Raw genomic sequence first — 285,070 nt, forward strand, 5'->3', positions numbered from 1 at the left:
CATAATGAGACATGACCTTAAAGCCCGTGCAGTCAGATGGCACATCTCATGTGCCTAGAATGTGGCTGGAAGGCCCACACAGCACAGCGCACACCAATGACAGGACAGTCACTGCCAAGAGCACAGCTCGGCGTGCAGGACTGCACAGGGCCTCATGCTCCCAAGTAGTAACCACACACCAAGGCACCCGAACCACTCTGCCTGTGTAGGGGCTGCGTAGTGCATCAGATCATGGGCTCAGAATGCTTGGGGCTCAACTCCCTGAGTTCAATCCCTGGTTCCACCACTTACTCCTAGGGGACCTTGGGCAACCTCCCTGACCTGCCTTGCCTCAGTTCCTCATCTGTACAATAGGGATAAAGATAATACCCGCTTCGGGTGGTATTTGTGAAAATGAATTCATATAGGGACACACCTAGACTCCTGCTGTCCCACTGAATCAGCCAACAGAGATGTGTTTCTTTAAAAAAAAAAAAGCACATTTTATTCTAAATAACTCTGTGTATATGCAAAAACATAAATATCAGTATAATAAACACTCATGTATCAAACTAGTCCAATGAATGCCTCACCTAGATTCAATAACGACCAATACGGTCATTCTTGCTCTATCTACCCTCCACCCACCTCACCCCCATCCCAATTATTTTGAAGCGAATCATATTTAATCTTAAATTATTTCAGCGTGTATCTCTCAAAAGGGGGACTTTCTGAAAAATTAATAACCATAAGGGCATTATCATGCTCCCCCCAAAATATGAAAATAACTCTATAATGCTAAAAGTCAATCTTTATGTCTCTGTCTCTCTGTCTCTGTCTTTCTCTTTCTCTGTGGCAGATGGTATGAAAACAGGTCCACGCATTACAATCGGTTGATATGTCCGTTAAGTCTCTTCTAATTTACAGGTTCCCCTTCAATTTTCCTTTCTACTGTTTTCCCCTTGTAACTTTTTAGTCTTGAGATTAGATCATTTGCTGTATAATGTTTCTGACAGTCTGGATTTTGCTGATTGCATATCATTTAACATGTTCCTCTGTCCCTCTGTATTTCCTGTAAATTGATAGTTAGATCTGCAGGCTTGATTGATTCAGGTTCAATAATTTCACAAAATTACCTCACGGGCCGCGGTATGTATTTCTATGAGGAGGTTCGCAGTGTCTGGCTGGTTCTTTTGTTGTGATGTTAGGAGTCTCAACGATCATCGTCTAGATTTGTTAACTCAATGTCAGCTTGGCAAATAAAATGTAGGATTCCCAGGTACATTTCAATTTCAGATAAACGGCAAACTAGTGTTTAGTGGAAGTATATCCCAAATATACCTGTACTAAGCAATTATTTGTTGTTCATCTGAAATGTGTAGTTAACTGGGAGCCCTATCTGTTTATTTGCTAAACCTGGAAACCCCAATTAGGCGCTGAAAACTCAATGTGTCCTTGTTTGTTGTCTGTAATACTTTTATAAAGAGACACTTCCCCTCATCATAGACCTGAAATGCAAACTACATATGAGAAGCAGGATAAATGCTTGATTTGTTTCCCTTTTATTTATTAATTCAAAAATAATGAGGTGGTTCCTCCAATCCCCAACAGAGGTATCCTTATAAACTCACGGATGTGAATATATTTGTTGTGAATTTCAGTCTTTTGGAGTTATTATCCATTCGGTGCTTGAACTCTCCCATCTCCAGTCAGAGAGAATCTAATTTAGTAGGATCCTGAGTCCTCCTGGCATGACACTAGTAGGGCTTAATATTTAGCTTGCTTTCCGGTACAACAAGATATTTCAAGCTCATCTTGTATATTTCCCGCGCTGGATCTGGACTAGGCCTTTCTTTGAGAAATCTTGTTCCCTTTTAAGAGAAAATGGTATTTAGAAAATATAATCTGGGAGCCAGGGCTGTTCCAGGCTACTGAACTGTTCATTATTTTTAGGTCTTTTCCATACGGAGAGCCAGTAAACATGCATTTTTCAAAGGATAATATAGATTGTGATCTCATAATAACATTTCCGATACAAATGCAGAGCCACAGGTGTTTCTTCGCCTCAATCATCTCACATCTGTATGTCCTTTCTCCCTTAATAAAAATCCCTGTTCTCAATAACATTCATGTAATTGTGTTTATACCAACACATACACACAAAACAATGTGTGTATACAACGTACAGGTTTACGGACCCTGCAAATTCAAAACAACAATATGGTTGCTAAAAACAGCTCAAGGGTTTCTTTCATTTTGTAGTTCTCTTCGTTCTTAGGGCATATCCCACTAGGGATACAAAAAATATATGTGTGTGTGTGTGTGTGTGTGTGTGTGTGTGTGTGTGTTAAGTTACTTGAAATGCTTCCTTGGTGTGGTTATGCTCCAACTGGATATACATTTAAATTCTTTTTTTTTTTCCTTTCATTTTACTTTCTAAATTTTCAGGGGTTGCTTTTCTCATATTCTGTGTTTTAAAATTATGCAGAAATATTTACACAATTCCGAAGACAAGTCTATAAAACATGGTTTATTCGAAGAATCCTCGTGCCTGCCTTGGCCTCCTCTCTTCTGTTCTGTCCTTCCCTCTAAAGGTTAACATGGTATTTTTACGATCTGTCTTTTATCGGTTTATCCTTCTATAATTACTTTCATCTAAACAAATACAAAGATACATTTGTATCCTCATTTTTCTAGATTCCACTCCAGTATTATTCCCCAGAGGCCGTACCACCAGAATACTCGTCAGATTGATTACAGCCAGAAATATATCCTGCCTGACAATACACCGGTGTGGTCACATTAATTGTTTACAGCTAGCCTCCTCTCTGATTCTTCATTTCTCTATTCTGATTCTGAGCTTTACCTGATTACAGTTTATAGCACTTATGTCTGCCTCCCTTGGTAGCAAAAGTTGCTAGGATTTCCTAGAAAGCCAAGGCCAGAGCAGGCCTTATGCATTTTTTTTTTTTTAATATTCCATGCAGCCACAGCCTTAAAGAAAATTTGTTGGACTGGATGCATACATCAGTGCTTATTAGCCCTGGATAAGCACCCAAATTACCCATTCCGCTTTTTTAGTTTTTTTTAAAAGTATAGATTGTCAAGTTGTGCCCAAGACCCACTGGATCAGAAACTCCAATGGGGCGCCTGGGTGGCTCCGTTGGTTGAGTGTCTGACTTCTGTTCAGGTTATGATGTCATGGTTCGTGAGTTCGAGCCCCACTGTCAGCACAGAGCTTGCTTCGGATCCTCTGTCCCTCTCTCTGCCGCTCCCCTGCTTGCATTATCTCTCTCTCTCAAAAATAAATATTTTTGAAAAATTTTTAATGTTTTTTGAGAGAAAGATACAGAGCATGAGGGGGAGAGGGGCAGAGAGAGAGGGAGACACAGAATCGGAAGCGGGCTCCAGGCTCCGAGCCGTCAGCCCAGAGCCCGACGCGGGGCTCGAACTCACAAACTGTGAGATCATGACCTGAGCTGAAGTCGGATGCTCAACCGACTGAGCCACGCAGGCGCCCCTCAAAAATATTTTTAAAAATTAAAAAAAAAAAGAGAGTCTCCAAAAGTGGTCACCAAGAATCTGGAATCTGGATTAGACAACACACCATGATTCTGTTATCCAGCCTGTTGGGGAGCCATTGACCAGATGCCCCTCTACATAAATATCCCAGTAGAGCACATACGAGTGCTTACAAGGGATGTTTCTTTACAGCTCTTTTCCTCCGCCGTTTGAGATGGTGCAATTCTGCGTTGGTAAGGCCGAAAAGAAAACTTGGCAAGTCATTTCATTTACCTTGATTTTATTCAGAGAAAACCTGAAGGAGACTGGAGGGTGGGTTCACGCCTTCAAAAGAGAATTGGTTGCATCTAAAGGTTAATTACTTTTGAAGGTCACTCCGTTTGTCAACACTTAGGATGAGACTGGCTTTGTGATCTTCTGGCCCAGAGCTCTTGTCACTATTAGCAAAACAGCTGCTTCCCGCCCCCCCCCCCCCACCACCAATCCTAGGATTACCCGAGGGCAGAGATGCCACAAATCTTCTCATCCCTCCACTGGGGACTTCCATCCCCAGGCGGGACTTGAGAGCCAGAGGGGATCTGAGGGATCTAGTCCAATCCTTAAGGTAAGAAAACCGTGGCCTGGGTCAGAAAGGCAGTTAAAGGCAGCGCTAAGCCTGGAATCCTGGTTTCCTGCCTTCCTGGAAGGTCAGGCTTTTTCGTTCCCAGGCGGCATCTCCGCTCTCATCTGCTCTCGGGCCATCACCGCTAACAGTCCAAGCTTGGGTGCCCGGTGGTATGAACGAAGCTGTGTCAGAGTCGCTGACATCTCGTTCGGCCACATGGCCTAGTATCACATTTCTGCAACTACGAAGAAGGCAAGAATCAGACCCTGGCCCTCTTGTCTAAGCTCCAGTGACTGAAAGCCATTGCCAGGCCCGTGTCTAGAGAGTGACAACCAACGTGGGCCGAGAGGACAGGTAGGCTGAGAAAATCCTGTCCTCTTTCAATAAGTTTAAATGAGCTCTCCTATTTGATTTTCCTTGATCATCTAGCGGTGGGTGCGTGGGATGGCCAGGGGCGGGGGGCCACTTTCTCCAGGTCTGCTTTGTCACTTCTATCCCCAGGGCTCTCTAGGCCAGAGATAGCCTAATTGGTGTCCTGTGTGGAAGAAGCTGGCAGTTGAGCTCTATAGAAGCAAGGCTTAAGGTTTTCTTCCATTGTGCCAGCCTACGTAACCCTCACTATTCCCTGTCCCCAGCCCGCAGTTTGAACCAAAGGCAAAAACTGGAGGGGGTCCGCTTGGTACATCTGGCTGTTTGGGAAAGTTCCAGGGAGGCAGTCATCATGGTAATCGAATACATCCGTTAAACCCAACAGATTCTTTTCAATCACGGGCAATATGTGCACACACACACGCGCGCGCGTGCCACATGCACGTGCAAACACGCACGCACACACATGCACACAGCACGGATACAATCACCCATCTCCATGTACTATCCAGGGCTCGCTCTGGCCCCTCTGGATTCTACAGTGTGAGGCAAGGCAAAAAATGTATTCAGTCCACAAGAATGAGGTTATGGGGGATGAAGGAAACCAGAGGGGGTGGACAAGCATGCTGGTGAACTTGAATGTGTGCCAGAGAAGGGGGCAGAAGGGCTTTGAAGGCAAGAGTCCTATAGGGATGCTAATCGGGAGTATTTTTTTGTGATTATTCTGGGTCTCTTTCTCTCACTGGGACGCACACAAAACTGTGACGTGGGATGGGAGCCTCCCGGCTGTTCACATATTGCCTTTGGAAAAGAGGTCAGTGGTAGAGAAAAGCTTTCTGCCCAAGCCTTTCAGAGAAATCATCGCTTGCACTGGATTAAGGTTCAAAGGGAAAATTTAGGCTAGAATTTAAGAATCTTTCAGGCTACAAGTACTATAAAACTATAACAGGTGCCAAGAGTATTAGTAATATATTCTAGGCCTCTTAAAATTTATAAGATGGTAAATGCCTTATCATTAGATGGACTCAAAGAGATAAAGAATGACCACCTGCGTGGCCAAGACTTTGTTTGGAAATAAGATCTTTGCAGCTGTAATCAAGTTCAAATGAGGTCATACTGGACTAGGGCGGCCCCAAATCCAATGAGTGGCATCCTTCTAAGGAGGCCATGTGAACACACACATGCACACACACGCACTTGCACGGAGAAAAGATGGTTATGTGAAGACAGAGACAGAAATTGGCGTGATGCAGCTACAGACTAAGGGGGCACAACCAGGAGCTGGCAGAAGCAAAGGAGTCTTCTTCCCGGGAGACTTCAGACAGAGCAGGGCTCTGCCGACCCCAGATTTCCAACTTTTAGACTCCAGCGCTGTGAGAGAAGAAATTGTTGTTTTCAGTCACCCAGCTCCTGGTTGTTTGTTCTGAAAATCTTAGGAAATTAACACAGGGTAAGACCAAATGGCCTGGAGGGTCTCTTTCCACTGCAATAGCTATGGTCCGAAATTTGTGAGGGTTTCTTTGTTGGGAGGTGATAAGGCAGCATCACTCTGGACTGATTGCCATGTGGTCTGATCATAAGAGAGAAGGAAGCATGGCTGCAGATGACAGGTGGGGAAGCGTGAAAGCCACCGTGGTCCCGTACAGAAAGCGCCAACTGGACTTGCCTCTCCCCAGGAAAGGGTACGGTTTTGTCATGCTATGAAATTCTCTTGCACAGCCGCTCCCTTCCTCCTCCTCCTCGTCCATGAAAGTGGGAAACAACGGCGTACTTTGTGCTTGCTCTAGGGGAAGGGAACCAGACTCCGGTCCCCAGGGCTGTCAACTGGGATTCCTGACTCAGGAGCGCCATTCATTCCCAAACAATTAAGATAATCCAATCAACATCGCAGACGACACACACTAATGCCATTAGAGGCAAAATCTCTCTGGGTGATGCAGGGAGGGGGAGATAGGGTCATAAAGCACAGTGGGCTCAGCCTCAAGGTCACTGTGTTCTCCTAGACAGAGTTACCCAAGACAGGTCGTTCTAAGGCAATGCCAGCGCCCTTAAGAGGCAGACACCAGTGGGAGACCTTGGCCAAAAGTAAGGATGGAATATGTTCAAAGGAAATAGAACCATCCAGAGACTTGAAAGACAACCCAGGCAACGCCATGAACAGTGCATGGGGCTAGACTCAGGAGACCTGGTTTTCATCCCGGCTTCTCCATTGCTCAGCTGCATCCCCTTGGGCAAGGCACTTAATCTCCTAAACCTCAGTGTTTCATTTGAAAGCAGGGACAATTACCCAACCTCCTCTCTTTTTATGTTCTTCTGAAGACCAAAACGTATCAGGATGCAATGCTGCCCACTTTGCAGAGGAGGAAAAAGAGGCCACCTGGCTTCCCCAAGGCCACGCCACCAGTGAGTGACAGACAGGGGCTGTCAGAGTAACTGCCCTGTAAATAGCACTTTTGCTTGTGCCAGACACCGTGGTTTACAAGACTCTTGTTTCACGCTCATGACGACACCATGATGTTCACAATCTTTTCCTGCTTTACCGCTGGGGGAGACTGAAGTTAGCAAGAAGTTAAGTAATTTGGCTGAGACCACAGAGGAATCAGTACCAGAACAGCCAGGAATCAAACTCACTCTGAAATCAATACTCTTAGCAACTGCAATTGAACTCGGCAATCTTTTTGGTATATAGCTACCTGCTTCTAACGTACATGAAAACTTTGCCCAGGGTAACTGGCGATACATATTATTATATTAATTATTGATATTAACTGTTAAATATTATTGCGGTAAGACAAGTGAGCCTTAGTTTGAGTTTGAAACTCATCAAAAGCACAGAGGTGATTCTCAAGTCCTGGGATGAGGTGGATATAGAAATTGCAAAGTAATTTAGCATGGTCTTCTATCAAGTTTTTTCCTGAGCGCATCAGTCAAGAAGGAAGAGAGGATGGTACTTTGTTTAAATAAGGCTAGAGGTAAGGGCACCTGGGCTCAGTCAGTTAAGTGACTTCAGCTCAGGTCACGATCTCGTGGTCCGTGAGTTCGAGCCCAACATCAGACTCTGTGCTGACAGCTCAGAGCTCAGAGCCTGGAGCCTGCTTCAGATTCTGTGTCTTCCTTTCTCTCTGCCCCTTCCTCACTCATGCTCTCTCTCTCTCTCTCTCTCTCTCTCTCTCTCTCTCTCAAAAATAAATAAGCATTACAACAAATAAGGCTAGAGGTGTTGGTGGCCATCCCTGATGGTAGAACAGGTAACAGTGAAACTAAAGTCATCTCCAATGCCTCAAAGGAGGAGACCTTGGGCCTCCTGACACTTCTTGTGTCATCATGCTCTGTGAAAGTCCCAGGTCAGTGGGGCAGTGCTGGATGGCTCTTGGGGTAAGCCTTATAGAGGAACATCCATGAAGATGTTTGTCAATCCATGTACACAGGAAACCCCAGCATCGGAACCAAGATCTTCCAACGTTTGGCTTTGGGCAGACTGAAGAAAATTTGGGGTGAAGTGGTTACAGATGGTAAAGAACTTTCACCTCCAGGGTAAGACACAAGAGAAACATATAGCTCGTTCCTTGCCCGGAAGGAATTTGCAATCCGATGAGAAAAACCAAATGCTGAAGTTAAGCACACAGATTCATACCAGGAGAGATCAGAGAGGATTGCAACAGAAATGCAGTACAGCAGAACAGGAAAGGACCCAGGACCCGGAATTAAAACATGTGAGTTCTAGTATCTCCTCTGCCACTCCCCAGACATGTGATTGACGCATTACTTAACCTCTCTGAGATAAGGTTAACTTTAACATCTCTAAAGTGGGTTAAAAAAAAAAAAAAAAAGGCAGATCCATTAGGGAAGGAATTCAGCAAACATTGATTAAGTGGCTTTTCTATACCAAGCTTTCAGAACATAGGAACAAGATTGCAAATTCTTATGCTTTGTATGAGCATAAAGTGCCCTTAGCAAAGGTTGGCAAAGAGATTGTAAAGGAAATGGGTCTTGAGAAGGTCCTGGAGATTGCTGAGGCATTGGATGGCTGGGGGAACATGAAGGGGAATGACACATTCCAGACTGCAGCGACAACAACACAGGCAGAAGTTCAGGGCATAAAATGAGCTTAGCGATTTCAAGGAACTGACGGAGAACCCGAATGCCTGCAGCAGGTGGGTAGGAGAAGTTGGAAATAGGTTGTGCACAGAGGGTAGGGCAAGACTCCGAAAAACCTTGAAAGATGGCCTCCATATCCTCTGATATTATGGTTATGGGTGTTATTTTTATTCAAGGGAAGAGAAAAGGAAAGAAATGCATGCTGTTCACCCAAACATCAGGACATTCTGTTCCTCTGTGATTGTGCTTCGTGAAAATGCTCTCCAGCAAAAAAGAAAAAGAATGATTAAGGGAAAAAATATAACTAGAGCCACATTCATTTCAACTCCACTGAAAGCACAGCAGGAGGAAGTCGCTGTGTTTGCCAAACTCCAGAAAGAGACACAATTGATGGGGGGTGGGGGTGGGGGGACGGGCGAGAGGGGAGGGGGGAGGGGATGGGCGATGAGGAGGGGGTCCAGCTTTGTTTTATGTTTTATCCTCCCAAGATGTTGTAAATAATGGCAAGGTATAGTGCACGGAAGGGGAAATTACTCTGACAGGGCCCTTTTAGGGAGGAAAATGGAACTAAATGTACATTCTGTTATTCCTGATCTTTCATTCAACCCCCCATTTACGTGGGGGCTCCCCGGAGCTGATGTTTCCCCTTTGCTGTCACACGTAGTCACTGACTGGAGCCCATCATTTCAAAATAACGGCCTGCAAGTCTTCCCCTGTCGTGATTAATACAGGGTAATAATCATTAGCCACACTGAAAACTGCAGCGAGGTACCTCCGCCAGGCTGCCCAGCTTTATGGAAGCCAGGAAAGTTCCCCGTCACTCCACCAGGGGGGGGTGATGTTCCCCGCGAAACCTAAGAACGCTTTCTGCTCTCGGCTTCTCCAGGAGGCCAGGACCTGGGGCTCCCTCACCCCAGGCGACAGCCTGGGCTGGGACTCGCCCTGAAGCCAGGACTTTGCAGAACCATGCAAAATAGGAATCCCGTGGGTAAGACAGGAGGCTGGAGCTCCAGGGGGGTGGGGGAAGAAGAGAGAAGGTGAATGTATGATACCTGATCTTCCCCTACTCTCCACCTTTGAAACATCAGGAAATATTGTCAGCTGAATGGATCGAAGGGGCTGGAGCCACCCGTGACTCAGGAAGATTCATAACACCAGAGCCTCGAACAGAAGAGTTTATCAAAGGCAGGCGGAGAGAGATCATCGCACTCGAGACAATTCAAAGGCAAAACCCTATTTCTCAGCTCTGTCCCTGTATTGCACTCCCTCGTCAATGTTTTGGGCACTGGGCTTTCCTAGCCATTACAAGGGGGCTTTCTGTGTGTCCCCATCCTTCCTCTCTTCTCCAGGGAGAGAGGTGGAGTGACAGTACAGCTGTGCTAGGAGAGGGGAGAGCATGAGGTCTAATTCTTGCTTCTTCCGGAGGGGGGCACCGGGGCCAGAGAGGGAGGGGACTCACGCAAGGTGGGGGGACTGGCAGAGGCAGGATCGGAACCCAGATCTCCTGACTCCCGAGGGAGGGGGCTCCAACCTCTGGCTTTTGCTGGAAATGACAGTCTTTTCATTTAGATCTCGTAAATAGAAGCCATTTCAGAAAGCCTAAACAAATACAAACCAAAAACCGTGCTGTGATCCTAGAGGGAAGGAGGAGGAAAGTCAGAAGAGAAAGATAGACACAGAGCATTGCTCTTGCCTTCTTTCCTTCCCATGTCACACTCTACCTGGGACATCCGGCGAGAGGCTGTTTCACAAAAGGGGTAATAACAAGCGTGGGTCTTTCCTGCTAGGAATTCAAAACTCGGAAGACAGGAAGCAATGTTAAAGGGTCTTCTTCCAGTGCCTGTTCCCTGTTTGGTGAAGTCGGTGAGGATGCTGGCCAAGAGCTTGCGCCACTGCTGGGTTTTTCTTTTCAGACCTCGATGGTTCACACCCTGTCCTAAATCTACGGCCTTGAAGCAGGCACTGGGATCTGCGCCTGGCTGGCAGGATATTGGAGTCACTTAAGCAGTGGGTTTCTTTATTTTTGCATCAGGGCAACGCATCTGACCCTCCGACAGCCTCCTCTCCGGGTGAGGTCCCACCTACCCACCCCTGCAGCGCGCTGGAGCAGCCCCCCGCATGTCTGGCTTGAGTCCTCCCAGACTGCCCCCGCCAGATGCTGCTCTGCCCTACCTGACAGCAACCCAGGGACAGGCCCCCAGGGCCAGCGTTGGCACACCCGGGCTCCCGACCCGTGGCGGGGCTGGCCGCTTTATTAGGGACCCCACATACCAGTCTGGAAAGAGAAGCCAGAGGCTGGGGGCAGACGGAGGGAGAGTAAAATGTCCTGTCCCTGAAGAGCCTGCCGTTAGAGGCGAGAAGAAATTCTTCTGCTATCATTCTTGTCTTTCTTTCTCCCCTAATTAGGAAGAGATGTAAGTTCAATTCTGTTGGGGTTTGTAGGGCACAGGTGCAATCAAGAGAAGGCAGACACCGGTGTTTTTCTCACCCTGCTGCCTGTGGGTTCCCACGAAGACGGTCTGGCAGGCCCTCTCTAAGGGGTGGGGGCGACACCCGTGGCACCCGATTATCCCATTACTTCGAAAGGCAGGCGTGGCCACCTACGTGGTGTTGTGCAGGGCAGAGGTGACAGAAGCTAGCGGGGATTTGCACGTGCCGGCAACTTGGTTCCCCTGGGCCGGCTCTCATTGTGAAACACACACACCCTGGAACATGGGGGAAGAATTGAGCTCATTAGTATGATTGTTTATACTAATCACGAGAACAGCCACAACATGCTCTCCTGTGCAAGAGACAATGACACTCCTGACCCTCAGTCGGGCTGAAGCTTTCTGTGACTCAGCGTGAAACTGCAGGAGCCCCCCCCCCCCTGCTGCAGGGACTCCCAGCCCCTGGTGGGCAGGGCGTTGGGCGCCAAGAAGCCCGGCGGCTCCCACTGCCCGGCCTCGGAGGTACGGACTCTCACGTCTTTGTCACCTTCGCCTCCTCGCCAGACAACAAAACTGGAGAAGATGGGTGTCCGGCCAACCGAGGTTCAGACTCTGATCACACCATGTGCTACCCGGGTGGCCTTGGGACCCGCGGCTTGACTGGCAGGTCGCCCGGTTCTGCATCCGTACAATGGGCCGATAGTACTCACCTGGAAAGATCTGTGAGGATGAGGCCGCACGTGGGTGTCCTGCCAAGCACCGTGGTGGGAACAGGGCGGGCACCCGCCCAAGCCGGCCCTTCCCATTCTACTTGGGTGACCGTAAGCAACAAGGGAGGGTATCATTTAATCTAAATAAAGAAACCTGGGCGAAATGATCACTTGCTATCGGTTCTGAGAGTTTCGGATCTCAAAGGGACCAACCGCGCTGGCTTCATCCAGCCTCACTCCCACGGCCCCGGGCGTGCCCGCCGCCATCAGACTGAATCCCTCAGAGAGCCTGGCCAGCTTAGTTCCAGTCGAAGCTCTGAGAGCGACTGGCACCTGAACCATCCTGGGCCCCCGAAGCCAGGGAGGGCAGTGCGGGGCTTCCTGGCTAGCAAGCAGGGAAGGACCCCCCAAAACGTAACTTTGTAATACATCTCGGGCCACCAGGGTCCATGCCATTCTAATTCCTACACAGTAGAGGAGTGTTCACGGGGGCACCCTGGCCGCTCCCGCTCTTCTCTGCCCGCCTGGAAGGTGTGGGTGTGTGTGCACTGGCCGGCAGTGAGTGCCAACTCCAGTGTGGGTGTGTCTTGGGACTCCATGGGGGAAGGTAAGTGGGAGAGTCTCTTCTGATCTGTAGCATTTCCCAGCAGAGACGTGGGAGGGAAAGAGCCCCAAAGTGATCGGGAGACGATGCAGCCACCCCGTAAGCAAAAGGGTCCTTCTAAGGAGCCCAGTTCTTTTCCCTGGAAAACCAAACAAGAGACTGAACTACAGTTAACAGCAGTGGAGAAGTAAGTTTGGCTCTGGAAGAAGCTTCTAGATTTTAAGACAACGTCCCCATATGCTTGCATGACTCTCTCGGATTCACAGCCAGTATCTTATTTGATTCTTGGGAAGCAGAGGAGACAAGGCACGGGATATTGTTTCCACTTTCCAGATGAGGAAAGGGAGGCCCCGAGAGGCTTCGCCAGGGATTTTGTGACCCAATCGACAGTATCTCGTCTTTTTGGAGTCTCTTAGAAAGAATAGAGGAGGAAGGCCCTTTGTCAGACTCTCAGTGCCTGGCGCAGAGCAGCAGCCAAAGTCATGAGCAGAGGACCTCACCCAGCCCTCACCCTCCGCGCTCGATGCCCAGCAGCGGTCCACACTCCTGCCCTGACCCCTTACCTTGCCCATTCGCAGGATTCTTGCAGATTGTTCCAGGGAATCATTAGGTAGGTGTAGGCTGCGATTGGTTGGGCCTCACAGAGAATATTCTCCTCTCAGGGCAGCATACTCGATGCGTGGGGGCGGGGAGGGGGCTTAGGGAAAGAGGGCGAGGTGTACAGGACATAAGCTCAGCTTGTGCGAGGTTTAGCGAGAAAAAGAGTGAAATCCTGCCTTGTTTGATCTGGAGCCTTAACAGGCTCGCTACTGTTTAAAGTACACAGGAAAGCAGGATTTGTGAAGAGATGAGAGGGGAGGCGAGAGGGGGGTGACATCTTTATGAATGGTACTGAGGATCCCGGAGCAGGTGCCCTGCTGCTGCGTCCTGGGCCCATGTCCCCACCGCCCAGCCCGGGGCTCAGCACTCTGGCACCCCGGCGGCCTCTCCTCCATTCACGGACTTGGCCCACACACTCTGGTTTGGCCCGTCAGACCAATCCCTTTGTTCCCAACAATGTGGGGGGCAGAGGAGGCTGCTGCTTCTGCGCTGTGGCTGCCCCACAGCGTCTGCCGAGCGAAGGTGAAGCACAGCGTGGGAGACAGAGCAGCCCCCCCCACAAGGGAAGCGTGTCCCTGCCTTGAAATGGGAAGTCTCAGGGTCAGGGCAGGTGAAAGACGATGCTGGAGTAGAGACAGCTCGAGTCGGTGGCGGCATCGGGGACCTCAACTTTGGGAGCTACGTGCAACCCTGGCTACAGACCACGCACCGCCCAAGTGTCACCCGTTGGCAAGCATGAGCCCCTGACCTCTGACCACCGGCCCTCCGGTCACGCAGCGTCCCAGGCCCAGCCCCCATCACACTCAAGGCACCCTAAATATATGCGCACACACACTGGCGGGCAGCGTTCCCATGCAAAACGCTGATGGCTTGCCACCCCCCTCCCACCTCTGAAAGGGAGCCGACTTCATGCTGAAAGCCTGCCAAAGTGTGGCTGGCTTCCAGCACCAAAAATACCTCCCGTGATTCGAGGGGCTACCGCGCTGGCATCTATTTGTGGGGCTGGAGCTGGTGCTGCGGCAGAGACAGGACTCCCTCTGGGGATCGGCTGGTGGCCCATTTGGGTTCATTCTCCCCAAAGTCGGCGGCCCGCCTTCAAGGGCCTGAGGAGGCCTGCTCAGCCAGACTTGCCCTCTGCAGGAGAAAGACTGACTCACTTCTCCCAGAGAAAACTCAGCTCCATTTCTAGAATGCTGTTGCCCGGTCCTTTACCACTTATCTGATCCTCCTCCCCAAGTCACCCGTCTAGGGACAAGAGAAGAAGAGCCCTAGGGCCTGGAATGATAATGCAGCAGCCACAGATGACTTTGTAGGGGTGAGTTTCCAGGAGCACTGTGGCCATGGCAGGGGTGGGTGGGTCAGGGTGGAGGAGAACCCTGTTGAGCTTATAAGGATTTTCTAAAGATGACGATTTGGCATAAGACCAACAGGTGCCCATCCATCCATCCATCGATTCATCCATTCATTTGGTAAGTATTTATTAAGCACCCACTACTTGCCCGGAACTGTGCTAGGCTGTGACTATCTGTCCTTGTGGAAGTAAGGATGGACCACAAGGCATTGGCAAAGGCTCTGCGAGTCCCCAGGGGCTATGGGTTTGACATCGGCTGGACAGGATGAGGAAGAAGACATTAAGGGCCAGATAGATATCAGGAAACTTGAGTTCCTGAAAGACACAGATCTGAGGGTATGGAACCTATTAGCACGATTATTAGCACGATTTCTTTAAAAAAAAAAATACATGTGGAAGAGATCATCGTGTACAGTATACAATTCCGTTAAAGGAAGAAATCTCATAAACTTACTGTTGACAAATAGTATTTGTAGAATGTATGAATGAATACCCAGTGATCAAAGGGATGTGCTCACTGGGGCACCTTTAAAGACCAAAGGCTCGTGTATATTGTCATTGCCGCATGGGGTGTTATATTTAAATGCAAACTTGAACTCGAGTTGTTCTTTTTTTAATTCCCAAGATATATTGTCATAATTACGTGCTTCACTAATAAGACCCATATTTGTTCTAGCCTATTGGGACTAAAAATATGAACAAATCTTTCCATTTTAATGATACGATGAATTCTTCGGGCACTTTTACATGGATCTATTTTAAGTCCACCAAATATCTGCAGATTGAAGGTAGAAATTCCCATCTTACAGGTGGACATACTGAGGCCCAGAAGTGTTAAGTATGCTTCATCCAGGGCACCGCCCAGTGGACCGGGTTAGCGTTCTTCTGTTATGCTGACCACAAGTACTCCCATCACCTCACAGGACTCAGATCTTAGACCAAGTCCAGTGACAATGAGGAACCTTGGTGACGTTGTATCACGCTGCCCCCGCTGTGTTCTCCTACCTGTCTTCTCTCTCTCTTCCTTCTGTCTTCCTCTGCCTTCATTCGGGAAGCATAGGGGAGACTAAGGATGAAGGATAGAGTGAGTGGAGGGGTCTGTTTCATTTTATTCTTTCTTACTCTTCATTCTAGGATTTATTTCTGGACTGTGGATGGGGGAGATGGTATTAAACAATTATTTAAATTGTATATTAATCTTCCCAAGATGTGATTAAATTGAAGCATGGGGAAGAGATGTGACCCCCCCCCCTTCCAGGGTCACACAGCATTTGATTTAAAACCAGAAGGTCCTAATTTTCAGCCTCAAGCTTTATCAGCTGGATATTTTCAACCCTACCTCTGGCTCTCTTGGGTGTAGTGGCCAGACTGATGTTCCATGTATGCAACAAATGGGAGAAATGTTGCTCCAAAATCTTCCACCCTCTTCTTCAAATCATATTCTTTACTAAACTGTGGTTTACATACAGTCTGCTCAGAGATAAGAGGGTAGACCAGACTGTCTGGATGGGGAGACAAGATCTACTTATAAAGAGAAATAAATAATAATACAGGGTAACTTATGATAATTGCCTGGAGGGGTGCCAACAGTAAATGCTAAAGAAGTTCAAAGAAAAAAGCAGGTATGGATCAGGGAAAACAGCTTAGACAGATTCTGGGTGGCTCCCCAGGACACAACCAGGAGACACTGGTGAAAGTCACAGGGACACAAATTTCAGCTAATTACAACGGTGAAAGAACTTTTGAAGCATTAGCTGATTTCTGTAGATGAAGGAACGTCTAAATATTCCTGCACACACACCCTATACTGTGTTGAATGGACGATTTGCACGACCACCTGTGAGTCTAAATTTCTAACCACCACCAACCCCTTTTTCTAAGCTCCTGCTCTGAGAATTTCAAGCGATTTCCCTCCAGGGTTCCCGGGAGTGATTTTTTTTTTTTTTTTTTTTTTTCCTATTTATACCACTGAGGACTGTGGCCACGAGAGGGCAGTAGATGGAGCTTATCAGAATACTTGAACATGTTGAGTAAACTCGAGTGTGCTCTAATGACGAGCAGGGACTACGCAGATCCTGCGAACTCACTGGGGTCCAGCTTGCAGGCCTCTTTTGGAAAGCAGAGTCCAGGCCCTGCAGACTTACTGAGACTATATGGCACGGAATCAATAGTCGTAAAAGCACCGAGGCATTGCCATCCGGAATCCAGAAACCTCTCACCTTAGGTTATTAAAATAAGTTATCTTACCTCCACCTCTCTGATTCCCCTACCAGGCAAGCTCCCAGAGCCTGAATCTGGAAAGCGCCTCTCTGGTCGGTCCCCCACCCCCACCCCACCCACCCACGCATGCCAGATGCCCAGGATCCCTAACAGAGCTGGAAGCTCCAGCTTCAGAGCAAGGCTCATCTTTGCATTATGAAAATAATAATTAATAACAACAACTTCAAACCTCATTTGACAGCTCGTTGGCTTTTTGAAATTCACCAGCAGAGGAAATTTGCTCCCACCAATTCCGAGACCTTCTTCTCAACCTCATTAGCCAAGGCCCTTTCCTCCCCACTCACCCCTCACTTATATTAAAGATGAAGAAGCGGGGTGTGTGTGTGCAGGAATGGGGGGGGGGGGGTGACAGGTGATGCTGGGGGGGGGGGGAAGCACATCCTCACTGCCCTCACCTACTCTGCTTGAGTCCTGAGCTCCTCGCACCCGGGGCTAAACCACCTGAGCTCTCAAGGCCTCCACCCGAATCCCCAGGCCCTGGCAGATTTTCCTTGCCCCCTTGGCCACTTAAGGTGGCCGGCGGGTCCGGGCTGAGCTGGGCGCAGGGCGGGCAGCCTGGCGGCCTCCCCGCGCCAAACCTGATTCTCCTTTGTTGACAGCTGGAGGAGGAGGAGGCAGTCCCGGCGGGCGGGGGCAGGGGCGGCGGTGGGGGTGGGGTGGGGCGGGGGGCTGGCGGGCGCGGCGGTGCCAGCGGCGGGCGCGGCCCCGGCCCGGCGGGCGCGGCCGGCAGGGAGAGGGTTAACGCGCGCGGCCTCTATGATAATGAGCTGCATGGTAATATAGGGAGGCCGGCGCTGAGGGCTCAGCCGCCGCCGCCGCCGCCGCCGCCGCCGCCGCCGCCACCGCCGCCGCCACCGCGGGAGCCGGAGCTGCCGGGCGCAGCGGCGTCCGCGCCAGACTGGAGCGGGAGGGTGGCCGAGCGCAGTTGCTGGGAATTTGTCAGCCGGGAGGGCGAGCGGTCGGGAGAGAGACCCCGCGAGCTGGGGAGCGGTGGGGAGCGCGAGCGCCGGAGCGAGCCGAGCCAGCCCCGAAATAGCTCTAGAAAGCCAGGTTCCCGGAGGAAATGGGACTGTGACCGAACCGGGGAGCAAGAAGGGAAGGAAGCGCCGGGCTTGCTGATGTCAGAGGAGCCCGTAAAGTCGCGCTGGAAAAATCTGAAGGCAGCCGGGGCTCTGCTGCTTCCCCAGGAGAGACACCGCCAGCCACCCCCACACGCCCCCTCGGCGCCTCCGGGTTCCCCCCGCGAGCCGGCGACAGCGCGCCGCGGGGCTGCTGCGGGGCGACGGGGGACTGAGGGGCGCGCGGACCGGAGACCGAGGGGCCACTTCAGGAATACAGATAAGTGGCTGGCGGCTGGACGTGGATTTTAATGAATTTGGACTCCATGTGGATTTGGTCGTCCCCGTGATTGGGAGCTGCGGGCAGCGAAAGGGGCAGCGCGCCACCCTCGGCAGCCGGCGGCCGAGGCGGACGGGCCGAGAGCGGAAGGACAGACCGACGTCGCCGAGCTGGGTAAGCGGCGCCTGGGGCCGGGCGCTCCGAGTCGCCGACGCCCTCCGCCCCTCTCCCCCGAGCGCGCGCCGCTGCCGCGGCCGTCTGCCTGGTCGGGGTCCCGGGCCCGAGCCCCGGGGCTCGGCTGCGGCGCGCGAGTCCCCGCGCGGGCTCGGCCACTTTCGCGGGCCGGAACGCGGCGTGCGCGCGGGTGCGGGCGGACTCGGAGCCGCCGCCTCCAGTCCCTGGCTTCCCCGCCGGCCACCGGCTCCTGGCGGCGAGGGCGCTCCGCGGCGCGGCTCAGGCACGCACCTGCTGGCACTCTGCGGCTTTCGGGAGCACGGAGGCGGCGGGGCTGTCCCGAGAGCTGGCGCCCAAAGCGGGCCTCGGTGGCAGGAGCAAAGGGAGCCCGAGGCCACTGTGGCCAACGCTCCATTTGGGGGCGTTCACTCTGGTGCCAGAGTCCCTGGCGGCCGCTGGCTGTTCCTTCCGATCGGGGGGACTCGGGAATGGAAGGGGAATGCATCGTGTGCGCGGGGTCCCCGAGGTTCAGGGAGCGATTTCAAGGCACTGAGTGGGGAGAAGTGCTCCATGACCCTCTCCGTGCTCCCTCGTGGTCAAGCACCCATCGGCACCATCCTCTGGTTTGAGCAGCCCGAGAGGATTGGGGGCTGAGGTAGGAGCTTGTCCAGGGTGGGAAAAGCTCCTTACAAACCATTTGAAAAGATTTCCCTCCAAGTGTTCCTTCTTGCCCCACCCCACAAGTGATGTAGGGATCTTAGAACATTCTAGCTCTCTTTCTCCATCCCACAGGTAGTCTCTATAAATGGTACTCGTGGTCTGGATGGGCAAGAAGAGAGTCGCCAGAAACTGCCATTCCAGGACCGTGGCAAATGTCCACCTGTTTGGCATGACCCTTGCTTTAGCAGGAGCTGCCTGCTCAAACTCAGCTCTGAGTGATAGATCATGGGGCATGGGGTGGGTAAAAGACTTGGAAGCAGTTAAGTCAGTTAAGAGGCTAGGAATGAGAGCCCCATGAAATGGGCAGTGGAATCTGATCAGGTCTCCTGTAGGAATGTAAGATCCTAGGGTAACAGTGGCATGCCAGAAGCGCCTATGGAAGGGATATAGCAGGGACAAGACCAGTTTGAAGTCGGGGGGCTGCCAGCTGGAGCTCGCGGCAGTGGCTTGGGGGCCTGGCAGATCAGAGGAACCCACAAAAATTGTGAGATCCATTCATTCCCTTCCTGCTATTCCTAAGCACGGTGGACAGGGTCTATGACCCGCTGAGTAAGATAGGTATCTGGGCTGGGCTGGGCTTTTAGGACTAGGAGTCAGGTTTAGCCCTCCCCTCCCCACACAGGAGCAGGCTCCTGTCTTGCTGGGCTTCTTTCCCAGACCTTGAAACTTCATTCTTCCCTCTGGGCAGGCCTTGGATTCTGGGGCCTTCAACAGAGCAACAGAGCCCCGGAAGAGATAGCTGTGGCTGGAGGAATTCAGCCATTCCTAATTGAAATGCACAACTTTTGTGCAATCACCCCAGAAAGCTCCTGGAGTTGCTCGCAGCAGCCCTCTCTCCTCTGACCTCCCGGCAAGAGAGGAGAATTCATTAACTTCCCCTTCACCTCGCACAGCACCCTTTGAACTAATTACCTGTGATCTCTCCTCCTTGGCCTGGGGGGTCTGGAGGGGGGGGTGGGGAGTGGAATGAGGAGAGGGGGTAGGGGACCAAGGAAACTGAGAGCAATCTGTCAAGATGCCTTAGCAAGGTTGTTTTTCTTGTCCCTTCTTCCACCTGCGTTACCTGAAAGAGCCTTTCCCCTCTGTCCGCCCAGCGACCCTCTTCAGGGACCCGCTGATAAAGGGAGGGCACTGCAGGCTGCCCTCTCTGCTCCCTCACTGTCCTCAGCAAATTGCATTAGGACAGGGCAGATTGGCTTGCAAGGCAGTTAAATGGAAATGACATGTGGAGCAATGTGCATTGGGGGTGAGGATTAGCAGGATCCGAAGGGGTAAAGTACCGGAAGGTCTCCTCTGCTGGAGAGTCCCCCCGAAACCCTTCTCTTTAACAGGACAGGAGGATTGGGGTATCCCACAGTCCGGAGCAGGGCAGAGGGGCTGGTTGGCCTTTGAACCCAAGCCCCCATGAAGAGCAAAGGGTGTTGTCCCATATCCGTCCCCTAAAAGAAACCATGTCAGTGCAAGGCTGGCGACTCCCCTTTCAGAGTTGGGCTGAGCACCTATCCCCGTCCCCAAAGAGCTGGGAACCATCCACCCCCCAACACACTTGACCGTCAAAAGCCATAGGTGTGCTGAATGGAAAAGTTCACTGTCTGTCAGGCTGGAGTCTGTGCTTAAAACGAGGTTAAAAAGAAAACCCTCAAAGGGTTTTCTCCAGTAGGCCCCTTTCCCATTTGCAAATACTTGCGATGAGTCCGTTCATCTTTATTTCATGGGCATGTTACAAGGAAACCCACGAGCAGGAGGGGAAACCGGTGACACAGTTACATAGACGAGGTGCCGGCTGGCGGCAGGCTAAACTCCCCAGCTCAGTCAGGTACTATGGAATATTTACACCATTTGGGGGTGCATAGTCTCTAGCCTGCCTCCTTTGCTACAGCTGCCTCCCCAAAATATGAGCTTTGTTGTGGGGGCAGACGATTCCTGTCCCCAGCAACCACAGCCTCCCCCCCCCCCCCCCCCCCACTCCCCAGCTGTCTCTCTGCATTGCCACACAGCTGTCTCCACGCACACAGACTGGGGCCCGATAGATATACTTCTGTCTATCATGGTAAGTGGAGAGGTAGGGAGCTCCCAGCCAAGCCAACCCCCCCACCCCCCCCACCCCATTCTGATCATAAAGAGACGAGAGCATTGTGTTGCAGCCTGTTAACTACAAATAATTCAGGACTGTCCCCAGGAAACTGCTGGAAACAGGCTCTGAGGTGCCGTCGTTTTGCAGCTTATCTGCACACCCACCCCCATCACTACCACCCTCACCCAGGGGCAGTCTATTATCAATTCATTAGACGTGAATATTCTGTTTCTCCCCCTTCACATATGCTCCGTTCCAACAATGATGAATGGAACCGATTCCCTTATGGGAAACAGTTTTTTCACTTAGTTACAAAGATTTCATGCCCGATTAGAGTAAATGAAGGCTGGGTGTGCGTCCACTTCTTTTTTGGTCATTTCTAAAGGTGAGCCCTGTGGAGAAAAAGAAAGGCAGTTCTTCCCGGGGTCAAACGGCCGGTTCCAAGGCACCCTGGGAGGGGTGGATGGTAAGAACGAGACACCCCTTTTCTCCTCGGCTTAGCCCTCGGGCTCTCTGGGGCCCCATTCCCTGGCACTGGGGCATATGGAACTTCTTTATCTAGCTCCGCACTGTTCCATCTGGAATTCGAGGGCAGAAATAGAGGCGAGAAAGTTCTTTGTTGGGGGGCAGGGTCCCTACCGGGTAAGAGTGTCAAGGAAGAGGGGGAAGGGAGGGTGAGAGCCGAATGAAAAGGCTCAGGCCTGAGCAGTGCAGAAGTTCCCTGCTCCTATGGTTGGTTAACCATTAACCCCCTGCCCTGCCCCGGCCAGATCTCCAGCTTGGGGGAAAGGATAGGTCTCAGAAGCCCAGGAGCCCGGCAGGTGTTCTGTGACCCCCTCTGGCTCAGCAGAACATTTGTTCTGTCTCCTCTTCCTGCTCCAGCCGGAGGCACAGTCCTGGCCTCCGCCCACCCTCTCCCCTCCTCTTCCCTGGCAAGGGCACCCTCTGCCCACCCCCTGCCAGCTGTCCCTTCACCAGGCATCCCCCTGTTGTTCGTGTGGCAGCACGCGTGTGTGACCGGGAAGCAGGGGGGATGGTGGGGCGAACTGATGGAGGGGAGCCAACCGGTTCCGCTCAAGACCCCAAAGCCAGAGCTCTCGGGTGATACAAGGTTTCAAGCATATGTATCAACCCGGGCCGCCCAAGTTCGCTTGGGGCATGGGGTCGGGGGGGGGGGGGGGGGTAGTTTCTGTCCAAGTTCTCCAGGAACACTGGACTGTCCTAGTGCCTCTGGGATCTGGCTGGCGGGTCCCTATGTGGGCTCTTGGAGTAGGCCATTTGATCCCAGGCCACGTCAGAGCTTTTCCAGTTCATCAGACCTGGCGTCTTGAACTTCAGGAAAACAAACAAACAAACAAAACAAACAGCAGATGAACCAAGCACGCAGACCAGGAGTCAGGTGCACAGGGACAGACCCAAGTCCTGGTGTAGAAACAGTCACAGATACACAGAGAAGCAGGGTGACAGCACAGGAAGGTAAGGACAGAGAGACTGACAGTGTGAATGGAGCACCAAGAGCTGAGAGCAAACACACAAAACAAGTGGGAAAGACCCCTCCAGTCAAGGCAGAAGAGATTTCTTCTGTCTTCCCAGGCAAGGGGAGGCTCGGTCTGGGCAGCCATGGGAAGCTGAAGTAGCAGGTTATATCCACTAGAGGGGGCTCTTGAAAACCAGGCTTGGCCCTAAATAGTGGTTTTTGTGCCTTTCTTTTCTTTCTTTTTCTTTTCTTTCTTTTTTTTTTTTTTTTTTGAGAAGAAAAAAATTAGATATATTAGAGACTCCCAGCTGTCACTACCCAGAGACTACAGCTGGTAGGGTCCTATTGCCAGTGGGACCTCTGGGCCACCATCATTACGTGGAGGCGGCCCATCACTGTGTGCAGCAAGGGAGAGATCTGGCCCACAAGGTGTGTCGGTGGAGGGGGGGGGGGCGGGCAGGGGAAGGGGATGCCCTCTCAAGTTAGCAGGCAGTCCTGTCTGCTGGCTTGCCGACAAGAGGCTCTTGCCTTTCTTTATCAGCAGAATTCTTGGCCCAAGCCTTCACCTGCCTTTCCCACCCCCCTCCCAAAGTCCCCCCCCATCCTTCTTCCAGCTCCCTAAGTGTGGATTTTCGAGATCCTTACAGATGCTCCTTGAGGAGACTTTTTTTAAAAAGACTTTTCAGGAACTGAACGCATGTCAATGTCGTATCGCTGATTTAAACTTGGTCTTCATGTTCTCGGTGGGAACCTTTCTCTGAACCATAATCCCCCCCCCCTTTCATTTCAGCAGAGGACAGTATGGAGAGGGAGCAGAGTCCAGAGGCTTTGAGATAATAACTGTCTAACAGGAGTATGGAAAGATATTGAAGTTGGAGGATGGGCAGAGGGCCAGGAAGTAGCATCTCTTCAGATCTGATACCTCTGATATTTCATCTGGGCTTCCCATTGGCTTCTGTTTATCTGGGGTCAAAGCAGAGGGAGGGAAGGGAGGAGAGAGAAAAGAAAAAAGAAAAACCAGATAAATGTATCAGGTTATGAAAGTTTAATCCTGCTTTTCCTTGGCTAAAATTACCTTCAGTATGAGAGATAAAAGGCAATGGAGTTGCCCTCAGAAAGTTCAACTTGTCTTTGAGAAGGGAGGGGTTGGAGGGATCCTGGGGCTCAGCATTACTAGCCCTTGAATGAACCTCTTTCCTCTGTGCCCCCCACAACAACATTCTCTCTGAAGCTGAGCAAGAGTGAGAGAGAGAGAGAGAGAGAGAGAGAGAGGGAGAGGGAGAGAGGAAGGAGGCTTCGGACAGAGGTACCTCCAGCACTCTTCTGCGTGGTCAGGGAGCTCACCTCCCAGGTTATCTCTTCCTATGTTTAAGCACCCTCCCTTCCCTCTGGCTTGTTTGGGGATGGGGGATGGGAGGGGGTGAGAGAGAACCCCGGGAGAACCCCTCCAACTTTAGCCTTGGTTTTTGAATTGTTATGCCACCAGTCTCGCCCTTGCACTGAACCAAATAGGAGGACACCGAAAGCAGGAATTGGAATCCATTTACGCTTAAACAAATAGAAATCTGTCACTTGTGCAGTGGTAGGAATGTAGTACCATCAAGTATGAAAAAGTAATAGATCCTCCCTTCTAGAAACAGTATCCTGCGGGGAGGGGGAATGAACATAAGCCAAGTACCCTCCAAGGAAACTTCAGTATAAGTCAGGATGGAGTTAAGAGCGCGGCAGGGGCGGGGGTGGAGGGCGCATCAGGGGAAGTGAAGGCACAGACGCCCGTGGTGGAAGCTTTGGCTCCAGTCCGTGGAAGGTGCAGATTTCCAGGAGAGACTCACGTCCCTGAGAACTGTGGTTTCCTGTCAAGCATGACTGTCTGACATTCTGTCATTCCTCAGCTGCTCAGAACTACCCCTCATTCTCCTCCACGGATTTTAAAACTGACAAGGCCGTAGTTTTCTGTTAGTCAACATCCGAGAGCATGATCTCGGAGGCCCCACACTCCCAAGGGGTTTTCACCTTGCATTCTATGCAAATTGCAGCCCTTTCCTGCCTCTAGAGCTGGCAGCATGATGCCGCTGTGGTTCATCAGGAAATGTTATTACTCATCGGTATTCACATGTAAGTGTCCAGAATCCTGCTGTTCCCTCGCCCACTCTTGCCTGAATGAACTCATTAAGCGGATCAGACCCCAGCGGAAAAAACTCGGATTTTATCCCTCCACCTCGGCTGGGCAAGAGAGCCATCTCTGGCCTGTTGGCTACCTGGAGGAAGAGCCCGTCTCTTTTAAGGTTTCTGTCCAGAAAGAAATCAGGGAGGATAAATGAAAGGTGGTTAAAAGGAGATTTCGGCTCTAAGTAAAAACTTTATCCAGTCCTGTGTTGGAAGGTTGTGGTCTCCTTGCACCTTAAAATTGTTCGCGTAAGATCTGGGGTGAGCAGACCCTGAACTGGGATGGAGGGAACAAGGGGGCGTACTTGGGTTCTAAGAGGCCTTTGATCTAGGTATGCATATGTAAACATATATATGTATTTGTATGTGTATATGATGTGTGTGTGTATGAAGAGAGGAGTTTATGACAGCTCCCCCCAGCCCCCCCAAATGTAAAGAACCCCTAGACCCTAGTGCCTGTGGTATTTTTCTGTCATCAGTTTCTACTTTCAGCTCTGGTTGAGGAAGGGGGTTTTCAGAACTAACCCCAGTACCTGCCCCATGTCCCAAAGTCGTAGACCGCTCAGTCTCAGAGGGAACGAGTAATCCAGGGACAAGACGGGCTGAGAATGTCAGCGGAACCCGAGTGTCACTGCTCTGGAACTCTGGACACGCCGTTGAACTTCTCTGAGCCGGAGGCAAAGCAGATGTTCCTCCCGTTAAGGGAGAGAGGGAAGGTTCAGGAGGAGAGGAAAAGGAGGTCAAAACAAAACAAAACAAAACACCCCACAAAAAACAAAAAAGCCTGCCTGCCCTGTAAAGGCAGGGGGACCAGAGAGCAGACAGAAGTGACAAGAGGGGATGTTGCTGCTTTGAAGTGGTTTCCTGCTTCATAAAAGCGAAAGCCCTCGGCTGGGCTGGGTAAATATTACGTTGGCCTCTGACCTCCTACCTCCCTTGACTGCTCCCCAGGCTTCCCATTTTTTTTTTCTCCCAAGCAACAGAGATACCTGAGGGAGAAGAGCCTGCTTCCTCAACTTCAGGGTCCCCAGCAGGAGCCTTGGTCAAAGCCTGACGGGAAGACCAGGCTCCCTCCCTGTCCCCAGACCCGAGAACCCTCTCCTGGGTCAGCGAGCCTTACCTGGTCTCCGCTCCGTGTTGGCGGGTAGCAGCCTGTTCCAAGAGAGAGGCGGTCAGGATTTCACAGTCACCTGACAAGACTGACCCCCACCCTCACCCCAGCCACCTAGACTTTCCCGACAAGTCCTTTGACATCCTGTGGAATTAAACCCCACACCACCGGGGTTTCTGTTGGGCAAACACTCCTCTGAGTTTTCTCTAGAAGTAAACAAAATTCAAGCCCGCCACCCCACTAAGAGTGACCCCCCAGGGTGCGGAGCCCTTCACTTCTCCGGGCCGGAGAACCCCTCTGGGAGACACTGAGGAAAATGTTGCGAACTGCACGTGACATGGGGAAGCCACACCTGGCACCCTTGCAGAGGAGGTTTGGACCCTACCGAGAGGGGTGTCGGAACAGATGGCCAGGAAGGATCTGGTGTCGGAAGAAGGTCCTGATGCACAGGAACAAAGGGCCTTCCTTCACACTTGTCACTTTTCCCTCCTCCTATAAGATTTCTCACCTGCCCACTGGGGCCCACCCACCATTTGCTCTCTGATTACAGGAGGGAGGCAAGGAGAGACACAGGAAACTCTCGGAGAATTGGCTCCTGCCCCTTACCCTGCACCTCAGTTTCTCCATTTGTATGGCGGAAATAAGCGCTTTTCATGACTATCCAAGCACCCCCATTTGCCTTTGTTTCTGGAGCCAGGCATAGGAAGATGGTGAGGGGATTTGGAAAAATGACAGTTGTTGCAAATGTGCGAAACTATTCTAAAATTTAGAGCAGGAATAAAGCCAAGCTGGGGACATTTTTCTTCCCTCCCTCTCTCTCTCTCTCTGAATTTGTTTGGAACTTTCTGAGCAAATAAGATTTTATTTAAAGAAAATGTATATGCTAAAGGTTCTTCTATATAAAAGTAGTTAAAAGACTCAATGGAGACTGGAAACTGACAGGCAAGCCACGTGTATGGCTCATGGTTAACATTTAACCAGTGGGGCTGGAATTTGAATTCTGAATTTGCTACTGCTGGGGTTTTGGTGCCTGCAGCTTTAAGAGTAGAACTGATAGTATCATAGAACTGGTAAGTTGGCATTTTTCTGGGCGTCAGCCTCCCATGGCAGGACAAGGGGAGATCTCATGGGCCCCTGGCCACCTGCCTGCAATGAGGTTTACGTCTCTCCTGCATGCAAGGGACAGTCCGTCCCGTCGTGGGACAGACTCAGTATGAAGGACCCTGGCGGGAGCGGGGACCCAGAGCCCAAGCTGGACCATGAGCCTCAGGGATTAGATCCTTGGCTGGTGCTGATCACTGGACAAAGCAGCAGGGTGTCTGCTGAGATACATCGGCTGTCTTTTCCTAGCCCAAGAAGTTCCCCTACATCCAGCCGAGGCACAAGGAGCCGTGGCCCTCGTTGGAAGCGCAGAGCACGGGAGGACGGCTCTAAGAGGACAGGGTCCTGTGCGTTGACAGCCCTGTCCAGGAGCCTGCTGTGGAAAGTGAGTCCGACAAAGCCCCTAGATTTTCTTCTCTAAATCACTTTGGAGAACACAGCTTGAATGACAATAGAAATGGGTGTTCTGTGTAGAATGCCTGAGAAACGCTTCTGAGCCTTTGATAGCTTTCACCCAGGCTCACGTCATAGGTGGGATGCCCGAGTCCACACTGGGTGAGTAGATTGCCCTGAGGCACACAGCGAGTGGCCTTCCACTGGCCTGCACGTTCGTGGGGGCTCCTCTGTCCCAGCCCACCCCAGCACTCTTGAACTGCCTGCTTAGCCACGTCCTCTTCCCGTCTCTCAGTCCCCAGCTGTGCCCTGCGACCTCCCCACTCTGTCTTGGGTGGGAGCAGGCGGGTGCCTCACGGTGCAGCTCTAGTCCCTGAGGACCCACGTCTGCCCTCCTCTGCTGGTCCTCGGGCCCCAGGACACCCGGACCACCTCTCCGCGGTGCTGCGCCATGTGGTGTATGTAGAAAGGCCCCCCTCTCTTCGGTGGCTCCGACCGGCTTTCTTCCATCCACCGCAAGCCTTGCTATTTGCACAGTCAATGGCTCTGGCAAGGCCGAGCCGCCCCTCCCTCCCCGAGAGGCACTGTGGGCACTGTTTGTGTCTCAGTCTCTATAGACTCAGCATTGACAACTTGAAGAGGGTGAGACAATGACCAAAGCAGCTGCCCGCAGACTGTGCTGGCTGGGACGCGGCCGGGGAGCGTCAGGCCGGCCAGAGTTTGTGTACCCTGCACCTGTGAGCTTTCTCAGGCAGCCACGGCCAACGCACAGGGGGAACTGGGATCCAGAGGCCCTGGTCCAGGCCACCTGATTGGCTCCCACCGCATGCCCACAGCTTTGTTGGCCAAGCTTTTCCCCAGCTGTGTGGTCCCTCAGGGCCTGGAGGAAAAAGCAGGGTCCTGGCCCCGGGAAGCAGCCATTTAGAACCTCCGGACAGGGAGAGGCAGAATGCCCGTCCAGGTTAGAGAAAGACGGGAAGCTTCGCCAGAAGCCTGCCCAGGTAGAAGAAAGGTACATTACTTGCAGAGACTGAAGTTATTGCAATATGATTTAATTTGATTGGAACATGCATTTATTGAATATCTACCACGTGCCAAGAGTAATGGGAGGAATGTCGCCGTCCGGGCTCTTGACAGGCTTGCAATATGGCAAGAGAGGCAGAGGGATGCAAATAAATGACGCTCAGACAGGTTGAGTGTAAGTATTGCAGGAGGGCGGCGGAGAGGGAGATTAACCAGAGCCATCTGACCCGGAAGGGGCCGCCGAGGGAGGGGATGAGCCCTACTTCATTTAGGGAATTTAAACAGAGGTTGGAAGGTGACAGCCAGGTCTCCAGAAGGGATTCCTCTGTGGAGCAGAAAGGTATAATGGGTGACGGCTGAGATCCCCACCCACTGGAGTCCCTGTTTGCTGCTCAGTAAATACGATGGAGGAAGAGGCTCCATTGGAAGTGAAGTTGACTGTTGGCCCTGGCCCCGGGCTCGTGAGAACGACCCGGAGCTGCTGGCCTTCCTTCCATAGTAAATCAGTCTGGTTCTCACTCCTTCGCCCCCACGACTCCCCTCAGAGCAGGGTGCCGGGAAGGCTAGGCTGGGCTAAGCCCTGGTCTCCCCTGGAGCCAGAATTCTCCGTAATCACGTTCAAATGAGTACTCCGTCTCCAAGCAGGGGCAGACCGGTGGGAAGCGAGTCTTGGTCAGCTCTCTGCCTGCACAGCTCCGACTTCTAATCGTTGTCATAAGCGGGACGGAAACAGCTGCTCACTCCAGTCTATTATCAGCTTGGTTGGAGACAGAGAAATTTAAATGACAGTACGATGCTTAGCGAAGAAACGAAAGTCTGTGTTAAAAATAAAGAAAACAAGACAGCTTGTTTCATCGAAATGGAAGGGTTATTAAACAGCCCTGAATTAATCAGTGATCTGCCAGGGCTGGGAATTGCAGAGCAGCAGAGGGCCAGGGGAGAGACCTAGGAGAGGGTGGGTGGGTAGGAGAGCAGTCCCACAGGGGGCAGGAGATGCCTTTGTCCTTGGGCTGGCTGCGGGGATGCGGGAAACGTGCTGGTCTTCAGAGGGGGAGGCGGCAGCTAATTCTCTGCCCCACAGATACGAGCAGATAGGGGGCCCCCAGCTACTCCCCTTACAAAGCCCTGCTTCTGGAATCTTGCCATCAGCCACCACCTGCACCAGCCCTGGGGGTTCTCTACCCTGTGCCTTCCCACCAGCCAGGACCGAGGGGGAGCCAAATGGCTTTGTGTGGATGGCCAGATGCCCCCCACCAAGCCTTTTCCTCTTTCATGGGGGTGGGTCCCCAAGAACTCAAGCGTGAGTTGGGCTCCTGATGCCCCACCCCCCATTCCGCAGCACATCCCTGAGGATGACCAGAGTCTTGCCCACCTGGAGGCAGAGAGCGATCCCTGGAGTAGGTGATCTCTCCTTGGAGATCTCAGCTGGTGGCTCCTGCCTCCAACCCCAGGCAGCAGGGTGACATGTTTGACCCCGGGAGCCCGAAGTCCCCCCCTCAACACATCTAGTACCTTTGCCAAAATATTCCACCCCAGATATACCTGTCTTCTCACCTGTGAGGGGGTCCTGCTGTGGCCGCTGTCCCTCACAGGCTGCGGGAGGGGTAGGTTAATGACATAGCATATGGGAAATGCTCGATGAACCCTCAAATCACTGCACACATGGCTGTTTGCATTATGGGGGAGGGGGGAACCGGGTCCTGAGAACTAAACAGCAGACGAAAGGATTTCCAGAGGGCACAAGATGGGTCTGGTAGAGAAACAGACTTGCTCACCCCTTGGCAGGGGCACGCGACGAGAGGCGGTGGCCAAGCGCACCCGCAAGCACACCCGTGTGCACGTGTGCACCCATCCGGGTGTGCAACATGTTGGATCTTGAATCAATCACTCCAAGAGCATTTTCTCTGCTCTTTGACCTCAACATTCTTTCTCCTCACCCCTCCCTCCCCCCTGCTTCCCTCCTGGCTGTTTACCCTTTTCCAGGCTCCTCTCTCACACCCCATTCATCATCCGGGCCAGATTCTCACTCAGGGAGTTCTTTTCATCTCCTGCCCCAGGTCCCCCAGCGCTGCACCAGCCTGCATTCCCCCTGCTTTCCCTCCAGCACATTCTTCTCCCCGCGTCAGCCTCTCTGATAATCGTGCACTTCACTTTCCCTCAAAGTTAGAGCGGGGGTCCTCGATGTCCCGAGCTGATAGGACTGCAAAGGTCTCAGGAAGTCTCTCTTTTCCCGTGTCTACTCATCAAGGGGCTTAATGCCACTCCAGGTGTTAAGGGTCCTGCAGACCGCGTGCTTGTGCATCTCAGCTCAGACAAGCCCCGTAAGCAGACAGATCTCTTTCGGGAATGCCAACCACCTCCCAGCCCTACATGGCTCCCTTTTATCCGGCTCCAGAGCACTTCCCCTGCTCGGTTGTGCATGAGTGTGAATGTGCCTGTTACTTAAGAGAGGCTGCCTGGCAGCTCAGGATCTTTTCTGCAGGAGCTCAGCGTCTCAGACAAAGAGAGGAAAATAATAGAAACAGAAGGTGGGAAGGTACAGGGTGGGGACCCAGCCTGCTTAAGAAGCTTCCCCTTAAAAAGGAGTTACAACTTTGTATTCGAAGGCGGGCTGTCAGTTCAGAAAAGCACTGGAGAGGAGGAGATGCGGGGGAGGATCGGGGAGGGGAGTTTCACCCTACATGCTGGCCAGAGCCGGTCTGGAAAGAGCCCGGAGAACGCGGAGCTCCAGCTCAGGGACTGTCTTCAGCATCGTCTCCTCCTCCTCCTCCTATGGGCCAGCTTTCCTCTCTCCTCCTTCCCTCCCTCTTTCCTGCCAAGGGCACCTGGATGAATCACCAAGAGCAGCAGAAGTGGCCCTTAAATCACCCTCAAGGTGGGAGGAAGTGGAGGTTGAGGTTGAAAGCCTGGGGCTCAGGGCACTGGGGAGAAGGGCTACAGGGACCCGCGACACCCACTTCCTCCCGAGAGGCCAGGACCCTCAGGAGCTTCCGCGGCATAAGAATCACCTGGCTGAAACGGAGCCTCCAGCCTTCATCCCCAGCACACACAGGGCAGCCCTTGCTGCCGAGCAGGTGGCGTCCTTGCACAGTGTTTCTCCAAAAACAGAAACCAGAGTAATTGATGTTTATTCAAAGCTTGTGGGGTTAGCAGAACGCTTTCACATTCATAATCTCGTTGAGCCTCACCAACAACCCTGTGAGGTGTCCTTCAGCAGATGGAGGCTCCAAAAGGTTAAATAACACGTTCAAGGTCACCGAACTAGGAAGTCCAGGTCTCCTCTCTGCACCTGCTGCCTGGCTACATGCACTGCAGTGAGCTTGACCCCCTGACGGAAGAACCCTGTTCTGAAGCCTCCCTAGGGGAATCGCAGCCCACCCCACTCTGCTCTTGATCCCGCTCGCTGTCAGTCGGCCGCTTACTATTATAGACATGTCGTGTGATCTGTGAACTCGTGCAGGTTGTGGCTTTGGAGCCCTCTTGCCAAGACTTTTCCTGCATGAAAAGTTGTGCATCCTGTGCTGTGCATTCTTCACCGGCAGAGCTGGCGCCCCCCCCCCGCCCCCCCACACACCCCAGCTGATCCTTCTTCATCCTTCTCCCCACCTCATTCACCTCCCAGTGACACTTGCTCTTTCCCCAGCGGGTTCAAGATGAACGCCAGCCAGGGTCCTTCCCGAACAGTTTGCTCCCTTCCTCACTACCTCCACCCGTTATGACAAATGGTTGAGCCCCGTGTGTTAGTCCACACCATGTCTAAGCGCAGACTAGTCACTGAGAAAAGCAAAGGGGCATCCCCGTCTCCCCTCTCCCCTGCGCTCCGTGATTCAGACTGAGCACAGAATGGAGGGAAAGGCATCCTGCTACCCCTGCACGAGATGCTGAAGAGCACGAGGGATTATGCCTGCACTCCAAGAGCCTCTGATTCGATGGATAGGACACAGTCGCGTAGCGAGAGAGCCACCCTGGCAATGCAGTGTGTGCTAAAAACAACAGTTGCTGAATGACTTTGGAGGAGAGATAGGCGATTGGGGCAGGGAGGTCCTAGAGGTTTCCTGAAGCTTTCAAGGATGGACGGGGTTTGGATAGGCAAAGAAGAAAGTGGAGACAGGTAGAGGCAGCTGCAGAGGTGAAATTCTGCAAGGTGTCCTGGGGACTCCACACGTGAACCAGTTTGTTGGGAGTGGAGTGCCTTTGGGAGAGGTGGAAAGGGAAGCTGGACAAAGAAGAGCCAGCTTGAGGAGAACTTGAACTTGGGTGCTTGGCCGTCCAGCCTCCAGCCCCTCTGGGCAACCGAAGGGGTTTCCATGGGTGGATGTCACACTCTGGCCACGTGCCTGGCAAAGTGAGACAAGGAATTTGAGGCACGAGGCACACTGGGCAGGGTGTCTGTGGCTGAATTAGCTGCCAGTGGCTTCCAGGGTCCGTCTCTGCAAATAGTCTCCGGGACAGTCTTACATGTGCCTTTTTCGGGGAGACGCCCCCAGGCTTGCTGGTCAGGAGGCCCACTCTCGAACTTTGGGGAAGCCTGAGTTTTGGGAAAGGACAGTATTAAAAAATGCATCTCGCTCTGGCACGAATGGCTCCTTTTCCTGCCGCGAGGGTGAAGCAGCAATGATGGGGAGAGCTCCCTGTTTCTAGAGCACTTCCGTGGCCGGCCTTGGGAGCCACCAGGGAGGACAGAGGCAGGGGCTTCTGCAGGAGAAGCAGAAAGTGCCAGGGACTCGGGCAGGGTGGGGGTGGGCCATTACAGTTTTCCTTCAAGAGGAGAACGACTGGGCAATTTATGGAGAAAGTAAGTGGGATTGAGGGCCAATCCATTGCCTGAGAGCTGAGATGAATGCCTGGGGTTTTGTTTGGATTTTTTCTTCCCTCTCCTTTTCTCTCCCTTTCCCTCCCACTGCTGTGAATCGGAGCTGTGTCATTATTCTTTGAAAACATTACGGTTAATGGCAGCATAATATGCCATTATATGGAGTAACTGTAATTTATTTAACAATTTAGTCAGGCACTTTCTACCCTGTGTCCTGCTCTCCTGCCCCATTTCAACCTCAGAGTTTGTGGCTCTCCTGCCTACAGTAAGGATGGGGCGAGAAGGTAGGAGACACATCTCCAGGCTTCTTGGAAAGGTCATTTGAAATGCCCCTGAAAAGAGAGTTCGCCAGCTAGCAAACCTCTTGCCACAAAACAGCCCCAGAATCCACCTTGTAACCGATAACTCGACCCGGGCCGCCCTACCCCAGCCTGCTCCATTACCGAAATAAAATGGGAGCATCAGGTTTTGACCTTTAAAATAAAGTACTTGCCCGATCTTACTGATCATTCTACTGATTTTTTTTTTTTTTTCCCAGACCAGCGATAAGAGGGTTTGGGCAAAAAAGTAACATCTAAATAGGTAGGCAGGGTGTAAGGGTGAGGACAACATGGGCATCAGAAAGTCCTGCTTCCTAGCAAAATGACACTGGCCTAGTTAGTCATCCTTCCTGAGATTCAGGTTTTTCATCTGTGAAATGGGTAGGATAATACCCATCTTGAAAGATAATCACAGAATTCTCCACCGCATATGGAAAGGATCTAGCACAGGGTGCCACGTAGCAAGTGGGTGATAAACGCTAATAATAACGTTAGCCCCCTTTTATTATTATTGTTATAGAAAACAAATGGCACTTGCTGTTTTATGAAACTCATGGCCCTCAGGTTATGAAGTCTCCTAGTATGAATCTGACTCGACTTAGCAAAGCCGTAGCCCCCCTTTTATGCCTAGTCTGCCTTTGGAAGGAGCCTGAGAAGTCCTTTTTCTATCCTTTAAGCCCATAACGTTGACCAGAACAGTAACCCCACTTCTACGATGGTTGAAGCAGGGTCCGGCTTAGAGTCAGGGGGAAAGCGGGGTGACCTTTCTAGGCCCCACGCAGTGCAGAGGGCAGTCTTGCTCCGGGGCCTGATGCTCAGAGTCCTGCTAATTCTCAGAAATTCTTTCTGCCCCAGGGGTGAGGTGGCCATGGCAAGGCGTGTTCCTCCCTGGCCATCCCCCAGAGGGGGTTGAAGAGGGCAGAGCCCACGGAAGGGGGAGGGGAGGGGGAAGGGGTGGCGGGGAAGACAGCTGCTTGAAATTGATTGCTCCTGTAGTTTAGTTTAGACCATGGGCTCTCTCAGCGCTGCCCGGGTGGCGACCTTTAGATAATAAAGGGAATTCTGGGAGCTTTCTGACAGGCCCATGACATATGGGGCAGGTCTGCGGGGTCAGGCGGTGTATCTCCCTGCTCCCGGCCCCAGGGTAATGAATCTTGTTTTGACTTTGCAAAGCCAGCCAGGCAGTGCCCCAGAAAGGAGCCAGGCCCCCTCCCCTCCGCCACCCCTCAAGTGAGTGTGCGTCTTTGGAACCCTTCATAATTCAGGGAGACAACTCCAAGCTTTTACAGCCTGTGAGGGGACAGGACAAACACTGCATGTTTTGCTAAGGCCCTGGGAGAGCTGGTGTGGTTTCCAGGGCCCCATCAGAGCCCACTGGGAGAGCTGGGAAAAAAAAAAAAGCGACAGAAAACCCTTGCCTGGTATGAAAAGGCAGTGGTTCCCCGGGGGCGGGGCCGGAGGAAGAGCCGGGGTGGGGTGGAGGGAGTCCCAGCTTCTCCCATAGGGCTCTGGGGGCCTGCAGGTGACATACCAACTGTCCCCGGCGGGAGCAAGCAGACGGGATAGGAAACACGCTGCAGGAAGAGCCGGACTGGTGAGACATGGCAAATGCCGATTCTGCCCCCGCTGGTGGTACAGCAGTGAAAGGCAGCGCCGCGGAGTTCTCCGGGTGAAAGGGTGTGCACCCTTGCTGCCCTCAGTTCCCACACAGATGTGAAGGACCCGATGTCTCTGATGCCTCGGCCCTGCGATGGCTTCTGCAAACGCGCGCACGCACGCCCATTTTCTTTACAAGAACGACCCCCCCTGAGCCAAGATTGTAGAGTATCTTTTCCACCCCCTGCTGTGTTCGCTGGCTAGGGCTGCTGTGACCAAGTGCCCCGGACTGGGTGGCCGCAGCAGCAGAAATGTGTTGGCTCACAGTTCCGGAGGCTACAAGGCAAGATGTCTGCAAGGCTGGCTCCTTCCAAGGGCCATGAGGGAAGGGTCTGTTCCAGGACGTTCTCCCTGCCCCATCGCTGGCCGTCTTCTCTCCGTGTCTCTCCACTCGATCCTTCCTCTGTGCCTGTCGGCCTCTGTGTCCAAGTCTCCCCTTTCTGTAAGGACACCAGGCATTTGGATTAGGGCCCAACCTAATGACCTCATTTTCATTTAATTACGTCTATAAAGTCACCGTCTCCAAATACAGTCACATAACTGGAGGTCAGGACTTGGATAGACAAATTTGGGGGGTTCGTGATTGAATCCCCGACGCCTGCCTGCCCGCCTTTCTTGCCAGCACCCCCAGGGTCTGCACTCTGCCCCATCACTCTCCCTCTGCCCGCTGTGACATCTGAGACGTAGGGTCCATGGCCGTCACGTCGTCATGTGGGATCCAGAGCGGAGAACCACCCACAGCTCTGGTCACCAAGCCTCACTGCCTCACTGCCCGGAATATGGGTTCCTCTCGCACCGCTGATGGGGAGTGGTAGAGCCTCCTCGGATTTCCTTCTCTTACTCCTTGGTTCTCGGACGTTGGCCCTGGCTTCCCCACCTGTGACAGGAGTCCCCCACACTGACTGGTAGGGCATCTCCCCTCTCACAGTGCGAGAAGGTGGCTGGATAGAAACCGTCACCAAAAGTCGTCTTCACGCCCAGGGGAGGGCCACAGTATCATCGATTTCACCTTCTCAGGGAAGGATGCCAGGAGGGCATGTAGGCAGAGGCCCGTTTTCTCCCTCACTTTGTTCCTCTCGCTCTGGGGCGAGATGTAGCCACTTTGCCGCACATAACGGCACAGAGTCTGGGGAAAAAATGACATTCGATTAATGAAGCAAATGCAGCTGGTATAGCAGTGACATCTAAATTGTTCCTTTGGTCCCTTTATTTTCTGTAGGAAATTCTCCCTCTCCCCCACAACCCCCCCCCCCACCTTTTCCCTTTAAATCGCGTGCATAAAATACGCTAATAACAATCTTCGGTGTCTGTGCATGAGTGACAGCTGAAATAAGAAAAAGACTAATCGTACCTCCTGCAGCCCTGTCACATGGAGATTAAATGAGCCTCCCTCCCGCCCCTCCATGTTCCCCGCCCCCTCCCCCACTCTCTCCTCTCTCTCTGGGTCTCTCCTCAATGAGAATCATGGGCATTTGAATAATAATATTATAGACGCCATCAGGGTGACAGTGGGGAAAAAATCAGCCCAAACCCATGATTATTCCTTCAATCTAATAATTATTTAAATACCAGATAGCTCCTTTTACTCTAATTGAGGCCTTTCAGCTGTCGGCATTACCCGGGGCCTTTGCGCTCGCCCTCTCGCTCACCTTGGGCTACCCAACGTGCCTGGACTACCTCCGAGGTCCGTGTTAGACAGAGAGACGCTCAGGATGTTTGCATGTATGACTGCGGATGACATTATGACGGGTCCCTCAAGATCGTTCCGCCACAGGGAACGAGCCAGGGCCCCAGAATCTCACATGTAGACCTTTTATCTTCATAGACCTGAATTCATAGAAGTCTTAAACCCAAAGGAGCCTTCTGAGGTCACTGGGACCAGTCCCCTGCCTCTGGGTAAACGTATTCCTGGACAGCGGTGGGGAAAATTCACTGTTAGAAAAGTCCAGGCTCCTTGGCAGGAAGCCCAGGAGTCCACTCCAGATGGGATGTCCCCCTGAATATCTAACTTCAGTCTCTCCTGCTGCAGTTCTCTTTGGGAAGAAGGGGCTTCCTGGGCTGAGACTACATCTGACCCGTCTGTGAGGTCGCCTACCCCCCAGAGGGATGTGGCATGGGGCACCACAGCCCCCAAGTCACAATGTGGGTGCCCTTCCTGCATGTGACGACTGCTGAGGCTTAGAATAGGTCAGAAGAGGTCATTCTCCCGACACAGAAAGGAGCCATGGGCGGTGGCTTTCTCACCCCCCACGGCCCTCAATCCCTGGCCTCCTTGAGCCTGCCCCGTGGACCCGCTCCTCACCCAGGCCAGGCTCAGGCCGGCCCCTCACGGGACTGCCACCAGTAGAGTCACCTTCTCTCCCCCAAACTGGGCGGTCTCCAGGCAGAACACAACTGACCCCCAGGACCCCTTCACCTGCAGCAGAGGAAGCACTAGACTTTCTGTCACCAGGTCCAGCCTGTCCCTGACTCATCTGGGGTCACAGTGGACAATTTGTCTTCTTTCCGTGGGCTTTTGTTTCTTTGTTAAAAAAGACGAAGAAGGAGAAGAAAGAAAAGTAGTGGATTGAAGCAATCTTACAATCCCCTTTAGCACAGGCCCCGCTCCCAGCGTGTCGGGCCCTCCTCCTCAGAAGGGAGAGGACGGACTTCGCTCTGCCGCGGGCGAGGAATGAGCTGGAAGGGCAGCCCGGGAACAGCGGCTGACTCCTTCTCTGACTGCACGGCCTTCATTGCCACGTGTACCTTCTCTCTGTCCCCACCCTGGCTGTGTGAGCCACCTGCTCGGTGCAGTTGTAATTACGGGCACCTTTTGCCATTATTGTTAGGAACGATGTCACGGGCAGGATGATGCCGGTGATGCCGATGTGGTGGTCCCAAAGTGGTGGCCGTGCCAGTAAAATGGAGATAGCGGCGGTGGTGTTGCTGCAGAGGGGTCCCAGGGGTGAGATCTTCTACCAGGAAGGTTGACGCAGTTCGGCAAAAAAAAAAAAAAGGTATCCCGACTGTAAGCCCTCTTCCCACTGGCTCCTTCAGCAATAAGGGAGGCGGAGTGAGCCCACAGAGGCGTGAGCACCCAGGTGTCCCAAAAAAGGCAACGGGGCAGGGAGGCAGGGAGGAGGGAGTCTGCCCTGAGCTGAGCAGCGAGTGTCTGATTGTCATCTCCTCCCTGCTTTGCCCTTGGCACCGACAGCAACGGGTCTGGGAGGTATTAGATGCCTCGACTGCCTGTCACCAACACCTGCCTCCTGAATCCTGATCGGGGCGGGGGGGGGCGTCATCAAGCCCTCCAAATAAAATATTTAGTGGCACTTGCTTCCCAAAGAGGCGAGTGTGCCTCTCCTTGGCGTCAGGAGTGCTCTGAGTAAGGTGTCTCCGCGGGCTTGGCTGATAGAGCGCGCATCCTGGTTGGGACTAGGGCTGGGGAGAAGACAGAATAAGCAAGTGTCGCCTCTTGAGAATGCATGTGGCAAGGTGACTTCACAAACAGTCACCGAGAGAGAGAGAGAAACAAACAGAGAGGGAGAGAGAGAGAGAGAGGTGACAGGAAGAAGGAGGCATCATGGAGAGAAAACTCCCGAGGTTGACATCAGACATTGGGATTGGGAAGAAATGCTAGGGTCCCCAAGTCATGGGCACATGCTCACTGGTTTCTACCAAACCGAGGATGGAAACTTCATTCTAAGACCGATCATGGAATGATGGCGTTCAAGAAGAGCTGGAAATATTGACAAATAAATTATTAATAGCATGGGCTGATGTATCTCGAACATTTCCAACGGGCTGGACGTCATTCCCAGCGCTTTATCTGTGTTAACTGACTTCATCGTAATAATCCGATGAGGTAGATGCCGCTACTAATCCCATGTTATGTAGATAGTGACATAGCATCACAGAATGGCTGAGGACCTTGACCAGGTTTACACAGCTGTCAGCTCCGTTTGAATCCAAGCATCTTGAGTTCAGAGCTCACGCATTTCACCATTAGAGCACACTGCCCGTCACCAGAGGCACAACTGTTCTGCTTTCTGCTGAACTCAGACAGGAGACTCGATCCTTGCCCGCGGGGCCCCGCTTTGGGATGGCTACCTGGTAATAACCAGCCTTGGCATAGAGAGACGGAAGCTCTCAACTTGGCTGTTAAGTCTGTTGTCCTTGTGAAAGCCACACTCCCAACGTGGACTGTGAGCGTCCCCTGGCCAGCCCTGCACGGCAGATCGTGCCTCCTCTTAACCCCAGCTCACCAGGGCCCACGGCTGCCAGATCACAGGTCCTAGGAGCCGTCTGTCCCAGAGCAGATGCTGACTGAGGGACGAGAGGGAAAAGCCCACTGTGGTGGTCTGGTGAGAACTCCTGGCCTAAGCAGCCTTACCAGGGAGCCTGGAAGGACCTCAGTCTCAATTACACATTCTAGGAGCAAAGGGAAAGCAGCTCAAGGTATCACTTCACCTGAAAGAAGAGATCTTACAAACTGGTTAATTCAAGCTCCCTTTATTTTAAGATGAAGAAACAGGCTCAGGGAGTTGCCAAACAAGATTAATGCCACAGTACTGCTGGGTGACACAGGCAGGATTTGAATCCCTGGCTCTTCCTCCTGCCCCATGACTTCATACCTTCTAGGCATCGGGCCAGTTTTCCCATTCATAGTTCATAGCTCCCAGGATTCTGCACCTCCACCAGCCTCCCTGCAGGCTGCAGAGAGCTATGTTGGGACTTGTGCAATAGTATGATAGAGAAGATCACCGTGGATCCATTCCCTTCCCGCGATTCAGGCTTCACCGGGTCAGAGAGAGCCAGGGTTCAGGGGTCTACCCGCAATGTTTATTCTCATGGAAAGGAAGAATATGAACGAATAACGGAGCTCAAGAGCTCTGGCAGGATTCCTGAAACACAGTCTCCTCGAGAGGCTTCCGTGATAATGATCACGGCTGACACCGGTTGAGCATTCACTGTGCGCCGGGCGCCGTGCTCACAGGTCCCCGTGCCATCTCATTCACTCTCATGACAACCTTAGAGGTAGATTCTATCATCGCCCCCAGTCTGCCAGAAAGAGACGGGAGACTTGACTTGCCCCGGGGCCCAGATGTGTCCCCCAAGTGTGCCTAACAACAAAAGCCACTCCCTATTCACACTGCCTCACGTGGATAGTGGGCAGGGGGCTGAGGTGGTTGATCTTAACCTCACACCGTGTCCTTTGAAGTTATCTCTGCTCCCAGAACCTTCTTCCTCCAGCCGCGGGCTGACCGTGTATGTGCGGGCGTGTTGTGGAGTAAGGCAAGAGCTCGGTGCCCGGGTGTCTCAGAGCACACTTTCCAAAAGACCAAACCCCATGTGCAGGGTGGTGACACGTAACCACCCTCCTCACAGCTCCTGGTGGGAAACTGCACTCCGCCTGAAACCAAAGGAGCTTTTCTACCCAGAGACGGGACATGCTCGGCATGGTCTCTCGTAGTTCCCCGGGGGCCGGCTGGGGAACGTGAGCATTCTGTTATTTCCTCTCCACAGCTCCTCTTGAGGAATTCACGTCCTGCTACCGGCCCCAGGACGTAGCTAAAAATAACCTCTGGTTTTCAAACCGAAAGCTCTGTCTGTCAGGAGGGCTTTGCCGGTGCGCGCGTGGGGCCGGAAGGGCTGTGTCAAAGTCGCTGAGGTCAGCCTGGGCCTCATGCCGCTGTTGCCTTCCTCTTTCCAAGGAAGCCTGGGGCCTCATGAGTCACCCCAGAGCACCCCAGTGGAGCCTGGTTGGAAGAGGGCCGTCAGGTGGGGCCTCCCTCCGGCACCATGGTGGCTGTCGGGCCTTGAGGAGGGGCCTTTCTAAAGATACAGAGCGAACGCTGTGCGGATTTCCAAGGTGGCGCCTGTTCTGATTCTAACCCGCTCCGGCCAGATTAAGGGGGCCGAAGGGGACGTGACGCTCCTAAGCCACCTTGGAGCAAAGTCTGCATCCTCCGTACGGGTGTTTCCATTCCTGCCGCCCCCTGAGCCCAGCGTTCCGTCTGGACTTGCCTGCGAAGGTTGCTGGACAGTCTGTCCAGCTGGAGAACAGATTTGTCTGCCAGACAGCTCGCTGCCTCCTCCTGCTGCTGCCACCTGCTGCTTCAGCCACTGTCCCTGTCCCTAGAAGTCAGAGACGGTGCTTAGAGATGGGACAGGCTCGACTCTCTCATCCTCTGCCCGGGAGTCTAGAAGCTGTCCGCAGGAGCCCCGCCGTGCCCTTCTGGGCAGCTTCCGTAGAATACAAAAAAAGCTTTAGAGCTTGGGGGTCAGAGGAGAAGGAGCGAAGGAGTCAGGACGGGAGGGCGACTGGGCTTCAGACAGGACAGGCTGAGGCCTGGCGTTGACTTCGCGAATCCTTAAACAGTCGCGGGGCCCCAGTAGTGGCTGAATGAGGCTGATCCTCAACTCGCCTCCCTTTGCGCCCACATTTTCCAAACCCAGAACGCTTGCCCAGGCAGGTAACGCGGGACTCAGGTAGCCAGTCCCCCTCCGCAAGGAGGCCTGCCTCCTCCCGTGCTGCCCCTGCAGAGAAGCAGAAGTTGAAGTAATTTCTACCCGACCCGGCCACCTGCTCACCGGAGAGGCAGAACGACCCCCCCCCATCCCCGCCACCCCCCCCACCATCCCAAAGCAGGGTGGAGGGGATCCACCCTGCTCCCTGGGGCTCCTCAGGCTCCCGAATGGTCCATGTGGAAACCCCAGTCCTGACAGTGTCTGTGTGGTTCATTTTTCTAACAAGTTCTAACAGCTAACCATCAGGGCTTCTTCTTTCTGGAGAGGACGAGGCTGAGGGGCAGTGGGAAGCAGTTTTTCAGGATGAGCACCTCTTCTATTTCCCTGTAGAGCACAGAGCATGAGAAGGTAATGAAATGCAGCGTGTGAGGGGCTGGAAGTCTGAAATAAGAAGGAATTTTATTTGCGGTATCAGACTCTGGGAGTAGTTGACCTGGAGAGCCTGGAAGAGGGCCTTCTAAACAAGCTTTTAAAAAACAGGCGAGATTTCCACTCGACAGGGAGAGGACAGCCGTGACATCTGGGTAGGGAAGACCGGCCTTAGTGCCGATGCTGGGATCGACCGGCTGGGTGAACTTAAGCAGTCTTTTAACCTCTCTGAGATAAAAAACGATGTCTTAAGAAGACAGAAATAGAGATGCTTTGTAAAGTAAAAAAAAAAAAAAAAAAAAAAAAAAAAAAATGTATTTTACAGCGTAAAGGCTGGAGACCAAAATAGATAACAGGATTCCCTGAACATCCCAAAGAGGGGGGAAAGTATATTAAAAATAGAAAAACCAAAATACAGAAGGAAGAGACTCAGAGCTAGTTGGGATTGGGACCCTGGGTCAGGCCATCCTATTCCCTCTTCCCAGGATTTATTTTCAGTCTGACCACCCTGCCTTGTGTTTTCCAGAATCATGTGAGGGCCGGCCAGGAAGGTGGAGTAGATGAGAACCCGGAGGATCTGTGTCCTCGTCCCCGCCCCACTCAGAATGGAACAGAGGAGGCCCTGGCCACGGGCTGCAGAGGTTGACCGCTGGTCTGTGGTCCTGCTCTCTGTGGTCTGGGTGCTGCTGGCCCCCGGGGCGGCCGGCATGCCTCAGTTCAGCACCTTCCACTCGGAGAACCGGGACTGGACCTTCAACCACCTGACCGTCCACCGAGGCACGGGCGCGGTGTACGTGGGGGCCATCAACCGGGTGTACAAGCTGACGGGCAACCTGACCATCCAGGTGGCTCACAAGACGGGGCCGGAAGAGGACAACAAGTCCTGTTACCCGCCCCTCATCGTGCAGCCCTGCAGCGAGGTGCTGACCCTCACCAACAACGTCAACAAGCTGCTGATCATCGACTACTCGGAGAACCGCCTGCTGGCCTGCGGGAGCCTCTACCAGGGCGTGTGCAAGCTGCTGCGGCTGGACGACCTCTTCATCCTGGTGGAGCCCTCGCACAAGAAGGAGCACTACCTGTCCAGCGTCAACAAGACGGGCACGATGTACGGCGTGATCGTGCGCTCCGACGGCGAGGACGGCAAGCTGTTCATCGGCACGGCCGTGGACGGCAAGCAGGATTACTTCCCGACCCTGTCCAGCAGGAAGCTGCCCCGCGACCCCGAGTCCTCCGCCATGCTTGACTACGAGCTGCACAGCGACTTCGTCTCCTCCCTCATCAAGATCCCCTCCGACACCCTGGCCCTGGTCTCCCACTTCGACATCTTCTACATCTACGGCTTCGCCAGCGGGGGCTTCGTCTACTTCCTCACGGTGCAGCCCGAGACCCCCGAGGGCGTGGCCATCAACTCGGCGGGGGACCTGTTCTACACGTCCCGCATCGTGCGCCTCTGCAAGGACGACCCCAAGTTCCACTCCTACGTGTCCCTGCCCTTTGGCTGCACGCGGGCCGGGGTGGAGTACCGCCTCCTGCAGGCCGCTTACCTCGCCAAGCCCGGGGACTCCCTGGCCCAGGCCTTCAACATCAGCGGCCAGGATGACGTGCTCTTTGCCATCTTCTCCAAAGGCCAGAAGCAGTATCACCACCCGCCCGACGACTCTGCCCTCTGTGCCTTCCCCATCCGGGCCATCAACCGGCAGATCAAGGAGCGCTTGCAGTCCTGCTACCAGGGCGAGGGCAACCTGGAGCTCAACTGGCTGCTGGGGAAGGATGTCCAGTGCACCAAGGCGGTAAGGAGGCGCTCGCCTCACTCTCGTCCCCATCCGTGGTCCCGGCAGCCTCTTTCCTGCCGGCGCGCCATTGCACACCCTGTTGTACCCAGCAGGAGTCTGAAATGAGAGAGGTTTTCAAGTTCCTGTTATCTGGTTGTGATCAGTAACACGGAGTCTGACCTATCCAGGCACTTGGGGCATGTTTGTTGATCCATTGAGTCATTATGATTGATATGTATATGTGTGTGTGTATGTGTGTGTATATATATGTGTGTGTATATATATATGTATGTATGTATATGTATATGTCCATATATATGTGTGTGTATATATATGTGTGTGTATATCTATATATGTATGTGTGTATATGTATATATACATATATATGTGTGTGTATATCTATATATGTATGTGTGTATATGTATATGTACATATATATGTGTGTGTATATATATGTGTGTGTATATATGTGTGTGTATATCTATATATGTATGTGTATATGTATATGTACATATATGTGTGTGTGTATATATGTGTGTATATCTATATATGTATGTGTGTATATGTATATGTACATATATATGTGTGTATATAAATGTGTGTATATCTATGTATGTGTGTATATGTATATATACATATGTGTGTGTATGTGTGTGTACATGTATGTATATATATACATGCACATATGTACGTGTGTATGTGTGTATATGTATAGTGCCTGCATCATACCTGGCACACTGTTGTAGGCACTGCAGGCTTCAGCAGTGAGCCAGACAGCAAAGTTCCCTGCCTTCATGGATCTTTCATGAGCTCAGTGAGATAAATAAATACATAAGGTGTGTCGTCTGTCAGAGGTCAGTAATTACTGTGGAGAAAAATAAAGTAGGGAAGAGGGAGAGGCAATACCCAAAAAGGTTGATTCATTGGAAAAGTGGCATTTGAGCAAAGACTGAGGAAGGTAAGGAAGTGAGTCATGTTGATATCTAGGGAAAACATTCCAGAGAAGGAGCAGCAAGAACAAAGAATTCAAGGCATGCTGGGAGTGTGTGAGGAGCAGTAGAGAGCATTCGGGAGAAAGAGTGGTAGGGGATGAGGCCGGTCAGTGGTGACGGGGACCAGATCGTCCACATGCAGGGCTCTGTGGGCCACGGGGAAGAAAAGTGAGGGAGCCGAGGAGGCAAATGGATATGTAAGTTAGAGGAGCAGGAAAGGAGTCAAGCTTGACTGGTAGATTGAAGACTGGGGAAGAAGAATCAGGAGTCTGGACAGAGGGAAAAGAAGAGAGTAAGGGAGGCTCAGGATCCAGACCCGAGGACAGCATATGTAAAAACATCTGTGGCAAACACTGTCCTGACAGAGGGTCAAGATGCCGTCTAAGCGGTCACCACCATGATCCATCCATCCATCCATCATCCATCTGCCTACCCATTCCTCCCTCCATCCATTCAGCACCCACCCATCCACCCATCTATCCATCCATCCATTCATCCCTCTCTCCATCCTTCCATTCATCCTCTCTACCCATCCATCACCCATCCATCCATCCATCCATCCAACCATTTAATAAGAGGGTACTGAAGATGTTCCGAGTGCCTAGCACTGTCCTGGGCACTGGGGATGCAAACATAAAACAATGTGATAACTACTCGTACAATATCTCATGATCTAGTGGGAGAGAGAAAGGGAGCGATAAAGAGAGGGAGATAGTGGCTACGAGTTTGGACTTCAGAGACAAAGATCACAGTTCAGATTCTATCTGTGCCACTTCCTCGCTTCAGAAGTAATTTAACATCTCTACATTATCATCTGCGAAATGGGGCTCATACCGTCTGCCTCATGGGCTGATCCGATGAGATAATACATCACAAAGATTAGGGCCAGGTTAGGTTTACCATTATTAGTTAACTATTGTGATGTGTGACAAGTGCTAAGATAGATTTCTGTGCAAAGTGCTGGAGACTCTGGATCTGCAGCCTGGGGAAAAAATCTGAGACCAAGGGGCCCATATGGCCTTCTGAGTATCCTAAATCGAGGGAGCCTACTGTTAGGACCAAAAGTCACTTCTTAAAGCAAGAAGACAGGTCATGCCTAGTCTATGCTTCTAGTCACAGCGTCATTTGCTTGGTATGATAGGATAGTGGTTAGGACAATAGACTTTGAAGTCCAGCGGATTTGTACTTAAAAATCAGTTCTGCCACTCAAAACTGTATCACTTTGGGCAAGCTATGTACCTGGTCTGAGCTGTAATTTTTTCATCTTTAATATAGAGCTAATAATACCCTCATGTATGATTATTATGGAGATCAAATAGAAAATGTTCGTAAAATCCTTAGTGCAATCCTTGACACTTAATAAGCATTCAGTAAATGGAAGTTATAATTATTAATATTAACCATAATAACAAAGAAACAGTTATTTGCTGTTATTTCACTTTTATTAAATGGGGACGGTGAATTGGATAATCTCCAGAGTTCTTTACGGCCCTGAAATTCTGTAACCTAGGGTCCCCAGCCAGTGAGAAAAAGCGGAAAGGGAATGCAAGGGTTAACCCCCTTTGCAGAGTCCTGCCTGGTTCCCATTGCCCAGAGGGGGCCTTGTCAGGAGGAAACCGCTGATTCCTGCCTGCTTCTGAGCCAGAGGGAAGAGGAAGCCACCACCCTTCTCTGGCTCCAGTGGCTTGCAGAGAGACAAGCCCGGGCTAGTGACCAAAGAGCAGCAAAGGCACTGGGAGAGAGGTGACAGTAGGCGGGACCAGGGTCTCAAAGAACAGCCCCTCATCAGCCCCCCTGCCCCACCCCTGAAAATCACACTCATCTGGTGCAAACTTTACAGCATGGTGGGCAGGGAAGCTCTAAGAAGAGCCACTTAAAATCCTTATCATCTAAGGAGTCCCAGACCTGGGCATCCAGAAGTCTTTGGTGGCCTTGGAGAGGGTTAAGAATTGGTGAGAGAAGCTGTGGTCCCAGGGCTTAATTTTAACATAGTCTCCGGACTAGCATGGAGCTCTCAGATGAAGGACTTGAGCTTTGCCCCTACAAAAGGGATAAGGAAGAGGGCTGTCACTCATTGAGTGGAAGCTACGTACTGAAGACTGAGCTGGGCAATTTAAGTGTCATCTCATTTGATCTCATTTGATCCTCACTATAACCCTATGAAGCAAAGAGGATCACCCCCCTTTGGCAGATGGAAAAACAAAGGCTCACAAAGATGAAGTCAATTGCTTAAATCGACACAGCTATAAATGACCAAGCAGGGGTTTGAGTTCAGTTCAGCCCATATGACTTCTGAGTCCAAGCTCTTTCTGTTTAGCCGTGCTGCTGCTAAGGAAAGCCGTAGTTCAAGCTGTCACCATTTGGGCAAAGGTAAAGGGGCTTCCGATGTCTGGAAACACCTGACAATTTAGAGAAGAGAGAAAGAAATACCAGCCAACTCCAGGGTCTCAGGGAAAAAAAAAACCCAAAAAACAAAAACAAAAACTCAAAAAACCATTTCCCTTACAGTTCTGGAGATTCTAGAATCAGGAACGATAAAGAGAAATCCACAATCACTGGCAAGGTTTTTTTGCTTCTGTCGTCATTACTCAGAAACTGGCTTGGGCTATGCCTGTGCCCAGACTCTGCAGCCTTACCAGCCCTTTTGTGGAAAGGAAGCTAAAGCCTTGAATCAAGAACTTTCAGGACTAAAGAAAGCTTGACCATCACCTGGTCTAATACTTTCACTTTATAGATGAGAAAACTGAGGCTCAGAGAGGGCCCATGACATACCAAAGTCACATGGCTAATTAGTGGTAGAAACAGGACCACAATGTAGATTTCTTGTGTCTTACCAGGGTACCTGCTGCCTATGGTGTAGGGTTGAGAAAGGAAAGTGGAAAACCTAAAAAGTGGTAACTGATTCCTGCAACCTGACTTTCTAGGGAACTAGACATTTCCATCATTCGGTCTAGTGATGTGCTCATAAATATTAAATGGCTGGTTCTCTGCAGGCAGTCCGGGTGGGTTGGGGACACTTAATTAGAAGCATTAGCCAATTTTCCTGGTGCAAATACTCCCACCACAGCTGATTTTAAGGCACCAGCGTGATACCACTGTAGTTAGACACGCACACAGTCATCCCTCGTGAGCTGTCCAGCAGGCCACTGCTTTGCTCCCTTCTCGAGGAACTTATCCCTTCTGCTGTGTGGGTCTCCCCATTATTTAGAGTTGTTCAAGGTCATCCTTAACCAGAATATCAGTCCCTTTCCTAAAGAATGCACACACACACACACACACACACACACACACACACACACACACACATATAAGGGCAGCTCCTCCTACCAGTATCAGCCCTCTGCAGAACACCAAGGAATCACAAGGTGTGAGTCTCTATTCCCGTTGGATCCGAGAAGGGAATGGAAGGGAAGTCCCTATTTTAGCCATCACATGCCCCAGCTCATAAACCAATTATTCCAAGGAAATAGACTGTCAGTGAGTGATGCACCAGCCTGCTGTTCCCTGGGAAGGGTGAGAGGAGGAAGCCGGAGACAGTTTGCAGGTTTCTCCCTCATGCTTTCTATGTTTCCCACAGTAGTCATTTCCTTCCCCGCTCCGGAATACCTGTTCAGACCCAGAAGGAACAGCTGCTGCAAGACTCTGGGCTCTTTCTGGCCCAAAGTCTGCAGCCTCTGCCCGTGGGATTCTTGGTTGTGCGTCAACCGGGGTGCCTCGGAGGCCCCTCCTGGCCCAGCCCCAGGCTAGGCGCTGTGCAGGCAGGACAAACCCTTTGGCAGCCCCCCTCCTCCAGGAGCATGGTCTTTTTTGTTAACTGAATGCGATCTTAGAAATAATCCACTTAATATCCCGTGTTCCCAGCCCCCGGAGAGGATATGACTGTTCCAAGTTTACACAGCCACTTAGCAGCAGGGCAGAGCCTAGAATTCAGGTCTTCCCCCTTTGGGTTAAGCTATTCTTTCATTTGCTCAGGGTGATCGTCTTTCATAGATGCTCTAGTGTCCACCGAAATACACTCTTTTTTTAAAAACAAATATTTATTCATTTATTTATTTTTAATTTTTTTAACGTTTTATTTTCGTTTTTTTGAGAGACAGAGAGAGACAGAGCACGATTGGGGAAGGGGCAGAGAAAGAGGGAGACACATAATCCAAAGCAGGCTCCAGTCTCCGAACTGTCAGCACAGAGCCTGACGTAGGGCTCGAACCCACGGACCGTGAGATCATGACCTGAGCCGAAGTTGGACGCTCAACCGACTGAGCCACCCAGACACCCCTAATGTTTATTTATTTTGAGAGAGAGAGAGAGAGAGTATGTGTGTGCACACAAATAGGGAAGGAGCAGAGAGAAAGGAAAGAAAGAATCCCAAGCAGGCTCTGCACTGCAGAGCCTAATGTGGGGCTCGAACTCATGAACTGAGAGATCATGACCTGAGCCAAAATCAAGAGTTGGATGCTTACCCAACCGACCGGTGCGGGCACTCCTGAAAGACACTCTTTATACAGGCACACCACCAGTCCCTTCAAAAACCTGGTAATGGGAAGAATATCGCCTGTAGAATTATCTTTTATTTATATCTACATGAACATTATTGAAAACCTATCATGTACAACAGTAGAAATTGTATAATTTAACAAAATCTCTGCTGCACAGGTTATTTCGTTTGCTCCTCAGAAAAAATGGTCAAGGAGTATCACAAATGAGGAAACTGAGGTCTATGTGACTTAAGTAACTTTGCCAAAGTATAAGGGCCTGTCCCATGTTTGATGACCCTTTTCGTTCTATCCCCAGTATAGCATGGGGTGAATAACTGAATGGCTTAAAATTCCTTATGCCTAAAGGGAGACCTTGCAGGTCAAGACACAAACAAGAGCCCCTCTCCAGTTGGTAGAAATCCTAGGATGCTGCCTCCAGACTGAATCTCCTCTGTCTAAAGAGCAGGATCCCTATACAATGGTATGGTCTGCAGGGACATTAAAATGATCAGAAAATGAGTGCCCGAAATCAGCTTTCCCAGTTGCCCCTGGATCTCTCAGCAGAAGGGTAGATGGGTGGCTACAATATAGTGTGATAAAGGCTCTGGATCCTTCTCTCTGGTTTCGCAGGAGCCAACGTGGGATTTGTGAGTCAGTTGGTGAGATGCTTTTGTTTGAGGCATATGTTAGGTTCCTGAACCCCACGTCTGTACCTCTCTGAGGCCTTGTGCCCTAGGGCTGGTGGTTGGGTGCGGGCTCGTATAGGGACTCTGCCGTACTTCTGCTGTCACTCACCCCAATTCTCTCCCTTCCCTCCAGCCCGTCCCCATTGATGACAACTTCTGTGGACTGGACATCAACCAGCCTCTCGGAGGCTCGACTCCAGTGGAGGGACTGACCCTGTATACCACCAGCCGGGACCGCATGACCTCAGTGGCCTCCTACGTTTACAATGGCTACAGCGTGGTTTTTGTGGGGACCAAGAGTGGCAAGCTGAAAAAGGTAAGAGTCTGTGAACCCAGACACCCCAATGCCGCTCAGCTCCTTAGCGGAGCGCCCCTTCTGGAAGCTTGCTGTTGGTGGACATTTAACACAGGCAACTCTTCCCTTTCTTGGGCAGGGGGGTTAGCATGGGGGTGGGTAGGTAGGGGTTAATTTTGTGGCTTCTCTTGTAGCTGCTTCTTCCAGTCATTAGTGAGTGAGTGTCTAGGGAACGTGAGCATATTTCAGTACTGCCCAAACTTCACGGGATTAGGAAGGTACACCACCCGAAGGGAGGGAAATAGAATCATCCTTTATCTCCAAATCAAGTAGAACCAATGCTTTGACCATCTCTATTATGAATCGCCCCCCTCACACATCCCTTCCCACGGTTTATAGAGTTGATCGTACTGGTCAGAAGTCTTTGTTGCGTCCTGGTTGAAGCAGGTCATGGGTCCCACATCCAAGGACCCAGGCGAAGGATCGTGCTGCTTTGATGAGGGCCTGGGGTGGCTGGGTGACTTACCGCTCTCCTGCCTTTCCTCTTCCCACGATCACAGACTCTTCCCCGCCCTTCCACTCCCCGCTCCGGGCTTGAGCTGCCAGGAGGAAGTCGACATCTTATCTCATGCCTGCCCTGGGCCCCTCTGCCAGCTGGAGGGCACTGGCTGGCTGGGGCCGGCAGCACGGAAGGCTGAAACCAGCAGCTTGTGCCTGCTTGTCTAGTGCTTAGGGTGCAGAGACGAAGCACCGTCTGGTTCATTATGTGGGATTACAGCAGCCACATTCTTTCCGGTCCCAGCTAATCCCCTTTTCCCAAGCTTACCCTTCTGCCACCTTTCCCCGCTCCCGCCACCTGTGGGTGCAAGACCTCACCGCATCGCACGCTTTGATGTTGACGTCACCCCTGCGGCCCTTTCCCCCTAATCCATTTAGGGCCTAGGGAGAGAGATGTCTCTGGGGAATGTGGAAGGAGGGTGGCAGGGAGGGAACCTGAGGAAGAATTTCCGCCTTCTGCTTGTGCTGTGCTCAGAGGAGGTGAGAAAAACAGGTCTAGGTTTGTGTGGAGGTGCTGAACTTTCCAGACCTCTTCCGGTTCGCCTGATACTGAGGCCCGTTAACCCTTCTCTCGCTCTGTGGAGAGGCTGTCACTTGTTTCTGTCCTGTGCCCCTACTCTGCCTGGGACTGTGGACCTTGGCTTGCCCTCTAGGCACAGGGAAGAGAGTATGGGTGTGGTTCCCCCACTTGCCATCCCAGAATGGGGGGAGCGGGGAGTTGCCTGAGGAGACTCTACCGAGATTTAAAAGTGGCATATTCCACTGGGCAGCGTTGAGTGTGGACCTCTAAGGCTGGCGACTTCCCTGCAGGGTCATCTACCTGTTCAGCCGGGTGGAGAGTACCTTGCTTGGGAGCGTGGGGCCAAGGAGTCTCTCTGTCAAGTCTCTCTGTCAAGCCATGCACCCTCAGGTCTAAAGATCCACCCAGAAGAGCTCCTCTTACAAAGTCATCTGCCCACAGAGACCTCCTTTTTCTAAATCGCACAAAGGTTTCCTGGGGGCCAGCCGCACCCACACGCAGGCTGGCGTTCCGTTTCCTCCCCTGTTCTTCCGGTGCCTTCCCTCCCTGTTCTGGATCGTTTGTGTGACTGTTGGTCTCCTTTATTCTCTTGAAAGTTCTGTGCAAGCCAGGGGTCATGCTCTATTCGTGTTTATTTACCTCCTTCTGCCCGGTTCTTGCACCAAGTGTTTACGCAGGGGAGAGGCCCTGAAAGTGCTTTTGAAAAATAGAACCATTCTAAGACATCTGGGATATCATCCGGCCCAGTACGCGCATAGCTCGGCAGAAACACTGAGGCCCAGAGAAAACCAGTGAGTTGCCCAAGCATAGAGACCAGGACAAGTTGCTTCTTGCCCTGACACTCCATTTGGCACCCCCTTTTACTTAAAGAAGCAGCCACAGAGCACGGGGAGGGAGGATGAGAACAACCTTCAGGCCCAGGCTTGTTGAGGAGGGTCAGCCAGGGACCAGTGCTTCCATTCTCGACGGTCCCAGGTCAGAGTTAAGGAATGGACATTTGCCGAACAGGCGGACGAGGGCCGAATGAAGCAAGAACGATCCAGCCAGACGCAAAGCAATCCTTGTGCCGACCTTCCCCTATCTCTGTACGTCTTGTGCAGCACACACAGGGGGCTGCTTGGGGCAGCTTTCCAAGCCACACACCCAAGTTAGCCAAGTTCTCTTGGCCTTGTTGGAATCTCGGCAGACGAGTCGCCACGGAGGCAAGTCAGCGGGTTCAAGGGCAAGGCTAGGGGCGTGGCTGCCCACGGCTTGTCCCAACCTGCAAGTTGGCTGCTCCTCTCAGCCTTCACTTGGCCTTTCTTTGGCTGTTTCTATGAGCTCATAACACCCCTCCTTCTCCTGTGCAGCCCGCCCTTCCTTTCCACCCACACTCCTTTGAGGCACCTGATACTTACACCCTGGCTCCCACTGGCCTCCCATTTACCCACCCACTTGCCCTCACTCTCTCCAGAGCAACAGCCCATGAGGAATTTGTGGAATGTCCCCAGGAAACTCTACCATGGCCCAAACCCCATAGCTCTTTCAACACAGGAAGGAAAATAAAGAAAAAAAGAAACGAGCTAAGAGCGTGGAGAGGGGAGGGAAGCAGGGTGCGTCAGAACCGCTCACTTCTTCCCCGCCTGACCAGGCATCTGTCAGACCGTCAGACTGCCCTCATCCAGTGCAGCCATAGGAACAGGATGTCCCTGTGTGGGGACGTGTGGAGGAAGTGGAGACTCACTAGAAGTGGCATGGCCATGAGGTGCTCTTATGTGCTGTCACATGCTTGCTCATGTACTGTCCTCCGCTAGACTCGGAGCATCCCAGACTAGGCCCCTGCCTTCTGAGTCACAAACACGTGGACAGAACAGGCAGAATAAAGAGGAGACCTCAAAACCAAGGTGTGCAATACCGGCCTAGGCTAAGGGTCAGTGCATCACAGGTGATAAGACAGGCCGTGACTCACCCCAGGGATGGAACAATGGCAGAGAAACCAACCACGGAAGTGTGACCCACCTTGAAGCCTATATTGAAGAGGAGGAATAGCAGAATTTGCTTAAAGACCGAATAGGACAGAAAACGAGTGAATTGACTAATGGGTGAGAGAGAAGGGCATGCTAGACCTGGGGTGCCGCCCCGAGAAGGTGCAAAACGGTGCATGGAAGGTCTAGAGGGCACAGAGAGGTTTGGGAGAGTGGTGAGGGGAAAGTCAAGGCAGAGCGCTGTGAGCGTCTGGCCCTGAGAAGACCAAGTGAAAAGGATCTTGGGAGTTTTGCTGACTCCAAGGTCAAGGGAGCCAACCGTGAGATGCAGCTTTCCTGATGTTAATTAGTCTTCACCGCGCTAACGGGAGAAGAATTTCCAGGTCACGAGACATGCTGGACTTAGGCTATGTGAAGAATATTCTTAAGAGGATAATAACTCAAGGAAAGAAGAGTGAAAGAGGAAGCAAAACAGCTTTCTTCAGATAATATAATTTACTGAGCACTTATGTGTCAGGTGTTATTCTGAGAGTTTTATATCTATTAACTCACTTAATGTTGACATGACTCTATGAGGTAGGTGCTGTTATCACCTCCATTTTACAGATGAAGAAATAGAGTCCAAGCAAGGTAAAGGCATTCATCTGAGGCCCTAGAGCTAGTAAATGGCAGAGCCGGGATTCGAACCTTCATCTGGTTTCCCAGTTTGCGTGCTTAGCCATTAAGCTGTGGGAAGTGAATTAGACTGACTTGGTGTGGCTCCAGAGGGCAGAATAGAACCAACGGGCAGGAGTTATAATAAAGCACATTTGCACTTATTATAAAGAGGAAGTTTCTGGTAGCCAAAACTCTCCCAGCATGGAAAGAATTGACTCAAGAGGGAATGAGCTCCTAGTCAGTGGAGATATATTTTTTTTAATGTTTTATTTATTTTCAAGAGAGAGAGAGAGAGACAGAGCACAAGCGGGGGAGGGGCAGAAAGAGAGGGAGACACAGAATCCGAAGCAGGCTCCAGGCTCCGAGCTGCCAGCACAGAGCCCGACGCGGGGTTCGAACCCACGCACCGTGAGATGGTGACCCGAGCCGAAGTCGGTTGCTTAACCAACCAACCAACCAACCAACCAGGCGCCCCAGGCAGTGGAAATATTTAAGCAGAGACTGGACAGTCACCGACCAGGGATGCTGTAGAGGGGCTCCTGCACCCACCACGTGATCTTTATGCCACGACTGTTCCACGGACTCCCTCAGTAGAAGGGCAGGCTGTGGCAGAGAGGAAGCACAAAGAGAGGGAAGCCAAGGCACCCTGGGTGTGGGCTTTGAAGTCACAGGTTGGGTTCAGCTTGCTCCCAGAATGTAGCAGAAAGCCCTCAGCATCCAGGAAGAGGTGCTGGGCACAGACAGGGCAGGACAGGCCTGGGGCGAGATGTAGGGGAGGGGAAAGCAGGATATTCTGCAGGGCGGGGGGCGGGGAGGGGGGGGGGACACAGCAGACTGTGATGACACCTCCATCCCCAGGCTAAGGGCAGGCTGAGAGTCTAGACTGAGAAGGGAGGCAGGGAGCTAATGTCGAAGCAGATGGAAGAGGCATAGCGGCCAAAGAAGTGCAAACTCATTGATTAGGACTTCCCAGCTGGAAGGGAGGAGTCCAGGAGGCGGTTCGAGCCTAAGTCCTGGGGCATAGGAGGGCAGGAGGTAGGCTGAGGAGACCAAAGCTACCAGGACATGGGAGGGAGGACTCTCTCCAGGTTCAGAGCAGAGTCCTGGTTCCTTGTCTCCCTGCCTCAGTCCCAGCTTTATGTCCCTGCGGGCCTCCCTTAGCCCCTCAGCCCCGGGGCCTTACACAGCAGTGGGCCTCATTGGCTGTCTGTTCTCTGTCCCCACTGGAAAGCTCCCCTGCTGCTCAGGGGCTGGTGAAATGTCCTTTACCCTGCCCCTTCAAGCACTGTGGATAGCACCCTCCTCAGACCCCTCACAGCATGTAATTTTGCTCTGACGGCATCCGACATGGGAGCATCCATTAATGTGTCCACTTATCTTGAGATTCACAGACCCTGAAGGACAGGGACCCTCTTTTTCACGTTTACGTCACCCTTTCCCGTGGTCAGATCCAACATCTCTCACACATTAGGTGCTCATTAAATTTAGCTCCCGTGTATTGGGAACCGCCTGCATGCCGGACCCCCATTTGCACCGATTGGGATAGAACCAGATGCCAAGAGTGACTGCTGTTGATGTGGCCGGTTTGCAAGGGAAGGAAGCTATGCTCTGGTGGATATGTCAGGGGGTGGGGTGGCGGCGGGATGAGGAGTCAAGAAAACGGGAGAGCTGCTGGTGGGTAACAGGGAAAAGAGTCTGAAAAGGACATGTGGACGAGGGTGGGCGGTACTCTCAGAGACGGTGACCGGGGTGGAAGAAGGGGACCGTGTTTATACTGTTGCCTGGAGATGCCCAGAATAGCATGGCCAGCCATCTGCCTCCTTTGGATCAGATGTGGGTTTGCTGACAGCAGGGAGCAGGTGCAAAGGCCCAGGTAACCACTGCCCTGCCCCCATCCTGCCAGCCGTCTGTTTATAGGATTCTTGGACGGCTTTAGAAATCCACAGAGACTTAGCCCTCTTCAAGTTCTGGGGAGAGCCCTGGCCTCTTCTGGCACCACCTCCTTTCCCATTAGCTAACCAGCATGGCCGCGGAAATGCCTGAGAAATTCTTGAGGACAATTCTGTCTTTCCCTAAGGGACATACCAACCAACCCAAGGTCTCCAGTCCGCAGCCCACAGGAAGCCCCGGCGTCCCGATCCTGTTCTTCTTTTTCCAATTTCACAAACGGTTTGCTCCGCAAAGCGAGGAAAACTGAACTCCTTTGCAGGAGCGGCTTAGGCGCTGGAGAGAATCCATCGAGAGCACCAAAGTAATAACGCTCCTAAGCTCCAGGGTGACTGCTCAGTTTTTTGGTGACACTGATTAGTTACAAGATACTCTTCTGCTTTTCGTCTGAAAATACTTCAATTGCGTGTGGCCATGGACCCGTACATCTCTGCCCCATTTTGCAGATGTGGAAAACTGAGCCACGGAGATATTAAGTATCCCACCCAAGGTTCTACGGCCCCTCCGTTGGCAATCTTGACATTGGCACTTACACATCCTCCCCAAACACGCAGAAGTTCCGAACCTGTTACTTGGCTTCGTCATGGGGTGGAGTCGTCTTGGTGGACGGAGGGCCGAATTGGATGAAAAGCTGAGAAACATGCCTTTCTGTCTGTGCCAGCCCCACCAAACAATAGCCACTCGTTCCTCTGAGTGGAAATGATTCACTCCTTTCTCAGTGTGAACGAACCCCGGATCAAGTAAACAACCAGGGCTGCGGGTCCAGTTCTGGGAGACCGAGGCTCTCCTGGCCCTCGTGACGGCTAAGCCGACGCCCTACCCCTCCTCGGGCATCTCAGCAGTGCTGGGGGCTGGGGTAGTGTGGAGCAGACACCCTCGCCCACATCCCCAGAGCCTGCGTGGAAGAGCCGGGGTAGTGGCTCTGAGCTCACCACCCCATCCCTGGTAATGAGTTTGGCTCCCTGCCCAGGCTCCCACCGCCAAGCGCGCTGTTTGTTTTGTTGTTTTATAGGCCTCTTGGGTCCCAAGAACCGGTCTTCTGAAAGCTGGGAACGGCAGCACTTGGTCGGCACCCGGAAGGAGGCATATTTTTACAGAATCCCCCCACACCCCCACCCCGGGCCGCCGCATCCCTCCGCTTGACCATGACAGGTGGAGAGAGAGGGGGCGTGGGTTTCTATCCAGAGCCCCAGCTGACCCCGGGGAAGGAAGTCCAGATCTCCCCGAGCCATTCTGAAAGGGGAGAAGCTATAGATTCATTTATGTTGTGCTCCGTTTGTGCAGCCCCAACGTATGCTTGAGTCCTGGCCCGTCCCTGGAGCAGGCATCAGGCTGTGTGTTCAGCAGGCTGCTTGGCAATCCAAGAGTGGGCCCCTGGAGCTCAAGGCTTTATCTCAGGACAGGTGAAACACAGGAAACTGTGTTTCAGGGCCGAGGTGGGGGAAGGGGAAATGATTCAAGCTCACAGAATCCAGGTGACCCACATAGTTTCCACAGAAAATTTAAGGGGCCAATGTGCTAAGGGGCAGAGCTCTCATCTTTTGGAAAATACAAAGCGCATCCTTTGAGGCCACTGAGCCTTGCCTGCCCTTCGATACAAGACATGGGACGTGTATCTCAGGGTTGGAAGGGACCTCCAGGGACCATCTGGTCTGTTCTGCCTGCAGGTTAGAAACCGATTTGCATAGGAAGAGCGTATGAGCTTGTGGGCTATAGTCCTGACCTTAGCTTCAGTGTCCTCATGTAAAGTGTGAGCAGTGACAGTACTTGCCTTGTGAGAGTCTGATGGGGACGAAGTGAAATGATTCATTCCTGAACTATAAATGAGCGAGTACCTACTATGTGCCATTTTCTGGGTCTGCAGTTGTGGACAAAAGTGTCAGAAATGTCTGTCCTGTTGAAGTCTATATCTTACTGTCGGAAGACAGACCAAAAATAAATAAATTAATTAATTAAAAAGTAAGCACAATATATAGTATGTTAGGAAGAGAAAAAGTGCTAGTAGAACAAAATAGAGCATAACAAATTAATCAGTGTATAGCACCGTGCCAGGTTTGAGCATATTTGCTCTTTTTTCATTGTTTATTTTTGAGAGAGAGAGAGAGAGAGAAAGAGGCAGAGAGAGCACAAGCAGGGGAGGGGCAGAGAGAGCACAAGCAGGGGAGGGGCAGAGAGAGAGAGAGAGAGAGAGAGAGGGAGACACAGAATTCTAAGCAGGCTCCTGGCTCTGGCTGTCAGCACAGAGCTGGACAGGGTGTTTGAACCCATGAACTACGAGATCATGACCCGAGCCGAAGTTGGACACTTGACCGACTGAGCCACCCAGGCTCTCCGAGAATATTTGTTCTTAAATATCACTACTGGTGTTACTTAACTTGCGAGCCTCAATTTATTTCTTCTGTGGATTGGGGGTAGTAAGAAACACATTGCATAGTCGTCCGAAGGACTGAGCGAAGTCGTGTATGAAAAAGCGTTTAAACTATGGTCCTTGGCATAACCGTGCTTTGCGTTATTGTTACGAACATCTTCCCCCAAATCCCACTTCTTGTCTGACTCCCTTGGGGGGGGGGGGAGTGGCGCTGTCACATCAGCCTCCTTTTTTAGTGACATGTTTGCAAGGTCAGATAGAGGAAGAGAATCCTGCCGCCTTCCTCCCAGCCCTGAGTCATGGGAAAAAATATTTAGAAGACTAGACCAGCTGAGCCAAACTAATCTAATCCTGTTGGACATTGGCACCCAGCTGCATTAGTCACCAGTGAGAGCTTTTGGAGAGAGTTTCACCAAACAATATGAGCTGACCCCGCCCCAGGGCGGGGCCGGGGGAAGCGGCTGGTTGCTCTTGCCCCTTTGCAGAGTTAACCAGAACAGAGCCATTCTCTGTCCTTTGCATGCTCCCAAGCAGACCACAATATCCTAGTGCTGTACGCCCTGCCTCAGATTAACTATGGAGTTGGGGGGGGGGGGGGGGGGGCGCCTAGTTTCCTCAACTGGTCCACTGATGCCGTCTTGCAAGATGTCTGCATATCAGAGATGACAGACGTAAAGTACCGATTACGGAGCCCGATGCATAGTAGGTGCTTAATCGAATTAGTATACTATCGATGCATAGTAGGTGCTTAATAGCAGCCATTGCTGCTGCTATTGCTATGAATGTGACTCACACGGGTGTTCCTGCTACTACTTCTGTGCTATTACCATGCTTTTCTTCCAGGGCCCAGGGCCCCTTGGATTCTATTAGCTCATTAATCCCGTAACATTTTCTGATGAACAGGAAGGGTCGGGATATTTCTCTGCGCTGTCGCAGATGATGATATTGAAATTCAGAGAGGTTAAGGGCTCGCTCGGGGTCATGGGGTCAATCAAGGGAAGATGGGGGAACCGGAATCGGGGCTACAAATACTTCACATGGAGGTGGGCCCAGCATATACCTAGGTCACTTCCACAGTCCAAGATGAGGAAGTTGAACTCTTGCAGCCGCTTAAACTTTGGTTGCCTTCTTACCCTGGGTCCTTCAATCGTGTGCTGAGAAAAGCAGGAAATACATGGAGACGCAAGGGGGTGAAGGTCGATCTCAGTTTCTGTCCTTTGAGGCCCTTCCTAGGATTCCATGCCCCTCCTAGCATGGCCTCTAGAAAGGTCTGTAGGCTGCAAGGTAGGACAGAACCTCAGGAGTGCGTGTCTCTGTGCTTGTCCTGATCAGCCTCCACTCCTGTACCATGTTGTGGTTTTCTAAATTGAAGGTTACTGCCACCAGCTAGGTGTCCCCATTTCACCTGGAAGGACAGGCTTTAGTAACAAATTGGGGATTCTCACCTTTACAGTTCAGGGGTGGGTGAGAACAGCGGCCCCTGGGAGGGGGGGGGGAGGAGTTGGGCCCCAGCAGGGGGCAGGGCCCCCAGGGAGAAGGTGGACTCCCTCATGCAAGGTAAGAATCTTGCCCTGATTTTATAGCTGGAAAGGACCTCAGAGACTGGTCCAGCCTCCAGACTTCGGGTGGGTGAGATAGCTATTGTTATGTTTTATAGATGAGACAGCTGACGCCCAGAAAAGTGACGTGATCCGCTCAAAATCACTCAGGTTCTTAGCATCAGAGGCAAGACTCAAATCCAGGGACTTCAGTTCCAATTTGTGGTCTTTTCTCTTTCTATCATGTGGAAGAATATTCCCTCTGCACGAAACCTCAGATTAACCTCCGCCTTTCCCTGCCATGCAAGCATTCCCTGAGCAGAACCTATGGGGTCATTCTCTTGGGGACAAGAGTCTAGCTGCGCTCTCTGTCCCAGGCCTGACTTGGGAGAGGGGAGGGGCGGTGACCAGCATCCCCGAGCCCTCATTCCACTGCCTTGGGGACCTTAGCTGAGCCTGGCCAGCAAGGAGGTGTACTTAACCACAAAATGCTTGCCTTGGGGCTGAGGTGTTCTGACATATCAGAGCAACACTGAATTGGGAGTCTCAAATCTTACATGCTGGTCCTCTCTAGACACGCCACGTTTTTGGTGGGATTTTTATTGGGGGGTGGGGGGGGCAGGTTCTGTTATCACTTTAGCACTTACTGGGTGCTAAGCACTGAGCTAAGTGTTGTTTGTTTTTTGGTTTGTTTTTTTTTCAGTTAAGCCTCTTAGTACCCTAGTAAGAGAAGGTTGAATATTCTGTCTGTTTTCCGTATGAACACACTGAGGCCCAACAGAGTTACATTGCTACTTAGTCACATTGCTACTTAGCGGACAGCTGGAATGTGAGTCCAGATCTGGCTCCAGACCCGTGCCTCGTTAACCCCTAGCTTTAGCACCCTGTCGGTCTTCTCTTCGAGCCCGTTGGTCCATCTGTAACCTACCACCTGCCCTTCAGAGCGATGCGAGAAGATGCACGAGAGAAGAGCGGAAGGGCCAATGCTTTTACACTCCTTCGAGCAAAAGTGCCCTGGAAGCCCGGGACACGGCAGCTGTCACCTCGGCACACGCTGCCTTGTATCACCCCCTCAGGCCTCCTCCTCCCCCTCCCCACCCATCTCAGCCTGGGCCACAATGGATGGGGTGGCAGGCTTTTGTGCCACACGCAGTCCCCAGCTGACTCCCCTTTCTCCAGGCATCATTGTTTGCCGGGAGCCTTCTGAAGGGAAGACAAAGGAGTGTGGCTGACAAGGCCAAGAGCTGCCGTGTAAAGCGTGGGGCCTCAGCCCATCACCCGTGCGTCCCTGGGAGCCCCGGGGCTCTTCTTCAAAGATGCTGTCTGGGATCTTTTGTGTGCCAGTCATACCCATTCAGAGCTGGCAGGGCAAAGGTTCCTGGGGGGGTGGTAGGAGAACACCGAAAAATGGAGTCATTTTGATCTGGCAAAATTGGAAGAGACATTAATGCAATAGTTAACAGCTAGGGGGATGGGCCCGAATGCTTGTTCTCTGTTTATGGGGCTTATGCAATTCCATCAATATTGATGCCTGATGCCTTTGATTCTGACACTAATCATTGCTATGAATTAAATTTGCAGCCATATAATTAGGATTGCTATTAATAGGGCCCTGAGCTAAGCACTACGATGCCGCATGTCTTTTTCTTGATAGAAAATGGCATCCTTGGAACTCTGCTAATGGGGCGCACCTGGGATTTGCCAAGAATGATGTGAAAATTATACATTCTATATTTGTATTGGGCCTTTACTGAAATACCAGCAAGCAAAGGTGAGGCTGGAGGAAAGGTTGTCTCCTGCCCAATGCTGTGGGCAGCAATTAGGTGGGTCTCCAGTTCTATAAAGTCTTTAGGAATGGATATTCCAGAGCCAGTGGTGGTTGCTCATGGTCAAGTCCTCGGATAGTTCACTCAGGAAGGTCTTCCCAAAGTCTAACTGAGAATCCCCAATTTGTTACAAGGCAGCTTAGGCTAAGAGACTGGATACTGTGGTGCTTCTTTTTCAGAGTGTAACATGGCTATGAGTCAACTGAGGGAAGAGGAATGTTTCTTTATGCTCTAAGCTTGGTTGAAAGGGGCCGAGCCCCTATGGATAGGCCCCGTTGGGCCTCATTTCTAGGCAGCTGATTGGGCAAGATCCCCACTCACAACTGATTCCGAGGCCCCTTACCCAGAGAGTTCTCTGGACCACAGAGCCCTGGTTAACCTCACAGGTAAAAGAACCCACCACATGGTAGGAAACAAAGACCTCTTTCTCATGATGAGATGCTTTTCTAGGTGAATTTGTAGCACGTTTGTCTACTGGGGCGTCCTGTCTGTGATTCTCAGCAGTCCCCCAGTTCAGCGGTACCCCATTCACCCTCAGTCCGAGTGATTCATCATGCACACAAGGCTTCACTAACCCTTTGCTAACAATAGCACATGTGGTGACCCCCACCCCCCCCTTATCACTTGGAATAATAATATGCACCAGTTGACATAAGGGATGCATTAGTCCCTGCTCTTTTGACCTTCAGACTGAAAATAATTTTTCCTCCAAATCATCATTTATTGATTTGTGTCCTTTCATATTTTTAAGTCATCATGAGAAGACATTGGTTTGAGTTCAAGTCTTAACCCTACTATTTATAAAGCATATGACCCTCACTACGTTCCTGAACCTCTTGGAAACTGGGAGTTGAAGGTGATGATCATACTGTCTGCTTCATAAAGATGATAATAAGGTTCAAAAAGTATCTGAATTGCTTATCACAGGTCTTTTGCACCTAAGAACATTCCCCACTTCCCTCTTCTCTGTCTCCTGTCACAGAGACCCAGGTACGGAGGACGATGGCTTCGGAAGAATGCCACTTTATCTTCCTCCCCTGCTCAGGGACAGCACATGGGAAATCAATTCCTCCAAAACAGATGGTGTGCTGGAACATGAGTTCCACATGTCCTCGGTCCTCTCACCGCACACTGAAAGGCTCAACAGGGAATTCTTGACCCTCTGTAGGTACCGTGGCTTCTGCTGGTTGCTCTTACTCCCCAGTAGTCCAGGCTCTCGGCTGGACTGAACCCATCCTTGAGGTCAGGGCCGACGGCTCCCACACTACTCACAGAGTACTTGGAGGCTGTGGGGAAAGGGGTGAGACCATCTGAACGTCACCTAGAACAGAGGCTCTTTGTACACAGGATTTGTATTCCTTTCTGCCTTCTGCAGCACACATCCACTGTATGTCTGACCACTCCGTGCAGGTGCATGCTTACAGGCAAACGTGTGGATAGCCAGCCATTGGCCAACGGCCAACCTTAACCAGAGATGCAGGTACTTTTTCATATGAACCCCTAGAAAACAGTGTGTGTGGTTGAACCCTCGAGTACCTGAACTTTTCATTAAGTAACCAACAAGTGTTCTACTCTTCATACCCGAAGTTGAGAGGGGATGGAGATTCTTCCTGGGCTATTGTTGGAGTTGCAGTTGCTTTTTTTTCCACTAGGTAGAGAACATTAATCACAGAATTTCAGTCCCTTAATATTGGAAATTAGCCTGAGGTTGCACCAGTACATGGTTACTCATATATGCCTTCAAGCATGCATTCAGCATAATTATACTCACCGCGTTCGGTTGTCTTGTCACTTGCAAGGTCTTGGCTCATGCAAACAAGACCCAAAATTGGCTCACCCGAGGAGGCAATATCATGCACCCACAGATCCTCCTGCACCTCCAGTCTTTCCAGGAGGTACTCTGGAAGCCATAAAACAGAGTAGCTTCAGTCTCGGACAGACTGATGGTATTCCCAGAGGAATGGCCACAGTCAGAGAAACAGAGGAAAAAATATGCCCAACCTCCCCCTACCATCAAATCAAAGAAATAAAAAATCTGTCTCCTTGGTGCCTCCCCAATATTTATGTCTGAGCTCAGCAGACACCCCTGGGCTGCAGCCAGTCTGTGTATTAGCATTAGTCCATTACGCTTTTTATGATGCATGTTACCCACCCTCCACCCCCCCGTGCAACATTTTATGACTGTCCTTTTCATTTCTGGAAAGAGCTTCACAGAATGGCAGATGCCTGCATTTCCCCACTCTTTGGGGAGCTATTTGTAGGCAGCCTGTCCCAGGCCATAAACAACGGGAGATAAACCACAGCCAGTGGCAGTAAATGCATCCAAGGCCAAGGAGGTGCAAAAGTAGGCGGGGGGCTGGGGTGAGCTTGGTGCTGTGTGTACAAGGCCAGTGGCCAGGGGTTCTGGGGTAGATGCCACCCACAGAAGGAGAGCCGAGGGGCTGGTGTGGAAATGGGATGTCTCCCAGATTTCCACGAAAGTTAGAGGGCCATCCTACCGATCTCGCTCATGCCTGTCCCCCCCACTGAGGCCACTGGTCCCCTAACTGTGATCAGAACCAGTGAACTTTCCAGTGAGAAGAGGATCCTTCCCTTTGGCGTCATTCTCTCCTGCCTGTTCCTGTTGCTACATAGATTACTTTGTGCCACTCCTCTCCCATAGATGCTTCTGGATCTTGGAGCAACTCCCTGCAAGTTTCTCTTGCCTTCTCCCACCCTCTCTCCCCATGACACTCATCCCAACCTCTTCCTCCTCTAATACTCTTTCCCTTTTTCATGCCCAAGACCAACTCTTAACCAATCAATCACCACTACTTCTAGCTCATTAAAACTTCAGCCAGGACTCTGGTGGCCATGGCAGTGATATTTATCTATTTCAGCTTTGAGCTGCACCCACCAGCAAGTCACTTGTGACGCTGCAGGAGACAGCACCTGGAGCCAGCTTTGCTCCATAAAAGGCACCCCTGGGAGAAGAAAACCAAATTCTGAATGAATAATTGGTCTAGTAGAGATTGCGGATTCTTCCTACACACACAAACAGCAACTGAAAGCAAAGAATAAAGCAAAGATAAGAGGGGGGTAGGATGTGGAGAAGAAAAGCTGGCAAGGCCCTGAATTATTAGCGCCTTGAATGGTTTTCTTTCTCATCAACCCCGTCTTAGGGGCAGGACGTAGACAGAGGGTGGAGGTGATGTTCTTGTTCTCCTCCTTATTTGGTTTTGGACTCCGCATCAAGTGGAAACATGTAGATGAAAGTGATGTGCGTTTAAAATGTATGTACACATCAGACTGCTGGAGATAGTAGCTATTATACTGCGTGTATGTTTTTTTGCAGTAAGCTGCTAAATTATTTATTGGGCACTGGGCTTTAATCTCGTAAACCTGCCTGCGGGCCCCAGGCACCGGCAGCCTGAGCACTGCATAAAACACATACGTCGGGCGGGCTGCACAGAGCACTCTGGTGACTCTGGGTAGTGATTGTTCATTTTCACTTGTTTCCTCCCCGCCCCCCTCCCTCCCCGATCAGCTCATTAACAGCAGGCAGACCCAATCAAGAGCCTTCTCGTTTCCCCGTCACTGAGAATTTGGAAGTTGATTTGCACCTCCAACCTGAGCACGACCTTAGCAAGAGGCTATTCCCAGAGGCTGTCCTTAGCTGAAGGATAGGAGCCATAGACGAGGGAGCAGATGGATCCAGAGCCGCTGGATGTTGCTAGGATTGTCCAGAGCTAAGCGCCCTTAAGCTCTGAGCTCCCCCCCGCAACTTCAAAAACTCATCGATGGGTGACTGGGCGAATCATTGCATATCTCGGGCCTGAATTTGTCCCTTTTCAGTAAAAGTGGTCTCCGTGATCGTCTCCGGTTCCCAGTCCAGAAGGTACCTCTCTTGGTATGAATCTCCTATCGTCTCTGCATGCACGATAATAACAACACCCTTAAACGTGTTTAGTGGTTTCAGGAATATAAAGAGCTTTCGTATATATTTTACCCGTGCTGACTGAGCTCATCCAGTAATCCTAACAAGCCGCTGGTTGTTGATTTTAGGGATGAAGAAACTGGCCCAGAGGGGTCAAGTGATTTACCCAGCATCACCCAGCAGTGACACTCACATTGGAACCTAGATGCCCATCCTTGGTCTGTTCTAATCATTGCCTAGATATGGAAGCTCACTAGCATGAGGCTAGTGTGGAAACTGAGGCACAGATCATTTTTGACAGCCAGTTCCCCTCGGGCTGTGTGGGGGCAGTGTTAACACCCTTGTCATGGAAGGTTGTGCTTGAACCCGGGGCCTCTGCTCTTTCTGAGCAAACGAAGCAATATTCCAGGACTGTCTCGGTTTCACTATTCACTGTGCTGTGACCCTCCCCCCCCATCTTAGATCTCCCCTTTGCAAGACACAGAGGGAGGGAGACCCGATAGGAAGATACGGCAGAAGTTGAATGCACAGCATTTTATTTTTTTTTTTTAATTTTTTTTTCAACGTTTATTTATTTTTGGGACAGAGAGAGACAGAGCATGAACGGGGGAGGGGCAGAGAGAGAGGGAGACACAGAATCGGAAACAGGCTCCAGGCTCTGAGCCATCAGCCCAGAGCCCGACGCGGGGCTCGAACTCACGGACCGCGAGATCGTGACCTGGCTGAAGTCGGACGCTTAACCGACCGCGCCACCCAGGCACCCCGAATGCACAGCATTTTAAACCTGTGTTCCAGGACTCAGGGGGCCATGATATACCAACAAAAAAAAAAAAAAAAAAAGAAAGAAAAAAATGTTATGTAAACATTTACATATCTATAATTTTTATGTGGACACCCCATTGCTTGCATCAGATTCTCAAAGCTAAAAATACGAAACTAAAATGTTAAGACTCCTTATCTAATGGCTTTTAAACAGTGTGCCTCTGAGCCCTAGAGTGACCCAATCCCCCATTTCCACCCTTTTTTAATCAAAGCATCTTCTGTTTTTACATATGTCAGGGTTATGAGCCTGATTTTTTTGTTGTTGCTGAAGAAAAACAGGTTCAAATGACAGACGATGAAATGCTGGGCTAAGTAGTAGTTAAGAAGAGTCCAGACCCGAGAGCCAAAATATCCTGGAGTCCACTCCTGACTGTGCCCATTCGTGTATGGTGACGTAGTAAGAGTCACTTCACTTCTCTGTGCCTGACTCCCCATCTGCACACTGGAAATGATAATAGTTTCTGCCTCCCAGGCTTGTTGTGAGGGACATGGAAATGAGTGAAGACATGTAAAGCACACAGATCAGTGTCCACAGTAGGATCAGTGCTCAGTAGGTCTATCCTATTATTGTTATATGTGTTGTCATCGCCCTTTTTCCTTTCCCTGTCCCTCAGCAGTTTTAGGACAGAGGCTGCATCTATCATCTCTGTGCCTATAGTACCAATTAATGTAACGGACATTCGGTAAATGTTTAAAAAGGAAGAAAGGAAAAGGAAGGAATGGGGAGGGGGAAGGAAGGAAGAAATCCTAAGACCCGGGTCATCTCTCTGTTCCAGTATGAAGGCATCTTCTCGAAGTGAGTCAAAGGGGCTTATGGGTGTGAGCCATGCCACCAAGTAAGGTAGGACCTAGGGGCTCCTACCGACGTCTGTGGCTGGCCGCGGCAAAGGATGAGGTTCTCTGGGAAGTGCGTGTGATTCCAGCCGTCACAGCTCCTACACAGAAATTCAAGCCATTGTTGCTACAGGAGAACCCCTTTGGGACTGGCCTTTCCCAGAGGGGAAAATTCCTTCAGCCTCACCTAGCTCAAAAGCCTCCCTCCTGTCGGTGCTCCACCGGCCGATCCTGGCAGGTTCCAGGTCTGCACCAAAAGACAGCTGGCGACAGAGACACCCGTAAGGGGGGCAGTGGGTGCCCATCAGACCTCTCTGTGATCCCATCAACCTTCAACGGGACAGAACTAAGGAGACTGTGTTCCTGCCAAGGCTTTGAAGATGCAGTGTGTTCATTCATACGTTCACTCCCCCATTCAAAACAGTGACCATTACTTGTCAGTGCCTACCGTATGCTTTCAAATACCTTACGTGGTGGTAATATTCCCTGAAGCCAGTATTTCTCCACTGGGGTGATTCTGTGGGCATTTGGCAAGGTCTGGAGACATTTTTGAGTCTTAGGTCTGGGGCAGGAGATGCTACGGGCATCTAGTGGAGAGAGGGCGGGGATGCCGCTGAACATCTCACACGCGCGCAAAACAGCCCGCACAACAAAGCATCATCCTGCCCCCGAATGTCAGGCGTACTGAGGTTGAGAAACTCCGATCGGGGCCACAAATACCTCTCGTGCCGACCACTGTGCTAAGCACTTCTCCCCGTTTACTCCTCTTCACTGTCCTGCATCACAGGTGCCGTGACTATGGATCTTGCCAGGTGAGAAAACTAAATCGCAGGGAGGTTAACTTATTTCCCCATTCGTTCATGTAATACTTACTGGACAACTCAGCAGGCCAAACCCAGGGGGGCCGGCCCCAAAGTCGCCCCAAAGTCTGTGCTCATTCCAAACCATGCGATAGCTGTCTGCACAAGGTCAGGAAGGAGAAACCATGAAATGAGTGAGTGAGGGAGAAGCCTACGTTTGGGGAGGAGAGTATGGTTGATAAATGCCATTGCTTCTGAAAAAAAGATATTAGTTTCCCCTTCCCGCCTCCTTCTTTCCCTCTCCCCCACACGCACTCGCATACGCACACATCAACAATGGAACAACATCCTGGAGGTCCCCGTTTGCCTTCAGGTTTATTTTGGTGTGGGCGGTGATTTTAGCTGGAGATTGCACCCTCCTGCCCCTCCCCACAAAGTGTTTCTCGTCTCACAAACACAGCCAACCCTTTGGCTGGGAAGAGGGTGGAAATATTTCTCCTACTCCTGAAACGTCTTGATAAAGATCTGCTCGCTGCCAGCGTCCGGCTTCTCCTCGAGCTGATTTAGTGCGTCCCGTAGCGGGTGTGGGATTTGTTGGTAGCCCCTGACCCGTGAGCTGTTTGGACACGGGCAGCGTGTGTGATGGCAAGAGTTCGGACTCTCGAGTCAGGCCATCTTGTTTCCGATTGCATCTACCTGCTAGGTAGACGCTTTTGGAGGAATTCGCCTTCTTGAGCTTTGGTTTCTTCCCCTGCAAAACGAGATTGCTGATCCCTACGTCGAAGGGCGCTTTGAAAATTAAATGAGGTCAGGTATGGTCATCATTTAGTGTGGTCCTGGGCAAAGAGCGGGTACTGGGAAACGCTAGGCAATGGGCACATCAGCCCCGGCTTGGCTCTTTCCAGGGGCTCCGAGAGATGAGAAGGGATAGTCCGTGGACCCTCCTGGTGGGCTTCCCTGTCTGCGCGGGTTTCCTCAGGAGTCCTGTGTGTAGGTCATCCCAGGCACCTGAATCAACCGCAAGACCGACGTCTTGCCCTCTCTCTGTGGTGAGTCAGCTGACACAGACCACAGTCACCACCTGCCCCCCGCCCCGCCCCGACGTGCTCATGTGAATACGAGTCAGACGTGTTTCCCATCGAATCAGCAGAAACCCAAAGAATGGCATGGAAGCGTGAAGCTGTGGTGGCAGTTGAGCCTTTCAGAAGACGTATCATTTGAGACACGAGATCTTTGAAGGCTCCGAGGCTGGGAGGGATCCTCAAAATGTCCTCCTTGTTGCCCTCCCCTCACCACTGTCCTTTTGCTCTGCTCCTAGTGCTTCTCACGACAGAGGAGTTTTTAGAATGGATACTCATTCATTGAAAGCCTACTATGCAACAGACCCTTCACCCCCACCCCCCCCAACATAGATAGCCCACCCTCCCATCCTGGGCACACTGCACGCAACCCATCTGGGGCAGGAGGCCATGTGCATTGCTCTAAGGAGCCTCGGAGGAGGGGCTTCCTTATTTCTCTGCTGTCTTGCCCGTGTGACCTCCTGAGCCTCAAGGTCAGGGAGATCCAACTTAATGCCCCACCGTGTGCAGTCTACTTTCGTCCTTCTCGTCTCAGTCAGCTCTGACGGCAATTCTAGAGGCGGGCATTCTGATCTCCATTTTGAAGATGGGGCAGACGACATTCCCAATAGATTATCTCGTTGGTAAATCTTGAAGCCTAGACGTAAACCCTAGTTTTGTGACACAAAGTTCTCACCACCATCGCCCCACCCCCCCCATGATGTCTTGGGTCCCTTGTTGTGCCTTTCCTTGCATCCTAACCTAAAGTGGCCATTCAAACAATATATTTGGAAGACTGTGGGTTATGGGCCATGGGAGACGTAAAGGCCCATAGGACAAGGGCCCTTTCCTCAGGTACCTACTACAATCTATTGGAAGGCATGGGACGTGTTTGCCCCCCTTCCCGCTTCCCCTAAAGACAGGACATTGCACATTCTTCTCTCAAAGATTCTGGCTATGCAGCAGCAGCCATGAAGCAATGTGGCGCTGGGGAAAAGGAGTCCAGAAATGAAGCGGCCTGGGCTCTAGCCCTGGCTGTACAGCCATTGACCTTGGAGAAGTCACCCTGGTCCCTTACCTATAAAAGAGACATTGATAATTCTGGTTTCTGCCTCACAGGGTTAAGGGGCAGATTTAGTGAGACATAGTAGGGGTGAAAGCGCCTGGAAAACTGTAGCCCGCTGTCCAGATATAAGGGGTCGGTGCTCTCCCCCCTTCCCTCCCCATGTGATTAGTTGCCCCAGACCCTCAAGACACATTTCTGTTGCTGATCACCGCCGTACCCTGACCATATGTCCTGGAAGCAGGGCAATTATAGCAACATGCTTGAACTGCTGTCCCAAAGCCTACCCCCTTCTCCCCATCGATTCCATAGGTTACCCATGGGACGGCAGGTTGAAATGCCACCCCCCATTCAAAACAAATACAAAAACGTAGAATGAGCAAGTCCCTAGAGAGAGAACCTGACAGCCGCAGGTTATATACCAAAAGTATGTGACCTGGCGATGCCCTGCGGGGGGGCGGGGGAGGGGGTGGGGGGACACAAGGAACTTTTACAAAATGTTGGTCATTGTCCCAACAGGAAGGGTAGCAACAGTCCGGGGAGGGGAGGGTACCCCGAAGACCTCTTCCCACGGTTCCAGCTGTGGTGGTCTCTTCCAGGGAAGGTGTTTGATTGGCGAGGCTTTCAGGTTTGCCTGCATGAAGTCAGCTAGAGGGAACTCAGCCGTAAGTACAGAGCAGAAAAGGATGTCCGACCTCGGGTGTTTCTGAAGAATGCGATCGTTGTTAAGGCTCTGTGGCTGCTGCCCGACTGCCTTCCAAATCCAGCCTCTTACACACCACGGAGCAGAGATCAGCTAGGTAACGGAAAACATCTTCCTGTGGCTGGCCTCCGACACGCCCCTGCCAGTCTGGGAGCTATTACCTTTTCCAGATGTGGAATAATTGCAGGGCTAATCACGCCTGGGGTCTGCTGGGATCCGTCTCCGAGGGACTCCGGGCCCTTTTATTTAATCCTCATGACGGTCACTAACAATAAAGAAGAAAGTGGCAGATGCTGAGTAGAGGAGCTAAGCTAGCTGCCCAAAGACACAGCGAGCTGCCATGACTTCCAGCCGAAAATTCTTAGGTCCGCAAAACACCAGAAAAATATGTCTCTTGTCCCTCCCCCTTATTTCCTACAGGAAGAATTTTGCACGAAATCACGTTGCAATTCTCAGAGCAGCTACCTCTCTGCAGATGTGGGGCCACCTACTCCCACCCCATTTTCTCCATCACCGCCCCCTGCCTCCAAAGCCTACCTTCCCGAAAGACGTTCTTGACATTGTCATTAAACAGCTGCCAGCAACACCTGCCGGCATTCTCCCTTGCAAAGATAACAACCCAACTTAAAAAAAAAAAAATACCAAACAAGAAAGGCTACAGGAGGTATAACTGTGGGTTCAAAGGGTTGTTTTTTTTTTTTTTCGGTTTTTGCCAAATTGCCTTTATCCTGAATTTCTCCCGCGATTCTCCTTTGCACTTTCCGCATTCTACTTACGAATCCCCTCTTCCAAACCCTACTTTGAAAATCAAGAAAAGAAAACCCATTTCAGGACTAAATACTGTGTCAACATGTGGCTGGCATCTTCCTACCTCAAAGAGAAGCCGCAGGCAGGGGCTGGCTCCACCCACCGAAGGTATAATAGTGGAGGGGGGAAAGAAATGGAAGAGCCAGTCTTTCTCTCCTCCCTTCCTGGGCCTCCTTCCAACAAATGCTGATGCAGGCTGATTTAGAGAAGGTTCTCAGAACCTGTGCCTAATGATAACCGCCTTAGAAAGTCATTACTTGAGTGGCTTTGCCAGCTCTGTTCTCATACCCTGGAGTTTCTCCTGTTCATTCAAGAAGCCATCACAGGGAGACCCATCACGTCTCTGCTCACTGCCCCAGGGCTTGCTAAGCCTTGATAGAGGCCTTCAGTGGGCCCCGCCATCCTGCCCACGGGGGACTAGCCCACTTGGAAACCGCCAGCACCCCATCCTTACCCACAGCATCCCTCAGTGCCATGGGATCCTGCCGCCCGCCTAATTCGCTCCTTCTGCCAGCTGGAGCTCAGATACTAAGCCTATTATTATTTTTTTTTAAGATGATAGGTCAAAAGCAATGGATTTTTTTTTTTTTTTTTTTTTTTTTTTTTTTTTTTTTTGCTTTTAGACAGAGGGCCAATGAGGAATAAAGTGGCAGCTTCAGGAAACTGAGCTGTATTTTGTGGTTGCCAGGGGCTTGGAGCCTGGTGAGGGCTGGAGGGGTTCGGTTTCTGGAAGCAGAGTTCAAAGGAGCTTTGCAAAGGTCAACCCGAAGCTGTATTTGTGGGAACCATCAAACCGATGACTCGGCTGGTTTTGTATTGTGTCATGGAAAAGGCTTCTAGGGAATTCTTGCCAAGTCTTTAGAAGAAAAGATATATATAGCTAAAGATGTGTATATTTATAGAGGGATGTATGGATATATTTATGCCAGTCATGCCCATTAGCTCTGCACGGAGGAGGAAGGGGCCTCTGGAAGGGAGAGTACGGCACCAGGATCTCCCTGCAGCTTTTCCAAGCCCTTGGGAGAAGGAAACGGGAACATATCATGGAAGTTCAGGGATCTTTGGCTTTTGTCCCCAGGAGCCCCCTCCAGGACAGAGAGAAGCTTCCCAGTAGGAGCCAAGCCTGTGAGCCCCGAGTTTTCCTTTGAACGATTCAGGCAGGTCCCTGCGGTCCAGAGGACATCTTGGAAGGAAATCTTTCTAGGGGTCTGTGATCCCTGAGTAACCTAATCTTCAGAGCGGAGTGTGGGAGGCAAGGAGTCCATATGGGAAATTGCAGGGATGCCGAGGGGGAGGGGGTGAGGCCTGAAGGTTTGATGCCCGAAAGAAGGGAAGGAATGGCTCCGAAGTCATTTGCTTTCCACCTGTGGGAGCAAAGCTTAATTAGACTGTTGGCCTTGGAGGGGCCCAGACCCTGATTTTAGAGGCATTGGGAGACTTGCCTGCTTAGCTGGAACCATCTGCTGTCCCCCCCACCTCCCCCCGGAGCTTGGAGGAACAGCTGAGGCTTACTGAGAATGGGCCAAAGATCCTTTCCAGAATCTCCCTGGAGCTATGTGGTGTGTGTGTGTGTGTGTGTGTGTGTGTGTGTGTGAGAGAGAGAGAGAGAGACACGTGTGTGCCCACGCATGCATATGCGGCTCAGGGACCTGTGTGTGGTGTGTACGTGTGTGTGCATGCAGGTGCTCTCCCTGACTTCTCTGCCCGCCAGGGGACCTCTCGAAGTAGGGAGAGCAGCTGGACCCATGAGTGAGCTGGTGGCAGGTCTAGCTGGGCGTGCCCGGGATCTGGCTCTGCATCTCTCATTCCATCTCTAGCATGTCAACAGCTTTCAAAATTGACTGAAGCGTAACCACTTGCCTCATCCCCGGTCTGTGCCCCTCCGTCCCCGTCCCTACCCACACCCACCCCAGTGGAGGCCCGGGGTGCGATGAGTAAGTCAGGCAGGCTAATGATGCTACACCCACCTTATCGCGGAGTGCCCTGGGTGTACCGTGCTTGTGTCTGCAGCAGGAGGTGGGGATGGGAGGCAGGATATGATTGCAAAACCCATTTGGCTGTAGCTCCCCAGGCAAATTGACAGGCAGCCTACTAGCAAAGAGACTCGAGGTCTAAAGAAAGCATACAGGTTGGCAAACGAACAGAAGAGTTGTGACATGCTTACACCTCCGCCCACCCCACCTGGCCCGGCTGCCCCCACCGGCGGCCTGGGACCAGGGGGCGGCGCATGATGCAGCTGCGGACATCTGCCCTCCCTCCGTCTCTGCCATTTCATTTCTCATCTGTCAGCAGCAGCTCATGGCCGCTGATGGTCAGCAGAGTCAAAGAGGCCCTGCAGACCTCTTATTCCGGCTCCCTCTGCTCCCTGTCCCCCGCCGCGGAAGGTTAAGGGGGACAGAGGAAGAAGGAGACAGGAAGGCAGAAGGAGGGTGAAAGGAAGTGTTAGTGACATTCAAGAAAGTGACTTCATAGGGCTTCACTGCCCTGCCTCCGGATTCGGGATGAACCTTGTCTGCTTTATAAGCCATCAGTGGCTTCTCCCCTGTCTGAGTCATCAGACCCTGGTGCCCACCCCCCTTCTCCCCCTGCACACAGGAACACATGTGCCTCTCTCGTCCAATGGCAGGTCCATCTGTGACCTTTATTCTTCTGACCTCACCCCTGGAGGGGAAGGGAGCCCCAGAAAAGCTTTCACTCCCTGTGCTAGACTGAGGAAATTCTTCCCTCCTCCCCGACCTCAGCCTTCCCGTTTCCTCCAGGTACAGAGGAGGAAGCTAGGAAAGGCTCTCTTTCTGGGCCGGGATGTTGGCAGCCCCGGCTGGATTCCACATGTGGCGAAAGCCTGATAGGAGGGAAGTGTCGCTTCTGATCCCAGCCCCTCGGCCTCCGTGGGCTCCCCTGGCCAGGGAGGTGACCGCCCTGTGAAGTTCTATGAATTCACAAGGTGGCCCAGCCTCAGGTCCCCCCCACCCCGAGAGACAGCTGAGCTGCCCCTCCCGGGGTGGGCAAGAACCCCGCCCCACTGGATGCAAGCCCCCCACGCAGCTGTGCTTAGCCTGAGCCAGGGCTTCGAGCCCCTTTCTTGTCTCACAACTGCAGGCGACAGCAGAAAAGTGCTCGTTTCTGCTACCAACCAGCAGAGGACGGTGGGTTTCCCTCCCCCTCTGCAAAATGAGAAGGCCGCACTACAAGACCCTTCTAGAGCTAACCTTCCCCGAATGGAATTTCCCAAACTGCCCACTCCTGTGGGCTGAGCAAAGCACTTTTAGTAGCCATGGAAATGCAGTAGAACCCTCTCGTGGTTTTCTGCTGGTCCCGATCACTCAAGGAAGAGACCTGAGAGAGCATCTCCTCTCCCTGAAGGGGTCAGGCCGTTAACGGCATTTGGAGCTGAGCTAAGTGCTGAGCTGGACTGAACAGGCCCTGGAAAGAAGGAGGACAGAGACCAGGTAAACGGGCTTCTGTATGCGTAGCAGTGAGAGCACAAGGCGCTCAAGTGAGATCACGGAAGGAACTTCCTACATCAGCTGGCTTCTCAGGGGCATCTAGCTTTTCCTTTCCCAGCAAAGTTTCCGAAGAAGAAAATGGGAGGTGTACGTTTGCATCTTGAGTTATTTTTCAGGGCGTGATTAAAAAACACATGTTCTCCTCGTATCTACACCAGCGCTGCCCGGCCCCAGCACCAGCCCTGGTCCCTACCTTCCCAGCCCTGCGGGGGCCTGGTCTGCAGATGGTGGCAAAAGATGGGCTCTAGGAGGGGGGAGGTCTCGCCAGAGAGCGGGGGGGACTCCCCCCCCCCCAGCCCCTCACTGACTTCTGACCTCTGCACCTCTCTTGCTAGTGATTCCTAAATTACTGAGCTGTCTAACCCTCTCTGGGGACGAGAGGAGCAAGCAGGGCTGCCGAGAGGTGGAGCAGAGAAAGTATGAGGTGGAGGTCAGGGGTCGTTTCACAGTATGTTTTGGCAAAGGAGGCCTGTGGAGCAGCCAGTGGGATCAGGCTTTCATCCTTCCAGAACTTCCCCGACAAGGAAAGCAAAAGCCGTCACTTGAGCGGTCATTTGGAGCATGTGCTCTGGGCAACAGGGACTCCCTGCCTCAGGGTCCAGCGACCTGGGTGGGTGCGGTGACAGCCACAGCCTTACCTGGTGCCCCTCCCGCTACGCCTCTTCTCAGCTGGGGAGGTGACCAAAGTGCCTGGGAAGGCCACAGCCTCTCGTTGAAGGGGCTGCTCTGCCCTCGGAACAGAAGGGCTCCCCAGCGCCCCAGGCAGGAGGGAGCTTCTGTGATGCCGCCTCATTGCCCTCCGGGGTGCCATCTTGTTCCAGAGCACCACACATGCGCATTTCTGCCTCCTGCACAGGTCTAAAAGGAAAGAGGAGGTCGTAGGCTCGGGTCTGGAGGATAGAGTCTCCCTGCGGAGTGAGTGCTGAGCTTGGGGCTGGGGGTGGAAGGCTGGGAGTTTGGCGTTCGAGAGGAGTGAGCCCCCTGTCGTCCCTTCTCAAACCTGGGCAGGAGGGAGACACCAAGAGCGTCACCCGACCAGGGCCGCAGCAGCTGCATTCTTTCCCCTGCTTCCTCCGCTCTCCTGTCCACATCCCAGCTGAGGTGTCTTCTGCCCCAGCCGCCCGTGGCCACTTTGGGGTGAGGGGCAGTGGCCGCAAATAGGGGCGGGAGCAACCCCAGACAATGAGCGGGTCTTCCCTGGAGCAAGTCTCCAAAGATTTGGGCCACGGTGCTGCGCGGCGTGTTTCCGTGTTCTGTCCGCCACTTGCTAACCGTGTAACTTCGGGCAGGGCACTTAGCCACCGGGACTCTCCATGGCCTCCTCTGCAAAATGGGGATTCACTGGAAGGTAGAGGCCTGTGCAGGGCCCGACACGTAGGAAATGCACGATCCGTGTTAGCTCTTTTTTTGTTCTGTGCTGTCTCCCAGCTCTCTTCCGTGTTGGTGGCTCTCTGACATGTGCACGGTGACGGTCCACTCCCAGGCCGCTATGGCCAAGGCACAGACTGAGCAATGAGCCCTTTCCTCTCACCCTGCTCCCAGCCGTCCAGGCACAGAGGTGCCCGCTCAGGCCCCCCGACCCCAGCCCCTGGTGCGGAGGCGTTTCCTCTGTTGACAGCCTGAAGACAGGTCATTTTTCTTCTCTTCCCATATAATGGCCTTTACTCCCCTCCCCTCCACCCCCTTTTCAAACCTTAATGACTTTAACATACACCCGGTTCTTTAAAAAAAAAAAAAAAAAACAAGCCCCCAGTGAGCTGCCCCAAACCTCTTGTAGTGCAGGAGAAACAACCCAAGCACATGTTCACAAGTCACTGCTTGCGATGACAGGGGGCCTTGTGCTAATTTCCTCCTGTGTTTGAAGCCCAGCGTGGGGGTGGGGCGGCAGGCAGCAAGAGGGAAGAGACGGAGGGCTTGGGTATTTGGTTGTTCCCTTTGATCCTCCTAGAAACGCTGTAGCATTTGGGGAAATATTTCATCCTGGGAAATCTTGAAGAATAAGAAAGATGGGTTGCGCGGGTGGCGGGGGCTGATGTGGAAGGAGAATGCTACCAGATGACCTTTTCTCTCCTTGAGATTCTGAATCTCCACTCTGTCTTGTTTCTCTGAGCAAGGGAGGGAGGAGATGATCTCGAAGGGGAGACTCCAGCTCAAAAGCACTCACGGATTTGCTGAAGCCTCCTACCCCAACACACGTGGTTTCTGCATCTGGTTTCTCTGTGTGGCTTCCCCGAGAGGCATGGAGGCCAGCCGGGCCCCAGCGCCCTCACCTTCTCAGTGTGGGCGGCATCCAGGGTGAGCCTCGTGGTAGATAGCCTACCTCTGGCTATCTCCTGGCCTCCTGGGCTGGCACCTGGTCTGCAAACTGAATAGCCCCGGGATGATCTTTCAGGCGTAGAAGGCGGGCACTGCCTACCCCTTGGCTGCCTGCCCAGCCCTGCACCTGCCCCGACTCAGGGCTGACCCCCATTCCAGGAGGGGCAAGTTGACTGACCACAGGGAGGGGCCGGCGGAAGGGAGGGAGGGCCCCGGGCTAGGAGCCCCTGGCTGCACCCCCACCCATGGAGACAGAGCTGGCTGGGATCCAGGTTTTCCTCTAAAGCAGCAGCAAATGCACCAAAGCCACAACTCTACCCCTTGACCGAAGCCGGGAAAGTGCCTGTCTGACCTCACGTTATTGGTGCTATTATCATCATTATTGGTAATATCGCCATCATCATCCTGTAATTTACCAGTTTCAATGGCGGGGAGGCTTAGGCCCCCTCTGAGTGTTCATGTTAAGGGAAAATGAGCTGTGGCAGCCTCCCCGCCTCTCTCCTTCTCCCCCTTACCACCCACAGGGCCTCGCCTCCTGTCCTGTCACCATGGACGCTCTCTGGCCCCTGCCCAACACGTCTTCACCCTTGAGGGGGCACGGTGTGGCAGGGTTAGATGCCAGGGCATGGGGGTGGCACCTGTCCCTCTTCTTAGAGACAAGGACAGGACTTCAACCCTTGCCCTAAAACCGGCGGTTCTCAAGCTTGGGCCTGCATCCAAATCCCCTGGAGACCTTGTGATGGTCCAGATTGCTGGGCCCTGCCGCCAGAGTTTCAGATTTAATGGACATGGGACGAGCCTAAAAATGTGTTCTTCTCAGATGCTGACTTTGCAAGTTCCCAGATGACGCTGATGCTCTCGTTCTGGGGACCACACCTTGAAAACCACTGCCCTAAATCTTCCTAAATTGGGTATGTTGAAGGGGTGAGCCACCTGAACGCCCCCTCTCCTCCCATTCTCATGGACGCAGGTGTCTGCCTTGTGCCTCATTCACTACCCTCCAAGCTGGGTTCCCAGCCAGGGTGGGAGGGCCCAGGTGCAGCGTGAGGTAAGACAGGGCTGCTCGCTCCCGAGCATAAGGACCCCTTGGAGAGAAGGCAGAGGCAGGCGACACCCCCGTGTCCACCCCCTGAAGATTTGTTCCTTCACTTGGTATTTTAGGCCTTCCTCAGGGGGAGGCTGAGGCCAGCCTGACTCACTGAGTAAACCTTTGTCAGGAACACTGGGTCCCCGCCAAGCTCTCCTCCCTCTTTCTTCCCCACCTGTTCCTCTAGCTGAGCCTCAGGCTCATTAGAGAGTGGCAGTGTCCCCGTGTGCACTGTCCCCACGCCCATGAGAGGACAGGTACCCAGAGTGCTCAACGCGTGCGCTGATTCTCAAAGCAAGCCTCCCACAATTCCGTGCTGTCGCCTCTGCCCTCCCCTCTACTACAAAGAGCTCGGGGCTTCTCCTCCAGAAGCGGTGCCCTGGGAGCAGAGATCTTCTCTCTCATCCCTCTGGTAGGAAGAGGAGGAAAGAAGATATGGGGTGACACTTGGTGAGCTCCTACTACACGGCGGAGACCGTGCTAGATTCAGTGCACACAGCACGACTGTTTTCCCCCTGATACTGGCTCCGGTCCTCCCTGATACTTGCTAAAACCCCAAGCTTGTTTTAAATAGCAGGTTCAAAAGCTCAGGACACACACTACGCCCAGGTAACAAACAAGGGATGGACAAGTGTGGCCCAGTGGGTCTCAAAGTGGAGTGAGAGCTCATCAGAATTACTGAGAGCTCGTTAGGATACACACTGCATAGCCCGGGGCTGGGGTGGGGCCCGAGGATGTGCATTTCTACTAAGTTCCAGGTGGGGCTGAGGCGGCTGGTCTGGAGACCACACTTAGGAGAACCGATGGCCTGGCTCTGTGGCCCACTGAGTAGGCTCTTGCTGGCTGTCATGCTCTGTTTCACTCCATCAGAATGTTACTTTCACCCCCACATCAAATCGTACTCTTTCTGAGTTCTCCTGAGTTCACTAAGGAAAAATGTGACCAGCTTGCTAATTCCATGTTGTTGCTTCATTCATTCAAAAGATAATCATTATTATCGTAAACACTTATGTAGCGCTTACTAAATGCCAGTGTCCTGGAGCTTTGCATATATTAGCTCTTTTAATCCTCATAATGATGCTATGAGGTATCCGTAATTATTAGCCCCGTCTTACCGATGAAGCAACGAAGGCTCAGAGAAGCAAAGGTTATGCAGTTAATCAGGGGCTGAGCGGGGATTCACATCAGGCAGGTTGGTTCTAGAATCTGTCCTCCTAAGCCGTCCTCGACTCCCTGCACATCAGTTATGAGTTAGGCACTGTGCTGGACCCTGAGTGGGTTAGGTGGGAAAAAAATACAAAAACGCCAGTCACGTTTTGCCGCGTTGTAACAAACGGAATGTCCTAGGAGAGCACGTGCTGAGGGCCGAAAGCAGAAAGAACAACTGACTTGGCCTGGAAAAGTTGGAGAAGGCATCAAAAAAAGAGCAGGCATTCAAGCTCAGGTTATAAATACAAGAAGGAGTTTTCCTAAAGGCTGCTCTCCAGCAGCAGCCAAAACAGTCTCGCAGACACCACGTGCACGACTACAGCAGGCGCGGGGCCTGTGAGTGGGGTGACGCCCCAGGAACCCAGGGCTCCAGGAGGAAGGTTGGAGGTGGAGAGGACCAGCCGCTGCAGTGGCACGCAAGGGCCAGGTGGTAAGCGATCTGGAATGGCAGGCATGAGGGTTGGACTTCGGTAACCGACGGGGAGCTCTTTAAGGTCTTTGAGCAAGTCAGGGACGTAATCGGATGTGTAACTGTGAAAGATAACTCCAGCTCCGAAGTTGAGCCTTTCTTTGATCCAGCATGGGCTACACTCCAGACACACCAATAGCTAATCCCCACCCCACCCCACCCCACCCCCGCTTCTTCAGTCACTTGCTTCCCCTGAAAAAGATCACTCTTTCCTTGGCTCCTTCTGTCTAGACAGCACCCCTTGACTCTGTTTCTCCCTTTGGGGTTTTTTTCTAGTTCTATTTCCCATTTTTTCTCAAGGCTTTTACGACTGGTAACAACCTAATTCTGTCCTTCTCGCTCATTATCTCTGGTTCTTATCCTCTGTGACCCCAAGTCATGTTGTTATATAGCCTCAAAGCCCATGTTTGGGTTGACCAAACCTCTTGCTCTGGAAAGTAAGGGAATGCTTGGATACATGGGGACTACAAGAACTACAGTTGTCATAGCCCTACCCACACCCATGGAACTGGATGGGTCCCAGAGTTAATTACAGGCCATTTGGACCCCCTCGGCAGTGCTCACCCTCACTGCATTTCTTTTTCTTTTTTATTGTTTATTTTATTTTGAGAGACAGAGAGAGAGAGAGAGAGACAGCAAGGGAGGGGCAGAGAGGGGATCCCAAGCAGGCTTTGTACTGTCAGTGTAGAACCCAACGTGGGGCTCTGTTCCATCTCTCGTCACGTGAGATCATGACCTGAGCTGAAGTCGGGGGTTGGATGCTTAACCAACTGAGCCACCCACGTGCCCCGCCTTCACTGCATTTGAAAGGCTTTTCCAGGTCCCTCTAACCTGACTCATCATCGGATTTGTAAACGCGAATGGAAACCAATGCCAGGAGCAACACCCTTCCACCTTCATTTCCTCACCTGTTAAATGGCAATGAGTCTTTCCCCATTTATTCAGCAGATATTTTGTGCTTTGGGTTAACCTGACTTTGAAAGCGTTTTGTAAGCTGTGAAGCACCAGAGGTGGAAGGAAGGTACGTCAGGCTGGTTGCTTGAGACAGAAATGGAATTGAGCCATCCATCAATTCACTTCAGACAAAACCCCAAGATACCACTCAATGGGAGGCCGACCCACGTCCAACCCTATAACCATCCTGATGAGTCCCTACGTATCTTTTAACTATCTTTTGAACTCTAGGGTCTTCCGTCTTGGGCTGTCAGGTCTTTTCTGGCGCTTTCTTAAGAAGCCTGCCTTTCTTATATCCTTTCTCCAGCCTGACCCTTGCCCCTGGGGCCTCAGGTTGTAGCTCCCACCCCTCCACTCGACTGTGGCCAACCTTTCCAGATTTCCAGTCCTTTCCCCAGGAGAACAGTTGACTACTGGTGTGGCGGCAGCTGGTCCGGGACCTTCCAGCAGAGGACAGGACCAAGCAGGATATAGAGCTTGCGAGGTTGCCTGGAATTTGAAGGGGTACGAACAAAGTTAGGCCTCGTCCACCCTAGTAGGACCTTTCAGAGGTCATTTTACCTCTGTGTCTTCCCGCAGGCCGGGAAGCTTCTATCCTTTCCTGCTTGCATGCTGGAGTTTTTGTCTCCCCTTCAGAGCACGGCAGCCCTAGAGGAATCGAGTGGGGCAGGAAGGACGGACCTCCTCCCAAAATGAATGGCTCCACTTGCCCAGCAGCTGGTTATAGCCCATACGTGAGTCCACATTTCACTGTCAGGTGCTGAGCTGGGATGAGTGGACCCGAGTGGAACACCACCCCCATTGTTCCTGACCTAGCGTATCCCTCCCCGTCCATCCCCCACCCGTGCTCCCCCGCTTCGCCTTCCTTTGCATCCTCCCTCAGTCTAGCTTCTGAGGCCTCTTCAGGTGAAGGGTCTCCAGATGTTCCGCATCACTCGTCATATGCCTCCGCCCGGCGATTTCTGCTGGATCAGCCAGTTTGCTCACCGCTGCAGGGCTAGTCGATGTGCTATCGAATTCTGTTTCCTGCAGGGTCTGGGAGCTCCCACAGACCTGCCAGCGTGCAGGGTTCCAACCCCGGCTGGCTCCCAGCTGACCCAGCTCCCCCCAGTGAGAGCGATTGGCCGGGCCTGGCCAGAGAGCTCCCGGCGCCAGGGAGGTGTCAGATCAGCAGGGGCCAGATCCAATTGTCCTTACCTCCCAGAGACATCGAAGGAGACCAGGAGATACCCGCTGATTTCCTTGGGGAGATTTCTCCCGAGTCCGCCGTTGCAGTCTTGGGAATGTTGTCACTTGGCAGCAGCAGACTTGAGGGTCTATAGGAGGAGAGGAGGCAGGAGGGCTGGTGCACAGTGGGGGTCGTACCGTGGGGCGCGAGTCACGGGGGAAACTTCCAGCACCGGAAGTGGGCAGAGCGTTCGGCAGAGCGCCAGGCCAGCCCTGTGGTCCTGGCGTGCTAACCGCTTCTCACTCTGATGGTGTCTCGGGGCCAGTTCAGGTGAGCTCTTTCTCGACGTGCCTCTGATGCCCTTCTTAGCCCTCGCCCTCTTATTTTGTCCTCTTCTCCCCCCACGCCCACCGCCGGCCCTTCTCCTCCATATGGCCTCCACATCTGGCTGATGACCCTCCAGAGATTTTGACAGTGTCCTCTCCCTTCCCTCAGCAGCTGTGACGTCCTCCCACCCTCACCCGCTGTGTCTCCTTATGACTCTGCCTTCTGTGCTCCTCCCTGCTTTCCCCAGCTGCCCTGTAAGAATAGAACAAGACCACGGGCTCTCCGAAGAGTTGTCCCTTCTCGCCCCATTCCCACAGCCCCCCCTCCCACAACCATAGGCTGTGAGGCCCTCCTTCCTGCATTTGGAAGCCCCTCTCACTGACAGAAGCCAAGACCAGACTGTGGGCTGGGCTCCTCCGTTTCCATGCAAGCCCCAGACAGATTTGCAGAGACCAGTCTCGGCAGGACTGGAGACTCTGGCCTCTGACCCCAGTACCCTCGTTGGAGGGGGCTCAGCATGAGGAAGAAGATCCACGTATTTCGCTAACTTCTCTTCTTTCCAACCATCTGCGTCCTTGGGCCCCTAATTCTGTCCCTGGTGGGGCTATGTGCCTGCGTCTAGGTGTCCCTACACGCATCACATTTGGCACCCCGGGGCCCGTGTAGCGTTCCCAGGCGGGACGGAGGAAACGTAAGTCCAGCAGACTGGGGCCGCAGATGTGGCTGAGAGCAATTCTGGCTGGCTCAGAGCTGCCCATCCCCCCGCGGGTCAGGCCTGTAATGACAGGGTTAATTTGACTTCCCCTCCACCTCAGCCCAAATATGGCTGCCTCATGCTAGTTCAGCTGGTAACATTTTCATTGGCAAATCCCCTGCCCGCCCTTGAGACGGGTTCCGCATACACACAGGGTCCAGAGCTGGGTCTGCCCGGAGCCAGAGCCTTGGCCCGAAATCTTGGCCAGACTTGGCGGCTTAGTACCAAAGCACTGGGCCTTTTTTGCCACGGCAGACGGACCGACTAGAGTGGCAAGAGGGCCGGGCAGGGCTGTGCGTGGATCCTGGCTTTGCCACGTGCTGGCTGTGTGACCTTGAGAACTTCGCTTACACACTCTGAGCTTTGCTCTTCTCATTTTCTAACGAGCGCCATAACATCGGACTCGTAGGACTTGCTGGAAGATTGAATACGATAAGATAGTCACCTGTGGGAAGCACTCAGCAAATGCTAGTTAAGTCTGAATCCGAAAGGCGCCCACAGTGCGGGGAAATAGCAGCACAGGCTTGGTAAAACCCTTAGAAGGGCTGGCTGGCCCGACACGCTTGTTTGGTGATACTGGGACGGCAGTGCTGGGAAACACATCGAAGGCTTCCTGTGGCAGGTCAGGCTCTAAGAGTTGGGCACGGATTCGTAATCCTGCACCAGCCCATTTTACGAACGAGGAAATTCAGCTCGTGGAGGTTAACTGCTTGGCCCCAAGGGGCACAGCAGCATTGCGCTACAGCCAGGAGTCAAACTGAGTGAGCAGGACTCCGGGCTTCGCTCTCGGCCACTGCCCTCCTCTGCCTTCAGATGTGCCATGGAGGCAGCTCCGGCCCAGAGAGGGCAGGGACCTACTCAGGGTCACCCGGCTCCTGATCTCCTCTCTCCCAGGCCTGGGCCTCTTTCCACGGCATCGGGCTGATTGGCCACATTCTTCAGGAGGTGTTAGAGGGGCCCATCTTCTGTCAGCCAGCCAGCCCCAGAGCAACTCGGTTACCCCTTTCTCCTCCCCTGCTTGAGAAAGTGTCCCCTGAACACAAAGAACAGCTTTGTTCAGGTTCAAGGTGATTGCCAGGTGAGGCCAAAGTCCAGCCAGCCCTCCCTTCTGTACAGAGAAGCAGTGGACCTGGTACTTTCTGGGGGTACTCTGCGGTCAGCCCTCTCTGCCTCCAGAATCTTTTAGAAAGAGAAGACAGCTTCTTTGGGACGGTTACCACCCCAAACCTCAGAGGCCTAGCTCTCCAGCAGTGAGATCAGGGTCAGGGCACGTGCTCTGCTCAGCCTGCCCTTGCTGAGATCAGGCTCCTGTGAGCCCTGCAGACGTGGGCAGTGCTGTAGGCATATCTAGCAGGTGGAAGCATCAGAAATGGAAGAAGATGGGACAGCAGTAAATCGCAGGTACTTAGGAGTTGTTTTTAAGGCAGTGGCAAAATAAAGAGCTAGAAGTAGAACAGAGCAGTCCCTTTCCCAAGGCAAAATGCGAGCATCCCAGGCGTTTACTAATGTGATCCCACCTACCTTTCCCATTATACTTCCCCCAGCTCAGAAATGTTACTCTGTGAGTTAAGAGACCCGAAACAGGGGCTTTCGCATAGGTCTGGAAGCCTAATGTGAATCTCTTTCTCAGAGCCACGCTTCATGATGCTAATGTTAACTGAGCACCTACTATGTGCCAGGCACTATGCTAAATGCTTCCCATGCCATTTCTTAATTACGTATTTGTTTTTAAATGTGTATTTATTTATGTTTGAGAGAGAAAGAGAGAGAGAGAGAGCACAAACTGAGGAGGGGCACACACACACACACACACACACACACAGAATCCGAAGCAGGCTCCAGGCTCGGAGCTGTTAGTGCAGAGCCCGACGTGGGGCTCGAACCCGCTGACTGAGCCACCCAGGCACCCTGCAGTTTCTTATTTGATCCCCACACACAATCCTATAGGTAGAAACGATTATCCTCATTTAATAAAGAAATTAATGGTTAGAGAGTCGATTAGGTAATTTAAGCAAGTTTCTTAAACTCTCGGTGCTTCAGTTCCCTTACCTCTAAAGCAGGGACTAGCCTTCATAATTTTATTTTGAAGACTAAATGAGATGGTGCATATAGAATATTTACAGTAGCATTTGGCCATAGTAAGCATTCAGTTGGAGTTAACTATGATTATGAGTACGATTGCCATTATGTCTGAAAGCCCCCCCACCCCATTCCCCAGAGACTGAAATCTTACTAGTGCTTTAGGCTGCAGCAGCGAATGCTGTTCTCTGATAGGGACAGTTTGCCTCTGCCTCTTTCCGAGTTTGTCAAGTGCGAAGCAAACCGACCCACTTACCTTTAATCTGTGTCCCCTTGTCCCATCTTGCAGTCACATTGCAACCCTTGATGAGATGGTACCACTCAGCTCAGCAGCACTGAGAGTGACACTCCCTCCAGGAAGTCCTCCCTCCCCAGCCCCAGCCGAGCCCTGAATTCCTGGCACGACCACCACCTGTATCAGGCCCTTGCTCACTAGCGTTGCTCCCTGTTATTTTTCTTTCCCTGTCTTGTCCTCTTTATTAGATCCTGGGATTCCCTAGAACAAGGACTGCATTTTATTTATCTTCATCCTGAGAGGATGTGTATCGTAGCTTAGAGGACTTGTTGGTTGGTGGATCACCCGATCACGGTTAATGGTTCATCAAAAGCAGTACAGGTTAGAGGGTAGAAGGCAATTTTCGCCAGCGTGAGGTCTCTTCCAAAGGCCCAAACAATTGTGGGATCACGGAATCCTGTTGCGAAGGCTATTTGAATTTGTCCACCAGATTCATCCCGTCTTCTTGTGCTTGGCTGAACTGGCCCCTTTATGAGCACCCCCACAGATAACTCTGGCCTGCTAGCAAGGCTCTTACCCCCCATCTGGCAGGCATCCAGCCCCACAGGGCCTCCTGTTCCCCTGCCTCTGTGGGTGGCTGGGCCTCTCCCCCTGGCTGTGGTTCAGATCCCACCCGCCCCCGCTTCCCCTCAGCCTGTCAATCACCAGTCTCTGGAGATGGTCCCCAAGGCCCATCCCATTCTCCCCAGCCTCCAGTCACAAATGACTGCTCCAAGGCAGGCTGGTCTTTGTTTAACGTTCCTTTCATTTGACTTTGGGCTAAAGAGGAAGATAAATGACACTCTGTCTCTTTAAGGTAAAAAAGAGGCATTTTTAAAAAAAGACCTCTTTTTTTTTTTTTTTTTTTTTTTTTGCCTTTTAAGAGGAAAAAAAAATCCTCCAAGTTATTAGGGGAAAGAAAATCATTTGACTTAAGCAGCCTCTGGCAGTCTGGTGATGCTGAGACAATATACCTGTCAGCATCTATCAGGTTTGGAAAACAAAGCCATCTGCATATGGGGAAGTGAAGGGGGGCTGGGGAGTGAGAGGAGATGGTGAATATCTAATGAGGGATGCACAGGGCACCCCATACCTCACTGCCAAAGTCCTTGGAGATCCTGGTTTCTGCGGTTGGCGGGGACCAGAAAAGTCCAGACATTTGGGGAGGGAGTAATAAGCCTGGAATTTAATTTTTTTTTTTCACATAGTAAAGGTTTTTAAAGTGTATCCAACCTAAGCCCTTTATTTGGTGGGTGGGGGACAGGTAAAGAAAGTCAAGACCATAAAACAGAAGTGACTTGCTCAAAGCCACAACTGATTTGTGCCCGAGACCGGGACTAGAGTCCGCTATTCTTAGACCTGTGGGGTTTGTTCTCCTCTGCTGACTGAAGTCCCCTTTCTCACCTGTTGAGCATGCTGTCTGTTCTTCCCCCACCCCCATCCCCCCCAAGCACTGCCCCGAATCTGTCTTCGGTCCCCCACCCCGGGGGACTTCTCCAGATTCCGCACCTGTGATCCCCAGCGTCACCTCCAAGTTCAGGTCTGAGTCTCTCTGACTCCTTGGTATTCCCAGCTCCCCAAGGCTGGGGTCACTCTGGAGCGTACAGGAGAGAGGCACCACTCTAGGAGAGGCGGCACGGCTTATTTCCAGATAGGGCCACGTGCACCCAAAATAGACTTTTGAATGGGGCACAGTCTGCCCTGGGGCTGGGCCCCTGCAACATCTAGTCCACTGTGGGAGACAGAGAAATATTCACGATGAGTCCAAGTTCCAGCAGCCTCATGGCTGTTGGTCCACGGCTCGGCCAATCATGTGTAACCCATCTGAACTTTCCCTGGGTCTTGTCGTCACTCCATTAATCTGCACTCGTTTATCAGCTTTTTAGTATGTGTCATGTCTGGGTCTGGAGCGTGTGGCCTGTCACTCCGTCTGCTGTGACTCCCAAAGGTCAGCGTCTTCTTTCCTCTGGCTCTCTGCAGCAATGGGGCACGCAGCACAGGGAGGGGTGGGCCTTTACCCCAGCACAGGTGTTCCAAGTCCAATAACTTGGTCTGGAAGCATCGACAGACCTGAGTGAGGACAATCAGAACTCTCTTTCTCTCTCTCTGTCTCTCTCCCGGGAATTCACTCTGAAGAGTGCAAAAGATGGGCTCACGGTCAGCTCTGCCCAGTAGAAAACTGCCCAAGGACCCCGGGGTCTTTTGAAGTGAATATAAGGGTACAGTCTAGGGTCCTGGAACCCGAGGAGCCCAGCCTTCTGCCTCACCGAGGTCCCACTTCTCGCACCTGCTGCAAAGTCCTCTTTCCATGGCCTCATGTCGTGGTTGAAACTGGGACTTACCGGGATGATATAACCTGGCCACAGACGGCCAATTGAGACTGTGTTGGGCCCGTTAGCCCTCAGGAGCAGTGTCTGTCATTCTTAGAAAACTCACACGCACTTCATCTTCTTTCGGCCTTTAGTTTCCTTTTATCATAAGACGAGAAGTGCCCCAAGCATGTAGAGCCTGCTGAAGGCACCAGAAAGAGCCCTTGAATCAGACACCTGAGTGTTTAATCCCAGGCTAGCTGTTGGGCTTTGAGGAAGGCGTTCAACCTCTCTGAGCCTGTTTATTCTTCTGCAAGATGTGGCATTTACACCCATTGCACGGGATTGGTATGAAGATTAAATAAGAGAAATTATATCTTTCAAGTATTCCCTGAACATCTGCTACATGCCGGTCACTCTTCTAAGGGTTGGGGATACATCAGTGAGCAAAGCAGAGAAGATCCTGTTGCCTTCTAGGGACCTGTTGAAAATTCCAGTGAGTGTGCCCCGAACTGAAATCTGAGCAGAAGGCATCGTCCCATCCCTGTAGCTCATCCCCCTCCTCCTACCAGGTGCCCCCACTCCCCATCAAGATGTAGGTGTCACCGTGCCCGCTTTCCTTATAACAAAACCAAAGGCCCAGAGGTTTAGGTCACTTGCCCAGTGTTGCACAGCCAGGAAGTAGCCCCAGCAGGATTTGAACCCAAGCCTTCGGACTCTAACGCCCTGCCCTTCCGGGTCCACGGGGCTGTGTCCTGTCGCAGGTCCGCTTTGTCACCCATCTCAGTGGTAATAACGCCGGGTCCCCAAAGCCAGAGGGTGATCGCCTGGATGGATTCAGGGGGGGCAGAGTGGAGGCAGGGGCAGCACGCAGGCGCTGGCGTTTGTGTCTGTGTGTGTGGGGGGGGGGGTGGGTTTCGACGACGGGGAGCTCAGTAGGGAATTGGTATTTGGGCTGCCAAATAACCACAATTTGTATTAAGCAGAAACATAGTCATTATGCACCCTGGGCAGGCTGCTGTGGCCGACTCCGTTACAAGGCGGGAGGCTGACGGTGCTTTGGCCAAGAGCTTCCACCAGGGCTCCTGAGATGCCCTTCCAGGGGCAGGATGTGAGGAGCAGGTGGGGGGGAAGCAGGAAGAGAGGGGGGCTGGACTTAAGCACCTCATCTTCAGCTGACGTGTGCCTCACCCCTCCTACCTCGATGGGCCTCTCGTCCGTCAGGCCGTTCACGTTCTCATTAACACAAGCAAATACGCATCCCAGCACTGGGCGGGGGACACATGTGTTGATATTTAATTACGCAGCGTGTGCTGGGTATATTACGGCCCCTCCAGGGAATGGCGGCTGCAGACAATGAGTTGCAATGGAGTCCATTCAAAACTACTTAGTTAATTAATGCGTTAGCTGCTCCCGTTGCCATGAGAAGGCTGCGGGAGACAGGCCACCAGGTATTTTCCTGGGGTCTCCTCTCCCTTCCCGTTCCTCTCTCCCTCAGAGCCCTTTTCTTCCAGATGCTGTATGAAATTCTCAGCAGTCAGGGCAGCCCCCGTTAGGAGCTGTGGTCCAAGATTTAGTGGGCGAAGGGGGTAGTAACTTGGCACCAACATAGGCAGGTGGAGCTTGGAGGTTACAAGTGGGTTCCCTTTGTCTGTTGGTGCCGGTCTCCAGGACCTAGAGACTCTGCAAGTCAACTTGCTGACATGCCAGCATAGCCCCGAGCCCCGCGCTCTATTTCGGGAACACTCTCTCCCGCTGTAGCCGCAGGTGCAGAATCAGGTGCTGAGTTGCACAGAATCCTCTCGCCTGGGATTGAGAGTGGCTTGGGGCCTGGGAGGAAGGGGTGCTGTGAGGGTGCCTGGTGAGGTGTGAGGGACGGAAGCCAGAGGTTAGGAGCCCATCCATGAGAACTGCCAGGAGAGAGACCCTTTCCCCCTCAGTTCCTGCCCACATGTGTGTCCCCCACCCTCCTCCCCGTTCCCCGGCCTCCTTCCTGCCTGTGGTTAATTATCATGTCAATGCATGACGCCCTCATTTTGTGTTCTTTGCAAATCTCATTACTGCACCGCTTTGCACATTTGTTGATTTTCCTTTCCTCGCCCCCTGCCCCATGGACTTTATCTCTCACTCTTTTGAACTCTCCGGAACAATTTCCAAATCAGTCTACAGGCACTTGTCATTAAGCCTCGAAATTTTCTGTATGGCTTCCTCAGGGCCGAGGCCCTGATCACAGCCAACTCCCCGTGCCTAGCACCAGGCTCAGCACCGTGGGCATTCGACAGCATCTGAACTGATGCACTCCGTCCTCCTCAGCTCTTCAGGACCTCCCTGAGGTCGGTGATCATGTCCTTTTGTCTTCTGGAATCCCTGCTCCCACATCAGTGGGCAGAGCCTGTTGAGGGTTCAGGCCACTCTGAATGCCTGTGTTACTTCCAATCAGCCTCTTATCAACTCCTCTGGGCAGCTACCCGAGGCTGAGAACTCACCTTAGGAGGTGGGGCTGGGGGTGGAACCAGGTGACTCCCGTGTCTCTGGGGGAGTTCCCAGTCAGTTGAGATTTCTTTTTCCTCTTCTCCAAAATCTTCCTATTTTTGGTTGATTTCTTGCCCTGCTGTTGTCACACCATGATTTCTTGCCGTACTATGAGAAAGGTAATGTGCTCTTACCTGGGGTGGAGGGATGGGGGTCCCTTCTCAGCGTCCTCTCTCTTTGGGCCATTGGAGACTGGTCCTGTCTCGTGTGGGAAGTAACCCTCTGTTTATCTGCACAGAATAAATAGTCCTCAGCTGTAGCAGGAAATTAAGCCTTAGGGGAGGCTTTCTGAACAGGAAGGAAGAATATAGTAAGCACTGAATCAGCTTGCTGATGAATGTTGTAGGAAATTTGTTCTCTTTAGTCCAAAAATGAGACCCAGATCCCCTGGCCCACATAGAAGATGAAGTTTCACCCGGAAACTCGGGGCTCCTGTCGATTTTGGGGTGCTGCAGCCACAAGCTTCCGTCTGGGTCCTGAGGGAGTGAGGTCGTGTGGCCCCAAGGCCAGCCTAGTGCTAGACCAGCCTGGACCCCGTAGAGGCAGCTGGGCCCGTGGGCTTTAAAGACAAGTATAATTGAGTGAGGATTTGCCCTAGGTTGTTGGGGATAGCCCCAGGGGGTTCTCCCTTGTAGGAAGATGAGGGGGAGCAAAACTTTGAGAGAATAAAGAATGCAAGACGAGCCCTGGACAGGGGATCAGAAAACCCTCACTGGAGTACACACTCTCCCACTTCCTAAATACGTGACCTTGGGCAAGTCTCATAAACACCCAGAGCCTTGTTTCCCCATATATCGAATTAGGGTAATAATTCTCACCTCGCAGGCATGTTACATGGCGGCAGCGAGGTACTGCATGTAGAAACACTTCAGAAGCAATAAAAACCTTCTATAAATGTAGGGTATTATTATTCCCATCCATCCAGAACTTGGTTCCTTTTCTTGGGTAAGAGAATGTACGCTATAAAATGAATCAGAACCTGGGTATCCACCTCCCCGGGCAGAGAGGCCCAGGCAAGTTGTGCCACCTGATACGCGGCTACCCAGGCCCTTATAAAACAGGCAAAAGGAATCCCTCCCTCTCCACACTCCTTTGCAAGTTCAAATGCAAAGTGATGGCAAATTCAAGTTGGAGGCAAGAGAGAAGCCAAGGGTCTAGCACCTTTGGTTCCATTCCTGACTTCCTGTCCCAGAGGCGTCCCATCACTGTAATTGTCAGGGCAGGGCCCCCACCTAAGCCTCTTTGCTAACAGAGTATTTTTAACCTGCCACCTCCTCCCGCTCTGCCCATCTGCAGACAAGGGTCCTGGCGAGATAACAGAATCCATTAGTGCCGCTAGCGTTAGGCAATGCCTGCTAAATACATCCGGAGGAGCTCCCCCCACCACCCGGACACTCGATCGGAGGGTGAGGCCGCCTGGCTCTGGGGCCAGGGTGAAGGAGGCTCCAGCTGGACCCTGAAAGGCGTTCGCGGTGCCCCTGCCCGGGAGTCTGCAGAGGACGGTTCCTGCCCTGGCTTGGTGAGGACTCTAGTGGATTATCTCACCCCTGAGCGCAAAGATCAGATGCTCTCCTCTTCCCTTTTTTCTCAGAATCCCACAAGGATTTGGAAAGAAAGCATTTCTTAGAAAATGTGTGCAAGTGGACCTCAAAGAAAGACACCACCAGGAGGAAACTGGTGGCAAACTTGTGGGAGGGAGGGAAAGAAAGACCTACTCGCCCTCTTACCTTCCGAGCCGGAGGCAGAGGGAACGGGGACTCAGGGAGCGATGAGGCCATAGAGTTTGGGGGAGCACAGAAGAGGCAAGTGTGGACTGGCTGGAGGGGCTGACCGGGGCACGAAAGCCCTAAAGATCTCAACTAGAGCTCTGCGGGTCTGAAGGTGTCCCCTAGCCAAATGCTCTGTCGCACACGCCAGCCCCCTCCTGCTAAGGCCAATTTCCATGCTAAACTGTTCATTATTGCCACCCAGAAGCACTGCACAGAGGTGTCAGAACCCATCAGCGTGGGGAGGGTGGACAGGTGAACACATGAATACCTCCCCGCCCTGCGCTCCACAGGGAGGCACAGACCCTGGGGAAATGACGATGAGAAGCCTCGGTGCTGATGTCCAAGGGTGGGAGAAGGGCATCCGGCCCAGAGGCAGAGCTCCGTTCACGGAGCAGGTACTTACTGAGCGTAAGTACCGGCACGGGGGCGCAGGACTGCCCACAGCGTGGGCTGATGGAGAAAGGGACGCCAGCAGTAACTGCTTGTTACGGTGGTGACCAGTTTAAAGAGATGTACAAGGTCCCGTAAGCAGGTGAGACCCTGTCACCAGGGAACCAGGGCCATTGGGGGTGGGGAAGGGTGCCTGCTTCTGCTCCCTCCCCGCTTCCCCGAGTTAGTGATCACATTCTTTCCCCTCCTGAAAGGCTCCCCCCAGCTCTTAGGATATAGCCCAGGCTGCTGAGCAAGGTCCGGTCACCCCGCCACCAGGGACGCTTCCGCTCTTCCCACGTCCCTTCCCCATTCCACCTCGGCTACACTCACACCCTCGGTTCTAGCTTTGCCTGTTGCCTTCTCTTCCCTAGGTGTCCCTTCTCAGTCCATGCCTGTGCCTTGGCTCAAGCCGTTCATGAGGCCCCACTCAGATCCCACCTCCTCAGTGAACCTTCCTGCATTTGCCCAGTCAGCTGAACCCTTATCATTGGTGACATCGCTTAGCAGAACGAGCTTTATATGTAAGCCACTTAAGGTCCTTTCCCCGAGGCAGTGTGCAGAGGGGTGAGTGTCACAGACTTTGGATTGGAGCTAGCTGGGTTCAAAATCGGGTCTGTGCTTTTGCTGGCAGTGTGACCTCAGAGAAGGAACCGAACCTCTCCGTGCCTTACTTTTCTCATCAGCAGTACAGGGCTCAGGGTACAGAACCTAGACCCTGTGTCACAGGGCCGTTGTGGGCATTTAATTGTTCTTATGTGTAAAACGTATTCCCCCCAGAGATTCTGCTTCCTCCCGTAATCTCTCATAACGTCTCCCCAGAGAGAAAATCTAGAAAGGACCCCGGAGGTCATCTTGAGCAAACACTAGTTTTACGGACCAGCAAACTGAGGCCCAGATGAGCTGGAGGAGGTGGGCGAATCAGGTCGCTGGTCAACAGGAGTGCTAGAAACCCAGGGGTCAGGAATGCCACCGCCTGGGTCTAACTCCACTCTTTCTTGCTCCAATACAAATGCTATTTCTGTCTTCTGTTGAGAGAAGAACAGATGGTCAATGTCGTCTCCAGCCTTGGCTGGGCAGATCACTGAGCCACACGTTCAAATGGCCCCCGCCAGCCCTCCGTCCACCCTGCAAATGGATCTCCGTTGTCCTCAGCCCTGACCCCTCCTAACGAGGCCGGTTTTCCCAACGTCCTCTCAGGGTGCTGTGTGCTCTTCAGATAGAGAGCCCTGACTCGCACTGGTCCTAACAGAGACTCCAAGGGCAAAGAGGAGGGGCGGCCAAGTCCAGCAGACCCAGGCTGGCCAGCCCCTGGTCCCCGCCCCCTCCCGGAGCCCACCCTGCCAGGCACCCAGGCCTCTTGCAGATTCCTCCCTTCACTGTGGATCTGATACAATCTGGAAAACGCATTAAACATTACACAGAGTAGTTGACGCGTAATTAATAAAGTACAGATTTTGGCTGGGAGCCTCAACTTAAAATAGCACCAGGACTGGGGAGAGGAAGGGCAGGCGAGGGAGGCTGGGAAGATGGCATGGCGTGTGATGAGAACCAAGACTGTTATCTCTGAGAATAACAGGGCTGCTCCCCCCACCCCGAAATTGGGGAGGGGGGGTGGGAGAAAGAGAACGGTTTTATTTATTTATTTATTTATTTATTTATTTATTTATTTATGGTTAGAAAGGGCGAGCCCGGAACTCAGACAGCTTGTCTTGCCCAAGGACGCCTCATGTCCCAGGACAGAGCCAGGGACCCGAGCGGAGGCCAGCGCCTCTGACACCTGTCCACACTGTCAGGGCGTGGGAGACCACCATTCGTGTTTCACTGAGCCACTCTCTCGTGAAGTTTTCACGTTCCGGGCCTGTTTTTAATGTGAGAGATGTTTTAATGGCATTTTGAGGCAGCCTGTTCCCTCCCCGATTCTCCAGAGAGGCTGGAGGGAGCTTCGCAGCTTCTTTGAAGCAGCAAAAAAAAAAAAAAGGCCTTTCTTCTGCAAGGATGTTCAGAGAGCCCTTTGCCGCAGTTAACCAGCCTTCTGGTGTGAGGGGAGAGGTGAGGAAGGGGCTTGAGGAAGTGGAGGGAGAGGGGAGAGAAAAGGCTTCTGTGGTTAATTCAAATGCCTGGCCTCAGGGGCATTCTCTATTGAAGCCGGAGCCCCTGCTGCTTTCTGCCAGCCTGATCCCAAACTGGTTTTCGGAAGCAAAATGCAAATTTCAGCCCAACTAATCAACCCTGACAGGGCAGATCACCTCCAGCCTGCCAGTCATTAACAAACGACCCAAGGCAGACCTGAGAGAAGAGGAGTGCCAGCCCCGGGTGGAGGAGGCTAACGTGGAAGGTTCTAGAAACTTCAAAGTCACATCACCGCGGAGCGGACCCTTGACCCCCAAAGGGAAACTGAGGTGCATTTCATCAGACGGGAAATCCTGATGTCATCCCCTCATTCGATTTGCAGTATTTCCTTCTTCTCTCTGCAAGGCAGACATGAACCTGATCTTCTTGTTTAAACCACAGTGAGTGGGTGAGGACGTGTGAAAGTCTATTGTATTATGAGACCCTGAGGGCCCTCTATGAGAATAATTAATCTATTAATTATGTGACATAAGGAAAACAGCACTGGCTTCTAAGGCAGGATCTCTATGTTATATCTGTTCCTGAATCCCCAAAGCATAAGCACCCTCGTCAAAAATACTTCTTTGTGGCCAGATTCAAGAGACCAAAAATACACTTTTGCTCCAAACCTCCCAGAGCTTCTGTATATTCATCTGTAGGACGGGGATAAAGACAGCTTCCCTGTCCTCCAGCCCGTCGGGTTGAAGGAGATGCTATTCTGGAAGCCAGGCCACGGTGTGCTGCCGTGGTGATATCCCGTATCTGGCTGTCTCGTTCTGAGTTTTTCTTTCTCCCCTCCCATGGCTGGATCAGAGCCAACTAGACCGATCTGACAATCAGAGGGACCCAAGGGGTCCCTGCCCTCTACCTCCCGGGCTCCCCGTGTAGGCACCTTGTTCTCAAATATCCAGAACTTGAACCCAGAGCCTTACTCCTTCTCGGGGAGAATCGGTCAAAGATCTCAAACGGGGGGCCCAGCCGTCAGCCACATCCCCAGCTCTCACCCTCTCTACTTCTGGGCGCGGGGGAGTGTACTAAGGAAGGGGAGAAGGGACCAGGAAGAAACCGGCGCTATCTCTGGGGCAGAGGGAGTGAGGGGGCAGCCAGGGGGAGAGGCCGGTTGGGTTTCACTGACATTCCACAGCAGCCTTTTGCCATGCGGCCGAATCAGAGCTGAAGGGGCTGCTGAGACCAGAGGAGCCTCAGTGTCGACTCCGGGCAAACCTGATCTAGCCCATCTGGAATCCATCCATGGCTTGCCTCCCTCCCCCACACCCGGAGCTCCTGGGAGGGGCCACAGTGGGGAAGCAGGGCCAGGCGCCTCCACCAGCAGGCTGGGCAGATCCCCCAGGTGCCAGCCCACAGGCCCCTGCTGCTCCCTTCGGGCTTTGAAAGCACAGGTCCCCCACACTCCAGACCCAGCTTCCACTCCTGCCCTTTGCTCTTGGAACCAGAGTGAGCTAGTCTTATGGCTCGGAGTGGTGCAGAAGAAAAGGGAAGGAGCCTCAGAGTTCTGGCCACGCGAGGGTTATGCAGGGGGCCTGAGAATGCCGGCCCCCTTCCACGGCAGGAGAAAGTCTGAATGCACATTTAGGTAGCGCCCGCCTTTCAGAATCTTGCTGGAGGAGTCAACCCGCCCTTGGCTGTCAGAACCCTGAATCTCCCTGGGTATTGGCGTCCCAAATCCTCCATCATCCCAGTAGCCTAAATGCCCAAACTCACAACAGAAGGATCTCGGAGCTGGAGGACGTGGGGTCGTGCAAAGGCCAGGGAGACGACCGGCCGCGTCCTTGGACCTTACCCTCGGCAGTGCCACGGTGGTTTGCTTGGTGATCTTGAGGGAGTCATTTGCTTTCTCAGGGACTCGGGTTTTTCTCCTGTCATCGGATACCCACCCCTGCCGGCTGGTCATGAGGGTCGCAGAAGGAAAATGTAGGTGACGGACACAAACATGAAATGTCCTTACCAGGGCACATTCTCCGCAGAGCGATGATAATGCAGTGCTGGCTGCCTGCATCAGCTGGGAAAATCGGACCCCAGGGCCCCCATCCCCTGCCTCAGGAGTCCTCCCCAAAGCCTGGAAGAGAGGGAAGGGACTTACTTCTCCATTTGCCTGGCATCTCTCCTACTCCCTGGGTCAGGGAATCCCGACGGTCTCGTCACCCATCCAGCGTGTGAGGGTGGACACCTGTGGGGCTGCCCCTCCCTCCCTCACACAGAGACATGCACTCCCCTCCAGGAGCAGGAGGGATACCTTCCCTGGGAATCCCCTCGATCTGATGACCTGCTGTAGGGAGGAGCCTGCAGGCTGAGGAAAGGTGCCCGTCTGTCGGAGGACCTGATAGGGTCAGAGGCAGCTCCGATGGCCAGGCGGGAGACAGGCCCCATCCCCACCACAGATCTCTTTCGACAACAAATTTTGCGAACAGCCTGTCTCCCGCTGCAGCTTCCTGCATGGTGTTTGCCTAATCTGTCTGTCCAAACTCCCTCTCCAAACACGAGGTTTCCTGCCCCGCACTGGCAATCAGACAGCTAATTATCTGGGATTAGAGATGGAGTTGGGGGGGGGGTTCCCTTCTAATTACAGGAAAAATTAGCCCAACTGATGTTGGCAAGGCCACCGGGATTAGAACTGGAATCTAAGTTTGGACGCAGGTCAGCTAGGGAGGTGGGAGTGTCCTGTGCTCCGGGCTGGCGTCTTCTGTTCTTGACTGTCTCCGGAGTCTGTGAGATGAGGGGTGGAAGGAGGACTACAAGGGCTTCTTTCCTGGGGATCCGGGAGAGGGATGTGTATGTGTTCACGTGCGCACACATATGCCAAAGAGAACTGGAAAGGCAGGGAGACAGCACAGAGAAAGACAGAGCTAACAGATGAGCAGAAACAGGAGAGACCCAAGGAAGAGCAGGAGAAGGAGACGAGAGACTAGGAGACTAGGAGACTAGAAGATTAGAGGTGCAAGGAGATTGCCAGGGCAGACAGACAGACAGGCAGATGCGTTTAGAGACCACCGTTTCTCTCTCCACCGTCGCTGTGGGCCGCTTTCCCGTTCGCGGCGGAAAAACGGAAAACCGCAGAAAGAGGTTTCCCTCTGACCTCCCTCCTTGCCTTCTTCCCACTCGCCTTCTCCTGATGTCCAGCACTGACCCAGCTTTGCCACACGCAGTGCAGGTGACGAATGCTCTTGGCCTGGCCAGGGGCAAGAATGGGATGGGGAGCCCGGACTCCACTGGGCTCCTAGTGGTCTCGAGTTTCTTCTGTGGCCCGAAGATGGGGCCTTCTGCCACACAGTCCTTGCCTTCTCTCCTACGCGAGAGAATCTCCTGGCTCAGAAACATTCACTCGCTCATTTATTTCCTCATTCTTCCATTTTGCAAGTAGAGGACGTTGCTGTGGGCAAGACCCATTGTAAGTAGCATGGCATCATGCAACTTCAAATCAGTCTCTGGGTTTTTAGTGGTATCTCCCTACTTCTTCCCTCTCCTCCCATGTGACGTCACCTGTCCTTAAACCATCGTAGGAGTGGTCCAGGCCCTCGCTCAGAGGGCACAACTCCTACCCGCAGAGAAAGGAGATGAGCACACAGTGCAGAGACTGAGAACGTATCGCGGCAACGAACAACAGAGTGCAAACGTATAAGGTGTAAACAGAGCGTGTGAGTGTGTGAGTACAACTATTTGTATGTATTCCCATCCCTCTTCTTTCCAAATGAGGAATTAGGTAACTTACAATCAAACACTCGGCAAACATATGTAACGAAAACTAGCATGGAACCAGAAAAATCCACATCATGTGAGGGGAGTGGAAATAAGTGGGCTAACCATAAAGCAAATATAAGCAGCAGGACCCAGCACCAGATTTGGCCTGAGGATCCTGGTAGCCAAATCAAAAAGGGAAACGGGATGAACTAGAAATCCTTCCCCTCAGAGAGAAAGAAGTAAACCTATTTTTCGGGAGAGACGATTCCCAGGCATTACCTTCCATAAATGATTTATCATGTGAGACCAGGTACATAAACCAGGACAGAAGTTTGACATCAAAATCAGAAGTGTCTTTTAGATGACAATTTCGGGCATTGACTCCCGCTAAGGTGCTAAGGCTGCAACATGCATGTAACAATCGGTATCCCATGAATTCCTCTCATGGAGGAACCAACAAGAAAAAGCAGGTAGATAAGGCCATTTGGGAAAGTGAAGCTTGCTGGTTAAGCTTTTGTAGTCCAAAGTGGTGGCTCTCTAATGCTGCAACTTGATTCAAGGATAGAATGCGATTTTTTAAGCACCCCACTGTGCTTGGCACTCTGCTAAAAGTTGAATAAAATGAACTGTAGAGATTCAGCTTCTACATCTGGGAATTTATAATTTTTGTTGGCACTTGCACAAGGGCTCAGACAGCAGAATAAGAGCATTAAAATGATAGACAGGAAGATGGTAACATCACACACAAGACAAAGGTGAGTGCATTTTCAGGAAGCATGCGGCTTAATAAAAGATTGCGTAATCAAAGTGGCCCAGGCTCAGATCTCTCTCTACCACTTATTGTGATCTAAGGCAAGCTACCTAACCTCTCTGAGCCCCAGTTTCCTCATCGGTGAGATGGGTTGTGGAGATGAAATTAGATATTTTCTGTAAGGCGCCTGGTGCCCTGCTCAACACGGAGTATGTGCTCAGTACGTGGTAACTCTACTCCATTCTAGAATTACTAAAGAAGGCTAGATTCCTGGTGTGGGGAGAGGGGCCATGAGCAAGACCAGGAGAAGACAAGGAGTTCTCTGATCCCTGCCAGGGTGCCTGGGGACCCACGGGCCCTTCTGAGAAACGCCCTCGGAACCATCGGCTTCCTAATGGGTGGGACTGTCCGAAGCCAATTCTGCCTATGCTCCAACCCAGGTTCCTTCTCAGGAGGCCCCAGAATTCTCCCTCTCTTTACCCTGCTTCGGCTACAGCTTGACTGGGAAATCCGTGACCCTCTTTTCTCTCTTCCTTTATCCTCTCTGGAAATGCCCAGGGTTGGGTTTTGGGGCCTTGTAGGGTCACTGTTTAGGTGCGTCCTTCCTTCCTTGCCCGGCCCTCCAGTCAACTCAAACCTCAGCCCTCAGGTGCCCCTCCTCTGCTTGTCATGGGGAACCTCAGGGCTCAAGCAGAATGAGGGGCATTAACTCCTTCCGCTCCTTGAGTCCTCCCTGGTCCCGACTGGATGTCAGCTCACCCCCAGCAGCCTCTAGGTGATGGCAAAAGCCGTGGGAAGCTCCCCACTCGCCCCACCACGCCTCCCTGGCAGCTGGGGACCCAGAACTCCCCCGAGCCACGGAGCAGGGGCGGGGAAGAGAGAGGCAGGTAAAGGGCATCCAGGTATCAATCCAGGGTCCAGGACCACACCAGGCCGGGCCTTCGGACACACCCCTCCCGCCCACCCTCTCTCCTGCCCGTTGCTTTGCAGTTTCTCTGTGCTTTCCAGCTCACTGGCAAATTGTCAAAAGCTATGAGAGGCGAAGTGCTGTTCAGTTAATGATTCCAGTCCCTGGAGAGGTGGAGCGCTCTTTTAAGAGAAAAAAATAGAGAGGAGTGGGGGTGTGGGAGGGGCAGAAGAGGGGGATGCTTTAGTACTCTGTACAAAAGCTAAGCTGTAGCTCCTTCCAGCTCTTTGTAAGGAGCAGATTAGAAGTGGGTAGTTCTGCCCCAGCGGCCTTCTCTCTGTGGGGAAAAGCCTGGAGCCTCCCCCTCACTTTTCTCCTTCGCACCAAGTAAAAAGGGTTTGCATCAGAAACTACCATCCTTTTGGCCCCAGTGGCCTCAGCCCTCTGTCCCCAGCGCGGGTCCTGTGGAGACCCTAGCAAAACCATCCTTCCTCGCTCACAGGCTGCCTTCAAAGCCGGCCACAGGCTCCCATGATGCACAGGGCTCCTGCTCCGTGCTCCTGCTGCTCCCTCCTCTCCTCCTCCCTCTCCTTCTCCTACCCCTCCTCTCTCCTCCCCCACCGCCTCCTCCTCATCCTCCTTCTCCTCCCTTCCTCCCCTCCCCCTCCTCCCCCTTGTCTTCCTCTTCCTCCTCCTCCCCCCTTCTCCTCTCCTTTTCCCCTCCTCCCTCCCCCTCCTCCCTCTCCTCCCCCTCCTCCTTCCCCTCCCCCTGCTCCTTCCCTTCCCCCTCCTTTTCCCTGTCCTCTTCCTTCCTCTCCTCTTCCCTCTCCTCCTCCCCTCCTTCCTTCCTCCCCTCCCCCTCTTCCTCCTCTTTCCCTTCCTCCTCCCCCACTTCCTTCTGCTCCTCCTCCCCCTCGTCCCTCTCCTCCTCCCTTTCTTCCTCCCCCCTTCCTCCTTCCTCCTCTCCTCTTCTCCTCCCCCTCCCCCTCTTCCTTCCCCTCCCCCTCCTCTTCCCTGCCCTCCTCCTTTCTCTTCTCCTCCCTCTTCTTCTCCTACCCTCCTCCCTCCCCCTCACCCCCTCCTCATCCTTCTTCTCCTCCCTTCTTCCCCTCCCCCTCTTCCTCCCCCTCCTCCCTTCCTTCCTGCCCCCTTCCTCCCTTCCTCCTTCCTCCTCCTTCCCCTCCTCCTCCTCTTCCCTGTCCTCCTCCTTTCTCTTCTCCCTTTCCTCCTCCTAACCCTCATCCCTCCCCCACCCCCTCCTCCCCCTCCTCCTTCCCCTCCCCCTCCTTTTCCCTGTCCTCTTCCTTCCTCTCCTCCTCCTCCCTCTCCTTCTTCTACCCCTCCTCCCTTCCTCCCCTCCCCCTCTTCCTAGTCTTTCCCTTCCTCCTCCCCCACTTCCTTCTGCTCCTCCTCCCCCTCATCCCCCCACTCCTCCCTCTCTTCCTCTCTCTTCCTCCCCCCTTCCTCCTCTCCTCTTCTCCTCCTCCTCCCCCTCTTCCTTCCCCTCCCCCTCCTCTTTCCTGCCCTCCTCCTTTCTCTTCTCCTCCCTCTCCTCCTCCTGCCCCACCTCCGTCCTCCCCACCCCCTCCTCCTCCTCCCCCCTAGCCTGCTCCCTTGGAAAGGACAGAAGGGGGGTGGTGAGCCCTTACCCCAGTGGGCGCTTGAAGAATTCCCTCCCTGCCCAATTTTCCTCCTCAGCCTGGTCCCACCCAAGTCTACGGATCAAAAGAAAATCCATCAAAAAGTCCTCACCTCCCTGCAGCCCTTTTCAGTGTCCCAGATGCTCTCACATCCCTTATCTAATCTGTCCCCACGGCAGCCTCCAGCCTCGTCACATAGGCAGTACTGTTCCTACCAGTTTTGCAGATGAGGAAAGTGCGAATTAACTCCCTTGGCTGAGTGCCCCCCCCCGTGACCTCCCCCCCCAGCGAGTCAGGACGCCAGCCCTGACTGGACAGTCAACATCTATCAGCAGGGAAGGTCCAAGTGTGGGGCTTGAAAGACTGAGAAGGGAAACCGCGAAACCTAAGAGGCTGCTGGAGACCAGACCCGTGTGCTCTCTCATTTCCATCATCTCCACGTGTGATCTGGCTTTATGGTGGGGGCGGGGAGTAAGGTTGTTTCGTTCCCAAATGTCCCCAGAGTAGTTGCCGTCGGTCTTGGTTGCAGTCGTCCGCCCACAGCCTCCTGCAAAGAATTCCATCGGCTGCTGAAATGCCGCCGCTCCCTGGAGGAGGTGATGTCGGCTGTCCCCAGTCCGGCAGCACACAGGGCACCCTGGGCCGCGGAGGAGGCGGGGAGGGCGGAGAAGGACAGAAGGCGGAGAAGGACTCTGCTGACCCCTGGTCCACGGGGTACTCTGCCGATGCTCAGAGCAAGGCAGTACAAAGTTCGCTCCTCCCAAGACCGGGCGCCTCTTCCCTCCTTTCCCCTCCCCAGTGAGACCCTGGCACCAGCTGTGCCCTCTTAGCCGGCCCCCAGCGGGGTCTGCGCGCTGGCACGGTGCCCGGCAGCTGCAGGGCGTCCGCGCAAGGAGGGGCCGGGCATCAAGGAGAAGCAGGTGTCCGGTTAAAGGGAACAAGGTGACCGGGAAGGACCTCGGGGCAGCGATGTCAGGGAGCGGAGCTGGAGTCGGAGGCAGCCCCCACCCCTCCCCACCTTGATTAGAATGATCTGGCCCCAGAAGAATAGCAATGAATTAATTAGGGGTCTGTTGTCATGAAGCAGCTCATTATTAAAGTCCCTCTCCTGGGAGGGAGGGGGATGGGGAAAGGTGTGAAGAAGACAGCTAGTCAAACAGAATCTTTTAAAAGAGCCAGACCTTCCCCCAGCTGTCTGTCCTGCCCTTGGGCTCTGCGGGGAACTCAGACATGCCTAGCACAGGGGTACCTGCTCTGCTGTCTCAGGATTGTGGGGGGTGGAGGCCTTCTGGCCTCACTTCCCTCCTCCTCCTCCTCCTCCTCCTCCTCCTCCACTATTTCTCGGCCCCCAACTCTGAGCCCACCTCTGCAACTTTAACCCTTGCTTTCTACCTGCCATTGAGCCAGCGTTGAGCCAGCTGAGCTCCAGAGTAGCCACCGGGCATCCTTTCCGTAGCAGCACCTTGAACGGTTGTAGCGCTTTCCTCCCAAGAGCTCTTAGCAGCCCAATGGGGAGCCAGAAAGATCATGTCAACACAAGCAGATGTGTCCAACGTGTTTATGCGTCAGGTTCCAGAAGATTGGGCGGAGGGCGGAGGGAGGATGTGTAAAGCAAGAGTCTCTCTTTCTCTCCTCGTTATTTTCCAGAGATGAGAAAACAGGGGCCTAGAAACGTGAAGGCCTCTCAGAGGTGAGATCGTGGCTCTTCTGCCCACCAGCTACGTGACACTGAGATTACCTCCCGCCTCTGTGCCTCTGTTTCTTCCTCGATACCGGAGGAATAATAGGATTGTTGTGAAGAATTAATGAGAGAGTGTGGAGAGGGCCCCCTGAGCACAACGTCTAACAATAATGGGGGTTACATCCACGTGAGCTGTGCCTATGCCTAGTGTTCTGTTCCTACCCAGTTTCAGTAACAGGGATTCATTCATCCCATCGCAGGGTGTGATTGAAGCCCTACTATGTGTCAGTGGTACTGAATGCAGGAAGGCGTAGGAAGCTGTACCAGTGCCTGTTTTCTAGAAACTTACAACCTTAGGAACCATAACCGCGTGTGTTCACAAGTAACTGCCTAGCGGCGCGCCAGGGACCATGGGAGTTCAAAGGGGAGCTCAGGACGGGCTTCTTAGAGGAGGTGGCATTTGGATTGGGCCCTGAAGGATGGTCAGGATCTGGGAAGGACAATAAATTGCCAAGCAAAGGCACGAAGACCAAAAACCCGGAGACATAATTGGAAAATGGGGATAAGGCCATGTGAGCTAGACCCCTGAATGACAGTTAAGGGCTGTGAACTTTTCTAAACTTTCAGTGGGGGGCAATCAAAGGTGCCTTGTGCGTACGTGCATGGGTGCAGGCGATGATTTGCGCTTTTTTCATATTCCAAAAGTAGTCTGTGTTCATCGTAAAAAAAAAAAAAATTAGGAGTGAGATAAGCAAGAGAAAGAAAATTACAAACACCTGAAACTTAAGGATTTTGCATACAGAAAAGGCAGGATCAAATAAGTGTTTTAAGAAGATTAATCTGGCGGTATTGGTAGAACAGATTAGAGCGGGAATATGCTGGAGGCAGGGAGATTTCTCAGGTTATTGCAGTAGCACAGATAAGAGGCAATAAAGACTCAGACCTTGCCCGTTGGCAAAGGGAAGAGAAATAGAGTGACACGCGTGGGCTCCTCATTCCTCCCCGTTACCGCACACTTTCTGCACCAGCGTGTACGCGGGCCACATGCATTTTCTAAATGACTCTTCCTTTTAAAAGCTCAGGAAGCCTTCTGCGTTTAGGCGCAAGCCCAGGGTCAGATAGCCGCACTCACAAGTCTAGACCTCCCTTCCCATCCTGGCAGCTTGAAATGTCACCCTCGGTGTTAATGAAAGCAAGAGATTACTGTTCCAGATTATAAAATGCAGGGCAATTTTAGGCCATTGAAAAGAATGAGTTAATTAAAGAGGGTAATAACCCTCTTAAGCGCCCCACCCTTTGCGCTTTTTCCAGACTGCAGGTGGCCTTCTTTGTCACCCTGGAGGAGACAGCTATATGATCTATTTTGTTCCCCAGGACTTATCTCCAGGGGCAGCGAGCACTTTGGGGATGTAATTTTTAGTACCAGGGCAGGCATTGTCCTCTTGTTTGACTTAGGGAAGAGCGAGGCCCCAGAGGGAACTGAATGAAAGAGACAGAGTACAGGCTTTGGAGTCAGGCAGACTCAGCTTTGAGCTCGGCTCTGCCACTAACTTGTTCTAGACTCGTAACGTTTCTGATTCTGTGAAATGGGGAGGCCAGCCTCATAGTTTTCAAGATCGTTCGTGTTTACGTCTCCAACCTTTTGCACGCTGGCTGGCACGTTCCATGAACGCTGGATAAATACATTGAACTACATTGGTAGAGGGAGATGTGGGATTCCGGAGCCCGGTGTGTCCAGTCCCAGTGGGGTGGGGCTGAGCATTTCCCAAGTACTTAACCTGGGTGTCCCTGTGCCTGATTGTCACCGAACCCGGTTCCAGAGCTTGGTGAGGAAGCCCGGACCACCCTCCACGTGGGTCCTCAGGGGTGCTTCTAAGTCATTCCAGTCCAGACAGCCTAAGAGGTTAGTTGCTATCCTGAAACAGGCTGGGGTCCCCAGGCAAGGAACCTGTGTACGGTGACTTGAATGGAGATCCTGAGAGCCCCAAGTCGCTAGAGCTTTGGGTAAATAGAGATTTCTCTTTGACAGAGGTTGCTCATTATTCCTTATTCATTCTTCCCCCCCACCCCTCAATGCTACCCCCCCCCAACTCCGTGTGCTCCCTGTGAATTACTGCTTTGCTGCTGTGTGATGTCATTTCATCTGAGGCCACTTAATGCTGCTGTTGGCCCTCGCCAGTGTTTATCTTATTGTTTCCCAGAACAATCCAATGCTTCCGCTGCCCCCGACAACTTCATCTGGTTCCTGGGTCCTCCTGCCTGGCCCAAGTTTCAGAGCTGAAGCAGGGTTGAAAGGTGGGGCTGGTCCAAGGCCAGAGCCCCACGCCCTGAACTGCCCAGTGTATTCACCTCTATGAGCTCTTGCCCCATCCTGGGCCTGGCAGCTCAGAACTCCCCCTGACAAAGTTAGAACCAAGAGACTGGATTCTTTGGCTTCTAGATCTCCATGTCACTCTCTGCTGAGTCATAAAGGGAGAGGCCCCTGGAATAGGGAAGCCGGTGCCCTTGTGAAATGCAGTTGGTTATAAACCACAGGAAGGTCTGGAACAGAGGCAGCTCCTCTCAGTTCTGCGGGCCGCATGGATCACTGGTCACCTGGCCATCTATCCCTGGCTGATGAGGCACAAGGAAGCCACAATTTGGGGGAAGAAAGGCCCTCACTCCAGCCAACCTCCTCAACCTCATCTTTGAACACTTTACTTATAGCAAGTGCTCAAGAAATATTCACTCCATCATTTATCATAAGCCAGGCTCTTAATTCTCACTGTTCGAAGATGCAGAAGTCCAGAGAACCAATGGTTTCTCCTGGGACCCCCTCCTCACATTCCAGGAGAAAGCCCTCCATGGCTTAGCCTTCCACGAGGAAGAAATGCAGGAGCCTCAAGCCGCGTGAACCCCTGTGCTAGCTCATCCACCCCCCAGTTTAATATCTAGGGCAGATTCCTAACATGCACAGAAATAGAAATAATTGTACATGGAAATGTCAATCTCCAGTGTCAAAGCCCCAGTGATTGACCGACAACTCACTGGGGACCAATGCTGGAAACATCTGCATATGTGTGGGAGGCTGTGTGAGTGTGTGTGAGTGTGTGTGTGTGTGTGCGCGCGTGTGTGTGGGCGTGTGTCTATGCACATGCACTGACGGGGGCAAAATTCTCAAAGGTTAGCATATCTCAGTGACCTCCTTCCTTTTCAGGGACGGGAGGGATCCTTGGCCGTGTCTCCCCTATTCCTCTGCTCTCCTGCTTTATTGCAGCCCACAGCCTGAGTTTTCCCGGCTCCTGTGTCCCTCTCCAACTGTCCAAGCATTTAGGGCCAGGCTCCCATCTGTCCTCCGGGGATCCTCGGCCTGCTGGGCTGTGACTCTGGATGGTTAGTTAACACTTGCACAGCTCTGGCAGAGAGGGAGACAGAAGCGCCCTGGAAGGCGTGTGTGCGCGTGCGTGTGTGTGCACGCGCGTGTGCACGTGCATGTGTATAAGCAGGATAGAGGGAAGAAGAATCTCAGAGACTGAATTTACCAAAGACTCCAATCTATAAATAATTTGGGTCATGAAGCTCTACAAAAATAAACTCCAGCTTGAATCTTCTCCCGCGCAGCACTAAATGCACACCGTGGATACACTCGTTCACTAACTCACCCCAAGATCAGTCTGAGCAGCACCAGCCCCGCCTCACCTTTCCCCCCTGTAAAAGTCTACGTGTGTGTGCGCGCACGCACAGGCACACGCACGTGCAAACACACACGCACACACGTTTATATAGCACGGGAGCCCTGAGTCCCGGGGCACAGATAAAATCAGGTAATAAAGGCCTCTTCCAAAGTGAATTTTAGGACATAAAGTGACCAGACCCACTGAAATTCTTGTCGAGCCCTCAATAAAGGCACATCAGAAGTCTTATCCTCTCCAAGCGCTCAGGTCTGAGAGACCAAGAAATCCAGGCTCAGACATAACAATCACACTCGTCTACTGACGTCACACTCTGAGTTAGCCAGAGAACTCACATTTCCAGGCCTGTCTGTCCATTTAGGCGTCACCTTCCCCGGGAAGCCTCCCTGTCTGGGCCTCCCTCGGGCCCCACCTCCGTGTGGGCCTCCCTGGGATCTCCATGCAAGCTCTGCCACAAGGGGCAGCCCGCGTGTTTGTGGAGACCGGATGGCTTGTCAATTCCCAGCTCCTCCTGGGGCTTCCTCAGGGGACCCTTTCCCTCGGTGTCCCTGACGCGAAGCGTGGGCCTGGCTCATGGCAGGCATGTAATAAACGGATATTGGACGGGACTGAAATTCATATAGCTAATAACTCATTGTATTCTCCATCCCTTCTGTGCTCAGAAGGACAGGAGTCCCCACCTTATTTGGCAGCTACAGAAACCACTGCACAAACAAGGGAAGTGACTCGCCTGCAGTCACAGAGCCAATTAATGAGAACGTTGGGATTAGGTCCCAACCCTCCAGACACGAACTCCCCCTGCATGGCGATGGCTCTCAAAACCAATCAGTTTCCCACTGCGAGGCCCCAGAAAAAGAAGATTCCCGATTCCAGTGGCTCTTGCCAGAATACATACATACATACATACATACATGTATACAATCTATTACCACTTACATTACTAGGACTACGAATAAAGTGCTCTTAAGAGTGACAGATCCCAAGCTAGGGCTCCATGATTTAGGACTAACGATAGAAATTGATGCACGAGAAAAAGGGTTTGGAGGGGCCTACAGGTAAAAGCTAGTTAATTGGAACTGGATATGCTGATTTGAATTGGATGTTCCAGTAAAGAGGCGGTCATTAATTTCTGCACAGGCCTCGCTGTGGTTTAAAGGAAGGTGCTAATAGGATTACTATTTCCCTCTCCTCTCACAGAGGCCCCTCCCACCTAGAGGACCAGGCAGTCACTCTTCCCTGATTCCACCTCACATCCTCCTGTCCCAGAGCCCACCCTGATAAACGGACTGCCCCCCCCAACCAAGGTCCCTCAAAATTAAGTTCTGTTGGTTGTTGACTCCCGGAAGTGGGTGACTGCCCCACTTGGGCTTTGGGGTCCGGAAGAGGAAGAGCGGGTGAGGACAGAACTTGGACTTTCCGTCTTCCCACCTGTTCGGGTCTTGGCGGCCGTGAACAGCTCTGTGTGCCTGTCATTAGCCTCTCTTCAGGGGGTCACGGAGCGTCCGAGAAATCGGGCTCTGTGTGGGAATCCCAGCTCTGCCACCCTTCAGCTGTGTGATCTCGGGTGGGCGAGCCGCCCAGTTCTCCCAGGCCTCAAATTTCCTATCTGTAAAATGGAATAACAATAACATTTACCTCAGGGGGTTCCTGTAAGGAGAAGAGAGTTGAGTTTTGCTAAGTACTTTCAACAGCACTGAGCACATGGGGCAAGTGATGGCAGGGTAGATACTAACTATTCAGCTCTCGAGGCCAACGAGGCCTTCTGAAAATTCACCACGTCTATGCTACCGCCTTCAAGCAGGGCCATACTGAACCATGAAGCAAAATCGTCCTGAGAAGGAGGTTGGAGTGTCCTGTGGCCACTCTTTCTACAGTCAGAGCCCGACGCGGGGCTCGAACTCACAGACTGTGAGATCATGACCTGAGCTGAAGTCGGATGCTTAACTGACAGAGCCACCCCGGCGCCCCGGGTCCACTGAGGCCTAGCCCTCTCAGGAGAGGGGGAGCCCAACTAGAAGGACAGAGTCGAGTGACTCGCTTGTCCCCGCGTGCGACACCTCCCTCCTCTGCCCCACCTCCTCACCCACCTGAATGGGTGTCCCGGGCCCCGTGCAGCTTGGGCTGGCAACGCCCCTCCCTTGGGCTGGTTTGTGACCTGTTTCGGTCTGTTGTTGTCCTTGTGGCCACTGAAACCTGGCCCCGGGGACACAAGCTTCACAGTTGAAAACGGTGTCACAGCAGTGGAGTTAGTCTGGGACACCGCAGGCTAGACTCGCGTAGCCAGATTTGAAAATCCCACCTTTGGGGCGCCTGGGTGGCTCAGTTGGTTGAGCGTCTGACTGTATCTCAGGTCGAATCTCGCACTCTGTGAGTTCGAGCCCCACGTCAGGCTCCGTGCCCATCTCCCGGAGCCTGTTAACGCCTCTGTGCCTGCCGTCTGACTCTCTCCCGTCCGTTGTCTATGCCAAAAAAATAAATAAAGGCTAAAAATAAAATTAAAAAAAAAAAAAAAAAAAAAAGAAAATCCCACCTTTGTTCGGGACTCCCTGACGGTCGCCTCACCACTACCATCCTGTGTCTGGCGAGGACAGAGACAACCTTGAACTCAGAACTTCCGATGCAAAGCAGAGCAGTCCGGGAAATCGTGTGCCTGAACTGCAGCAGGGACCTCGTCCCCCCATCAGTAGTCGTGGGGCGTTGTCTGCATCGGCCTTGTGCTCTCCTCTGGCTCACCCCAGCTGCAGCCAGTTGGAGCCCCGGTTCTGCCGCTGGCTAGCTGTGTGCCTGGAACCCAAGAGCTTAGGGGAGGGGGGCTCCAACGTCCTTACGGTTCCAGCGCTTTCTACCGTGATTGTCCTGTGGCAGGCACTGAGCAGACCGCCTCTGCCTGTTACCCAGAAAGGAAACCCGAGGCTCAGGTGAGGTACCTAGACTCAAATTGTACCATTAGGCAGAAGTCAAGCCCAGGCCTGAGCAGAGTCACAAGAGAAACCCAGGAACCCTGCATCCCAGGCCTACACTCTGTCCGCTTCGGTGCGTTGCCCAGAAGGGAGCACGGGGAGTTAGGGAAAGGAAAGTTCTCTCTTCTGCCACCTGTCTGCCAGCCCCTATCCTCACCCAGAGCCCTGTGACCCCCTGGCCTCCTGGCCCCATTCTCCTATCTCGGCGGGTAGCAAGCCCGAGGCAGATAGCATGGGGTGAGGGAGTAAGTGGGGAGGCACCGACTTCTTGGGCAATAGTGCTCTTCCCTCCAGGGATCTCGACTGAATGAAATAGGATAGCTCAGTTCAGGTTCAGCACCAAGAACATTTTCTGTTCTGGTTTGCTTTCGGCTTTGACGTTTCAGAGTTATGTAGGTTTGATTCTGGCTTCAACTGCTTTACGAAAAGATTGGGGTTGCAGATGGAAAAAAGAAAAAAAAAAAAAAAAAACCTGCTTAGATCTCTGATTCAGGAGACAGTTAACGGCTGGGATTGGTCCTAACTGGGATGCAGCGGAGTGTGTGATGCTAAGTTGTCTTTGGCTCAGTTCCAGCTCCCACCCGGCCATGGGTACCATCTAGTCCCAGGGACCACAAGGGGGAAGGCCAGACGTGTGGCGTTCCTCCTTCTGACTTTGTGTGCAGGCCCTGCCGGGATTGCAGGCAGGTGCCCAGGCTCACGGGAAGGAGGCCACCCCAGCTGGCGGAAGGTTAACTAGCCTCCCCAGGCAGGGAGAGATCCTGGACCAGGCCTGAGGGAGGAGGGTACTGGTTCCACAGCTCCCGGGAATGAGCTGGCACCTTGAGGAGACTTAAGTCTCCCTGGAGAGGAGCAGCTATCATAGGGAGGGTGGTGACAACCCCTGGGCCATTGGCCCTTCAAACAAACAGGGCCTGAGCTCCCTGTATGATGGAGACAGAAAACTGAGGTCAAGCCAGCCAGAAGTCACAACTATCCCATCTTCTCTTTACTTTCTGAAATAGCCTGAGTACTGTTGTGACTAAAAGCTACTACATTCCTGGAAGGATCTCGAGGAAATCTCGGATCTGTCCATTTAACAGAGAATGCTGCTTCAGATACCAAGGGGAACCTTTTTCACTGTGGGCCATTTGCCCAGAAAGAGACCCTTCCCTGTGACTGAATCCACTATGAGATTTGCACTGGGGTAGAGGGTGGTCACCTCAGCCTCGTGACCTCATTGCTGACCCCAGAGTCCTCCTCCAGTCTATGAGAGTGAATTCAATGACCCCCCCAAGCCCCTCTCGTGGAAGGAGGGGCTTTAGTGACAGTTGCACATGCCCCAGCTCTGGACGCAGGAAGCCACGAGCAAGGCAGAAAAAGGGCAAAGGAGAGTTTATTGTGGCGTCAGGCCCCAAACTTGGCCCTTGGGATGAAAAAGTCGTGGTCCTTGTCCTCAGGAGCTCCTGGTGCGGTGGGAGAGATGGGCAGAAGGAAGGGCATGGTTAACGAGTACAAGAGAAAAACCAGACGGAATGCGGAGGGGAAGCCTGAATCTTAAAACCTTACAGAGAAGATGCCTTTTGACCTCACTTTGATTTGGTGCTAGAGGCCACAGTCCTTTATCGCCTGCTTCACGTCCTTTCAAAAGTGTTTCTCAAGCATCCCCTTTTATCCATCACCAGCTATGTTCCCAGCCCCAATCTAGTGCTCAGAGGGTTCTTAGAGAAAGAGAGGACACATCCCTGCCTTCAAAATGTTGACAGGCTTAGGCACATGTGAAGCAATGAGAGAACGATTTGAGTAGGTAGTCAATACATGTTAGCCAGTCCATATGCAGTGAACAAATCAATTGATTATAATCCTAAGACAAAATGTCTGGTGGCAAAAAAAAAAAAAAAAAAAAAAAGGCATCAGGGTGATGAGTAATTAGTGTGGAGGGGAGATCAAGGAAGGCTTCACGAAGGAGGCAGGGCTCGAGCTAGTCGGGGTTTCGATGGGCAGAGAGACAGAGAAAACAAGCCAAGGTAGGGATTATTGGTCAACAGTCAGCTGCTGGGGCGCCTGGGTGGCTCAGTCAGTTAAGCATCTGCCTCTTGATTTCGTCTCAGTTCATGATCTCATGGTTCGTGAGCAGCTCGGAGCCTGCTTGGGATTCTCCCTCTTCCCCTCTCTCTACCACTCCCCCACTCATGCACTCACACAAGTGCTCTCTCTCTCTCTCTCTCTCTCTCTCTCTCTCTCAAAATAAATAAACATTTTTTTAAAAATAGGCAGCTGCTGTGTTGAGATCAAGAAATCTGAAATGCAGGAACATATTCACACTGAGGACTCCTAGACACGAGCTTTTTTATATGACCTCAGAGACCATCTTCTACCGAGTCTCAGAATTCTGCACGGAACTTAGACTATCCCTCGCGAAGCCCCAGGCCAGCCGCACCCACATCACCTGGGAATTTGTGAGAAGTGAAAAAAACCTCAGGCCGCATTTCCACTGAATCCGAAGCTCTGGGGGTGGCTCAGCCATGCAGCCCCCCCAGGTGATTCTCAAAGCATGCCGACTTGTAAACCAGTAGACGACATCAGGGCTTCTAGACCCTGGCTGTTCGTCAGATTCGCCTGGGGGAGCTTTGAATCCCGACGAAGATGCCCAGGCCCCACTCGCAGAGGTTCTGATTAATGGATCCTGCCCTGGCATTCGAATCTTTTAAAACTCCCCAGACGATTCTGGTGTGCAGGCAGGGCTGAGAAGCCGTGGACTAGACGGTATCCGAGTCCTTTCTGACTTACTATCTAGAGCTGGGCTCTGACGGTCTGAGCCTGGATTCCTGGCTCCCCCAAATCACGGGGTGAATTTGCACACAAGCAGGGGACATGTTTGGGGGAAGGAAGACCTTCCCGAGATCCTAAATTCTTGCATCTCTTGAGGACCAGCTTTTTCTTTTTTTTTTTTTTTTATAATTTTTTTTTCGACGTTTATTTATTTTTGGGACAGAGAGAGACAGAGCATGAACGGGGGAGGGGCAGAGAGAGAGGGAGACACAGAATCGGAAGCAGGCTCCAGGCTCCGAGCCATCAGCCCAGAGCCCGACGCGGGGCTCAAACTCACGGACCGCGAGATCGTGACCTGGCTGAAGTCGGACGCTTAACCGACTGCGCCACCCAGGCGCCCCGAGGACCAGCTTTTTGATAGTTTATATGATTGTTTTACCCTGCCTGAGGCAGAAACACTGTGAACAGGTGTTGACTCTCTTACCCCAAACACCAATAAGGGTGTGGCAGCACACGCACACCCATCAGTGCTATAAATACCTGTAGACACACGCAGAAATAACCACATTGGGATATTCAGAATCGCTCCTACTGGCGCATATGCACATGCAAATAAACCCACCATCAGAAATCCCAGACGTGGTCCACTCAAACCACTTGGGAAAGTATTTCTCTCGGGGAAAGCCGGGCTGTTTGAACAGAGAAGCACCTCTACCTTCTCTGAAGCCTGGTCTGGTTCAGAGTCACAACCGGGGGCAGGGAGGGGGCCGGGAAATATCTTCTGTAAAGCGACCTGCTCTAGTCCCGTAGGGGACCGCTGAGTACAGATGCTGAGGATGCGTTCTTTCTCTCGTAGATTCGAGCCGATGGTCCCCCCCATGGAGGGGTCCAGTATGAGATGGTCTCTGTGCTCAAAGACGGGAGCCCCATCCTCCGGGACATGGCCTTCTCCATTGACCAGCGTTACCTGTACATCATGTCTGAGAGACAGGTAAGTGCTGAGACCCAGCCCTTCTTTCCAAAGCCCAGGAGCGACTGATAACCTGTGGCCTGACCTTTGTTCAAAAGATGTTTCATCTAACCAGAGAGCCCTCTGTCTGGGCTTGCTGCTCGGGGGTCCTGGGAGAGGCAGAGTCCTTGGAGGCTTTTGCGGGGAGCCAGAGAGAAGTAGCTGGGGCCAGCCACTTCCCGGAGGCTTCTCTCTAGGCCACAGCCCCTGTCTCGGTGCGTGATGAACAGCCCCGCAAGAACGGGCCAGACTGCTCCGAGCAGCTTGGTGTGATTAAGCAGGAGATTTACAGCTCCCGGGCCCACAGAGTCTGCTGCTCAAGGGAGCCAAAGAAGTGTAAATAATCCAGGCCTCCTGGCTGGGCCTGATCCTGGGAGAGACAGACCCAAGATAGGGCCCCAGAAGGAGATAAAAATCTTGGCCTGAGTCACAGACTGATGCCAGTAGAAGCTGGCCAACTCTGGGAAGCCGAAGTCTGCCCGAGAAATAGACTTCCACCCTCTGCGGGCTAACGATCGAGTAGGTTCCCCACCTTCTCCGATGGAGCATTATTCCCCCCGGATTGTATTTGCTCTGAGTACGTGTGGGCAGAGAGAAGGTAAATTCAGGAGAGCCGTGGTGATGGGCAAGGGACACAGGGTAGAAGGTGGATTTGGGATTCCCAAATCAATGCAGACGCAGGAAGCAAAGCAAAACTCTTGGGAAAGGCTGGTTACTTCCATTCGTTCAGGCAGTGGGTGTACAGGTGTTCAGCAGGAGCAGTGGTCTTGGCATTGACCTGAACACGACAAGTAAGATAAAGGCCGAAGAGCAGAAAAAGTGTTGTGCACCTGCCTTGGCTGACCCCCCTGATTTAGGCAAGAAAAAGATGCTGGGCTGGAGGACCAGTGAGCTTTCACAAGGTGCCTTCCAGCTCTTGAGGGGTTGTCATTCCCAAAATACGCGGCCAAGCTTCCAGGGGTCCTTGAGGAGCACCCCCTCTCCCAGCGTTGTCTTTTCCTCCTTTCTGTTCGAATGTAGGAATTCTGAATCCGGGGGTGAGGGAGGAATGGAGGGAGGAAGGAAGAGACAAAATGGGCACATGGACAGCATAAGGGAAGCAGTGATGCAGCTCTAACTCAAAAATTGCTTCTTGGGAATAAATGCCACAAATCATATGTAGATTGCATGCATTGCATCCAGGTCCTCCTGAACCCACCTGTCTTTTCACCTCCTTTCATGTGGCCCCTGCAGCTGAGGCATAAACAGGTGCAGATGGGAACTTGGTGGAGCTAGAGGAGGCTTTGCCTAACCTAGAGTGGTAGAGTGGTCTTGGAAATAAACGCTGATGTCTCGTTCTACTAAAACTGTCCGCGAGCCCTAACAAAACCCGTTACTGGGGACATATCGGTTGGGAACAGTGTGCTGGGAAAACCTCAAAATGAATGGGCCTCGGCCGCTGCCCTCACATTGCTTACAGTCTAACAAGGGACGGGGGAGGAAAAGGGAAGGAGACACGTAGCCAGTTATCTAGAACGTCCCATTGAAGTCTACAAATGTTCTGCCTTTTCTTCCTGTTCTTTACTTGTAGATACAAGGTTGTTTCTTAAGCAAAAACAGTAGCTGCCCCCCGTGCAAATTCAAAGAATATATACCGAAAAGAAAATAGCAGCGAGTTCCCAGATGGGACTGCCCAGTTTGTAACTCCATGTTAACATTTGATGAACACCATTCTGGACACTTTGGCAGGAAAATAATCAGAGGGGCAGATGGATCGATCAGTGGCAGTATAGATAGGTGGATAAAGTGATGGTCGGAGGGATCAAATAGACCCATGATAGATGTGGTATTTTCAGAAGGCATTGTGTATGGCTAAGGACCAGGCGGGTAGCTCTGGGTAGAAGCTCCTTCCTGTGTCCCTACGGCAGTGCAGTGGAAAAACATACAGAGCGCGTAGAAGGAACCAATGCAACCTTACTGGAACGAAGAAGATGCCAAGGCTCGTATTTTGGCTGCATATCTGTTTCTCAAATGGGATGCTTTCTGAAATCGCATTCAAAATGTGGTCAGAGGAGAGAGAGGGCATGAGCCAGAGCCGGAGGCTGGTGAGTGGCCTTCAGGGGCTATGGTGTCCTCCTGAGATCTTATCCTGTATCACCTCCAAAAGCATCAGCACTGGCTCAGCTAAGTGTCCACATGGCTTATTTATAAATATCCTCTCCTTCGTCCTCATCTTTGGCCACAGCTGCCCAGTTCTTGCTACAACCTCACCAAACAGGGGTTCCGTGGTAGCCAGTCACACCGAGCGGATACAGGAAGAGTTTGGGTTCGAAGCCACGGGGCTGTCTCCAGTCCGGTGAGATATTAGTCCGGAGAGCTCCCTTTGCCAGGTGGAGCTGTGATCAGTGGGCAGAGTCTAAGGGGGATTTGTGGTAGCACTCTGAGACCTGTCACCCTGAGAGTTGTAAACCGTGTAGAAGTAGGTAGCTAGGTGATTTCACCTGGGGCTGGGTCCAGGGATGAGGTCCGAGAGCAGCTCAGGGGGCCCATCTGTCTGAAGCCGAGCAACTATGAGTACAGAATATTCAGAGACAGCTCGGACGTCTTTTTTTTTTTTTTGTAAGGTTATTTATTTATTTATTTTGAGAGAGCGCGGGGGAAGGGCAGAGAGAACAAGAGACAGAAGCCCAAGCGGGCTCTACGCAGGGTTTGAACTCACGAACCGCGAGATCATGACCTGAGCGGCGATCAGGAGTCGGACACTTAACCGACTAAGCCACCCAGGTGCCCCTCAGACGTCATTTAAGAAACAGTTTAATGGGAGCGCCTGGGTGGCTCAGTGAGTTAAGCGTCCAACTCTTGGTTTTGGCTCAGCTCATGATCTCACAACTTTGTGGGTTCGAGCCCCGCATCGGGCTCTGTGCTGACAGTGCGGAAGCTGCTTGGAATTCTCTCTCTTTCGCTCTCTTTCTGCCCCTCCCCCCACTTGCGCTATCTCTGTCTCTCTCAAAATAGATAAATAAATTAAAAAAATAATAATAATTTAATGTGAGGCAAGAGAACAGTCAACAAAGATGAAGTCAGATGGCCAGCGGTTGCTGTATCTGGAGGCATGACCCCCTCGCACGTTTGGCTCCCCCCCCTCATGAAAGGGAGGAGTCGAACGAGATCACAGCGTTGTCTCTGCAGTCCGAAACTCTGATTTGGATCCCGTCTCCATATTTCATAGCCACGTGGCCTTACACCGGTCACTTCACCTCAGTGTGCCCCACAAGAGTCGACGTGAAGCTCAATAGACACTCCACTCAGCAGAGGGGAGTTTCCTTCCCACTGCCTCGCGTGCAATGACCCCTTGTCATTGACTTTCTATATGGCCCCTTCCAGCTCTCAGACCCTTATGATTCCGGCTCTGGAGGGTGGTGACTGTGAGTGATGCTTAAGAGGAAGTGAGGTGGCCGTGTGGCACCACCGGTGGTCCCCAGGTGGAGCCAACAAGCCTGTGTTCCGGTCCTGACCCACCTCTAACCAGCTGGGTGGCCTAGACTCTTAAGTTCCTAGGGATTCCGTTTGCTCCCCTTCAGAGACGCAATTAATAAATCTAATCCAGAGCCCCTTTCGTGTTAAAGAGGCTTGTCTGAGGTCTTGGGATGGAGACTCTTCAACACCTCTAGAAGGCGACACCAAAATGACAGTAGAGAGACAGGCCTGAGGTTAGACCAAATGAAAAAGCTTTTGGAACCAGAGTTTTATGAGGCTGTGGGTGCCCATGTGAACGCCTTCCCCAAAAGGTGAACGCTGCGGAGAGGCTAGAAATGCTGGCTGGTTATGGAGAAGTGTATTCCTGTTTCGAGGCCGTGATTTAAGACTTCGGCATTCCCTAAAAGTCCGAAGACCTTTATAAGACATCGTGGGACGGGGGCTTCCCGTCACCTTATAATAAACCTCTGAGCAACCTGCTGTCATCCGCGCCTTCCCCTCCTCCCCACCTCTTGTCTCTCTGTCCCCCTCCTGTTCCCCCAAAACACGGCACCTGTTGTATCTTCGGCACCACGTCAGTGGAGAACCAAGTCTCTGGTCTCAAGTTCTGCTAAGGGAGGTTTACATCTCCCTACAGAGCGAGAACAATCCAGTCCAGCTCATTCTTTCTCCCTCCCTCCCCCTCTCTCGGTTAATTACACCTAATTAAGAACTAGGACTAGTAAGAAGTGTTGGGTCCTAGTGCCACCGCCTAACAAGCCGATGTTAATGTACTGTTAATAGATCTAGGGCCGGCCAGTCCCAGGGGAGCATTTGGGAACTGATTCCCCAATCCTGCTAATTGCCCGGGGGCCCCGCGGACAGGATGCCTGGCTCTTCCCTAGAAAGTCCGCCCCTGCTTCCTCAACAGCAAATCGACAGATGCTATGGGTGTGAATACAAGTTCTCCCGTATCCTCAGTGTCTAATGGAAGTCAGACAGCAGGTCCAGGGAAAATCAGGCTGCGAGCCAAGTGCAAAACTGAGCGAGAAGATGAAAAGAAACTTGATAGCCCCCGTTTCCACCCAGCTTGTCAGGTTGGCCACTCCCCGATAAAGAATATAACTCTGTACTCAACGTGGATGGGAAGGAGTATGGGGATGGAAGCAATTATTCTATTTTATACTTTAATTAGTTTGAATTAGCAGAGGGAATAGAGGCATAAAATGATCCAGCGAAGGGTGAAATAGAAAAAGGGAGTCACAGTGGAGAATGGCTCCGTGCAGGCTGGAAAGGGCCTTGGGAAGAGCAGAAAGGCTGGTGACGGGGGCGTGCACGTGTGTTTGGGGGGCAGGTGGGGGCATGGGATGCCGCTCTCTATTTCGAGGCCTGGAAAGGCAAGATAGCATAATGGTTAAGAGCTGGAGCATGAGAGTCAGACGGAGCTCCATTTAACCCATAGCCATGTGCTAGACGTCCGGCTTTAAGAAAGTTATCGCACGTCACTAAACCTCAGTTTCTTCGTCTGTATAACGGGCCTAATAATGGTACTGTTGCGTCTGACACACAGTGCTTTCAGCGTGAGGTGTGATTGTTATCATCATTGCTGCCATCGGTCGTGTCAGAAGTTCTTTTGCACCCCAGAGAAGGCTAGAAGCCTCTCCACTTAAATTACGGCTGGGACAGAGTTCCCGAGTGTTTGACCCCAACCTGTCATTCCTGCTGCTCCTTCCCAAGGGACGCTTCCAAAGCCTCTGGCCTGGCCGAATGACAGCATCAGGCTAAGTTGCTCATAATCTGCTATTTATTTTAAAAATCCAGGAATGTGCCCAGCAGACTAAACAGTCCCGCTGCCCTTGATACAGGCTGAGGCAGCCCTGGGCCCATATGTGAGGCCCAGGAGGCCAGTATTGCAGGCATCTGTGGAGAGAAGGGGGGTCAGGCCCCAAGCCCTCAGGGTCTTGTCTGGCTGCGTGTGTGGACACGTAGCCAGAAAGGGGCTACCCATGGGGCTTTTCATTTCTGGCCTTTCCAGGTAAGGAAACCAGGTCCCAAAAGATAGGGCTGCTGTTCTCCAAGGAGCGGGCACTCGGATCCCAGTTTTGAAGGCAAAAATGCCTTCAACGTTTGTCTATAGTTGGCATACCATTCTGGTCACTTACTGCTACATAATAAACTGTGTCAAAATTCTGGGGCATAAAAGAACCATTTTGTTATGTCCTCAAACTATGTAAGTCAGGGTTCCAGCCATGGTGCACTGAAGAGGGCTTTTCTTTTCTTTACAACACAAATGACTTGGGGTGCTTAGAATTCTAAGGACTAGAATCATCTAGAAGCTTCTGTCGGTCTGGGAACTAGAAGACCGGGCCCAGCTGAGGCTAGTGCCCCAGAGCGCCTAGTGATCAGAGTGCCTAGGAGAAGGCCTCCCCATGTGACACGGGATGGCCCACAGCACGGTGGCCGCAGGAGAGCCGGACTTCTGGAACAAGGCAGATCCTGGCAAACATGGCAGCTGAGGGCTCGAAGAGTGACGATTCCCACAAATGAGGTAGAACTATTGCCTTTTAATGACATCGCCTCAGAAGTCACAAGGCTGTCTCTTCTGCCTGCCTCTTTACCTCTCCACTGTCAGTCACCTCGGGTGATTCTGCTTTGGGACGCCCACGAGCACACCTGGAGAGACAAGGCTCAGGGAAGATAAATACGTGGTTTCCTGACCCTTCAGGATCATGGAAGCACAGAACCTCCGAGCTAGGAAGGACCTCGGGGCTCACCCATCATGACCCCACATGAGAACTCGGAGGCCCAGAAGGCATCTGAGCAGGGTACCTGCCCCTTCAGTGTCAGAGTCATCGAAACTGGCTTGATTTCCCAAAACTCACAGGGAAGTTCCAGTAGCTTTTAAGCCTACAACTGATTTGGTAAAAGTTGCATAAGTCCTAAATGAAGCCCACATCCAGTGTGGGCTCTGACAGTGCATCCGGGAAGCCTTTGAGGCAATCCATGAGGAACAGGATCACATTGCCAGGAAATTGCCCAGACAGTGGCACACAAGTTTATTTATTTATTTTCTTTTTTATTTAAAAAAATTTTTTTAACGTTTATATATTTTTGAAAGAGAGAGAGAGAGAGAGAGAGAGTGCATGCGGGGGGAGGAGCGAAGAGAGAGGGAGACACAGAACTCGAAGTAGGCTCCAGGCTCTGAGCTGTCAGCACAGAGCCCGATGTGGGGCTCGAACTCACGGACCGTGAGACAGTGTCCTGAGCCGAAGTCAGACACTTAACTGACTGAGCTATAGGTGCCCCACGTCTTTCTTTCTTTCTTTTTTTTTTTTAATTTAAATCCAAGTTAGTTACCATACAGTGCAATAACGATTTCAGGAATAGAATCTAGTGACTCATCACCCACACACAACACCCAGTGTTCATCCCAACAGGTGTCCCCTCCCACAATGCCTATCTCCCATTCAGCCCATCCCCCACCCAGCACCCCACCAGCAATCACCAGTCTGTTCCCTGTATTCAGGAGTCTTTGATGGTTTGTCTCCCCCGGTGTCTTCCTCTTCCATTTACTTCCCTTCCCCTCTGTTCATCCATCCTGTTTCCCAACCTCCGCAAAGTGAGTGAAATCATATGATAATCTGTCTTTCTCTGACTTACTTTGCTTAGCCTAACACACTCCAGTTCCATCCACGTAGTTGCAAATGGTAAGATTTCATTCCTTTTGAGCACTGAATAATATTCCATTGAATATATATACCACATCTTCTTTATCCATTCATCAGTCGACGGACATTTGGTCTCTCTCCATTCTTTGGCTATTGTCGATAGCGCTGCTATAAACACTGGGGTGCATATGCCCCTTCAAATCAGTATTTTTGTATCCTTTGGGTACATACCTAGTAGGTGGCACACAATTTTAAAGGGCTCCCCCTCGCAATGTCTCTGTGGCAATATTGCATCAGCCCACTGAGAAGGCGGGCCTCCGAGGTGCCCCACTTTTGCTATGCAGGGCAGTGGTGATTTACCCGGTGGATATATGCAGAAAACTGACTTTTTAACTACTGCCCTCCGTAAGTAAATTAAGAGAGTTGGAACGAGAAAAACTTTTGCCTGGAGTTCATAGCAACAAAACTCATGGGGTGCCTGGGTGGCTCCGTGGGTTGGGGTCCAGCTCTTGGTTTCGGCTCAGGTCATGATCTGAGTTCGGATCAGTTCATGGGTTCGAGCCCTGTGTCAGGTTCTGTGCTGACCGTGCTGAACCTGCTTGGGATTCTCTCTCTCTCTCCTTCTCTCTCTCTCTCTCTGCCCCTCCCTTGCCTGTGCACCCTCCCTCTCTCAAAATAAAGAAGTAAACTTAAAAAAAGAAAAAGAAAGAAAAGTCATCTGGAAGGATTGTGAGGCCATCCTTCTCTGAGTGTCTCACGGGCAGGAGGGACCCCTTCCCAGGCCCTCAGTCCCCTGCCTTGGTTGAAGATGTGCTGGGTGGGGAAGACAGGTGGGAAGACAGACCAGAGCCTCTAGCGCGCCATCCGGGAGTATATAGCTAGCTTCGCCCGAGAGCTCATTTTGGTTCCTTGGTTTGGGGGAGGGCCTATCTACTGCAAACCTGGACCTAGCCCCCAAAATGAGCATTTTCAAAGGGCCTATTGTGACTCAGAAGCAATAGTAAGTCTCCTACCTGTGGCTAAAGCCAGTGAGCTGCCAAACCCCTAAGGCAGCTAAAGACTTGAGGAAGGCAAAGGAAGAAAAAAAATAAAATGTGGGGAACCACACTTCCAGATGTTCCCTGCTCATTTATTTTGACATCTCAGACTATTATTTTGATTGTGCACATTTGTTTAGTCCAGGCGATAAGGCTTCCCAGGGCGCGGGCAGAGCGTGCCAAGGTGTATTTGTACAAGGCGCTCTGGGTCTCAGTGACGGGAGCCCTCCCTCTGCCGGGGCGGGAGGCCTGGGCCCAGCCGTGGGGGAGGAGAGGATGTGAGGAGGCCCCGGGCTGCAGCAAGGCCTGAGGGGCTTCGGGGAGAATTACAGAGTTTGCGGATTAGGAAAGTGAGGATAAGCGAATTTCGGCTGCACTTTTGTTTTCAAATGTGTCACTTTCAATCCAAGCCTTTGATGCACATGTGTTTCTGGTTAAGGGCCTGGGACCCCAGTGTGGCCCAGGAGCTAAGCTGCTCATATCAGTGCCTTTCCCCAAGCGGGAGGGGGTGCGGGGAAGGGTGACCACCCCAAGCCTGGGTTTTGATTTTCTTTCTTTCTTCCCCCCTCCCGACATCCCCCATTTCAAAAGTCAGGGAACAAAGAGGCTGACACAGACCTGATTCCCTGGCTATTAATATTCTCACTGGAGCATTTTTCTAATAAATATTTTCACATGAGAGAAAAGAAATGCAAACCCACCCTATTAATCAGACGCTTGGCTTGTTGTATTTAAGAGAGAAAACTCCAGCCTCTTATTTTAAAATCCTTTGGTTTGGAAAGAAATGATTGAACACAATGCCCAGGCTGGAAGGACTGGTGCCAAAAAAACTCATTTCTCTAAATGGGCAGGGGGGCTGGAGACTTTCTCTAATCCTTGGCGAGGGACTCGATTTCTCTCTCTAGGCAGGTCGTGTGAACACTGACGCTCTGACTGCCCAGAATGATGTTTCTGTGACTGAGGGATGGGAAATCATAGTGTCTCCACCCCAGCAGGAAACCCGCTCCCTTTTTTCTAGAGGTGAAGAAATGGATGCCCCGAGAGGGGGGTCACTTGCCGACGTCTTCCCCTGATTTACCAGGAGAAGCAGAATATTAACCTGGTCCAGCCCGGCATTCTTTCCCCAACTTGAGAACAGCCTCGCTCCGCACAGGCAAGAAAGGAAACTGGTTGTCTTTAAACACTTGCACGTTAAAAAAAAAAAAAAATTAAAAACAACCTGGGCCCAAGAGAGTCACTGAAGATGTTCCCAAGGGTCAAATTAAAATAGGGGAAGATTTGCATATCATTTGCATACACGGACTCATTCACTCACCAGACCGTTAAGTGTCTACCATGTATAATGCATAGAGCTGTCCACTGACAAGTCATTTGCATATGCAGATCTAGGCAGGGCAGTCTCTCTAAGTAATATTCCAGCAAAATGTTATAAACCCGGCTGTCTGCACATAGGTACCTTCTTGACTTCTTTCTGCTCTTTCCAATGTTTAGCAGCAGCACCGTTGAGTGTGCTTTTGTGTAGCAATAAATAAAATCGAATCCCTGCCCTCAGGGAGGTCTCATTCTGGTGGGGAAGAGTGATGGATAGATAGATAAATTACAATATAAAGTGAACAGTGCCGTCCGTCGCAGAGACCTACCGTGTGCTCCGTGACCCAAGTAAGTCACATCGACCAGGGAGAGACCTGTCCTCGTCCTTCCATTCTTGGGGTCACTCAGACGGAGGACTCCTTCTCTCTCTGACACAGCAATTCGGAGCTTATCTAGTGAGGGGCTCAGGGATTATCTAGAGAGGAGCAGCCTTTTATTTTATGGATGAAGACAGGAGACCTGAGGGGGAAGCAGCTCTGGAGAGGGGAAGGTCTGCCAAACCAGGATGTGAGGAAGCAGATAGTGACTGTGATGGGCAGTTTCCTGACCCCGTGAAGAGTGTGGGCTCTAAACTCTGCCTGCCTGCCTACGTTCAAATCCTGGCTCTGCTGCTTACTGCTGTGTGACCTCGGACAAGTTGCTTTACCTCTCGGTGCTTCAGTTTCCTCATCTGGAAAATGGGCACAATTACCACATCTGCCTGAGGATTAAATCAAATGAATGAATACCTAAAAAGCATCTGAAAAGTATCTGGCGCATGTTACGTGCTTAATAAATGTTGGTAGTCGTAATTGTAGTTTTCTGGTTGTGCCCCATGCATAATCACCAGGCCAAGCCCTGCAGATCACGCTCCGCACGTAGCCGCACCTAAAAAAGAGACTTAACCACCTCGCCCTGCCTCTCAGCTCTACTTTATTTAAGATGTGTTGAAATCTAGCTAACATTTAGGTTCGGTTTTTCTTATGTTAGTTGACAAACACGTCCTCGGCTAATCCAACAATGCCATGGGAGAAGTAGTATTGTCCTTGCCTCTTTTGGAGACAGGAAGACTGAAATTCAGTCTGGCTAAGGAATTTGCCCAGAGCCACCAAGCTGGGAAACGGACAGAGTGTGCACTCCACCCAGCCTTCGGAAGCCAAATCCACACTTCCGGCTTCTCGAGACAGCGCCCCCTGGCTGCCGCGTGTTCGCAGAGGGCACCTCCCTTCCTGCCAGCTCTCCACCTGGCTCCGAATTTAGGAAAGGGCTCAGCAGTGGCTTTCAGGGCTCCAGGAGACCAGCACAGACTCACAGGTCCTAGTTTGACACCCCCAAGGAGACTGGAGCAGTGCTCTGTTTTGTTTAAAAATTTTTTTAAATGTTTATTTATTATTGAGAGACAGAGAAAGACAGAGCATGAGCAGGGGAGGGGCAGAGAGAGAGAGAGAGAGGGAGACACAAAATCTGAAGCAGGCTCCAGGCTCTGAGCTGTCAGCACAGAGCCCGACGCGGGGCTCAAACCCACCAACTGGGAGATCATGACCTGAGCTGAAGTCGGACACCCAACCGACTGAGCCACCCAGGTGCCTCCCCACCACCACTGTTTTGTTTAAAACAAAAAACAATAAAGGAAAGCGAGCGCTCCCTTGGGCCTTAGGTGAACAGTCACAGGAGGGGCTCCGGTGGTCAGAGTGGATGGAGGAAAGGAAACTACTACTGCTGCCGTTTAGCCTGTGCAGTGGGCCAGGTGCTTCCCAAGCAGCCTCTCGACTCCTTACAACAAGCTTGAGAGGTATTATCTCCCCTACTTGACGCGCAAGAAAGGCTCAGCAAGGTGAAGTGACCTGAGCGAGGGCCTCATAACCCTCTCAGGAGGCAGGGCTAGGGTGGAGACGCAGGCCTGTGTGCCCTCACCCCACCATCCTGGAGGCCGAGCAGGTGACGTCATGACTCCCCTGCACCCTCTCTACCCCCCATCCACAGCTGGCCCGTCTCTGCAAGGAGGGGAGGAACGGGACACAGGAGGCCCCGATTCAGCCTCTCTGTGCAACTCCTGTGTGAACCAGGCAAACAGGAACGGCTGCAGTCACTGCCCTAAATGGGGGTTGGAGGGCTCTAGAAAGCCTCCTGCGCTTGCCGCCTCCAGATCTCTCCGGCCCCGCTGTGACTGACGCCCCAGAACTCTGCAGCCTGCTCCTTAGCTCCTCCACGGAGCTCTCCCTCATGCTCCCCGTGTTGAGTTTCTGTAATTGAATGTGTTTTATTTAGACCATAACATTTAGTGCCACTTTGGATTTCCAATTAGGCTTCAATCAAACGCCGAGGGTCTGATTCGTTTTGTTGTTTTGATCAACACAAAAGATGGCAACATCAGAGGAGCCGTCGTGAAAAGTTATTTCCATCCGCCGATGACTAGGACAGTTGCTTGTGATGTGAAGATACAGCTTCGGAGATGCCAAGAGTTGTACCAGGCGTGGGGGAGGGGGCGGGAGGAGGGAGGACAGGGGAAGGCGGCGAACCCTACAAGGAGCGTGGTTTGAAGTTTGGGGTGCACCCCCATTCTCCACGCCCCCCCCGCCACCCCCCGGCAAGAGAGAGTAGGAGGTGGGTGCTGGGCATTGAGGCCACTTGATGAAGCTCCCTCCTCTGCAGGCCAGGGTCCTGGGTGCCCAGGCGGGAAGGGGAAGGAGCTGGTTCCTCGTACAGAGGGCTTGGGCCTCTTACCCAGGAGAGGTTCCATGAACACAGGGCTCCCATGAGACCGGAAGCTGACCACGCGTTGCTTTCTCCAGACAATGGCCCCTGCATTCCTCAGCCGGAAGTGAACAGCTGTGCAGGCTTATGGAAACCCGGGGGGGGGAGGGTGCTTTCCTCAACCCCCCCGGGGGTTCTGGCCAACCAGTCACACACCCTGCCTGTCAGACAGCTGTTCTCTCAGGGGCTGGTCCTAGGGACGAAGTTGAGAATCCAGTGGTGAGCTGCTAAGGAGGTGGTGGGGGAAGGGTGACAGGGGTGACAGGGGTGACAGGAGAATGACAGGGGAGTGGTAAGCTAGGATTCTGCCTTCTGTCACTCCCTGGAGCCTCACCGCTCGCTGGAGTCTGAGTTAAGGCCACGTGGAGCCTCAGTTTCCCCATCGATAAAATTTATTTGAACGTCCCCCGCAACCACGATATGTTGCACATCCTTTTGACCGCACGCCTGTGTGGGACAGAGGGTGGCCCGGGTCTGGGAGTGCGCGTGCGTGTGAGAACAGCGTCCGTGGAGGATGAGGCCCACAAGAGCAAGCATTCCTGGGTGTTCTTTGAGTGTGCAAGGACATCCGCCCCAGCACGGCGCTTTCAGACACCAGGCCAGGGCTGTGCTCACTGAAGGGAAAGCCAGTCTGTGTTCCAGCGCCTCGGGCTTGCCCTCTGAGCCTTCTGGACCCCGTCCGGCTCAGGGACCCAACGTCAGTCACAGTCCCCACCTCGTGGGTTGCGTGCCCCACAGTTAAATGCCCCAGGAGCGACCTGTCTCACTCCCCCTCCTGGTTATTCCCACCCCCCCCCTTCTGCAGACAGCCTGGGGTTTGAAATTTGCACCAGGTGGAGGGAGAACTGCCTGTGTCATCAGCTGTTGGTGGCTCAGCAAACAGTCTGGGTTCAGCCTCTGTCCCTCAAGTAATGTTTAATGAGTGGAGGGAGATGGGCAGAGATGAGAGTCCGGCGGAAGGAAGATTGGAAAGAGAAAAATGAACGGAGCTGAGAACAATGTCTTCGTTAACCACTCAGCTTCCGGGCGATCTATCAAACAACCCTGGAGGGCCTATCGTGAGCACAGAGCCCTTCCTGACAAAATCACACATACACCGGGAAAAGAGTATTGTGAGACAGTTTGCAGGGCGCTGGGAATGCATGAGGGGGTGCTACCCAACAGAGTCTGTCAGTCAGGGAAGGCTTCCCGGAGGAGGTGTTGCGCTAGGTGAATCATGAAAAGCAGGGGAGCTTTTCCCCAGATTTGGTACTGTTGGAGCAGAAGGCAAGGGTGGAGAGGTACCTGGCCTCGGAGAATATCCACAGCACACAGGCAGTGAGCAGACTGCAGGTGGACTCAACCCACCTTCCCTTACCAAGACGAAAGGAGCCTCGGCCCAAACAGAAGGTGCTTCAGGCTCCTTCAGCCCCTACCATTGAACCAGAGAACCTGGGAGAAGACGATCATGCAGCAAGCTTCCGGTGTTTTTGCCTTCCCTGGCGGCGCCCCCCTCCCCCCCCCCCCCCCAGCAGGTCATGGATCTAAGAGGCACAGTCAAGAAAAAGGACGCCAGCACGGGTCACGGTCTCCCACCAAAAGCCCTCTGTAATCACGCCAACCCCCCCCCGCCCCCCCGCCCCTCGGGACAGCTACTTCCCTGTACGGTGAGGACACCCCCTGCTCATCTCAGGTTCAGGGAAGAGGAAAAGGGAGCAAGTGAACCATTCGTTCACTCGGCCATTCCAACCACATCTTTTGGTGGCAGAGACCTTGCCCTCCCGGCTGCTTCTGTGTCCCCAGGAGATATTGCAGTGGTTGGCCCTGGTGGGTGCTCAACAAACGCTTGTCACGGGATGGGAAGAGACAGGCAGGGAAGACGGGAGACAGGAAAAGAGAGAAGGTGTGCAAAGGAGACATTGTAGGATAGTGTGCAGAGCTCACGTTTGGGGGCAGTTAGGCCCGTGTTCAAATCTGGGCTCTCCCACTCTTTGGTAGGGCCTGGCTTCTTCTCCGTAAGCCTCAGTCTTCTCCTCTGTGCAGTGGGGATAATAACAATACCGGCCTTATAGGGTTGCTGAGCATAAATGATCCCTGCAAAGTGCCTGGGACAGAGCAAGAGCCCAACCCTGGAATCAGCCCCAGCTAAGCCCTCGTCCTTCTCTCTGGTTCACTCGTGAGCTCCCTGGTTCACTGCCACGGAGACCCCCCTAACTAACATGTTGCTCATTTTTCATCCTTAAGTCATCTGCCAGTTGCGTCTATTTCTAGCCTCTGTCTTGTGAGACGAGAATAAGGAAGGGAAACAGATAGCTGCAGAGGCTCATTTGCCAGTTGTCAGCGCCCGCCATCAGCAGAGCTCTCTGTCTGCTTCTCCCTGGGTGCCTGGAAAAATCACTGTGACCTTTTATTTACTGGTTGATCCAGTCAGCGCAGGTCTCTCTGCCTCCCCCCCCCCCCAGCCCACCCCCCACATCCCCACCCTCCGCCAGCCCAGCGCTGGCTTCCTGCCTCCCGCGCCCCATCCCGCTGCAGGGTGGGCACGCTCGGCTGGTCCCTCTGAGCCTCCCTATCTTCATGATCAGATTCTTAAAAACCTGTGGGCACAGAAAAGAGGAAAACCGGAAGTATTGACCTTTTCCGCCCGGTGCTTCCGCCGGGGAGGATTTTTTTTTTTTTTTTTTTTTTTTTTTTTTTTTTTTTTTTGCCGTTGAACGTCTTCTGCGGGCTTCCTCTTCATTCCCATTTCACCGAAGAGCCAAACTGAGGTCAGTTTAGGCCAGCAAGTGACCTGCTCGAGGGTGACTCGGTACGTCGCAGCACTGCCTAGAAGAGCGTATGCTTCTCCCAGGCCTTCGCCCAGATTTTGCCCTTTGACCTCTACCACGCATCTCCTCAGTCATCCATTTCCCCGAAACCCCTCCCCCCTTTTCCTTGCACCTCTTCTGACCCTCTGGCCTGTGCTGGCCGGCAGCTATTTCTACTCTTGTTTCTTCTCCCTCCCTTGGCCCAGCCACGCATTCACCTATGCCCCCCCCCACCTCTGAGCCAATCGGGCTGCGGTGTGCAGCCCCGGGGACATGGTGGTGGCAGTTGAGGGTGGTGACAGGGAGACTGAGATGGCTAACAAGTGGGTACTTACAAGAAGACAATCCCCAGAGGTTCCAGAGGCCAAGAGTGAGCTGGGCAGACCCACACTACCCAACCCATGCCTTGATTAGCTGCAGGAGTTAACTGTGTGAACAGTGTGTGTGTGTGTGTGTGTGTGTGTGTGTGTGTGTGTGCGTGTGCGCGCGCGCGCGCACGCGTGTGGCGCACAAGCACACATATGTGTGTCACACATACTGGCTTCCAGAAAAAAATTACCCGAGGTAGAGTATGGCTTTCTTACCCCATCGCCTTCAGGCCGCCTGCCTTGGATGACCCAGAGCCTTCCCTGCCCCTCTCAGACTTGGGCGGCCGTACATCTCTCTCGAATTTGGGGAAAGGAATTTTAAAAGCCTCTTGTGCAAGTCAGCTCCCTGCCTTCCAAGCTCTCTTCTTGGCCCTCGCTGTCAGCATCAATTTTCTGCAGGGAGTGATTTAACCTTCATTTATTCATTAATTCTTTTTTCCCCTTAACTTCATTAGGTAAGATTTATAAAGGTGCTGAATTGGAAAGGTCACCTGTCCCTGGGCCCAGGACACAGTGTGCCTGCATCCCTTCTCATGAGCTTCCTTCCAGGAGCGCTCTGGAGGTGGGGAGGGGAGGGGAGTAGCAGAGGAGAAAGTCAAAGCCGAGCCTAGGGCTCCCCAGGAAGGCAGGGCAGGCACCCGCTGGCTGGTGGGAGGCCCAGGGACATGGGGGAAGGGCGGGCTCTGTTAAGCACATCTGGAATCCCGGCCCCACCTCTCACTGAATTGACCTTTGCCAAATTATCTAATCTGAGCCCTTGGTTTCCTCTTAGATAAATTGTCAATAATGATAGACTCTACGTTATCAGGTGGTGGCAGGGATTAAATTGGCGATATACAGAGAATCCTGAGCACGGTACCTGACGCACAGCAAACACTCAATAAACAGTAGCTTTTTAAAAAGATCTTCAATTGTCCCGGTCGAACCCTGACAGTACTGCGCAGTCGTTAGCTCACTAACCACTAGCGACTGGTGCGCAGGGAGTCTGTCTGATTGCTCCACGACAAGCAGGCCCACGTATCCCGTGATTGATGCCATCTCCAGAACCACAGGCAAAGCCTAAGCTCATAGAGGAGCCAGAAAAAAAGCCAAGCCACCGCCTGGATCGAGATGGCTTCCTGAGGCCCAGAGATTTCTGCAAGGAAGCCAGGCTAAGCTGGCATCCTGCTCTCTGCCGTGGCCCGGCCGCACTCACTGCCTGGCCCATCCCGCAATGATCCATAGTCGTGGGCCTTTCCCAAGGCCTCTGAGGCCTGCCGGGCTCAGCCTTCAGCCAGCTCGTCTCGAGGAGCTGTGTCTCTCATTAACAACCTCCCCAGATGAAGGAGAAACAGACTAGAGGCTAAAGAACCGTGCAGGTGTTTTGAACTTATAGAAAGGTAAGAGTGTCCCCTTGCTGCCACCTCCGTGTGTCCTTGTTCCTTATGCCGCCCAAAGAACTCAAATCCATCCCAGTTCGCTGCAGTCAGAATGAATTCAGCTCTCTCTGAGCTTCTTTAACTTTGTGGTAAAAATGATGTGTCTGCTAAACGTCCGCCGTCTCCCCCATTAGGCTCTAGGCTTCTAGGAGACCGGATGCAGGTCACAGGCACCCTGTCCCCTCCCGGCATCGACTACAGCCCACACTCAAACGGCGTTTGAGAAGATAATTTTAATAGGAAAGTGCGGAGGAAAGCGGGCAGGCGAACCTATTCCGTGGCCCAGGCTGAGAATATTGGGTTTGACTATGATCACAGAGGATTACAAGAATTAATTTTATTTTATCTAATATTCTTAGACTTAGGGCCTCTGGAATTCAGCATGCAAATGTATGCTCCTAGTGCAAATTGGAGCATGCCCAGATTAATGGAGAAAATTCTAGCCGCCTCACTTTTTGCAGAATCCCATTTCCCTCACCTGGGATCACCCGTTTGTTTGCAGTGCACTGAGAAGTAGATTGCAATAGAGGAAGGAACGCTGGGTGGACGCGTCTGCCTGGGGTCTCTTTGGTGCTAGACGGGACGAAGACCGATGCTAAGCTCGGGACGGCACCCCTCCAAGGAACGTGGGGTCCTCTGAACAGGACCCACGGGAGAGCTAAACTGCTGATCTGGTCCCAGGGCGGTCCTCCTTGGTATGCAGATCACTTCACATGTATGACATTAGTTTGTTCTGTCCTCACGCTCCCGGATTTAATGAGATTCTTTGGGCATTGTTAATAAACAATGCCTGACCTTTCTAGAGTGGCAACATTGTGTCGTTTTATTTCATGAACTAGGGCCCCATACAACAGGCCATTTGGTATAGTTATTGTTCCATTTTCAAATGAATTTAGTTCTAAAAATGAGTTCTGCGACTCTCACAGTACCCATTGAGATCACCGGACATCTCGATCACTTTTTGAACAGCCCCGATTAGGAAGTGACTGGCAATCATACCTGAACTTCGAGGGCATTCTTCATTATGTGAGTCCTTCCCTGATTCTCCAGCTGTGGCTGCCACCACGGCCTCCATGCCTGTCATCTAAAGACACTGTATGGGGCACCTGGGTGGCTCAGTCGGTTAAGCGTCCGACTCTTGATTTCCGCGCAGGTCGTGATCTCACAGCTCGGGAGTCTGAGCCCCGCGTCGGGCTCTGTGCTAACAGTTCGAAGTCTGCTTGGAATTCTCCGTCTTCCTCTCTCTCTGCTTCTCCCCCCACTTGTTCGGGTCCGCTCTCTCTCAACATAAATACATAAACTAAAATAAAAATAAAAATACAACGAAGACACGGTAGCTCGTAGCACTGTCTGGGCCTGCCTGTGGACGATTTCCTGTCCCTGCGATTCAAGCTAGATCAGTACTGGAATTTGTAGGAAGGAAAGCCTCTGTCGTTGGGCGTGCCTAAAGCGTAAGTATCAGTCAGTGGTGCGTCAGCTTCCATCTTGCGTGAAGTTCAGTTTCTTTACCTGTGGCCCTAGACTAACATCTAGTGGCCGTGGGGTAATGGTGATACGCACCAGCACGGAGAGTGAAGCCAGCCACACACGCAGTTTAGTCTTTAAATACTCTCTGTCTCTAGGGGCAGCCAGATGGAATAGAGACGGCCCTGTCATTCCTGAAACTCTCAGAATGGCTGCCCTCGGGGACACAGCTCCCTTCAGTGACAGAACAAAGGTGATTGACATCTCCTGAGTCCAGTGACTAGCCTCGTCCTTTTCACTCCAGCTTACAAGCCCCTCCTACCTCAGGGACTGCCATCGGCCCACGGGTGTCGCTTTCCTGCATCCTAAGGCTACAGTCTTAACATATAAAATTACTTTAAACACAAACAGTGACAGATAACCATTAGAGGAGAGTCATCCTTTTACATTGTAAAAATAGAGTTGGGAATTGTCACTTTTAAGAGATAAGAGAGAGACATATGGGCAGAATACCAAGAGACTCTCATTTGCCTCTTAACATTAAATCTAAATCATAAAACTATAGACAAGAGACTCTTACAATTGGAGCTTACTTTGTTTTCCTTTGTTCGTGAGAAGCATATGGAGGGTACAAAAGGCACACGTTCGAAAAACGTTATCATTTCCCTACGCTTTGGTTTCCCCAATGGTAAAAACGAAGGTTCCAACCGACTGACCTCTAAGTCTATAACTAACTCAGTAACTAACCTTGATTCAGTGAGATTTCTCAGGGTGAACAGTTGGCCAGTTTCCATTATAACACTTGCTTGTGTGTGGGTATATTAAGCTGTCTTCCTTCACCTTTTTGGCTTTGAATGAAGAAATTTAAGGGGCTCCTGGGGCGCCTGGGTGGCTCAGTCGGTTAAGCTTCTGACTTTGGCTCAGGTCATGATCTCTCGGTTCGTGGGTTCGAGCCCCGCGTAGGGCTCTGGGCTGACAGCTCAGAGCCTGGAGCCTGCTTCGGATTCCATGTCTCCCTCTCTCTCTGCCCCCCACCCCCTCCGCTTGCACTCTCTCTCTGTCTCTCTCTCTCTCTCAAAAATAAATAAGCATTAAAAAAAATTAAGAAGTTACTAATATATGCTACAACACAGATGAACCTCGAAAACATTATACTAAGTGAAAGAAGCCAGCCACAAAAGGCCTCCTATTGTATGTTTCTATTTATATGAAATACCCAGAACAGGCAAAGGCACAGAGACAGAAAGTCCACTAGTGGTCGCCTAGGGCTGGAGCCATCCTCGGGGGGTGGGAGAGAGGGGCAGGGGGAGGGACTGCTCACGGGTGTGGGCTTGCTTTTTGGAGGGGATGAAAATGTTCTGAAATTGACTGTGGTAATGGTTGTGCCATTCCGTGACTATGCTGAAAACCGTTGAACGGTACACCTCGCGTGGGTGAATTTTATGAGAAGTGAATTCTATCTCGATAAAGCGGTTAATTCAAAAAATATTAGGGGGGCGCCTGGGTGGCGCAGTCGGTTAAGCGTCCGACTTCAGCCAGGTCACGATCTCGCGGTCCGTGGGTTCGAGCCCCGCATCAGGCTCTGGGCTGATGGCTCAGAGCCTGGAGCCTGTTTCCGATTCTGTGTCTCCCTCTCTCTCTGCCCCTCGCCCGTTCATGCTCTGTCTCTCTCTGTCCCAAAAATAAATAAACGTTGAAAAAAAAAAATATTAGGAAGGCAGGACCAGTGTGGCCACTCCATAACCTCACCTTCCCCCTGGAGGGCAGGGTCAGCCCACCCGGGGTCGTGCCAGGCTGTAGCATCCGGAAGATGTGCCCTCCTCCCTTCATTTTCTCGTCCTCTTCCTGTCTTCTCCCTGCTCTGTTCCTGCCTCAGTTTCCTGCTCTTCCTATTCCTTCTCCCTCCCTTCTCCCTTTTCCTTTTCTCCCTCCCGCACCAGCCAATTGGCTCTCCTTGACCCCAGGAGGCTGAGGAGGGGAGGGAACGAGAGATAACAGCGAAAATTCATCCTAACTGTAATAATAAATTATTAATATTATTCTAAGTTATTATTAGAGCTGCGCGGGACTTGATTTAATCTCTACAACATCCCTGTTAAGGGGGATAATTATCCACATTTTATAGATGAAGAAACTGAGGCTCACATAAGCAGAGTAGCATATGCCCACGCCTGTCGGGAGCGAAGCCAGAATTCAAGCCCGGGTCTGTCCGGCCTCAGAGTCTATTCCTTGAAGCACGATAAGACCTCACATATGAGGCTGGGCTTGGTTATTTATTGATGAATTACAATAGAAGTAATTTGATGGGGTTCAGAACTCCAGTATCTGAAATCTCATCTGTTGGTCTGATATTTACGGCCATTAATGGATGGTATCTGTGTGGCGCTTCTATTCATTATGGTTTTCATTAAGACTCTAATCCTGTTTAGAAGTCCGTTTGTCATTTTTAACTCCTCTGTTTAATCTTGGGCAGCCCTAATCCCTCTTCACTATACACCCGAAGGAGACGGCTCCTGACGGCTCTCCCCATCCACAGCTGCGTGCAGGGGTGGGGCGGCGGGGGGTGGGGGTGGGGGGGCAGTGAGCGTGGTAGGAAAGTCAGCGCGTTGTGAGTGTGTGTGACACGAACGTGTTTACGGAATGTCAGCGTGAGCATGTGGAGGGAGTATGTGTGAAGTGTGTGTGTGTGGGAGGGTCAGTGTGTTGGTGTGGAACGCACGTGTGTTTGTGTTCACGAGTGTGTTTGCGTGAGAACACGAGTCCGTGGGGCGATGGGCACGTGAGCGTGTCATAGCACTCTTTTTTCAGAAGTACGGGAATTCTTGAGCACCGAGCTCCGACGGGGCTTATAAGAGGCACTGGGTTCACCACTTGAAAATATTGTCTCTGGCACCTGGTGGCTCGGTCAGTTAAGCGTCCGACTCTTGGTTTTAGATCAGGTCGTGATCTCACGGTTCATGGAATCAAGCCCCTCATCGGGCTCTGCGCTAACAGTGAGGAGCCTGCTTGGGATTCTCTCTCTCTCCTTCTCCCTGCACCCCTCCCCTGCGCACGCGCTCCCTCTCCCTCTGCCTCCCTCTCTCTCTCTCTCCCTCTCTCCAAATAAAAAACTAAGCATTAAAAAAATATTCTATCTCCAGCTCAGCTAGGCTGAAACACCGGTAGACACACTATCCATTTCAACTCTCTATTCCCCTAGAGACTTTGGGGATCATGGCCGCCAGATATGACGGTTCAGGTTGTGTACTCCACAAAGGCATCTGACTGAGCGAGCGGCAAGTGGAGGCTGGAAAGGAGTCCTCACTCATCTCAGCAATCATGCGCCTAGAGGGGGCGCCTTTTTCCAGTTGCACAAACCGTGCTGACCTGGCTAGAGATGGCCCAGAGAGGGAGCTTCAGAGAGTTCAAGCCTGTGGTCTCAAGGCCTCCAGTAGCAGCCAGAAGAATGCTAATGAGGGCACGGAGAAGGCTGCCTCCCCTTCCTGGCCCCACGTCCTCCTCCGGAAGGCCTTTACCCCCTTTCTGATGAATCCCGTCGTGTTCTGATCACCACTTAACTCTGAGTGCCCTTGCCCCACTCCAGCTTAATTTTCCCTTCTCAGTATCTGCCTTTTAAGTGTCCTAAATCTTGTTTTCACATCTTTGTTATGTCCTTCCAACTAGCTAGCAAGCTCTAGGAGGGCAGAGAGCGTGTTTCCATTTCCTTTGCTCTCAGCCACCCCTGTGACATCTATCCAAGGACTCTGCCCCCAGTGGGGGCCAAATCAATGTTGACACAACTGAGCCGCCCGCTAAGGAGAAACCAAAGCTCTGTACTCAGAGCCGGGGCAGTGATCCCGCTCCCCAAACACCAGCTCAGCCAAACGGCTCAGGGGACACAAACACATCCCCCTAGCCTCCCTCCAAGCTTTGGACCTAGTTAACCACGAAATGTCCGTAAGGACTGGCAAGTTCTGGAAAAGCTCAGCCCATCTCACCGTCTCTCTCTAGGGTGACCCAGAGCTCTAGGTTTGGGGAAAACTTAAGAAGTGGTCCCAACCCTTCACCAGATTAACTTTTAGTTATCCCTTAGTGAAAGATGGATCGGATTTCCGATAACCGTGGCTTGGCCTGGGACTAGAGCTGTACCCGTCTGGACCCGCGTTCGGTTTGGATGACAGGCAGAGAGAGCATCCCGGGAAACGGGAAAAGGAAACGGCCCTTAGCTGGGTCTGTGACATTATGGCTTGCTTGCTCCCCCTGCGGAACGATGTATAAGGCATGTCCTGCGGCGGGACAAGTATCTCCTGCCTTTCCTTCCTGAAGACCTCCAACCCCGAGCCCTTGGCTGACCCCCTTCACTTCCATCTCCAGCTTTTCAGCATCGGTGCCCCTGAGCCTCCTCAACATACTCTCACACTCCCAAATAAAGCATTCAGGCAGTCGCTAAATGGCAGTATTGATGCTCTGTCCCCACATGCCCTGAAATGATAATGCATCACCCGTGGTGCGCATCCAGACGGAGCCAGATTACGCTCAGGTGGTTAAAAGTCCAGGTCTAATTAGAGTTCCAGGGAATCAAGCCATTGTATTATTAATGATTCTCCAGCAATGTTCTGATTAAAACAGTAATTTTAATAAGCACAGCTCGATGCTAAGTGTTCACTGAGCACCTAATTACATCAGTTATAACTCCAAAATTATTTAAAATTCCCCCCCCCCTTTTTTTTTTCCAGCAGACCCGGCATGCACCCAATAAAATAGAGACTCAGACAACTTGGTGATTATTTGCTCTAATTAATTTCCTAAGCACCTGTTAAAAAAAAAGGGGGGGGGGAAGAATCTTTTGTTTCTCATCCGTTTCCTCAAGTTCCCCTCCACCCCTCTCTATCCCCAGCGGCTCCGTGACATTGGTTACATCTGAGGCAGCCACTGAAGGAGGCCAGGAATGGAAGGCAGGGCGGAAAGTACAGATTCAAACATTCCCCGCCACCACCCTCCAGGCAGGGTGCTGGGGGGAGGTTCAGAGCGGTAATCCCCATTGATTGAGCTGTGGCCTGGGGGAGCGGGGACGCAGGGGCACCCAGAGGGCTTCTCACCGGGAGCCAGCTCCTGGCAACACCCTTATCTTCATTAGACCAGCTTGGGATGTCACATTCAGTGACTTTACTTGCGTCTCCTGAGGCATCCCAGTGGGGCAGTTTTCAAATTCTGTTGACCCACAAGCCACTTGACTTGAAAAAGAGAAGGCACGCCTTCTGCATACTTCCTGGAAGGACACCAGGGTTTCAGACAGAACGTTCTGGTCAGCGGAACCACCTGAGAGTTGACGCCCTGAGCCTTCTCTTTATTTCAAATCATGTTATCGGGAAGGTATCAGTTTGTCCCCAGAAGTAACACACGGAAGGGGCGCCTGGGTGGCTAAGCATCCGGCTTCGGCTCGGGTCACGAGTCTCATGGTTTGTGGGTTCGAGCCCTGCGTCAAGCTCTGTGCTGATAGCTCAAAGCCTGGAGCCTGCTTCAGATTCTGTGACTCCCCCTCTCTCTGCTCCTCCCATGCTCATGCTCTATCTCTGAATAATAGATTTTTTTTTTAAGTTAAAAAAATTAAAAAAAAAAAAAAAGTAACACAAGGAATTCTCCCCGGATGTGTATAATAAGCCTGGTCCTGAACCAGGCTGTGCTGTGGCTCTCACTTCATGTGACTGTCACCAAGACAGGTGAGATGGGGATGCGGTCCTTCGCATTCTCGTGCCCCCCAGTGCGTTGGGGGATGGTACCAAATCCCACCGCTTTATTCTGCCTCCTGCGGTCCCTTCGCCTCTGTCCGATACCTGCACAGCTCATCAGCTCACTCTTGGATATTAATACCAAGGCCTTCGGGTCTCAAACACAGTCTTAATTCAGAGTTATAATGTCCAGTTCCAGACCAGAAGAAAATTCTGCCCTTGACCAAAGCTCAGATCTCCCCCATCCCATGGCCTGGGCCTCCTGGACTCTCTCCATGGGGGGCCACAAGGGGTGGGAGGGGGGTTTCTGCTCCTTTTCTCACTTACCTTCCCCTAGCAAAGCTGTTGTTACTGAAACCTTCTAGGAAGCAGAGAGGAAGGGTCAGAGAGACCCTTTCGCACTTGAACTAGAATTGTCACAAGATAGCCTCCTGCTCTCAGGGCTGGCCAATGCTTCTGACTTTTTTGAGGCTGGGTCCTTCATGGGCCCTTGGACACCCCCCTGCTGAGCTCCTCTGGCGGAAGCTCGGGCAGTTGGGCAGTGTTTCCTGCCCTCTCCTCTCAGCCCTGATTTCCCAGCACTTCCCTCCACATAGAGCTCAGCTCCAGGGGTTTCACTCGGACAGGTCACAAAATGTTTCCAGGCCAGCTCTCCTTCCCGAGGTGACCACATCTGGATTTGGTGCAAGGAGGCATTTGCACATCCTCGGCCTACCGCTGTCACCAGGGTGAGAGTGCTCAAGGACTCCCCAAGGTCCTGCCTTCACTCTGCCTCCCAAGAGCTCACCAGCTGACTCTCTGGATTCCCTGTCCACTCTGTCCCCTACAATCTGGGGCATGCATCTCAAGCTTTCCTCGTAAGGGTCCTATTAAAGGATGCCAAGGGCTTCCTCCAAAATCTCACAATGTCTCCTCCTTTTCATCCCTCGACTCTTGTATTTCTTTGATCTGGGACCAGGACCCAGGATGAAGGCCAGAAGAATCTTGAGACTTAACTCTGAAAAATTGTGTGATAGTCAGCCACCTTAGGGAGCCTACAGCGTTCGTGGGACCTTGGTGCTTTGATATCTGATAATATTTACAAATGTGGAAACTGAGGCTCAGAGAGTTTAAGAGGTTCACCCAGCACAGCTGAGTACGTGGTGAGGCCGAACCAAGTTCTTCTAACTTTAACAGTCATGTCCTTTCCAGGACACCATGCACTTCTGCTGGGTTATAAACATTAAGTCTATTTAAAAAGAAAATGAAAAAAAAAAACAAAACAAAAAAACAAAAAAACCCTTCACATCACCTAATGGATCCCAGCAGAATGCCAGGGGCGTCAGCCACACCTAGAGAACCTTCGCATAGTTCTTAGTACATTTACTTAAGAAGCTTAAAATAAAACCTGGATCACTGGGCAAGTGTGATTAGCTTCTCAGCAGGTATTTATAGACCTATTCTGTGTAAGAAACTGAAGTTGGAGCGTAGAGGGATATCTCATACGAGGAAGTAAAAAGCAGAACCGTATGAGTAACCTAAAAAGATAGAGTCCTAAGAAGAGTTTACAAAGTGTATTAGAGTCCTGCCAACTGGGCAGGTAGTCAGATTCTAAATTCGGAAAGAGACATCATAGAGGTTGATCTGGGAAGGCTGCACGGAGGTGGGGAAGCCCGGGGATTTGCGCGTGATCAGAAGAGAGGAGGACATTCTGATTAGCAGGAATGTGTAAGCAAAGTTAAGGAGGAGGGGGGACCAGAGCATGAGAGGCCGCCCTAGCGGGAGTGGGCATTGATACTGACAGAGGGAGCCTGGAGTGGAAATGTCAACCTGGTGAGGGCAGAGGTTAAAAGACACAAACACCGGGGGGGCATTTGGACTATAAACTTCATCCAAGAGGCAATTTTTCTTGTTGTTTTTTATTTATTTATTTATTTATTTATTTATTTATTTATTTTTAAATTTTTTGGTATTCTTTAGGTTTTTTCACTGAGGCCGTTATAAAACACTGCCTCTTGGAAGCCCTCTGTGATTTTCCCTTCCTCTTTGCTCTTGTAGCTCTACCACATGTCAACCATAGAGCTAATTATTTCATTCTTATGATCCCCTTCAGGAGCAGTGATGTCCTAAAGGCTCCACCTTCCCTCTTATAGAAGGATTCTCTGAGGGGCGCCTGGGTGGCTCAGTCGGTTAAGCATCCGACTTCAGCTCAGGTCATGATCCCACAGTCTGTGAGGTCAAGGCCCGCATCAGGCTCTGTGCTGACAGCTCAGAGCCTGGAGCCTGCTTCGGATTCTGTGTCTCCCTCTCTCTGACCCTCCCCCGTTCATGCCCTGTCTCTCTCTGTCTCAAAAATAAATATTTAAAAAAAAAAAAAAGATTCTCTGAGTCCTCATCCCCAAAAAACACTAAAGGTAGGCCCCACCCTCTACCCAGATGGCTGCAAAGGTATTCTTACTCCCATTCCTGACCAGCCTCTTCTTGGGCCCTGATGATTCCCATCCCAAATCTCACTTTCCCAAGCTTATGCACCATAGAGGCTTCAAAGAGAATTTGGAATTAACTGGTGCTCCAGACCCTCTGGTCTTGCTCTGTGGGTAACTGGAAGGCAGGGGGAGCAGAACTGGAGGGGCTGGAGCCTAGAGGCCAGGGCCTGCAAGGCAGATGCCCAGCTCTTAGTTAAAATCAGGTTCCGTGTGGTAAGCTTATTCTTGGGCTCTGTGCATCCAGGGGCCTCAGTGGAACCACCTGGGCAGGTGGAAATGTGAAATGGATGGACAGGAATGGGTGAATGCCGTGACATCCCTGCCTCGTTACCCCATTCCCTTGCCCTCATCACCTTTCCCCTCTTGGAGTAGAGCAGTTGATGTTGACTCCATGGGGAACTCTGTGGGACCTGGGTAATACCAGGCATCTGGATCCCAGGGGGGATATCTGTTAAAGTTATTTCTTAGGCCCCATTTCTCCAACCCATTCGTCCCGTATTTCCTATCCCACCTGCTTTCCCTAACGGAATAAACCCACGGTTGTCATGGAGACAACATAGTCTCTACATCTCTGCCTCTTTGTAGATCCTTCCGAAAATAAGAACTAGAAAGGCCCTACGTCCACTCCCCTCGTATTTCTGGCCCAGAGCTCCTACCTGAGAAAATATGGTATGGCGTCTGGAATATCTACTTTGCCCATTGAGTTTCCTGCCCTCTTTGTACTTTTTTTTTTTTTTTTTTTTTTTTTTTTTTTTGCCAGTGTTTTACCTTGATCCTTAGGAGACTAAGCTTGATTTGACTTCTTTCAGCAGAGGAACGTGAGTCTCAGTGCACTTTGGCCTCAGGTAGGGATTCTGTCATTCCTAAGGACAATAGTTTGAGTGGCTGCACTGCTCTTCCTGCAAAGGGCAGACATAATTCTCCCCGTATGACAGACCAGCGGTCTCAGCCCGAAGAGGCGAGGTGGCTTGCTCAAGGTCACTCAGCACAGGAGTGCGGAGCCTGGGTGCCCGCCCTTTGCAGCTTTCCCGTGCGAACACTGCCACCTTCAGTGGGGTCTGCAAATAAAGACAGAGCATGATAACTACCACTATTTAGCACCGACTGTGTGCAAGGCTCTTTGTATACAGGTGTTGCAGAAACCCCCAAACAACCTTGTGAAGTTGATATCATTATTGTCACCATCTTACAGAGGAGAATACGGAGGCATAAGGAGAGCTGACAACTTAATGTCATACAGCCGATAAGCATAGGCACTGGCTTTGAAACTGTGGACTGTCTCCTTCAGAGAACGCCTTCTTAGCCGGTACAAAATATGGCCTCTACCTGGAAAAAGAAAAAAAAAAGGAACCAGGAGAAGGCAAGAGGCCGTTGCTTTAGTGTTCTTCAAAAGGATAAATGTCGTCACTGTTAGGGGCCAGAAGTTTCTTTTCCCACCACCCTTTCCCCTTTGTCTCCCACATAAGTCTCTGCTGAGTTTTATGAATGAGGAGAGAAAAACTGTCATTGAAAAGTTCAACCAACTTTGGATTCCACTCTCTGAGTGATAGATAGCTTTAATTACTCCGAATTACTCAGCCACTCCACTCTTCTCCCCCAAGTCATTAAAAATAGATTTTCTCTTTGAACTCCACTCCGCCCGAGGTCTCCAGAGTGTCAGGAGCTCTTAGGAGATAGCCCCAGGGTCAGCTCGTGGCCAGAAGGTTCCGTGTCGCTTTAGTTGCAATCATAGGCTCCGGAACCTCTAGCTGGTTTTCTGGGGGTGGTGCCTCCTTTTTCTTAATGATATTGATCACGTGACTGTTCACAGCTCAGAGCACAGGCAGGAGGCTGGGCTGGTGTTTACTTTATAAGGATTCAAGGAGGTCTCATACGTGGCTATTGATTTTTAAAGAACCAGATCTAACACTCGGAACAAACCATAGTGAGTGCTTCACATTAACTACTGGCGAGTTGATTCCTAGGAATGATCAAAGCTGAAAACTCAGAGGTGCTATGCTCCCTGAAGAGGAGGTATTGTTGTCTCTGTTTTAAAAGTCAGAGAATGGAGGCTTGAAGAGCCCCTGACACCTCCGTGGGGAGGGCTGTGCTGAGGGGCTCCGGGACATTCCTAGGAGGCTGGGGATGGAAAATGCGCAAGCCCCTCAGAACCCCGTCCATTACTGTGCTGGTCCTGTCCAGCCTGAAGAAAAATCCAGCAGGGGATCCTCAACCTTCACCAGCTTCTCTTCCTTTTGACTCTCTGACGATCTTTTCTCTGTTCAATCTCTGACGAACTTTTGTTGCATCTGGTAGTTCCAGATTCACCATCTGAACTGTTGCTAGCAAACAGGAGAGTAAAATGAGCTACGAGGCATGCAGTGGTCGTGTGGGTGAATGCACACATCTTCCTGGTCTTAGGAGGGGGTTCCGTCCTGATAAACCCATCTAACTTGAAATGCATTTCATTACACCTAACCTAGCGAACGTCGTAGCTCAGCCTAGCCTACGTTAAACATGCTCAGAACACTTAGGTTAGCCTACAGTTGGGCAGAAGCATCGAACACAAAGCCTATTTCCCAATAAAGTGTCGCATAGCTCATGCAATTGATCGAATATTGTACTGAAAGTCAAAAACAGCACGGTTGTGGGGCGCCTGGGTGGCTCAGTCGGTTGAGCGTCCGACTTCGGCTCAGGTCACGATCTCATGCTTTGTGAGCTCCAGCCCGCATCGGGCTTTGTGCTCATAGCTCGGAGCCTGGAGCCTGCTTCAGATTCTGTGTCTCCCTTTCTCTATGCCTCCCCCACTCGCGCTCTGTCTCTCTTTCTCAAAAATAAATAAAGATTAAAAAAAATTTTTTTAAATAAAAAAAAACCCAGCACGGTTGTGTGGGTACAGAATGGTTCTAAATGTGTCGGGTGTTTACCCTCAGGATCACGTAGCTGGCTGGGCGCTGTGCTCGCTGCCACCGCGGGGCATCAGGAGAGAGCATCGTACCACATATTGCTAGCCTGGGAAAAGATCCAAATTCCAAATTCCAAATACGGGTTCTGCTGAACGCGTATCACTTTCACACCATCTTAAAGTCAAAAAATCTCAAGTCGAGCCATTGTAAGTCGAGGCCTGTCTGCAATGGCAGTGTCCAAGGGTATGGCTAGGCACTGCGGCTGGCACCTGATTTCTAGGACAACGAAAGGGGCCCCTGACTGCCAGCTCTTGGGCAACTTCAGGAGGTGGGGGTGGGGGTGCTTCGTCTTCCGTGCTGCCTGTCTCGACCTTACTACCTCAGCCCGGGACTCAGAGTTCTGTTTCTGCCACCTGCAGGGCACGTGACCTTGGGCAGGTTATTTAACCTGAGACTGTTTTCTAATAAGTAAAGTGAGCCTAAGAACACCTTGCTTGCAAAGCTGGCATAGGATTAAATGAGATAATCTACCCAAAGTGCCTGGCGTGCACTAGGCACTGGATAAATGAAAGCCATCGTTATTATTATTCCTGCTGCTTCATTCTGTTCCACAAGCTCAGCCAACTTCCCGGCTCAGAGCAGGGTGATGCCAGCCAGGAGCCTGCCAGCCATCAGCAGGAGACCTCAGTCCCTATCACTTCCTCACCCCTCCATCCTTGGGGAGCAGATCCAAGGAGGGGATCCCCTGCCTCTGCCCCCACCCACTCGCAGTAGGGAGTTTTCGATGAAGGTGAGGTTTCAGGCATCCAGTCGACAATTAGCTCTTTACCTGTAAAGGACAGGAGACACAGCTTGTGTTTTTCCGTGGAAACTTACAGAACCGTGGGTGATAGGAGGCTGTTAGGAGCCAGTGCAGGCCATCTTGTCCCTGGAGGGTCCACTGTGGCTTGGGCTGGCCACTGGGTTAAGCCTCTCTGACCAGCTGCCCGTGTCCCTCTCCCTGTGAAGTCTCTGAACCCTGGCCCCATCTGGAATGAAGGGAAGGACAGAGCCCCAAGCACTCAGGCCTCCCAAGACTGATTATACCCATGGCCCCAGGGCTGCTGGGATTTAGGGAAAGCCTGTGAAGAGAGACTCCCCCCCCACCCATACATCTGCCAGTGAACAACTAGGTGTGCCAGCAAGCTACGAAGAACTGTGGGGACAGAGAAGCAAAGGCCCACCTGCCCCCGGCTTTGCTTCCTGCCTCCTGAACCCTGCTCTGACCTCACCTCAAACGTCATCTGTTGGAACGCCCCCAGAACTTGCCGTCCCTCCTCATCCTCAAAAGGATCCCTTACAGGGGCGCCTAGGTGGTTCAGTCGGTTAGGCCTCCAACTTAGGCTCAGGTCATGATCTCCCCATTCGTGAGTTTGAGCCCCACGTCAGGCTGGTTGCTGAGAGTGCGGTGCCTGCTTCAGATCCTCTGTCTCCCTCTTTCTCTCTCTGCCCCTCACCCACTCATTCTCTCTCTCTCTCTCTCTCCCCCTCCCTCTCAAAAATAAATAAATAAATATCTAAAAAAAAAAAAAAAAGCTTAGGAAAAGGTCCCATACGGTACGTCCCCCAACTCTGGCAATGGCGGACTCTCCAGCTGGTCACTTTGCCAGTCACTGCAACACCCAGCCCAGGGCTAAGCCAGCCCTCCGGGGGCCTCTATTTCCTGGTGGATCAAATGGAAATCATAATACATAACAATGCCTAACCTGGCTTCCTCCCTGGGGAGTTGTGCAGATCAAGTGAGATCAAGTGTGCGAAAGCACTCTGAAAAGCTGGAACCCTCCCCCGGCTGCTGTGGGGACAGCACCAGGGATCTGGGTCCACACCCCAGGCCTGGCCGGGGCTCTCCTCAGCCTGCCTGCAGCCGTGGATGTAAAAGAGCGTCAGCTCTTTGCTGGAAAACAGCTTTGATTGGCGGGAAAGGAGAAGGTGGGTCTGAGACCCTACTAACTGGAAGGGGAGAGAGGGTCGGCTGGTGGGACCACCGAGAGAAGGCGCAAAGGAAAGAATGAGGCTCAGGGAGGCAGCTGTGCTTCAGCTGCTGCGCTGTGCGCTTGGCCAGGCCCTGGGGACCAGGAGGCTGTGGATGAGGCCAACTGCATGCTCCAGCCAGGCCGCGTCACCTCCCACCCCCGCCACCTGGCTCCCGGCCACTGAGAAGGCCTCTGTTTCTTTCCTTGTGTCAGGAGGCTGGGGACACGTGTGGGGACAGGTGTACCATCTGGCAGGGGGCAGCAGATTCCAGGAGGGCAGGGGATTAACTGCTCATTCTCTGAGGGGCTCCCCCAGCCTGGAGAACAGCTTCTTACTTCCTCCTGCTGTCTGGGTCTCTTGTGCACGATTGTAGAAGAATCCTGGAAGCCTCTTGGACGCCATGGCCCCTGAGGCGGACCTCTGCTCTCTGGCCTTTGAGCAATGACTGTGTCTTGATTATACCTTTATTGTGACATCTATCCCATTGTATTGAGATTATCTGTTTCCTTGGTTTGTCCTCAAACAAACCCAAGAGCTCCAGGAAGGCGAAGATTATAGAGCCCCAGTGCCCAACAGAGTTCACTTATTTTTTTTTTTTTTAATTTTTAAGGTTATTTGTTTATTTTTGAGAGAGAGAGAGAGAGAGTGAGAGAACACAAGTCAGGGAGGGGCAGAGAGAGAGGGAGACACAGAATCCAAAGCAGGCACCAGGCTCTGACCTGTCAGCACAGTGTTCGGTAAATGTTTAAGGACCACAGGGACCCAGGCACAATCCGTTGTCAAAATCCTATGTCTTGTGCTCCTTCGACTCAGGTCCTTCTCCAGTAGACCCATCTGGGTTCTCAGAACCATGTAGCTCCTTCCAGGTGTCCACACAGGATGGCAGAAACATGGTTTCTCTGTCCCCAAGCTCGCTTGGCAAAGGGCTCTGGTTCCTCCGTCCGCCATTGGAGAACACTTGTCACTGAAGAGTGATGATGTGTCTGCACCTGAGGAAGTCACTGTCCAGGGCCTCAGAGGCCTTCCTGGCCTCACCTTGGGTGGTCCAGGCCCCACAGGTCTGCCATGTTCTTCAAGATCTTCAAGAATGAGGCTGGTTCCCACCATTTTCTCAGTGACTTGTCCCCACAGCCAGTAATAATCTGATATCATGTCCCTCACAGGGCCTCACAACTTGTGGACTACACACTGTGCTGGAAAGAGGGAGAGTGAGGGGAGCCACCCCAAACTCTGCACATCCCCGGTGACCCCTTCCCACAGAGTGCTCCAACCCCACTGAATCAGGCCATGGAAGGCACTAGAGATACAGGGCCCCAGAGCCAGAGGAGCCAAGAACGCAGTATGAGTCACCTTTAATTAAGAGTATTTCTTAAGTAAATGACTTAATAGGACAGTTATATTCATTAGAGGTATAATTATAAGACATAAGATCAAGCAGAAAAGAACGCGGAGTGTGAGGGCGGAATGGGTCCGAAGTAGCTCTGGGTTCGCTGGGAGGCGGCGGTGGAGGGGTCAGGGGAAGGGCGTTCTCCCGACTGTAGGCTTCTCCTTGCCACACTCACCGCCCAGCCCAGCTACCCTGGGATCCCAGCACTCAGCGAAGGGGGCGGGGGAGCCTCAGGCATAATTAAAATGCAATCATAATAAACAAACACTAATTAAAGCGTCACAGAGTGTCCCATTAAACTCTGAGTCAGTCCTGATAAAGTGCCTCCTGACTCAGTGGACGCTCTCCAGGAGAAAGCTGTCCCTCCTTCTTAAAGCTTCCAGAAACAACTCCCAGCCCCACCCCATCCTGCCCCACCCACCCCAGCCACCAGGTCCCAGAGCAGGGCGCCTGTCACCTGGGAGGCAGGGTGAGGCACCCAGACATCAGGGATTCAACCTTGGTCCTTTGGGGCTTCTATAGACTCAGAGTAAATTCTTAGGGGCAGTTGATCCCTGGACGCAAAGCAGTGCCCTCTCCCCCCCTCCCTCTCCCCCTCCCCCTCAGTCGGGCCTCTTCCCTTCCACAGCCCCAAGGCAGAGTTCTAACCCATTCCTTCCTGGCCCTGGGACCTGACGTTTCAAAAGCCTCCCCCAAGGAGCCAGGTTATCTGTATCAGTGGCTCGCAGTCTCTAGGACAGAAGAACCACTGGGAGAGCTTGTCAGAACCATTTCTCAGGCCCCATCCCAGAGCTTCTGACTCAGAGGGTTCTGGATCGTCTTGTCTCCTAAGCTCACAGGTCATGCCAGCACTGCTGGGCCCAGGACCCCGCATCGAGAGTCATTGCTCCTTGAGAGAGGTCCAGGGCCGCCTCTTTCTGGAGGACGTTCTCCCGGCTGAGAGGTGGCAGGCTGGAGAGCTCAGAGACTTCATATGTCCCCAGTTCTGTGGTCTTCTCCCTCCTTTCCAGCTGAACCCACACCTGCCCTTCCAGATTTCTACCCAGTGCTCCCTTGCTCTCACACAAGGTTTTCTGAAGAAACTCTGCTTCCCCTTTGCACAGGGGTCTTCCCGCCTGGAACGTTCTTCATCTGCGTCTATGTTAGTCACCCTTCAGGACCCGGGCACGTGCCTTGTTTCTCAAAAAGCCTGCTTGGGACCCCCTTCTAGAGCAGCACCGTCCCATAGAAATAAAACGCAAGCCACAAGTGCAAGCTCTGTGAACAATTTTAACTTTTCTAGCAGCTATATATTTTTTTTAATTTTTTAATGTTTATGTTTTTAAATTTTTTTTCAACGTTTATTTATTTTTGGGACAGAGAGAGACAGAGCATGAACGGGCGAGGGGCAGAGAGAGAGGGAGACACAGAATCGGAAACAGGCTCCAGGCTCCGAGCCATCAGCCCAGAGCCCGACGCGGGGCTCGAACTCACGGACCGCGAGATCGTGACCTGGCTGAAGTCGGACGCTTAACCGACTGCGCCACCCAGGCGCCCCTATTTATGTTTTTAGAGAGAGAGAGAAACAGAGCAGGAGTGGGGGAGGGCCAGAGAGAGAAGGAGACCCAGAATCCAAAGCAGGCTCCAGGCTCTGAGCTGTCAGCACAGAGGCCGACACGGGGCTCCAACCCATGAACCGCGAGATCATGACCTGAGCCGAAGTCGGACACCTAACCGACTGACCCACCCAGGCGCCCCTAGTAGCTATATTTTTTTTTCAACGTTTTTATTTATTTTTGGGACAGAGAGAGACAGAGCATGAACGGGGGAGGGGCAGAGAGAGAGGGAGACACAGAATCGGAAACAGGCTCCAGGCTCTGAGCCATCAGCCCAGAGCCTGACGCGGGGCTCGAACTCACAGACCGCGAGATCGTGACCTGGCTGAAGTTGGACGCCCAACCGACTGCGCCACCCAGGCGCCCCAGTATATTTTTAAAAGTAAGAGGGAAAGAAGTGACATTAATAATCGATTTTATTTAACCCAATATTTGAAATTTTTCATTCTTTTAACGTCTCGATAAAAAATTATTAATGTGATATTTTCCTTTTTTTTTTTTCCATACAAAAGTCCTCAAAACGCAGGGTTTGTTGTGTCCTGATAGCACATCTCGGTTTGAACTAGCCACATTTCAGATGCTTATAGCCGCAAGAGAGAGTGGCTATCGCGTTGGACCCAGAAGACGTAAAAGTATTTTCTCTTTGCTCTGAATTCCCTCAGCTCTCTTGCAATGCCGCTCTTAGAACACACATCACCTTCTTGGGGTTTGTTTGTTCGTTTGCTTGCTTGTTTTATTGCTAGTCTGTTTGCGACTTGAAGGTGATGGCTGTGTTTTACTGCGGCTGTTGTTTTCATTACCCTGAAGTGCCTAGTGCTGGTCTGTATGTAGGATGTGGTCCGTGAGTATCGGCTGATGAGTGAATATAGAAGCACATGAACGTAGCAAAGACAGAGAGCCCACAGAAACATGTCACGTTGAGGGTCTCCTCCCGGTCCCTGTGACATTTCTGGCTTCTGGTTTGTGCATGGCTATTACATCTTTGAGGAGGGCATCATTCGAGTCTTAAACCGCCCCCCCCCCCCCGTAAGTTTCCTGTTTCACTTCTCTCTTCCACTCAGTGCATTACAAAAAAAAGAGAGAAATTCCCACCAGGAGGGCCCAGGAAACAGGAAAAATAGTTGTGCTCTTGGTTTCATGTTTGGAGAAGAACAGGGTTCTCACTATCTCCGTGGCACTTGGCGTGAAAGTGGGCTTTGTTGCTGGGGACACTGCTCCCATTCAGGGCCCCCTTTCCCAGCTGCTGAGAGCCGGGCTGTGTTTTGACAGACGGGCCGAATGCAATGCAGACAGTTGTTTTAATTTCCAGCCAGATGCAGACATCACTCACGCGGATCCCGAAACCCAAGAAAGGGAGGCTGGGCGCTGGGTTGCTGCGCTCAGGCCTCAGAGGGCGGGCTGGAGGGGGCGGGCGGAAGCCATCCCCGGCAGTGGGGTCACAGATATCCTGAAGGGCTGAGAGCCTCAGGCCCAGGAGAGGCACGCTAGGAGAGTGCCTGGCAGGTACCTTCCAGAAAGGTGCTCCTTGTAGGAATCACAGGCCATGAGTCAGGGGGGAAGGGTTGCTTCTTAAGGCAAGGTGATGCCAGTGCCTGGTGGCAATGGCTGGATATTCGCTTTTAACTGTACCAAGTCGTTCAGGGCAGAAATCCTACCAGTCTCGGGGAGGAGTTAGGTAAACCATGGGAAATCAAATCCCAAACATCAAAATTGAAGGACAAATGCGGCCTCCCTCGGAGGGAGGGCAGCAATGGCTTTCACAGCCTTCCAGACACCTGTCACCTCGACTCTGCTTACGCATCCCAGTGACGGGAGTCCCTTCCGGAAGTGAGGGCTTTGCGTTATTGGACAGCCTTGACTTCCCTAGGTTGGGCTTTCCTGAAACTTCTTACCCATGAGTCGTCCTGCGGCCACAGCGCCGCCCTCCGAACGTTGGGAAACCGCCTCCACGGCCACCTCTAAATAAACATCCCAGATCCATAAGCTGTACCTTGGATGCTGCATCTAGATCAGACCGCAGCCTAACCACTCTTCCGGGAAGGCTCTACCCGGTTGAACAACGCGCTCTTGGAGCAGAGGCCTGAGCTGGGAAGTCCCCAGAGTGGGGTGGCCTGTCTCCATCCTGACATTATTTCTGCAGCCCATGAACAAATTAGCCCCTTGAGCTCTTATATCACCCCGTCAGGGCACGCTGGGCATCGAGTCGATGCAAACCCTCAGGTCGGCTACATGGGAGCTATTTCAGACCAGCCTCCACTTACAGTACCAGTGTTTTCAACTGAATTGCAAGGCTTTACGATTATCCTTCCCGCATTGCTTTTTTTTTTTTTTTAAGTTTATTTCTTTATCTTGAGGGAAAGCGCACAAGCGTGATGGGGGAGGGGCAGAGAAAGAGGGACCGAGAATCCCAAGCAGCCGCGGGGCTCGAACCCACGGACCACAAGATCATGATCTGAGCCAAAACCAAGAGTCGGACACCTACTAGCCTGAGCCTCCCAGGCGCCCCTCTATATTTTTGTTACTAAAAGGAGGTTAGGAATGTCTAGAGTTGATTATGCCACTCACTTCTAGGAAAGCCTTGTCATATGACTCTTAGGTGTTATGAGGTGGTGGGAAGGAGGGACACCCAACATAGAACGGACGCTTCCTGGGGGCTGGTCCACGAGACCCTTCATCGTCTGGCCCCCGAGTGCACCCCCCTTGCATCTCACCCCGGCCCATCCGGGGTACACCCTTGAGTTATGCTGAACTTACCCACGATTACTTTTGCTCGTGATGATCACTTCTCGCGCTGCCCTTCTGGGTCTGTGCATGGGCCCACTACTACCCTGACTCCCGCTTATCCCAGTGGCCCCTTCTCCAAACAGGTTGTACCCTGCACCCCGCCTATAAGTTCACCCCCGTCCCATGTGAGGAGCTCCATCTTTGCAATGACAAGCTCCCCCTGGACTTGAGCTCTGCGGGGCAGGATCTACGCCCTGATGGCTGGCACTTCTCTCTCACCCGGCACCCGAGCCTCCCTCTAATGACATCTGATAAACATTTGCTAGATAAGCACGTTAGATGTATCCCAAGCCTCTCAGGATGATGCTGTGAAAGTGCCTTCGCAGATCCTCTGTCCCTCTGCCAGAGGCAGAGCACCGTGCGATAGGACACTGGCTTGCATTTGTACTTGAGGTCACGCATCCGGTGGGGGGGGGACCTCTGTACCCCGACAGAGGACAACCCATCCCCAGCCCGGCCAGTGGTTTTCGCAGCCCAGCAGCCCTGCTGCCCCAGCCAGTGGTGGTACCTAGCGTGACAAATGGAAGACTTCTGTCCTCTGGCCCCCTTACCTGGCCTGAATGTCACACACGCTGGACAGGTGGAGGTGTCCGGTCCAAACAGGCCTGGCTCAAGTCCCTGTTGGGGAAGCTGGCAGGAGTTCGCTGGGGCTACACCCTTGGAGTGGGGGGACAGGGGCTTGGTCTGTAAATTGTCACTTTCCCCAGCAAGGCGGAATCAGGCAGGCAGCTCATCTCCGTGAATGTTCCCATGTAGCCAGACTTTTCAAAGGATGGGAGATTTACTAGAAAAACTGAATGCAGACATCAGAGAATGGGATAATTGGATCCAGGTGGTATGTTTGGTTGGCTGTAAAGAGACTGCCATGCAATGAATATTATTTGATAGGAAAAGTTTCTCCTTCTCTCCCTTTATAAATTTTTCTGTGCGGGCAGGATGTCTCAGCCCAAGCCCAGCTGAAAGCCCTTCAGAGACAAGTTGGTGGCACTCAATAGGCTTTCAGCAGAGTTAACCATTTTCAGCACTTACCGCAAGCCCATTTCCCGCACAGACTTGGGCGGCAGGCAGAAGGACTTTGGTGGCAGGCAGAAGGACGCAGGACGATTTGCTGCTGCCTCTGGCGATGGCAAGAAGCAGCCTTGCGTCTTCCGCCCCAGAAACACATGCCCCCCCCCGCCCCGCCCACCCTGCACCAGGCACACAGATGAGAACACAGAACGGCCATCGATTTATCCCCTAGCGTCACCTCTTTCGGGGCAGTGACCGTGCAGGTATGGGTAGGTGTCATCCCTACCTGATCTAACCGTGCTCTCTCTCGTCTCTCTGCCAGATCACCAGGGTCCCCGTGGAGTCCTGTGAACAGTACACAACCTGTGGGGAGTGTCTGAGCTCGGGGGACCCTCACTGCGGCTGGTGTGCTTTGCACAACATGTAAGTTGGGGAGCGTTCTGAAAAAGGGCCCCGGGGTGTAGACCACCAGGTGCTTTCCTGGGAGGGTTGATGAGGCTGTGACAGTGGCTTGCGCGGGGAGAGGGGAATTTCCAGTAATTCTCATCGAGGTTGGAGAGCAGGAAGAGAGGCCAAGGAGGGGGGGGTCCTTCCTTCCCAGTGTTAGTGCCTTTGCCTTGCTTTCATGTCCGAGTTCTGCCCTCCTGGCTTCTCTGAAGCTGCACCTTGTCAACACGGGGAAGGGTAGTGGTACAGGCAAAACTCACAAGGGCGGGTGGAGAACCCCCGAGAACCTCCTCGGTGCACCCTGAACGAGGTGCCTCTTGCCGTCAGCGTGCAGATAGCAGTGCGCTAGGGTGGGGGAACCCGGACTCCAGCGAGCCGCTGTGTGTCTGTGCATGGTGCACTGACCACCCTGGGCCTCCACTTTCCGGGCGCTGAATAGGAATAATGCCTACCTGGAAGGTAAACCATGAGCATTCAATGAAATAATAAATGTTTTGGAAGTACGGAAGCCCAGAATAGGCTCTCCGAATCAAAATAGTTATCATGAGCTCTGAACCTTTGAGAGGACCCTTCTGGCCTCATTAATTCAAGATTTTGAGAAGTCTGCACCTCACTCTAACTTGCCTCACACCCCTATTCATAAGCATCCCTGCCGGTAGAATCCCAGCTCCATAGAAATGCAAAATCACACTTAAACTTCCTAATTCCAAGAGCCCCCAGGGAGGGAATAGGGTGACAACCCAAAGGCGGGAGCTGGCCAGGAATTCTGTTCCCCATTGGAGCTGGAAGCTCTGTGGCTTCGTGCCAGCCAGCAAAGCATCTCCATGAAATGTGCCGGGTTTGGGGTGGAGGCGGAGGCGGGGGGCCAGAGTTCAGGGTCCTGCACAATAGCTCTTGGCTTCCAGCCTCTGCAGCAGGTGTTGCGAGGGCTATGGAGGGAGGGAGGGAAGTGGGCGCCTCACAGATGCAAAATCCGGACTGGATTTGAGCCCACAAATACTGGGTTCCCTGCTTGGGTTTGGAGGTAAGAGACTCCTCCAGAAGTTTCGCGCGCGCGCGCGCGCGTACACACACACACACACACACACACACACACACACACACTCACACGATGCTCTCACCAGAACCCAGGCAGTGAGGGAGTCACCATTCAGGTCAGACAAGTGGTACAGATTCCGACGCCCCAGGAGTGGCAAAGGGGGCTAAAACTGTTTCCCCTCCGTGAGGCCGAGCGGCCAGCCAGCTGAATCTCCCACCAGGAGGGTTGATTCCTCCAGAGAACCTGCCAGCTGTCCCCGCTCTGTGGAAGTGTCCTAGACTACCTGTCCTCTCCCTGTGCTGTGGGCGTGCAGCCACACCATCCGCACCCTGCCCCCTGCCTGGCCCTCCCCGCTTCTGTGCCGGTGCACTTGTCACACGGAACACACCCCTTACAGATGGGGGATCATCATTTATTCAACAGCACGGACAACCGTGCTCCCCAGCCTGTGCCGGAGGCCACGGATCTACCACAGTGCCTGAGTCTCCCGGTGGCCCCACACCACCCCTGTCATGCTCCTGTCTGGGTAGGCTGTGGCTTCTAGAAGGGCCGAGCCACATCAGGATTGCCTGTGATTTCCTCTGTCCTCTACCTGTGGCAGACAATCAGTCCCTCCCCCCTATGGGCACATCTCTTCTTCCGGCACCTCTGCCTCCCAGGAGCACTCGGGAACAAGCTTCTTCCTGTTTCTTTCCCGAGCTTTCTCCCCTTAGATCTTTCTCACGGTCACCTACGCCCCCGCAGTGCCCTCCCACCTGCCACTGGCGGCCGGCCTAGGTAACAGGAAGCGGACGATGGGCCCATTCTAGTTCCCAGGCCCACCCGCTGGACTTTAACAGAGGCAGAGGCCGAGGGAGATTGCTGAAGAGGCTCTGGGTCTGGGGGGATTTGAAACCTTCCAGTCTCTTCTGTATGCCTTGCTCTGGCAACTCTGTTATTGTCTCCAAGGCTATTTATCTCTGTTAGGGCTGTTGCCATAAATAGTATGATAAAAAAGAGCCATTTCAGTGAGTCAATGAGATAAAGGCTCCAGTCAAGAGCTCACTTTAGAGCTATCTTAAGGATTCACTTAAACCTCAATAATTCTTTTCTTTGACAGCATTCATATTTAGATCCATTATGTGCCTGGAAAGGAAGAGGGGAGGGGCTTGGGCGGGGGCGGGGAGTTTGGTGGGAATCACTGCCGGATTGTGGGATTGTGGCATCTTGTTGTATCTCGGTGGCTACTTGGTTGGAGAAGCACCGGGCCCTACAGCGTGTTGCCACGTGACACCGGTGACAGCCCGACGACGCTCCTGCGTGCAGGCGTCACCATGCCCACCTGCCACACTGGGCAGAGAGCCTCCAGCCAGGGATGAAACTGTCGGGAGAAATGGCCACACGGCTTTCTGACAGAGGCAGCCCTGGCTGAGACTCCTGGCCTGTCTCTCTGTCTCCAGGCATTATTGCACACCGCAAATATTTATTTAAAATATACCATGTGACAGGTAGAATACCTCAATGAATAAAACATGGTCCCTGCCTTCAGAGAGCCATTAATCCAGCCCCAAGATCACATGTGCACCGCCCGATACAGCTAAGACTTGTCCAGAGTTTTCCATTTTTTTGGGAGTAGAATAATCACACGAAGAGTCATCATCATTATTATTATCATAAGGGCCTAAAACCCATTTTCTAAGCACTAACTGATTTAATCCTTGCACTAGCCCTATGAGGTAGGGTAATGTCACTATCCTCACCGTGTTATAGTTGAGGAAACTGAGGCTCGGAGAGACTATGTAACTTGCCCAAAGGGACACAGCTAGTATGCAGTTGATCTGGGGGGGAGGGGGTAGAATCCAGGCAAACTGGCTCCAAAGCTCATATCCTCAGCCTCTTGTGCGCTAATTCTCACATTCCCCAAATGCCCCACCGTTGCTCACCGAACATCCTATAAAGATACTATCTGTCAGGAGCTATTCTTTATGCCAAAATTGTGCCTCCGGTATTGAGAGTTAATCCCACTTCCTCTTAGTCTGTGTTTAACTGCCATCAGGACCATCTGGGAGTCACCCAAGCCCTCTGGGGTAAGTGAAAAGCATAATGAGAAGACAAGCCACAAGCCTCAGAGCAGCAAACCCCTCTTACAACCCCCCAGGGGACAGTGGAACCAAACAGATGGGTCTCCGTGGCCTGACCTCTTGTGAATCTGTGTGTACGGCAGGTGCTCCCGCAGGGACAAGTGCCAGCGGGCCTGGGAACCTAATCGATTTGCCGCCAGCATCAGCCAGTGCATGAGCCTCGAGGTGCATCCCAGCAGCATCTCAGTGTCTGAACACAGCCGCCTGGTAAGTAACTCATCCTACCTAGGGAGCTCGTGGAGGGGACAGGCACAGAGCGCCCTTCCGTGTGTGCGTGTGTTCCTTTAACACTTGCACGTGTGTCTGTGACTGGAGCACACTTTAAAGGCTCCAAGGAAACTTTGTGTTTGGAGAAACCCTATGATAACTCTTAATGTAAAGGGCACAGCCCCTCTCCACACTCCCTGCAAACTCATCACCGGTTGATCTGTTTTGTAAATCTAGATGTTGCATTTAGTAACAAACAGCTACGATATGGTGCAGCCCAATACGAAATAACGCATTTTTCTTCACTGTAGGCTGTATTTACATTCCTCCACCTACCATTTTTTCACAGAGACCTTAGAGTTGTGTGTGTGTGTGTGTGTGTGTGTGAGAGAGAGAGAGAGAGAGAGAGAGGAGAGACAGAGACAAAGAGACTGAGACTTAATTCACAGCCAGTATGCACTTAAAGAGAATATTAAAGAGAATAAAATAGCCCTTAACCACCTGTCGAGGTACAACCCAAAATATTTCATGTCCTCAGGCCCTGCACGATCATTTCCTTCTGAAGGTTTTATGAGCGTTTACGGATGTTAATTAGTTAATGAACCTTCCAAGATTTCTGTTCATTCATCCCCACCAGGAGGTTTTGGCTCCCATGGAGCTGAGGGAACAAATAGGGGAGTTTGTACCTAAGTCTCTGGCCCCATGGAAACGAAACTGGGGCAGAGATTCAGCAGCAAACAAATGCCTGGAGAGGCTAGGTGACACTCATTGTGCTAAGAAACCACTGCAAATAAATGCAGCCAGGTGTTGGTAGGAAGACAAAGGGAGACCTACCCAGTGGCTCCCAACTTGGAGGCCACCGCGGGGGTGGTGGGGGTATTGTCCCCGTGAACCCTTGTGGTCACTCCCTGTTGCTAGAGGAAGCCAGTCTTCAGATCCTTCACCTGTTGTTTCAAATACCGCTTAGATGTTCTATTGTGGTCATTGAGAACAAACTCATTTCTGGCAGTCTGAGGAATTGTTACCCTTCCGAGGAGGGCACTCAAACTTGCAAAGGCTGGGAGGTGCTGGCCTAGATCATTGGAACCCGTAGACAGCAGCAGACATCCTCCGAGAGGCTGGTGTCCGAGTCCCTTGCTTTCTCTGACCCCCTGTGGAGCCACTGCCTTACTCGAGGGGTGCTGTCCGTGAGCAGAGCACCCAGGGTAGGGGGGTACAGAGAAGCAGAAGCTCCTAGGACACCCACCGACCTGATAAGCAGCCCCTGAATAACAGCTAGGCTGTCTTCCCCCAACGTGGTAACCCTCCAGATTGGTAAGCCAGCGTTAAGACTTGTTTGTAAAGGGCTCAGCTCATGACCTGTTTTCCAGTTTCACGGTTTCATGTCAGAATGATGAGGGTCCGAGATGGGCTGCGGCAACTTTCCCTCCAGTGCCCCTCACTCAGTCCTTTCTGATGCGGGGCAAGATTGAAAAATAAACTAATAATGATGTTAATAAAGACCATCGACTGCTGTCAGGGCTGCTGTAACTGTTCCGTGTCAAAGCCGGAAGATCACCTGGACCAGTGTCTTGCCTTAACAGATGAGGTCTGGGGAGATTAGTGAGCACCCGGCCACGGCAGGGCCGGGTCTCCTGAGCCCCTGGGTCTCTTCCTGCGGCATCATCTCTTTGATCCTCGGCCTCTTTGCTCCTCCCACAGCTCAGCCTGGTTGTGAGTGATGCTCCAGACCTGTCTGCGGGCATCTCCTGTGCCTTTGGGAACCTGACAGAGGTGGACGGACAGGTGTCTGGGAGCCAGGTCATCTGCATCTCACCGGGGCCCAAGGATGTCCCTGTCATCCCTCTGGATCAAGGTAGGAAGCGTGTGCCATGAGAGTCACGTGCCAGGGACTGCCCTTACCAGAACGGCCAAGAGTACAGGGCACAGGGGATGGGGGGTGGTGAGTACCAGCACAAAAGTTGCCTGACCACGTCTTCATATTGCAGACCCTAATACGGGCTTATGATATAACTCGTTTGAGTTTGAAAGCTGCCTGTCATGCCCCGAAGTGAAATTCCGGAAGAAGGAAATCCCCTGCTCCCATTTGGGCTAAGTCTGCACAGTGTGCCGAGAGTGTTTCCAGACTTCCCTCCGAGGGCTGCAGCCAGTGATTTTCAGCGGGGTTCTCCCGCTGGGGGCTTGAGGGGCTCTGGCCTAATATTTCTGAAAGGCTTTCAGTAACTGAACATGCCTCAGCAAAAGCAAGGGGTTCTGTGGGATCTGATTCGTTCTGTTTTCCCTAAGAGAGGGTGTGGGGCAGTCTGGGCCTCCGTGATGGGTGTCTCAGCAGGACCAAAGGGACTCTCTTGGGACCAAAGACAACTCAGGCAGCGTCGTGCCCCAAGAGAGCCCTGCAGTGGCTTAATGGATTATACCCAGATTCTCCACTGGGCCCCCAGATTGCTACTCTCTCCTTTCTCCCCGCCCCCCCCCCTCCCAGACTGGTTTGGGCTAGAGCTGCAGCTGAGATCCAAGGAGACAGGGAAGATGTTTGTCAGCACTGAGTTCAAGTTCTACAACTGCAGCGCCCACCAACTGTAAGTACTTACCGGGAGGGAGTCTTACTCTGGGCCTGGCTGTGGGTGTGGCGTTTCTCCAAGCTCGAACCGGGTTGTATTCACCTCCCAGTCTCCCCCCAGGCCCTCAGTTCTGTCTGCCTCATTCAGTGAGAGAGTCAATGGAATGGCATTCACTCTCCACGGCCTCTGATCTCATGCAGACCCCCTTGCCTGGCTCCCCAACCACCCTTCCCCCAGTTCTCAAGCCAGTACAGTAAGAACAAAGTGTGAAGTGAAGGCAGTGGTCATGGCCCAAGGATCGTAAGAAAATTTCTCTATTTCTGGGGCGCCTGGGTGGCACAGTCGGTTAAGCGTCCGACTTCAGCCAGGTCACGATCTCGCGGTCCGTGAGTTCGAGCCCCGCGTCAGGCTCTGGGCTGATGGCTCAGAGCCTGGAGCCTGTTTCCGATTCTGTGTCTCCCTCTCTCTCTGCCCCTCCCCCGTTCATGCTCTGTCTCTCTCTGTCCCAAAAATAAATAAACGTTGAAAAAAAAAAAAGAAAAAGAAAATTTCTCTATTTCAGACCAGCGGGTGGTAGCTTTGAGCACGGAGATGGACAATGAATGGAGTTTAGACACATCCTCCACGACCAAGTCGAGAGGGACTCATTAAGAGGCAGCTACGCACACAGCTACCCCTAGAGAAGGATGTGATGTAATGACCCCAGGCTGGGAGGGGAGAGGAGACTTTAACTCCACTGTGGTCCAAATCCAGCCTTCAAATTTTTAAATTGTTTTAATGTTTACTTATTTTTTGAGAGAGAGATCGAGTGCGAGTGGGGGAGGTGCAGAGAGAAAGAGGGGGACACAGAATCTGAAGCAGGCTCCAGGCTCTGAGCTGTCGGCACAGAAGCCTGACGCGGGGCTCGAACTCATGGACTGTGAGATCATGACCTGAGCCAAAGTCAGACGCTTAACCAACTGAGCCACCCAGGCACCCCTAGCCTTCAACTTTTTAAAGAGGAGAGGGTAACCAGACCAAACCAGCAGCCTCCAGAAGGGCTTGACAGAGCCCAGCTGACCTCACCAGCTATCTCCAGCAGTGGGTGCCCACAAGGTATGAGATTCTGCAGCTGTGCAGGAAGAAAGACCCATATTTAGCTTCTAACAATCTTCTCTGGAAGAAAAACTGAGGCTCCTTCCATACAAACTGGGAACTTGTATGCTACTTAATTTAAAAAGAGGGAAACAGGTCTCTATAATAAGGCCACGTAAAGGCCACTGGACCAGTGACCATGGCCATTCCACAAAGAGAGAGATCAAGCAACAATTCCATACCAAGCAGAGCAATAATTGGGAATATTCCATGGACCCTCTTTTCCATTCCCCAGAACAGGAACAACCTGAGGTCTATGTAACTCCAAGGTGTCAAGTCTGTGGGGTCCCGGCAGTGGACATGAGGAGTTCAGCAGTCCACATGGGAAGAGGGCCTGTTTGTGGCTAAACCCAAAAGGGATCATTAGCCATTAACATAGACAAATGAGCCAGTCCTCCTTAGTCTCTCCCCTCCTCTGATCTTGATTTTGATGATGAGAATCATCTACTTGGAGTTTTAGGGTCCCTGCAGTAGTTAAGGAAGGAGACGCAGCTGAGCCCCATTGGGACAAGTCAATCAATAGCTGTGCCGAGATCGACAGGACAAGTGGTAAAAATGGCGTGGGGTGGGGGGGCGCCGGGCAGTAAGTATTGAAGCTGAAGTACACTCACCCACTGACCACTGCGTCCCAATCCCAGCTAACCCAGTTTGGAGGGGAAATGCAAGCATCTTGGAGAAAGAAACTCCCAACCGCCTTCTCAAACTCCAACACAGCGGTGATGGAATTCATTGTTTGTGAGAAGCACCCTCATTTCCATGGCTGTTTGCTGTGATGTCACCACTTTGCATTGCTATGGCAACAGAAATGCAGTCATAGCAGCAAGTTTTAGCCAAAAAAAAAAAAAAAAAAAAAAGAAAAAAAAAAAAGAAAAGAAAAGAAAAGAAAGAAAAAGAAAAAAGCAGATCTCCTGGGCAGCAAAGATTCCATTTTACCCCAAACACTATGTGTCTTACCCTTCTCTGCTCCCGGCATTCGTAGCAAAAAGTCACAGAATCAAGTTCAACCCTCTGCTTTTAATATGGTAAACTAAGGCCCCCAGGGGATAAGGGCTACAGCAAGGATCACAAAATCACAAGTAGACGAGCCTGCAACCCCTCTCATCATTCTCTGTCCATTTTCATTATTTACTTGCTGAAGCATAGCACGTTAGCAATAACCGGCCAATCTGGCCTAAGCTCAGAAACAGAATAACTTTGGGCATTTCCAGAAGGGGATGAAACTGATCGGCACGGAGAAGATGAGGTGTCATTGGGCTAATGCACCCACAATAGGGTGGCATATTAGCCAGTCATCCCCTGGAAGGACACCCATCGGCCCAAATCTAAAGAGAGCACCCACCAGGTGGCGCCAGATTGCAGACCCAGCGGTGTCCCTTCCAGGTTGGTCTAGTTGTGGAAGGCTAGACCAGGGGAGCTGACAAGGAGCAGGAAGACCAACCCCTCCCCCTACAAAACCCGACTCCTTTGTAATGGGCGGGTCACACACAGCCAGCATAATACACACAGCCTCAGGTGAAACCAGACGAAAGAAGCGCTCACCTTGGCAAGAAATTGATGAGCCACACACATATGGCCACACACCTATGCCTGGCTACTTGGAGAGTGGTACAAAATTACCACTTAATATCGTCAACTCCCCCAAAGCCCAGAAACACAGGTGACTGAACTAGTTGTTAACACTCGAAAGTGACTTAAGAGCTTAAAAGCACTGGTAATTTACGCATTTGAAAATAACACTCACATTTAACATTGTACCTTTCAAAACCATTTCCTACACATTATCTTGTTTGATGCTAAACAGCCCTGTGGAGCAGACAGGAAAGTTTTATGACAGATGGATGAAGAAATTCCGGTGCATAAAGTGAAGTGACTTACTCAAGGTGACCCCAGTGGCAGTGGCAACACTGGAATCCTATCTGCCCAGTTTCTATCCCGGTGCTTTTCTGTATTATAAGCTGTTCTCTTGTAAGTGGTGGTAGGCTGATAAATGTTTCACTGCTAGCAATCGGGGGGCGGGGGGGACCCGGTATGTAGCATTTTCCGATGTCTATGGTGTAAATACTCTGCCCATGGCTGGTTTCAAGCTACTAACATGATGCCAACCCACTTGCAAAATTCCTGAAAATGTAAATAACCAGCTGTCATGAGCTAATGCAGGCCAGTTCTAGCACATCATTGCTTCATAAGTTACGTTATTTCCACTTTGGATTCCTTTTTTTTCTTCCAATTTTCTGCTCCTATGAACGTCTTCAAGGGAGAATGCACAGTTCTCAGTGCTGGAGGATGCCCCCACAAATCAACCCTCCTGAGAGAGAGACTAGGAGAACAGCCTTCCATCATGACCCATGGGCTACCTGGAACCCTTACCTTCCCGGTCTGATCCCTTCTCTTTGCCCCTTACTTTCTCCATCCTTGCAGGTGCCTGTCTTGTGTCAACAGCGCCTTCCGCTGTCATTGGTGCAAGTACCGGAACCTCTGCACTCATGACCCCACCACCTGCTCCTTCCAGGAGGGCCGGATCAACATTTCAGAGGTAAGCAAGGCTCACTTTGGCATGTGATGTTCCCAGTAAAGCTGAGTGGCCCTCCCTTTTCAGATGGGCAGTCCAAAGGCTTGGCCGTCTCCTTGCCCTGACCCATCTTGGTCTTCTTCCTGGAGATTCTACATGTTACAAAACCACATTATTATAAAACTTAAAAAAAAAAAAAGTGGCAGAAAATACCCCAGAGGCCGAGAAATAGGCTGTATCTTCTAGACTCTTAAGATTCTTTACATTCAAAGGCTTGAGGGGAACTGAGGGTTGAGACTGAAAGCTAAGGGGACATATCCGACCAACCAGACTCCATTGTCCAGAAGAGTGCAGTGAATGGCATTTATTCTTTGAGTCTAAGCCCTTTGCTTGGCTGCAGACATAGTCCAGTTCAATAGAACATTCACTCTCAACCATTCTTTCCTGCCAACCTCTCTTCCAAGTCTAAATTTCAATGATTCTTTGACTCTGATGTATGACTGGGTGGGTGGCCTTATAGAAAGAGAAGGAAATTCAGCTGGTGGAAAGAACCAGGCCTTGCTAAAAGTCCCAGTTTATCATACAGGCAGTGTTCCATCCCTAGAGCCCGACCTACCTTTGTTATTCACACAGTGAAATATCAAATTGCCTGTCTTTCCGTGAATATCACATCCAGTTATTCACTGACGTTGACTTGGACGTTGACAGCTGGTTGGGTTTGAATGACTATAAAGACCTAGTATTCATGCAAATCGCACGTGTGTGTATACGTGTGCAATTCCCCTCTTCGTCCACCGTTTAGAAAACCTGCAAATGTCAATAAGGGACAGTGTAGCACTTTCATACTCTACTATACTCTTTCTATACACATGGCCCTCTTGCACTAGACTAGAAGCTCCCTGAAGGCAAGGGCTGTATCTAATCTTTAAATCCTCACTGTCTTCCTCAGGGAATGTTTGCAGAGTGCATGGGTGAAAGAAGGGAGGAAGGAATGACCGCTTTGCCCAAATGCCATTGATAGGAAGGGTTCCTTGGATCTACGTGTCCAAGATGTCAAGAACTAGAGTCTTACGTGTCTCCGAGTCTTGACCGCAGTGCTAGTTGCTTCTCTGAATAAACATAAGAAAGTCAGACTTAATGTACACATATCAGATCGTCATGACATATACGTTTACATGTCTTACCATGTTATTTGTCAATTATACCTCAAAAAGGTAAGCAAATGAAATAATAGTAGGCCTTGACCCGTTTCTCAAACACGCACACCCATGGCTGTGAATTCCGCTCAGTGTCTGAAATAATATGTGTTCTATTCAGCCGGAAAAATGGAATTTGCCGGTCTTGAAAGAGAGAAACATAGAGGGTGTCCACAGGTGGTATTGAAGACAGGCCATCCTCTGGTGCCCCTAGCGTGCTGGAACCAGTTATCTAGTGCCCTGAAAACCTTTCAGAAAAAGATCTCCCCGCAGCCAGTTGGTGTGTTTTGATGTATCTGACCCGAAAGCACTAATCTGGTCTTAGTGGACACTGGAAATTAATCCCAGCCCTGGGATTCTGCAAGAGTATGGAACTGCTTTCGGGCCAATCTTCTCATTCAGAGGAAACGGCCCAAGGGCCGAGGGTACGGAGTGGAGGGTGGTCCCCCAGCTTGGGAGTCAGCCGAAGAATGGCGAAGGGAGGCGGGACAGACCAGGAACGGCAGAAACCACAGATGGGGCTGCTCAGAGGCAGAGGCCTGGCAGTGCGGAGATGGTGATAAAGGGTCTCAGAAACTGACCTTCATATGGGCCGCTTCTACACTTCTGAGTTCCTTAATAAAAAAAAAAGGCGAGGCAGACCACAAAACACAGAGAGAGAAAGAGAGAGAGAGAGAGAGAGAGAGAGTGAAGTGCAGGTCTAGACAAGAGAGAGCAGCTGCTTCATTGTCTCCCAGGGGCTCCCCCTCCGGCTGAGAGAAACCCAAAGCCAAGCCTGAAAGCGCCCTGCAGCTGGAATAAGGGCAGGGGGAATGGCTTAAGGACCAAGACAAATAAACTCTGCCGGGGTGTGGAAGCCAGAAGGCTAATTGGAAACATGCCGGCCTCCCTCATGCCCTTTAGAAGTCACTGGAACACGGTTCCCTCTCAGCCACAGGGGAGAGACTCCGATGTTCCAGAAAGCTGGACCTGAGAGAAGAGGTTGCCACCAGGCAACTCAGGAGTGAGTTAATATTCAAAGAACCCTGGGGGCGAACCCAAAGACTTCCCACCGCCTTTCAGTTTCACTTTCCCGAATGTCTGTGGCTTCCGGGGAAGAGGTGCCCTTTGTCCCTTCCTCACCTCCCACCTCTGCTTAGTGGGATGGGAATGGGCTGCCATTCTCTTACTGCTGATGTGCACCAGCCCCTGACATGGGCCCTGGGATCAGCCGTCTGGAGGCCCGGTGATGGAAGCCTGGTCTGCAGCCGGCTCCTAACTTCACTCAGGAAAGATGAGCGGTGTGGGTTCCCAGCAAGCTTGTGAGGGCCACTTCCTCAGCTGCCTTAAATACTGCTGAGGCTCTTGGCCACAGCCATTCACACATCCCTTCCCAACAACTAGCTCCCAGGCCCTACTCTTTTCTTTTTTTTTAATTTTTTTTTCAACGTTTATTTATTTTTGGGACGGAGAGAGACAGAGCATGAACGGGGGAGGGGCAGAGAGAGAGGGAGACACACAGAACAGGAAACAGGCTCCAGGCTCTGAGCCATCAGCCCAGAGCCTGACGCGGGGCTCGAACTCCCGGACCGCGAGATCGTGACCTGGCTGAAGTCGGACACTTAACCGACTGCACCACCCAGGCGCCCTGGCCCTACTCTTTTCTGTCCAAAGCTCTGCTTCTGGAGAATTCCACTCCTGAAAATACAGAGGACAGCTAAGATGCACGTATCCAGCTTGGCGGGGGGGGGGGGGGGGGGGGGGGGGGGTGCGGGGCGGTGTTCCTTGCTGTATTAAGAGTCCAATCGGACGTCGTTAGATTGTTCTGGGGACTGGAAATCCATGAACTGCCTCTTTGAGAGCCCTAGAATATCTCTTTTATACTTCCAGTAAGAGCCCCCTAACGGTGAATCCAAAAATCAAAATTTTGCCTGTGTACTTCCTAGAAACAATATCTAACCAATTAGCTCCATTGATCTAGAGAGCAACATTAATGTACACACGTTTGTAACTCTCTCACATGTGACAAGAGGTCTCAAAGCGTCTGTGTCAGCGCAGGGGGCCAGCAGCAGCAGCCGCACCTGAGTGCTTGTTAGAAATTCAGTTTCTTGGGCCCCCTCCCCAATGAGTCTAAAGATTGAGAGTCACTGACATACAGCATCTCAATTGATTCTTGAAACAGACCCGTGGTGTCACATAGTTCATATTTGACATATGTCGTAACCAAGATGCTAAAAATTTAGGGTTTTTTGCCCAAGGCTACAGAGATCTCAGGCATCCAAAAGAGCTGACTACAGCACGCTTTCTGCAGAAAACCAGAGCCGGTTAGCTTCCTTGTCTCCATGGCCGCGCTTGCCGGCAGGATCCCGATTTGGCTTTGTGCTGTTTGGTCATGAGGGTTCAGGGTGTGCAGCTGGTGCAAATCCACCTTCACAGATGGAGAAACTACCCATGGAGGATGGGTCAGTAGTCCCACTTCCAGATACACAGCCAGCCAGCACGTTGAGGTCAATCTGCCTGCTGTTTCCAGAGGTCTGAGGGACCAAGTCCACACTTAGGCTTGACAATAAAGTATCTAATTAAAAAAAAAAAATGTATATACACACACACACATATATTCTCATTTAAACTACTCTATGAAATGGATTCTATTACAGATTAATAAACTGAGGTTTAGATAAATTAAACAATTGTCTTAAGGTCATCAGATAAATGCAGACGCCATGACTCAGAATGTATGTCCCCAAGTTGGCCCTGGATAAGTTGAAGTCCTCTGATACTGCATTTACATACACAACATGCACACACACACACACACACACACACAAGAAATAAGCAGTAGTATTAATGGTGTTAATCCAGTTTATTGCTGTTTACAACATACTTTCTTTTTTTTTAATCTTTAAAAATTTTTTAATGTTTATTTTTGAGAGAGAGAGAAAGCATGAGCGGGGGAGGGCAGAGAGAGAGGGAGACACAGAATCTGAAGCAGGCTCCAGGCTCTGAGCTGTCAGCACAGAGCCCGACGCGGGGCTCGAACTCACGAATGGTGAGATCATGACCTGAGCCGAAGTCGGACATTTAACCAACTGAGCCACCCAGGCGCCCCTACAACATACGGTCTCTTCCATGCAGTCGAGGGTTGTTGGGTATGACTGGCCCCATTTTATCGATGAGGAAGCTGAATTTCAGTCGCACTGAAATTCAGTCTCGTGAGCTCTTTTAAGGTTATGAGCCAGACCTTCCCACTGCTCAGAGCACAGTCGATCTCTGATGGGGCCCCCCAAATCTCTGCCTCCCTGGGCTGGATCAAGCTGTGACATGGTGTTAGCAAGCAGGTATGCGCAGGAGTATGTATGGCTTTCAGCTTTAAAAGCTCATCTCTCTCCATGGCTAAACCAGGCCTAGTGAGATGTAGATACATAAATATCTTCTTTACGCCCTGTCCCCGGGGAAAGATAGAACCAAATAAATCCGATTAGCTTCCCGGGATACTGGCTGCTCTCTCTCTTTGAAGTCCAGTGGGTGAAGATAATGCCATTTCCACATGGGAGAAGTCGTTTCCGAGGGCCGAAGGGTCCCCCGCGCCCCAAGCCGGAGAAGCACAGCTAAACAGAGGGGGCGATGCGGCGGCAAGGCTCACGGGGCTCCCACGCCAGGGTCCTACGTAGCCATGGCTCCTCCTCCCCCGCCTACCCCCACCCCTGGGATGTTCCCAAAGAGGACATCTATTCATCCTGACAGAAACTCAAATTGCTGCCAAGGAGGTGATCCTGTTGCCAGTTGGCTGAGAGACAGAGGAGTAAGATGACCTAACGACAGTGGGGACCAGCAGTAGCAATGGGCATTTTAACAACACTGACAACAGTAGTAACACCCTGCAGAAAAGGAATAATGTGATGATGTGCTCTCTTCTTAGGACAGGAAGTGTGTGTGTGTGTGTGTGTGTGTGTGTGCACGCGTGTGTGCGTGCACGCCCATGCTCACAGAAGCAATCAGGATAGAAGTGGCCTCATTGTATCTGATGAAACCCATCGCCTTCCCCAAGGCCCCGAGCCGTTGAAGTTCCCACAACTTGGCGGTTTTCTGGGCTGCTGGCTTTCCCACACCTGCCATCAGCCTTCCCTACTGCCATTGCTACCCAGGACTCGCTGCTTCCTCGTTAATACATTCACCAGAACCATTCATAACCCAAGGGTTCTGCATCTACCCTTGTTTTTCCAAGAAGAAAAGAGTATAACCTGGTCCCAACCCCTTTTTTTTCCTTTGCCCTAGAGAATAAGAGAAAGAATCCCACTCTGGCCTCAGGGAAATAGCCAAAAACAAACAAAAGATAAGACATCTGTTTTCTATGAGACAGTTTTGGAACCTGTATAGGCATTTGGGAAGCCCCTAATCATTGTCTTTAAATTTACTCCCAGAAGGTCTGAAACAGCAGACCATGGGTATCTTCTGTAAATTTTAGAATCCCTTTAAAAAAGAAACAAACAAACAAAAAACTCCCAAGAGTACTCATAAAGTGTCTTTTTAAGATTCTCCAACTCCAGGGGCGCCTGGGTGGCTCAGTCAGTTAAGCGCCTGACTTTGGCTCAGGTCGTGATCTCATAGCTAGTGAGTTCCAGCCCCGAGTCGGGCTCTGTGCTGATGGCTCAGAGCCTGGACCTGAGTTGGATTCTGTGTCCCCTTCTCTCTCTGCCCCTCCCCCACCCATACACGCATGCACACTTTCTCTCTTTCTCTCTCTCTCTCTCTCAAAAATAAACATTAAAAAAATGTTAACACAAAAATAAAAAAGATTCTCCAACCTCCAGGTTGGACCAGACTTAGCCCAGACAAAAAAGATGAGGAGGTGCCCACCCATGTGTGTGTATATTATATGTAAATATGTATACAATACAATAAACATGTCTATAAATATGTATATTATATATGTGCATATTTGTCAAAGTTAAAAGAATTCTACAATCTTGTTTACTAACCCAAGACATTCTACTTCCAAAAACACATCTTTAAGACCTTGCTGGTGAAATTTGAATTTGTTCTCTGAGCTCATTCTCTGTCACAGATACACACACACACACACACACACACACACACACACCTCATTATGCCTCAGCCTTTTTTCTAGTCTAAATTAAAATTCTAATTTATTAGACGTGACAGGGATTTGTTAGCCACCAAGAAGTATCTTCTTTTCCAGGGGATGCCTGGATTTCCCTAGAGTGGTGTTCATTTTTTTTTCTTGGCTATAAATATATGAAAGACTCTGTCAAGAATGCCCTCAGGGCATGAAAGTGAAAGTGCAGTAAAGAGCAAGTTTATGAGTTGGCAGCTTGACTGACTGGCTTCTCGACAGGGACCCATCTGCTCTGGGCTTGCCTTATGATCCTGTCTCTTGTAGCAACCTCGCCCACTTGGCGTCCCCACATGCAGTTAGCCTACAGGTGAGGGAGGGCACCAGTGACCCCAGAAGTTCGTCCAGGTCCTCCCAGAGAAGTGTCTGTGGAAAATTGCCCCAGCTTTTCATAAATTCTGAGGACTCCTTACTAGATTTGGACATGTCCACTTAGTAATCATGTGACTCCAGAAACGGCGGCCATGTCTAACCCAAGCTTTAGGAATCAAACTCCTTCTCAGGTCTCTTGGTGTTCAGAAGGCAAGGCTTTCTCCTCATCTCTGAAGAATCTAGGAAGCTGGAGGTAGAAAGAAAAGTTTGAGATCTTACCATCTGAGGCGAGTAAAATGTAGTCTGATCCCCTCAGGGCTCACACACCAGGGAGGAATACAAGTTAACAAGATGTTGCAATTCTGAGGGCAAAACTGGATCATGGGAGACGACTCGTAACCCACCCAGAAGGCCAGGGCAGGGAAAGGGTCAGGGACAGCTTTCCAGGAAAGGAGCCGCGGAGCTGAACTTGAAGGCTAATTAAGAGGCATTCAGCTACAGAGAGGCTGAGGCGAGGTCCGGGAGGACAAAGAGGGCCAGGAGGTGGTAGTGAGTGGTTCTAATGGAGAGAAAAGCATCTTCAAAGGACCAGAGGCCCATGAGTCAGGGACACTCTCTCTCAAAACTCATCTGAAGTCCCATGTGACTGGAGCAGGATGCACGAGGACCTTCTTACAGGGTAAGAAGGAAGCAGAGGCCAGGTGGAGAGGGCTTGTATCTGAGGCCCTGAGAAGAGAAGCAACTGCCTCAGCCCCATCTGTGGTCTAGCAGGCCTCCCAATCCCATAGCTGAACTGTCCATTGCTCAACGCTGCCTGTGTAAAGAAAGGCCTCCTACTAGGAATAGCCTCTAGCAATGGGACAGGGACACTTTTTCTGTCCCACACCTTGCAGGCAGTTCTGAGCAGGGCACTAAATGCCAATGGCACCCTTGGCAGGAGAGCTCCATCAACCCCCACGTGTTCCCAAATGCTCCCTCTGAGAAGCACCGTAGAGGGGAAGGGGGTGGGGAACCAGGTGCTTCTTCAAGAATTTCCCTGGTTGGTCCCTGGAGACAGGAAGTGATTGCATGTGGAGGTGACTGGGCCCTCACCGTCCTCCCTGCCAGAGACTGCTGGGCTCTGTCTTCCTCAAGAGGGAGAGAGTGGGCAAGGGGTCCGAACTGCGGGAAGGTGACAGTGTGACCTTCAGGCGAGAAGCAACACCTAGCCGTAAAGCTCAGGAAAATCGATCCCGCTTTCCCACTTCCGTGGTCTCTCATGGTCCTTCCCACAGCCCCTCCCCACCAAGACTTTCTTTTTTTGGTTTTGTTTTCCGAAGCAACATGGCTTTCACGCAGGGCCTGGTAATGAAATGAGATAAAAAGCCAGAGCAAGTGTTTAGAGCATTGCCGGGAGGGCTGGTTCCCCTCCTGGAAAGGCCGACTCAGTCGGAGCCGAGAAGCTGAGGCTGCCGATAACAGAATGCCTCGGGCCGGACAATGCATGAGGAACAGGAGCCCGGGAAAGGATGAAACCGGGAGGCGGGGGTTCCAGGTTGGGGACAGGGACACACAGGGGCCTCTTTTATCCTCTGTGGCAGGAGATAAAATCCACAGCTTGCCACACCGGCGCTTGGAAATTAATTCCTAAATTGTAACATGCACACCAGATCCGGGACAACTTGTGGGCTAGGGAATGACAATATCAAAGCCCCAGGAGCTAAGAGATAGATTTTATTTTCCCTGCTGACCCCCCATACCCTTGAGATGAGGTACAGCCATCTCGCGGGCAGCCCACCCGGCCACGAGAGGGTCTGGGTGGGCATCCGGGTCCCGTCTCCTGCCCCGGCTCAGAAAGGTGTCAGCCAGGACAGACGGGACCTCTCTGCTTGCTCCCCAGGACTGTCCCCAGCTGGTGCCCACGGAGGAAATCCTGATACCAGTCGGGGAGGTAAAGCCAATCACGCTTAAGGCTCGAAACCTGCCCCAGCCGCAGTCGGGCCAGCGAGGCTATGAATGTGTCCTCAACATCCAGGGGGCAGTCCACCGGGTCCCTGCCCTGCGCTTCAACAGCTCCAGCGTCCAGTGCCAGAACAGTTCGGTAAGAGGACTCGTGCTCGGGCCCCGCCTGGAGCAGGCCTTTCTCTCACACCCATGCCGAGGCCTGACCCTACCCCCCTTTCCCAGAAACCTTCCGGGTCCACAGGCTGGCCCCAGGAACAGAGGAGTGTGCAAGCATCTAGCGCCCCTCAACCAGAGCAGGGCAGGGTCATGGTGACAGAGGAGGCGGGGTTCTGTGCGGGCCCTAATGGCGTAAGTTGAGAGCTTTGTGTCCTTTCTGAGTTTAAGGAGACCTCTGGACCTTCGGTGAACTTTCAGCCAAAGCCGGTGGACTCCACCGCAAACCCCCTTCCCCACTTAGGAATAACCCAGAGGAAACTGGGCCAGGAGCTCAGCAGAAATAGAATGGCTCGAGGGGAGGGGGGGAGGGGAGAAGGAGAGAGCGGTGAACTTCCAGAGCAGCAAGGGTTAAACCAATCCTGCATGCCAGACAGATAGCACGAGGTGTTTAATTATAATACTAGCCCAGAGAAGATCTTTTTATCTGCCAACTCCTGTCTCTGACTATGGGGGGTCAGCTGGAGATGGGGAGGGGGGCGATGTGACAAAGGTGTTGAGGGAAGCTAATTCGCCTGGGAGAGATAAAGAGAATCTGGGCTTCTTATCAGGCGGCTGTCAGATTCCCAGGTCACAGGCGCTTGATAGAATTTGTAATCGGTGGAAGGCCGCCAAGTGCAAGGGGAAGGTGGGATGAGAAAAAAAAAAAAAAATGCAACAGGACAAAGGGAGGAAGGTGGCAGGAAGGGCCGGGGTCAAGAGGGCGGACAGTAACATGACATGCCCCGAGTGGCCAGGGCGGGGCGGGTCTCTGAAGGGGATTCCCAGAGGTCTTCTTCACCGAGAGGCAGGGGCTGGGCCACCAGAGGGCCGATTTCTGAAGCGTGTGAAGGGCTTACAAGTCCCCCGTGGGACCAGCATGGGAGACAGAGCGGACTCCTGGCTACAGCTTGAGCCTTTAATGGTCGGGCTGATCAGATCTGTGACCAGAAGCTCTGAGCACCTTCCCTGGTGGGCTGTTGGCCGAAATAAAGCTCAAGTGCAGCCAGGAGCCTCCTGCGGTGCCCAGCCCCCCTCCACCGCTGCACCCCTGTCTGTTGTGCACATGCTCTCCTCAGGACCCTGGTGGGGTTCACAGAGCAGTACGTGAACTTGCTGCAGAGACCGGACTTGTATGTGAAGAGGCAGACAAGCTCTTGGGAAGACAGAGACAGGGACTGGCAATGCCAGGGGACAGAGAGGGTGGGGAAGGGCCGGCAGGGATGTCAGAGCAAGCACCTGGGGAAGGCGAGTGTGGGCTGGACCCGAAGAATACAGGCAAGTTGAAGGGTGGAGGCTGTAGGGAGAGAGAGGCATTCTTCACAAGATGTGAACTGAAAAGGGCCAGAGAGGTGCCGGGGCAGGTGTGTTTGGAGACAGGCATCAAAGATTGCTGCAGGAGGGCAGTGGAAGAGAAGTAAGCTTGGATTTGGATTATAGGGGGCACCGAACACCAAACTAAGGGGTTTGGGCTGGATCCTGTTGGCATTAGTGACTGGGAGTCGGGGAGGGCGCCATAGGGATAATTCGAGCGGCAGAAGGGGTTCCCCTGATTCTCCCTTTGCTCCTTCCTCAGCCCAGAGGGAGCCAGAATCCCTGGTTTCTTTCCTGCCGTAGTCCTGGTCCCCCGAGATGCCAGCAACCCCGTGTGATAGGGAACCTCACAAGCCATGTGCCCTCTGCCCCTCTCCCCGCAGTACCAGTACGACGGGATGGACATCAGCAACCTGGCTGTGGACTTCGCCGTCGTGTGGAATGGCAATTTCATCATCGACAACCCGCAGGACCTGAAAGGTGAGCGGCTACTTCCGGGCAGAGTTTTTTGATCTTTTCGTGACCCCGGGAAAGACCGGGGCTGGAGGGATCAGAGCCAGCCAGCCGCGGTGCCATGAATAATACACTCCCTCTGTCAGCGGAACTCTTCAGAGGATCCTAAAGCAACATTTGGAGCCATCAAAGGAGTCCTGTTGGGAACCCTGTTTTATTACAACCAGAGCATCCGCCAGGCAGCTGCCGGCTCATCGCATTTTTCTCTTCGGCTCCCAGAGACTTTGAAGTGTCTGTAGAACCTGACCTAGGAGAGCAGCAAGCAGGAATGTCCTGCCAGTTTCCAGAGAAATAGAGATTCTGTTTCCAGTTCGGGTCTGGTTCCCCTGTCCTTGGTCCTTCGCTGCACAAAGGTTTCTAAGGCTGCTGCCCTGGTCCCGAGGTGGGTAGGGGGTACAGTGCCAGGAAGCTCAGGGCGGAGCTGGGCTGACCTGAGAAGGACACTCCATGAGGACCACCCTTATTTATGGCCCTATAAACTCTTGGGCAGCTCCTCCCATGTAGCCAGCCGTACCCGCCACACGGCAAATATCAACATGCCACCCTGCTCTCAAGAGTGACAAAGGCGACTCCGATATTGTGAGTGCTTGCGGTGGGGAGGCATCCACTACGCGATTGGGGGGGATTATTTCCCTTAATCGTAACAGCCCTGAGATGTTTGTACTAGTATGAATCTCATTTTACAGATAAGGAAACTTGAGACCCAAAGAGGCTAAGAAATGGACCAAAGTGCTCGCCTCGGCAGCACATATACTGAAATCAGACAGGTGCGCAGAGTAGCACGGCCCCTGAGCAGGATGATGGGAAAATTCACGAAGCATTCCAGACTGTTAAGACAAATAAGTGAAATCTTAAAAAAAAAAAAAAAAAAAGTCGAATTCACGAAGAGGATAGGAAAGGGGTTGCCGGGGGTGGGGAGGAAATAAAGAGGTTGGTAAAAGGGTGCAGACTTTCAGCTCTAAGGTGATCAAAGTCTGAGGAACCTAGTGGAAACCATGGTGTCTGTAGTTGAGAGCAATGCTTTGTATAATTGCAATTTGCTAAGAGAGTAAAACCTAAATACATATTTGTAATTGCTCTCTCTCTATGTATGTGTAGGGTGAGGGGTATGCTAATTAGCTAGGTGGGAGGATCCCTTTCACTATGTATATGTGTTTCCAATCATTACGGTATGGTATGATAACTTTAAATATCTTACGATTTCTCTTTGTCAGTTATACCTCCGTAAAACGGAAAAAGGAAAGAAAAAAAAATAGGCTGAATCCCAGAAAGTTAGAGCCAGGATCCAAAGCAAGGCTATCCAATCTCAGAGTGCTTGACCAGACAGACCACTGTCCTTCCAGTGGTTCAGACCACCGTAGGACGTGAAGCCTTCTCCCCCCGAGACCCCTCTCCCTTACCATGAGCCACATCTCACTACACTTCAAGTAGCTAGGGCTGCCCCAGCTTCTCCGTCAGCCTGACGGTCGCCCGTGGGTGCAGAGAGGGGACCAGGGCCACCAGAGGCCCCCACCCACAGGCTGTCATGGAAATCGATACCACTTTGGCTGGGAGAAAGAAATGGAACCAGGGAGATTTCTGTTCTACTTCTCAATACCCAGGCCAAATTTCCTCACTGCTGAGAGATAGACATTCTCCCTGCTGAGGATCCGGGCTTAGTTCCCAGAGGTTGGCTTTGCACCTGGAGCTTAGAAGAAAACAGCCACATCCAAGCTCTCTCATCAGAACCCTCCCTGGTGGCACTCAACACCTTGGGAGTGTGCGGGCACTGCCATCTCCACGTTCATCCCTCCTAGAGCCCAGTGTTTCTGGAAGCTGTGCACCGTGTTGGGTGGAGAAGGCCATGGTGTGTACAGACTTGGGTTCTAGAATCCGAGAAAGCAGGATTCAAACTCCTGGCATTTTCACTTAGTGAGGGATGAACTCAGACTATTTACTGTCCCTGCCTTGATCCCAATTTCCTCATCTGGGAAAGGCAGGAAGGGACGCCCTCCTTCTGGGGTCATCATGAAGACCAAATGAGGTGTTAGATGTGGACCATTTGTGCACGTTAATAAATGCTCACCACGTCGTGGTTCACTTGAAGAGTCCCGTTCCCCGCACTTCACCGTAAGAAGCCGCGGGCATGAGGATGTTTGAATGTATTCCCCACAGCTGGGATCACAGAGGGAGATGAGGACTAGAGGAGTAAAAAATGCCCCTCCCCTGGGGCCTGAACCTGACCTCCAACACAGGCACTCAAGCCCCAGTCCTGAAAGCTTATGTCTGCTTGACCAGGAGCGTTGAAAATGAGTCTCTGAGCATTCTACTCAAGATTCTGAATTCAAAACATCAGCAGGCAACAGCTGAGCCCCAGGCTCCCAAAACACATTTCTGCTGACTGGCCGGTCCAGGGCTTCTAAATCAGTAAGAGACGAAAGCAAAGGCAGGTCTGCGGATTCCCAAAGTGACCTGTTACGCAGCCAGGTTGTCCTCTCTGGGGACCAGGAACAGGACTGGGTGGACTTTCTCTCCTCGTCAGTTCTGCCTGTACTTTGCAGGCCCCCCGGTCTTCCTTGAAGACGGGCTGACCTCTCTCCCAGACCAGCCAGGTCCCAGAGTATGGGCGGGATGCCTCTCTCTTCTCAGGCTCTACAGTCTAGCCGCCCACAGAGTTGGAATATCAGAACCCCAGCTTGGGGCCCTAATCTTAGGAAGCTTCCAGAGTCGTGATATACCTCTTGGAGCTTCGTTTGTATCTGAAATGGGGAAATGAGTCCTTACCTGTTGTGATGAGGGCCACACGTGAGTAAGAAAGACAGTGCATAAGAATGTAGTGTAACTTTCACAGAAGAGAGAATAAGTGTGTGTGCCACATCAGGTATGTTAAAGCGCTGTGCCAAGCACTTAATACACAGCACCCCAGTCAAACCTCACAAAAAAGCAACGATCACCCCCCCCCTCCATCACACATTAAGTGGACAAGGTTCAAGGAGTTTACGTTGTGTCACGGAATGTGGTGACGCCACGATCAAAGCCCTGACACAATTCGGTCCGGAGCCAGAACTCTTAAATAACATTTTCTATAGTCCCTTTCAGCCACTATGAGGCTCAGTTTAGTATTAATCCGCCATCAGTGATTCTTGAGATGATAATGGTGATCGTTGGTGTTATCTGTGCTGGGGGGCGGTTTCTGTCTTGCCTCCAAGAAGAGGCCCGGCTGTGAGAGCACTCCCGAATCCCGTCGTGTCACCCCCTGTCTTGACAGTCCACCTCTACAAGTGTGCGGCCCAGCGGGAGAGCTGCGGCCTCTGCCTGAAGGCCGACCGGAAGTTCGAGTGCGGCTGGTGCAGCGGCGAGCGCAGGTGCACCCTCCAGCCCCACTGCGCCAGCCTCTCCAGCCCCTGGCTCGACTGGTCCAGCCACAACGTCAAGTGCTCCAACCCCCAAATCACCGAGGTGAGTCCAGCAAGTTCCCAGAGCGGGGAGGGATGGCCAGGCGCCGGCCCGGGGTGGGGGTGGGGGCGGGGGGTAGCGGAAGAGGAGTTCAAATGGAAGAATTGTAAGTGTAGAGCACTTAATGTGGGGTGTGGGAAGCCTCTCTTGGGCGCCACGATGGCCCGTGTCCAGGCCCAAATGACAAGCCTCTGGATATGTGTCCTCGGGCCAGTGCCTGAATGTGCGTGCACGTCGTGTGCACGTGCACACAAGGGAGGCAGAGCCAGCCCAGCCCCCACTGCCAGGCGGGCAGAGCCAGGTGGGGACGGGAAATTGGCTGCCTGATGGGTGCACGTTTTAGAGAGCAGGCTTAGCTCTTCTCAGCAGAAATGCGATTTGGGGAGCTGCAATTAGCTCAGAGTTGCAAAGTTGAACACGGAAGAAGAAAGTCAAGGCAGGCGCTACATTGGCCACGGTGCCGTTTCCCAGGATTTACTCCCTGTCCCAATTTGTTTGTGCATTTTAATGGAAGGAAATAGGTAATTAATTATCCTGGGGGGGAAAAAGTGATGCTTCTTGAATAGCAAATTGCGAAGGAAGATGAATAGATGATGCGGATGAAAATGCAGCTGCTCGGGGTTTGAATGGCCTGGGAGAGGAACAGTTGTATTTAACTTTGGGTGCATTACGCGTTCATCACTCTTCGCGGCTCCCTATTCACCGACTGTCACTCGTGGTTTGAAACTTATTGCACATTCCTTTAGGGTGATGAGGAGTGAAGAAGGCCTGGGCAGGTAGCACTGTGGTCTGCTCATTTAAGAAAGCAGCGACAGGCTGCTCCTTTCCTGCCTCTTCCCTGAGTGGGATTCGCTGCCCTTTTTCCCCGGCTCGTTGTCCTTATTAGCCGCAGAAAGCACCTTGGGTCCTCGCCTATGTCACGGGGTATTGAGCAGTTCCTGGCGCATCCCTGCGACCATGTTGAAACTCCAGATCAGTAGAAGGACACCCCTCAAGATCAAATGAGTGTTGCTAACCTACAGATGGTTGAAGATGGAGTAAGTGTTTCTTTAGGGTGCTAGGCGCTGTCTCGTTTAATCCCGTGGCTACCATGGGAGGCATATAGTCTCACCTCCATTTTACAGATGAAGAGAATGAGGCTCAGAGGAGTAGAGTGGTTGCCCCAGATAAGTGGCAGAGCCAGTATCTAAGTCCAGATTTATTTCCTTATAGAGCCATTTGTAAAGTCTCTGATTTGCCCAAGTGATGTGGAACAGGAAGCAAGGTGTCCTCTTCCTTGAGAGCCAACCTTCCTTCCTAGCTGACGTAGACCAGGCAGATGCCATCCACCCACGTGGCGGCGTGCCCCAGGGAAAGCACAGCACTGTGTCTGGCACCACCTAGGTTCTCAGTCATCCTGGTGGGAAGATGCTGTGACGGTGTAGACGCTGTCGTCGAGCATCGGGCTTCCTCAGTTTTGTTTCTGTCTTGGGCACGACCGTGATAGTGCCCACTGGCTCCATCCCGTGTCCTTACCTCTCTGGGCAAGGGCTTACAGGAACTTCTGGTTGGTGGTGCCCCAGCCTCTGCCCTCAGACAGCCGGCTCCTTGAGCTTCTCAGGGCTCCTTGCCTTCTCCCTGATTCTAGTGATTTCCAGCAACTGCTGGCCTGAGAACATGTTCCGCCCTGTAAATCGTGCAGCTGCCGTTGTCCGTCTCTGCGTCTCTGCGTCTCTGCGTCTCTGCGCCTGTGGTACAGGGGAGCTCAAATTAGGCAGGGACTCGCTTCCATCAGCACCTCTCACCTCCTCTAACCCTGGCTGCTGCCGTCCCGTCTACTCCCCGACTGGCAGGGGCGCCTTCCCAGCCCTGAGGCAGGCTTCTCCCTGGGAAATCTCTGCCTCGGTGCTGCCCCTGCTCACTGACCGGGGACTGACGGGCTGCTCCCTTCACAAAGGACACCCAAGCTACATGATGCTAATTAACCCCCTGAGGTAATTAGGCTGTAATTGATTTTCCCAGTGAACGTAACAGCAGGAGTTGGAGGCCCCAAGCAGTGGGGTCTCCTGTTGGCGTTTTTTTCAAACAGAAGCTATAGAGAAATGAAAGATACTCTTTGGGGAAAAGGAGAGACAAATCCCTGCTGTGTCTCAAACCACGCAGGGGGACATCATTCTGGACGGGACATGTAGCAGGGAGGATCCAGGCCTGGAATATCGTATTCACTATTATCAGGAATATTTTCTTTCATTTTGTGTCTCCTTCCCTCAGCCTACCCTCCTTCCCCTGTAAAAGTCATCTTCAATTTTTTCTTAACTTTTCAGTTTTGAAATAATTTTAGACTTATAAAAAGGTACAGAAATAGTCCAAAGAACTTTCATATACCCTTCACCCAGATTCTCCAAAATTAACATCTTACATAACCGCAGTGCAATTATCCAAATCAGGAAATTAACATTCATACAATAATGCCATGTAATATACATGCCTGATTTACATTTTGCCAGTTGCCCCACTGATTGTCCAGGATCCAATCCAGGGTCACATGTGACATTCTGTTATCATGTTTCCTCAGTGCTCTAATTCTCAGTCTTTCTTTGTCTTTCATGACCTTGATACTGTTGAAGAGTACGGGACAGTTGTTTTGTAGAATATCCCTCAATTTGGGTATGGTTAATATCTCCTTATGATTTAATTTAGGGTATATATTGTTGGCAAGGAGTACTAAAAAAAAAAAAAAAGTGGAATACATGTCAAAAGGGCACAGGAACCAACTTGATTTGGCCCCAGGGGCCAAATCTGGGCCCGTCTGTGCAAGAAAATACATAATGATACTAGTTGACTTTAGCAATAGAATAAGATCAGAATCTGTGGTCCTTATTGATATAAATAAACAATTAACGGGGGAGAAAGGAAACTCTTCTTCATATTAGAAGTCTAACTGAAACATGTAAAAGGACTTAGGGAAATAGAAAATCATCAGTTGGCAAAATTCACGGTAATAATTATTTCAGGAAAAAAGGCCAATGAATTGGTGAATGAAAGTAGGGTGAAAAATAGGATGTCGGCCGTCTTGAGCCATCGCCTCCCAAGGTATGTACTAATTACAACAAGAAAAAATAGTAACTTTACAGAGAAGAAAGCTGGTAGACACTACCTATACGAGGTGATCGAAGATAATGTCACCAGTAATGGGAAAGAAGCAGCCTCATGTGTGTCTGTGGCATCTCTTACCAAAAAGGTATCCTTTGCTAAAAGTAACTTTGAAGAACAATCAGCTCCTTTTCCTTACCGTAGCTTCCTGGGCTACTTCCTTGACATTGGCACAGATCTTTTACTCTTTTAATCTCTTAATAATCCGTATTCTGTGAGACCCAGGCCCTTCTATATGTTCCTCCCCCCTTGTCTCTGGCCGTTGCCTTGCAAATGTGTGTCCTTGCAGATGTGTGCCTGCAAATGTGCAGGCCCATGTGCAGGAGCCATTTACGACGAAGATCCTTCTGGAAGGGTGAAAAGGGGAAGGATTCTAGGACGGCCTTGTGGTGTCTGTTGGAGACAGCAGAATTCTCAATGCTGGAAACCAGTGGGGACCCGAACGGGCACTGCCCTGTTCAGGGGCCTGGAAATCAACGAGATGACCTCAAGTGAGTCCTGCTTTAGGAAAAGGAGTGGGCTCCAGCTGAGTTGAGCCGACCGGACCGCTGTGTTCCTCCTTAACCCTTTCTTACCCAACTGTGTCCATGGCAACCAAGCCCACCCCGAGAGACCCGTCTCCTGTGACAGCTTCATGTAGGACAAGTCTTATAGCCTCCCGAATTTCCCAGTTTACATAAACTTCAGGTTAGAGACCCCCTCAGGACCCAGCGTCTGCTCCTTCCCAGTCAGCCCGTGGTGTGATAATGATGCTGTCCCCCGTGGGAGGCATCCCAAGCTGCTCTCGTCCTCACCGTCATCCTGGCGTCTGTGCACATGTCACCTGTTCAACCCCAGGAACAGGAGACGCGCAGAGGTTCGGGAAAGCCCGCGACGTGCCTGGCCCACCCCGTTGCTGCGCCTCCAGACCTGCCAGGACCCCAAAGGCGAGGACATCGCAAGCCACCCCCTAGAAAGGAAGGCTCAGAAGAAGCATTTTCGGAGAAGCTGCGAAGGGGAGAATTGGGCAGAAAGGGGAAAGAGACCGAGTATGTAATTGGGAAGAAAAATTTAGGAAGGTTCAAGGGGATCTAGAGCTCAGGTGACAGAGGTCTCCACTCCAAGTGGGTACGTTGGTCGGCGAGGGCCGCGGGGACAGAGCACCCCCAACTGGGTGGCTTCAACAGCAGAAACCAATTGTGTCACGGTTCTGGAGGCTGGAGTCCCGGGTCCGGGTGCTGGAGGTGGGCTCCCTCTCAGGGCCGTGAGGAAAATCTGCTCCGTGCCCCCTCCCCTGCTTCTGGGGGCTTGTGGTGGTCTTGGCACTCCTTGGCCTGTAAACACATCGTCTACATCTCTGCTTGCATCTTCTCATGACATTCCTTCTTGTGTCTGTCTCTATTTTTTTTTTATTTGTTTAAATAAGGATTTCAGCCATATTGGATTAGGGCCCACACTAGTGACCTCATTTGAACCCGATTGCCTCTGGAAAGTACCTGTCTCCAAATACGTCACTTCCTGAGGTAACAGGAACTAGGGTTTTCACTTGAGTTTGAGGAGGATAAAATTCAACACCTAACAGAGCATTGCAGTAAATAAATCCTCATGTGATGAGCGACTACTGAATACCATGTGCTGTGCTGGCCTTGGAAGTTAGCGCATGGATAGGCGAGGTCTGGGAGGGGAGGCAGGGGCTGCAGCCTCTCGCTGCAAAGCCCCAGCCTATCCCTCAACATGAGCCACCTGGAAGAGGCTGGCATCTGCTTGTCCTGAAGGCCACTCTGCTTCCTCCAAAGGGCCTAAGACAGAAAGTTCTAATCTACACCCTTTGCTTTCGTCTCCCGTTTCGAAAGAGGGTAGCACCGGGGATCAAGGTCTTGACAGCTAATGAGGACACTTACCTCAGGCCAGGGACCCAAACAGATGATCCATATCCTAGTTCTGGGAGTATTAATAATAACAGCCAGGCTCGACTGTGCCCCAGGACCTTTGCGTATCAACTCATCCTAACAATCCTTCAAGATACCTACGATTATCTTCATTTAAGAGTTGAGGAAACAGTGCTTAGGGAAGTAAATAATTTGCCCAAAGTCACCCATTTGGTTAGTGGCAGAGCAAACTCAAAACCAGGACCTTCCGACTCCAGAATGCAGACTTTCCCCACCACACACACCGCCTGTCTTGGTCAGAGGGATAAAGGGATCTTCCCTGGCTATACGCTCTTCCGCCTCACTCCACCCCAAGTGTACCAAAAATATCTTGGAATTCTCTTGGAAGGCCTCAGGAGATGCCAGAAAAACTGGGAGCACTGGCTACCCTTTGTGTTGAGCCTTAAGATAACCTGTCTTCCTACACATCATTAGGTCTGCACTTGATCCTATGAGTGGTGAGGGGGCAGGAAGTGCATTTTGGGGTGTGTTTAAACTTAGGGTGACTCCTTCTTACCTGTACGGGATGGAGGTGACTTTAATTGCGTATGTTTATGAGAGTTATCAGACTTGATTTCATTGGTCTCTGATGGTGCCTGTCAGCGGGACGGTGGCTGAGATGAAAGCAGGAAATGACCGAGCCTGGTGGTTCTTTCTTTCCAAGCATCGCAGCTGGATGAGAGCCCAGAGGAAGGAGGCCAGGTGGCTCGCACCTGCGGGTGACAGTAGAGATCACGGTGAAGAATAAACAAAGCTGGCTTGAAACGCCAGGGACCCATCTCCGGTGTTGGGGTCCTCAGGGATTGACCAGGAACCCGTCACCGTCTGGGTACCGGAGAATATCCCTGTGTGTGTCTAAGTCCCCTGCCGCGTCGCCCCGTAAGGGCACACTGGTGCTTTTGCAGTCATCTCTCCACTGACCACATCGTAGATTTTACTTTGTGAATTTTTCCGTGTCACTGGCGTACCCAGTCCCCTCACTGGCTCACGCTCAGGGAGGACAAATTCTCTTTACCACTGTCTTAGGTGTGTGTCCCTGGGAAAGAAAAGCGAATGTAGAAAACCATGTACATCTTCTCTAAAACCAAGCCCAAGTAATAGTTGAGACAATATTTGTCTGAGATGATCCATTGTTCTTGCGTTCCTTCTGTTCTCCGTTTGCCCAAATAATTTAAAGGAGACTTCCAACCCCCACCCTGGACTCTTCTGTTGTGAATGCATTTGTGAAGTTGTTCAGGGAGTTGGACATTTACAAGCATTTATCTGTAAGGCTGCACCAAATCTCTGCAGGAAAAGCCAAAAGCCACCTGCCCAGGGCCAGGAAGACTCGCTGCAAAGTTCCTAACAAATAAATAAATACGTCAGCCAGCTTTCCTGAGAAACGAGTCAGCGCTCTGATCTCCCCGTTCATTTATTTGCAGGCCTCATTAATATAACATCACTGCAACAAACAGCTAACGGGGGACGGTGTCAGGATGAATAATGGAGTTACTCTGCTGAGATAACAATTAGGTTTTGAATGTACTATCAGCTAAGACAGAGCCAGCAAGGATTCGCGCCGGGTAGGAGAGCTGGTGCCACCGAGGCCAGAGACTCAGAGCTATCAGCTGGGCTCTGGCCTACTGTGAAGAGTGTGCACACTCACATGCACACGCGTGCTTACGCACACACACACCGAAGTTGGAAAAGGATGTGACGACTTGCCGTCTTGAATCCAGCTTCCAGGTGTCTCTGGCCAAGAGCCAAGAGGCCATCAAACTCTGCGGGCACAAAGTTGGCCCCACTGCCCTCGAAAGTCAGGAAAACTCTAAGCAACAGGAAAGGAGTAAGTGGATTAGCCAGGAGAGGATTAGCTGTCTATATACCCCTGACGTGTCCTCACTGGCTTGTCCTGATTAGGGGGCCACTGGGGGCAGAACCCTCTTGATCCCCGTCTCAGACACAGGAGCTTTTAATACAAAGCAGGTCCGTCAGTTGGGGGTGGTCCCTCCTGGAGCAACTTCTCTGGGACCCCCCCCCCCGGGCTGCTCTGGGAGATTCTGATGTCACTCTCTCCCATGTCCTCTTAAGGACCCAGTCTAGGGTGCTGACAGCCTGCCGGAGACCTGCAAAGCGCTGGACTGGCCCAGGGGAGAGGCAGCCGACACCATGCTGGGCCACCTCTACAGCAACCAGCCACTTCTCTGGACTCCAGCTAGCCTGGCTTCTGCCCAAATTTCTTCATCATAAAATAGCAATAAGAAAAATAATAGCTAACTTTCACTGAACGCTTATCTGCCGCTCAGAACTGCACTTAGCACCTTACGTTATCTCGTGTAGACCTTATGACAACCTATAAGGTAGGAGCTTTAGCCCCATTTTACAGATGAGGAAACCAAGGCACTGTGAGGGGTGACAACTTTAGCAAAGTCACACTGCTACAAAGTTCTAGAACCAGCAGTTAACCCTCACCTACTTGGCTCTAGAGGCCCCACGTGTGACCCGTATACTCTTTTTCCTGGGCTCACTTAGGAAAACAGAACTCTCAGTCCACGAGGCTGGAGGGGGGAAAGGGGCTGGCACCCAGCTCCTTATCCACTGCTGCAGAGATGGAAAGAAAGCCAGTGGTCCCCATGCCTGGTATCACGTGGAGAGGTTGACCGTGAATGGGCCCGGGGCAAGGTGACGAAGGGGCAGGGCCCAAGGGGGCGTGTGCACATTCGCAGGGGCAGGGACAGAGAAGAGGGAGGGGGAAGCTCCCAGAAGCTCAGAGACAAGGCAGTGACCAGCAGAGCCAGGGGCAGAGCTTCTTGGAAAGCAGCAAGCTCTGGCCTGAGCCAAGGGGGAGGGGCTGGGGGACCTCAGCAGAGGGAAACCCACGAGCAGGCTAGGGCATGAGTGCCCACGCCTGATGACCCAGGGGTCTCTTCCCGGACAAGAGGATGGTCAACTCAGGCCGTGTCGTGTAGAAGCCGAAAGCACAGGTTAGCTGGACCCGGTGGGCTCTACCACTCACTGTGTAACCTTGAGCAAGTTACTCAACCTCTCTGGATACTAGTCCCCATCTGTAAAAAGGAAATTGTAACAGGACCTCCCTCTCGGCTTGTTTGGAGCCCTAAGTGGGATAAAATATGTAAAGCCCTGGGCACCCGTCCTGGCTCATGATAAGCACTTAATAAACGAAGCGATGTAAGAATATGCGATGACAAAGGAAATGAAATAAAGGACGGCGGCCATCATTATCAGAATCTCCAATAACCAGGAGCCCACGTTCAGCTTCTGCCTTCGCTCCGCATGTCTATCAGGCAGGAGATCCGAGCCGGGGAAGACGGGTTCTCTCGGGTGGAAGCCGGGCCTTGTGAGGCTCCCGCCAAGAAGGGGTCATCCTGTCACCCCTAGAATCCCTAGCCCGCAGGAGCCCCCAGCTCCGCCCTCCGGAGTGGCCCCGGCGGCACTCCCCGGGCTGCCAAGCCCTGAGGCCTGGGGCACCTCGCTCTCCGCTCCCCGGCGCAGCCCCTCGGAGCTCCCCAGCTGTAATTAATCGGCTGCATCTGCCGTCGCCCTTGGGCGGCTTTGTGGCACAGTTCCCTCCGAACCTTCAATTAGTGGCTGTGAGAATCAGGGCAAGGGGAGCGTCGCGGCGGCGGCTGCTTTCCAGGTCACGGCACCCACGGTGGAAAACAAACATGTCGCAGTCTGGCAGGAGCCCAGATTCGGCTGGGGTGCTCTGGAGCTCGGTGGGGCTCAGTCGGGCTGTGCGGCTGGCAGGTGGGGTCTGGGTGGGTGCGGAGGTGGCTCCCCAACAAGACGGGCCGGGAGGCTTTGAGAGGGCCCAGCGGGAGACTGGGAACCCCCCTACGATGAGCACACGCCAGCCACATCCCACATCCCACTGCCTGCTCATCCTGGCTTGCGATCAGCGGATAGAGTACTTGGCTTAGATGTGGATCAGTCACCTGTATACCCGGGCACGGTCGGGGACTGCTTCCGGGGCACCATGTAAGGCTGCTGGACCGAGCCCTGTGCCCAAACACCTTTCCCACATTCTCCTTCTGAATGCTGCGCATAGACAAACTTCTCATTCTACAATGGGCTAAAAGGCCAGTACTCTTAAGGCAAGGTAATAACACAACTTAAGTTCCCATTAAGATGCAAATAAAGGATTCTTTAGGGAGAAGAGACTAGCAGGGTGAGAGGTACCTAAAATAGGGGAAGGGACCCCAGGGAGGGGGAACAGAAAAGACACCTGGGAAAGAGACCAAGGTTTCCCCTCCCTCTGGGATTTGCCCAGGGCTGGCCTGGTTAATGGTGTATGTGACAAGCGGAGGGAAGTCACCTGCGCAGGCCCTCCTTACTACACACCCGGCAGGCCTTTGCTCAAGCCACAAGCCTACTTTGGGTCGTTACACTCTCAGAGGATGCCTGGACGTCCAAGGGTCCAAAGGAAAGCAGCTGAAATGATCAAAGGGTTTAGAAAACAAGATCTTCCAACAAAGGGCTAACAGAATTACAGAAGCACAGGCCAGGGGTGACTTAATTGCTGTCTTCAGTATCTGAAAGATGTCTGATGAGGAGGCAGCTGTTCAGTCCTCCATTCAATGAGGAATCACACCAGAAATTGGCTTAAATTGAAGGAAGAGAGATTGCAGGAGGGACTTCTTGAGATTCCGTTACAATACTACATCACTCCCAAGCCGCACAGACACCTCCATTCTTCCAGCTGTCATTATAGAACACAGTTTGTTCTACAATCTGGTGGGACCAGCGTTTCCCAGTAACAGAGAACGGGGGATATTTACCGAAGGCTGCCACGTTGCAGGCCGTGTGCTAAGTGTCAGGCTGCTAAGCAAAAGTGAGACTGTCTCTGTCCCAAGATAGTTACTGTCTCATTGAGAAAAGAAGCAGCTTACAGCCCGGCGGGGCCATTACCTTCTTGGGCGTGTTCACAAAGGGCCGAGGGAGTGTAGGAGAAGGTGCTACTGAATCTGCCCGAGGGGGTCCGAGGAAGCATCACAGGGGCGCGTCTTTTAGCAGAGCCTTGCAGGAGAGGTAGGCATTTGTCAGTGGACTTGCTGGACCGGCAGGGGGAATGGAACATCGCCTTTAGACCCTATGGGCCTGGGGATCCTTAGCTGTCCCCGGGAGCATACAAGATACCTAAGAGAGTTCTGGGGAGTAGGCGGGGAGGAGTGCACAGTGGGAGTCGGCACAGAACATAGGGGTGAGAGAACCCCCTTCACCCCCACCCAGCAAGAGCAACTTGCTTCTGGGCACATCTTTACCTCATCACCTACTTCTGAGGTCCACAGGCAAGAAGTCAGATTTCCGGTCCACGGTATAATATGGGTTGGAAAGCATGGGATTGAAGTGGTCCATATCGCAAGATCCCAGCTGATTTTACAGGTTCCCAGCTCCTCTCCCCATCTCTGCACACCCTCACTACCCACACTCACACACACTCGTACACATCCCAGACTGTCAAACCATTTGTTTGTGTGGGTGTCTCATTCAGAATTACTTTCCTGGAAGAATTCACTGAGTTCATTGTGAAATGCTGTGCCTACCCCAGAATGGCTGATTGCCAGGGGAAAAAGAAATGGCAAAGAGGGAGGGAAGAAAGAATGAAGATCATTCCAGACAGGGCCTGTGTCCTCCCCCAATTTATTCTGGGTGAAAGGGTGATGTCTGGCTCAGAGTCGGCTTCTGTGCAGGGCCCAGAGTCCACCAAAGCCAAGGTCCTGTCCTCAGCAGCATGGACAGGCTCAGGCTCTCTCCTGTCAGCCCACAGGCAGCTGTCTCTACCCCCATCACTCCAGCATCTAAGCTCCCAGGTCCCTTTGGCCTCCTTCCAGAGGAACAGAAAAGATTCCCATCATCTTTAAGCTCCCTACCAATACCACCAATCCCATGTTTTTGTGATCTGGGAAGGCACAGGTGCAGGGGGAACACCAGGGAGGAAATTGCAATTGTCAAGACCCGCCCTCTAAAACCACCGTCATATTAGGGATTTTCCAGATGTTGTCTTCCTTAACCTTCAGAACATCCCTGTGAGGTGGAGCATTGTTATCTGTTTTCTGATAAGGACATGGAGATTGAAGGTCACATAGCTCATGCCTGTCAGAGGGAAAATTCAAATTCTAGTCTGTCTTACTCTCTCCCTGCACAGACACTACCCAAGTCTCAGATGGGCTCTCTTGCCTGCCCCACAGTAGCCAGCAGCCCAAGAGCCATCTGAAACCAGAAGCCAAGACCTGTGGATCTGGTCACCATCCCAGCCCTGTCTTGATTCCCCTCTGTCAGTGGGGGGATCTATCTAACTCCCACCCTGCCTTTTCACCCTCACCTCTGCTGGAGCCCCACTGCTGCCTGATCTGGGAGGCCTTCCTTGTAGTTCTGCCAGCAGAGGACTCCGCCAACCTGCCTCATTATAGACCCGTGTCATTCTCCCAAGAGAATCGAGCTCTGCAGATGCTACACTGACCATTCTGCAATCTAACGCTGCTTGGGAGAGAGAGCCTTTGTGGGCAATCTCCAGGGTAGACTTGGGACCCCGTTGCCTGGTCCGAAGTGGTACATATTTTTTTCATATAATTTATTGTCAAATTGGCTTCCATACCACACCAGTGCTCGTCCCCACAAGTGCCCTCCTCAAAGCCCATCCCCCGTTTTTCCCCTCTCCCCCACGCCCCTGAAGTGGTATCTTAAAAGATCCTGTTCACGTTCTCTCTGGAGAATACGTCATTTTCCACCAAGCCTCCCCTCTGTAGCTTCTCCCCAATACTTGGTCCTGGGAAAAACGAGGAAAATAAGATGCCTGGGTTTTTACCACCCCAGACCACCACACGGACATCAAGGCCCTTGTACTCATTCTCAGAGTCTCCTCGAAGCCCTCAGGTGTTAGGGCACGTTTCCTGCAGGATACCTTTCTCTGCGCCTTTATGCCCTGAGCCCAGACCTCCACCTTGACTCACTTTGATTTTAAGCTGGAGGGAGAGCAAGTGAGGTGCAAAGGCACGGAGATTTCTGAAGTGCATTGCGTGGACAGGAACCGCTGGTATCTGGGTAGAACATGGACATAGTATAAGAGAGCAGATGTGACTGAAGAATTAATGAAGATCAGAACCTGAAGGACAGAGGCACCTGGGTGGCTCAATCAGTTAAGCATGTGACTCTGGCTAGGTCACGATCTTGTGGTTCATGAGTTCAGACTCTGTGCAGACTCGGTTCAGACTCAGACAGCTCAGAACCTGGAGCCTGCTTCGGATCCTCTCTCTCTCTCTCTCTCTCTCTCTCTCTGTCAAAAGTAAACATTAAAAAATACATATTAAAAAAAAAAAAAAAAACCTTTAAGGACAAGTGCCAAGCCAGGAATTAGGGACTTTGCCTTAACCGTGGTCAGAGCCATTACAGGTTTTCAGAGCAAGCAACTAGTAACCTGCCCAAGTATGTGTTCGTGAAGGTCACCTGGTGGTAGGAGGAAGTTCGATCTAATGGGAGAACATGGAAACCCTCGCCGTTAGCGTGAGTGAGAAGTAGGGGAGCTGTGCTCAACACCGACTCAGGAAGACAGAGTGGGGCACAGATTCAAAAGATGCCAGGGAGTAAGATCTCATAGTGCCTGGTGACTGTTATTTATTGTACGTGGTAGGGGAGGGAAAGGAATCCGTTGAAACCACTTGGAAGGTTCCTGGCTGGGTGCACAGGGATTCCATTAACCTTGAAAGAGAATCTGTGAGGATAATCAGGTTGGGGGTGGAAGGAGGAAAAATTAAGAGTTCATTTTTAGACATGGTGAAATTTGAGGTGCCTGAGGGACACACATGGGGAAGTAGAGATGTCCAGTAGCAAATGGATATATGGATATGGAGCTCAGGAGAGAGGTCTGTGCCAACGATATAGATTTTGAAAGTCATCCCTAATGGAGACCTTGGGAATCCTTTTGCAAATCAAATGCTCACCACCTCATCTATGTTTGGAAAATCCTGACTTTAACACATCAGTTTTGTTCGAAGCAAGGAAGATCTAAGCTATGTCCCTTGTAAGTCCTAGAACGGGGTGCTTACTTAGAGCCTTGACCCCTAACTCCTTTGCCACCTGCCCCAGGTGCTGGCAGCATGGCGCCTAGCATATGCTAGCTATGTGGGAAAGAAGACCCCGGGGACCCAGTATTCCCCAGGTATTTGCCAATGACCTAGGAGGACTCTGATTCTCCACGTTCGGATTCCAGCAGCTGGTAAGCTAGCTTAGAAGTGATCAGGCTGGTGTCTCCACACCCCAGACTAGCTATCTCTTTGGCATGCGTCTTCATGCCAAGATTATAACACTTGCTAGTAACAAAAAAAATAATAACAATAATAATAATCTTTCATCTCTAAACAATATAAGCTGGCGTATGCCTCTGAGCAGCTCTGTGTTGGCAAATGGATCCTGCAAACCCCTCCGAGTGACCCTGGTCATGTCTCGGACCCCAGCCCTTGAATGTCAGAAGGGGACACTGCAGAGACTTACTAGCTGAAGAAAGCGGCCTCGCGGAAGCTGCCAATGCCGCCAACTATCCACAATCCAATCCCCACGCACTACCTGCAAGATGGAAATATTTTTAGCTTTTCCAGAAAGATTTCGTTTCACAGTTTTTCTGAAAGGTTGTAATTAACTGCTGCGAGCAAAAGAATGTATTTTTAAAAATAAGAGTGGGGGAAGGAGCGCAAACCAATCCCCACAGTTTTGCCAGTTACTTTTGGTAGGTGGGTTCTTGTCCTCCAGGTGGCTGGGGGAGGGGTGAGAGGGGCCAGTGGGGCTCATTCAAGTGGATCAAAGGAGAAACCGGGCAGTCAGATTTGCTCAAAGCAAATTCTTTCCTACTGATGTCTCCTGCAGGGGCGTGGAAACATCCCCTTCCCTGGTCCTCATTAACAAGGGTCCATCTCACAGAGCCCGGGAGGCCCAGGTTGCAGAGGAAACGGCACCGGGGAGGGTGCAACAGCCAAGATCCGGTTCTGGTTAATTTCAGAATCCCCAGGGACAGGAAGGCTGTAGGGCTACCTGTTCCTCCTGCCAGCTTCTCTCTCTCTCCAAATTGTTCTGCTTCCCCCCACTCACGCCCAACACACAGAGATGCCTCTGAGCTGCCTCCACTATCCCACCCTTGATTCGTTTCATGAGTCTTGTTTATTTTTATTCCTAAGGTGGGATATTTTATTCCCAGAAAAGGGAGTGAGAGCCTCAGACAAGGTGACTTGGGTGAAATGGGCCCTCCGATGAGAGAGTTCCTCCCCCCAGGGAGGGAAGGAGGCTCCACCATGTAAGAACTGAAGAAGGGTGGGGGGTGGTCAGGAAGTCTGAGTTCGAATCCTGACCGTGCAGCCACCTTCCCGAGAGCCCAGGAGTGGGCCTGGCAGAGAGGGAGGCCTGTTCCAGTCCTTCTACCCACGATCGTGTCTTCTCTGCCCCCATCACCTGGGGATTCACAGCCAAGATGGTTGTACAACTCATGGTGCCCACATCGCAGAGAGAGCGCAGTGCCCCTTTGGGGAACAGAGAGGAGGGAAAAGTCTCCAGAACCTTTTATAGCATTTCATCGTATTGACTTGTCATCTCTGCCCCAGGGCACACTGGCTCCACTGGGTGCCCCACCAGCATGAACAGGGTTTAATGGGAGGCTCCCAGTGGGGCTCAAGCACAGAAGGTCCCGGCCTGCACCTCTGCCCAGACGCTCCATCTGGGAGATTCTGGTGGACTCTTGGCCTTGACCAACCCACCCTTCCCTCTCTCCTTCCCATCCTGTCTTGCCTTTCTTACGGTGGAGTGAACAGAGCCTTGGACTTTTTTATAACTGTATGTATAAGTTGTACGAGAATCTGCGTAGAAGATACCCTGAGCCTGCTTCCAGTGATTGAGTTCACTTCTAATTTCCTCCTACTTCAGATAACTGTGGACCACAAAGGATAAACCTACTCGCTGGGATCTATCTGTTCTGTCCCAAAGAGCGGCATTTTTCCAAGAGCCTGATCTAATCCCAGAGAGAAGTTTACACCTTGGGAGAGCCTGATTCTGCTGTTCCTTTGCCCGTTGGGCCCGAGCAAAATGAGACAGCATTTGGTGACTGAATTAGGAAATGAATAACTAGATACATGATCCTCGTTAATGAGAAGCCAGGAAAATTTGGGAGATCCTGAAGTTATCTTTTTCATGGTTCTGCCATGCATCCTGGGCTGTGTTTTTGCAGCCCATGTCCAACACACTTTCCATCTTGAATCTTACCCCTGAAGCAGCACCTAATCTTGGACTCCTCTGGACTCCCACAGCTTCCCTCCGAATCTACCTTACCACTGTGTGCGTGTCCTGCATCAGGGAGCGTTATGTATGGCTCCCTTTTTATCTCTTCCTCCCGGACCAGAAGTTCCTGGAGGGCAAGTTTCCTGATGTCCTGGGTATTCACCATCACCCCTATGGTGTCAAGCCTGTAGGAGTGGCAGTAATAGCACGTGACGATTACAAAGCCCTCCCTGGTTTACAAAAAGCTCACAAACACGCCCCGTTTGGTGCTCCAGAGCGAGGCTGGCAGAGATGATGATCCGTGCCACTACCCCGCCCTTCACAACTAAGAAGAACTGAGACTTAGGGCAACTGTGACTTGATCACATTCAGGCAGCACATCTCCCAACAAGGATTTTCTGTCTCAGGTCCAGTGCTTTCTGATCTTTGTTTTTTTTTTTTTTTGTTTTGTTTTGTTTTTTTTTAATAAATGAATGCTTTAAAGAATTAATGACCTCAAGAACTGAGGGAGTCATGTGAAATGATGTCAGGACCCTAGAGAGGCTATAAAGTGGAGAAAACATGCCGTGTGCACCCACGTTCCAGGTGTGCGCGAAGTCCCCCCGCCTCCCTCGCGGAAGGACAGGGCACGGCTGTCTCTGCCTCTGTGGCCCAGCAGGTTTGTGACCCATTTCCCTCCCGCAGATTTTGACGGTGTCTGGACCACCTGAAGGAGGGACTCGAGTGACCATCCATGGCGTGAACCTGGGCCTGGACTTCTCTGAGATCGCCCACCACGTGCAGGTGGCTGGGGTGCCCTGCACCCCCCTGCCGGGGGATTACATCATCGCTGAGCAGTGAGTCCAGCCCGCTCTGGCCCACCCTTTTCCCATGGAGCTTCAGGGTAGGGGCTGCCCCTTTCCCTTTGCTGGGACTTCTCCAGGATTCCCTCCCACCCCTCTGCTCCCGTGGACCCTGCCCCCAAAAGCCTTCCCTGGGCCCTCGTCTACCCCACCTCCACTTTCAAAGGCTCCTATGTGTGTGATTCCCCGTCCCCTGACTCCTGTGGCATCAGAACTCCTAGCACAACACTTGTCGCTCATTCAGTCTTCACCTGCCCTGGCCACCGAGCCACGTTCCCAGCCAGCCCAGGTTCCTCCTCGGTCTCCCCGGCCCCTCCGCTGCCAGCCCCCATTGGAATGCATCCCGCACAGTGGGCTGCGGGCAACAATTTGTTTGGCTCATGGGGCTCTGACAGCAGCTTAATCCGAGCAGGGCCTCCGCCGGAGCAAATTCATTTATTTCACTAAGGGAAATGTCAGCTGGAAATTAGAAAATAGGCATGTAGCCGCGGACAGGCGAACGGGGCTCCAGGAGTGACATATGTTCCAATTTGGGGTGTTCATTTGGCAGTGGTGACCGCTGTGGAGTTGGTGGGCAGGAGATGGGCACAAAACTGGGGGCAGGAGCCTGGAAGGAGGGATGCTCCCCCCACCCCAATCCCAAAGAGAGACGGAAAGGAGATCATTCTGGATGATTTGTCATGTAAAGTGGGGTCAAGTCTCCCTAGTCCTGCTGAGAACACAGCTGTGCTGTGCGAGGGGGAGGGGTGTAAGGGGGGAGCCCCAGAGCAGGGCTTGTGGGAGGGGCTTCTCTGCCCTAGCTCCACCCCCCTGCAGCCCCAGGCCCTCCCCCTGACCTGCCCAGACCCAGCCTTTAGTAACCACCAGAAAAATGACATCACTTTCTCTTCTGTCAGTCCTTGCCCCTTCTCATCCATTTTCTCATTTTTAATTGGAAAGGACTCAGAGGTGGATACTGTTATCTCCCTTTACAAAGCAGGAGAAGGCAAAAGGCTTGGGGAAGTGAAATGACTTCCCCAGTTCACTCAGTGCACAAGTGGCCAAGGCAGAGCTGGAACCCGAGTCTCCTGACTTCCACTCCAGGTCTCCCTGTCTCATAAGAGTGGATAGGGCAAGACTCCCGGACAAGAACGGCCTGAAAATGTCATGATCCTCCGGGGTCAGGGGCCACGATTCCGGTGTGGGCCCAGAGCAGGGTCAGAGTCAGAGAAGTGACTTCCCGGGCTTTGAGGACCCCATTGATGTCCACTCGCCACCTCGGGGGAGAAGGAGCCGTTCTAATCCTTCAGACCGGCTCCTCCCCTGACAACCTTCTCCCTACAAGGGCTGAATCTTGGAGGGAGGACTGGCTGGGGCTACAGGAAAGAGATGAGGGAGAGAAGAGGGAAACTACAGAGGCTGTGGGGCCAGAGAGGAGGTGGACGCATCTGGGGCAGGAGGCGGGACAGTCTGTGGAGTCCTTCCGGGTCAGAGCCCTGCCAGGCTGGGCGAGACCCTCGGTGCCACCTACCCCGAATCCACCTTGGCTTTAAGGACCTGCCCTGGGCCTCCGGACAGAAGTCAAGTCTCCAACTTGGTGAGGTGCCACAGGACTCCAAAGGAAAGGGTTTGGGGGACCACTGGGTATGGCTTTGAGCTGAGAAGTGCAAACTCTTGGGCAGCTGGACACGGAGAGCTCATGAGATTTGGAATTCAAACGTGTTCTAGTCCTGCCTGCTCTACTGACCAGCCCTGAGGCCTTAGCAGACTGTCAGTCTCTCTGACCTTCATCAACCTCATGGAAATCGTGATTCCTACGGTACGGGTTTTGGGGGGAAATTCAGTAAGATGAGAAAATGGAGACTGCGATGTACCATAGGAATGTGAGGAAGTATTCTATCTTTGGAATCAAATGCACCACCCTCACCCAGGGCCGGGGGGGAAAGCGCCCGTAGAATCCACAAGTGAGGCTATGCAGGGAGCCCGGGGAGGTGACCGGTCGAGGTTGGTGGCCCGGCACCCCAGAAAACCAACGCTGCCTTCGTGTGGGGCACGGTGTGGGCAGGAGGGAGCAGGCCCTCCACACCTCAGTTGGTACAGCCCTGGTTTCCAGCCTCCCCAGGCTCCTTACCACTCTCGAGGCTTCAGAGTTTTAGCATCATTAAAGCCTCCCGCCCGGGCAGACAGCAGCAGGCATGATCATTACAGATGTCCGGGAGAGATGAATTTGGCTACACGGGCCAGTGCAGTGTCCCGGGTGCGGGCAGGGTTAGCGGGCACGGTAATGGCCCGCCATATGCTTGTGCCACACCATCTATCACTCAGCAATTAGGTTAATGTTGGTTAAAAGGCCCCGCTTAGTCTTGCAATCAGCACCCCACCGGTCTGTGGAGGGCCGGATGATTCCATCACAGGACGTTTCCTGGGTGATAAGACTCAGGTGGGGGCCGAAGCTCACCCCCAGGGGTGCATGCTCGTGCGGAGAAAGGTGCCATCTCTGCCGGTCTGTGGGAGGCGGTACTGTGTGGGGGATGAGGGCACCGGGCTGGGTGCCAGGAGCTCAGCTGTTGGGGAACCGGGTGACTTGGGGCAAATCACTTTGCTCCCAGGTTCTCAAAAGTCTCATCCGGGGAATGGAGAAATGGAGAAATAGACATCCTTAGGATGTCAGAGGAGGAAACTGTATGCCCCAGGGAACTGCACTTCCCACCGTTAGAAAGCCTGTCGGTGTCACTAATGTGTCCCCAGAAGCTCCCTGTCAACCAGGGAGGAGTCGAACCTCCAAATGTTGAACGTGGATAGTTGTTTAGTCAGGCCCCTCATTTTGCAAGGGAAAAATGTCGGCACCCCCAGCTGTCGTCTCCTTATAATATACTGGGGATCCTAGAGCCACCAGAGACACCAGAAGGAGGCCAGGAAGGCAGGAGGCCCCCAGAAATCAAACCACAGGACCTTTGCCAACTCGTAAGGCTTGAAGGAGGAAGTGGTGCACACACTGCTGCCTGTGGTCATCGACACCCGGGAAGGTAGGGGGCACCTCCCGACACCCCAGCAACCTCAACTGCACCCCGATATTGCTGCCACGTCCACCCTGTCCCCTCCCCAAAATACATAGAAAGCGTTCCATTAATTCTGCATGCAGTAGAGCAGAATGGTCAAAGGCTCGAGCTTTGGAGTCAGGTTGACCTGGATTTGAACCGTGGCTCTGCCGCTGTGGCCGTGGACAAGTCACGTGGCATCTCTGAGCCTTGGTTTCATTGCCCATAAAGTGGAGCTAATAGGACCGCCCTGCAGGGGAGCTCGAGATGACACGAGAGCCTATCTTGTACCGTGCCCGCTGTGATCACAGCTCAGTAAATTGTAGCTCTTATTATTATTAAGGTACCCAGTCTGCCATGGCCTGACCATCATTCCTCAGTATAACCCTTTTTACTCCCAGCAGCCTCCCCTGCTTCTTCCTTACCTTCCTCTCTCCCTGAGCTCAGAGAACAAATGATACAATTGTATTCTGTATATTCCAACCTTCAGTGCGAGCACGGGGCGGGCGAGGGGGGTGGACCGGGAATAAAAGGAAGGAGAGTGAGAGGTCATTGGGGTTCTTCCGCATACTTCTCAATTCCTTAGGATTCTCTCCCAGTTCTTCCCTACCGCCCCAAACCCTTTGCTACAGCCCCCAGCTTCCCCCTGCCCGCTTCCCACTCACGGGTGAAGGTGAACCTCATTCCATGGGTGGGGAGAGGCATCAGTCACAGTGCCAAGGAAGGGAACCCAGGGTAGTGCTCTGGCACCTTGCTGCAGCCTACCCCTGCCCCCCTTGCATCATGCCCTTCGCGGTGGGGCATTCAGGGCCAACCGCGGGCACTCAGCCTTGGACACTTGGGCAGTACTCCTCTCGCATCTGTCCCCCTTCTCCCGGGTCCCTGATATGTAAAGCTTATGTTTTGGGACATAAGGAAATGTTCTAGAAAAAACAGTGCACCAAAGGGTTCTAGGCCATTGTTCACACCCTACAGAGACAGCTGAATGGGCCATTCTAGGCCTTCTCCTCTTCTGCACAGACCCCTGGGCCCCAGGAGGAAAAAGTATGCCCATGGCTTTCACAGGTCGTCATATTTCCTCCCTCCGCGATATCAAGCCTACCATGATCTCTTCTTCCTCCTTTCTTCTGGAGGATGACTGTAGCACAGAGTGTCCAGGGGGTGGTGAGGGAGGGACGAGAGAAGGAAAGAGATTTATCTGCTCCCCCTTCTCCTTTGTCCTCCTCTTCTGCAATGGATGACAGATTCTCCTCTGAAGCGTCTCAGGAGTACAGGGCATATGGTTTGCAGGACAGCCGGGACCCCAAATAGGTGCAGGCACTAGGGCCCAGGAAACGGGATGAGAGATTTGTTACTCCGAGCAGGTAGCCCCTGAAAATAACCACACACAGTACCTTAAATTAAGCTTCTCAAATGCTCTGCTAATGAGGTTTAAGAAGACAGTTCTGTGTAAAATACTAATTGATCATCCCTATCAGCTTTACTCTGGGTTCGTAATTAATTTATTTATTCATGGAGGAAGGGAAGGGAGACTGCCCTTCCATGCGCATTCAGTACTTTCTTGTTGAATCTAATATGCTAAACGTGATAAGACAGTTATTGCATGTTAAGTAAATATTCACCAGGAGTTAAAGTACTTATTTGGGATTAACTGTTATGAAGGAGGTGGAGATCTGTGGCATGCCGTGTGTGCGAGCGTGCGGTGTGTTTGTTTAATGCAAGTTTTATTACATCGAAATGAAATCTCTGTTTAGTTACCTTCCTTCCTGGAGAAGCCGTGGCGATAAGCGCCTCCCAGCTAGACGCGGATCGACCCCCATGGTGCCGGCGTAATGCTGGGGATGAGTGCACCGGGGTCTGTTTTCCTGCCTCCCCGCTAAGCAAACCTACCGGGGGCACCAGACTGCTCCGAACTCTTATGCGGTGTTGGGAGGAATCGAAAGTCCTTTCTTCCGTCCTTGGGTTCTCTTTTGCGGAGCCTCGTGGGACCCCGTGCCTTCTAATTCCAAGCGAGAGAGCCCCCCGAGAACCTGATTTCTTCAGTCTCTCCCGTATCCTCCAGCTGCCCGCCCTTTCGAGAAGGCTGCTGTGGCCAAGGCAACCAGTGTCTAAATGTGCTTGTTGTAACTGATCTCAGGCACCAGGGAGGTCATCACTGGGGGTATTGATCTGCACTTCATGAGAGAAAACACTGTATCCCCCTCTTGCCTCCAGCTACCCAGCCTCTTAATGTGAGCCGTGACTTCCAACCCCACGGCTGGTTCGCTGCCTCGCCCACCAGCTTAGGGCGCTCAGACTTTGATTAAGTGGGAGTCCACTGTCAACTGCCGTCCTAATGAACTCATCCGCCATCCTCCCCTTCTGCGGCTCCTCCCTTTGGCTGGGAGCTCCTGCTTTGGGTGTTCACTATCTCATCAGATTATCTATTCCCTTTTTAAACCTCACTGTAGGAAACAAACCACTGTTGAATCACCTTGGCAGACAGGCCCTCACTCACTCCTTTAGGGCGAGTTGCCATTTTGGCTTGTCACACAGGAAGGAACGGGAAATTACTGCCCCTGGGTCTCCCTGTTGGACATTGGGTTTTATCCCACAAATACTGGGCAACTACCCCGTGCTAGGCGCCTCAGAGGCACTGGGAACGCAGGTCGATTCCGAGAATTAAGCAGCATGGCATTTGGAGGCACTCCGGACTTTAGAGGTGATCTCATTCGGCTTCTCACTGTACAGATGAGAGGCTGAAGCCCAGAAAGGGAAAGCGCTTTACCCGAGGTCACACAGCTAGATGGGTGAGCAAGCTGAGTCTCGGTACAGCACCAGTGCAAGTGTGTGATGAGTCATTCGTTGGGACAGGGGTGGGGGTGTGGGGGGCACGGGGGAGGTAAGATGAGAAGTATAGGCAGGGATGTGGGCTGTGGCCAGGCCTCTCACGGGAAGATTTGCTCTCTCCTCAGGATCGTCTGTGAGATGGGCCATGCCCTCGTGGGAACCACCTCCGGGCCTGTACGCCTATGCATTGGCGAGTGTAAGCCAGAGTTCATGACCAAGTCCCATCAACAGTACACCTTTGTGGTGAGTATTGGGCTACAGGGCTCCCAGCCTATTCTAGGCTTCTCCCACAAAGGCCCCACACCCCCCTCAAGCCGGGGGTAGGATGGATGTGTGACTGACGATGCTATTAGAGTCTCAGAGAGTCACGGGCCAGAATTCTAAATAAGGCAAGATCAGGTCTTTCTTAGAAAGTGGATCCTACCCGTAAGGGAGGGAGGGAGCCACCCCTTGTCCTGCCAGTGTGATATCTTAGTCTCATTCCAGCCTAATGAGGACAGATCCCCTGAGGGACCTAATTAAAAAGGTCTATATTTATCCACATGCTTTGTTTTCTGCCAAGGCTATCGCGAGTGGGAGTTTAGAGAAGTCACTTCAAATCCTGCAGAGACAAGTGTCTGTGGCAGGACCATGGGAGCAGGGGGTACTGAGTGAGTTGCTCTGTGTGATGGTGTGGTTAGGCACACTGATGCACACTCACAGCTGAAGACATCTCTTCGCGCTCGGGCGGCGGGTAGTAGAATGACGACAACTTTCTCGAAGGCCAGCACTGTATTCCTGCTGAATCGATAGCGTGCTTCTGGGGCCTTGGAATCTGCTGGGGCTACTACCTTCCTGCTGAATCAATAACTTGCTTCTGGGGCTCTGGAGTCCCTTTGCTGACACTTTTCTATATTGCCACATTGAGTTCTTCATTAAAAAGTGTTAACACCAGCAGATGGGGTCAAACCAGCCTTGCTAAGAGTTTTGAAAAAATCATTAGACCACAACATTTTATTCTCTCTAAAGCATTTTACTGCTTGTTTTAGGTTTTCCAGGCTCTGCCTTCTTCTCTTAGCATCTCTGTCCGTTTCTCGTAGTCGTCTTTTCCTCAGATTGGAGAGTACCATTGTCTGCCTGCCACCGGCTTCTACTACCTTCAACGCAGGATAGACAGGGTCTTGTGTGAGCAGCAAACACAGAAAGATGCGGGGGGGGGGGGGGGGAGAGAGAAAACTGTAGAATGTCCCAGATGGGAGAGGCTTTAGAGATCATTTAGCCCGCCCTCCTCTCTTGACATTGGAGCAAACAAAAGCCCAGAGTGATCTAGAAGCTTGCTTCGGGGCCAATGGACAGTGACCGGCTAATGCGGTCTAGAATTCATGCAGGTATAGTTGTTCAGTTAAAAGCACTTCCCACTCCCCCAGCCTGGCCTTCCAGACAGGAGCAATTCCTTTCTGATTTAGGTCAGCCGCCAGATGCACCGTAGGCCACATGACATTTCTTTCAAGCTTCGGATTTTATTTTACAGCTTAGGGAGTTGACTAAAATGTGCTGGCCATCGATAGGACATCCTCCTGATGAAGGTGGGGGGGAAGCTGTATCTAACACTGACTGACAGCCGTCTGTACCAGGCCTCCGGCCGTGCCCCTCACGTGCTTAGGAAGGGACAGGACATGTGCAGGGGCCATTAATGGAGGACTTTGGCCCCTTAGTGGCCCAATCCAGACAAGGATGCTTTATTCAGCCTAATCGATTTTGTGCCAAAAAAAATCAGTACAGGCTCTAGATAGAGAAGCATTTTCAAATTGCTCTCAATTTGTAAACTAATTGATAGATTAGTCGGTGTTACCTCTGCCTTCCCATTGGTGTTATGAGCATGAGACTCCCCAGGGAGTTAATTAATTCTAAAGCGAGGTCCGTCTGCCTTCCCTGGACATGCCAAGAGCCTCATCTTAGAAAGGGCTTCAGCTCCAGGAGAAGAGATTGAGAAAGGGCAGAAAAAGTACCTGCACTCTGAGCAGGGACACAGCTCCTCCTTTGGTCGTTACGTCCAGCGTGGGTCTGTCCCTTTGGCCCAAACCTGAGTGTGACCGTTTCTCTGTTTTTTTTCCAAAGAACCCTTCCGTGCTGTCGCTCAACCCCATCCGAGGACCCGAATCGGGAGGCACCATGGTAACCATCACAGGCCATTACCTCGGGGCAGGCAGCAGCGTGGCTGTATATCTGGGCAACCAGACCTGCGAGTTCTATGGGTGAGATGGGCTCAAAGGAGCACTGGAAGGCTGTACGTGTGAGGCGTGTGCGCACCTGTTCCGGGCGTGTTCACACAGGTGCCCGCCCCTTTACTCCCACGGGTGGGCCACGTCCCGGGCCCAAACACCATTCCAGTCCCTGTGAGCAATCCATCCCGCTACTCAGTTTATAGCAATATAGACCACTTAGTCAATATATCTAGGGGCTAGATACTTCTAAAAATAATGAGAACGAGGGCCGTGAGAGCTGCTGATGGGGAAGTTCCCAGAAACTCTCCAGTCGCCATCAGGACCCAGCATTCATTAGGTCCCCACTATGGGGCTCGAGAAACATGGAGACTACATGACCTCAGTCCTCAGCAAGCACACAGACTTATCCTCAGGGCATCTCTTGTGCATGAAAACTTGAACAGCTGCTATTTGCCGGATACTCCGATGAGGCCTTGGGGATAGAGAGAACCTGAGAGAATCCATGGGTGAGAACCCAACGTGCTCAGTATCAGCCAATCATCTCCTCCTCCGGTTATAAACTCCCTAAGGGCAAGGACTGTGTTCACTTCTCTGCATAGTAGGTGCTCAGTGAATACTTACTGAATGACTGGCCAGACTCTAAGCACTGGCTAACTAGCCTATTCTAGAAAAATCCAGAAAAGAAAAGATCACCCAAAGCCCGCGAAGCCCTGACCCCTGCCCCACATTCTCCAGTCCCCTTCTTCAACGTGTTCCCTCCCTCGTCCAACCAGAGTCGGATCTCCAGTAAAAAGAGGCACTGATATACACCGATAAGGGATATGTTCCGTTGTGTAGAGTATGAAGCAACAGAGCATTTTGTGGGCCATACATACCCTCAGACTGAGGAAAATCGCCTCTGAAGCCAGAGAGCTCTCCTCATTGCCAATGCCTTTCTTTACAACCCTCTTGCTGTCTCCCTGTCAGGCGGTCAATGAACGAGATCGTGTGTGTCTCACCCCCGTCATCCAACGGACTGGGCCCAGTCCCCGTTTCCGTGAGTGTCGACCGAGCCCGCGTGGATAACAACCTGCAGTTCGAGTACATAGATGACCCCCCGGGTGCAGCGCATTGAGCCGGAGTGGAGCATTGCCAGGTGAGGCAGAGGTGGGACGGATAACGCCCAGCCGCCACCCGACAGAACCCCTGTCTTGTGAGGGGGCCGGGGTCGAGGTGGTAGCCGTTTGAGAGGGCTTTTAACCTAGCCCAGCCTCTGCTTGTTCCCAGTGGCCACACACCCCTGACGATCACAGGCTTCAACCTGGACGTCATTCAGGAGCCAAGGGTCCGAGTCAAGTTTAATGGCAAGGAGTCTGTCAACGTGAGTAACCGCCGGTCCGCCTGGCCCTCCCTATAACCACAGCTCTGCGTCTGGGTTTGCAATGTGATGAGGTCCGTGTTAGCTCCCTCTTCCAACCACATGCACTGGAGCGGCCGTCTATGGGGGAAGAAAGTTAGTTCAAGACCCTGAGCTTGGAATCATGGCCCCAAACACCCGAACCTTCCAAGGACTCTCGCAATTACAGCATAATCATTTCTCGTCAGAGGGCGAGTATATAAATGTCCTGGCTTCTGAGCTTAAGAGAGAGCACAGAAGGGCTCCTGGTTTCATGCTATGTTTGCTTTGAGGTCCCGTAAGAAGCAGTGTGGAAGGGTGAAGAAATGCTGGCTCCAGAGGCAGACACATCTGAATTGGAAGCAGGACGCTGCCCTCCATTAGTCGTACGACCACGATCAAGTCGTTTAACCTCTGTTATCCCCTATTCTCTGCCTGCGTAAACGCTGACGATAAGACTCTCCTCGCCGATCTGTAACGCGAAGCCCTTGGCGGGCACTAGGTTAGCGCTTGATAAACGGCAGTCACTGCGAGCAGCTAGTCCTCCCCCGGCTGCGAAGGTGATCAGTCGAACATTTTACTTTACTCCTCGGTGCGGAGCCATGTAACTTAATTTTTTTTCTCTACGGACGTTTGTGGTTTTTAAAGAAGTTCCTTATCATAAAAGTAGAATGTCTGAGATGTCGTTACACATTTTTTAGTTAGTTCTGGTGGCTTCCCCCTCAGTCTTGCTAGCCGATATTCTCTGAAACACGGCTGTATTCGTAATTATAGTCCAGGAGATGCTATTATGGCCGTTAATTTTTCATATAATTGCTATTATTGCTGCTTTGACCTCAGGGGATTGAGTAGCTGTGATAGAGACAGGAAAGATGGTACTGTGCCTACCCTTTTATCCCTGACAGACCCCCCGCATGCTGGAAGCTTCCTTAGGAAACACAGAAAGGCACAAAATGACACAGCATTTGAAGGCAAGTGCTGGAAAAGTTACAGGGATCATCTGGTCCACCCCCCTCGTTGTATAGCTGAGGAAACTAATGCCAGAAAGGAGTAACGGCTTGCCCCCAGCCACGAGGGTAGCTGGAGGCAGAAGCAACTAGATCCCCCCAAAACCTGGACTCTTCATTACCAGACCCCGTGAGATGCTGGTGATCTGGTTATGACGTTCCATCATGGCAGACATGCAGGGACACCCGTATCACACCTTCAGTTTCCACCCTGGTCACAGCTCTTCGGGCCAGGAGAGCACGTGCCTCCTTATCCCAAGTGGAGAGCCTGATCCAGGGGTAAAAAGACCTATGCTCCCACTCCACTTCCAGACTGAAGCCAGTGTTCCCAGTAGCTCACAGACCACCTTGTCAAACTCCAAGGACTAAGTGGAAAGAAGGAGAACGAGGGGTGGAAATGGGAACAGTGGCCTGACACGCAAGAAGGATAAAACCCCTAAATAAATTAGGTACGTGTTTTGAAATAAAGGTTTTACTATTACTCAGGTATGTCAAGGCCAACAGCACAGGAGGCAACTGCCATTGGAAAGATAGTTTGTTATACTCACAGACCCCAAGGGAAGGGGGCTTCCACACCAAGGGGGAAGCAGCCGGGGGGGGGGGTCTGGAAGCAGAGAGAGGAAAGAGCACTGTGGCGAGAGCCTTTATTATGGCTTCTGCAGGAAGGAAGCATGAAGACAAGGTAAACAGGCTTAGGGTTGCCCAGTCCGAATCGTTTTAGCGGCCTCTGGGGCACGGGGGCTGTTCCTGATTGTCCCGTGCCCGGCCTGGTATGATTAGGGATGGTGGATGGGTGCTCAGAGTGTGGAAAAGGAGGCGGTCAGGGGTCTGGGCTCCGGACTGATTGGTTTGCATCACAACAGCGTGCTCTAGCAGGCAGGTTGTTTGCGGTTTCTAGGCACTGGCTGGTCCCAGGAGGGGATCCCTCCAGGTCGTAAGGCCCCAGATGTCACAGCAGTAGAAGTACAGGAAGTAAAAGACATGGTTAAGGCAGTACAGAGTAAGTATGTGACTGACCGAGGTTAACCTCCAAAGCCTGCGGCCTTAGTCCCCACGAAGCCATTTGAAGAGAAGACTGGTCTGGAAAGGCCTTCCCTATACCTGACATCCATCTGCAAAGGCTAAGGTCCTAAGTGTCCTCTGCCCTCACCAGGGTGCCCCTGCAACCCTGGGCAGGAATCTCCCCAACAGTTCCCCCAGCCCACCCACTGTGCCCTCCGTGTTTCAAGGAGTTAAGTGATGGTTCCTCCCTGTTGAGAGCTGGGGGTCTTCAGGCTCAGTAGTGACCTGCCCAGAGCCTGCAGGCGGACAGGCCTGGAGGAGCCCCCTGGATGTGGTCTCTTCATCAAGCCTGGCTTCACAACGGGAAGGTGGTGACCTCTGCCCCCTGCCTTTACTGTCGGGAGCTCTCTGTCAAGAGCGGTGGGGACAGAAGAACTCTGCCCCCCGCCCCCACAGGCACCTCTTCAGCCCACTGGGTCTACCTCTTGCCTCTGGATTTTGAAGCATCCCCAGTGAGACGTGAGAAGGGCCAAGGCAAAGGCCGCAAAACCCCCAGGAATTTTGGCAAATAAAGTGCCGATGCAGCACCGGGCAGTTAACGAACAGAGCCTGCTTGTTTGGGAGTGATTTGCTTATTCAGAGAGGAGTCTGGTCTAGGGAGCCCTCCCCCGCCCGGGCATGCAGCCCTCAGCAGGCTGTTCTATGAAACTCTTAAACTCCCTCTGGAAAGTGGGGGTTAACACTTGGACTTGGGGGTCTGACATAATCTCTGTGCCAGGGTCAGCTTCTCTGCGATTTCACACGGGGTCTTGTTTTCGGAACATGAAGCTCGTGTGTGTGTGTGTGTGTGTGTGTGTGTGTGTGTGTGTGTGTGTTGGCCAGACTCACAACACATGTGAACCTGCCAGGACAGCGTGTACTTGAGCAGGCCGAGCTCTCCCAGATGCCCTTGGCTGTTGCTGGGACACCCAGAGCCCCAACCAGGACCGTGCTGAGCGCAAGCCAGGAGGAGAGCGCGTGGGAATCGGGTTTTGTCCACATGCCACGTGGGGTCCTGTGGCGGTTTCTTCGGTCCGGCCACTGCCCTGGACAGCCCTGGAACTAAACCACCAGAGAAGGGAATGGTGCCGCTCACGCTAAGTCGAGGCCAGCTCAGCTAGGATTTTAGTACAGACACCAGGGTCTACCCAAAAAGGAAGGACATTATGACCTCAGTATCCGTACCCGGGCTACTCCCTCGTGCAGAGTGAGGGGGCGCCTGGCTGTAGAAGAGAGAGATCCTGAACAGAATGCTTCAAGACTTGAAGGATTCTTTTTACTCATCAGTGTATTCAGTAAACATTAACTGAACACCTACTATGTGCTGGCAGAGTGCTCATCTCATGCTACTCCTTGCGCCCCAACACATACACACCCTGTCTACACTGCTGTCCTGCTTTGTCCTCAAACTCCCTCCTCCCCAGGCCTTTGCTGCCCTTCCTTCTGCCTGGGACTTGTTGCCCCCCCCCCCCCCCCCCTGTCTAGGAGAGTCCTGCTCGTTCTTCAGGTTACATTTCACTCCTTCTGTGCAAGGAAAAGTGTCCCTGAGTCATCCTCAGGCCACGGCCATGCACTCTCTCTCACACACACACCCTCCTACCCTGCCTGGTCCTTGCCCACTGGGCCTTTCACACAGGCACTCATGTATTTAGCAGTGCTCGAACCCCTACTGCAGTCCGGTCCCCGTCTGGGACTATGTTATAATGCGTGTTTGGTCATTTGTCTCCTCCTCCGGATGATGACAGTGTCACTAAATGGCCCCAGCTGCTAGCATAGCGGCCGACACAGAACAGGCCGTCAAACGACGTTGGTGAATGAATGAATGAGATTAACATGTGTGCCCCAGTCTCCCAAATTTCACAGTCCTTTTTCTCAAGGGGCTCACCGTCTAATGACGACAACCAAGTAATCAGGGGGTGACAGGCCAAAGCAAAGAGAGGGCGGGAGGTGGTAGTGTGAACCCCCCCCCCCCCCCCCCCCCCCCCCCCCCCCGCCAACTTCTCACTCGATCTGCATTTAAATGCTGCACTCTGGGCCTCCCAGGTTTGTAAAGTTGTGAACACCACCACCCTAACCTGCCTGGCACCCTCTCTGACCACGGACTACCGGCCCGGCCTGGACACTGTGGAACGGCCAGATGAGTTTGGATTCGTCTTCAATAACGTCCAGTCCTTGCTCATTTACAACGACACCAAGTTCATCTACTACCCCAACCCAACCTTCGAACTGCTCAGCCCTACCGGAGTGTTGGATCAAAAGCCAGGATCCCCCATCATTCTGAAGGTAGGATGGGCAGAGAGCAGTGCCTGGCCCGTGCCGTGATGGTGACAGCCCCCCTCCCTCCCGGCCTTTCCTGTTCGCCTCTGTGTGCTCACGGCCTCGCAAAGCTGCCATCTCCCCGAAAAGGGAGCTTGTTTATAGATATTGACCCATCCAGCCATATATCTGGCCCTTGGGATTCTCAAGGAACACTTTACAATGTTGCTGTTTGTTCTTGTGAGCTTCCGGACGCCAAAGTTCGGCAGCGCCTTGGAAGCAAACACTTCCTTTCATTGACCGCTCCTGTGGCCACCGTAGCCCGCGCGCTTATTCCGAGGGGTCACGGTGCCCCGGAACGATTCGTCCACCTGTTTTGTTACTTTTCTTTATATCCCACGTGCTCTCCTCCAAATGCTCCCTGGTTTGGAGTCTGTCTCTCCTTCCAGTCTTCTTCCCATCCCTTCCTCCCTTGCTTTCTCTCCTCCCCGCATTTTCTCTCTCTTTCTCTGGAAATTGGGGCTGTTTGAAGTTTTCCCCAGAAACTCTGCACGGAGTCATCTATTGGTTTTTGCACGGCTGCCCTTCCCCCGTGGCTTTCTTCTCTTTTGTAGGCAGTTAATTTCTGCGTCCCTGCGTCAATTGTTTCTTTTAAGATTACTGTTCTCCCCAGGGCAAAAACCTCTGCCCTCCTGCCTCTGGAGGTGCCAAACTCAACTACACCGTGCTGATTGGAGAGACCCCGTGTGCTGTCACTGTGTCGGAGACACAGCTCCTCTGCGAGCCTCCCAACCTCACGGGGCAGCACAAAGTCATGGTGAGTGAACCCTCTTCCTTTTATGACTCCCCCCGCCACCTCCTCGCCGTGCATGCATGATCTGTCACAAAGTGAGGCTGTCCCGTCTACTCCCTCCTCATCATGTTCTACATTGAGATGGGTAGAAGTTGAGAACCCAAGAAAGGAAAGGGAGATGATAAGCAGGAAGCTGTTTCATGTCCAAGTCTGTACTGTGTGGCCGTGGTCACTCATTGCCCTTTCTGAAACATAAGGATCGATGGCATGCCAGGGCTCTACAGCGTCTGTGTGTGTGCAATGCACAGGTTCACGTGGGCGGGATGGTGTTCTCTCCTGGCTCGGTGAGTGTCATCTCAGACAGCTTGCTGACCCTGCCAGCCATTGTCAGCATCGCGGCGGGCGGCAGCCTCCTGCTCATCATCGTCATCATCGTCCTCATTGCCTACAAGCGGAAGTCTCGAGAAAACGACCTCACTCTCAAGAGGCTCCAGATGCAGATGGACAACCTGGAGTCCCGCGTGGCCCTGGAGTGTAAGGAAGGTAGGTGGAGGCACTGTCTCGCTTCCTGGCCCCATCTTTTGTCACCAGTCCTTTACCGCCTCCGGGGAAACTGCTCTTATCGCTGTTTCCATCCCTCCCACCCTCAGCCTGTTTTCCCAGAAACTTACTTTGCTTTTAGCATTAGAGAAGTCCCATTAAGAATGCCCAGGGCGAGGCCCCAGGTCTGACCATCTTGTTCCCGGCCTTCCTGAGCCCTGACTCATCTCTCAGTCTGGGAGCCTTTCTCTCCCTTTCGGGGCCTCGGTCTCCCCACAGTCAGAGCCTCCCAGGCTCGGCTGTCGGTTGCTATAGGTCCCCCAGATGGGAATCCGGCTCCTGTTTCTTGCATAGCTGCTCTCAGAGCGTGTGGAGGCAGCAACAGCAGGAGAGGCAAGGCAGCTCTTCACCTGTCTCCGGCCTTATCCCCTCCCCTCCCCCAGGGCTTGTTTTCCACCCAGTGCCACAGGCCGAGCGCTCTGAAGGCCGCCACTCGCTGGTGTCCTCGGCCGTGGACACACATGGGAGTAGCGATTGCTTCCTTCCATCTCCCATGCAACCACAGCCTCGAGGTGACACATATACTTGGTGTCCCCTCGGGCTGAGGACCCACCGGGCTCTCTGGGTAAACATTTCAATTAAGAATCAAAACATTTCTCCCTTTGCTACAAACATCAGGATCAGGAACAAGCCCTCTCTGCTGGGTTAAAGGGAACGGCTGGGCTGGGGCGAAGTGGGGAATGGCTTCTCCGGTGCCAGGGCAGGGGAAGGGTGGGGAGAAGGGCATCAGGCAGACAGACCTGCCACCACAGGAACGCTCCCCTGTCAGCTGAGGGCCTGATGGCTGGGGCGCCGCAAGGCTGGCTTTGGTGTTCTTAGTTCCCTGTGTGTGTGTGTGTGTGTGCGTGTGTGTGTGTTAAAGTACACATAACATCACATAAAATCTGCCATTTTAACCCTCACTGTCTCCACACCCTAGGGCTCTTCCTTCCAGCTCGGTAGCATTAAGTACATTCACATTGTTATGGAACCACAACCACCATCCAGAACTTTCTCTTCCTCCCCAGCTGAAACGCTGTATTCATTAAACAGTAACCACGGCCCCCTCCCCACTCACTGGCTGCTGTCAGCCACCATTCTACTTTGTTTCTATGAATTTGACTTCTCCAGGACTCTCATATAAATGGAATCACACGGTATTTGTTCTTTGCGTCTGGTTTACTTCATTAAGCATAATCCGTGCTGTGGCACCCATGTGGTTGCAAGTGTCAGAATCTCTTTCCTTTTTTTTTTTTTAATTTTTTTAACATTTATTCACTTTTGAGGGACAGAGCGTGAGCAGGGGAGGGGCAGAGAGGGGGGGGGAAACACCGCATCTGAAGTAGGTTCCAGGCTCTGAGCTGTCAGCACAGGGTTCCACTTTTTCCACATCCTCGTCAACACTCACTGTTGTCCATTTTTCTATTATAGCCACCCTAATGGGCGAGATCTCATGGTGGTTTTCATGTTCATTTTTGTCCAAGGTCTTTGCATCTTGATTCATTATTCTCTTGCTTGGAAGAAAAGGGGAGGGAGGCTGCCTGTTCTGCGCTTGGCTTCATCCCCTTGGCCGCTGCCTCTCCGCTGTTTCGAGAACCTGCAGCCCCATGCATGATACTAGTCATGGTGTCCTTCCCTTTTCTTTGTTTTAACTACACTTGTAATACGCAGCAAGAAAAGGCAAAATTAGGCATTGGCAGACAGGAGGAAATGATACAGAAATGGCCCACGTGCCTACCACCTAAGAAAGGAGGCCCGGAGATACCTCACACCTTCTGGAGATGCAACCCAACAACCCTCCTTGTCTCCACACCCCAGGCCTTCACAGACGTCTTCTCCCGCCTTTCCCCTCCCCTGCCCCGGTCGCCCTCCTGAGCCTCCCTGTCTCCCTGCATTTTCATAGCCTTTGCTGAGCTCCAGACAGATATCAATGAGCTGACCAGCGACCTGGACCGCTCTGGAATCCCCTACCTGGATTATCGTACCTATGCTATGCGAGTCCTGTTCCCCGGCATCGAGGACCATCCCGTGCTGCGGGAGCTGGAGGTAACGCCTGCCTCTCTCCCCAAGCCACCCGGCAGGAACGCAGGACCTGGGAAATGCAGATGGGGCCCAATAGCTCAGAGAAAGATCAGGAGTAAGGAGGAGAAACGGCTTACAACAGCATCACCCCCACAGGGATGTTTCTCATCAGGCGGATCACGGCCAAGGTGGGGGTGGGGGGGGCACCCAGGCTCTTTAGGATGATTCCAGGGGAAGGCTGATTGTCATTTTTTAATTAACGACTAAATTAATTAACTACGATTCTGCCACATTCTCAAATGGATTTAAGGGGGCTTAAGGAAAGACCTACGATTCTGTGAAGTTTGTTTGCTCATTTGTTGGTTTGTTTTGCCAAAGATAATAAATCAGGGCAGAGAGGATTAAAGGGAGACTAGCAAACCAAGCAAGTCTGATGGAGTATCTCCTGTGGTACCCCTGGGACAGGCGGACGGACGGCATCCCCTGCGAGGGCTCTGCCTGGAGCCGACCCCCACAACCGAGGGGGCGGCCAGGGTAGATAGTGGACCTCAGAGCCCAGCCATTCCTACCCCATCGCGGGTGCGGGAGATGGGGCGGGGTGGCTGTAGGCGTCACGGACAGAGTCCTACAACTATCGCCACGCAAGACCCTCGGGGAGAGGCCGGGCTAGGAGGCCGGAAGCCTGTCCTCTGAGGGGGCGCCCGTCCCGTCCACCCCAGGTGCAGGGAAATGGGCAGCAGCACGTGGAGAAGGCCCTGAAGCTCTTCGCCCAGCTCATCAACAACAAGGTGTTCCTGCTGACCTTCATCCGCACCCTGGAGCTGCAGCGCAGCTTCTCCATGCGCGACCGCGGCAACGTGGCCTCGCTCATCATGACCGGCCTGCAGGGCCGCCTGGAGTACGCCACCGACGTCCTCAAGCAGCTGCTGTCCGACCTCATCGAGAAGAATCTGGAGAACAAGAACCACCCCAAGCTGCTCCTCCGCAGGTGCGCCCCGCGGCAGGGGGCGGGGAGGGGGGCCTGGGGTCGCAGCGGGCTCGCGGGCCCTGCTAGAGCAGCACGACAGGCTCCCCACCGCAGACATGACGCCCACGCGCAGTGGCCTGTGTCCGCGCCTCTCGCGGCGCAGAGTCTGATCTCCCCGTGGCCCCGGGAGGCTGTGTCTGCACCTGCTAAGTGTGAAGGAGGAGCCCGGACCTCGGCTCAGAGCTCGGCTCGAACCCCGGCTCGAACCCCGGCCCTGCCACCTGCTAGCGGTGTGGTCCGGGGCCCATAACGCGGCCTCTCTGCTGTTTATCTTCCTCACTGACAAAATGGCATCGGTAACACTGTCTCCCAGTCTCTGTCCCTCCTTGTGCCTCTAGAGCTGCACTGTCCAGTGTGGTAGCCACACGTGACTGTGAATTAAAATGAACTAAAACGTGGAATTCCGTTCCTCCGTCGCGCTAGCCACATGCCAAGGGCTCAGTCACCGCACGCCGGCCACCATATTGGACAGCACACTTAGGGAACAGTTCCATCCTCGCCGAAGGTTCTGTGGGACAGAGGCTGGCTGGAGATTTGCTGCAGCCTTTCCCTTCCGCGCCCAGTTCCCAGGATCCGAATCACCAGCAGCCACCACAGGCTCCCTCCGCCCTTGCCATTTTTACTGGCAGGAGAGGGGGCTGGAGACCTTGGCATCCATCCCCCAAGGCCACCCTCCCTGGAGGCCCCAGGGAGCAGAGCAGAGCTCCTGAGCCCCTCTGGCAGCAGAGGTTGGAATGCACCATCTCCATTTCCCCACCCTCCTCTTTAGCCTGCTCCCAGCCAGGTCGCAGGCTTCCAGACCCCACGTGGGGTGAGGAGGGAGGAGGAATGGCTTTGTTTTAGGAGTTCTGAGCCCCCATCCTGCCAATCTGAGCATTAGAAACTCTCATTAAGAACTGTTGTATTTAAATTAGAGCTAATCTCAGGCACAATGCAGGGAGAGGGTGCTGGGAGGGGCCAGGGGACAAAGCTACAATTTCTTCTGCCATTGTCACTCTCTCCCAGGCCCAGATTGCAGAGCAGCCCTGGCAAATGCCTGGGATTTACCGCAGCCAGAGGGTATAATTTGCACTACATGTAGGGTGTTAAAATACCCCTCGGCATCCCCATCCCCATCACGGAGGGTCTGTTACAGCTGCTTTGTTCCTTCCCCGAGTCCCCAGATCTGCAGCCCATGTTGGGGGATGGGGAGGGGTGGTGCTTGCAAAACAGATCCCCTGTGCGCTGAACACTCATGCACACCGCTCTCCACTTGAGTGGCTGGGATCCACAAGCCCACGCGATAGCAGTAACGACAGCTAATACTTACGGAACAGTGCTCACGGGTGCCAGGTGCTGTTCTTAGCGCTTTACATACTTAACTCATTCAATCCTGATAACAGCCCTGTGGGATAGATATTATCATGGTCCCCATTCAAAGATGGGGAAAACGAACCCAGCAACCCAGCGACTGCGGAAATGACTTGCCCGGGGAAATGACTTGCCCGAGGTCACGCAGGCAGTCTGTGGCAGAGTCAGACTTGGAATACAGGAAGTCTGATTCTGAGTGGCTGGAGGGGCAGGTACCAGGGGCCTTTGGGGTATGAAAATGGAGTATTTAGGCATGCAAGGAATCCCAGAGGGACAGAGAAACTCAGTTGATCATCCTCAGGCCGGCAGGAAGTAAGGAGAACTGGTCATTGATAGCCCTGTGGAAAGGGGTACCTGGCACCTTCCTATGCAGACCCGTAGTGCCAGTTCCACAGGGAATTGTGGCCCAGAAAGAAGCCTCTGGCCTGAGGTCACACTTCTCGCTCTGGTGTCCTGGCTCCCAGCCTTGCATGCTTTGATGCCCTGTTGCTCTCTTGGGCCACGGTGCGTACAAGCCAGATGACCCCCCCTCTCGAGACCCCCTCCACAAAGGACCGCCCCTCACCCCTGCTCCCTCCCCAGGACAGAGTCTGTGGCCGAGAAGATGCTGACCAATTGGTTTGCCTTCCTCCTGCACAAGTTCCTGAAGGTGAGATTGGGAGCGAGCCGGGACCTAGAGCTGAGAGTAAGATGGGAGGGGGGCTGCTCCAAGCCTGGCCATCGGGGCTTGCAGGGGGACCCCTCAGGAGTAGGAACCTGCCTGGCGGGGGTGCTCCAAAGCAAAGCAGGCCTGGGAACATGGCCAGGAGAGGGAGAGGAGGAGACTGGTGCCCCCGCACAGCCCACGCCCTTGCCTGTGTCCACAGGAGTGTGCGGGAGAGCCACTGTTCATGCTCTACTGCGCCATCAAGCAGCAGATGGAGAAGGGTCCCATCGACGCCATCACGGGTGAGGCCCGCTACTCCTTGAGCGAGGACAAGCTCATCCGGCAGCAGATCGAGTACAAGACCCTGGTGAGGAGGCTGGAAACTTAGGGGACACAGCAAACCTCCTGTCTCAGATCCATTCTCTGCCCTCCAAGCACAAAGCCAATCAATAAAGAGGCTAGGATATGGCCTGGGGGCAAGTCTAAGGGGCGTGCCAAGTGTTCCAAGAGTGTGGCAGACATGCCTTTGTTTCCCCTCCCCTTCTCAGCTGGTGGGCCTAAAGAGCCCTGTCTGTCTCAGTTTACCCTAGATGATATGGTGGGGGTGGGGGTGAGACCCCCTCCATTAGGTATGGGGAAATTAGCATTATGGGGAAGAATATGAAATTGCTAATTCCTAGTATAGAGGCTTTGGGAGGTGGGTGGCCAGCCCTGGATACACCTGGAGCCATCTCTGAACCCCTAGGACGCCTCGTTCCGGGATTACAGCGGCTCCTAAGCCAACCAGGAACTAGAAAGTGGAGTCCCAATTCTTTGAGAAGGGCAGGGTAGGCATGGCTCAGGTTATCATTTGGCAGATGGCAGGAAGGCGAGAGAACCCGAGGCATGGACATTTCTCTTGTAGGGCTTGTAGGGAGGGTAAGTCATAAAAGGGGAGTAGTCCAAGGGCTTCCTCCCACTCCTTCAAGCTGTCCCTTGAACTCCTATCCTGCTCCCCCTCCGTCGTCACTTGTAGATCCTGAACTGCGTCAACCCCGACAACGAGAACAGTCCCGAGATCCCAGTGAAGGTGCTAAACTGTGACACCATCACGCAGGTCAAGGAGAAGATCCTCGATGCCGTCTATAAGAACGTGCCCTACTCCCAACGGCCAAGGGCTGTTGACATGGACTTGGGTAGGAGGCCTGGGCTTGGAGTGTGTGGGCAAGGGGTAGAAAGTGGCTTCCAGGAGGGCCTTCGGGCCATGGCATGGAATGAAGTGAGAAAATGAGAAGCCGTGTCCTGCATAGGCCGCTCCTGGGGACAGTCCTGCCCCAGGCAAGGGGCCGTAGGAAATACTTCTCCCAGGGCACTGCTTGCTCTGATGTGGCCACCTCTGGTGAAGTCCACACTTCTCCCCAGCTGCCTTGACCCCATGGGGCCCTTGAAGTCTCGAAGCACTATGAGTGGCACCAGCTGGGGTTGCCAGGCCCCTAGAGGAGGCAGGACTGGGTGACCTTGGTTCATAGTCCCCCACCGCCCCCTCACCTACACTACCCCCTCTCCCCAGAGTGGCGTCAAGGCCGGATCGCCCGGGTCGTGCTGCAAGATGAAGACATCACCACCAAGATCGAGGGCGATTGGAAGCGGCTGAACACGCTGATGCATTATCAGGTGAGGGCAGGGGCTTTGAGCCGCGACCTTTGACTCCCCAAAACGTTCCTTTCACTCCAGGGTTTGCTCTCAGGCCCTCAGAAGCCTAGAAGAGATTTTCTTATCTACCCTTTCCTCCTCCCCTCTGAGTATAAAACAGAGATTTTCAGCCATGACTACCTATGAGAATCATTAGGGAAACTTCTCAAAAAGACGAGTGCCCCGACCCCGCCCCAAGAAACTGACTTAAGTGGTCTGGGTGAGGCTAGGCATTTCTATTCTGTGTGTCTCTACCTCCACCGAAAAATGGCATATTGTGAAGTCCTCTGAAAGGACACTGACCGTGGGTACCTGCTGCTTTCTGTCCTCAGCATCTCATCAACGCAGCCTACACTTCTCACTTGCCACGGAGCAAGAAATTGGGTAGACTTGTCTTCCGGGTCTTGCATTCTGCCACTTACTAGCTGGTGTCCTTGGGGAAATTACTTAAGTTCTCTTCTTTCTCATCTGTAAAATGGAGTTCAAAGTGATCCCCGCCCCATAAAGTTGTGTGAAGTCGATTCAGTGCAGTAAAGTGTTCGGCACAGAGGCAGATGCACTGAATGAATGAACAGTCAAAAAAAAAAAAAAAATTCCGGCAAAAGAACAAAAGATCCAGGAGTATCTATTCCTGCCTCCCCTTCCCTCCCGTGGTAACGACTGCTCTCGTGGCTGGGGGTCTCTGTAAGATTAAGCACAGGTAGGCTGGTTGGGACTCAGGAAAAATACTGAAATAGAAGCTGGAAATGAGAGACACCGAGGGAAATTAAACCAACCAGAGGAAGCGCCGCAGGCTGTGAGACCCTAAGGGATTGCCTGATTAATAACATCTTCCCAGGTCCACGCCGCGCACAGGGAGGGTGCGGAGGGACTGGCAGGCACCAGGTTGCCGTCAGCCAGGCCACTGGGGGTCCTGAAGGCCAATAGGAGCTGGCTGGGAGGCTCCGAAGCACAAAGGAAGCTAGTGGAGGACACCGGGGGCAGCCCCAGAAACGCTCCTCTGCAGGCTCCATCCGCCTTACTGGCCTGCGTAAGCTGTGCCGGGTCCCTGACCACACCCAGCCCCAGACAGAGGAAGTGTGGTGTCTGAGAAGAGTAAAGGCTTTTCAAGCTGTATTAAAACCCCCGCTTCTGCACTCACTGGTGGTGTGTGACTTTCACCTCTCAGAACCTGGGCTCCCCATCTGTAAAATGAAGATGACAGCCAGGGCTGGTGAGGGTGGTTGGAAGAATTAGAAATAACGGGTGAGGGACGCGGGAGGTAGACTTAGAGCCATTCCCTGTTGATTCCGCCCCCATCCCGCTCACAAGGTGCCGATGCGTCCTGTAGAGCACTTGCAATGAGCTGGTTATAACGGCAGAAGAAAGCGCAAAAGAGAATAGCATTGTGCCTTCAAATCATCAGTTTCTCAAGGGCAGGAGTGAGCCCTTTCTTTCCTGTCTGTGATGCCCTGACGGTTGTTACTGAGCCGTCCGTCCTAAGGCTTCCAATCAGAATGGAATGTTCTGTTCTTACAGTGCTCATCATACAAAGCACTTCCAATTCCCCGATGTCATTTATCATTCATGTATTCATTCGTTCCTCAAATATTTACTGAGCTTTGCCGAGTGCAAGGTACTTCCCACATGCTGGCCCAGAGTGATGAGAAACACCAGCCATCGTTCTTCCCTTTGGGAGACTGTGATGATGATGGTGATGCCCATAATAACCACACTAATGCCGATACTTACCGAGTGCCCACTGGGCGCCAGGCACTGCTGTCGGCCTTTATGTGTCCTGACCCCTTTAAGCCTCATGATACACCTACATGCCATTAGCATCCCCATCGACAAATGAGACGACAGAGACACGGAGAGGTTAACCGACTTTCCTGATGTCACGTAGCTAGTAAATGGCAGAGCCGAGGTCGGACCCAGCCAAGCATCTTGACCGTGGATTTGCACCGCCTGTCAGTCAAGAGAAAGAACGACCGAGCACTGAAGACGAGAGAGATTTAGTGACGAGACCTGGAACTGAATTGAACTGTGGTCATTCGCGTCACCTTGTGAATCTTCCTTTAGGTGACAACAAACCACACGTGGAGAGCATCATCTGTTCTTCTTGGGAGTAGAAACCCCTGCCCCTGCCAGGCTTTCAGAGTATCGTTTCTAGACTGCCAGTTGCAAGGAGAGTCCCTGAAGGACAGAGGTGGAGAGGTTCCCCTCAGTTCCAGACCCGGTACCGATGGTGCGGACCACTGGCAGTCCAGGGAGCCACCCCGGCTGGGGAGTAACGGGGCACTGGAACTTTCCAGATGCCGTAAAGAGCAAAGGGCCCTTCAGCTTTATGTCATCAAGTCAAAGCATCGCCCCCTTGTTACTCTCCCTGGAGTCAAAGGTCCTGGAAGTCCCTCCAGGAGAAAATCTGCATAATCTTAATTAACAAAGAGATGTTAAAAAACTTCCTGGGTTCCCGCAGATTTATAGGGAGGGTAAAATTAAACACCACTACTAAAACCGGCTATCAGGGAATCTCGTTAGCACTAATGTTCATTTATAGTTTGACTTCCCAACATTTAATTCTTTTTTGGTGGGAGAGAGGGACTGACAATTTAAGACCCAGAAAGATGGTTTTACGACTGGTGCAGCTATCAATCAAACTTATAAAGTTCATAAAAATTGTTAAAATAAAAAATGGTTTAATAGGAATGTTTTATGGCCCATAACATTATTATAGCTGTTTTATTCCCTCTGCGTTAGGGGTTTAATTGGATCGCCACAATTCTGGGGATTCTCCGTTTTTATTGGATGGAGGGTAATCTTAAATCAAAATGGCCCCAAATGTCTTCAATATGGCTTGTCATTTATCAGCCCTTTCCCCCCAGGCCGGGTGCTGAGCCTGGGTACCCTCACAGAGGACAGAGCGACAAGCCGTCTTTCTCTCTGCCTCCCCGAGAGCAGTTGCCCTGTTGGTGGAACCCCTCAAGGTGGCCCGGGCATTATAGGACCCTGGCCAGAAAAAAAGCCAGAGCCAAAAGGGAAAATGGGCTGCAGACCAGTGTGACTTGAAATGAAATCCCAAATTAGGATATAACGTGAGAACATGTGTGCTCTGGAGCCTGACAGACCTGGCTACAAGGATGGGCTGTACCATGTATTCATTCATTGTGTGGCTTTGAAGACATTGCTTAGCCCCGCTATGCTTCAATTTCCTCATCTGTAAAATGGTAATGATCGTGCGAACTCACGGCGTTGAAGGGAGGCTTGAGTCTAGCCCAGGCTGTCCAATAGAAACATAATGCCAGCCACGTGTGTAAATTAAAACTTTTTACTAGCCACGTTTAAAAAGTAGAAATGAGCCGATGAAATTGATGTTAACAATATATCTTCTCTAACCTAATTGATTCTAAGATAAATATGATTTCAACATGGAATCAATATGAAAATTATTAATGAGATAGTTTGTGTTCTTTCATTCATGCTAAGCTATTGAAACCCAGCGTATATTATGCGTTTATAGCATAATAGCTCGTGTTATAGTTTAGACGCTTACAATGTATCTCCGTTGGGACTAACTGAAGTTCAAGTGCGCGATTAGCACAGGTGGCGAACAACTACCGTGTTGGACGTATTGGCGAGTAGCAACCATAGTATCTTCAATATCCCTGAACTCCTTGTGCTCTACCCCACGCCTCCTTCGTTACCTTCTAGAAGTACTTGATAATTCGCTTTACCGGTTCAACCACACTCTACCTTTCCTACCCTTCTCAGGTGTCAGACAGATCAGTGGTGGCTCTGGTCCCCAAACAGACCTCCTCCTACAACATCCCTGCGTCTGCCAGCATCTCGCGCACATCCATCAGCAGATACGGTGAGGACCTGGAAAGGCAGCCTGGGCAGCCTGGAGGCAGCTTCTGTGATCTACCACGGACCTCTCACCTTTGGACGAGCAGGCAGCCCTCGCAGCTGCCCTTGTCCAGTCAAGGACGTTCGCTCATTTCCTTCCCTCCCCCCTAGTGCAGTCATTCCCGGCACGGCTGCGTCCTCAGAGCTGTGGGAGTTGGCGCACCACGTGCCCTTCCTTTGACAGCCTGCACCTGCTGAAGGAGGTTGAGGGGCCCAGAATCAGGGAGGCTCCTGGGTGGTGTTTCCCACATGCCAGTCCTTGGTCCAGTCCCAATTTGTACCTGTTGTCCTGGCTGAGTTCTTACTAGCCCCCCTTTACTCCCAAAAGGGTCCCAATTTGGCAAGTAATTGACCATCCTGGCCTATCCACCCCCAAGGGCACAAGGGCCCCCAGTGCCTGCTGGGCCATGAGGTTACCTTGCTTCACCCTCTCTTGCTCCATTTCTTTGGGTTTTCCAGCTCAAGGACTGAGTCCAGTGGCTCCAAAAATGGCTTAGGCAATGCCATAATCTAGGCTCCAAGTAAGAAGGACCCATTGACTCCCAAGAGGGAGCATTATAAGTTACAGCTTCTTAGCACCCAGAGTTTTAATCAAAGCCCCTATGAAAATATTCGGCTGACATATTACCTATTGATTATTCTTTGCCGTGCAAGCATCAGGGGAGGAGAGCTCCCATATTTGCAAGGCTGTCTCCAACTCACAGAATTTCCAAACTCCTTTTTATTTTTAATTTGTTTTACTTTTTTTATTTAATTTTTTAAATTTTTTAAAAGTTTATTTTGAGAGAGAGAGAGCGTGCACGCACATGTGCACACATGCACACACACACAAGCGTGCACGAGTCGGGGAGGAGCAGAGAGAGAGGGAGAGAATGAATCCCAAGCAGACCCCAAGCTGTCAACGAGGAGCCTGATGCAGGGCTTGAACTCATGAAACTATGAAATCATGACTTGAGCCGAAATCAAGAGTCGGGTGCTTAACCTACTGAGCCACCCAGGTGCCCCTGAATTTTATTTTAAAAGAAAGGGTTTCAGTCTCCTCTGTCATCATGCCAACCAAGGATCCCTACAATAACCCACCAAATATGAAGTCCCAAGGGTCCCCGTCCAATCGCAAGTAGTTTATTCTGAGTGAGTGCAGTAGGCGGGCAGAGATTCTAGAAGGATTCTACAAGCAAGCATGGCGAAATCAGTGTCTCATGGGCCTCCACTGCCCCCTTCTCCTCAGACTCCTCCTTCAGGTACACCGGCAGTCCCGACAGCCTGCGGTCCCGAGCCCCTATGATCACCCCAGACCTGGAGAGTGGGGTTAAGGTGTGGCATCTGGTGAAGAACCATGACCATGGGGACCAGAAGGAGGGTGACCGGGGCAGCAAGATGGTGTCTGAGATCTACTTGACCCGGCTACTGGCCACCAAGGTAACGCCTGCTCTCCCCAACCCGGGAGGGCTCCTTAGAGGGGTATGTCCTGCCCACCCCACCCGCCCACCAGGGTAAGAAGACTTTCATGGAGTCTGTGCTTTAAGGGGACCCATTCAGACAATCAGACCCAGGTCCCAGAGCAGGCTTTCCAGAGGATCGGGCCACTGCTGTTTTTCCCCTACCCTTTGGCAACGGTTGCAACAATATCATTGCCCCTGGCCCATCAAGACCACCATTACTCTGCAAAGGAACTGCTCTCTCGGCTCTGGGTGCCTGTACCTTTTAGGAAAATGTTAGGGTTTTCTTATCGATGTCAGCTGGATATGCCAGCCTCCACCACCACTGCCTTTTCTACCCGCTTTCCGGCCACATCGGGAGGGAAAGCATAAAGGCCTGGACCTGCCAATAATTGGAGAGAAGCCTCCCCCTTCCCCATCCCACCCCACCTGCCCCCGAGTGCTGATGGAAGTGAGGGGCCCACGGTGCTGGAAGCTGTGATCTAAAAGCCGTCTTCCAGCTTCCCTGGCGGAGAACAAATCCGCCTGTAAGGATGGCAGTTATGTGGCTCATATTTGCCAGCACAGGTCAGATTTCAAATGCTCTCCACCACAGACCCCACAGAAATGCCGCTGAAATTCTAACGCAGTGGCATCCAGATTGCAGCTCTCAGACTTGCTCCCAAAGATGACCTAGAAATACACCCTCGGACCACGTGTCTCAAATTTTGCTTTTGCTAATATGCTGATGAGAGACGAACACAGGACACCAGAAAAAAGGTTGGACATTTACCTAACCGTCAGAAGTGTTCCTTGAACCTGTCAACTGTGGGATGCAGGCCCGGCCTTGTCCCTGCCCAGAGATCCTCCAGGGCCCCGTGGGTCAAGGCTGGGCCTGGCTGTCCTTGGATCTGGACCCTTGTACCCGCAGCACCCACTCCCAGACGCCACTGATCCCAGGCCACTGATACCACAAACCTCCTCACTCCTTTCAGTCAGACCCGTTGCCGACCTGCCAGGAGGCTCATCGTCCTCCAGGCTGTTCCGCAGACACCCTCTCGTCCCAGCGTGCGCCCACCATCCCCTGTGGGCAGCCTGGGCTCCGAGGACTCACGGTCTTCCCGTCCCCACACCCCGTGCCTACGCCCGCCCGGCACGGACACAAGCATACATGTGCCATGTGGCTGCCAGTTGGAGGAGAGGTTCTTCCCAGGAATCTGTAGCCTCTCCAGCCCCTCCCCCCTCCCCGACACCCCCGCAGCCCCCTCCCTCCCCACCCCCCACCACACGGTCTGCGCAGCCTGGTGCCGCAGACAAATTTCCAAGGCGGGATCAGTCCAAGGCACCATCTGGTCTGCCCGTCTGCTGCCTGCACCCCCACCCTCCCCCACCCTCCCCTTCACACTCTCCCACCGTCCCTCCCCCAGGGCACCCTGCAGAAGTTCGTGGACGACTTGTTTGAGACCTTGTTCAGCACTGTGCACCGGGGCAGCGCCCTCCCCCTGGCCATCAAGTACATGTTTGACTTCCTGGATGAGCAGGCGGACAGACACGGCATCCATGACACAGATGTGCGGCACACCTGGAAAAGCAACTGGTAACCCCTCGGGGGGCCCAGGGGGAGCTGCGGCCTGGAGAGGCCGCGAGGTGTGGGAGGTGGGACCGGCCCGGACCCGGGAGATGCGGGGAGCCCGTTCCTCGCGGGGCCGGGTACTCCGAGGTTCCTAGGACAAATAGCGCACATATGCTCTGCATCCCCAATACGGTCCCCGGGCTGCCAGCGCCCAGTGGGGCCCGCCTGGCTTAGGGCCAGGCACCAGGACGCGTGCTTGAGCTCTGCCCTTTCAGGTGGAGATCCTTTCCCAGGGAGCACTTCCTCCCTGACCCTGAGACCTCTGGTTCTCAAGAAAGGATGCTGGAGGAACCTACATAAGGAGCCACCTTTGGACCGAGCTGCACAGCTACAGAGCCAGTCAGCGTCAGGCATTCTGAGGGGGGCAGAACCCACGGCCCTTCCTGAGACGGGGAAGCCCTGAACTGAACCTAGACCCCGGGGAGAGAGCTTGCACCTGCTATAGATTTGAGCCCACCAGCCGGGAGGATGTCGTTGCAAACTTGATCCCTTAAGGCCAAGTTATTACCCCGGCGCCATGGCTTTCAGGAAGCAGCGGGCAGGGTGTCCTGCAGGCGTGACTCTTCCCTAAGGTAACCTCGGCAGCCAGACCGCGGTGGGACAAGTGGCTCCCGCAGGCCCCCGGCAAAGGACTTTTCTGTCCTCGGATTTAGACCCGCATCGGCAGCCAAGCTAAGGACTGGCTCTCAGGTCAGACGGGGCCTGGCCAAGAGCCGGAGTCAAAAACCTTCCTCCAGGAAAGAGCACCGAGAGGGGAGAGCGGAGGTCCAGGCATGTGGGTTGGGCAGGCAGCCCGCACAGCTGTCTGGAGTCAGCGATCTCCTCAGAAAACAGAGCCGACACAGATGGGCCCCGGCTGTTATTTGGGAATCAAAAATCCTAGCAACCGGCAAAACACTTTGGAAAAAACCAACCCCCATCCCATATAATCCTTTCTTCTCCGAGATGCTGTGGTTGCTGGCCCTCTGGAGCCCGCAGCTTTGATCACAGGATAGTGAAATGGGGAGATTCCGGTGGCCGGTGGTCGCGGGGGAGAAGCCCACGGCGCGCCTCAGCAGGGCAGGCCTTTCGTCTGGATTCCCGGGGGCAGAGCCCTGCCTGTCTCCTTTGCTTTGGAAGACTCCCCAGCCCAGTGCTGCGGTTTCAGGGAAATGAAGAGAAAGTTCTGGATTATCCCCGTCTCTCCGCCTTCTGTTGCCAAACAGGCCCCGGTCATAGAAATGCCCTGCCCTGGGGTTGTGGCAGAAAGAGTCCCCTTCCCCAGACCTCAAACAGCTAATGTCCGAGGAAAGAATATTAGATGCTCCCCAGAGCTGCCAGAGGAGGGGAGAGTGGAACAGATGAGTCACCTCTCAGCCTGAGGCAGCTTCTGCTGGCTACAGGACAGTGTCTGACCCTGTCGTCCTTTGGAAGATAAGCAGAAATCGTAATGGAAGTGTTTGGAGTGGGCAAAGTTGCCCTTCCCAAGACTTGGCATGACTGAGGCGTTTGGGAAAGTCTGGGGCGCTTGAGGGTCAAGAGAAGATGAAGGAGAGACGAAAGGTAGGCTGGATTTCTGGACCGTCATCTCAGGCCAGAAGGACAAGCCCGGGAACAAAGCTCACTCACACAGGAGCCCGGGAGTTAAGGCCCTGCGGGCAGCTGGAAGAGAAGACGAAGCTGGAAAAGGCACAGAAACAGCAGCTGTTCTGATTTTGAAGGGGAATAAATGGGCTTTTCCTCCTTATGGCCTCAGGAGCAGAGAAAACTCATTCTCCTCTGACTGTAACTTCCCAAGCCGCAGAAGGAACACTCCTAACGACTGATCAGTTCCTCTTGGGGTGGGAAAACGCTGAGCTACACTGAGTCGTTCCCAGCATGCCCACAATGGCCTCCTCTCCTCCCTCTGCCCCTGCCCAGATAGAGGAGAGCCCCGGGGGAGAGCCCTGAAAGAGGCGCCCCCTGGGGGGCCCACTCCTCAGCCCCACCCACCGGGCCTGGCCTGCCCTGGGAAGTGGCGCAGGGGGCCAGGCTGGGCGGGAGCGCAGGTGGCGCCCTTTGTGGGGCTCCGAGGCAGCGCCTGGGGCTGCTGGCTGCGTCCTTCCGGATAAGGGCCATGGCACTGTGTAAAGGGACTCCAGGAGTCTGGGGGCTTTGTTCAAAGCTCTGAGAAAACTGTGCAGTTCTCTGTACTTAGGCTTCCCTGGGGGCCTGGGAGCCTTTGGCAAAGGCTGCCGGGAGGGAACAGAACCCACCTCCGTCTATCTACCTCCCGGTAGGGATCAGGGTCGGCCCCCCTGTTAGGGTACGATGGCGCCTCTCCGCTTCTCCCAGGGTCAAGAATCACTTAGGCTAAATTAGCAGCCCTGGCTGGCCCAGTCCTCTGTGATTACATTCCCTTGCCCTTGGGAGAGAGAGGTTTCACTCGTAGAAGGAGGAGAGGAGTGTTAGTGGACGACACCAGGGGCACGGCGGAGGCTCGGCCCTCAGGGTCCCTTCTGCCTTTACCCACAGCCTCCCTCTGCGCTTCTGGGTGAACGTGATCAAGAACCCCCAGTTTGTATTCGACATCCACAAGGGCAGCATCACGGACGCCTGCCTGTCCGTGGTGGCCCAGACTTTCATGGACTCCTGCTCCACGTCAGAGCACCGGCTGGGCAAGGACTCCCCCTCCAACAAGCTGCTCTATGCCAAGGACATCCCCAGCTACAAGAGCTGGGTGGAGAGGTCAGTAGCTTCCCTGGGACAGACCCACACCCCTGCCTGTCTGCTCCATTCCCCACGCTGTGGGCTTCACTGAGGACTCACAACCGTGTTTGAGGTACCTTCAGATCTCAGGTTCCCCTCCTTCCCCCTTGTCCAAGCTTTCTGGTAGAGGAAGGAGGGGAAGCCCTGTGCCCTTGGAGCTCAGACCATTATCGTTCTGATTACCTGTTATTGAGCACATGCTAAGCAACCATTCCTGTGATAAAGATTTTTTATGCGTCCTCTCATTATAATATCCAACAGAGTGGCAAAGTAAGTATTGTTGTCATCGCCATTTGACTAATGAGGAAACTGAGGTACAGAGAGGCTTAGTAACTTGCCCAAGGTCACCCAGCTAGCAGGTAGTAGAGCTGGGATTGGAATACAAGGAGTCTGGTTGGAGTCTGGTCAGAGTCTGGGCTTTTATGCATTCCGGGGGCGGGGGGACACTATAGTGGGAGCTCGGAGCTAGATGGAGTCTGGCCTCCTGAGCAACAGTCTCCAGGCCTCGCCCTTAGCTTGAGGCAAGAGGCCAGAGGAAAACACATCGAAAGAGACATTGGAGGCAGGAGTAACTGGGGACATCCAGTGCTCTCGAGGGGCCCGAGGTCGGAGTAGTGTAGGCAAATGTGTGCCAGGTCCCCGTTACGGAGTCTGTCCTCTCTATGGCAGATACTATGCAGACATTGCCAAGCTCCCCGCCATCAGTGACCAGGACATGAACGCCTACCTCGCTGAGCAGTCCCGTCTGCATGCTGTGGAGTTCAACATGTTGAGTGCCCTCAATGAGATCTACTCCTACGTCAGCAAATATAGCGAAGAGGTAAGGCAGGGCCCTGGAGGGGACAGAGACTGACACGCAGCCAGAAAGGCAGTTGAACAGAACGCCTGGTCCAGCCTCTAAGTAACAGCGACAGAGGGTAGTTTAGAGAAAACACTCATGGAATCAAAAACCCATGAGCTCAAAAATCATTACCATTCCCTTAGAAGGTAGCCTTATCGTCTCCAACTCGTCCAGTGCTTTCTTACACATTCCATTGTCTTTCACCCTTTGGCAACATAACAAACAAGACTTTGATGATGTAATTAGTTTTCCTTTCAAAGTGTTGGGCAATTAATTTCATTCTTTCTTAAACAGTGAATCAGACTGTTCTTTGCACTTGGGCACATCCGTCAGTTACATTTTAGGTACGCAGGTGGACCTTAACATGAGGAGAGGTTGAATAAGACAGCTTTAGAGGATTTACAAGACCTGCACTGACACTGTACCTGAAATTAGCATTAGTAATAATAATAATAATAATGATAATGATAATAGCTAATACTTAGCACTTCGTCGTATATGCCAAATATTGTTTTATTTCTTTAAAAAAATTTTTTTTTACATTTATTCATTGTTGAGAGACAGAGACAGAGCACAAGCGGGGGAGGGGCAGGGAGAGAGGGAGACGCAGAACCCGAAGCGGGCTCCAGGCTCTGAGCTGTCGGCACAGAGCCCGACACGGGGCTCGAACCCACGAACCGCGAGATCATGACCTGAGCTGAAGTCGGACGCTTCACCGACTGAGCCACCCAGGTGCCCTTGCCAGGTATTGTTTTAAATATGTTGTTTTAAGATACACCCAGGCACAGATGTGCCTGGGTGGCTCAGTCGGTGAAGCGTCCGACTTCAGCTCAGGTCATGATCTCGCGGTTCGTGGGTTCGAGCCCCGTGTCGGGCTCTGTGCCGACAGCTCAGAGCCTGGAGCCCGCTTCGGGTTCTGCGTCTCCCTCTCTCCCTGCCCCTCCCCCGCTTGTGCTCTGTCTGTCTCTCAAAAATGAGTAAACGTTAAAAAAAAATTTCAAAGATATATCCATATACATATATACACTCAGTTAATCATTTACATGATTTCAGGTCATGCTCCTTAGGGCGGGATGGAAAGGCAGAAAGAAGGACGAAAGACTCAGCGCATGGCTTCTTCTAAACTGAGTTCTGAAGTCTCCCCCACCTCTGTTTTTGTTCCTCAGCTCCTCGGGGCCCTAGAGCAGGACGAGCAGGCCCGGCGACAGCGGCTGGCGTACAAGGTAGAACAGCTCATAAATGCCATGTCCCTGTCCATTGAGAGCTGAGAGACGGAGCCCCACGTTCCCGGGAAGAGGGACCCATGCAAGCCGTCACCCTGCGAGTCTCAGAAGAAGGACAAGTGAAGGGGATCAGACCCCAGAGCTTGGTGTCCCCTGAGACCCCATCACGGGGAGAGGGGAGGGCCCCTCTCCCCAAGCCAGCCACGTTTCGCCGCAGCCGGTTCCCGCAGGGAGAGACCGCGGGCGCCGTCCCTCCACAGTGAGAACCCGAGAGAAGCAGGGGCCCAGAGAAGGCGGTTCTTCAAGCCGAGAGGCACGAACTGGGGACAGTTCTGCCTCTGTGACTGCTGCTTTGCATGAAAACTCATTTGATGTATATTGGGGAAATAATGAGAACTTTATTTAATTTTTTTTAAGAAAAGGAAAAAAAAAAAACCAGAAATAAAACAAAAAGCCTCCCTGTTAATCCCGTCCAACTTCTGTTTCATTCTGATTTCTGTCCCCCTTCCTTCTTCCCTCCCCCCTTCCTCGAGTGACTCCTCTTCCCACATGTCAGAAAAAGCCTGCAAAGAGAACCTGAGAGAAATTGGAGGGAAAACGATCATTTCCTTCCCCTTGAAATTACGAGAAAATGAGGAGGAGGAGAAGAACGCGCACAAGTTCACCCCAAACGCTTCGCCGAAACAGAGGCCAGGAAAACCCGGCAGCCACAGGAGCACGGGAGCTACAGAGCGCGGTGCAGACGGCAGCGCCGTGGAGGGGGCTCAACCCGGCTGGCTGGGCGCAGAGCTTCACCTACCACACCCCCGTGGGCTCTCATCCCTGGAGAGGAGCTCTGTGTCCATACAGTTACCAGTGCTTTTTTGCTACTGCGTTTGTGTTCGTTTTCCTCTTGTTTCATCTCAAACCTCAAGAAGCGAGGAGCTGACCTTTGGTACTTTTCCCTTTGGTGTCTGTAAAGTTACTAGGAGACGCGGCGGAGAGCTGGGCCTCTCCCAGACCCGACGCCTGGCCTCCCTGCGGACACCGGGCAGCTTTGCCTTACATCAGTCACGGTCCTGAACCGGGCACCCTGGGGAAAGGGCCTGGAGGTGTGTGGCCCCCCCCGGGAGAGTCCATCTGGGAGCTGACTGGGGGACATGGGTGTCTGGCTTTAGATTGCACGCCAGTCCGCCCGTGGTTTCTTGGCAATTCGAGAGAAAGCAAAAATCAAACACTGTTTACAGCAAGCAATACTTGAAGAGCGTAGGTTAAAGATGCTGCCATGTTGATTGTGACGCTTTTCTATCGTTCTCTTGTGCCTGCGGAGGGGAGACGGCCCTCCGCTCCTGTGTGGGAGCTCCTGGTCGGCTGAGCCCTGGCCTCGGTAGAAATGACTGTAGCGTCCCCACGTTACTGTCTCCTGCCTCTCTCTCTGCCTCTCCTGTCCTCATGAGTTTCAAGGACGAGTGGGTGGCTTCTCACTGGGCTCCTTTCTTCCTCACTCTCTTCTGCTGACACCTAAAACCATGGATGACCCACTCTCCCGAGTGTAGTTTCTAAACCAAGAGACCAAAGCTCCACACCCGGGTCCAAAGGCGCCGCGAAAGCCAGCGGGAGTCATGGCTCTGTTGGTGGCAAGGCCTAGGTGACCGGGACAGCCACCAGAGTTTCCAGGCCTCCCACACTGGCAAGGATCCAAGCAGGCAGCTCCAGCTTCTCTGTCAGAGCATCAGAGGGAAGGAGAAGGAGGGCGAGAGAAAGGCCAAGGGGTGGGAAGGAGGCAGGCAGGAGAGGACCACCGCTCCCTTCCTACTTTCTACAAGGGCCCGCGGTGCTGAGAAACTGGACCAGGCAGCCCCACAGAGACCAGACCGGGGTCATTTCCTCTGTAATTAACTCTGGGCCCCAGCTTCTCTGTGCCATGATTTACCTCCAAACAATTCCAATTTCCAAAGGCTCTGCTGACCACACTGGATTCCCAGGAAAGGACTGGGGGAGGGGGAGCTCTGCGGGCTGGCTTCCGTCCCCGGCGTGTGGCTGTGGAGTGCCGTGCTAACCACACAGCAGACATCGCCCGGGCTCCCCAGCTCCAGTTTCTTGCCTGAATGCAGCTGACAGAGGGAAAGAGAAAAGCCTTCAGCAAAATACTCAGGAAACTCGCTCTTTTCATCATAATTCACAACCAGCCATGCCAAGGCCACTTTCTTCCGATAATCCACTTCTGCTAAAGTTTCTCTGGACCCTATTAATAGCCTGAAAGAAACACTAATGACTGGCCTTCCGCACTAAGCCAAAGTGTTTGCTCTTCATAGCACCCAAAGCTTCTCAGCTTGGAGCCTGTGATTTAGGGCGATGAAAGGGGAGAGGATGTGAGCAAGAGGCATGTGAGCCGGGGACTTGATCCCACTCACAGAAAAATCCCAGCCCGCCCTCCTGTTACACGTGAGCTCCGAGTGAAGGTTTTCTGATCACGCCCCTGCACGGACCAGCATCCGGGGTTTTGTTCCACCAAGAAGGAAAAGGAAGTTTGACGTTTCAACAGCTTCTCAACCAACACTTATCTCTATGCATCTCGGGTGGACACCCGAGTGTCAACCAGGAGCTACTTGGGGTGACTCTTTGCTGCCCTGGGGCTGTTCCTTGAAGGTGTTTGGAGAGTGGGGAGAAGGATGGGGGATAAGCCAACTGGAGAGTGGAGAGGAGAGGAACCAGAGCTGGCGTGAGTGGTCTGGCCACATTCCTCAGGATTCCGTTAAGAGTGCGGGGCATGTGGGGACGGCAAAGGAAGTGGCACAGGGGCGTCTCTGAGGAAGGAATTCAAGAAAGGACGACTCAGTGCGACTCAAGTCAGGCCGTGAGGGTGCACACTTGTCAAGCCTTGCCCCTTCTCCAGCTTCCCCTCTGTCCCTCCTCCACCAGCTCTTGGCTTTGGGTCATCAAGAACCAATGGAGTCCGTGCCTGTAGGATGGGGAGAACGGGGAGTCGATTGGCCTCTGTCCTCCCTATTATCCAATTTGGAGATATTTGGAGCTCACGTAAGGAAAAAGTCACAGCCCCCACCCCCCACCCCCCACGAAGCCAGCCATCTTGGAGGGAGGCAGGAAGGGCAACGCCTCTCAAAAACCAACCCAGCTTCGTTGTGTTTCGTTAATCTGCACCAGCGACAGTTGTCTGGAAAAGGCCCCCAGCAATGTGCTTGGCAAGACAGAAGGTGCTAACGGACAAGACGAAGATGGGCGAGATGTCCATTTTGGTGGAGCAGGTCACTTCACCTGGCCTGCTGCCTCCGCCCTCAGCACGGGGGTGGAGGGCAGGTATTTCTGTGTCTGCCCTCCTACCTCTCCCCACAGCACGGCTCTCAAATCATTTCGGATCCACCGCTGCAGAGAGCTCCCCTTCCTTGCAGAGCTCAGTCATTCAAAGTGTGAATCAGCTGTTAACCTCGCTGGAGGGTGGGGACTGGTTCCTACATTCATCCATTCAGGGAACCTTCAGACGCTGCAGCTATCTGCTAGGCACTGTTCTGGGTGCTGAAACACAGCCACGAATAAGACCAAGAAGGACCTTCTAGCAGATTTACACTCTCCAGGCTACTGGTCCCTGCCACCAACTTAGTAGGTAAATTCTCCCCCACCACCTGCAGAGGGCATGAGTTGTGCAGAAAAGGGACCGGAAGAAGGAAGAAAGTGGACCAACCCAGCTGCCTTACCTTATTCTGGGGGCATTCCTTGTGCAGTGAGAGGCTCTATCATTTCTCCTGCCGCTGTCCCTTCTGGTGGCGCGTCCCCTGCTGCTTGAGCTCCTGACCTTTCTTCCTTTCCACCAAATGGGGACAAGAAATAGCGTTCAAGGCCTCTGGCCCTGCTGAGCATGAAGCAGAAGCGATGGATGGGTGTGCTGGACTAAAAATGATCCGGGCAGAACAAAAAGAGAATGTTTGAAAGCCTCTGGCTGAGAAATCTCCAGGTGCATCCCAGTTGCCACACAGGCCCCCATTAACCTGCAGCAGGTAAACACTGGGCCAGCAGCCGCCCCGGGGGAGGCCATTTTTTCCCCAGGCACCTGTGCTGCATCTGAGGCGCCTGGAGCCTGGCTACTGACGGGAAAGAGCCGAGGCTCTTGGGGCAGGGGGAAGGGGAGCGGTGAGAAAATGCAAAACAGCCTCATACTTACAGGGCTGTGGCAGCAGATCTCGCGGGAAGATGGGGAGATGAAGTTCAGGGCCTTGTCTCCGGAACAAGCTTTGCAAAAATGGCAGGATCCCCTTCATAACTCCAGAGTCTCTCTTCTCGGTCTCTTGACTTTCTCCTGGTTTCCCCAGAGGAGGAAGTTTTAGCACCCGGGCCTCAGTGTTACCATGAATGAAAGTTTCACTCTTGGTATCAGGGATGCCCTAGGAGCTGACTGATCGAGATCACTGCTTGTCAAACAGGGCCCCAGCCCAACAAGCAGACTGGAGATTCTGGGCTTCTCGTGGATGTCTGTCTCCTTCTCCTCGCTGTAACAGGGCTCCACCTTCAGACGGGGCTCTGTTCTTTCTGCTGTGAAGCTTACTCCTCCTGTCTAGCCTCCAGGAAGATGGGAGGCACCTTTGGACATCAGTCAAGGCCCTGCCTTTGGCTTTATTTGCCCTCTATGTTGACATTTCAAGTGGAGAACATAGTGGAACGTGGTCCCCCTCCATACAGGGCAGACATTAGCAAGTCTGTTGGGGAACAAGGGACAAGCCCACGAAACTGGGGACCTGAGCCCACCTGCCTCTCCCCCCAACTTCTCCTACCCAAATTCTCTCTTCTTGACACACTGGAATCTGTATTATATATATTTTTAAGAAAATACAATGATAGTTGTCTGGTTTTGTTGTTTTTACAGGTGTTGTGGAAAAAAAAACTGTAAGAAAATTAAGTATTTAAAATGTTCCAATAAAATGGGGTTTTTTTTTTTTGGTTATTCTAATATATTATCGTGTACCTATTGTAAATACGAAACACTCCTATTTTGCAAGCCAAGGACACCATTTGTACTGTTGTTATATATAAATAAAGTTTACTGGATAAAAAAAAAAAAAACACCTTCTATCTTCAAATAAACCTGGTTGTTCAGCCACATAGACGCTGAATAACATTTCACAGGCATATACAAGAAGCAAGTTACTCATGGGGGAAGATGAGCTAAGTTGTTTTAACGGACTTCTAGAATTCTCTCTGGAACCAGAGCTTATTAATGTCCAGTCTTCATCATCAACACACACACACACACACACACACACACACACACACACACACTCTGCTCCAGCCTGTACCAATAGGTGAACACTGCCCCCTAGGCCCAAGACCCCAGAATACAGGGTTTTTTTTCCAACAAAAGACAGATCGTGCAGATACTTTGGGTTGAGACCATTTGCCAGGGAAGAATGAGGTCTCAGGAGAATGAGGAGATCCATCCCTAGTCCTTCCTGAAATTTACATTCATTCATATGTACAAAACATTTATTGAGCGTGATGTGTGGCGTCATGGCACGGTGGGGTGGGGGTGGGGTGGGAATCATAAATGAAGAACACATGATCCTTTTCCCCTCATCAACCTTTCAGGGGGGTGAAAAGCGCAAGGATTCTGAAAAAGGAATGTCTTGGCCACACCACGAGAAGGGTGTTTTTGTGGTTTTCCTTTCATTTTCAGTTAAGAGATTAAGGATAAATCAGGGAATGATGCCAGAAAGTGTGTGCCTTTAGATCCAGCACGGGCAGGGTGTGGGAGGGGAGGGAGAGGGTGGGCCCTGGCCCCCGGGATCAGTTGGGCTGATGGGGAGTCCAGTCAAATAGCCTGAGAGGTAGGGAGTTGATGGGTTGACCTGAGGATGCCACACCCCTTCCTCTCTTCTGTGCTTCCGTTTTTCTCTCTCTGGTACCCCGAACTGTCCACTCTCGGCAGGTAAAAGGAGGAGATGAAGTCAGCCCAAGAGACTGTCAGTCTGACATCTCAGAAAACTGTGTGCCAGGAAACCACTGAAGGCTCTCTTTATGATGTTGAGGTCAGAACTCTTTTCCGGGCACACAGGCTTGAGCTCACGTCAAGAGTAGAGGCTTCTGAAGGATGAGGTGCAGCCCTGCCCTTAGCGGGCCTCCAATCTGCTGGGGGAGACAGCCCCTGCCTTCAAGGTGCCTCCAGCCTGACGGCGGAGACACGGACCCTGCTCTCAAAGGCAGCCCCGTCTCATGCGGATGCCAACACGTGGGTGAATGGGGCCTGGGACTCGAAGCACCAAATCATATAAACAGGTGCATGTACCTAAATACAGTGCATGCTGGGGCTATAGACTTGTCATGGATTCAAAGGGAGAATCTCTGCTACGAGTTTTCAGTCCTTTCTCTGCAGCGTCTGAGTTTATGAGGTCTGTGCGCATGCACGTGGGGACACACACACACACACACACACACACACACTGTTCCCTGAGAGACAGGAGAGATGCAAATGGTCGTCCCGAGGGTGAGGAAATGCAAACACAACACCCTGAAGAGCCTGGAGAAGAGCACAATGCTGGGGCCTGTGTATAATTAGGACACTGTTTTCCACTGCACAGAGGGTTTTGTTGGTGAGCGCAGAAACCAACATAAAGCATTCTCCGCTTCTGTTTTAAACGCAGATCTAGAGCACTGGAGGCCCTCTGTTCCACCACAGGGGCAAAGGTGCAATCATTTCATGCGGCCCTGGTGAGCCCCATGGCCTGTGCCCATGTGGGGCAGGGGCAGTCAGATGGGGTCGGCTGCACTGGGACGCTGGGCCTCGTGGATTCGATGGAGGGGGCCATTTCTCTGTTTCCCCAATCTTCTTGCGCCTCCCCGTCTCTTCCCTCAGCAACTTGGACTTCAGGCACCTCTATTATTAAATATCTGCTGCAGGAACTACCGTCCTCAGGGAAGGAAGAGATGGGGGAGGAGGGAATCTACAGGTGCCTGTCAGGGAAGGAAGCGACGGGGAATCTACGGGTGTCTGTCTGTCCCGCTCTCTGTCATAGGCCCAGGACAGAGCACGGTGAGGGTCCGGCCCACGGCAGATGCCAATAAGAATGTTCGGAAAGAATGAATGATTGAACAAATACGGTTTGGGGACCACCTACCGTATTCCAGGTACTAGAACATCTCCTCCTATGGTAGGCGTGTTCCATTTTTGTAGTCTGAGGCTCAGACAGGTTAAGGGATTTGCTGAAGGTCACACAGCGACTGCAGAGTTCGGACTGCATGTTCTTTCCACAGCACTACGCTGCCTTTCGTTAGCTCTAGACCATTTAATACTCGGAAGTCTTCCCCAGAAACAAGTCCTCCCTCTTGTCACAAGCAGGTGCTGTGGGAGCACTTGTCAGCCTTCGCTAACATTCATATTTGTTCAGTACAGCCTCTGTCTATTCATCACTCGCAGGGAGCACAACACTGGATTAGGCACTGTCAGACGTGTAGACGGGAAAAGAAAGCTAAGCTTTTAAGTTGCAACTTTCCCAGAATGTACAGTCTAATGTCAATACCGAATCGTTATTCTAAGAGAGAAGGACCCAACCCTTTTCTTAGTGGGAATGACATACCATTTTCACTATAAGTGCAAAAGAATTTCACCGAACTGCAGCCGTAGGATGATCAGAGAGCTGGGCCCCTCAACTGAGGAAACCCCTGCGCGATCCATAAGCCGCTCGAGAGAACCCGGGGAAGTAGGGACTGCTGGAAATCTGTGCCTGATCAACAATGACACCATGAGCTGATCACACCTCTCGGCTCAGCGAGCGAGCGGAAACACAGAGGAGGCTCCCACCTTATTTGGCTGCTGGAAGCCTGGAGCCAAATTCGTGGCCCACCCGTGGCACACATTCAGGACCTTCTGATGCATATGCGATTGTGATATTTATCCTACTCCTGATTCTGCTTTATATCTGTCTTATCTATCTTTATCCCTCATTCTTCTCTCCTTTCTTTTCCCTTTTCTCCTTTCGAGATAGAGTTCGCGAATCCATCCCTGGCTAAGAGCCTAGGACTTGGATTCAGATTGCCTGGGGTTGAATTCCCCTCCCGTGCTGTGTGATCTGGGACAAGCTGCAGAACCTCTCTGTGTATCAATTCTCCAATCTATAAAATGGGGATACTATATATTAAATAGGGCTTTTGAATGGCTCAAGTAAGATAATGTATATAACGGACTCCATAGATACTATTATAGACAAATGAGGGAAAGTGTTAAGCATCCATCCTTCTTTTATAGGCCGTCCAGTAGGACCTACAGGCAGGAGAAAATGGGAGTCTCTATCTGGCTGTGGGAAGAAGCTGAATTAATGCTCATACGTTTCACAAAGGCAACTGGTGCCTGAGAGTCAGGCCCTTAGGAGCCTAGGCATGGATGTTGACCAAGGAAAATGGGAGATGAATCAAGGCTTTACCCAAAGGCAAAAACAGCCATGAAGCAGCCAGGAAATCTGCTAAAAGCAGATAGAAAGTAGCAGAGAGAAGTGACTCCAGCCAACCCCCATGTACTCAAAGCTACAGACAGAGTCCAGCAGGTTCCAAAGTCAGTAGGTGGCTTCCTGAGAGCTTGAGGAGGGCCCGGGTCCAAAAAGTGTTTGGGGTCTAGTAGGAAAGATGAGCCTTCACCCAGAGAGCCAAGGGGCAGGTCAGGCCCACAGGCCCAGAGAAGGGGCCCCAGAGAAGGACGCATAGGCTAGAGGCAGAGGACATAGATCCCAGGAGGGCCGATTCCCAGCGAGAAGCCAGGGCAGCAGAGTAGAAGAAACGAAGTGCTCACCAGACCTGGGAGGGGTGCTTTTCCTATCTCCCATCAGGGACAAGTCTGGACACCTCCCTCCCCAGTTGGATCCAGGTAAGTGTATGAGTCACGGTTTCCCAGAGAACGAGAACCAACAGAGCAATACGGTGCGGGTCCAGGCGTTGGCGTGTATGCATAGGGGTGGGGAGGAGGGTAGATCGACAGAGACTTTCTGGAACTGGTTCACATGCGAGTCTGAAGTCTGCAGGGCAGGCCGGCTGGCAATGCGGGCAAGAGCTGATGTTGCAGTCTCGAGCCCAGACGCTGTCTGGAGGCAGAATTTATTCTTCTTTGGGAACCTCACTGTGACTCTTAAGACGTTCAGCTGTTAGATGAGTCCTCCCCATACTGTGAAGGGCGATCTGCTTTATTCAAAGTCTACTGTTTATAAATCCTACTCACATCTAAAAACTACCCCCCTTGTTTTGAGAGACAAGGAGAGAACACGAACGCACATGCAAGCAAGTAGGGAAGGCACAGAGAGAGAGAGAGAGAGAGAGAGGGAGACAGGGTCTTAAGCAGGCTTCACGCCCAGCGCAGAGCCCGCCGCAGGGCTCGATCTCACGACCATGAGGTCAAGACCTGAGTGGAAATCAAGAGTTGGACACTTAACCAACTGAGCCGCCCAGGCGCCCCTGAAAAGAACCTTTGCAGCAACATTGGGACTGGTGTTTGACCGCACACGTGGGCACCATAGTCTAGCTGAGCTGCTCCGTTAAATTAACCATCACAATGAGGAAAAAACCACTTCCTGTGAAACACTGAGGCGAAACTCCGTGTAAGGGAATCTCTAAATCCATCTACTTGGATGCTTTTTTTTTTTTTTTCTTTTAAATTGTGGTGAAATCTACATAACGGAAAATGTACCATCTTAACCATTGTTAAGCGTACAGTTCAGGCACATTAAGTACATTTACATTGCTGTGCTTCTATCACCTCCATCCATCTCTGGAACTCATTTCATCTTGCAACACTCCGTATCCATTAAACAATAACTCCCTGTGCTCCTCTCCCCAAGCCCCTGACATCCACTATTTTACAACGTGATGCTTTTTTTTTTTTAATCTGATTTCTTTCACTCTTAATTTCCTGGTATAAACTGCTTTTGAAAAATCCCAATCGTTGCTGGCAAAGCACAGAAGAAAAGGGACGAACGTCAACGAGGCAGGCAGTGACCTCGAGGCCAAGCCTGGCAAAGGGACGGTGAGGGTTCCAACTCCAGACTGGGGAAGAGGGGCTGACTCTCGGAGTCATCACGGGGAACAATAGAAAGCGGGAAAAACCAGAAACCATTCCCTTTTCTGGCTTTTCTCCTGAATGCTCCTAAATGTCCGTCATCCTAGTCCATTTATAAGAGCCCCACCAAGAAGCATACCCCAGGCACTAGTACCAAAAAAGTTAGTTGTTTAATCCCCAAGAGTCGCGCGCAATTCCGTGATTCCAGGTCCGTCTTCCGAGTCTCATCTTTCCTTTGGCTCCCCATCTTCACTTGGCTCAACTTCTCAGTTGCTGGCTGTCACCTCAAGTGCCCCTGACTCTGAGGATGCATTTTAGAAAATTCAGAAAAGCTGAGCCTGGCGCTCTGGTGGGTCCGAAACACCCCCAGCTCCCCGGGAGGGGAACCCGAGGGGGCGGGCCCGGGAGGGTAGGAAGGGAGCCCTCCATCCATGCGCTGCCACAGTCTGCCTCCACCCCCACCCAGGACGACCCACAGTGATTTTAAAGGGCCCCGAACCCCAATGGGAGCTAAATCCCAGCTGACAACAGCAAACCTCGAGCTCCGGGAACTACAGGAACTCTCCTCCTCTTCTTTTACGTTAGAGGCAGCTCTTAGCCTCCATTGCAACTCGGTGTCCCTGTAAGGAGGGTAAAGACACAGACAGAGAACAGAAGCAGACGTCGTCACTCCTCTCGGCCAGTTCCCCCAGTGTTGGGGTCCCGAGTTCTTTGTCAACCCTGTTGAATGGGGTAAGGTAAGGTGCAAGGGGAGGAGACGTGCACACACGGGCGAGCTAAATGGAGGCTCAGAGAGAACACATAACAAATCCAGAATCGCACTGAGGTTAGTGGCATCCTTGGGACTTGACCCCAGGTCTTCACAAGCTGTGGCATCAGTGGTCTTCAGGGCTTATTAAAGGGGCCTCGTCTGTTCCAGCACAGAGCGCTCCCAGAGACAGCCTGTGACAACAGCACTCAAGTTTTCTGGGTCCTCAGTCCTGTGCCAGCCAAGCGAGGGCAACCCACCGCAACCCACAAGACTTCTGGAAGGGTGGGTCAGGCCACCGAGTCAGCGTGCTCAGGAGTCCGCCCCAGCCACTGGGCCTGTCCCCTCCTAAAGCCCTAATCCACCGCTAACTCACTTGGGTGACCTTGACAAATCCTTTGCCTTTGTTCCATCTCAGCTTTCTCCTTTATAAATTGAAGGGGCTTAGAAAAGATCAGTCGTTTTCAACTTTTTACCAAAGAAAGGCTCATACAGAATCCAGATCCAAGTGGAGTGGCCCTGGTGGAGATAGAGACAGGGAGCCAAGCCCCACCCCCCTGCACCTCCCCTTCCTGCCCCAGGTCTCCCCCCACCTCCGCCTCCCACGTCGCACCCTGAATTGCCCCCTGAGCAAACTCTAAGGACTCCAAGGAAGAAGGTGACCATCAAGGGGCCACCCTCCTCCCTACCAGACAGAGGTGCCTCCGACCCACAACCGAGGTGTCGACCAGGTAGAGGGAAGTGCCAAAGGTCAAAGCAGAATCCAAGTTCAAACCTCAACCTCAGCTCCAAGGAACTGCGAGGAGACCAAGGGAGCCAACATGGAGATAGTGATTTCAGATAGGGTAAAGCTGGAATAGCCAAGAGACAACAGTCCAAGGGGCTTGGAGCAACCCCGGAGTTGAGAGTGAAGGATGAAGTTGCCTTCGATAGACTTCCAGCCCCCCAGGAGGGGAATTCTGCATTCCTGCAAGGAGCTTCCATGGGCAAGCATCCACGTCCCCGAATCCAGCCTCGGCTCTTTTCTCCAAATCCTCAGCAGTGTCCCCGTGTCAGGGAGTGGTCCATAGAGCACAGGGGCAGAGTCCCTTAAGCCTTCTGAGTAAAGAAACAAAAGTCACTGGGTCCTGGGGCACTAGTTTCCTATCTCCGGAGAACCAACAAGATTCCTGCTAAACCAGGAGACAGAGAACAAGGGAGAGGCCTGGGGGGGGGGGGGGGGCGTGGTTCTGGGTGTGGGGGGAGGTTGAGAGAGACCCTGAGGCACCACCCGAGGAGGAAGAAGGAGAGATTCGGACTCCGAGGTTGCTGGAACCAATCTGTTTACACTTGAATGAAGACCCACGAGGAAGGGTTTTGAGATTTATTTAACCGTTACTGGCCCCCGGTCTGTTCTCTTGTAAACCCTGCCTGTTTTCATCTGGTGAAGAGCTGAGAGGGTCTTAAGAATGCATGGGGACTGTGCTGGCGAGAGCCAGGCTCCCAACCAGAGCTGACCTGCAGACAGGACAGCTGGTAACGAGACAGAGGAGCCGGCCAAGTTCCTCCTCTAAAACCAAGAGAGAAAGGACCAGAAAGACACACAGGACCATGTGTGATGGCGGGTGGCCACGGGGGGCACTAAACGAGGCACTTCCCTTTTCTTTTTATCCCCCTTCCGCCTCTCTGTCCACCCAGGCAAGGAGAAACCTCCAGGGACAATGCCTCCATGTCGCCATCTTAAGGAACCCTGGGCAGGAGAGAGTCAGAACATAGCCCTGCACTCAGTGTTGGGGAGGCTGGACTCCAGTCCCCTCCCACCAGCCCAGGCTGCCCGTCACCACTGCCCGCCCCCTATTCTCCTGCTCCAGTTACCCTTTCCCCCCCTCCTCTGTGTGTCTTTGCCCTGAACTAAAACCGCATTTTATCTGAGACACAAAAAAGAGCCAGGAGGACAGTGGACAGAGTGCCCAGCTCAGAGAGCTCTCGTCCAAAACATCCCCTTTGAGGAAACCTCCTCTGATGTTCTCTGATCTCAGTCTTTAGAAAATTCTGAACTTGGAAAGCTGTGATGTGCTTCTCTATTCTCTCGGTGCCCCACCTTCACTCCCCCCAGGATGCCCACGTCTCCTTTCAGGGGCTCCTTCCTTTGGTCCCTGTAGGCGATGGAAAGGGACACGGACCCACCTACCACCGACGGCCATGCTTCCCTCCTCCTCAGCCTTGACCTGGTCTCACTCCTTTCTGGAGCCACCCTAGCCCTGGTTCAGCAGCATCACTGACTTGGTCTTGTTCTATGAACACATTACATGGACGAGACCTGCTCCTAGGGCCTCGTTCCGGTCCCTTCCACACAGCAGAACAGTTTCCCTAGGGGAGGCTCCACCAGAACCCGAGGCTTCCTAGCTGTCGATTTTCTGATCCAACCCCACCCTGTCCCCGTCCCCCTCGCCCGCTGTGCCTGTGTCTTTGTTCACTTTGAGTTTTCTGTGAACCGAGATAGAAACATAGCAAGATGGTGAGATAATTATGACAAGCCAAATAGTTCACAGGCTCTGCCAGTGCAGAATACCAATGCTGCGGCTGCTTTGGGCTGTTCCAAAAACAGCTTGGAGGACGGCTCATACGCATGGAAAAGACAAGAGCCGTGAGACGGGGGGGGGGGGGGGGGGGGGTCCTGTAAGGAAACAAGGGAGCCCCGGGGCTCAGGTGGAAACCTCATGGCCCTTGTCTCCTTTTCCATCAAGTCTGGTCAAGTCAGCCCCACGGGGTGTCCAGAACAAGAGACAGAAGTCCAGCAGGTACATGCCAACAGCTCAGATGGAAAAACACTCCAAAGGTTCCCCGGGGGGCGGGTGCGGAGAGCTGGCGTGAGTAATGATGAAGGGTCTTTCTTCAAGGCGGTGCCAAGCCTTCCGTCTCTGACGCGGTTCCCAGAGCCTTGAGGCTGGCGGGGGTGCGTCTGCAAGGCCCATGGCTGACTCTGTGATCTTGAGCAAGTCACTTGACCTTCTGGGCTCATTTTGTCTCATCTGTAAAACAAGAGGATTCGACGAAGGCATCTGTAAGGTGCTTCCATCTCTGTGGCTTCTTGATTGCTGTGACTGTCACAAGGGAACAAGTAAAATCTGAGAACCGGGGGAAGAAAGTATGCAAGATGCACAAAGTAAATACCAGAAAAGGCCAGGCTCAGAACCTAGGTACCTAGACTCCTAGCCCAGAGCTCTGCCCGCTTCAGAGGAAGGTCTTCAGAATAATAATCGGCGTTATGACATTCCCCATGCCCCCCGAAAGGTGAAATCCCCCACGAAGCAAATGTGTTTTATCTCCTTGTGACCAGACCCTTCACTATCATGAACACTACGTCTGTTCATGCATTGCCTATTCCAGACAGCATTTGAAATATGTTTTGCTAAAATATGGATCGTTGGCATGCTGGAATGCGACAGGCCATAATAAACTAAATGTGGGAAATATATCGATACTTGGATCGGTGCATGGAAGTGGAAAAGGGGAGGTTCCGCGGGGACAAGCGAGTACTGACCACGCGAGTGGTAAAGTGACCGTGTTGACCAAGGTTAGAGGCAAGTTTAGATTGTAGTCTTTTATTTATACAGATTAAATGAATGAATGCTTGCTATTCTTAAATTTTAGCCACCTCAGCCACTGGTTCGGACAGAACCCTCTGGTAAGCAACAGGTTCTCTGCTCCCCCACCCCACCCCCTTCTCCCAGCTTTGTCCCCATGCCCCAGACCTCTGCTTCCCACCCTCAGTGGGCACACAGGCTCTGCCCTACACACACTGAGTCTTAGAAATCAGCAGGTGAAAAGGCAAACTTGCCTGCCTGGCTGGGAAGAGGGAGGGAGGGGAGGCAGGACCAGAAGTACAGCTTCTGCCATGGCTGCGAGTGCCATGGACCCTAAGGTGACCCCACTAGCCTGGATGGAGAGGTGACCATTGAGTCTGCACTCACGTGACCAACTTCAAACGCCTGGACCTCACATGACCAGATTCTATCACCGTGACGCTCTGTGTTAGAGACCCCTCAAGGCTCAAGGTAGCCTCAACCATTTTCTCCAGGTGATAACGCTCCCCAGTCAGAAGAGTCTAGCTCTGCTGAGTCAACCACAGCACAGAAAGTAGGCACGATGGGGGCGAAACATAGGCTTTGCCACTTAGTAGCTGGGTGACGTGAGGAGTTTCTCACTCCCCCAGAGCCCAACTTCTAATGTAGAAAATGTGGTGGTTCTGGAAAAAAATTAGACAAGCGTGTGTAATGTCCTTAGCCCAGGCCGGGCACATAGCAGGCCCTTGAGGAATGAGGAGGGCTCTCCTGTGGCAGCATTAACTCGCACCGCCTCCCTGCAACATTCTGGCCCTTGTTTCTCCCTCGTCCGCCCTGGAGACTGGAACTCCCCCACAGCCGACATCTGGCCGAGCTGAACTGTGGGAAGGACAGAAGCAGGGATCAGGTCTCGGTCATCACCGTCCTCAGTGTTTTCTCAACTAAAAACCAAAAACCCGGCCTCAAACTGCCCCATCCCAGTCCCCTGGGCACTGAAAAGCTTCTGACCAGAGGCCCAGATCAAGGGGCTGACTCTGTATTCAGGAAATGAATCCTGGTTTGGGAGAAGCGGGAGGAGACTCCAAGAGCCATCTGGAAGGTGGTAGCGTTTCCAACTCGTCCTGGGAAAGACCAGACAAGAATCAAAATGGTGTGGCATTAGCCCAAGAACAGACAGATCAACGGGATTAGGCAGCTTCGAAACAGACCCTAATATATATTTAAGGACTTAATAAATGAGAACAGAGCTTTGCAATTCACTGGAGAAAGTGTGAGTGAAGCAAATGCTGGGCTTGTGGGAAATTGGCTATTTGAAAAGGAATCAGTTTTGATCTTCATCTCACAGTATACACTAAAATCTCACTCAGATCAAAGAGTTAAACCTGCAAAAACAAAGAAAAGGGGGGGGTGGGAGTGGGGGGGGGGGGGAGGCGGGGAGGGGGAAACAGAACATGTCATTTTCCCGAATGGCAAGACTGAATAGTACAAAGATGCAAACAGTTCATGAATTGAGATATATGTTGAATCTAATCCCTTTCCAAGTCCCAAATGGGATTTTTTTTTTTTTTCTGGAGCTAGACAGCATGATTCTAAAATTCATCTGGAAAATGAGCAGAAAACGCCAATTTTTTTTTTTCAACAGAGTAATTGTGGGAGATTTGTTCCACCAGATCATAAAATGCTACATTTCATATACAAATATGTCATATTTTAAAATATGTGAATGTATAAAGATGCAATAATTAAAACAGTGTGATTATAATGGAAGAACTAACTGAACAGAATAAGACAGCTCAGAACAGTGAACTGTATATTAAAAAAAAAAAAAATTCAACATGTGATAAAGGTGGCATCCAAGCCAATGGGGAAAGAAAACATTCTTTAATACATGATGCTGGGATTAATGGTTAACTATTTAGGGGGGAAATCTATTTAAACCCTTATCACACAAGATAGAACAAAATAAATGTCAGATGAATTAAAGGGTGAAGGTAAATAAAATAGAACCATAAAATACTTAGAATAAAATATAGATTACTATTTCTATCTCAGTGTGGAGATGGAATTTCTAAGCACAAAAGCAATTGGAGAAATCACAAAGGAAAAAAACCCCAGATATATTTGGCTGCATAAAAATTCAAACCATCTCTATAAAAAAATCATAGAAAATAAAAATAAACAGCAAAATCAACCTGAGAAAAATGTCTGCAACAAAAACATCAAAAAATTAATGTTCTTAAAATATAAAGTAGCATTTATACGTGACAAAAACCACTAAACCCCAAAGAAAAATGTGCAAAGAACAAGAATAGGCTATTTGCAGAAGATATACAAATAATGGTTAAGCACACAAAGAAACGTTGAGCCTCACTGGCAATCAATACACAGGAAGAAAACACAGTAATGAAATACATTTTTTTTTTTTTTTGCCCTATCAGATTAGCAAATACTTGTAAAAGTCGATGCAGAGTATCGAGGAAGCCACGGTGCAAAGATAGGTCCTCTCACACTTTGCTAGCACTGTAGAAATTTATACAATGTTTCTGGAATGCAATATAATGCAATATAATAAGCCTCAAGGGTCTTTAAAATATTCATTCTCGTTGTTGCAATATTTCCATTTTATTGGAATATTTTACTCTAATTTTATTGGAATAATTCTATTATTCAATTTCGAGCAAGTAAAAAATAAGGACACACATATACGTGTTCATCTCTTTTATTTGTAATAATAAATACAAACAAATATTCACAGAGGTTTGGATATTCACAAGTTTTGGAAAGTTAAATAAATTATAGTATACCTGCAAGATGGAATATTATATTATCGTTTAAAACTACAGCCACAGGGGTGCTTGGGTGGCTCAGTCGGTTAAGTGTCTAACTCTTGATTTCGGATCAGGTCATGATCTCATGGTTGGAGAGATGTAGCCCCGCATCAGGCTCTGTGCTGACAATGTGCAGCCCGCCAGGGATTCTCTCCTTCTCTCTCTGCCCTTCTCCTGCTCACACTCTTTCTCTCAAAGTAAATAAATAAGCATATTTTTTTTTAATTAAAATAGGGACTCCTGGGTGGCTCAGTCGGTTAAGGATCCGACTTTGGCTCAGGTCATGATCTCATGGTTCATGAGTTCGAGCCCAGCATCAGGCTCTGTGCTGACAGCTCGGAGCCTGGAGCCTGCTTCAGATTCTGTGTCTCCCTCTCTCTTTGCCCGTCTCCCGCTTGCACTCTTTCTCTCTCAAAAACTAAATAAACATAAAAATTTTTTTTTAATTAATTAAAATAAAATTAGGGGTGCCTGGGTGGCTCAGTTGGTTAAGCATCCCACTTCCACTCAGGTCATGATCTCACAGTCTGTGAGTTCAAGCCCCACATCAGGCTGTGCTGACAGCTCAGAGACTGGAGCTTGCTTTGGATTCTGTGCCTCCCTTTCTCTGTCTGCTCCTTCCCCGCTCATGTTCTGTCTCTGTCTCTCAAAAATAATAAACACTAAAAAAATCAAAATAAAATAAAATTATAGCCACAGAAATGTTTTTATGATTTAGAAAAGTGTTCATAATATGTTACAATGTGATCTGAACAGTTTCTACAAGCATAATGATGATTGTCACTTAAAAATTTTTTTTTAATGTTTATTTATTTTTGAGAGAGAGAGAGAGACAGAGTGTGAGCGGGGGAGGGGCAGAGAGAGAGAGAGGGAGTCACAGAATCGGAAGCAGGCTCCAGGCTCCGAGCTGTCAGCACACAGCCTGACGCGGGGCTCGAACCCACGAACTGCAAGATCATGACCTGAGCCGAAGTCGAATGCTCAACCAACTGAGCCACCCAGATGTCCTGGTTTTCATTTTCTTTTAAAGAAAGTACTGTATTTCTGGACTCATCTTCCCCTCTCGTAGGGTAGCAGAAGGTACTCCCAGACCCTCCTCCCAGCAGACTCTCTTCTTCCAGGTCCTAAACTGCACTCCTTGGTGACCTCTGTTCCTCCTCTGACGTTAGGAGGACAGATAGACCCTCACACAGTCTGCTTTGTGGCCAGCCAAGCTACCCACGGGACCCAGCCCCCAGGAGACGGCAAAGTAATGCTTCAGACTTTGACCTTGGCAGAACCTATTATCTCAGTCCTACTACCTACGAACGAATGCTGGCTGATGACCTTGGGCAGCTCGCCATCTGAACCCAAAAGTACGCTCCAGGGAGGCAGGCTCTTTCCCATCCGCTATTGTATCTCCAAAGATTCGGGATTCCTCCTGAACGAATGAGTGAGCGAACGGGCGTTTCTTCTGTGAAGTGCAGGAAATCAACCCATTTCGTGGGGTGTTGCGAGAAGCAAATGCACTCACGTGGGTGACAGGCCCGCCCAGCGGACGCTCTTCAGACCCCGATGCTCACCCCGCACCGAGCTGGCCACACGCGGGGCCCCCGGCTCCCTGCTCGCCTGCAGCGAGAGAGCTTTGCTGAAGGTATAAATGGTTTCGCCTCGTCTCTTTGAGTTTTCCCAGATGGTCCGAAACACGTGGCTTTCTTCCTCTTCTTCTTCTTTGCCTTTTGGTTTCCTGCGAATCGATTCTGCCGCTGGTGAAGGGCAGTAAATTAATAACTAGATTTCCCCCCACGACAACAAGTCCCACAACTAATTGGCTCGATATCTCCCTGTTGCTGTATCACTTTGGGATTTTCTGGGTGAGATATAAATAAGCCAATTCTATTAATAAGCCATTTGGCCAAGGGAAGAAAATACACTTCTGAGATCCCGAGGGGCCCGGGGAAGCCGCTCGGTGGCCCGTGGAGCGAGGCACTTGATTACAGGAATGAAGCATGCCGCCTCTGTGCCCTCCTCCCTGCAAATCTGTACTCCCGGCAGATTCCTCTCGGTCCTGGGGGGGGCGGGGAGAGGAAAGCTTTGTTAAGTTTAAAAATTATAATTTAGATAAATCTGTGCATTCATTGGCCTGAGCGTGTCTCTGGAAAATAATAGTTAGCAGGGTAGAACCTGCGCATTTCAGGGGCTTTATTGTCTCCTTATAATTAAGTCCTGCACAGAAATCCAATTACAAATGTTCTCAATCGCCCTGCAGCTAAGTGCTAACAGAAGAGGGGAGGAAGGCTCCCGGACTTAAATAACTGTGGATAAAAATTAATATCGTGGCCGTGTTGGCTAATTAAAAGTGCCGCCTCTATTAGCGGGCCTTTATATTAATAAATGAGACTGTTATTATCATATCCGACAACCAGGCTGCTTATCAAGTCTGCTCTGTCAGCCTTGCTCTTGAAAGCACAAGTTCATTGCCCTGGGTGCAGGCTCCTACGGGAACAGAGGGGAGGACTCCGTTCTCGCCAGGCACTTACCGAGCTGGGCACCTTGGCATACACTGCCTGTGTGCTCCTCCCACCAGCCCTGTCTGGGTTTTGTCATGGTTCCTGCTTCCCAGAGCGGGATTCAGGACCCGGAGGCTGGCACTCGTCACGTTACACGAGCTGATTTTCCTGGGTGGCTGGGTGGGGCGGGTGGAGGTTTTTCACAATGTATCCGCACCTGGAAGGTGGAAAACTTGCCCTCGGTCGGTCTGGCACATTCCTTTGTGGCCCCGCGACGACGTGTTGATTAGTCCTGTGCTGTGGACCAGGCACTGTCTGAGGCCCGGGCCACGTGGCTGGCCCCGCGCTGGGGAGGAGGGCAGGCGTTCGTGATGGCGGAGAAAGCAGAGGGTGCCGTAGGACCCCACCAGGAAACAGGCAACCCGGACTTGGGGCATAGCGGAGATTTCTCGGGGGACACGGCAGCTAAGCTGAGCTTGGAAGAAACCCAGGCCGAGTAGCAAGACAAGGGGGAGGAGATACCCAGGCCGGGAAATCCCGTGTCCAGAGGTGTGAGGGAGGCGCTGTGCCTGGAAGATAAAACATTCGAGGCGTGTAATGAAAAACCGGGTAAGGCTGAAGAGAGAAGCAGGGTCAGATCACATCAGGTGAGGCCTTGCTGCCTCTCCTCAGAACTTGGGCGCAGCTTACCCAAGGGCAACTGAAACATCTTGGAATCATTTTCTTTTTTTTTTTAAGATTTTTTTTTCAACGTTTATTTATTTTGGGGACAGAGAGGGACAGAGCATGAACGGGGGAGGGGCAGAGAGAGAGGGAGACACAGAATCGGAAACAGGCTCCAGGCTCTGAGCCATCAGCCCAGAGCCCGACGCGGGGCTCGAACTCACGGACCGCGAGATCGTGACCTGGCTGAAGTCGGACGCTTAACCGACTGCGCCACCCAGGCGCCCCGGAATCATTTTCAACAGAAAGTGCTGTGACCAGAACTGCGTTTGGTGTTCATGTGTCTGGCAGGAATGTGGAGATTACCTGGCCACAGTCTATCCTGGAAGCAAAGGACCAGTTAGGGACAGTGCAGGAGGGACAGGAGCGGCTCCATTCAACAGGTATGTGGTCAGCGACTGAACACCGGGGGGGGGGGGGGGGGGCTGCGTCAGGAAGTGGGAGGAGTCACATCCGACCCCGGGTTTTCTGGCTTGAGCAACGTGGAGGGATGTTAGAAGATGGGAAAGAGAGGATGAGAAGCTGCTCTGAGTGAAAGACATAAGGTGCATTCGGGTCCTGTGTGGCCACAGATGAAATCATCCAGGGGGAGTGGGAAGAGGGGCCAGACAAGTCCTCAGTGGGCTTTAACAATCTTTGTTCACCCTCTCATCAAACACCATGCATCTTCTCTGGGCAAGGCACTTACGTCTTGTTACCAGGCATTTCTATCTATTAGTATACTATGTCCTTGATGACAAGAGGTGAGGAACTTCCAACCTAGGCTAGGTGTCCCCCAACCCCCATAGAAATGTCAAATTTATTATTTTTTTTAATGTTAAATGTTATTTTGAGAGAGAGAGAGAGAGACTCTGTGTGTGTGTGTGTGTGTATGTGTGGGGGGGGGAGGGAGCAGAGAGAGAGAATCTCAGGCAGGTTCTGTGCCATCAGCACAGGGCTTGATCCCAAGAACTGTGAGATCACGACCTGAGCTGAAATCAAGAGTTGGATGCTCAACGGACTGAGCCACCCAGGCACCCCACGTCGAATTTATTTTGAATCACTAGTATCTATCATAGGCAATCCAGTGGATGTGGATCAAATTCTGGTTCTGTACCCAACGCTGAGTCAGCCGTGGGTTTCCTCGGAGGCCTGAGCTATCATGAAAGCAGGGTGACTGAGAAAAAGTAGCCACAGACTCTCTCAGTCTCAGAGCATATTTACATATTTACCCTAAGTCACCAGAGCCCCATAATGGAACCCAGACCCGATCGTTTTAACGTCTAAATTTCAAAGATAATAATAATAATGAATGAAATACCGACTAGACTTGACAAATGAAAGCTTTTCAGGGAAGCGGAGGAGGGAGGGAGAGGGGGGAAAGATAAATATCTGAAAACAACATCTTGTTTTTACAAAGCAATGGACCAGTCATTTGCCATCCATCAGCTAACAAATGCAGGAAAGTCCGGATTGATAGGAACGCTAGCAGAATGGGGACGAAGGGCTACAATGTATGGATTTTCTCATGATAAGAAGGTTGTTTCAGCCTTCACTGAAAATCTTTCCAGAGTGTCTGGTTAAGCTTTCCTGTTCTACTAAGTCAAGCTGGTTTTCTGATCCTGCTTCTGCATAGACCTGGAGCAGGTGAGAGGTGAGCCTGGCCAGAGCAGAGTTTAGGAGTTTATAGTTTCTTCCACAAGATTATAAAGCATGGTGCCAGAAGGCAGATCCTCAACGCTGTGTCTGGAGAAGAACCAAGGTCAAAGTTACATGATAAGGCCAAGACCTGACCATCAACCCAAGAAGCCAGGCAAGAGGCCAAAGACAGAAAGGGTCAAAATGAGAGGTTAGGGGGTTAGGGAGCTAGAGTCAAGGTGCTAGAGAATGGTGAGTGGAGACAGTGGTGAATGAGGGAGTCTGAAGGAATCCCCGAGATCAAGGATTGGTGATATACAGGTTTATTAGTTATCTATCGCTCCGTGTAACAAGAAACCCCAAAACTCAGTAGCCTAAAACAGCAAACATTTGCTGTCTCAGAGTTTCTGTGCATCATGAATCCGAGCATGTCTTAGCCAGATGACTGGGGTTCAAAGCCTCTTACGAGGTTGGAGTCAAGCTGAAGACCCGAGCTGTGGCTTCCTCTAAAGGCTTTCTTAGGACAGTGGGGAGGATCCACTTCTAAGCTCCCTCCTGTGGTTGCTGGCAGGCCTCAATTCCTCCTCCCATGGGCCTCTCCATAGGCTGCCTAAGCATCCGCAAAACATGGTCGCTGATGACTGGAGAAAGAGAGAGAGAGAGACAGAAACCAGAAACTGAGAGATTAAATTAGGAGACAGCAAACCCCCAAGATGAAGATCACAGTCTTTTTATAACCTAATCTTGGAAGTGACATGTTCTATTCATTAGAGGCAAATCAAGAATCCAGCCCATGCCAAAGGGGAAGGGATTATACAAGGAGGTGAAAACCAAGAGGCAGGGACCTCTGGGGGCCATCATAAAGATTCCCAAGCCTGGTTCATTTAAAGGGACATTACGGGCTGGACACCAGCGTGTGGAGCAATTTCTTTGATGGATGAGAATATCGCAAAATTTCTGGCTTCTTCATCATCCATATTGGTTATTGTTTTCCATGGCAGCAGATGTTGAGATAGAAGGTATAGACAGCTAAGGTAACTATTTAGCGATTTCCAGATATTCTCTAGAAGTCGACTTTTGCCCAACTCATTGACGTCATTCTGACACTTGCCTTCTCATCGCGTTGATCCCTCCTCAAAAATTCCTATTGTCTGTGCTACAAATTAGCGTCTTCTCTAAAAGGCACCAACCTCTAATTGTCTGTATTTTCTCACAGTGCTGCCTTGTCTGATAAATCTTCTGGGAGCCGAGCTCCAATACCTAGTCAGTTGCATCGGGAGGACGAAGTCTATTTCTGATGGTGGTGTGTGAAAGGCTTCCGCTCTTCTAAAGGAGTGTGACACCAACAGGTCGAGTGGGACCTTGGGATATGACGTGTGGTCAGAGTAACCTAACCAAGTCATATTCTGGGCCTGCCCAGCCCGGCTGGATGAAGTGTGACTCATCCGAATGCCTTGGAGAGAGAAGTGACAGGTGGATCCTTGGAAGGACCCTGAGAGGAGTGCACAGTGGGACCCTGGCTCCATGTTTTCACACGGGGACTGGGCTTTCAGGGAAGTCCCTATTGAGAAGGCACGCTGCAAATACATCTGCCCATATGGTTATAACAGCCAGGGACCGGGTCGAGTTTATGGAGAGGATACAGAGAAAATGAGAAAAGAAAAGCTGACAGCACTAGAGTATGAAGAAGGGAGGACGTACAAGAAGAGAAGGAAACTAGATGGGAGAGCCCACAGCAGAAATGTCTGAATGCCACCACGCCCAGCTCCGGGCCCAGCAGCCATCTCTCTCTCATGGGCAAATTCATGTAACCAATGTTAGAGACTTCCTGCTAAGTTCTAGGCCCAGAGGACACAAGGATGAGCAAAATGGACATCACTGCTACTCAACCAAAGTTCACTCTGGAGGGGAAACAGAAATAGAGGCAGGACAATGAGGCTCACAAGGAGGACATCAGGTCCTTAGGATGAAACTGTACCGACAGACATATCGAGGCCACCCCACCAGCACAGCAGAGTCGGTGGCCTTCTGGTTTGTAGCCCATCTATAGGGGACCCAGCCTGAGGAAAACGCCCCTCCAAACTTTTCTCACCCCAAACCTGGGCCCTGGCTTTGGGCCACCATCCCTAAAACCTAGCGTTGGGCTCCCGCCCTAACTCACCTCATTTCTCCCTTGGCCTCTCCCTACACTGACCATCTCTCAGGATACGGGCCTTTTCATCCTTTCCCTGCCTCTTCCTTGCCCACCCAGAATCTTTGGGAGTGGCAAGAGCAAGAGAAGAAGCCAACGGCTGTCATTTGCCATGGGTTCGTGAAAGGCTACGTCCTCCAGTCTTGCTGACAGACAAAGGAAGGAGGTAGGTCCAAGAGAACTCTACATGGGCGAGGTCGAGGGGCATCTGGCCAAAGATAAGCAGAGGCCGAGCGTCCCCTCTCCCCTACTCCTCGCTTAATGGCCCTGCGCTCGCTTGTGGTACTAGGAGGGCTGACCCTCCGGGCATACTACAAGGAAGACAACTCAGCTATGGAAGAAAATGGCAGCTGGTGAGTCTTTAGCTCCCAGGTAGGCATCTGGCTTTAAGTCTGCTCAGAGAACCCGAGACGTCTCTGGTTGCTGGCCTCCTCCACAGCCTCTGGAGAGGTCAGCTATCACAGCTCTGGAGTCGACTGTTGAGATAACCCCCACTTTTTCCATTCCTCACCTACTTTGATGAGTAAGACTTTCTTCCCAATGTCTCCGCCCTAAATCCCTCCCACTCTTATCTCCTTCTACAATTAAAGGCAAAGAACGGGGGTCAGCGTAAGGTCACAGCTTCTGGACACTCTGCAGCACACAGAGGTCAAGAGCCTGAAGGCGTTAACCATTCACACTGGAAAGTTGAGGATGCGGCCTGTCGAGTAGGACTTCGGGGGGACAGAAGGAAAGCCAGGGTGGGGGGAAGCCCCGCCAGAGGCCCTGGGGCTCCAGGAAAGCCGAGGGACGCGTGTCAGCGAACACATCTCCCAACAGCCCGTAGGCGCGTGGACAGGCCACGTGAATGCGCTTCCGGGTGAAAGTGGCAGTCTCCACGATGGGAGCTCCCTGGCCCAGCCCTGCCAGTGCTTGACGTGGAGCCCCTCTCCGTAGCCCAGCACCCCCCTCGCTTCTCTGACTCTTGCCTCCCCTTCTCCCACCAGGGCTCTGCATGGCGAGCCATCTTTTGGCCCTTCTGGTCGCCTCGGCAAGTTGCAGACACCCTCTCCCAGAGCTCCGGGCCTCTGCACGGCCTCCATGTGCACGTGGCTGCAATGCCCCTTCTCTTAGCTCTCTCCTGCTCATCCAGCGCCAGACGCCAACTCCTCCATCAAATGAGCCTCCATGATGCTCAGAGGCTGGGCCGCCCCTTCTCCTCTGCCCCCCAACCCCAGGGTCGTCTCCCTCCCTAATCCCCACCCCCAGACTCAGCAAAGGGGGGGGGGCCGGCTCCACAAGCCAAAAGGGGTGGGGGAGAGGGAGCAGGGAGGGGAGGCTGGGAACGCAGAGCCCCGGCCCCCTCCACATCCGCTGCTGCAATCACAGCCCACCCCCAGCTGACAAAAGGCCTTGTCAGAGCCAAGGGGTCTGGTGCCAGCCCCGCCCCTTGGAGCAGCGACAGCCGTGTGCTACATTTGCCCAATTCTGCAGCTGGGCTAATTACTGTGGTTCCCGAGCTTGGGGTCCAGCCCCAAACCAAACAAATTAGGACAAAAACCATAGGCTTCTTCATCCCTCTCATTCCCAGCCAGCAATTGCTGAAGGACCCCTATAATTGATGACAATGAAATAAAACCCCACCACCTGTCCTTACTCCTAAGGACTTGGGAGCCCGGCCAATACCTCGGCCCACCCCTCCGTGGCCACAGCAACGTGGAGTTGCGCAATGCTGCATTCCCAGTGCCAGCATCACCCCGGGAACAACCTGGGGCCCGTCCCGGCCCACGACATGATCCAGCCCGGAAGAATAACGCAGCTGGTGGGCGGGCTAAGAGGTGAGTGGACTTGCGGCCAGGACTGCCCCGGGGGTGGGCCAGCCCCGTGAGGCCTGGGGCTGGTGTGGATGCCGGGGCGGGGGGGGGGGGGTGTGGAGGGGATGGCAGCAGCTCTCGGCCCAGGTCTTCAGGAAACACAGAGGAAGGAAGTCCCAGGTGGACAACTCCCAGGAGGCCAAACTCAGAATAAGTCAGGAAAAGCAGGAGTAAAAGCCAGCAGTAAGGCCTGGAAGTCAGTAGGAGGGCCCTGGCTTGAGCATCTAAGTTCAGGGACAGAAATTAAAACAAGGACCCAGTGATGTACAAGACCTGGGTGCTAGGGAAGGAGATCAAAACACAGGTTAGGCAAGGCTCCGCCAGCAGCGAGGGTACCTGGCTGAGATCAGACGTGGGTCGTGGACGCCCTGATGAGGGTCCGGCTTAGGTCCAGAAATACGGGTGATAAAAGAGGCCTGGCCAGGGGCAGAGAACCAACTTGTGATCCTGGGTACAGGGCCCTACACTGTTCTCCAACTCTGCCTTGCACGGAATTGCGCAGAGGGCTTGTTAAAACACAGACTGCGGAGGGCGCCTGGGTGGCTCAGCCCGTTAAGCATCCGGCTTCGGCTCAGGTCATGATCTCGTGGTTTGTGAGTTCTAGCCCTGTGATGGGCTCTGTGCTGGCAGCTAAGAACCTGGAGACTGCTTTGGATTCTGTCTGTTCTTCCTCTCTCTCTCTCTGCCCCTTTCCCACTCACACTCCATCTCTCTCTCTGAAAAATAAACATTTAAACACACACACACACACACACACACACACAGAGTGCTGGAGTCCTTGATTCAGGAGGTCTAGGGGTGGGGGGAGCGCTGAGAATCTGTATTTCTGAGTAGTTCCCAGGGGATGCTGATGTTGTTGGTCCAAGGACCACGCTTTGAGAACCACTGCTTTAAATATCTGGGGACAAGATATAATCCTCAGGCTGAAAGTGACTGACAACCCGGGAGCCAAGAGGAAATCACCCAAGGTAATGTTGTACCCTGGACGTGTGTATTCTCCTGTCCCTTCCACACCTCCCAAATTCGTGTGTTGAAGTCCTCACTCCAAATGAGACTGTATTTGGAGACCGGGCTGTGAGGAGGTGATAAAGGTTAAATGAGGTCATGGGCGGGATGCCCTAATCCAACAGGGTTGGTGCATTTATGAGAAGAGGAAGAGACACCAGAACGCACGTTCCCTCTCCTTCCCCTCCACCCCTCTCCCTTGTGAGGACACAGCAAGAAGGCCATCTGGAAGCCAGGAAGGGCTCTCACCGGCACTTTGATCTCGGACTTCCAGCGTCCAGAACTGTGAGAAATACAAGTGTGTTATTTCAGCCCCCAGTCTGGGGTGTTCCGCCACGGCCACGCAAGCGGACTCAGTCAGGCAGACTCAGAGACCAAACAACGCGAGTAAATACTGAGGCTTTGCAGAAAGAGGGAGAAAGGTCTGCACGTACACCTCCCGAGCTGGCCGCACGGACGAGCCCACCTGTGGTTTCTGCTCGTCCAGACCCACCCTCAACCTCTGACCCAACTTTCTCCGTTGCCTGATTCCCGCACAATCCTAACGAGGAGGGCTTTAAAAGCGCTTTCTCATCTCCGCTCCTCTCTCCATTTCTCTGCCACAGCCCCTGCCCTGCCCCAGGGCAAGCCTTCATCTCTGGTTCAAGGTCATGTCCTGAGCGTCCCAGCTGCCCCCCCGCCCCGTTTCCTCTGCCTCAGTCTCCCTTCACCTCTGCCCTCGGCTCTGGCCCCGATCAATCACCCTAAAGCACAGTCAGGAGAAGCAGGGGTCGGTGGGGAAAGTGAGGACCCAGCCAGCCAGCGAGTCCCTGCGGAGGCGGCAACCACAGGTCAGGGAGGCTCGAGGAAGATTTATTGGCCACTGAACTCAGCCGGAGGGCGTGGGGTAAGAAGGCAGAGAGTGTAATCAAAGTGATATTTTATGTTCCTCCGTCTCAGGAAAATAATTGTTCCACTGGAACATCATTACACTATCGTTTTTCTACTCTTGTGCCACTTACAGGGAAATAGAAACTCACTTTCTTCTTCTTAATAAGCTGCAATTTCAATAACTCTAAAGGCTTTTTCTGAGACAGAGCCATCCTCCAGTGATGTGGTGAGGACAGGCGCCCCCTCCAGACTCCCAGGCGGGGGGAAGACCTGACTGGCTCCTGGGGACAGCTGTCCCTTCTTCTTGATACTCTCCTTGCCTGTCATCCAGGGGACCAACTGTCCCTATTCGCCCGGGACTAAGGGGTTTTCCAAGCTGCTGGACTTTCAGTGCTAAATCCCGGTCAGTACTGGGCAAACCAGGACAGTTGGTGACTCTGTCTTCCACCCACTGGGGACAAGAAAGCAACATTGTGCATTTAACAAGTATTTGTTAAGTACCTACAGCATGCCAGACACTTTCCGGATGGCTGGGAAATGGGCAGATGCCAACAACCGAACACTTGCCCTCAGGAAACTTGCATTCGAGTGGAGAGATAAACAATAAACATACTAAGTAAGCACGTTATAGAACATACTAGAAATGGATGGAGGTAGGCAAAACAGGGAAGGAAGATTGGCGGGGAGGTGTGGGGGGTGGCCATCTTAAATATGGTGATCAGGGTGGGCTTCACTAAGTTGGTGGCATTTGAGCCAAGTGGGAAGGGGGTGTGGAAGCAAATTATGAGGATATCTGGGGGAAGGGCATTCCAGACAAAGGGATCGGCCAGTGCAAGGGCTCAGAGGCTGAGCTTGGCTCACATATTCAAGGAATTCCACAGAGGCCCATCGGCTGGAGCAGAGTGAGCAAAAGGGAAGGGCAGGAGAGAGGTGGAAACTATGGCCAGACACCAAGCCTTGTAAGGCTCTATAGATCACTGGGAGACCGTTTGACTTTTACCTGGAATGAGAAGGAGAAAGAACACAACTCTGATTTGTGTCCTCATAGACTCGTTCTGACTGCTATAGAAGTCCATCAGGAGGCTGTCGCCGTAACACCAGTAAGCAATGGCAGGCCTTAGACCAAGATGGTAATGGTGGAAGCGGTTAAAAAGAAGCTGGATCGGGGCGCCTGGGTGGCTCAGTCGGTTAAGCGGCCCACTTTGGCTCAGGTCATGATCTCATGGTTTGCGAGTTCGAGCTCCGCATCAGGCCGTCTGCTGTCAGCACAGAACCTGCTTCAGCGCCTCTGTTCCCCACTCTCTCTCTGCCCCTCCCCCACCCACGTGTGTGAGTGCATGCGCGCGCGCGCGCGCGCACGGGCACGCTCCCTCTCTCTCTCTCAAAAATAAATAAACCTTCAACAAAAACAAGAAGCCGGATTCTGGATATATTTTGAAGGTGAGGCCAACAGATTTTCCTGGGTATGAGGTGAGAAAGAAAGAAGAGCTGGTGTAACTTCCAGTATTTGAATGCACAGGGGCCACGACGAGATCTTAGAATAAATACTATACATTTCAAAGACCCAGTGCACCCTCAAAGGACTTGCACTTGAGAGATTGCTAGGTTTAAGCTGGAGTCTGAGGGGCACTTCCAAATAAGCCCATTAAGGCTGTGGAGCATGGTCGTTAAGCGCAGAGCAGATTTGCACTCCTCCCTGGGCCCAGGACTGGAGAACGAGCTACTCAAGGCCTAGCCTGCTAACTCAGGAGAGTCCAGTGGTTAAGAGGTTGGGCCTGCACTTAAACTCACTGAGGCTCAGTCTTGTCATCCAGTGATTGTTGCAAAAATTGAATGAGACCATGTTAACAAAACATTTAGCACAGGGCACAGGCACAGAGCCTAGAAAGCTCCTTCCTGGTGGAGAGGTGGAAGATGTGGTGTTGAAATTCTGGCAGTGGCCAGCAGAGGGCACCACCAGCAAAAGACAGTGGCGCTGCGCTGCCAGGGAGACTGGCTTATTTGCCTTGGATCCGCTAACCCGGTGAAAAAATAGACTAGCTTCCCACAAATAACAGGCTGGGATTTAGATTTATATCCCCTCACTGCCGAGATCTACCGCTGTGCAAAATGGATCTTCTATCTTAGGGTTTCTCTTGCTCAAAACAGCCCCCCCCCCCCCAAGCCCTGGCATTAGAGGGGAATCATGCAACTGTCTCCACCATTAGCCCGTTCTTACCTCCTCCCCAGGACCCTGCAAGATACCCAGAGACCGGATGACTCCTCCAGTACCCTGGGCGTGGGGAGGCTAGAGACAAGCACAGATAAGGTTTGTCCAATTTGTTCTGGTCCCTGGAAATTCTGCTTATCTCCTCTCCCATTGCTTCATCACATTGCCAAAATTACCTCGATAATATATTTTTTAATTTAAGAATTCATTTTCACTTCACGAAAGAGGAACACTGCAGCCAGATAAGAAACTCCATCTGTCTTCAAGAAAAAGGGTCGTGGATTTGGGTGTCACGAATCCTGTAATGTCTTAAATTAAGGTGCCACTTCTGAATGCTTTCTTCGTATTTATGAAATGATTATTCTACAGAGGTGCATTTAATATTGTTAAAATAATGATTGTGCATGTTTAATACATCAATTTAAGTTATTATCTCCCATGCTATAAAATGTGGGATAATTTCATAAATAATTAAAGCATTTACAAATGGCACCTTAATGCAAAGCATTCTTGCTAATCCTTTATCTTTCACAAACACAGAAATAACAATTAGGTTCCTGGAATGAAAACGGGAGGTTATGTTCTAGAATGTGTCACCTCCTCACTGAATGCAAATAAGGAGACAAGGAGAAGAATAAAAGACCCGGATAGAAATAGCATGCTTCCCCACTTCTTGACGGATGGAAGGTGTCCGCGTTTTCATTATTCTAAGCACTGGGCCCTTTCTCCGCGGGGACAAGGAGGGCTTGCTGCCTCAGGGTAGGGGCAATTCTTTGAACCCTCTTGGTAAGTTATTTTGGGAACTAGAGAGGCCTAGCCACAAGGTTGGAATAAGAGGCATTTACAAACACACACACACACACACACACACACACACACGCACAGGCACACACACATGCACGCACATGCACACAAGCAGGAGAATGGACGTGACATCCCCAGGTTCCTGGAAGTTTGATCCAGGTCTTCAACCATTCCAGAGGACAGGCTGAGTCACAAGTCACTAGAGACCATATATGATGAAAGAACTTCCGTTTTGTCTTTTTGGTCAAAGAACTTCCATTTTCATCTTTTAGCCTGCCTAGCAATAATACAGACTTAGGGAGGCAGGAGATACCCTCAAGGAGCTTACATTCTACAAGAAGACGCTGAACGTTCACATTTAAATTTACAGAGATAGCACAGAACTGAGGTTAAATTAGCTAAATTAAAATTGGGTTGATGTAAAGTTAATCCAGGAAGGCTTTTTGAAAGAGGTGAGATAGACCGGCTCACAGATCCATGAAATCAAATAAATCAAAGACAGGCTGAAGATGCGAAAGAGACACTTCATTTAACGCCCATGTGCTCGTGTGCACACATGTACACACACACATACACGTGGTGAGAACTGGCTGTGTACCTAAAGCAACAAGTGATTCAAGCCAGGACATCAGGATCCAGGCTTGATCAATCCTGGGAGATATTCTGGGATAATGCTCTTTGAACCCCACCAAGCCAGCCTGTCTCTCAATGGCTGGACAGTGACAGAGATGACTGAGTAAAAGAGAAAGGAGGTCCCAACCAGCCCATGAGGCACCCTGCAGCTGATCCAAACCCCAGCTCTGCAGGAACAAACAGCTCCCTAATCCAGGCAACCGTCTTTAAAGCCAGGTTGTGAAGGAAAAAACAGAAGGGGCAAAACCTCAAGGGTCCTGATACTAGGACACCAGCTCCCATATTGGTGCATTGCTGCTATCTGCATATCAGCAGAGCTAAAAGGAGTCCCAGTTACACATTGTCCCCAGATCTGGGGAGATGGTGGGGCAGGGGAGGTTGATCGAGATTCGACGACAATCAGTGGACCGGCAAGCTGGGCTGTGTCAGGCTGCAGCCTTAAAGAGGAGGTTACCCACAGCTCCCGAGCAGACCGGGAAGCAGGCTGCTGTCACACAACTCAGAGGGAAGGCCCTCAAAGAAGCTGGAGGCCATCTCCTCCACTCCTGTCCATCCCAGGGCCGACAGGAAGGGCCAGGAGACAAGAGGGACTGAATTCTTGCAGCCGGGTGGGTTCCTGAACCCTCTCCCCTGCAAAAGATGGATCCATTACTAGGAATTCATGCTGATTGCACCTTTCTCCTCCCACGCCTGCACCCCACCATTTCCACCACTATTATGACCACGTCTGTAGAGGCCCCATCCAGGTTCTCAACACTCAGCTACTCCCAGCCCTGGCAACAAGGCGCTGGGGGCTGACCACACACAAAAGAATGACCTTCTCTGGCTCTCACACACAAATCCCCAGTCTTAGCGACCCGAGAGCCCTCATCCTATGTCTCTAGCTCTCTCCTAAGTACGTCCTCTGTCCTACAGTTACAGCGAGTCAACATTCCTAATCATGAACTCATCGAAATAGAATATTCGCATAGCTTCAAATCACCTCCCCCCCAAATGGGCATTATTACCTGGTGGTTTTTTGCCACATCTCCAAAAATCCTTCGTTGCTCTTTCCTCCAGAAGGTGGAGCTTCACTTCCATCTCCTTGGGTATGGACTTAGTGACCCGCTTCTAACAAAGTATGGGAAGAGTGAGCTAGTGATGTTTCAACAGAAAATCCTGATGATCAATTATCCACAGAGGATAAAGCACGCAGTTTCCCAGGGGCAGGAAAGATTTTCCAGTCCATCTGGATACTAAGGTACGTAGAGGCAGGAATACTACATTATTCTGGAAACTTAGGCTGAAAGAGAGAGAGCGAGCCTTCAAGAGCTCGTGTCCCCAGTAATAAGTCATAGTGAGATCATGTGCCTCCTGATATAATTCAATGGGAAGGATACTTCTCCCCTGTGGTATTCTTCCTAAAAACCAAAAACATGGGGGAAAGCTGAGAAATGGACACAGGCTGGAGAAGACGGAGGACTGAATGGAACACGGTATCCTCGGCACGATCCCGGAACGGAAGACGCTCAGTGGGAAAGCTGGCGAAAGTGGAATAAAATCTCGTTTCCATACTAGCATTGTACCGGTGTTAATCTCTTAGTTTGGATACATGTGCCGTGATTGTGTAAGAGGTTAACATTAGGGGAAGCTGGGTGAAGGGTACGTGGAACTCTGTACTATCTTTGCAACTTTTCTGCAAATCTGAAAAAACTTCAAAATCAAAAGCTTTTTGGTTTTTACCAAAGAATTCATCGTCTTGTTCCTCCCTCCCCACGTTAAAAAAAAAAAAACCGACAAGACCTCTCTATCCTCACATCCCCATTTATGTTGCTTTATTTCACAAAGTCCATGTCGCAGGGTTATTTCCCTTCCCAGAACTCACCGGGCCCCCTCTTGCTTCAGGAACTTTGCTCCCAATGGCTCTTTTTGAAACTTGCCCCCTGCCTTCCTGCCGCCGGCCCTGTAATGCTGGTCCAGAAGGGTCAGTCCTGGGCTCAACTTCCCCGTGAGTCTCCCACAGTCCACACTCCCCACTCTGGATGTTGGGCGTTTTTTGGTCTGCAACACTCATCTCCATCTTTAGAACTGGAGAATGCCTTTGCAGGAGGAACACTCAGCTTGGAAAGGTCCACCACATGCTCTCCCTCCCTCTTTTCCCCACCTACTCCTCAAAGGCACCTCACCCCCGGCCGTGGGTGAGGACAGCACAACAGTGCCTCCTGGTGACCGGCGCGGGGCACTGCAGAGTCAGCAGCTCCGCATTCCCCGCACAGCTTTGGAGCTGGGCTCATGGCTGACTGACCCTGGCCTCCTTTGCCCCTTCCCATTTCGGTGCACACCCTTTCTCAATGGTTTGCGGGCTTTCTCTCTCTTTGCTCCTGCAGCCCCGGGTGCCTTTACTTCCTCTTTTTGTTACCTTTGTGGACAAACTAATGGTTTTAATTGAGACCAATGAGAAGGAGCCTCATTATATAGCAAACGGGGAAGGGGAAGAATAACCGTGAGTTCCGAGCAGAAATTAGATCAAATAAAGACTCGGCCCCATCGGCTTCTAAAACCTTCGAAACCACTCAGAAACTCCATCCAGATTTTCCATAAGTCTCTCTCTACTTGCTCATCCTTTCCTATTTTTCCTCACACTCCAATGTTCAAAATGAAAAATTTCATCTATTTTTATTCAATACTATCATATTTCTCTTTTAATTACTAGCCTTGCAAGAGTATTGTTTTCTACTATTTTTCATGGCAAATGCACAGTACTTAATCTATACTACGGGTTAAATAGGTTTTTGGCAGCCAGCCCTGGAGCCATGCCAGCACTGATATCCTTGTTGTTATGGGAAAAAGCTTCAGACAACTAATTCAAATGAATTTTTGGAACTCAACCCATTTATAAGTCAGGAACTGCCTGTGCTGCCTTGGATGGTTATTTGATTGGTTTGGGGGGGGGGGGTAGGTCTTTCTTGTTTTCCAAATGAACTCATTCAGTGTGCAACAAATACATATTAAGGCCTATTACAGGAAGGCCCTATTCTAGGCCCAGGGGATGCTGGGGGACCCAGTCAATTCCTGCCATCGCAGAAAGGGAACCAGGTCCCCTAGACCTTGAACCAGATCCAAGACCAGGTTGAAGGCAAAGGCTGCGGGGGCGAGGGGGGGGCGGTATGTATTAGTCAGGGTTCACCAGAGAAACATTTATAGGATATATACATATCGTGAACATCATATATCATGTATAGGTACGGATACAGATATCTATCTATAACACACGTGCTGAGAGAGCGAGAGAATTATTTTAAGGAATTGACTTATGTCATTGTGGAAGCTGGCAAATCTGAAATCTGGAAGGAAAGTGGGCAGGCTAGGTAAAAGTTGATGCCGTCTAGAGTCCAAAATCTGGGGCGCCCGTCTAGCTCCGTCGGTTAAGCGTCAGACTTAGGCTCAGGTCATGATCTCACGGTTCGTGAGTTCAAGCCCTGCATCGGGCTCTCTGCTGTCAGCACAGATCCCGCTTCGGATCATTTGTCTCCCTCTCTCTCTGTCCTCTCTCTCACTCTCAAAAATAAACAAACATTAAAGAGAAAACCCTGCAGGCCAGCTAGAAGGTGAGAAGCTTCAGGAATTTTTTATACTGCGGTCTTAAGGGAGAATTTCTTCTTCTTTGGGAAACCTCAGTCTTTGCTCTTCAGGCCTTCAATTGATTGGATGAGGCCCAACCACATTATGGAGGTTAATCTAGTTCTCTCAAAGTCTACTGGTTTTACATATCAATCACATCTAAAAAATATCTTTGCAGCAACATCTAGACTGGTCTCTGAGCCAACAACTGGGCTCCACAGCCTAGCCAAGACAGCATATACAATCAACCACCACGTAACAGAAGCTCAGTGAACCCTAAAGCCCAAAGGTGGGGCTCTTATCCTGCTCTAGGGAATAAGGTACAAGCAGAGACTAAATTCTGAGCCCGGTGAACAACGGCACAGAGAACTAGCACATCTTTCCACGTCCCCTGTGCGGTCTATCCCATGACATGCCCGTAGACTACTGCACTGTATTGTACTCACCCCCACACTCCAACAGGAGCGTGCCCCCCACTTCCTCAAGACCCTAGGAGGCTGGGCAAGCCACCTGTCCGCCCTGAATGCTAACGGCAAGTTCAGGCTCGCTCCACTGGGTATCCGCCTAAAGCCAGCAAGGCAGAGCGGACAGAGTGCCTCCGCCACCCCTTCTTTCCCGCGGGCTCCTCCCTGGCATCCGCTGCACATTCACGTGTAAGAATGTGACTCTGTCCCTCAGACCCCGGAGGCACAGCGCAGATGGCCCCCTGCCCACCTCGGTCCCCCGGCCCCTCCCGCCTCCCGAGGAGGGGCTCGTCAGCATCTGGCAGTGCCGCCTGAGCAGTCCGTCAGCCTTACACCGCTGTCACCATGAGACGTGGCGGAACGAAAACAAAAGACGTGACAAATTTGTCCTTTTCTCTTTCATAATTAACCAAAATATCTCAGCATGTAGCAAAGCACGGCTCCTAATTAACAGACAGGCGAGAGGCGATTAAGAAAAAAAGCTGCCGCCCCTCTCAACACCCCTCCCACACACCCCTCCCCTCCTCCTTACCTTGCAGCACCCCCTCCACCCCCCCCCAACCCTGGTAATTATATTTGCAGAAGAGAATGATATTCTGGTCAGACACGACAGATAGAAAGAGCCCAGTCCCCAGTGAGGCAATTAATATTTCACACCTGCCAAAGCAAAGTGGCCAGGGGAGGGGGAGGCGCGGGGAGGGCGACTGCGTTGTCACAAGGCCAGAGTGTGCAAAAGCCAAGTGGGGACAGGCCTTCTGTTGGGCTGCGGGAATGGGCAGGCCGGGCTGGCACAGAAAACAGCCCTTCAGGGTGTGCATAGAGTGGGGGCAGGGGACCATTGGGCAGAACAAAGGATCCGCGATTCTACATCCTCCTTGGGTACCCTCCTACCCTGTTTCGCAACTCCCAGCTCACTTATGCACTCCATACACACTCCACCCCCTGGGGGAGCAGCATGAGATCTAAGGGGTGGGGGTGAGCAAACACAGAGGAAGCAAGCACAAAACATTCACCAGTGACCTGGAGCCGCACCCCCCCCCTCATATGCTGCATGGGAGTCATATACAGCAGAGGCAATGTTTATGGTTGACCCTGTCTTCTACAGGCACACTTCCTCACAGCCTCTCTCGTGCTCCCCGGTGACCCATGTGCGCACACATGCACGCAGGCCTACTTACACACACATGATCACACTCGCACGCGCGTGTTTACGCACGCACACACAACCGTTTCCAAGTCAAGCAATCAGCCGAGAGTCAGTGACTATACTTATTATGTTCAAGTCCCGGCCCCCTGAGATTCTAACAAGAGCTATGGGGATGGAACTGCTGTCGATTTCAAAAAGAAAGCAGCTAATACACCCAAGTCATGCTGGTAAGTGACACGGTGTGATACGAGTGGCTTCCCGGCTTCACTGAGCACCTCCTAGTTGTCAGGACGGCTCACTAATTACTCCACGTCCCTTACCTCATTCGTTGCCTGTGAAAATCCTAAAAGGCACACAGCACGATCATATTTTATATGGAAGAAACCGGAGATTCCTGGAGGTTAGGTGTCCCACCCAAGGTGAAAAGGTAACAGAGCTGAGATTTAAGCTTTGTTGTGTCTGATGCAAAACTCATGTCACTTACTCACACGCGGAAGCCAAAAAGTGGAAGCAACACAAATGTGCCCCCAACAGAGGAGTGGATAAACCACATGTGGTCTAGACGTACGATGGAATATTATTCAACCTTGAAAAGGAAGGCAATGCTGTCACAGGCTGCCACATGGATGAACGTGAGGACGTTACTCTACGTGAAATAAGCCAAGAGGACAGACACCGTGTGATTCTGCTTGTATGAGGTACCTAGGGTCGTCGAATTCATACAGAACACGGAAGGGTGGTTGCCAGGGGCCGGGCGGTGGGGTGGAAGGGGGGGCAGAAATGGGGAGTTCGTGTTTAATGAGTTGATGAGAAAGTTCTGGACATGGACGGTGATGATGGCCACACAGCAACGTGAATGTACTTAATGCCCACAGAGCTGCACCCTTCACAATGGCCAAGATGGTAACTTTTATGGTATGTGTGTTTTACGACCACTTGAAAAACAAAACAAACAAAACCCAAAACAGCTCGTGTTAACTACCACCCCAAGGGGATAAAGAAGAACGAAAGGTCACTGCTGGCTTGGTGGCCAGCGCTTAGCGCTTGGAGGCGCGAGGTTTGAATGGGGCCCTGAGGGAGGGATAGGCCGCCTTGGCAGGAGTTCAGGCACAGGAAGTGGCAAAATACCAAACAAAATGCACAGGAGCTTCTGGAGCCTCTTCGGAGAAGGAAATTGGTGGAAACCACTTCGATCCAGAGGGAACAATTTATTAGAGATGAATCTAGAAGGAAGTCCTGAGTTGAGTGAGAGGTTGGATTAGATGTCATTCAGGTTTCTTCCGGAGTAAGGATTTTAGGACTTCCAAGGGCAAATTTTGAAGAGTACTTGAGTCTGACTGACGGGGAGCATCCTGAGAAAGCAAGAGGCCACTAAGGCCAGATGGAAGGCCACGTGTGGGAGGTGAGGCCAGGCTCAGATTGTGGCAGATCCATAGAAGTGGGGAGCCCTTGTACGGCTGAGCTGGGAGTGGCAGGGGACCCTGTGCTTTGAAGAGACCGTTCTGACAGAGACGGAGATGCAGATGTCCAGGAATAGAGAAAGACCTAGAGAACTGGAAGGAGAGAGAGTCCTCATACGGTCCGGAGCAGCTGCTTTTGCGGACACTGGATGAGAGAAGACACAGGGTGGCTGCAAGGCTTTGTGCATGAAAAAAGAGGAGGTTTTCAACACCTTTGGACAGAGGAGGCAACCCGTGTGGGGAAGAAAGCCAATGAGGGACGGAACATTCATTGTGGCCTGCAGTGCAGTCCTATTCCCCAACCAGGAATGATAATGACCATCCTTTACGCCGATGATGCTCGGTGATTCTTCTCCAGTACACATCTATGCCCCATCTGCTTCTCTCCACCCCAACTGCCGGTGCCCTGGTCCCAGGCATAGCCCCCTGCTTCCCTATGGCATCGCTGAGTGGTCGACGTGCACATTATCATCCAGACCAGGAAACTAGGTTCTGGGAGGTGGAGCTATTTGTTTAAGGATAACGAATACTATTCAAAATCCTGAGTCTCCCAACTCAAAATCAGGGCAATTCTTGGGTGCAGGGACTTATGAGGACGTTTCCCTTCGTTCCCCTCCCTGGGAAGTTTATAATCCACCTGGGCTGATCCAAAATGCACGTAGGTAAAATGGACATGCATATCTGACTAGGGTGAAAGGCAGGTGGGAGGTTACAGGCTTTAGTGACCCATGCACACAGCTGGGATCTCATTGTGGCCCCTTCTCATAGCAAGATCATGAGATCATGGAACATTCCTTAATGACCTTCAATATATTCATCTGTAAAACAGCTATCATTTCTTCATTTACCCACTCTTTCCACCGGTTCATTTAGTCAAAAGTAAGTTACTGTACAGGGCATTGTACTGGGCACGGGAGACTGAACTCTGAACAGGACAAGAAAAGCCTGCCCTCAAGAAGCTTCTGTTCTAGGGACACCTGCAAGGCTCAGTCAGTTGAGTGTTCAACTTGAGCTCAGGTCATGAACTCAGAGCCCCTGCATCGGGCTCTGTGCTGACAGCTGGGAACCTGGAGCCTGCTTTGGATTCTGTGTGTCCCTCTCTCTCTCTCTGCCCCTCCTCCACTAGTGCTCTCTTTCTCTTCCCCCCTGCCTCTAAAAAAAAATAAACAAACATTAAATAATTTTTAAAGAAGCTTCTGTTCTAGTGCGTGGGGTCTGGGAGAGAGTAAAAAGGGGCTGTGCTGTAGTCCAGGCAAGAGACAAGTCTTGGAATTGGGCACCCAGTGGGGATGGAGAGACAACAAATGCAAGTTACCTACTAGAGGTGAAATTAACAGACCTGACTGATTGTTGCAACTTTAGGACCAGAACAAGAGGCAGGGGAGGGGGGAGGGACCCCTATTATAAGAATTAAAGGGGCGCCTGGGTGGCTCAGTCAGTTAAGCATTGGACTCTTGATTTTGGCTCAGGTCATGATCTCACATTCGTGGGATTAAACCCCTCATCGGGCTCCAGCCTGAACATAGAACCTGCTTGGGATCCTTTCTCTCTGCCCCTTGCCCGCTTGTGCGCCTCTCTTTCTTTCTCTCTCAAAATAAATAAATAAACATTAAAAAGTAGAATTAGAAACACCATACATGACATCCTCAGCATAACACCCAACACGAACTGCTGCTCAAAGATGATAGCTTTACTTCTTGTGAGCACTGAGGAACTAAAAATGAATCAGAGAGTACTTTCTGCGGAGGAGGGCTAGAGAAGTGGAGAACAATTTCTGAGGGAGGTGAATTCTGAGCGAAGTTTAAAGCAGAGGAGGGAAGCGGATTGACATGAGGGTGTCAAGAATTCCTGGTGGGAGGCAGAACGGAATGGACCGAACTCAGGTTTGGAGGTGAGAACCGTGAGCCATCAGACTTCAGAAGCAATCGGGGTTGCATATATGAGGCTCCGGCTCAGTGCACCAGTAGGATGTATGTAGCACTTTAAAATGAAATCAAACCAAATCCAGATCCTCAAGACGAATTCCTGACTCCCCTTCAGGTCCGCGAGCTTCGATTGGGAGATGTTTGCCCTCCGTTTGCAGACTCTCCCCTTCTATGCACCTAAAGAAGGAAAAACAGAGCCTAAACGGCCCCAAGACGCTGGGGGGTGAGGGACCAGGTGGGCAGGCGGGGACCAGAGCCCGAACCCAGAGCCATGTCAGCGCACCCGTAGCCAGTCTCCTGGGAGCGTCTGCTAAAAAGCCCACTCAAGGGCCCTTCGGGATCTTTCTCTTTAACAACTGCTGCCCACGCAATTTCTGCTTCACTTCCCGTCCCCCACTCTCTGAAGGCTGCGTTGTCTAACTTGGCAAAGCTACTTGAGCCTCCAGTACAAGTGTCTATCCCCGGCCCACCAGCACCCCCACCACAGCCCCCACAGGCCTGGATGCTGCCGTCTGTGCGGGCAGCAAAGGCCCAGCCTTGTGGAGGGAGTGGGGACGTGGCCGGAAGCAGGTCCTCCCACCACAGGGGACACCTTCCCAGTCGTTGCTGCCCCCTATTCCTGATTCTGTGGCCCAGCACTTCTCCAGGTAGAGTCCGCAGATCCCCTGGGGTTCCCTGAGACACTTTCAAGGGTCCTTAAGGTCAAAATGTTTTTATAATAATAAGACATTATTTGTCTTTCTCAGGGGGTTGACATTTGCACCATGGTGCGAAGACAGTGGTGGGCAAAACTGCTGATGCCGTGTGAACCAAAATATTAGCATCAAATTGAACTAATACTCATTTTATTTGTTTCCTCGCCACATGCTCACAGTAAAAAAAAAAAAAAAAAAAAAAAGCCACTTTTACTTACGGACGTTTCTTATGAGGCAGTGGAAATCATTAATTTTATTAAATCTCCACCCTTGAGTACTTATCTTTTTAATATTCTGTGTGACTGAGAAGTACACATTTCCTGCTGCATATTGAAGCCCAGTCCTCGTCTCAAATAAAAAGCATTTGTGGGATCAAGTGGAGAACTGAACTAGTTACTCCTTACACGAAACACCATTCCTATTTGAAAGAACTGACAAGCTATGGTTATCCTGACTTGTGTTTGGGCAGAGATTTTCTTGAAAATGAACAAAATGAGATAGAAAACCTGAAAGACCACCCAAATGCCGCCAGAACCGATAAAGGAATTCAGGAAAGTCACAGGATTCAAAATCAACGTACAGAAATCGGTTGCATTTCTATACACCAATAATGAAGCAGCAGAAAGAGAAATTAAGAAAACAATCCCATTTACAATAGCACCAAAAACAATACGACACCTAGGAATAAACCTAACGAAAGAGGTGAAAGATCTGTACTCTGAAAACCATAAAAGACTCATGAAGGAAATTGAAGACAACACAAAGCAATGGAAAAGATATTCCATGCTCGTGGATTAGAAGAACAAATATTGTTAAAATGTCTGTACTACCCAAAGCAATCTCACATTTAATGCAATCCCTATCAAAATACCAACAGCATTGTTCATGCAACTGGAACCAACAATCCTAAAATTTGTATGGAACCGCAAAGACCCTGAATAGCCAAAGCAATCTTGGAAAAGAAAAGTAAAGCTGGAGGCATCACAATTCCAGACTTCAAGTTATATGACAAAGCTGCGGTGATCAAAACAGTATGGTACTGACACAAAAACAGACACGTAGCTCAACAGAAAAGAATAGAAAACCCAGAAATCAACCCACAATTAAATGGTCAATTAACCTGTAACAAAGCGGGAAAGAATACATATGTGTGTATATGTGTGTGTGTGTGTGTGTGTGTGTGCGCATAGGCACAATGGAATATTATTTAGCCATTAAAAAGAATGAGCTCTTGCCATTTACAACAACATGAATACAACTAAAGAGTATAATGCTAAGCAGAGTAAGTCAGAGAAAGACAAGTACCACATGATTTCACGCGTGTGTGGAATTTAGGAAACAAAATAAACAGACAAAGGGAAAAAGAGAGAGAGAGAAATCAAGAATCAGACTCTTAACTATAGAGAACAAGCTGATGATTAACAGAGGGGAGGTGGGTGGGGAGTGGGGGAAAGGGGTGATGGGGATTAAGGAGCACACTGGTTGTGAAGAGCACCGGGTGATGTGTGGAATTACTGAATCACTATATTGTACACCTGAAACTGCTGGAATTAAAATTAAAACTTAAAAAAGTTGTTGGGGCGCCTGGGTGACTCAGTCAGTTAAGCATCTGACCTCAGCTCAGGTCATGATCTCATGGTTCATGGGTTTGAGCCCCGTGTCGGGCTCTGTGCTGACAGCTGGGAGCCTGGAGCCTGCTTCGGATTCTGTGTCTCCCTCTCTCTCTCTCTCTGCCCCTCCCCTGCTCGCGCTCTGTGTTTCTCTCAAAAATAAATAAACATTAAAAATTTTTTAATAAAAAACAAAGTTGTTGGTTTAATTACACAAAAAACGAAGGGGAACAAAATGAGCCTGTCACTTAAACCAATTGACAAATTTGTGCGCGATGATAAAATTTGGCTTTCATGTGAAAATTAGAATTTTGGAAAAACGTGTCCTTGTCACCATGAACTGGACGGCTTCCCCAAATTTGAAATCTTTCCTGATGAGGTCAGTGGTGATAATAACAAGTCTGATGGGGTTTTTTAAATCTTGTATAATGAAATGTGTCAGCATTTGGAAGATCCACATAACTCAATGAAATAATAATTTCCAAATGTCCAATGCACGATTCTACAAGATCACACATGGATAAAAGAGCCATTGGAAGTAGGAGAATCACCAATGTATTTTCATACAATACATACAATTGAGTACAAAGGGTTCATTGATATGGTTTAAAACTCTGCATTGCAAATAACCTTTAGGAAACTGCCCTTTACTGGGGCACCTGGGTGGCTCAGATAGTTAAGTGTCTGACTCTTGGCCTCTTGATCTCTGCTCAGGTCATGATCTCAAGGTTCACCCCCACATCGGGCTCTGTGCTGCAGCGTGGAGCCTACTTGGGATTCTCTCTCTCTCTCTCTCTCTCTCTCTCTCTCTCTCTCTCCCTCTCTCTCTCTGCCTCTCCCCTGCTCTCTCTCTCTCAAAATAAATAAATAGACTTTTAAAACTGTAAAAGAAGAAACTGTCCTTTTTTGAGTTTTAGTGTAATATCAAAACTGAATAGCCACATTCTGATAAAAACGATTAAAAACTCCTACCTACACATTTGGATGGAGCTGGACTTCCTTCACATATTTCATCCAAAACAGCACATCCCAACAGATTGATTGCAAAAGCAGATGGGATCCATTTAGACACTAGAGAGATCTGCAAAAATGTAAAACAATGGCACGCTACTCACAAATTCTTTGTATTTTGGAAAATATTTTTCACAAGGCAATGTTATTTATATTAACACGTAAGAGCTGTGTTACTGTTAATTTTTAATAAATTGAAAAGAAGTGTTTTAAAATGCCCGCTTTGGTTTCCAGTACAGGAAAAGATTGCCTTAGAAATACAACCCGCAGAAACAAATGCTGCTTGGAGCCCTTGATGCTTTTTAAGAGAGTGAAGGACTCCTCAGACCAGAAAGCTAAAGAATCCCGCTCTGCCTCACTACTCCCCACCGCCACTGTCACCTCTCCTTGGGCCTGGGGCCCTAGTGTTCTTCATGCTTCCAAGCCTCAGCTCCCAGATCCTGATCCATAATGTCTGACCTAGACCATAATGCGCCCCCTGCCTCCCCAGGGATTCCATTTCAAGGTGGCTGAGGAGGGCTCCAACTTTCTGTGTGTCCCTTGTCCTCACCATCTGCCCCCGCACGCTCTCTCTCTCTCTCTCACACACACACACACACACACACACACACACACAAGACAATGTGTGCTCCTATAGACAATAAAGATCCAATTATTCCTCGGAGTAGCCTTTGATCCTGGAAGAGTCAACTTCTCAGGCTTTATTTTCGTCAGCCCCAGATGTTAATGGTTACAGGCATCCTCCTCAGATCGTTGTGCAAATTAAGTGAGACGGTGTATACTAGATTTTTCCATCTGTGAGCCCGCTCTCCACCTTTCCACGCCCTGCGCTGAACCCCTGGAGGCTTTCAGTTGGGTTTGGCCAATGGCAGGCACTGGTGGGGGATGACAGAGGGCGGCAGGAGAAAGAGGCTGGACGGCTTGTCTCCCTCCTACAGGGGCACACATGTGTGCACACCCACAGTTGGGCAGTGTCCCTAGAGGAGGCAGAGCTCCTGTCGGACAGCCCCTCACATGGGGCGGCTCCTTCTCCCATTGTCCTCCAGGCCCCGGGATGGGCCATCTTTGGCCCTGAGGTGCCTGACCACTCCTTGTTGATTTCCTTCAACAGCTCACCTCTTTGCAAATAGCTCCTTCCTGAAATTCTTCTCAATTGCATTGTCTGGGTGTGCCATTGAGTTCCTGCAGGGACTTTGACTGAGAGATCCAGGTGTGAAATGCGGTAATGGAGGACATGTCCATACCAAAGAAATGTCCTTTTCTTTCTTTTTAAAAATTTTTATCTTTTAAAAAAAATTCGGGGCGCCTGGGTGGCTCAGTCGGTTGGGCGGCCGACTTCAGCTCAGGTCATGATCTCGTGGTCTGTGAGTTCGAGCCCCGCGTCAGGCTCTGTGCTGACAGCTCAGAGCCTGGAGCCTGTTTCAGATTCTGTGTCTCCCTCTCTCTGACCCTCCCCTGTTCATGCTCTGTCTCTCTCTGTCTCAAAAATAAATAAACGTTAAAAAAAATTAAAAAAAAATTCAATGTTTATTTATTTTTGAGAGACAGACACAGAGCATGAGCAGGGGAGGGGCAGAGAGAGAGGGAGACACAGAATCCGAGGCAGGCTCCAGGCTCTGAGCCGTCAGCCCAGAGCCCAACGCGGGGAGCAAACCCACAGACCGCAAGATCATGACCTGAGCCGAAGTCGGACGCTTAACTGACTGAGCCACCCAGGCGCTCCATTTTTTCCTTCTGATCTCAAGTCTTCTATGACCACTGGGCATCCCCAGCTCCTGGCTCACCTTCCTAGGAAGGAAAGAGGAGACAGGGATTTTTATTTCACTCAGTGCGGATTATTCTTAATGCCACTTATGTCCAAGGCACTGCACAAGGGGTTTGCAAAGAAACTCAAGAAAAGGAACAAGATTCCTGTGCTTTTTCGCCTTTATGCCTTTGCTCCTGATGTTCTCTGTACCTCCAATGTTTTTCTCTTTCCATCAGTCAAAACCCTCAGACTCACCTTCTTAAGAGAACTTTTCATATTCCCCAACCATAAATAATGTCTTTCTCCCCCAAACACCTCTTTTAAGGCACTTATCTCTTTTTAACTTGTATTATTCAATTCGACTCAACACACATTTATCCAATGCTTATTTTACGCCAACCCCTAAGCCAGACACTAAGCAGTTCAAGGAAAACTATTTAACAGTACCTGCCCTAGGGGAGCGTGTGCTCTTGCCGTGGAGACAGAAACATAAATACTTATGATGCAAAGGGAAAGAGGTCATAAAAGAAGTGTATATAAAATTCTATAGGCTATGGTTAGAGGCAACACTATGGAAACATCTAGATAGATGTGGGGAGATCAAGAATAATAGGAGAACAGCAGGACCCTCTTCAGGGAGTAGGTTCAGGGAGACTAGAAATCTCAATCTAAGAGAAGCCCAGTATCCAGGCAGCCAACTGATGCAGAGTGCAGGGACAGCCTTGTCGAGGATGCTTGCTACCTCAGTGAGCCTGGGGCCACCCTTGGGTCCTTGCTAGGTCTTCTCACGGCCTGCAGGGGTGACATAGGACCTTCCTGTGCCCCGGTGAACAAACTCAGAGCTGCCTGGTGGGCTAATGGACCAGCGGAGCCTTGAGGTCTGATGGAAAGGCTACCTACAGATGCTTCCCACACAGAGTCACAAAACTGGACCAAAGATGTTAATGGTGAATTCCAGCACGAGGCCCCAAACAACTAGTTGGGGCCTCGGGGGTCATCAGGCCGGGCACCAGCCCAGATCAGCCATCCCGCAGGAGAGAGCAGGCCATTGGGAATGATGATGCGTGAGTCTAGAACATCCTTCTCCCCACGGCAGCATCGGGTCTTATCAAACACAATGAAGAGGACCAGGGAGAAGGAGAAGGCATCTCCAAGAAAGAAGGCATTTACCCAGAAAGAATGAGTCACCAGTTCCTGAAAAGATGGCAAACTAGCATAAACTGCTAGCTTCCTCACCCAAAATTAATGTTGGAGAGACGAGAGCAGAGAAAATAAGTCATGTATCTGAGGATCTAAACATAAAACTGTGAGAAATCCCTGGGAGACAGAAGGCTCCTTGAAAACTGGGAATAGTTGTGTGTGTGAAAGGCACAGGTGGATGGGTGAAAGGGAACAGAGGGGGAGAAGCCCCAGCGGGAGACTAGGTGGGTTCTCCAGCTCTGGTCCTGTATGCCCTCCCCCCCCACCCACACCCACGCCCACACCCTCACCCACTCTCTCTCTCTCTATCACACACATACACACACACACACACACACACACACACACACAAGCTACCTTGAGATGACCATTGTCTACTTAGGACAAGCAGCATCACAATCCAGACCTCTGGGATTCCAAAATTATCAGAGAAATCTTAAAACTCTGCTGGCATAAGAGTTAATGAGACCAGTAGTGTGCTTCCGGGTGCTCTTGGGTGCTCCCTCATCCAGGCGCTCTCTGCCTTGGAGTTCATCCCCTCCCCTCTTTTTGAAATTCACCAGAAGGGAACAGACTAGGATTTCAGACCCTCCCCCTACATATTACAACAGAATAACTGTATCCCCAAGAGAACATAAGTTTACAGGTCAACATAATTTGACCCTTAGGAACAATAACACTTTAAAAAAAAGAGATAATAGAGGCGCCTGGGTGGCTCAGTTCGTTAAGCCTCCGACTTCAGCTCAGGTCGTGATCTCACAGTTCGTGAGTTCCAGCTCCACAGCGGGCTCTCTGCTGTCAGCACAGAGCCTGCTTCAGATCCTCTGTCTCCCTCTCTCTCTCTCTGCACCTCCCCCATTTGTTCTGTCTCTTGAAAACAAACAAATAAATAAGTAAATACATAAATACATAAAATTAAAAAAAATTTTTTTTAAGAAAACAACAAACTGAGCATCACGCGTCCCGTGAAGCAGGATAATTGGGACAGATGGACCAAGATCTTAAAATGAGCATAATAAATATTCTGAACAAAAGAGACACTATTAAAAGATATAAAGCAGCTGGAAGCCATAAAAAATAAACTAATAGAAATATTGTGTGTAAATCATAATTGAAATAAGTAGAAGAGATAAATAGCTAGATGGATAATCCACAAGACAGAATGTGTAAGTTGGAAGATCCCATCGGGGAATCCTCCTGGAAGGCAGCAAAGAAGATACGAGGATAGAAAATTTTAAAGTAACTCTAAGACAAGTTGTAAGCACGCAGAAGTACTAACATCCAGATAACGGAATTTCAAGAAAGTAGGGAAAAAAAGAGGGGAGGAGATATTTGAAGAAATAAGAGTAAAAGATGAGGGGCACCTGGGTGGCTCAGTAGGTTGAACGTCCAACTTGGGCTCAGGTCATGATCTCGCAGTTTGTGGATTCGAGGCCCGCGTCGGGCTCCGTGCTGACAGCCTAGAGCCTGGAGGCTGCTTTGGATTCTGTGTCTCCCTCTCTCCCTGCCCCTCCCCTGCTTGTGCTCTGTCTCTCTCTGTCTCCCAAAAATAAATAAATGCAAAAAAAAAATTTTTTTTAAAGATGAAAGACCACAGACTGGAAAGAGTTATAGAGTCCCAATAGGATAATAAAGAAACACGCACACCTAGACATATTTTGGTGAAATTAAGAAATCAAAGACACACACAAAAAAGTCTAGGTTTCCAAAAAGAAAAACAAGTCATCTAAAAATAAGTTAAAGACTCAGATTTTATCAGATTTCTTAACAGTACGTTGGATATAGGAACACACAGAGAACTTTTTCCAAAGTATTAAAAGAACATTGTACCTAGGATTTTATATATAGCCACATTGTCATTTATGTGCACGAGTGCCACCAAGATATTTTCAGGCATAGGAGGTTTGCCACACAAAATCCCATTTTGATAACTCTCTTGAAAGCGCACTCAAATAAAAAGAGAAATAAATCCAGGAAAGTATTGCAAGAGAAATTTGATGGAAGAATGATCAAATTCCTTAGTAAAGCGTGTCTAAAACCGCAAGTATCAACAGAAGATTAGAAAATAAAACACATATTTATAACCCTCAAAACTAAGGTTTTAGATATTAGCAGGCACATAAACATAAGTGCAGATTTTAAATTGAAGATAACCACCATAATAATAAAAGAGAAGATACAGCTTTTAAATAAGCATAAGAAAATGTGTCTCTGTAATGGAAACCATAAGAGAAGAAAAATTTTTAAAAAACAAACATAGAGTAAATGGAGAATATGAAATAATATGGCAGAAATAATATAGAAACGGGCCTGAGTGCAAAAGGCAATTAATTATATGATAAAGGTGGCATCTCCAATCGCTAGAAAAAGGTGGAATTTTAAATAAAGGATGTTGAGGCAACTGGATAATCATTTGGAGAAGATAAAATTGGAATCATACCCCACACTCTGAAAATGGATCAGTCATATTTGATGTATCAATGAAACTGCACAAGTATTAGAGGAAAACAGGTGAATTGCCTTATAATTTTGGATTGGGCAAAGGCTTTCTCACGAGGACTCAAAATTCAGAATCAATGGAAGATAATTCAACTGCATAAAAAAGCCTTTTACATGGCCCAAATCACCATAAACAAAGCCGAAAACACATTACATACTGGGAAAATATGTGCAATGCATAGCACAGATGCAGAGCTAATATCTTATTATGTAAACAACTCACAAACATCAAGGAGAAAAAGTCCAGGCTAAACCAAAGAAAGAGGGAAGGGGTTGGGGGGTGAGAAGGAGACGGGGAAGGATCCTTAAATATATTAAAAGATCATTGGAATATGAAAAATGTAAATTAAAACTACATTGACGCCATTCTGCAACTCCAAGATAGGAAAATTTCAAAAGCTCCATAAAACATTCTGTTGACAAGGATATGGGAAGACAGGCACTCAAAGTTACCACTGGCAGGAATGCAAAATGGTACAACCCCACAAAAGGGATTTGACAGTATCTGACACAACTACATATGCATTTAACCTTGACCCACTAATCCTATTTACATTCATTCACTCTGAAGCTCCAGCTCCAAAAAATAGGGAACAAGAGGTGCACAAGGTTATTCACTGCCGCATTATTTATAACAACAGATTATTGGGGACAATCTGTGTATGTACATGCAGAACAGATTGGTAGAATGTCATTGTATGTCTATACCTGGGCATAACACGCAGCTGTGAAACCGAAAAATATCTTTATACGTTGATGTGGATGTGAAGTGATTCCCAGGATATTTTTATGTAAAAGACTGGGATAGTGTGCTACATTTTTGTAAGAAAGAAAGTGTAATAAGAATACATGCCCATTTTTGTAAAAGAAACATAAGAAGGATAACTCGGTGAAATTTGTTACCTGCAGGGAGGGATTCAAAGCAAGGAGTAAGTGCTGAGGGAAGGACAGAAACTTCTCCAAATGTACTGTTTGTATGGTTTGGATTTTTGACCCATGTAAATATTTTACTACACACAAAATAACATTAAATCATGGAACACGGAGGAACGACCCTGAAGTTGAATGTAAACAGAAACAAATGAACCTGTGTGTATCTTAAACTGATAAGATAACTAACTATACAGAAGGGAAAAAATTCAACCCAATTAACTTTTGGGCATGGTATTTGGGCTGTACATTCTCAGTGAGACATTCTCTAAAAATAAGAGCGGCAAAGAAATTTTGAACTGTATCCAACAGTATTGTTTCGATGGTGGTATGGGCATGGCTATTCCAAAACTATTTTGTACGTATTATGACAATGAGCAAATGAGTAAATATATTGATGTTCCTGAGAACCAGGGCGGTTGAAAACCTGTCGGAGAGAATCACCGTGCAAGAATGAGAGACACATAAGGAAGGGGAAAAGGAGAGGAAGAATCCTCCTGTAGTAGTAGATTGGAATTAGAGGTGTGAATATCTGATTTTTTTTTTTAATGTTTATTTTTGAGACAGAGAGAGTGAGCAGGGGCAGGGGAGGGGCAGAGAGAGAGGGAGGGACACAGAACTCGAAGTGGGCTTCAGGCTCTGTGTTGTCAGCACAGAGCCCGACGTGGGGCTTGAACTCACGAACTGTGAGATCATGACCTGAGCTAGAAGTCGGACACTTAACCGACTGAGCCACCCAGGCACCCCTGAATACCTGATTTTTTTAAGCATTCATTTTTCCTCAAATTTATTGCAATATAACTGAGGTACACTAGCCGCATATACTTAAAGTATGCAATTTGTTCCGTTTTGACAAGTGTACATTCAAACAAAACCATCACCACCAAAAAGACAACATTTCCATTATTCCTGAAAGTTTCTTTGTACTCTCCAACATCCACCTCTCCTGTACCTCTATCTCCATGAAACCACTGATCTTTTTTCTGTCATTATACAATAGAGTACATTTTCTCAAATTTTGTAGAAATGGGAGGATAGGATATGTATTTTTCTTTGATTCTTTCATTAAACATGATTTGAGGGACGCCTGAGTGGCTCAGTCAGTTAAGCATCTGACTTCAGTTTGGGTCGTGATCTCACGGCCCGTGAGTTCGAGCCCCGAGTCGGGCTCTGTGCGGACGGCTCAGAGCCCGGAGCCTGCTTCGGATTCTGTGTCTTCCTCCCTCTCTGCCCCTCCCCTGCTCGCACTCTGTCGCTCTCTCAAAAATAATAAACATTAAAAAAAATTTTTTAAATATGATTTGAGATTCATTCATGTTGTGTATCAAAGCTCAATCCTGTTTATAGTTTTCATTCCTAAGATTGAAATGGCTCTGTTATTATGTTCATATAAGCTTATAATTATTATATCTTCCTAATGAATTGTCCTTTTTGTCATTATGAAATGTCCATCTTTATTTCTAGGGATACTCTTTATCTTGAAGCCTATTTTATCTGGTCTTAACATGGCCATTCTACCCTTCTTATGCTTACTATTTGCATGACATCTATTCACTTTATACCCAGCTGAATCTTCATAGGTACAATTTGTCACCTGAAGGCAGTGTATCGTAGGGACTTGCCTTTGTATCCATTTCTGCCTTTTAATTGAAGGGTTTAGACCATTAGCAATTAATGTAATTATTAATATTGCTGGCTTTTACTTCTACCATTTTACCATCTGTTTTCTGTTTTCCCCTTTATTTTTGTAACTTTATCCTCCTTTTCTAGTTTTCCTTGGGATTATTTAAATAATTTTTAGCATTCCATTTTAGTTTATCAGTTTACTTACCTATTTATTCATGTATGTCTTATTTTTTTAATTTTTTTTATTATGTCTATTTATTTTGAGAGAGAAAGAGAGACAGAGTGCGAGTGGGGGAGGTGCAGAGAGAGAGAGGGAGACACAGAATCCGAAGCAGGCTCCGGGCTCTGAGCTGTCAGCACAGATGCGGGGCTCGAACCCGTGAGTGCAAGATCATGACCTGAGTCGAAGTCAGATGCTCAACCGACTGAGCCCCCCAGGCGCCCCTGTATGTATTATTTTTTTACAGAGAGAGAGAGAGAGAGAGAGAGAGAGAGAGAGAGAGAAAACGTGAGAGAGTGCAATTGAGGGAGAGGAAAAGGCAGAGGGAGGGAGAGAATCTCAAGCAGGTCCCACGTCCAGTGTAGAGCCTGATGTGGGGCTTGATCTCACCACCGTGATGAGGTCATGACATGAGCCGAAATCAATAGTCAAGAGTTGGATGCTTAACCAACTGAGCCACCCAGGCGTCTCTAGCATTTTATTTTAATTTGTCATTGGCATATTGGCTGCATCTCTTTGTATTATTTTGTACTTTTTTCTCTAGAGATTACAAATATATATACTTTCATATTTGAGTAAAATGTAGAAGTTTTGCAATCATATAGACTCCCTTATTATTCCCCTCAACTGATCTTTATATTATCATTGTCATTTGTATCATATCATCATGTAATCTTTGCTTTTGGTGATGACATGTGTTTTAAAAAACTTAAAAGGACAAAAAAAATGGTCTCTTATACTTACCCAGTTATTTGTTTCTGTTCCTTTCTGGTTTTCTTCCTTCAATCCTCAAGACCCAGCTGCCTTTTGTTATCATTCTCCTTCAACATGATGAATTTCCTTTAACAATTCTTACGATACAGGTATTCTTGTGACAAACTGTCTTAGTTTTCCTTCATGTGAAAATAGCTTCATTTTGACTTCATACCTGGAGGATATTTTTGCTGGCTATAGAATTCTGGGTTGATGGTGTTTTTCTTTCAGCACTTTAAAAATGATGTTCCACTGTCTTCTGACCTTCGGGGTTCCAATGAAAAATTTCCTGGCATTAGAATTCTTGTTCCTTTGTATGTAAAGTGTAGTTTTTCCTCTAGCTGCTTTCAAAGGCTTTTCTTCACCTTAAGTTTCACCAATTCGATTATGATGGGTCTACGTGTGGTTTTCTTTAATTTTATCCTGCTTGGGGTTCATTAAGCTTCTTGAGTCTTGAATCTATCAACGTGAAATACAATTAAAATTCAGTAAGATATTAATGGGAGCCTGAAGCAGATACAGTGAGGGGCCAGAAGAGAAGCAGTCGGTTCTACCAAGTTGATGAAGGGAAAGAGATGCCCGGGAATGGATGTGAGCAGGCTGCAGAGTGTGGGAGAGGCGGTGTGGGAGTGAGCAACACCGTGTCGTGTGACCATGCAGACCTCACCTCCTCATTCTCCAGGACTCTTCAACTTCACATTACCTTTCTAAAATGTTCTTTCTTTCTTTCTTTTTTTTTTAGATAACCATCTGGCTTTGTTTTGTGAAACTCTTATTTTTTAATGTTTATTTATTTTTGAGAGAGAGAGAGGCAGAGCATGAGCAGGGAAGGGTCAGAAAGAGAGAGAGACACAGAATCTGAAGCAGGTGCCAGGCTCTGAGCTGTCGGCACGGAGCCCGATGCGGGGCTCGAACCCATGAACCGTGAGATCATGACCTGAGCTGAGGCCGGAGGTTTAACCACCTGAGCCACCCAAGAGTCCCTGTTTTGTGAAATTCTTAACGAAATCTCCAGGAGGGACATGGTTTCTCACTCTGTCCTGCCTTTCAAGGGTACAAATAGCATTTCTCCCTTTCTCTGTATCTTCTGAGGAGGTCTAACAAGGGGCTTCACAAATTAAAACAAGCAAACAAAACAAAACAAAAACAAAAAAACGGAAACACCGCTGTGCTTTGGACAGCATGTGGGGACTAATTCTGGTTTGTCGCTTTATGAAAATACAGTGGCAGAACAAAGAAACTCAGTTTTTCCTATTAAAAAAGCTGCCTTTTTAGATAGTAACAAGTTAATTGGTCGAAGCAGTTTGACTCTTAGAAACAGAATAAGCAAAAAAAAAAAAATCATTTTCTCACCCAAACTTATACCAATTAAAACTAACCCTCCAAACCTTAGAAGTTTATCCAGCATTAATTACTATATTTAAGGGGCTAAAATTAAGTGCTTTGTTGGTTTCTCCAGATAATTTACATATCATTATTTTACAATTCATGTTGCAATGATTTTTATTAAAATTAGTAAGTGAAAATGGAATAATATTACCTCTAAGCTTTCAGGATCTTAGGGTCAGAGCCATTTAGTTTTTTCTTCTTTAAAATTGTAATTGTCAAGTTAAAATATATATATATGTAGAATTTAATGATTTATTTTAAAAAGGAAAGCATGAAACAAAAATGAGTTAGTATTTACAATTTCACTGGGCTTGCATCAAACCCACAATTAAGGCTTTATAATACGGAGGGCAAGAAGAAAAAACAGAGAGAACCAGAGAAAAATCAGAGAAGAGAAGAGAAGGGCAATTTAAAAAAAAAAAAAAAAGGAAAACAGAGCAAATGACATTAACTTGGTTGACCCAGCATCTTCAAATGTATGCAACTATGGAGCTCAGAGAACAGCCGAGCACCCACTGGTGCTCCCGGGGACACAGTTTGGGAGACTCTGGCTACAGGCATCCTCAAACCGCCCCCAGGAGCAGCATGTGTCATTTGTGCAAAGAGCTTGGAGTTCAAAGACAAAGACTGGAGCACTTGCTGGGAGCACAAATCGCCAACAGAGGGAAGCGGCCCTGGGTGACGACAGTTCGGTCCACGGCACTGTCTCGCCCACTCTAGACAAATGCACCCACCTGCCATTCTCCTTCCATTCCCCACGTCGAGACATCACAGGCACAGGGGCAGAGCGGCCTGCCCCAAATTCCTCAGATGAGGTTGGAGGGGTGAGGATGGGGGTGTTTGTCGTCCATGTCACCGTATGTCTCTAAGTGGGGAGGGGGATGGTTGTTTCTGGAGCCGAGTCTCCTCAGAAACCCTCTCGCCACCCACATCCCTCTGCAGAGAGGATTTGGCCGGTGTGACATTTCCTGACAGCTCTGACAGGCCTCAAGGAGACAATTAATGCCTCACAGCTGCCTCTACTAGGGAAGGTGCCGGAAGAGGAGGAAGGCGGGGAGGGAGGGAAGTGTGTAAATTTGCAAAAAGTTTTGAAATCATAGTAGAGAATAGCGAGGGAACTGAATCAAAATCTCCTCGAACAGGTGCCTCTTGGAATCCCCTCAAGGGCCGGAGAGTGGACACCTGAGGCAAACTTATGGCATCACCACAGAGAGAGGCTAGTAGAGCCTCTGTCAGAGCTTCTAGAAAGAAAAAGAAAGCTGATGGCAGAGCCTGTCTCCCTGGCCTGGATTCCTGGGCTGTTGGACCTTGAACCCTGCCTGCCTCATGCACGGGGATAGAAGGAGTCTAAGGTTGCAGGTGCCCAGCTGTCAGGGCCGGGGAGAGGCAGGGCCGCCCCTGGGAAAGTGCTTTCTGATAAAAAGTCAGACAGACAGAGAGATGAACGGGACTCCTTCCTTCCCAGACACCCCCACGTCTGCCTGGGCAGACAGATGGGCCTTTCCTCTGGGCTTTATAGATTAATGCGTCCTTCTTATCAATTATGGAGACAAGAAAGTGTAATTTTCTCCCCATGTTTATACTGTTCAGGATTAATCTGCCTGTAAATGGATAATCTGTCAGCTTTCCGAGACACTGAAGTGGGTAGGGGGTGGGGCAGGAAATGGGGAAGAGATTTACCAGTGGGTAATGCCATCTGCTTTATTAGGTTGTTTTATAAACCTGACATTCAATTTGTTCTGGAGGACTTGGTGACAGATTATTCTGTAAATTCCCAAATAATTACGATAACCGGAGAAAGAGAAAAAAGGGGGAGAGGAAGGTGGGTTTGGAGGGGTGGGGGTTGCCAGCACATCTGTGAGTGATGGTTCCAGGGGACAACAACATCTGTCCCCAGCCCCCTCTAGGGTGGGGGGAGGTTGACAAAAAGGGCCTGGGCACCCTTCAACCCCTGGTCTCATCCATTATCTCCCTTCCCCCATCTTCCAACATTCAGAGTCTCTGCTCTCCCCAACAAGATGGCGAATTCAAGTGAGCCGGGATGGCGTTATCAGGGTGTACATCATATACTTTCTCCTGTCACCTGAGTCTGAATCCCGGGGGCTCCTTACTAGCTAAGCGAGCTTGGGCAAATGACTTCAACTCTCTGCGCCTCGGTGTTTTGTTTGCTTGTAAAATGGAGACACCACTGGCACTTACCTCCCATGGCTGCTACTAGGATCAGATCAGTTCCTGCATGGAAGGCACTTAGACCAGTGCTTGGGGCAGACTGAGCGCCGTATAAACTACTGTCTATTGCATTTTTATCCCACAGACCCGAGCCTGCTGCTGATCATATAGTATGCTCTGGATAGATACCGGATGGTTGAGTCTGAGAAATCAGAATGGGAGAATCAGAATCTCAGTGCTGATAAGCCCCTTAACAACCTGAGCCTTCACCTCCCCACCCCACCCCCCACCCCGCCATCCCCTGCCTGAACACTGCCAGGGACAAGGAGCTTTCTACCTGCCATGCGGGTGGCTAGTCCCATCTCAGTTCAGTGAGTCCTCAGATAAAGACCAAACCTGCCTTCCCCTAGCAGAGCCCTCCCAAAGGGTTAACCCTGCTGGGTGTGCAACGGGAGGCAGGGGAGAGCCCCTCTGGTAAAGCATAGGCTTGATTATGAGCTCTGAGAGCTCGTTTTTCACCAGAATGCTATTCAATTACCCCGTGCACGCTTATCTTTTAAATTTCCAAATGCTGCCTTCCACGGCTCTGTAATCTTATTTGCCACTTGTGCTTGGGGTGGGAGCGGACGGGGGAAAAGAAGCCACACAGTGTGTGCCCATCCTTGTGTTCTGGGGTACGAGGGGGCGGTCACGGATCCCATGCAGGGCGAGAGAGGTGGCAGGACTGGAATCCTTATTGCCTGCTCTCTCTGCTCACCTCTGTCCCTTTGTCTTTCCAAGCATAGATGTGTTGCCACAGTTGGTTACCTAGATAGAGAGGTTCAGGGACTGGAGCCACTCTCTGCCGCTTGCTGGCTTTACACTGGCATTTACTCAGACCCATCTGCTATTAAGGGAGCGCTACAGGAACTTACAACTATGATCGGAGAACATAAATGTGATGCTCACTTCCTTCAGTGAGTGTCCTGCCTTGCCACCAGGCCCCCTCGGGGAACTTACGAGTAGCCACCCTTCACCACCTGCCGTCCTCCCAGAGTCTCTGGCTGAGCTGACCAGTGAAGGCAATCTGTAGAAACTGGAGGAGGTGCCTGCGTTTTCAAATGTGCAGACACCAAAGCAGGGTTGCAAGCATCACGAAGGATCCGGGAAGCATGACACCATCAAAGGAACAAAGTAAAGCCGTAGTAATTGACCCTAAAGAAATGGACATCTACGAGCTGCCTGACAAAGAATTCAAAATAACTGTCTTAAAAAGAAAGGAAAAGGCCAGCCACAGACTGGGAGAAAATATTCACGGTTTATACATCCGACACAAGACTCACCTCCGGAATATACGAAGAATGTTTGTAACTCAATAATAAGAAAACAAACAACTCAGTTTTAAAATTGGCAAAAGACGGCGCTCCCAAAAGAAGGTAGAGAAATGTCCAACAAGCACGCTAAAAGGTGGCCAACACCTGTAGTTAAATTAAAACCACAATGAGATACCACTTTGTACTCAATAGCGCAACTCAGATATTAAGAGTAGACGATACCAAGAACTGGCAAGGCTGTGGAGGAACTAGAACTTTCATACGCTGCTGGCGGGAATGCAAAATTGTACAACCACTTTAGAAATGGGTTTCGCAGTTTCTTAAAAAGTTAGACACACACCAGCTCTTCAGTTATCACGTATTTACCAAAGAGAATTGAAAACACGTGTCCACACAAAGATTCGTATACAAATGTTCACAGCAATTTTATTTCCAATAGCCCACGACTGGAAACAACCTAACTGTCTATCAACACGTGAATGGATAAACAAATTGTGGTACATCCATACAATAGAATACTACTTAGCAGTGAAGAAAAGAGTGAACTATGGGGGCCTATATTGCTACCCGCATCAATCTCAGAAGTGATAGGCTGAGTAAAAGGAACCAGATACACCAGAAAGGACATTTTATGTATGTCTATGCATATGAAGTTCGAGAACAAGCGACATGACTCTGAGGCGCCGGAAATGGGGTCCAGGATTTCCAGGGGTGGAGATGGGAGCCTGACGAGGAAGGGGAACAAGGGAACTTTCCGCCGTGATGGAAAGGGTCATTGCTTAATGGCAGCAGTGGTTCCGTGACTGGATTTATTTGTCACTGCAAATCAAACTGCACACATCACATGTGCGCGTATACACGGTACGGTATATTCCTCGATGAATAAACTATTTCTCGATCAGAACAAGCGAGGGGAGGAGGAGGAAAGCCCTGAGCCCACGCTGCCCCCATCCTGCTGTTCCATCATCAAACAGCACGCTGCAGGTCTAACCAAGGACAGGGAGCCTTTACGTCAGAGTTGTTGTAAAGATTCAGAGTGGCCTCAAGCATTTAGAACAGAGCCTGGGGACAGCACACAGTAAATGGTGGCTGCTGATGTGACAGCTGATGGTGGGCTGAAGCCGTGGCTGCTGATGTGACAGCTGATGGTGGGCTGAAGCCACCGGGAGAGCAGGAGAGCGAGCTCAGCAGGCAGGAGGCCCGGGCTGCGGGAGGGAGCAGAAGAGCCGGTGAAGGCCAACGTCTCTCAGGCAGGATCCTTCCTTGCCTCTTCCAGCTTCTGGGAGCCCCAGGCGTTCGTTGGCTTATGACTGATGGTGTCCCTCCAATCTCTGCCTCCATGCCCCGCACGGCCGTCTTCCCTCTGTGCCTCTGTCTGTGCCCATATTTCCCTCTTCATATAAGCACAGCAACCACATCGGATCCCCACCCCCCCAACTCCAGTCTAACCTCATCTCAGCCTGTTTACACTGCACGGAACAGACCCTACTTCCAAATAAGGTCCCATTCACCGGCACCAGCGGTTGGGACCTGAGCATATCTTTGCGGGGGACACAGTCCAACCCGTAACACCGGGGCTCTGCCCTACACACTGAATGTATCTGTGAGGATGGTCGGCGTACACGTGCGTGCAGGCGTGCCTTCACACGTCCGTGCAGTGCCCGTGTGGAGCTGTACACGTGCTGTGCACACCCGTATGCTCTTTCCGGGTGGCCCCAGGCACTGGGTTCTGTGCGGGAGTCTCAGGTTTATATCAAACATGGGAGTTTCCGTCTTTAATAACGGGCTGGGTTTCTCCCCAGCCTGGTCTGAGATTCCTCACCTGCCTCCAGGCCCCTGCGCTCACCCGCAACACGATGGGTTTTCAACGGCTTCTCACTAATAAAACGGTTATTTCCTGACTGACACATTCCTTCCTCTAATTATACACTTATGTCCGCCCCTGTCTCATTCAGGGGAAGAGACAAAAGGCCCGGGACCCAGGCTGCCTCAGGGCACACACGCTCACACGCACACGCTCACTCACACACTTTCACAAGGAGCAGTCAAGGTGTGGTTCTCAGAGAGCGTGATGGACCCTGGGGGCCTTCTTGACCGAGACACTTACCTGCAAAACTCCCCAGAGCACTTCATGGCACCAGAGGCTTCTACCAGAGCTGCATATGTATTTAAAGACCCAAA

At 51.5% G+C, this 285,070-nt stretch overlaps 1 protein-coding gene and 6 long non-coding RNA genes across 9 annotated transcripts; 3 read left to right on the top strand and 4 right to left on the bottom strand.

Moving 5' to 3' along the window:
* Positions 1–17,356: 17,356 nt before the first annotated feature.
* PLXNA2 (plexin A2) lies at positions 17,357–226,061 on the top strand. Its single transcript, XM_003999337.5, is given in 33 exon segments — positions 17,357–18,058; positions 42,318–43,584; positions 49,853–50,035; positions 113,603–113,737; positions 152,203–152,303; positions 155,570–155,693; positions 157,395–157,548; positions 158,176–158,272; positions 161,807–161,921; positions 170,398–170,598; positions 172,352–172,448; positions 175,729–175,919; positions 191,894–192,045; positions 198,023–198,140; positions 199,995–200,131; positions 201,068–201,194; positions 201,196–201,236; positions 201,368–201,461; positions 205,568–205,807; positions 206,454–206,597; positions 206,882–207,116; positions 209,056–209,198; positions 209,894–210,162; positions 212,134–212,200; positions 212,418–212,564; positions 213,213–213,372; positions 213,747–213,850; positions 217,619–217,718; positions 218,982–219,172; positions 220,599–220,768; positions 223,298–223,510; positions 224,201–224,351; positions 225,539–226,061. Coding segments are annotated over 32 exon segments (5,736 nt in total). The 5' UTR covers positions 17,357–18,058; positions 42,318–42,351; the 3' UTR covers positions 225,641–226,061.
* Positions 128,693–131,771, top strand: LOC109495668. 2 transcript variants are annotated; one of them, XR_006592032.1, is made up of 3 exons: positions 128,693–130,532; positions 131,074–131,266; positions 131,498–131,771. It is a non-coding gene; the product is annotated as an uncharacterized LOC109495668 (long non-coding RNA). The 2 variants fall into 2 exon arrangements; XR_002151244.3 differs by lacking the exon at positions 131,498–131,771 and having other exon boundaries at positions 131,074–131,371.
* LOC123382896 lies at positions 148,550–160,153 on the bottom strand. Of its 2 annotated transcripts, XR_006592034.1 has the most exons (3): positions 160,000–160,153; positions 152,167–152,779; positions 148,550–151,989 (listed from the first exon to the last, which is right to left on the bottom strand). It is a non-coding gene; the product is annotated as an uncharacterized LOC123382896 (long non-coding RNA). The 2 variants fall into 2 exon arrangements; XR_006592033.1 differs by lacking the exon at positions 160,000–160,153 and having other exon boundaries at positions 152,167–155,570.
* Positions 226,062–226,087: 26 nt separating the features above from the next.
* Positions 226,088–229,567, bottom strand: LOC123382897. Its single transcript, XR_006592035.1, has 2 exons — positions 229,288–229,567; positions 226,088–228,381 (listed from the first exon to the last, which is right to left on the bottom strand). It is a non-coding gene; the product is annotated as an uncharacterized LOC123382897 (long non-coding RNA).
* Positions 229,568–235,767: 6,200 nt separating this feature from the next.
* LOC109495453 lies at positions 235,768–236,878 on the bottom strand. Its single transcript, XR_002150859.3, has 2 exons — positions 236,153–236,878; positions 235,768–235,917 (listed from the first exon to the last, which is right to left on the bottom strand). It is a non-coding gene; the product is annotated as an uncharacterized LOC109495453 (long non-coding RNA).
* A 9,253-nt stretch (positions 236,879–246,131) lies between these two features.
* LOC111558374 lies at positions 246,132–254,756 on the top strand. The gene is made up of 7 exons (XR_006591783.1): positions 246,132–246,332; positions 248,783–249,923; positions 250,348–250,464; positions 250,744–251,574; positions 253,984–254,101; positions 254,534–254,585; positions 254,697–254,756. It is a non-coding gene; the product is annotated as an uncharacterized LOC111558374 (long non-coding RNA).
* On the bottom strand, positions 246,968–281,800 carry LOC109495670. Its single transcript, XR_006591784.1, has 4 exons — positions 281,607–281,800; positions 278,010–278,477; positions 269,005–269,113; positions 246,968–248,207 (listed from the first exon to the last, which is right to left on the bottom strand). It is a non-coding gene; the product is annotated as an uncharacterized LOC109495670 (long non-coding RNA).
* Positions 281,801–285,070: the final 3,270 nt, after the last annotated feature.

This window comes from Felis catus, chromosome F1, assembly GCF_018350175.1.
Source record: "Felis catus isolate Fca126 chromosome F1, F.catus_Fca126_mat1.0, whole genome shotgun sequence".
In the NCBI taxonomy this organism is placed as follows: domain Eukaryota; kingdom Metazoa; phylum Chordata; class Mammalia; order Carnivora; family Felidae; genus Felis; species Felis catus.